General features: G+C 45.6%; 2 protein-coding genes across 2 annotated transcripts; both read left to right on the top strand.

Annotated features, from left to right (window-relative positions):
- Window positions 1–49,623: 49,623 nt before the first annotated feature.
- LOC311203314 (protein unc-13 homolog B-like) lies at window positions 49,624–272,816 on the top strand (the record flags this gene model as incomplete). The annotated part of the gene is made up of 40 exons (XM_084277973.1): window positions 49,624–49,645; window positions 79,676–79,705; window positions 81,643–81,742; window positions 86,973–87,090; window positions 88,038–88,161; window positions 96,980–97,047; window positions 100,628–100,685; window positions 118,193–118,415; window positions 120,804–120,929; window positions 132,980–133,306; window positions 135,163–135,253; window positions 179,007–179,053; window positions 186,235–186,313; window positions 188,036–188,110; window positions 188,618–188,837; window positions 198,806–199,033; window positions 199,318–199,459; window positions 208,835–209,004; window positions 209,833–209,948; window positions 211,671–211,834; window positions 214,050–214,200; window positions 215,212–215,280; window positions 218,041–218,130; window positions 221,022–221,156; window positions 221,982–222,115; window positions 223,092–223,177; window positions 230,871–230,997; window positions 236,278–236,374; window positions 237,176–237,319; window positions 237,458–237,535; window positions 238,515–238,592; window positions 245,085–245,173; window positions 249,583–249,735; window positions 251,624–251,747; window positions 259,310–259,366; window positions 264,077–264,157; window positions 264,546–264,693; window positions 269,953–270,045; window positions 271,185–271,344; window positions 272,464–272,816. 40 exons carry the CDS (start codon window positions 49,624–49,626, stop codon window positions 272,747–272,749), a joined length of 4,908 nt encoding a protein of 1,635 aa, XP_084134099.1. The 3' UTR covers window positions 272,750–272,816.
- LOC311203257 (uncharacterized protein) lies at window positions 165,446–167,800 on the top strand (the record flags this gene model as incomplete). The annotated part of the gene is made up of 1 exon (XM_084277911.1): window positions 165,446–167,800. One exon carries the CDS (start codon window positions 165,446–165,448, stop codon window positions 167,798–167,800), a length of 2,355 nt encoding a protein of 784 aa, XP_084134037.1.
- Window positions 272,817–282,354: the final 9,538 nt, after the last annotated feature.

Raw genomic sequence — 282,354 nt, 5'->3', positions numbered from 1 at the left:
CAGGACAATCGGGCAGCTCTCCAAAACCGGCAGCACCCCCTGCCCACCCAGCACCAGCAGGTTCAAACCTCAGCGATACAGCCCACGGCCGCCCAGCTCCAGCGTTCGACCGGGAGCCCAGGAAACCTGCAGCAGGCAGGGCAGGGAAATCCCATGCAGCAGCCGCTCACGGGGAGGACAGCCCAGGTTGAGGACAGACCTTTGTCTCTGCCTGCCTGTCTCGCTCGCTGCCGGAGGAAGAAGAGGGGGGCGGTGGGGGACAGCGAGCAAAGATAACACCCCTAGGAGGGATGTCACAGCCACGTTAATCACTTGGAATTCCAGCCAGCGCAGACCCGGGCACCGCAAATATGGGCAGCAAATGGAGATGCTCAAAGCTCTGAAATAATTGGATCCTTTCACAAGAGCCGAGCCCAGAATCCAGCACAGGAATTCAGTCCCCACTGGAAGTCGAGAGATCAAATAGGCGGAGAGGCAGGCGCAGCACAAGCAATCCTCAGCCACCGTCGTATCCGGCTCCGCAGCCCCTGGCGCTGCTCTAATCTCAGGTGCCTGCTCAGCGGGAGCAAGGGCGAGGGAGGACCGCAGCAGAGAGCCCGAGCCCCCGGCAGAGCCGAGCCGAGCCGAAGACCAGCCCCTTCCCATCCAACTTACTCCACTTGTGGCAAGGTGCAGAAACGCTGCCAATGGAAATGCGCGTTTCACAGAGGAAACCAGCGGCCTCGAAGCCCTGGTCGACCGGAGGAGCAGCCCATGGACAGGAGACCCCCGACGCTGCCGGCCAGCCTCCACAGCCCCGCGGGGGAGATGCCCGTCCCAGCAGGCTTGCCAGCCCGCATCACGTTCCCGGCGAGACGCACACACGGCACATGTAGACTCCTGCTCGGCGCCTCAACGGCAATGAAAAGGCACGGAGGCTTCTGCCAGAAAACAAAGAGGCAGCGGCAGAGCTGGGGGTGGGGAAAACTCTCCGCTGCCCAAGAGGATCCCTGCAGAGGCAGCAGGATGCTGCTGGGCTCCACCGCGGCTACTCACCCACACCAGCCCGAGGTGGCACCCCGCTTGCCCAGCACAGGGAGTCTGGAGGATGGGCCAGCCCCCCACCCCCCCCCGCCCCTGCTCCCCTCCCTGAGGCAGCGTTGGGTGGGAAGTGCTGGAGGATGCAAGCCAGGCCCAGGACAACAGCTGGCCACGAGGGGAAAATTCCTCAGGGCTGGCTCTGCTTGATAGAAAGCCGTGTCTTTTCACCTCGGGGTAGCCGCTGCGCACCACCGCTCCCGGGAGGAGGGCACAGCCGTCACCGAGCCTGTAAGCTTTGCCACCGGGACCATCTGTGGAGCCCAACAGCACTGACCTTGCGGCACTGCAGCGGCCTCCACAGTCACCCCGGGGCAACAAAGAAAGCACCTGCAGCAAAAGCCAGCCCCTGGCCACCCAGGCACAGGGATGTGTCAGCCAGCTCCCTCCCAGTCCTCCTGTCCCTCTTCACAGGTGGTGGCCTGAGGGACACGGACCTCAACCACAAACCAGCTGCTCTGCTCCAGACCTCGGTGCCAAGTGCAACCAATGGAAAGTTTCCCACTGTTGGTGATCACAAATTCACGTGCCGGTGCCACTGGTCACAGGGCGGCTGCAGGAAGGCAAATGGGTCCTGGCAGAGGGGCAGGAATCACTTCTGCTCTGCACTTGAGCAATGCCAGGGGTCTCCGGCTGTGACCAGGGCACCAGCATGCTGCCATGGCTCAAGCTGAATAAAGACCTTTGTCCATGGGAGGCTTGCACCAGGTCCAAGCAGGATTAGACCCTCACCATACTAAGCGATACACAAATATTAGCATTAACAGTCCTTTTAATCTGGTGTCCCAAGAGGAGGAATGATGCACTGGGGTTGGGTCTGCATCAGAAGCCCTGGGAATGCTATCCCAGCCTCTTCTACTCAACCCCAGTGGTAAGACAATTGCTTACTGGTAATTTCTGGCCCACCAGCTCCCTGTCCTGGACAATGCACCACAAGAAGCATGATCAAACAACACAGCACGAACCACCACAGCATTTCCACCACCTCAAGCAGGGTACAGAAACATGAGGCTCTAACAGGGAGTCTGAGGGCAGAGGCTGATGTTTTTCAAGCCAGGAGAAAACAGCACAGCAAACAGGGGGGTAATGGGACACCCTTTTCTCCCACATCTTCTTTTTCCTGTCTTCTGCCTCCACTGATCACCACACACAGCCACAGCCCTTCACAGTCCCATCTTCCCTCCATACTGGGCAAGCTCCTTGTGTACCCCAATGCTCTGAAGCCATCAACACTGCCCAATCCCAGATGTACAGTCTTTCACCTCCCCTAAATCCATCCCATGGCAGCTGAGCTCTGCAGCCCTACAAGTGTAATCATTGCTTCCACCCAACCCCTTCCCCTTCCACCATCAGACCCTGCCCTGATACATGCACCCCCACGCATACCCTCAGTGTCCCCAGCTCCTTGGCCATGCTGCTGCCCCCCAATTACCGCAGCTCTTCATAACTTATTCCAATGTCCCCTCATGGTTGCCTGCCACCCACCTACAGCCCCCGCCAGCCTCAGCCTCTTTGCACACACACCACTGATAAATCCCCAATGCCCACCCAGGAGACCCACAGCACTGTCACCTTTCCATACCTCCCCAAGTGGTCACCAGGGCACTGCAGGGCAGTGGACAAGGTCCCAAGGTCCCAGCTGCTGCATTACCCTGAGCAGCTCCCGACACAGGCTTCAAATCTAGGCGTGGGAAGAGGGAGCAGGCGAAGCGTCCGCAGTGGGGAGTGCAGCAAGGATTGTGCATGCAGCATTTACTCCATGGGAACTGCTTGTCCCCACCACAACCCCTCTTGCAATACACTTCCTTTTACTGTAAGAGCCGTCCAAGGGAGGTGCTTGGGCCTCTGGCTCATCATTACCAAGCTGCAGCCTGCAGATAAGGCTGCAGTAGCTGTGGAGACATTCAGCGTCTTTTCCACTCCCCATGCTACACATCTAAGTGACACGGCAGGGAGAAGATACCACACACATATGGCTGGGCACACCCTCCAGACTCGCCCTTTCCCAGCAGCGATTTAGAAAGTCTCAAGTCTAGCACAGGCCAGAGTGGTGACATGGGCTGGGCAGGGATTCGGGCCATAAGGATGAGACTTTGTCCATTTCTGATTGTGCAGACCTGGACACATCCAAGGCTAATGCAGAGGAGGAGGATTTCCACTGTAATTTCAATCTCCCTTACCTTATCAGGTAAAGAGGGAAGACTCATTCTTTTGTGGGACTGAAGGTAAGAGAGCAAAACACCCTGCTGACGTTAGGAAAAGGGTGCCACAGCTATCCCCTAAACACCCAACACTTGCTCCTAAACAAGGCAAAGACATGAGCATGCAAGACCCTTTGAAGGGAAACAAGGGGGTAGGAGAGGTTGGCATGTCTGCAGGCTCACCCATACACCGCAGAGCAGTGGGAGGCACAACCCAGCTATTTCATGCCATGAAACTGACAAACCTCCTGTTCCACACAAACTGAACCACCTGTGGGGTCTCAGAGCAGAGCCCTCTGTCCGGCCCATGGGCTGTCCTCCTGCACAGGGGCCAGGATCCTGCATGGCTGCTAGGCCTCCAAGCAATGCTTGTAGATGGGGATGCCCTCGGGATGGAAGTGGGGAATCCACCTGGCACCTGGATGCCAAGGCTCAACCGGTGCTTCCTGTCAGGAGTCAGCTGGAGAGGACGTGGCCTTGGGCCTATCTGTCAGGTGCAGCCTGCAGGGACTACACAGCATCAGGGCACCTGCATATCAGCATCCTCCGTCTTCACAGAAGCGATAGTGAACAGGGACTGGCTTGAGACACAGCTGCAGACCCAGACAACCCTCATATGCAGGACATGAGCCCCTGTGTCAGTCCCTACAAGACGTGAAGGCCCAAGCGCAAACTCCGCTTGCTGCCGCTGCTGCAACCCGTGTTTTGCTGTGCTGATTCTACAGGAACATGCAAAGCTCAAAGACCTCAGAAACCAGCTTAACTATGGCAACTATGCCCAAAACACCTTCAAACCTGGTGGCAGTCATGCCACTGGGAACACAGATGTCTCTTGAGACCTGACCCTCCTAATGAGACAGAGCATGCAAGAGACTCGAGACCTCTCCACAGAGTACCAGGAACCAGCTTGTCCCCAGGCACACAGTGCACAGATCACCAGTTCCTGCTGCTCTCAATAAGGAAGGATGTTGTAAATAGGATTGTTGTGGTTTTCCACAGCAAGGTTCTGGTGAAGGAAGGAGGCTGCAGGGGTGGCTTCTGCAAGTAGCTGCTGGAAGCTTCCCCAAGGCCCAACAGACCATCCAGGCTCCGTGATGGACCTGCTGCTGACCAAGGCCGAGCCCACTGACAATGGTTGCAGCACCTCTAGAAATCATATTTAGGAGAAAAAAAATCTCAAGCAGCCGCTTTTTGCCCCCAGAGAAGGGAGTGAGAAGAGGTAACAAACTGTGCAGGCACCAAGGTCAGGGAAGAAGTTGGGGAGGAGGCCCTGCAGCCCATGGAGAAGACCACGGTGGAGGGGGTGTCCCCCTGCAGCCCATGGAAGATGAGGAGGTGTAGAGATCCCACCTGCAGCCCATGGAGACACCCCATGCTGGAGCAGGTGTAGGCATATGGAAGATGCTGTGACCCACGTTGGAGTAAGCTCCTGGCAGAACCTGCAGCCCATGAGTAGAGACACCCACACCAGAGCAGGTTTTCTGGGGGGACTTGTGACCCCGTGGGGGACCAGGCTGGAGCAGTTTGGGCCTGAGAGAGTGAGAGACATTCTATGATTTATGGCTCCACCCCATAGCAGTGACCCACACTGAGGCAGCTGGGGAAGAGCTGAAGCCCTGTGGGAAAGGACACAACATGGAGAAGTTTGTGGAAGACTGTCTACCATGGGTGAGACCCCATGGTGCAGCAGGGGAAGGGGGTGAGGAATGTTCCCCACCCAGCTAAGAAGGAGAACATCTCGTGAGGAACTGACCAAACCCCCATTCCCCCAGTCCCTGCCCCTCCCCGTGCCACAATGGGGGGGGAGTGGGGGTGGGGAAGAAGGGTGACAAATCATTAATAAAGTTGAGCTTAGGAAGAAGGAAGGGGTGGGGGGAGGTGTTTTAAGGTCTGGTTTTACTTCTTATTTTCCTCCTGTGGCATGTAGTGTAATAAATTAGATGGGGTTTTTTAATACCGTGTTGAGTCTCTTTTGCCTATGATCTTGACTCCTGAGCCTCTCATTGTACATTTTCTCCCCTGTCCAGATGAAAAGAGGAGTGATAGAGCAACTTTGGTAGGCATCTGGCCTCCAACCAGGATGAAGGCAACCCAGGGATATCTAAGTAATGGAGTGCCCAGAGCAGCACAGAGTAACAAGCAGAGCTCTGAGGGAGAACGCACAGGACCCAGCAACAGTGAGCTCAAGGGAAAGGCTGAGAGAAGCAACTTGAGAAGGGATCTTGGGATCATGGGAATGGTAAACCTTGAAAACCCACATCAAAGTATTTGGGAGCCTGGACATCCTCCCAGCCTCTGCCAGACAGGGAGGAAGACGTAAGCTATTGCTGCAGGTCAGCTCTGCCCAGGCACCATAGCTACACACAGATTCCTTTACTCTGGTTTGCTACTTTTGCAGATGGGATGGGCAAACACCAAATACCCTTTTTGAGCACTCACATGCCAGACTCGGGCTTCCACAGTATCAGGCACCACAGTCCAAGCTCAGAGACACAATAAATTGCAGAGCAAAGATGTTTCTGAAGACAAGGCTAATAAAGCTACCAGAAGTCAGTCTTGCAGAAGGACAGGATCAGGAAAGGAGCAGCCATGAGAATAAGAGGCTGGCAAAGAAACAGAAAATGCTGGGAGCAAGTAATTCTTTCCAGACAGTCCTTTGGGTTTATCTCCATCTGCTCAGGATGGTCAGGCAGCTGGAGCCTTAAGAAAGGTTACTTACTGGTAACTTCTCCTGCAATCACCACTATCTCTGAGACAGGCACTATGGGGAAGATAAACCCGGAGCCTTTACATATGGAGGGCTGGGGGGCCAACATCCTCTCCAACCTCTCAACAACACAGCACCCCCCTACAGATTAGAGCTCTGCACTGGCAGCAGAGTGGGGTGGATGGTTTGTACCCTGTGCTTCACTGCTCATGGGCTTCTTGTGCTTGTGCAGGGAAGAAAGAATAATGTGGATCTCTAGTGAGATGGATGCTCCAGCTGAGACAGGTTGGGGCACAGTGATGAGGTGGGTAGTGCTGCTAAAGCAATGCCTCCATCTCCTGGTACTACTACCACCATATGGACATGATGAACCAAACCAGGAGAAGATGATGGATACAGCAAAGCCCCCAAGTCCTCCATTTGCCTCTGAGCTGGTCAGTCCTACATGAGATGCTGTATTGCCAAGCCCCTCAAGAACTACAGAACTGAGGAGCAACAGTGGGACGGGATTTCAGGGGTATTTTGGTCCAATCTTGCTGACAGAAGGGCTTCAAGCAGGTTGTTTAGGGTTTGCCCCTGTCAAGCACTGAAAGTCCAGAAGTGGAGGCTGCCTCCTTTCTCTGGGCTCTGCTCCAGAGCCTAACCACCCTTGTGGAGTAATATTTTTCCTTATATCTAATTGGAATTTCCCTTGTGTGCCATGGTCTCTCATCCTGTCCTGGGCAAGAGAGCCTGGCTACAACTTCGTTCCAAACCTACAGCTGCTGGCAGCAGTAAGAGCCCCCTTTCCCAGGGGGCCTTCCCTTTCCCAGGCCACACAAACCCACCATACTCAGCCTCTGCCCGCTGCTGCATACTGGAAGCCCCAAGGCAGGGCCAGGTCTTCAGCCCCTTTGGAGACTGATGGAGTCTATAGTCTCCTACCACCCAGCCAAGGGTGCCAGTATGGAGGACAAGAGGTACCTGCAGCCATCACTGAGTAGCAGACACTCACACGCCTTGGGGATGTTGAAAAAAAAGATACTCACCTCAACACTGAGGCCAGTGGTGGCTGGTTTTTGTTCAAGTATTGGATTCCTGCTCTGGTTGGTAGCAATACCAGTGCCTGCTGCAACAGAACTAGGTTATCCCAAGCCAGGAGCCCCAGGTAGCTGCTCCGAGGAGCGTGGCCCTAAATACAGAGAGCTTTGGCTTCACCACTGAGGCACAGACACACAGCCTACCTCCAACATGTCCCCAGGCAACCTGCTCTCAGGACTGATGAGCAGCACCATCAGGAGTCAAACTCAGCAGAGACAGCTGGGCTAGTCAGAAACTCCACAGCCCAGAGCAGGTCCTTGGATGAGGGAAGCAGCCATCCACAGCCCCTCCAACACGACCCCAGGGTGCAGCACAGCCCAGGTCACACAAGGGATTTTGGAGCCAAGGACCAACCATGCCCCCAAGCCTGCAGTTCATTGTCCCCTTCCCAGTTCTCACCCCCCACACCCCAGCATTCACTCAAACCAGAGCTATCCATTTATCCATCTCTGCTCCAGCAGGGTTCACTCATTTTTCCATCCACTCACTGTTCTCTCTGAGTGGGTGGGAAGATCCCTGGGCAGGATCTGACCAGGTCAGAGACCTGCTCAGCTTGCCCACTGCCTGCATGGGGACAAGGATCCGCCCCATGCACAGGAGGCTGGGATACCCAGTCCCCATGCTGCTCCCTTGCAGTGCTAGTCTTGGGAGCCTCCTGGGAAAGCCTCACATGGAGGATACCCCAGGCCCCTCTGGGACAGCAATATACCCATGGCTGGAGGAGAGGCAGGCAGAGCACAGGTTTGGCACATGGCCAAGCTGTATCCCAGCCTGTTCCCAAGCCACAGGCATTGCCTCCATCTGCTAAACCCTGTGGCTTTCCCAGCTCTCCTCCAGCACCCTCCCCCCATTGCCCCAAGGGGATGCGATGGATGCACCCCGAGCTGCCAGGCCCTCAGACAGGCTCCCTTAAAGCCCAGCCCTGGGACAGCACATGCCCTCTGCTTCCCGCTGACTCACTCCCCTGTGATTCACCCCCTCATCCTGCCTGACTCACCCTTTTCTGCCACAGCCCTGTGCATGCACACGCACATGTGCAAGCATGTGCACGCACGGGCAGCTTGGCCGGAGCTGTTGGGGCAATGCCACCACCTCTGCCAGGCAGCAAACCGGGCAGGGAGCCTGCACCAGAGCCCTGGCCACCCAGGGCACCCAGCAGCAGCGGGGTAGAAAGGCAGGATGGGAGCAGGATGGGAGCACTGCAGCGTGCCAGCACCACAGAGATAAGGAGCAATGCTGGGGAAGGGCTTCCTTCAGGCTCTGGGGCTGCCTTCCAGGCAAACCCATTGGCTTTATCAGCCCTCAGGCAGCCTGACCACCACTGCTGGCTGTGGAAGGGTGAGCCAGCGCTGCCACAGCTCAAAGCCACAGGTGAGCTGTCTGCCAACTAACCTGCCTAAGGGTAGAGGCAAACACGCTCCCCCAGGCTGCACCTCTTGCCAGTTTGACTCTCCAAGGCGGAGAGCCTCCTGGGAGCCAGAAAGGGATTTCTCCTAAGCATGGCTACAGTCAATCATTCAGTGTCAGGTAGTGAACCTGGACGGTACAGGCTATGCACGTGATGCTATGTACACATGTCCTCCGCAGGCTGCTTCTCCAACCAGCAACTCCCCTAATGCTAGGGGATGAAGCTCAAACAGGCTTTGCCCCTCATCTTTCCCTCGGCCATCACCCCTTCTGAGGGCCCTCCAGCTAACCTTCTCATCTTTCTTGGAGGGGACCAGGACAGAGGCAACAAGATGACAACACACTCACACTGCCTCTGTGCTGGAGCCCAGGGAGAGTTGCAGCACACACCTCCCAGCCAGCGAGCAGCTCTGTGTACCAGAGCACATCCATCTGCGTCAAGGGCAGCACCGCGGCGCCGGCGCGCGTGGAAGACGCCGGCCTGTGCCGCACACCCGACCGCCGACCTGCGTCTCTGCCTGTCATCGTTGGAAGATTAATTTCCCATTGACTACAGGAGAAAAATGCTGGGATCAGACACCAGCTCTTCTCTCACCCTTTCTGCTCCACTTCCCAAGGGTCAGAGTTGCACTGACGAGGAGCTCGGGTCCCTTGCACCCAGGAGCACAGCTACAAATAGGTTACTCAGGACAAGCCTTGTTGGTGCTGCAAGCAGACAAGTTGGTCAAGCATCATGTCTCTAGCACGGTCACACAGCTCCAGCTGGGTCAGGAGGCCCTGCCACCTGGGAAGAAGGCCAGGTTAAACATCCTTTGGTCAGGGAGTGAGCAGCAATGTTTTGGGCTGGGATATCATGTATTAACAGGGACAAAGAACAATCTTCTGTAAAAGCTCAGGACTGTATGTCAGAACTACAGGTTCCCCCTGGATTTTCACATTCCTGATCCTCACTGTGTACACAGAGAACCTATTGCCCATCCCGAGGCAAAGAAATTCAAGTTTTTGGTCATGCAGGGTCCTGTGGGTTCAGCAGCTTCCAATGCACACCACCCTTCCTCTCAAGGTGCTCCAGTCCACCCTCTTCAGGGGAGGGGAGGGGGAACATCACAGTGCTCACCATGTGTCATCAGCAAGGACAAAGGTAGGGCCAGCACCATGGTCACATTGTCACCAGGGTTCACGACACCTGAACAAAACATGGAAAGCACCAGCAGGATGGACCCAGCATTTTAAACGCACACGCTTGAACCAGCCTGTCACCACTGAAAAGATGGGCTCCCCTACCAGCCTTGGGAGCCCTTGAGAGACCAGCAATAACCCATGTGTGCTTGTAGAAAAGAACAGCTCCCTGATGGAGCCCCTGGGCAAAGGGAAAGACAAGGGGTGTGCCCTACACGCAGTTTGAGCAGCCAAGAACTGCTGTGATCTGAGCCAGGTTGTGACGATTTCTTGCCAGCCCCCGATTTGTGACCAACAGAGGTGTAAGACCCCATCTGCAACACCCACTCCCAGGCAGGCTGGGATGAAGAGCAGAGAGGAAACAGCCACGCTGCTCTTGCTTCTGATTTCTCTCCCACCAAAGGGATTCCTTGCAACCTGTGTTCTCCTGCTGCCCAGGTGGCTAAGAAAAGTGACACAACGTCCCTCCAAAGCATAGTGTCAAGACCTTACTGCCTTCTAATTGCACGGGAACTGTCAGCAGAGAGGAGCCAGTTGCTTCACCCACCTTTATGCTGGTGACATGATTGTGCAGCACAGGTGATGCCAGGGGGCAGGATGAGAAGATTCTGGGCAACAACTGATGGAGCAGTTGTCAATGCTGAGCATAAAGTAGTACAACAAAGTTGATCCTTCTGCTGAAACAGCTCCTGGTTACAAGGACAGGATGCACAGAGGATACTCTGGGAACAGACCACCTACCAATGTCAACCAAAGACTGTTTGCCAAGAGCCCAGACCCAAACATTCTGTTGCTGGGTTCTTCTCACAACAGAGTTCTGCTCCCTACAGAGTTCTCCACAGCGCCTGAGGAAGTGGAGCAGCCTCTGGGCTGCTAGCTCAGGCTGCAGTGACCCTCCCTGGGTATTCCCTTGGACCAGCTTTCTCTGAGGCAGAGCCCAGTGAAGCATCAGCCCTTTTGTTCCAAAAATCACATCCAAGGTCATCCGATCCAACGTAAAGACCAGATGTGGAATTCCTTTAAATGAAAGCTTAGATGGGGGGAGCAGGGCTCTGCCGGGATACGGAGCCGAATGGCCAAGTCCCCGCTAACCCCGCCTCAAAGTTTTAAGGACTAAAAACTGCCTTTTCTGGCTGGTAACACAAATCCAAGCTTTCTAAAATTGGAAAGCCCACCGTGTGGTTTGCAGCTGGCGCTCACCCTTCCTGCAAGCTGGAAACCCCTATTGTCTCGGCAGCACTGATCAGCCCCCCGCCCTCTGCAAGGGGATGCTCTTGTTGACTCAGCACTTCCTGCAGCCCTCTCTACACGTCCTGGGTGGGCTGGCTGGCTGATGCCAACTGAAGCTCGAGATGGAAAGGGGCTGTGTCCTCTTCCCACCTTGCTGTGGGAAGGGAAACAAGAAGTTTCTGCCACCCATCCTTTCCCTAGCTTCTTTTGCTGTACTCTCTGGTGCTCTGCCCCACAGGGCACCCTGAGCAGACAACATTAAGCAGAGGGGTTAGGAAAACAGCTAGAGTTGGGCTCTCTTGCTTAACTAAAAGCAGGAAACTGAAAAATCCAGTTTCAGCTTGGACAAGTACTGAAAGCCAACTTCCCTCTTCTGTCAAGGCAAAACGTGCTTGCAGTCACCCAGGACTGTCTCCTCTTCTGCATTTTGGGGAGACCCTCTCTTGGAAGCATTGCCTTTTATGCTCTGAAGCCTTCCACCTGCTTAGAGCAAGCTCAAGAAGCCCAAGTGCTGGCTACACCAGTGACACTGCAGATGTAGGTGCCATGTGTGGGGGCAGCTGCAAATGCAGTATAGGGAGGAAAAACAAAACCAAACCTCTGAAAAATCCCAGGGCAGAAGTCCTGCACAAAGCCTGCAGTCCTGGCCTCCTGGCTCCCAGCCTTGTGTTCAACACTCATTCATCTCGGGATACAGCTCCAGTTTTCACTCTGGTCTTAAAGCTCCCCATGAAGCTGCTCTCACTGACTTCCACAATTTCTTTTCTCTCTGCTCCACTTCCAGCAGGGACCTCAATCGCTGCTGCCTCCCAGCAAAAGGGTCTCCATGACCTTTGTAATTCAACACACTGGGAAAGGCTCAATCCATTCCCTCTGTTCCCAGCCCAACACAGACCTTAAAAGCCCTCTTTGTTCCTGCTACAAACCCTATCCCACAAGTGTGGCTTAACCCTTAGAGCACTGCCTCAAATAAAGAATGCTTCACAGAAGCAAGGCGGTTTGCAGCATCCGTGGGACTTACCCCCTACCTACAAAAGAGCTGTGCTGACAATCTGCTGGTGGCTTGTAGGACGCATCTGATACACAAACCAACATGGGACTGGGGTGGGGGGAGATGTCTCTGTCCACCCCCATCATCAGGACAACTACCAAGATGTGCATGTGAGGACCCTGTGCCCCACACTGCTACAGCGGAATGGGTTGGCCTCACAACTCTCTGTAGTCTCCTGCCCTCAGTTCAGCAGGTTTAATGCAAAACACACTCCATCCAGGCAGATTTGGGGCTGCCAGCAAAGAACAGGGGTGAGGAAGGAAGGAGGTGGTGGGACTGTGCATTCCCCCTTGTGATTTCTGCACGGACTCCTCTGCTCCTGCCCCCAGTTACAGCCATTGCTCTGTGCCCCGGTGCAAAGCAAAGACAGCAAGGGATGCCATGCACCCCTTCAGAGTTACCTCTGCACCCTTCCTGAGGGCGAGAGCTCAGTGACAGGGTTCCTGATTCTCACCTCATCTGACATAAGCTGAGGCCCACAATCTGAGAAGCAGCCCATAAATCACACGCTGGAGGAAGCAGTGCCATGGGACTGTCTGTAATCATATGCCCAGCTCATGGGAATGCAGAGGGGTACAGCCAGCCCTCCCTGCCCTGGCATGATCTCTGGCACAGGAAGAAGGTGTTACGGATCAAGAGCTGGTTTCTGGCACCCAAAAAAGCCAGCTCTGCAGCTGGGATGGGACAGAGCTGCCCTGCAGCACCTCAAAACACCAGCTCCGCAGTGGACAGAGCAGGCTTGCACCACTGAACCCCAAAACACCACCTCTGCAGACAGGATAGGGTAGGGTGACCTTGCAGCACCCCAAAATGCCATTTCCTATCAGCTGCTGTAACTTCCCCTCTGCCCCTTTCCGGTCCCACTCCACCCCTCCCCTCCCCTCCCTGCTCCTCAGGCCATGGGGAAACTGAGTCACAGCCTCAGCTGCTCCCGCCCCAGGGAAGTAGAGCAGGTGGGCAGTCCCTAGCACCAGACACAGTGCAGGGAGCATGTCCAGGGTGGTACACTGACACCTCTGAAAACCCCAGCGACAGGGAGAGATAAAGATGCCCACTTGTCCTGGACTAAGCAGCTCCTCCTGTGACAGGACTCAGCATGGCCCCTAGAAGCAAGGTAGTACCACACAGGAACAACAACAACAACACCAACAAAAGCAAAGACACAGATCGAGCATTACACACCAGAATAGTGCCCTGGGTCCCAAAAGGCTGGGAGAGTGTAGCAATGTATGAGGGGTGGGTTCTGTGGCCCACCCAGATTTACTGCCACACGGCTCAACTCCCATAGAGTCAGGCCTGGGGGTTGAGCGAAGATACGATACGGCACAACTGGAATGCAGTAGGAGAAGAGCAGAAGTCTGAGAACAAGGGAAGAGACTGCAGGAATGTTAACAACTGCCTTGAAAAGGAAAGACCTGACCATGTAGCCTTAACCAATTATTTGCAATAGTGAGAGGCATGTAAGGGGGGTGAATGAAGCATCTAACCAACAGCAGTGTAATGTAACTCGTGCACTGATACAGAAACCTAACTAAGCTCTGTGTGTGTTTCAATAAGGGAGCTCAGCACTTGATCACATTGGTCCCAGTTGAGCCCACAAAACCTCAGCTCCATGCAGGAGAGGACCAGATGCTTCCTGGAGAGCAGACTGCTGCATTCTTTAAAAGATTTCTGTGAGTGAAGAGTTGGATTTTCAGGTCCAGCTCTAGGTAGGAGGCGATAAGCTGCCAGGTACTGACCTCAACCCCTCTGTTTTCACCACATGCCTCCCAACAACCTCAGGAGGGTTGCTTACCAATTAGCTTTCCCAGGACCGAGTCCACAGACAGCACTCCTCACCCACACCAGCATCCTCTAAAATCCTTACATCTGGTGCAGTAGGAAATCACCACCCATCCACCTACCCCACAGGCAGAGAAGTTAAAGATCAGTTCACTCAGGCCCCGAGTCAGAGCTCTCACACTGAAGTTACAGTTCCTTTCCTGCATCTCTCAGGAGCTGGGTGAGGGTAAGAGCCAGGCCTTGTCCAGTTGTCCCACTGAATGGGGAAGCAGAGCCCAGGCTGCAGAAAAGGCACATCTATTATGCACTGCTCAACTGCAAATCTCCTCTTCCCCAGGGTCGTGCCTCCTGATTGCCTCGTTCCACCTTTCTGGGGACTCTGAAATCAGATCCTTTCACCCATCCCCGGGGAAGCGTGTTCAGGTGGTATTTGGTGGTGTTGTCATGCCAATACCCTTGCCCCAGCTCTGTCTCTCGGGACAACATAATAGTAGATTAAACTCATTATCCTCTATCACTTCATGACACAATCTTTTCATTTCTGTTAACATACATCTGAGATGTATCGAGTTTCAGGCAGGCTCACTCCAAAGGAAATTCCCTGCTCCTTTCTAACAGGGATTTGCACAAGCAATAGCTTTCCTTTTTGGTAGCAAAATAAAACAAGAAAAAAAAAATATCCAAGCCAAACCAACGCCACCAAATCCCCCCCACCAAAAAACCCACTCAAAAAACCCTACTTGAAGGTTGACTTAACAACAGAATTGGACTTTTCTTCCCAGACCACGACTTTGGCCAAACCTTTCCCAGGCTCTGGAGGGCAGCATTGTCACTACTGGTCACACTGGTGCAACTCCACCAGCCACACTGGGAGTTAGCTGTGTAGTAAGGAAGCTTTTGAGGGTGAGACACCTTTTCCTTCCCAAAAGTGACCAGAACATGAACGCAGGCATTTCCTGGTAAACTGTTCCTCCTTGCTTCCAACCTCTGCTGCAGGGGTGGCCTCTGATAGCAGCCTTCCTCCGGAAACACCGCTGGTTTTGCTCAGCTACTCATAACAGTATGATATTGTAGGAAAACATAATTAAACAGAGCTGTAATCTATAATAAATCATTCCTACTGAGCTGCCGGGGAGATAGCTGCACAGGAGAAAGAGGAGCTATAATTCTGTTTCCTCAACAAATCTGAGCCATGAAGCAACAACCCTCTGGTTACCAGGAACAGGCACAGCAGCAGGAGCAGTGCTTTCAGGGCGGTGAATTGATGCCACCGACTTTTGTGTTCTCTCCAGATCTATCACGTGGCCAGGACAGATCACTGTAAGTACCCTACAACCCCTGACTGCCAGCCCAGGGGAGAGGTGGGCAGACCAGACCCAGGCAAAAAGCCTGAGAATGTTCTAGTTCCTCCAAAGCTTCTCATATTTTTAGCTGTTGCTGCTCCTAGAAGATGAAATGAAAGCAAAGCAAAGCTCAGACCTGCTGCTGGATGCTGTGACCACTTTATTTTGCCGGTGGACACAGCAGAGAGGACCTGCTTTGTCCACCGCTGTCTCAGCTATGCTAATCTCATCAGTAATGCAAACACTGGTATAGAAAGGGCTCAAGTGACTGTGCCAACCTGTCTGCCCCACACTTTTGTCTGCACAGCTGCAGTGCTGCTGACCGGCAGTAAGAAAACCCCAGCGCACAGAGTCCAGGCGTTTTCCCCAGCTCCAAGTTGAAAGACCTGGCTGTAGTAATGCCATTCTTCCTTCCTCTCCCAGACAGGGCAGCCTACACAGCACTGCTAGGCCTGTCTCCCTTCGCACATTTTAGGGAACACAGGCAGAAACACCCACAGAGTCAAAGTTTCCTCTTAGTCCCAATGAGCCATTGCCTCTCTGCCAAAATCCCCGGTGCTCTTTCCACAGCAGCAGCATTAAGGCTGCTCCTGACTCCCAAAAAGGACACTGGTCCGTTTTCTCAGAGTGACACTCCCCAGGAGGGTGTCCCCATCTGACTGCTAGCAGGTGTACATGTCCCGGACCTGCCCAAGGTGATGGCAGCAGCACGTAACCCACACAGAACTTCCCAAACTTCAGCACTGCAGCTCAGCCAGGGGAAACCTCTCTTGGCTGCCTCTCCCTAGGAGCCTGTACCAGTGCTGCTTCCTTTATCTCCTCCCCAAATCAGGAGCAGAGTATGTGACCCCCACCGCCTTTGGGCTGATCCTTTGTGCTGGGCTTAAAAATGTGCAGTATGAACAGGGAAGGCAGAAGAAGAGGGAGCAGCACTTCAAAGATGACACGGTTATAACTCACTGGGTCACAGCGCCCAGGAGCCTCAATCTTGGGCAAGGATCTTGGCACGCAAAGTGCTGTACGAACGGCCAAAGAGAAAACACCCTCTGCCCTGGCAGAGAACAGCCCAGCAGAGAGGCATAACCCAGAGCCTCATCTCCTGGGCTCAGTGTGGGCACCGTGGCACTTCACAGCACACCCTGGGGCCTCTGTCCAGAGGGAAGATCAGAATCAGCCTGTGGAAGTGGGCTCAAGGGAGCTGCAGCTGGGCTCGATGCATTCTGACCATGCTGCACCATCACCCACAGCCCATATATACCCTTAAGGCCAATTCTCTCACCAAGTGCTGAAGGTCACATACACAAAGGGCAGTGCTTGAGCTGCTGATCCGAAATTGCCCTCAGTGTCACAGAACCACAAGGTTGGAAAAGACCTTTAAGATCATCAAGTCCAACCATTCCTGTCCTATGCTAAACCAGATACCTAAGTACCTGATCTACCCTTTTTAAAACACATCCAGGGGTGGTGACTCAGCCCCCTCCCTGGGCAGCCTGTTCCAGGCCCTGACAGCTCTTTCAGTGAAAAATTTTTCCCTGATATGTAATCTGACCCTGCCCTGGTGCAGCTTCATCCCATTTGTGCCAGGTACCAGTGTCCTGTCCCAGCTTCTTCCATGGGAAGGAACCTCCAGCTGCCAGCACAGAGCATGCTGCTCCCCTCTGAGGGGGGAACGGACCTGTCAGAAGCAGGAGAGAGGAAGTGCACTGCTCTCTGCAGCAAGTGGCTTTCCCAGAGGCTCAGTTTCCGCCTCTTTGTTTGCTCTCCCTGGGGAAAAAACATGGTCTAGAGTCCTGGGGACGTTTTACAAGCAAGGCTAGCCTGTCTGGGAGTTTTCAGGTGACTGGAACTGTGGCACTGGACAGCACTGGGCAGTCTGTACAGATCTTATAACCACCCTAAACTGAAGATGGACACTGGCAGATTGTAAATGGTGAAACAGTTTTCAGGGGAATTTCTGAAGCTCTGGTTCAGGCCTGGATGGAGGGGCCCAGCCTAGGCAAGGATCCTGACACATGTGAGCTGCCCAAATAGCCCTGGGCTCACAGACATGCACCATCTGCCCTCCAGTTTTGCCCAAACATCCTAATCCCAGTCAAACTCTGGCCATGGGCACTACAGCAGCACGTGCCACCCCATGGCAGCCCCACTCATCTGACCTCAGAGCATCCTCCAAAGGTGGGGCAGCGCCTTCTCCTCTTGCTCTGGGCTGGGCACAGAGCTGCGGGCAGGGCATTGTACCGCACTGCGACCTTTGACAGGTGTCATGAGGCAGGTTTACAGCTCACACAGCCATCCACGTTGAGACAGGCAAGCCGTGCTTGCTGCCAGCTGGTGCCTTCCCTCTGGCTCACATCGAGGACTTCAGGCACGTCATGGATGACAGGTCAGGCCTCAGTCACGCTCACATTATGGCCAGGCTGGAGCTGGCTTCCTGACCTCTCCTTTACCTGCCCCACAGGATGGTCTCAGACCATAACAGAGGGCTCCCCAGAGCATCTGCTCTCCATCAAGGCACAGACACCCTGCAGCAAGGCAAACTGGCTGTGCGAGGTGGTCGCACAGGGCGAGGCAGGCATAGCTGGAGCCACTTACACTGATTAACTGAGGATAAGCAAGGGCAGCAGAACAACTCCCTCTCTTCTGTGGTACAGTGAGAGGCCTCAGGAGACTGGTTTCTTTCTGGCTGGGCCTGCTCTGCAACTCAAGGCCTTACACAGAACAGGTCTGCACAGAGGGGCTGCCTGCTGGCTCCCCAGCAAGGGGTTAAAGAGAGGGGGAAATGGACAAAACAGCCCCCTCCAGCCACCCAGAGGCTGATACCCAAGGAGAATGGCTCTGGACACCAGACTGTCACACAGGAGCCTAGCCCATGGCACAGCTGGGACAGGGCTGCATCGGGGGCTGCAGTGGGTTGTGCGGCTGCCCTGGCTGCTGCTCCGCTGTGCGCTGCAGAAAGCGTGGTGCAGCGATGCTGCCAGCAGCGAGTTGCCATAGCAACCCCCCCAAGCATGCCCCCCGCCTCCCTCCTTTGTTTCTGCTCCCCTAAGCCTTGCTGTCCCCTCCCCGCTGCCCCACACATTAAACCTGCTCCACAACCTCCAAAAGCCTGAGCGCATTCCTAAAGGGCTGCTGCTCACCCCAAGGAAGGAAAAGGGGCAGAGGTGGGAGCCCACCCCCTCCACGAGCTGCTCTCCCCACCTGCTTTGCAGGGAAAACGCCTACTCCAGACCCAGGAGCATCACACACCCCCCACTATGCCTGGTCCCAAGGCACAACACAGGGCAGCCAGGCAGCCAGACCTCGGGCGCAGAGGCCCCTCTGGCTGCACCCCTGCTGTGCTGTGGCAGCCAGGGATGCTTCAGCATCATCGCCCGTCCCACACTGCCTGCTTCACGGTGGGGACACGCGTCCCCTGCCCAGCCAGCCAGAAAGCCCCATGAGCTCTCTCTACCTTGTGGCAGCACCTCTGTGGCAAGGTGACAGACTCCTCTTGCTGCAGCCTGGCAGGCATCTCCAAAGTCTCAGCGCTCTAGTCCCAGCCCATTGCCACTTCAGGCAGTCCTGTTCTGCTGCACTGAACCTCACTGTGGCTTCAACCAGAGACAGGATCCTGCTACACTTCCTGTCCTAAAAGCTGTTGTCTACTGTTGCTATGTGCTGCTAAACAGTTACCCAACCCAGCATGCAAGGAGACCTCCTCTCCCTTTCACCTTTCTTCCCACAGGGGCACAAGATTCAAGGGGAAGACAAAGGACCCTGTCGAACCGCGCTCAGGTGTGATGCCTCCTAGTGTCTTACAACGAATGAACCGAACAGCTCAAAAGAATGGGTAAAAAGAACTTACAAAAGCTCTGCTTCCCTCCCCACTCTGCCCTTCCCCACATCTAGCAGGACACACCACAACCGGTTACATTACTGAAGGGTTATAGTAGAAGCTAGCAGAGCCTGGGTCCAGATCCAGGATGAGTCACGGAGCTCAGGAGACCATGCAACTTCCTTCTGATACCATCAACCATGTCTTACAGGGGCTAAAAATAAAGATGGGTCAAAACTGCAGAGCTGCATCTTGCCTCAACACGAAGCTTAGCAAAGCTCAGCAATAAGTTCAGCAGTGCTGGAAAAAAAAAATAAAGTAAATCAATCACCTGAGCAGGTGGAAATCAAGAAGTTCAGAGAGGCCAAAAGTCTCTGGTGTGCAAACAAGGGAGAGGCCGGGAGGCCTCACCCTGTGCAGCGCTGGGCTGGAGGATGGTGGTGGCAGATGCCAAGCAGCCATCCAGCCGTACAGAGAGGACAAGAGCTGAGCTCTCATCTCACTTGACTGTGGGTTTTGCAGGACTTCCACACCCAGAGGCTCTGTGAAGGCTGTTTTTGGCACTGCACGTGCCCACCTGAGACAACAGGAACCAACTGCTGCCCACAGGAGGGATGTTGTGGTGTTAGCAGGGAAAGGCTGGAAAGCTGCAGCCCCACTTCCCAATGCCTGGGCACCCACAGAGCAAGGTCCAAAGAGTGCTTGGTGCTAGGGCTAAAAAAAGGGGTCACACATACATCTGATATGGTTTAGACACTTTAGGCAAGTGAGCAACTCAAAGTTCTCCCTAATCCCTGGGACGCTATGCCCCAGCAAAACCTTCACACATGAGGATACAGGACTCTCACATAGCTCTTAGCAGGGAGCCACAGGATCACACACAGACAGGGGCTCAGAGGGACACCGGCAATGTCCAGAGAACTAAAATTAGCCTCAGCAGATGATCATCTGCTCCATTCTTGGGAGCAGCGAGAACCAAACAAGGATCCAGCTGTCCCAACACTCCCATGAACAGGATCTTTGAATGCCCAACCTACTTGGAGCAGAGATGGTAGGGCACAGGGGATTCCTCACATAACTCTAGTGTCAATACTGACAAGGAACCTAAGCCCCATCTCTGAAAGGGGGGTGAGGGTGCAGCAATTTCTTGGGATTTCCATTGGGAAGATCTACTCCTAGATCAGCTGGTCAGACCAAGGGGCAATGGCAGCCCACACCTGAGCTGGCTGAAGGACACTAGGCTGACCACTTTCTGAAGAAGATGTAACCCCCACTTTGCCAGCAAAGCACTCCATCCCATCCCCAACAGAGGCACTGTGAGTCTGTCCAAGGATCTGCAAGCTACACCAGCTCCCAGATCACTGCTGAACTAACGTGCTTAAATCAGCCCAAACATAAGTTCACTGATATCACCAGGGTTAAGTGATATCTAAACCAGAGAAGAGGTTCAACCTTTCACCAAGTAATGTGAGAAACTGCTGCATTACACATATACTGGAGATTTGCTGTCCTTGGAAGTATTATCTGGTTGGCAAGGCAGGTGCAGCGGGGAGATGCACGTGGGAAAAGTGGATCTGACATGGTGAGCCGGGTGTTCAAATGCCTCTTGCCAAAAGGGAGGGAAGCCCTAAGAGGATGCTGTGAGCTTGGTGGGCTGGGACCTGCGAACAGCTCCAGCAGAACTGAGGGAAAAACCTTTACTTGGGTCTTAGCCACCTAACATGTCCCTCTTCCACCACTATGAGGGACAGAAGTCCCCAGCACAGAGCATGTATTAGTGACTGCCACACCTCAGCTGGATAAAGGGGCTGCTTTGCTGCCACTGTGATGTGTGGTTGGGAGTCCGCAGCACAACCCTGACACAAGCAAAGGACCTCCTTTTAACTGCCCTGGTGAACCCACCCCTGCCTCACTCACTGTGGGTACCACTTCAGCACCAGGCTGATGGACAAGATGGCCAGAGGCCCAGTCCCCAACTGTCTCTGGACTGGCCCCAAATTTCCCTGGCAGACACTTCAGAGGAACAGCCACGCAGCCTGGGCAGCCAGGCATCCTAAACAGCAGCCTCCTCATGTACCCTCCCCTGCCCAAATTGTACCTGAGCTCTAGGGTGAGAGAAGGGCTCAGTTCACCCTCCTAGAGACACAGTGCTGATGAGGGATCCCTTCCCAGCAAGCGCACACTGCAGGCATGGCAGGCACTGCTGGATCCCAGGCAGGCACTGCTGGATCAGACAGCCACAGGGATGGCGTGGGAAGCCCACAGCCACCTCAGCCTTCCATCACCTCAGAGCAAGGGCCTGGCCTTCACAGTTCCTGATGAGGCAATAGCAAGGCTACCACATCCCCCTGAAACACTTCACTGTCACTCTAAGCCTCTATGCAGTGGCTGAGAGCCTCCTCAAGCTGCTTCTGTGAGAATGCTGGCAGAGCTCAACCTGTTCTGACAAAAAGGTGGAGCACATCTGCCACGAGCCCTGGGTGAAGTCTCAGCTCTGTTTGTTCAGCTGGAGGACAGCAGGCAGCAGCGACCAGCAGCTGGGAAACACTCCTCTCCAATACCACTGGTAGGCAACAGGATGAGTGCAGCAATCAGCACAAGACTGCAGGTTCCCAAGGGTTTCAAACACACTGCCTCTGAGATCCCAACAACTGTCTACAGGGTTCAATGGTCTTAAGTGCACTGGATGCAGGCATCCAGGCTCCCTTCATCACACTGCCAGCAAGGCAGGAGCACCCAGCAAGCCTGGGCTGTGGACACACTTCACCTGGGTGACACCTACTCTACAGAGGCCAGGGGGAGGACAGCACAGGGTTCCCCAGGTTCTTCACACAGCCCTGATGAAGGAAGAACAAGTGGTGATGACTGAATGGTTGCTAACCTTTGGTGTGGGGATGAAGCAGATGGGAAAGGCAGCTCTCAGCCGTTGGTGCCAGCAGCGTAGTCTTCAGGTTGTTGATCTGATTGTCTTGGGTCACCTGGAAGCACAGACACATATTCAGCTCAGCTAGGAAATATCCTGCCCATGCAAGAAGACCTTCTGAATGCTGGGAAGGCAGCAATTCCTTGTCCAAGGCAAGTGAGTTTGTGGCCTAGGCACAGAAGTAAGACACCTTGGGCACCCCAGCAGCTCCTGGCACATCTGTTTCCAGTGCTGAGGCCGCCCCTCCCAGCTACAGCCCCAACTCCCTCCCAGGGTTCCAGTTGTCACTCCAGTTCCCTGCATGACTCTGGGTGGGGGCACGGTTGGTTCCTCAGGGAGGAACCCTCCCCCCACCATTCCCCTTCCCCAAAATTCAGTGGGAGGTCAAGTCCTTTCTGTGCCTCCGTCTTTGTCCTTCCCCCCTGTGCAGCTGGGCATTGTTCCACCCAGGGGCTCTGCCAGGGCTCCAGTGGGTGTGCTGGCGTAGGGCTCGGCTGCAAGAACAGGCTCTGGTCTGTGGTCCCCACAGGCCACCCACTATACCACCCCACAGGGACACAGAGCCAGGGCAGGGAGAGCCAAACTCTGGTGTGGGGAGACACCGCTCCCAACACCCCAAACAGACCAAGCCAAACGTGACACCGCAGCGTTTCCCAGGCTACAGCGACGGGGGGAAACGACAACTGCTTAATAGAAATCTCCAAGAGGCCTGCCAACACTGTCACAGTGACGTTGTTTAAGACTCCTCCCTGGGCTCCTGGTGCTGTAATTACAGACTACTGGAGGTCACACTGCGTGGGGGCTAGGTCGCCATGCCCAGCAGGTCCTGAAAACTGGGACAATATCAGCCTCCCCAAAATCAGGTCTGGCATTCCTCTGGCTGCAGTCATGATGAGCGAAAGCTGTCTAGGGGGAAAGCTGTCTAGGGGCAGTCCCTGCTCCCAGGCCTGCCCTCCTGCAAGGGAGGTGGTACCGCTCTACGGTACCACCACCAACACAACCCAGCTCCAACCAGGGCCGCAGCAGCAGCAGCAAGCGCAGCCCTGCACCCGGCCACGCCACTCCAGCAGCTCAGCCTCTACATTACGATGAGGGGAGGCAACCCCAGGTTAGCTTCCTGGTGCACCAGTCCTTGGAACAGTCATAAAGGCACGCAGAAAGTCTGTGCTTAATGCCACCTACACAGCCAGCAGACCCGCCTGCACTGGCATCCCAGGAGAGGTCCCATCTGGAAGCTCTACCACTCAGTCACCAGAACTATGTTTCTGGAGAGCTCACAAGCAGAGCAGCTCCCAGTAAACACAGCATGAGTACACGTAAACACACATATATTAAAAACTCTCCACCAATTCCCTGCTCCGCCACACGGCCTTTCAGGGAAGGCTGGGAAGGCTCTAAGCCTGAGCAGTGACAAGAATTGCTTTGGACACGGCTGAAGTACTGCCACCCACAGTACAGGAAGCGATGGCAATGTATCCGACAGGGACGGGTTGAAAACACTCCCCGGGAAGAATGCAATTACCCCAAATGGACTGAGGCCAGGAGATCTGGATTATCACCCCAGCTCTTGCATAAAGGGCTTTGCATCTTTGTTCACTTCCAACAAGAAGAATCACAGGGTTGACATCAGCGCTGGCCCGGGACACGGATTCGTTACTGAAAAGCACTTGCAGCTGAATCACTAACTGCACTTTTTGCAGTCCACAGGACTCCTTTGAAGGTTTCCCATCCAAGCATTGTTCTGCCATCACACTGCTTAGCTGGGGGAGGGAGGGGGATGTCCAGGCCACAGCACAGGCGAGTGTGACTGCAAACCACCGTCCAGCCCTGAAAAAACTCTCTGAAAGGCAGAGCATGTGACCTCGGCTGCTCTTCATTCAGGGTTTACAAGCAGCTCAGGACACTGACAGAAAAGGGGGGGAAACATGTTAATTGGCAGCTGGGCACTGACCAGGCCGAGCAAACGAGACTGTGAAAGAGAGGGGGGAAAGGCTGAGGGAGGATTAAGACTTGCAAGCACACTTCCATCTCAGAGAAAAAAAAAATGTTTAAAAGGAAACATCAAACTTTGTGAAACCAAGTTCCCCAGGGGTTATATCCACCTGTCTCACTTGCTCATGAGCAAAAGGGTAAAACAAAGGAAGAGAGCTGGTCTGAAAACAGGGCCCAGGGAGCAGAGCTGCCAGGGGCTGCAGGCTCTGGGAAGGATGAGAAACAGACAATGGCATCACCAGGACACAGGGACCCGCTGGAGGAAAGGGGCTCCTGGTAGTGATGCGTGGTGGTGAGGCATCAGGCAAAACCCTCCCACAGAAGCCTCTCACTGCCAAGTAACCCGCAACGACACCCTCCTCGAGCCATCTGCTAACGCACAAATGGCTCCCGTTGGGATTTCTCCCACGTTGCCCCTTCACACCTGTCCTGCCTTAGACCTGACTCATTAATTCCTCCAGCCATGGAGGCCTCCAGTAATTTGATTACAGCTCCACTGACAGTGTGCTGAGGACACACCACTTTCCTGACCAACGCAGCCCCGCTCTGTCCTCTCTCCCCTATGGTCACCAACGACACGTTCTCTCACCCGGACCCCCAGGCACTGTGCATTTCACCACAGCACACGACGGTGCCTACCGAATCTAGAAGGGGACAAGCATGGGCAGGCCCAGAGCAGTAAGGGCAGGTAGAGGCCTCAGGAGGAGTCAAGAGTCACCGACTTTGAAGAGTCAGATCAGTAACTACCCCCTTGAACCACGCTCAGGCGCGGTGAGGAAGGTCCAGGGATCCCTGCCCTCTGCTGCTCAGCACAGCCACGCAGGAACACGCCAGGGCAGGCAGCTGGTAGCAGGCAGCAAGGAGAAAGGCCAGCAGTGCAGATGTGCTTCTCTGCCCTCAGAGATACCTCAAACCAAGGGAAGGAACTTCCTTTCCTCCTCCTGCTCTGCATGCTCAGAAGACCTGAAACTGCAAAGGGAACAGGGGCTGGGAAAGCTCAGCACCACAGCAGAGGGGGGGTGTATGGATCAGGGGCTTCATCTACCTAGGAGGGAGACACCAGGACTGAAACAGCCACCTTACCAGTAAAATTAAAATGTTGTGTTGTTCCCTAAAATCCATTTCTGCCGAGGGCAGATGTGAATAACAGGGAATTGAGAGATGCTCTGCCCAGCTTGCTGCAAAGGCATCAGAGTGAGGGGGTGCCCCAGCAAGCTGTGCTTTGAATAGCAGGGTTTCCAAAGTCAGGGCAGGGTGACTACCCCTCATAGCTTTCCTGGATGCGGTCCTGTGCAGCCTGTTCCAGGTGATCCCACTCTGGCAGGGGGGCTGGCCTAGATCACCTCCAGGCATCACCTGCAACCCCTGACATTCTGTGAATCTCTCACACAGGAAACAGAAGCAAGGCTAGTGGCCTAGCTGACCGAGCCCCAGCCCTGCCCTACTTGCAGGCCAGACCTCACTCCACAAGCCTAGCTCACCAAGGGCCACAGCTGGGAAAACAGGAGAGCTCTGCTGTCCTCATACACCCCGGCTACCCCAGGGTCCACGGGAAGGGACGTGTTCAGGCCCCACAAGAGTCAGCAGAACCCAGCAGACTGCTGCTGCAGATGAGGTGAATGCAGGTGCAGCGTTTCTCCCCTGCAAGAGACACTGTGGCAGCTGTGTCCCACTCTGTCCCAACCCTGCCAACCCAGCTCCCAGTGCTGCCTGTCCTCAGCGCAGGCAGAGCTGGCAGGAGGCTGCGGATCCCAGCCTGCTCGATGCCCAAGCAGGCGGCTGGGCTGCATGCTGGGACACGTAGTCCCTACACGAGCCCCACCATTCACTCACTCACGCAGGGACCCACACGATGTGAACTGCTGCTGTGAAATAAGGTGGTGATGAGGCTTTACAGGATGACTTAATTCCCCTGGTTCTCAACGCTTTCTAAAGCGGAGCCCAGCCGAAAGTAACTCCAGTACTGTCTCACTGGGAGTTTGCTCCCGTTCACCTGCCAGACCTTGTTCACCTTCCACACATATTGCCAAGCCCGCCAAGACTCCCCTTGGTGTCAGGGTTCAATCCTGCTGCCTTCTCCACAAGGTCCCAACTTCCCCTCTTTGCTAAGGCTGATGGAAACAACAGCAGAGGAGGACAGGGCCGTAACCAGATCTCTGCTTGTGCAATGCGTGTTGAAAAGGCAGTAAGTGGAAGTGACTTAAAATACCCCAAGACACAGCGTGGCATTCCTCAGCACCATGCGCTTCCCAAGGCAGCAACAAGCCCCACACTCACTCCTTCCCTAAAAACACCAGTAAGATAAAAGGAATCTGGAAACCCCGGAGACAAGTCTGCACCCCTCCTACGTGTCACCAGGGGGGTCACGTTCGCAGGTAGGTTATGGGAAAGCCTGCGACCCCTGTTCCCATCCCCTCTGTCTTCCCTTACGCACGACAGCTCTTTTTAAGCATCTCGCGTCTGGGGCCGCCAGGAGAGCACCGCCCCCGCCTCGGTACTTTCTGTAGAAATCAGGTGCCTCAGCCACAGCACAACGCTTGAAAACCCCACCGGGTCTCCAGCTGCCGGCTTTGGGTGGGTAAATGTCCCCCGCGGTGGGCCCTTCCGCCCGTGGTGGCTGTCACCAGAGGGCAGCAGGCCTCTCGCCGCGGATGCCGGGGTTCACATCCGCTCCAGCGCTGTTTTCGCAGCCCCACGCCGAAGGCTGTGATTTACCCAGGGGGGCAGGTGCCGGCCACGCAGGGCGCTGGATGAGCCGCGGCTCGGTGGGCTGCCCGGCCGGGACACGGGCGCGGCGGGTGAGGGCCTCGGGCATGGCTGTCCGGGGCGGGGGGGTGGGGGATGACACACGACACAAAACAGCCAGCCCGGGCCCGGCCGTGCCGGGTTTGAGCCGGTGCCTTGGAGGAGGAGGAGGAGGCCCCATCCCGTCGGCAGGGCCGTGGACGGGCTGTCCCTGCCCATCTCACGGCGGAAAGGACGTGGCCGCGGTGAGCGAGAGCGGGGTGGGGGATGGAGGGGGCACAGCCCCCCCCCGAGCTGCTGGGAGCCTGGCGGGGGGCACTGCCCGAGCACAGCCTGCACCGGCACGGCGCACCCCTCCTGGGCAGCCCCGCTGTGCTCCCCCTGCCCTCCGCCCCGTTCCTGTCAGAACTCCCCTGAGGCCACAGCCTGCTCCAGGCACCGACACCCCTCGGCGGCGGGGAGGGAGGGGGGGCTGTGTCCCACAGCGCCCTTGCCACAGCCCCCCGAAGCCGTTCTGCCGTCACGCCGCCGCGGCTGCAACCCCCCCGCCCCCGGCGGCTCCTGCCACAGCTTGCCCCGCCCCAGCCCCCCCCCCCCGCCGGTCCCAGAACACCCGGCTACAGCCCCTCTGATCACGGCCCCACCGACCCGAACTCCCCATCCAGCCGCAGCCCCCCGTCAGCTCTCGCTCGCCGCGCCGGTCAGGACCCCCCCAGCATCCCCGCACCCCCCGAACCTGCCTGAGGCGGGTGACCCCCCTCCCGATCCACAGAAGCGGCGCGTCCCCCGCGCCGCCCGACTATGCGCCTTGTCCCGTCCCTTCCCCCCCCTCCTCCCGGCCCTGCCCTGGCCGCCGCGGCCCCGCCGGACCCACCAGCGCCCCCTCCACCGTCGCCACCGCCGCCACCGCGGTCCCGACTGCTGCGCCGCTCCGGCCGCTCCTTCCGGGTACCGGCAGCGACACAGCCCCCGGCCCGCCCCGCCCGCGCTGATTGGTGCTTTGGGCGGGGCACGGCGCTCAGCGCGGTGAGCGGTTGGGCGGCGCGGCCAATGGGCGGGCCGAAAGGGGGTGACGCGCCGCACCCCAGCCCCGCCCCGTCCCCGCCTCCTCCACGTGCGGATGTGTGATGACAGCGGGGAAGGGGCGGCCCCGGGAAAAGCGGCTTCTCATTGGTCGCCGGCGGCAGGGGCGGGGCCCGACGCCGCTGCGGGGCGGGGGGCTGCAGCCGCCGTGACCCTTCCCCTCCGCCCCGCGCCCACGCTGACCTTTAGCCTCCGGCCCGACCCCGGCCCGCCGAGGGGGAGCCGGGCCCGGGCACGGCGCCGCGGGGGCAGCCCGCAGGCAGCGTGGCCGTGCCGTGCCCCGGCCCCCCGGGCGCGACCCCCCCGCCCCACGGACGCAGTCTGTCGCGGCCCCACGGACACGCACCCCGCGGCACCCGCCCGCTACGTCCCATCCCCACGGGACCCCCCAGCCCCTGGCACGCTGCACCTCCTGGCTCTCACCCAGCCCCGTGGCCGGGCCTCCCCGGGGTGCCCACCCCCCCCGCCCGGGTACCCCACGGGCCCGGCGCCCCGCCCGCCTCAGGCAGCGCCGGAGGCGGCCGTGGATGCCGGACCCGCGCGGGGGTGGGGGGGGGGGGCAGCTGCCCCCCGGGACATGGATGAGTTAAGCGCCGAGAGGCCGCGGGGCTCTGCCACCCACCGGTGGGGACCCACGCCGCACCCCGCGGGGGCGGCAGCTCCGGGCTCACCGGCCTGACCACAACCCATCCGGGTCCGGTAAGAGGCGCCTTGACTGCCGCCGTTTTGGGTGAAGGTCGGTAAAAGCGGCCCCCCCCGGGCCGACTCACCTCGCTCCTCAGCGAGCCGCAGCTGCAACGCCGCTCTAAAAATAGCAGGGACTGGTACCGTCAAACGATAAATATAACCGAGATCTCTCCTGACGGTGCTAGTCTGCGGAGAGCTGGATGCGAACCGGCAGCACGCCAGCTGCCGAGCCCCCCGCACCCCCCTTGCCATGCTGCCGGGCTGGGGGCATTATTTTTGGAGGTTCCATCACAGACAAAGCCACGCCAGGCACTCTGCAGGAGAAGCTGTGTGCGGAGAGGGAGCAGGATGGGTAGTCCCCTCGCACCCCGGGTCCTCCACCTGCTTTTCTGCTGGGAGAAGTGGCAGCCCCAATGCACGGAGAGGTGGACATGGAGCAGGGGACCTCATCTCCTCCTGGAGCCTCAGCCTGTTGTGGGAGATTTCTTGCTAAATATCCCTTGGTCAGTTCTGGAATCATGTTGTGGGCCATTAAAGTGTATTTAATACACAAAGCATGTTAATCTCTGAGTGAGATGACTGGGGCATGTGATGCTCCAGTGCTCATGGTGGTTTAGGAGCCGCTGCCTTAAACTACACACGTGCAGGTGCCAGTTTCAGGGAGGAAGAGTCCGGAAGCTCAGTTCCCCCACGCCCCTGCTCGTCCCTCACAACGTGGGTTTCCCACACGCTCCCAGGGCAATATTTAGCTTTTCTGACCTTTGGCCCTGCGTGTCAGCTCTGCTGAGCTGGCGAGAAGCTCTGGTGTCCAGCTGGGACAGGAGCAGAGGCTGTGGAGACCAGAGATGGAGTGAAAATGGCTCGGTCGCCACTGCACAGCCGCTTCCACAGGCTGTGTTTTCCAGCTTGAACTGGCTGAAACGAGCTCAGGGTTAACAAATGGTTAATGAACCATTGTTGGCCTGAACGGGAACTGAACTGGAACAACTTCAGTCACAGCTGAACCCGCCATGGAGCTGAATCCAAAAGATTTGCTGGTTCAGCTCCTCGTCTGCGGGGAAATATGGGTTCCTTTGTCCTTGACAAGAATAATACATTTCTGTTTATTGTGTGGGCAGTGAAGGATTAATAATATCCCAAGTTATTTACCTCCTGCTTTTGAGTGCTGAGGGTTTGCAAGAAATGTCCCTGCTGAGCACACTGTCCCTTAGCAACCTCCCCTGATTTTTAAAACATGTTCTCCTTCCAGAAACAGGACGTAAAAGCTCCTTTTAACAGCCTGGGTGGGGTGAGGGTGCTCCCGCTCCTCCCGGGCGCAGGGCAGGAGGACCTCAAGCTGTGGCCATTTGACAGGGAACAGTAACACAGGCAGAAGATGGTGGTGGTTCAGAGAGCGCCTGGAAAACCTCCAGAGGCTCGCAGGGAATGGGGGAAAGTTGCTGCACGAGCCATACCGCTGCCTGGCAGAGGGACAAGCCCACCCACGGCTTGCCAGGAGTGGGCTTCATCCCCTCCCTGCTGACACCGTGGACCCGCATGGGACTTCACAAGGGTCCGTGAAGGCAAGCAGGGAAGTTTAAACACATGAGGCACCATGGCTGGCGACCTTCCAGGGGCTCGCTGGCCGGGAGGAGGGTGTTTCCCCAGGAAGATGAGGTGTCCCGGACAGCTCGCAGTGGAACGATGTCCTTCTGTGATGAGCCTGCGGGGCTTCCCTTTGAAGGGTGTGCTGGCGAGGTGACTGGGTGCCAGAGAGTTCATTGCTGGGTTAGCTCCCTCACAGAGCTACCAGCGCGGCCCCAACCAGCCGGCTGCGGGCTGGGGCTGCTCATCCTGTTTGCCGGGGTGGCTGCTCCCTCCGGAGAGGCTGTTGGGTGCCAAGCTCTGACGGGTTGAGGCGCTGACACCAGCAAGGCTCCTGCTGCAGTTTTAATTTAATTTAATAGTTTTCACCACGGAAGGGTGACGTCCCCATGCACATGCTTGTTTAGTTGGCGTGGGCAGGGTTTCGCAATCGCAGAAGCGCCTTTGAAAAGTACACACATCATCTCCCAGAGCTGATGGGGCAAGATGAGCCTCCGTAGGGGTGATGACACGCCGGCATCGCCCGCATGCTGCCTGCGCAGGCAGGCTGGTCCACGGCTACACACGCCCGATCCAAGTCCATATAGGCAAAGCAATAAAGGACCCAAGTGCAGAAAGGAGCCCAGGAAAGTCCTGGAGCCCTGCCAAGGAGAGATTGCAGGGAGTTTTAAAAGGACCTTGTAGAAAGCTGGTGGAAATCAGCTGTCACGTTGCTCAGGGGCCTGTGGCGAGCTGGGCCATGCTGGTGGCGTGCGGAGCAGCAGCAGGGCTGGATTGGGCGCCCTGCGGTGACTCACGGTTTCATCCCAGCTGGCAGAGGAGATGGAGAAAGCCCAAGGGGCAGGTGTGCGAGAGGAGCAGCGTTGGGTGTCACTTCCCCTCTCAATGGCGTGCCACACAGGCACCTCTTTGCCAGGCTGCTGCAGAAGGGCTTTGGATTTTCTGTCTGTCACACAGCCTCAGCCTCTGCATGCCATGGACAGACCTCGGCTCCTGCAGTGCTGCCTCCTGGGATTTTCACCCGTGGTGAGGCCAGACACTGCCTCTCTTTCCCCACGGCTGTCTCAAGGAGGGGATGGACCCTGGTGGCCAACAGTGCCATGCTAGAGCTGGGGGATGTCCCAGGAGAAGATGGGCTAGTGCTGCAGGACCTTTAACTGCTGGAACCTGTTCCCAGCAACGTGCTCGGTTTACCTGTTTGACCGAAACGGCTGTAAAACTGGAGATATGAATCATGCTTGGAGAGTTTCCTGCTGGAGGAGCCCTCCGCCTCTCAGGGTAGGGGTGGCATTCCTTCCAGGCACTGCAGGAATCCTTCCCCTGATAGCTCAAGCAGGGCTCTCACTCACAACTCAGGTGAAGTCACTGCAGCATCTTGACTGATCCCCAGTGCCCACCGATACCTTGTCCTGAGCAAGGGGTGTCTACTGAAATTCAGCATCCTGCTGATAAAGATGGGGGGAATGATAGCACTACTGGGGAAAGCTGGATCTGACATCACCTAACGATGCAGCAGTGGCAAGGAAGGGCAGTGCTACTGTGTTCTTCCCAAAGCCCACCTGGCCCTCATAGCTCCTGTGTCTCTTCTATCCCACCAGCTGTTACCCAGAACCTTGCAGAGGAGGGCAGCACTGTCACACCCCCGGTGGGACCTTGATGGGACCTAGGCACAGAGAGTGAAGGGACCTGCCAGGCTATGCAGCTGGATTGGGGTCATTAATTCAGCGCCTTAGTCACCATGCTTCACTGATGCTTTGTGTCTGACATGCACAGGGCACTTCCCACAGCCAAACAGGGGTCTTGGCTCTGGACATCACTCAAGAGGTCCGTCTTGGAACTGTGGGCAGGCAGTATAATGAGGGGTGAGGAGTGCAGGTTACAGCTTGGCAGCTTGGGGAAGCTCAGTGGAAAGAATTTCTGCAGGGTAGAGGTCTAGCTCCAGACAGGTACCCAGAAGAGGGCTCTCCAGTTTTGGAGGTGTGCAGCACAAAGCCATGGAAGATCTGATGTCACACTGGTCATGTGCTGCTCTGAGCACAAGGTCAGGCTGGAGATGTCCCTGGCAGTGGTGCTCAGGGGATGCCCAGATGCATGGAACAACACCTAGAATGGTCTGTGCCAGCTCCATGCCAGGGAAATAATTCCTGCTCACCCCTCATTGTTGGGCACACAAACTTTCCCCTGCTGTCACTTCACACCTGGAGGTCCCTCATCACCCAGCCAGCTTGACTTCATTTAATGGCCCCCTGCCCCTAGGGAGCTAGGGGCAGGCTGTGGATTTAGGATGGCACCAGGGGCAGGCTCCAGAGAGGATGTTACTGGTCTGGGTTGGTGTTGGGGAAACGTGTGTCTTGCCCTGCCATTGGGTACAGGATCAGGTCCCTGAGCTTTTCCTGCAGCTTCCCTGCAGAAAAGTTTCCAATGCTTGGTGTCTGTCGGGGGGGGGGGGGGCAGGGGAGGGAGGGGTGTGTGGTGGTGGTGGTAAAAAGGGGGAAGAAAAAAAAAAGGAAAAAAAGAAAGGGAAAAAAAAAGGGAAAAAAAAAGAAAGAAAAGAAAGGGAGGAACTGATAAACTCCGTTTACCCACCCAGATAGTGCTGGGCCCGAGCAGCTGGCTGGTGTGGGCTGTGCCGGGGCTGGTGCGTGCCAGGGCTGCCTGGAGCCGTGCAGTGACGTCTCGGCCTTGCTGCTACCTCCCCAGTCATGCTGGAAGCGTTTGCCAGTGCCAAGTGTGCAAGCCAGGTCTGATAGCAGAAGGCAAAGGTCCACTTGGCGTCACCTTGGCAGGGTGGCAGAAACAGGGGCCACCCAGAAATGCTTCCCACTGCTGCGGGCCATCTGCTCGCTGCGGGTACCCACTTGCTCCGAGGTTTTGGCATTTCTCCCTGTCTGTGTATGGGGATGAGCCCTTCCCCTGAGCTCTGTGACTCGAAGCACTCGCAGGGATCCTGCACCTCACACAGTGCCAGCACCCAGGGTGCTGCACCCGGCTGCACACCCTCTTCCCAGGCCCAGACATTTCCCCAAGGACGTGGGTGCTGGACAGCTGGACCGAGCTTTGCACAGATACAGGGGTTTCTGAACCCTGGGTTGTGAGTAAGGCGGCTCCAGGGCAGTGCTGTGTGGAGGGACAGCAAAGCCCCTTCCCCACTGCCCACTGCTGGGGTGGTCCTAAGCTCTGTGGCGTTTGTCGGAACCCGAGGCCCAGGGTTATATCCCCATTTCTGTCACTGAAAATTTGGGGTGATGGAAAATCTCTCCCCATGCCTGGCTTGGTCAGTGGATGCTGCCTGTTGGCACAAGGTGGCAGCCCAGCCCAGCTTATTTTCGACAGGGCTGTGTCCTGTGCCTTTTGGGTGTCTGGGCCCTGCCGTGACCTGCCAGGGTGGCCCCTGCCCTCACAGACTTGGGGTGCGTGTCCTCCTCAGGGTGCTGCCCCTGCCCAGCCATGGGTCAGCGTTATGGGACAGGTGAGTCCTGCTTCAGGGGACAGCCCCTCTCGGCACAGCGAGGATGGGGATACCACCATGGGTCAGCTGGCCAGTGTCAGTGATGGCACACAGACCAGAGCCTGTCTCCTGCCAGCACTGGGAAGCCCTGCAGAGCGTGTCCCTGGCAGCACACACTCGGCAGGTTGGTGCAGACCCAGGCAAGCACCTGCCTCCTACCAGATCTGACACGTCCCAAAGCAGAGCTGCAAGGGCAGCAGGCAGTGCCCCCCAGGGCATGGGGCAGCCCTGCCCATCGACACCCATGGGCTGTGTCTGCTGTCCTGGCTCTGCTATACCTTCCCTTTGTGAGGGGATGTGGGGACAAGGGACATGCCATGCAGCTCCTGGACTAGAGAGGTCTCGGGGTGAGGCCACACCAGGTACATGGTTGCTACCAGGACCTTCTTTCAGGGCATTTCTAAGCAAGTAGGAACAATGCAAGAATGGGGGAAATGGCCCTGCACAGTGTCGGGGAATGGCAGGCCCTTCTCTGCCCTCGTGGGCAGCAGGGGTACCCTGGTCTCTGTGAAAACCAGCCCAGGGCAGGGGTGTTAGGATGCATTAAAAGTGTTCACAGGCTTCTCACCCTGATGTGACCATGTACTTCCAGCAAATGGATAGAGAGAGGCGTTTTTTACAAAGATGTGGTTGCTGTGGGGACTCCAGCCTGTTGGCATCAGGTCTCACTTCTTGGGGTTCACCACATTCCCATGTCCTCTTGTTTCCCTCTGCCTGTGGCAGGTTGGAGTCCATTTTGTGCCTGAGACTCCTTATGGATGCGTTCAGTGAGACAGCCATGAAGAGGCACAGCAGGGTCCCATTTTGTCCCCCCCTCTGCCCATCCATGCATGCTCTGCAGGTGCATTTTTGTGAAAACCAGAAGACCCGTGAAACTCATGCCATGGGTTAATTCAGTGGATCTTTCCCACGGTGCCTGGCTCAGGCTTGGGAGTTTACCTGTGTCCCCTAAGCAGCCAACGCTGCTGCGTGTGCCAGCATTGCTGGACCAACTCCATCTTTATGTGTACACTGTCCCATCTTCTGTTTGCTCATCTGTAATGGGGACACACGAGAATGCTGCTGATGTGATAGCCCTTGTTAGAGGTCTGCACGAGCTAGCACTTCCGTTAGCTTTGTAGCTGAATCTCGTGACAGATCTTGTTTTCTCCCTTGTTGTCACCACAACTTAGGCCTTAGCTACCTGAGGGTGGGGAGCTGGGCACCCCCAACTGTTCCCATCATTGCAGGACTCTGCTTTCCAGGCACTCCACTATTCTTTGCATTACACCATTTTTTTTTTTGAGCAGGGTCTGCTCCCAACTTCTGTAGGAAACTCTGGTGGAAAGATACCTCACTGAACAGTTGATCTTACCCTCCCTGTGTCTTAAGCATATCTGCATTGGTAGGGGAATCCAGGTCAGAAGGAGCCCGTGGAGCAGATCTGAAAGATAAATGCCAGCATTATCAGGCAGGGCTGGGCAGCACCAGCACAGCCTGTCAGCAGCCTCAAAAAAAGGTCTGAGCATCCACCTGCATAAAACAGTGGTCTTTGCTGGGATGTGCAGACATCCAGGACCACAGCACAGGCATCTCTGAGCTCGGGGGTAGCAGGTAACAGAGGGGACTAACCTTCCTTTCCCAAATCACAGCTGCCCATGGCCTGTCACATCGACTTGCACAGGAGCTTCGCTGAGGTTTCTGGCATGCTGCTTGCAGGCAGGATGAGTGCTGCCATGTCGGGTTTACCTGTGGAGAAATCCCCACTCTGGCCGTTATTTCTGCCACAGCTTCTCCTGCTCAAGCAACGTTTGGGAACAGACCACTCTTGCTGGGCTCCTTCAGCTCCCGACAGCAGCTCCGGTCCCTGTGCCTGCCCCTCATTTCAGTGAACACTCTCAATCCCTCACCAGGCTCTTGGGAGGATTGAGAATTAAATGATGCAAAAATCCCTGCCAGCTGCCCACACTGGGCTCCCTGGATGAGTCTTGCCGGCTCAGCACAGGCGGATGAGCTAGCAAACGAGGTCACAGCTGTGGGGGATGCAGGAGCCTTGGTGCCCGGCTATGAGCACCAATGCCACCCCTGCCCCAGGGAAGCATCTCCCAGGGTGCAGATCCCTGGTGCTGTGGGGGAGAGGTGTGAGGGGCTCAGCATACCCTCTTGCCTGTGGGCTCTGCTCTATGCTGGTACTGGGGGGATGCCGCAGCAACGTCAGCAGTGAAAGCAATGGATGAAAAGTGGGGTTTGGCTCCCTGAAGCAGGTTACAGACCAAAAAACCTGCCTCAGTGTCTTTCACACTTAGATCTAAAACCAAACAAACCAACCAACTGCAATAGCAAAGTTGATTTGATTTTACTTCAGAGAGGAAAAGAACACACCCCAAATGTGACCCACTGCTTGTAAATGCCACCTGCTGAGGCAGCTTATGCCATTAAGACCTTTGGTCACCATACTCATGCCATGGGGAAAAAAGGGCTTAAATGGGTCAGCTTTCATCAGCAAAGCTCTCCTATGAGAAAGGAAGAAGTCACAGCTATCTTGTTCTGGGTGCAGGCGGCTGTGCTGCAGTGGGAGGCACTTGGTGACTTTTGGGGTACCCATCCCCAGGTTGTGCTATCTGAGTATGTTTCACAGGGACGAGCTATTTCCAGAAGCTGGCTTCTCACCCAGCAGCCTTCTCACTGGCTCTGGAGTTTTATCTCCACCAGCTGCAGCTGGAACAAACAGACAGCGGAGCACAGGGTTGCGTGTGTCTCACAGAAGTGCTGCTCTGCAGCCGTGCATCCACTTTGCTGCCAAATGGGTGAGGGAAGGAAAGAGGATAATGTTGATGTATTAAAGTTGCGGCCCTTTCCTCCTCCATTACTAATCCCTATTCAGATTTAATCAGGCAAAGAATGTATTTCAGTCTTTGTGGTTTGAGTTATTGCAGCAACATCCCTGCTCCGGAGGGGCTGTGCCTCCGCGGCTGTTGTGCAAGCTCAGAGTGAAAAGACAAACCTGTCTCCGAGCGGTTGTGATCTGAGGCAGAGCAGCAGGTAGGAACAATGCCAAGGGGCACCGGCTGAAGGGAAAGAAAGTCTGCCAACGCGGATCTGAGCGCACCAGCTGAGCTCACCAGTTGGCTCACATATGGGAGCGTCGCAAGATGAGTGTGGAGGGACGCTGAAGACCTTAGAGATGAAGACAAGCACACAGTGGAGCACTGGGAGAGCTGGGTGACTAATACAGTGGGTTTGTGTGGTTTCTCTTCAGGACTGTGACAGCCAGCTGGGTCCAACGTTTGGCTGGGAAAGCTGCGCAGCCTTTGGTGCGTGGCTCAGAACAGCTCCGACGGGAGCTCTGATGGGACTGTGAGGGAAAGGGGAAAGATCAGAGGTGTTCTGCTCTGCAAGACCTTGGTGTGGAGAAGGACCTGGTCTGAGACCTGGTTATGGCCTGAAAAACTGGCAGGATAATGATTTTGTACCCCACGATAGAAGGACTTGATGAATCTGTCCTGTTGATTGGACTTGACACTGTTTTCAGAAACTCTGCTTCTTGATACACCCGGGACTCAAAGGGCCACGAAGATGATCAGGGGCTTGGAGCACCTCTCCTACGAAGGCAGGCTGGGAGAGTTTGGCTTCTTCAGCCTGGAGAAGAGAAGGCTCCAGGGTGACCTAATTACAGCCTACTAATACTTAAAGGGGTCCTACAGGGAAGTGTGAGAGGGACTGTACACCATGAGTGTAGTGACAGGACAAGGGGCAATGGCTTCAAGCTGAAAGAGGGCAGGTTTAGGTTAAACATTAGGAAAAAATTCTTTACTATGAGGGCGGTGAGGCCCTGGCACAGGCTGCCCAGAGAAGCTGTGGCTGCCCCCTCTCTGGCAGGGTTCAAGCCCAGGCTGGATGGGGCTTTGGGCAACCTGGTCTTTTGGACGGTTTTCCTGCCCATGACAGGGGTGTGGGACTAGCTGATCTTTGAGGTCCCTGCCAACTCAAAATGTTCTGTGTTTCTGTGACCCAGTGGTAACAAATCAGGGAGGACAAAGTGTCTGTTCACCCTCTTATGCTGCATCAAGTCAGCAGCAGGACCAAGAAAATGCTAGAAATTGTCCTCAGGAGCTTTGCAGGGGAGCAGAGCAGTTGTGGAGACTTGCACAAACTCAGTGTCAGGAGCAAGCAACTCTTTCTAATTTTGCTTCATGGTCAAGGCACGGGCACATCCCACCTCCATGGAAGAGCTAAAGCTCCCCATGTAGAAAATTAAACACTGAAAAATACAGAAGTCACAGAATCACAGAACTTTAGGGGCTGTGAGGGACCTCCAGAGACCATTGAGTCCAAACCCTCTGCCAAAGCAGGTTCCCCAGGACAGGTCGCACAGGGAGGCATCCAAATGGGTCTTGAATCTCTTCAGAGAAGGAGACTCCAAACCCCCCTGGGCAGCCTGTCCCAGGGCTCTGTCACCCTCACTGGGAAGAAGTTCTTCTGCATATTGGTGTGGAACTTCCTGTGCTCCAGCTTGAGGCCATTGTCCCTTGTCCTGTGCCCACAGACCACTGAGAAGAGACTGGCCATTTCCCTCTGTGCCCCACACTTCAGATAGTGATAAACATTGATCAGATTCCTTATCAGTCTTCTCTTCTCAAGACTGAACAGCCCCAGCTCATTCAGCCTTTCCTTGTAGGGGAGATGCTCCAGGCCCTTAATCATCTTTGTAGCCCTTCTCTGGACTGTCTCCAGGAGATCCCTGTCCTTTTTTTGTACCAGGGAGCCCAGAACTGGACACAATACTCCAGGTGGTGCCTGACCAGGGCAGAGTAGAAGGGGAGGATCACCTCCTTAGACCTGCTGGCCACATTCCTTTTAATGCACCCCAGGATCCCACTGGCCTTCTTGGCCCCTGGAGCACGCTGCTGGCCATGGCCAACCTGTCATGAGTGATGAGGCTGAAAGCATTTAGCACTGATGGTCCTCGAGGAAGGTACAAAGGTGAGTTTTGAAAAACTTCTGTGTGCAAAGGGATTGTTTCTTTGTCTTGGTTTGCTCCTGCAAGAGAGCTGCCAGCTCCCAGGTGTGCTGCCTGCTTTCATCTGGAGACTCTGGCATGCACCCTTCCTGTTGGGAAGGGCTCATGGTTTGTCTGATGGTCCAACACACTCTTAAAGCACTAGAAAATCTCTGTTCTTCCTTCCAGAAAGCTGTGACTGGGCACAGATGCCAGCACCTCCATCCCCACATATAGATGTAGAACTTTGTACCCAAGGGGCACTCATGTTGCCTGTGCAGCACCTTTCAGTGAGAGATCTTCATCTGTAGAAACTCACTTTGGCTAAATTGATGAGGCTGCAGGGAGAAGCTTTCCTTAAATAACACCTGAAAATTGAGCAGTTTTCTGGTACACCCTCAGGTTACAAGCAACCCTGAAGAAACACATTAGGTCTGATGCACAAGTCTCCTTGGTACTTCCAGCTGCTGCACTAAAACTCCAGATCCTGCCAGAAACACACAGTTTATTGCTGCTGGATGCAATACTTTGCACAGCAGCAGAACTTAGTGCACAGAGCTCTGCACACAAAAGCTGGGCTTGTGCTGCTTGGTAATTTCATGTGAGACCGCTGGAGAAGCTTGGCTGCATGATGGAAAGGTGAATTCAGATAGCAGTGCTTTTCTTCTACATCCCCGTTGTCTCTGTAGGGGGTCCTGTAGCCAGAATATCTGGCTTTTTGCAGCCAAGCTTGCCATGAGTTCTGCAGTCTGTAATCTGCCTGAGGAGCTGGGCTTTTCCCTGTGGATGTGTCAGCCAAGGCTCTGCTGTAAGAAACTTCTGGATGCAGAAGACAGCACTGGTCTCACCAGATGGGAACTAGAGGTGATAGCTGGCTGGATGAGAGCTGCTAGAGGGGAATTGCTGGCTAAGGGGATGAGGCAGGTCATGGATAAAAGGTCCTTTGAGAGAACCAAAATCTCTTTACCCACTATCTTTGCGAGCCATCAGCAGCTATGTATGCAAATATCCCACGGGAGACAAATGCCTATCAATTAAGGATCAACGACAGGGCAAAGTTATGGTGTCTGCCTAACATTTCCTGCATTTTGGATGCTGACTTCTTCCAGATGAGTGCTGTTGCCAGTACTCAGCATTTTTCCAGGCAGAGTTTTCTGTGTTAATGTATGTAGCTCTGAACATGAATGCAAACAACATCTGGAAGCAAACAACTTGTAACCGTTAAGAATTTCAGTCTGCAAACCACAGAATGATCTCTAGCACATGTAAATGACTCTGCCAATCTGTTCCTTTCCTACCCACTAAGCGTAACAATGACACTAGGTTCATTTTCCCAGTTGGGGGTCTTATTGTTAACACCTCAGCTCTTTGAGCAGGCTCACATCAGCATCTCCCCGAATGGCAGGAAGACCTCTGACAACCACAAGCAATATACAAGCCACCCAGGCAATACCCATGCTACAGGCAGGCCATTCCCCAAGGCCTGCCAGCATTTAGTCTCCCACTGGCAAGAGAAACAGCCTTGCTAATGACTAGAAGCCCTAAAAGCATCAAATAATTTACAACGAGGCTCCCTGGGGAAGAGGAATGGCATATGCAAGCAGTTACCTAATCATGGTCTAATTACCCAACTGGAATTTGGCCAGGATGCTGGGACTAAGAGCAGTACCCTAAGGAAAGGGTGGTAGGGTCTCTGATGAGCACGAGTACAAGTACTTGGGATTTTGGCTTTATGCACTTAGTGGAAGGTGCAAGGGCACAGAGAGCTTGCCTGGTACTGCTCCAAAATGCTCAGGTCTAAGAAAATGTCATTTCAGGTAGGTTGCTTCTTCATGCCTTCTTACTTCCAGAAATTAGACACCCACTTTATCTCCTGGCACGTCTTAGGCATCCCAGCTATTAATTGGCAGGGGCAGGTTTTGGTCCAGATGGGTGGACCCAAGTTTAACCTATTGCTGGGCATCCCTGTCAAGATCCTATCAGCTCATACTGATGGATGTCACTACAGGCTTTGTAGTTCCAGTGCTCAGGTGTGAGAAATTACTCAAATGGTGTCAGGGAATGGCATCTCAGCAGACAGGGAACGTTAACTTCCCACTGGTGATGGAAAGCTAGACCTGAGCTGCCATCGAGCCCTTTCTACACCAACCTGCTGTTCATTGCTGCATCTGGCCTGATCTCAGTGGTGTCACTCTGCCACTGCCTTTTTCTCCAGGACTGTTTTGCTTTTGTGTCCCTTTCCTCAGTGAGAAACACCAGTTACTTGCTTAAGACCTGGCAAACTTGTGCCAGCATCAGGCAGGAGGTAAAGGCATTGCCTGAGGCCATGCTCTGGTTGTCGGCTCTGAGAGATGCTTCAGCTAAACCCTTCTCGGACAGATGAGGAGAGGGGAAGAAGAGGAGAAGCAGGGAGGGAAATGACAGCTCAGGGAAATGCAGGCACTGTTCATGGTGGAGATGAAGCTGGAGTTGTTGGTGGTTCTGCTCCTTCCCTTTGGCTGGGTTTAGGCATCTCTCAGGCGAGGCAGGGGCTGTAGGTGCTGTATTACAAAGGGTACCAGGCATTACGGCAAGGCTCAGGGCCGCCTCCCCAGTGACCCCCAGAAGAAATCCCCACGGGGTGGGCAGTTATAATCTGGTAACTGGGGTCTTTTCCTTCCCCAGCTTTTGTAACTTGCTTCCAAGGCAAACCTCAACCATGCCAGGATCCCTGAAGACCCCTTATCACAACCTCAGTGTTTAAACAACCACATCTGAGCCACACTATGTCTCTCCAATCTTTGCTGATTTTCTTACAGCAGTTTTATATAACCAAGTTATAGAAACCCAACCAGCTGGCTTGGATTTCTGTTAGCATAGAGCAAAAGGCTTATTGCCCTTTTTTGTTGGTTTATGATAAAACAGAAAGGTGGATGACAAGTGTACATGTATATATATATGTATATATATTTTTGTCCTCAACTTTTGGGAGAGGCTCCAAGAATTCATGAAGTGTGCCTCTTCTGCTTGCAACATAAAATAATAATACCCAGCCTGAGGAATGAAGGTCGTCTGGGATTGTGAGCTACAGGCTTGATTTTTTTGCTTCAATACTTGCTTTTTATCTATTTATTTCATTCAAAGGTGCAGTGAACAGTGTAGCGAAACAGCCCCTAAATGATACTCTTCCTGTTCAAACATGTTCACTCGAGGCTTTTGTGGAGAAGATTTCCAGTGGATCCTCTGTCTTTGGTATTCTTTCAAAACCCACACTCTCAGACCTGCACCAGAGATGCAAGGGGGAAGGTCAGGAACACACTCATGTCAGTAATAAAGAGTTATTGTCCATAAAAATGACAGCTTTCAGGCTGCAATGCTACATCTTCTGCAACTTCACCTGCAGCTTGCTGCTATTAAAGAAACCATGCCCCACAGCTGTATTGCACACACAAGTAAGTAAAATCTGGACAGTCCTTAATTTTAATTTTTGTTCTTTAAAAAAATGAGGGTTTTTTTTGGGGGGGGGAATACAGTCTTGATTGTGAGATGCTTCCTAATTATTAGTTATGGCTTGTGTTTCAATGCAATGATTGTCAGCAGCAGGGTGCTAGACATTGCGTGGGCTTTTAATGAAGTGGATAATATCACACTTTTGAGGTTGAAATAATTGTGAAAAACTATTTTTCTATATCCCTTGGAAAAAGCGACAAAGAGGGGAGTCAAAGCGTGGACTAGAGAGACTCCTGGGTGATTCAGGGAGGGTAGGGTTGTGAACTGCTTTCTGCACAGCCCTCGGAGGAGGCCGGTGGCAGAAAAGTGTTCACAACAGGGCTTTTGTTCTGCTAACACAGCTCTGAAAGCTTGATGTGTGTGCCCGGGGGAGGGCCAGCTCGCCTGCCTCCTGCTTCCCCCTGTTCCCCACCGGGGAACACGGTACACACGGTGGGTACACACGCACGCTGCGTGGACTCTGGCGTCTGTAGAAGAGCTGAGCTGGGAGGTTCAGCAGCCTGTTCGCACGGGAAGTGTCAATCACTTGGCCCCTTCTAGAGGGCTGGTGGCTCTGCTCCACTGTAGGAGCTTTGCCTTTCCCTGCAGTGTACTTTATTCCTCTAGAAAGTAATTTTACAAGAGCAGCTCTGAGAAAACCGGTGCTGCTCACAAATACAGTTAAACACCCTTCTATAGCTTCATTGGTCTTACTGAGGCGTTCTCTGGTTTTGGGCAGGAGCCCCCTTTCTCCTCCTGCTTTTCTGAGGTAACAGGTACTCTCTGATATGAAATCACTCCAGGGAAGAAGCTCTGGCCAGTATCACCAAGGGTAACATGATTTCCCGTATGCCTGTGATGCTTTCTGCTGGCAGGTGACGTGACTTTGCAGGTTTTGAGCATGACCTTGGGATGGTGAAGCAGGCTGAAGAGTTCTTTGAGGTCTCCTAGTGCTTCTTTCTCAGGGCCCATCGCATCGCCCATATTCACCAACAAGTTTTCCTCTAACTTTGACGAACAGCTCCTCTTTTATCTCTGACAAATATTGCTCTTCAATGAATAAAAACTACAAAAGGAAGAGGAAAGCTATCCCCCCAGGCTTCTCTATTGAAGAATAACCTTCTGCACTCCTCAAATGTCTGTTAATGTGAACAGAACAAAAACTGAATTCACAGCTGTGAGGCAGGAAATATTCACCTGGCTGGGGTGAGGGGTTTTGTACCTTGCCAAGTTAAAAATTACTCCTCTTGGAAAGGCAAAATACATGATTTCTTTAAAATAAAATCATTATTCACTCCCTTCCTAATAGGGAAGCCATAGCTCAATTTAAATATGAATCCAACCAAAGTGGAGTGTGAAATAACAGAATGGGTGTCACCTGTTCCTATTGCATCAGAAGGTGGTCATCTCACAGGACTGCATAGGTCTGTGTAGCTAACCTGAGGCGTTGACCCCAGGAAATCCTGGGCTGATTCTGATGTGTTCTGCTGTGCACAACTTGTGCCATCCACACCTGAGAAGTGTTTAGCAGAAAGAGCTACAAAACAGAAATTGTACAGTCAGAGCTGGTGATCTCTGGATTTTCCAGGACTACCTGGAAAAAGATACCTTCCTTAATCCTGGGAAAGCAAAATTAGAGGGGGAATGGGGTTGCTGTTTATGGAGAAGTCTCATGGGTAAATATTAGGAAGACAAAAATGTTATTTAAACTGAAAAGATGAAGTTGGCAAGAGGATGAAAAACATGAATGTACTTGAAGTGGTGGCTGCTGAGTGTTCCTGTAAAGTACCACAGCAACCCCTCAACCTGTCTGTGAAAGGGACAAGGCTGAGGAAAGGGGGTGTCACAACTGTAGGGACTGGGACAGACCCAGAGGTCTCCTCAGTCCTGTGTCCCCACGTCCCTAGCTCCTCACTGCCGGGCAGCAGGTATGTGGTGAGGGGGAGATAGTTAAGGATGGAATGTAGCCAATAATAGATATTGCTTAACAGGCAGTGCTTCTGCTGATCAGAAAGATCACTTTGGTCTAAGGCAGAGGCTTTCAGGGCACATCAGCATCCTTCATTGCATGGATATGGTACTGCCTCTGCTTTCGTGGGAACACAAAGAGTGGCAGAGTGAGGGATCACTAACAGGGAGCACCAGTGCCAGTACTCAGCAAGACCCAAGATAATAATAAGACCCCAGGGAAATACACCCTGTGCAGGGTCTGTATTTTGTTTGACACGGGCACTGTGCTGCTGGCTGTGCTGCTTGCTGCTCAGATAGACACAGACCCCACGCTGCACGTGTGTGTAGGGCAGTGCAATCCCACTGCTGCTCAAGGACAAAGCGCCCCGGTACGAACAAGAAACGCTGTGCTTAGGGGGCTTGGGATAATTGCCTGGGAAATGGGTTCAGTTCTATCAACTCCGGCACGAGCGGTTGAAAGACTTTTCTGCAGAGCAGCTGTAATTGAAAGCTCAGTTCCCATGGAAGCTGCCCTCTTATGCAGAGGGTTTTTCTTTTTTTTTTTTTTTTTCCCTGAGATGAAAGGATGGTGCTCGCCTCTCCAGCCTTTTGAACACGGATTTGTAATCTAAAAGCTGGCAGATCTCTTTGTGCTACCTGTCTTAAATGGCTTTGTGGTGATAGTGTCCGAGCATCTCATCACTGCTAACGTATTTATAATCTGGACAACCCTTGCCTTTAATATCTCCTTCCTTAAAGAATTACCACAACCTCCATTTTGTGGATGGAGAGCTGACAAAGACTGAACCCCACCCAAGTGCCCGTGCTATGCAGAGGGAAAAGCTAAATGGCTGCATGGAGATCCTGAGCGTGGCAAAGGGAAAGACTCAGGAACAGGGACTTTGGTGTTAGAGTGCAGGTTGCACAGGACGGGTGGAGCATCTCTGGTTCAAGAGGGAATGAAAATGAAGCCACTACTTAATGCCTTAAATTTCCACCACCACCACTTCCAGATGTCAACAAGCTTTAGGAAAAAACAAGATGGAGACACGAGAAAGAAGATGCCACAAGTTGTAGCCCAAAGTTTAGCTGGTTGTTTGGGGGGGGGGGGGGGGGCTATCCTGTTCACCTTGCTGCCCTGTGAGAAGTGATATCCATTCAATGGATAGGACGCAGAAGTCCTATCCATTCCTTCAAAATTTCACAAGTACTGTCCTGTTTGAGCATTTTTGGGTGTTAAAGCTAACACCCTGGGTTACATATAACTGAGAGGGGTGCAGGCTATGTCTCTGCGAGTTTCAGTGCATGGATATGGTGTTCTTCCACTGCTGCAGTGATTCCTTCCTGTGACCTGCTCCAGAGAAAGCCACATTTCAAGATGCTGTTCAAATGGCTCCAGCACATGGGTAAGTCACTGGGCAGTGCTGTGAAAAAGACCCAGTGGTCCTCAAGCTGTTCCCCAGATGTTAGATTTTATTAGTAAGCAAACAGAGCAGGAGGGCCAGTGAAAGCCAGTTCAGTAGCCTGCTACCTTTGCAGTCGAATCTGAGGGCTGCTTCCCAGTACCAGAATATCCATCAAATGCCTGGTCTGTATTCAGCACACAATTCCTGCCAAATGTCATAGGGTAAATTAAAAGCTTTTTTTCCTTATCTTTAGAGCTTAGCCCCAAAAACCAGGTCTGAGATGATTTTTTTGTCAGTTGCATAACAGGAAAAAAAATAAGTGATTTAACAGATCTAAACCCTTTGATTTAAAATAAAGCCCATGTGAGTTTGCTACATGCCGAGTTTCAGCTTGAGCCATTCTCCAGTGGCAGAAACACTGAACTCAAAAAAAGGCAGAAGAGCAAGAGGAGAACGCACAGTTTGCTTGGACTGCCACTGTATCTACAGCATTGCTCTCTGAACAGGGAAACTATAGCAAATAGGCAGGTCTAAAGCAGCTGGCAGGCTGCAGTGAGCCGAGGTTCACCCGTTTATTGCTTTCCTACCCAACAGCAGGTGAACCGAGACCAATGGCTGGGGTCTGAGTAGCCAGAGGAAATTAACTCTTGCTCTGCAGGGAGTGAAAATTGGGTATTGCTTTAGAGTTGGCAGAAATGCCTCCTTCCTGAGCTTGGGCAGGACCTCAGTCTTTGCTCAGAAAGGTGTACAGTTTTATTGTGTGTGAGGGTTACTGTAGTGTCCTCAGTGCAGGGCATTTTCCCTCTTCAATTCAGTAAAATTCTCCATTAAAAAAAGAATGCTCTGCTGACAGAGTGTACTGCCTGTGCTACCAGAGAGTGCTGTCAGCTGCAGAATTTAGATCCAATCTGCTACAACAGGATTTGGGGCTTTGCTGCAGTTAAGTATTTGTGGACCTGGCATTCCCTTTTGTGGATTTATAGAAACAGACCTGGAAAAATCATTCATGTTTAAGAGGCTGAGGACAGCACAGAAGGTTCTTCCTGTTGCAGTGGTTTTATCATTAGACTTTCTTCTTGTTTTTTTTCCATTCATGATAACACCCAGGGGAAGAACTAGAAAAAATAACAGAGAAAGATGCATTTGGGGAGTGTCCCTTCAGCTGGGCAAACACAAGAGGCTGATTTGAAGGAGCTGGTGTAATTTAGAAGAGGGTAATTCTACCTTTCAGAAGTTTCACAGTAGTGGCACAGTCCTTATTCCAGCCTATTTGAAGTGGAAAGCAGAGAGGCGGTGGACAGATATACACAAGCAACCACTGTGTTTGAGAACTGGGAGTTATACATCTCTTTTGATTAGATAAAGACTGGTAAAAGACTTGCATATAATTAAACCTCAGAATTGCAGGGAGTTTGTAACATCTATGATAATCCCAGCCTTCACAGTTACATTCTAGCTACAAGATGCTTACTTGATTGCTGTGCTTGCTAATAACACGTTACTATGCTTTTAAAATGTGTATGACATCATCTGGCCCTGATGAGATAATTTCTGTATTATGGCAGCATTTACAAGCTGTGGGCAAGATAGGGACTTAGTGTAGCAGGTGCTGTGTGACAGGGTAGGTGACAATCACAGTATCAAAGGCTTTAATTTTTAAATTAGGACAGGCAGAGCAGTGGGGCCCAGCAAAGGGAGGAGAGTAGTGGTGATGGATGGGATTGTGTGGTGATGGCAGAGATCAGCTCATGAACAGTTCAAGAGTATTTGTTTGCAGCACGGCTAGAAAAGAAGACGGGAAAGGAAAGGCATTAGGACAGCTCAGGGCCCCTGTGGCAGGTCTTTTGCTGAAGAAAAGCTTCAAGGCCGATGGAGATCTGAAAAGGCTGGGGATGGGGTGTCCTATCCTAAAACACATGAGAGATAAATAGTAAAGGACACTTTAGAGCAAAGCACTAACGTTCCCTGGAGCTGGCTGAAAAGCCAGTGCTGTGCCCAGCTCAGGGGTGGTGCAGGCTTTGACCACGTACAGCCAGAATTCAGAGGCCGGTGTGCAGGAGCCCTTACAGCCTGACACTGCTGCATGTGAGTAACACATTAATAAGCAAAATGGACCTTTGAGTTTAGCAGCGTCTCAGCAGCACTGAAGCCACTTCAGGAGCAAGAAGAAAAGATTCCTTCCCCACTTGCTGCTCCCTGCCCCGACAGTCCGCATTCACACTGCTAAGCAGAAGTGTTGCCAGTCCCCTGAGACTGCCTCTGGTAACACCTTCAGCACAGTCTGCTGGTGTGTCTGCAGCAATCTCGTGGTTTGTCCTTTTGATGGTCGTCCCTCTTAGTATCTCAGAGAAGCTTTATGTATTTTTTCTGGACACGTTTCTTTGACTGGTACACTTGCAGCAAACACAAGGGCAGAAACACCCTGTGCTGGATGGAGCATGTGAAATATGTCCACCTGATTCGAGTTAATATGGAATAATGCTGGGGCCACAATGACGTACCCTTGTATGGCCATGGGCCTGGGAGGGGCAGTTTAAGATGTATATGGTTGTTGTGTCTTGCAGGATGGTCGCCTGTCGAAGATGTATATGGTTGTTATGTCTTGTGGGGGTTACTCGGCGGGCACTCCAGTGTGTATGTCTTGTGGGGGTCGCCTGGTGGGCACTCCAGCGTGCCAGTTTAAGCCGGCGGGCGATGGAGCTAGCCAAAACATCCACCAGATGGGGGAAGAGGGCATGTGTAGAAAGAAGATGTGCCTGTCCCTGGAAGACCTACAAGCCAGGGACTAGAACTGTAAAGCCTGTGTCTTGGTGGAGCGGAGACTTCCGGAGCACCCAGCGCTGTTTGCTTGCATTTATTCTTTTAATAAATTGTTAATTCTGATTATAATCCTGTTTGGGACCGAGTCATTTATCACAGAGCAGAAATCAAATGTCTCCTGAATTTTGGAAAGGTTGGTTGTTATCTTTGAAACATGCAGCTACAAGTCTTGCCCTCTACCCTCTGTGCAGACTTTTGAGTTATTCTAGACATTGATGTGGTAGCAATCACATTGCATGACACTTTGCTGTTGAGTTTCAAAACCAGAAATCATTTGTTCCTCCTTGGATCCTCTGTTTGGAACTGGAAGTACCTTCCACAGTGTTACGGTTATTTATAGGTTGGGATGAAGCAGCACTAAAAGCATTAGAGGCCATCAGAGGAAATTATTAGAACCAGACTCAAGGGAGACCGAGGAGCGGTTCTTCCTGCAACAGGCAGCAATACCTGTGAAACACTTTGTTGGGAGATGGGGATGCAAGGACTTTGCAGTGGCCTGAGAAAGCCTAGGCACACGGAAAGATGGGTTGGGGGTTACTAACCACACAGAGATGTCAGGCTCAGGAAACCCTCAGAGCTGGGTGTACCATGGAGCTGGAAGGGAACCGAGGGAGAACTTGAGGCTCCATCATCGCACCTGCTTGTCTTGCTCTTCCCAAAGCATTTGCTTACAGCTTGTGATACATGAGGGGATATGGATTGCTGTGCAACAGTGATAAACTGGAGGGTGATAATGGTGATAAACCGGAGCCCAGCACAGGGTGGGCGGAATGAAACAGTGGGAATGGCTCCCACAGGACACAGGCAGGCTGCTGCGTACCCAGGAAGTTATCTTGCCCTGCAGGACCAAAAGAGAGGAAAAAAGTGATGCACAGAAAAAACCCAGCTCAAACCCAAGAAGGAACTGCAGCCCTCTCTTTCCTCAGGCATGGCCACCTCCCACAGAGTCACAGAGCTGTAGGGGCTGGAAGGGACCTCCAGAGACCATTGAGTCCAACTCCCCTGCCAAAGCAGGTTCCCCAGGACAGGTCACACAGGGAGGTGTCCAGATGGGTCATGAATCTCTCCAGAGAAGGAGACTCCACATGCCCTGAGCAGCCTGTCCCAGGGCTCTGTCACCCTCACTGTGTAAAAGTTCTGCTGCATGTTGGTGTGGAACTCCCTGTGCTCCAACTTGAGGCCATTGCCCCGTGTCCTGTCCCCACAGAAGAGGCTGCCCATTTCCCCCTGTGTCCCAGCCTTCAGATATTGATAAACATTGATCAGATCCCCTCTCAGTCTTCTCGTCAGAAGGTTGAACGCTGCCCGTCTCGGGGGGACCTTCCCCAGGCCGGGCCGTTGCCGCGGCGACGGGGCGGGGGTGGGGGGGCTGCGGCAGCGGCGCCCCCTGTCGGCCGCCGCGGGGTGGCGATGGCGGCGCGGCAGGAGTGCCCCACCCTGCCCCGCCCCGCCCCGGCCGGTGGCGCCCCGCCCCCTCCCCTCCGCGGGGCGGCTCCGCCCCCGCTCACGGCGCCGCCGCCTCGCCCGCCCGCCCGGTGGCAGCGGGGCGGCATGAGGAGGGTCGGGGGCGGTTGGCGGGGTCGCAGCTGAGACAGGGCGGCTGTCGCCATGTCGCTGCTGTGCGTGCGAGGTGAGCGGGGCGGTGGCGGGGGGGGAAGGCTGCCGGCCGGGTTCCCGCGGGAGCGGCGGGGGGCGACGGCTCGGCTGGGCGGAGCCGCTGGTGGCCAGCGCCGGTGGCGGCCGGTGCCGGGAGCGCCTCGGGCCGGGCTGGGGCGGCCACGCCGTCCCGTCCCGTCCTGTCCCGTCCCGTCCCGCGGCTCTCCTGTTACACCCGCGGGGGGAAGCGCGGTGCGAAGCCGCCGGGCCCCAGGGGAAAGGCGGAGCCCGCCCGGAGCACCTGCCTCTAAAATGAGCTGTTATCCCGCCGCCCCGCTCCCGGCTGGGAGCGCGGCTGGCAGCGCTCAGGCGTGGGGGTGTGTGTGTGTGTGCGGGGTGTGTGTGTGGGGGGGGTGTGTGTGTGGGGGGTGTGTGTGTGTGGGGGGTGTGTGTGTGGGGGGGGTGTGTGTGTGTGGGGGGTGTGTGTGTGTGGGGGGTGTGTGTGTGTGCGGGGGGTGTGTGTGTGTGTGTGTGTGTGTGCGGGGGGTGTGTGTGTGCGGGGTGTGTGTGTGTGTGTGTGTGCGGGGGGGGTGTGTGTGCGGGGGGTGTCTTCTTTCCAACCGCTGACTTCTGCCTCAGGGCAGCGGGGCCGGCCGGCCCGGTGACCCCCCCGGCCGAGCCCGCGCCCCGCCGAGGGCGGGCGAGCCGCGCCACCGGCCCGGGAGGCACCGTCCGTGAGGCCTGGGGCGGGGGCGCGGGTGCGATGCCGAGAAGCCGCCGTCCCGCCCGGCGCAGCACAGAGCCCCCGCGGCCGGGAGGAGCCGTGCCTGACTTTGCAGTGGGCTTGAGCGCGAGTTCAGCCGCTGCCGCGGGGCGAGGCGCTGCCGGCGGGTCGCGGGTCGCCGTCCCTGGCTGCGGTTCTCGCTCCCCGTGTGCGTGCCCAGACCGCGCGCTGTTATTTCGGATGCGCCGCTAATTATCTTCCCCTCCTCCTGCAATCAGGTCTCACTCATTCCCTTTGCCGAACACCGTAAGGGGAGAGGCGGCACTCTCTGGGATGTAGCGCCAGCAGCTTGCTCCCTGTCCCTAGTTGTCAATTCCTTGATGTCTTCTGCCAACTCCCCCCTCCATTCCCCCCCCCATCCCCCTCCCAAATCCCCGGGGAAAACCATCTGCCAGGACTCGGGCTACTGCGACGTGTCTCCCGTCAGCGTCCTGCGCTGAGCGCTGCGGTCACAGGGTGTCCCCGGTACCGGCCGTGCCCGGGCTCACACGTGTAGTTTTAATGTTCTCAACTCCTTTGCCAGGTATGGTTTGAAAAGAAAACAACCGGAGTGGGGAACTGGTGTGCTGCTGCTAGTTTAGCCCTTCTTTGGCTCACACCAGTTGATTTGGTAACAGCTCTTCACCCAGCTGTTCATCCCCAAATCCTTTTTCTTTCTTTTTTCAATGATGGTGCTAATAAAAAGATGCCAGGGGACCCCCTTGGGCGTGGATTATTTTGGGGACAGCGCTGTCGTTGTAGAAAAGAGTTTTAAAATTAAGTTTCAGCCATTTTTTTAAAAGCCTATGTTGTGTTGAATGAGTTAGAGGTGTGATTTTTTTCTACCTTAATGTTATTGATGCAGTTCTGCATGAACTGTGAAGCACACGCAGCATCTCTGGTGGACTTGCCCATTTTGAAAGCTGTGCTGAAACGTCTTTATTGAAGCTGATTCTTAATAGCTCAGGGGTGATTACGTGCTATGGGTGTTTCTTCGTCCATTTTGGTGGTTCATCCTCAAAACTTTCTTGGGCTGTGCTTCAGAGAAATGTGTTTTTCGTGCCCCTTGGAGCTGACTGACTGTGCTAAATGTGTATTTATGCCCTGTCTGCTAAGAGTGGTGAAAGAATGTGAACTGAATGATTGAGCTACTGAAACTGTCTTGCTTTTTTTAGGGTGTTAATTCTTGGTCTGTAGAGTCTTTGGGGCAAAAGCATTTCAGTAGCCTGGAATGATGCGCTCTTGTGCTTGGCTCATCCTTTGGTTACGTGTGAAGAGCTAAAGAAGAAACTTGGGGTGGCTGGTTGACTCTGTCTGATGGAGGTGCTGAGGTAGAGCAGTCTCAAAACCCAGATACTGGGAGCTGAGAGAAAATACAAACTCTTGGGACAAGGCGCAGAAAACTTTGTCTCTTGCATTTGTTTCTTGCATTTTCCCTTTTCACTGAAGTGATAGAGTCTTGCTGAGAAAGCAGTGCAGCTGTTAGTAAGAAAGTTGGGGAAAACTGCTTTTGTTTCCTTTTTCCATTAAAAACGGTGCAGATGTAAGACCGCCTAGTAATGTGGGGCTGGATCACGTAGACCTGAGATTAAATAAGACAGACAATGAACCTCCCCCACCACGAAATAAATGTAGGCAATTTGGACACTGTTAATAGCCTCTGAATTGCAGTTTAACGGGTAAAGGGAAAGGTGGAAAGACCCCTAAGTGGCAGTGTAACAAGAAGCCTGGCAGCCAGAAATAGAGTGTTGTAATTCATTGATTTATTCCCCCCCCCTCCTTGAATTGCGCACATTAATAGTATTTTAATGAATGGTTAATCTAAAACAGCACACACCAAACACGTCTGAGCGGCCTTTGTTCCTGGAAGAACAGCCAGCATACGTGGTTTCTTGATCTCATGTTAGTGGTACCTTTCTTTTACATTCTGTTCTTAGAGAACAAACGGGGCTGGGTGTGTTTTTTCCCTGTGGTGGATTTTTGGGGTTTGGTGGGATTTTTTTCCCTAGAATGATTGAGCTGTATCAGCCACTGAAGTACCTGACAGAATATCTGAGCTCACCTCTGAGTGCTCAGAGGATGTGTGAAGTGAGCCAGTAGTAACAGGCTGGTTTAGGAGCAAATTAAGAGAGTTTTCTGGAGGAGTAAAATATGCAGAGGGTGTAAATGAAGTGAAGGAGAAAAGTCTTGAATATTACATGACTGAGGCTTTTAGAGGAAACTTCTTTGTATTTTGATTCTACTGCCTAAGTGCAAAAGAGATTGCATACACTCCTGTTTGGAGCAGCTGTGTCTGGATTATGTCTGATAATCTTCTCTTGGCATAGTTTGCTTTATTAGTTTGCATTTAGTGTTGTATTTGTGAAAATAGCACATATTAAATAAAACTAATCCCAGAGAAGCAGTCCAGTTTTTCACATTGGTTTTGCATTGTTAAACTTCCTTGTCGTTCTCTTGGAAGTCTTGATTTTACCTCAGACCTCAACTAATTTTCTTCTTCTAATCTTTCCTGTCTTCTGATTTACAGATAGAAGGAAGTGCTATCTCAGCACAGCTTGCAGGGGTCACAGCAAAGGGAGACCCTGCTGAGGTTGGATCACCCGCTCACAGAGGCTCTGTCACCAGTTCCTCTGCTCTGGTTTGCACCATCGTCCTGAGCCAGATTCTTTCACTTGCCTGCTTTTACTGCCTCTTACTTTGTCCCCAGCTTTTGCTGTCTCAACACAGTGATGGTTCTCTTCTAGTTTTTCTCCTCTCTGCTTTATCACAGCTTATGCTGTGTCTCCAGTGCTGTTGTATTCCTCACTTACTGACCTACCTGAGCCGTCTGGTAAACGCAGTGAAATCTGTGTCTGTCTGATACCCTGCCTGCCCAGTTCACTGTACCAATGTCTGAAATGCTTTGGTGTTGCGTGGATATTGGCAACAGGGATCTTCCACCATCCCTGTGCGTGGTACCTGCCTTAGTCCCGCAGTGCTTTTGTCTAACATGCTTTTGTCTTGGGGCCTGATTAACAGTATCTGTGTGAGATGTGGCTGCCTGAGGTATGTAGGAGATTGAGTAGAATGATGGCTTCTGGCCTTGCACTCTGAAATTTTAAAGTCGAATACTGTGTGGAGATTAGGAATGCTATTTCTTTCCCTATCTGGTTTAACCCCAGCCAGCAGCTAAGCCCCACGCAGCTGCTTGCTCCCTTCCCCCCTGGTGGGACGGGGGAGAGAATCGGAATTGGAAGAGTGAAAGCAAGAAAGCTTGTGGGTTGGGATACAGGCAGTTCAACAGATGAAGCAAAAGCCACACACAAGCAAAGAGAAACAATGGATTCATTCCCCAAGCATGGGCAGGCAGGTGTTCAGCCATCTCCAGGAAAGCAGGGCTGTGTCACACCTAACAGTGACTTGGGAAGACAAACGCCATCACTCTGGACAGCACCCTCCTCTTCCTCCTTCCCCAAGCACTTGATAAGCTAAGCATGATGCCATGTGATGTGGAATACCCCTTGGGTCAGCTGTCCCAGCTCTGTCCCCTCCCAACTCCTTGTGTCCCCCAGCCCACTCACTGGTGGGGTGGTGTGAGGAGCAGAAAAGGCCTTGGCTCTGCCTGAGCCCTGCTCAGCAGGAACGAAAACATCCCTGTGTTAGCGACACTGTTTTCAGCACAAGTGCAGAACAGCCACATACTGTGAAGAAAAACTCAATCCTGTGGGAAACCAGGACTACTAACACTTACCTTGCTGCTTGTCTGAGGAGTTAGAAGAGCTTGCTTACCTGGTGACATTTTTGGTTTGTCAGAATGTCTGGAATGTTGGGGTACTGCTCAGTAAACTTGGCATTCCTGTATCACCAGCACAATTTGGGTTCTAGCGCTTGTCCACCAAATTACAGTCTGTTTACAGCCACATGAAAGAAACAAACAGGGCAAATGGAAATGGATCGTAATGATAACAGAAAGGAAAGCCTTTTTTGTCTTTAGCAATACTTAGAAATGTCCCTAAACAAGAAGCCAGTAGTCAAATGTCAGGGCTTTTCCTTTGTGTTGAAAGGACGTTCTTCTCCTGGTGCAATAGCTTCAGCTTAACCTCGGTGTGCTCGGTAGGGCTGAATGCAGTCCCTCCAGCTCGCTCTGTCTGGAGGGTGGAGGTCTCTGGATGGAGCTCTATACATTGTGCACTTATAAGTAGTGCTCTTAGCAGTAGGGTAATGGTATTGTTGTGTCAAGCAGTGTTCTGAAATGGTTGCAGGGTTGAAAAAAACCCTTCCTGTCTCTGCACATCAGAACGGAAAGAACAGTATTGGTTTGCCATTAGGAGTGGGAGCTTATTTATAACCAGGTTGTAAAGGTAGGTGATTAATAAAAGCATAATGCTTCATGAAGGGTTTGCTATGTAAGTGTTATAAACTCCTTTTCTTTATCTGCAGTTAGCCAGGAAGCTACCGGTGTATGTAGTGTAAAAACAAAATAAAATGCATTAGACATTTGAGTAATAACACTGAGGTAAAAAAGGCTTTGCTGCTAAAGGAGACTTTTTGCATTGAGACCCAAGTTTGGGGTTTGTAAAGCTGTAATTGGTAGCTTAGCTGCAGAGAAAACTTTTGGGCTGCTTCTGTTAAATAATAGGAGTATTTAAAACCTATAAACCACATTTGGCTGGTGATGCACATGGGTCATTCTTTCAAACTCTCCTTTGGCTTTGGGCACCAGTACTTCAAAAGTTTCAACAAACACTGCGGAGTCTTTAAGTATGCAGGGACTAGGAGCTACTTGAAACCCCGCTGTAATTTTCAGTAGGATGAAGGAATTATACAGAGATTTCTTATCGAATTTTAATTTCTTCTTGCTTGCTTGCTTGGTGTCCTCTCAGCTGACTCCTTCAATTTGGGATCTGCCTGGTTGAATTTCTTAAAATCAATATTAACATACTGTTTTAATATGCAACCAAGTGCTGGATTTAATCCAGACATTGAGAGATCCTAATTTGGAACTGTAACAGTCTTAAGTACCAGTTGTAACTTACACAGTGGCACGTAAAGCCCAAGCAAATGAAACTGTTTTGTTTTGGGGTTGTTTTTTGTTTTTTTTTTTTAACCCAGGACCTTATTTCAAATATTTGACTTGGAGGCATATGAAATGTATAGTGTCTAACAGCAAATGATGCTCTTGAAAATTTCCTTTGAATTCTCCTCCTGTGTGTGAGGGGTTTTTTATGCCTTGTGATCAAATTTTGCTTGGCATTTTGAAAAATACTCACTCAGTGAAAGCTGTTTTCAGTTCTCTTCTAATAGGGCTTAAACCAGAGCAATGTGCCTAGTAACTCCTGGTCTCTGACTTTTTAATTCAGATAATTCACTGTGTGGTCTTGCAAACAGATTGGGAGCTGCTGTGAGGGGGTGTAGGCTCTTCCCTTGCTCTGCCTCTTCAGTAGGTTGAAGTTTACTAGTACCTGGCATTTTCTTGGTGTGGAAGTAACGTTCTGTTCTTGCCTCCTTTGGATAGAAACACTTCTGGAGCCTGAGAGGTTTCCCTTCAGCATTTGAATCTGCTCCTCTCTGCAGTCCTTATTTTCTGACCATACTTCTGAAGTTTGTATGGAAATGAAAATTGGATTTAATATTCTTGTGTTGATCTCATCATCATTAAATGGAGAACTAAAATCTGCTTTATTCCTGTTGCCAGCTTGTGCTCATCTGTTCATGCATTAGCTGTCTTTGCCAAGGACTTTGCTGAAATAAGGTTTTGCTTGTCTATCATGACCTATAATATTTGTTAGATGTTTCTGTGATACGGATACCCACTCTATAGGTATGCCCTGGCTGTGTGGATCAGATCTCCCTGAGTCTGGCAGGATTTCAGGTTGATTTTCTTCTCTCTTAGGCCCTCCTTATACCCAACTCTGCTGCTGTGCATAATGCTTCTTTTATTATCTGCCTTGTGACTGGCTTCTGTGTCCTGCTTGGTTTTGTATGAATGGCAAATGCCAGATCCAGCAGTGAAAATGTGGTAGCATGGCAGCACAAACACTGGTGTTTAGGAAACCCCACTAGTGACTGGTCTTTCGAGTGGCCAGTCATGACTCTGTTCTGCTGGCTTTCCTTCACAGTCTCTCACTTTACAGTTCTTCTGGTGTGGGATATTCTCATTAGTCACACATCTTGATCCTGTGTGTAGTGCCTGGGTAGTTCAGATCAGTCTTTCCAAAACACTGTTGGTGGCATAATTTTTTTCCCATAACTTCCACAATCAATGTGTCAGGAGTGACATTATTTTTTCAGACATTCTTCTAATGTGTCAGTGATCTGTAGGTACCTGTCCTCCTACAAGCATGCCCTGAGTGTCCCATCAAGTGTCATGCTCTGGTCTCCGTGGAGCCTGTTTTATAATCCCTCAGGATGTATTTAAAGCACATGCCACTGGGCTACAGACTTCTTCACTGACACCTCAGTGCCAGTTATCTCAACCTCACTTTTATTATTTGTATCTTCGATGTTTAATGTGATCCTCAGTCACTGATGGGCTGGAAACCTGGTCACACAAGTAGTTGCCTCTACCTGAGCACGGGGCAAACGTTTATTGGTTGCCTTTTGCTTCTTCACCATGAGCAGTTAAGTCAGTTAATGGGATGGGAGGACAATATCCTTCTTGGTGGGGTTTTTTCCTCTAATATAATTAAGATTTTTCTCTCATTTTCCCCTGCATCTAACTTCTTACACCTACCTGTGCTTATACTGTTTGTTTCTTGTACATTTTACCGTGGCTTATAACTCTTAGGGGTGGACTAGACTTCAGCAGCCCTTCCTTGAGTAGTGGCTATTTGACCCCTCAGAAAAATCCTAATAAATGATTCCCACATCTGATATCATAGCTTCATTTAAAATTTATTCTTCTCAATCGATCTTCTAATAACTACCCTCAGCTTTATGAAATTATCTGCCTCTGAATCAATCATCCCTTGTGTTGGAAAGGCTTGGCTTTGGACAATCCATGTTGTATGTGATTAGATTGAAACTACTGCAGGAAATTGATCAATTATTGTTTTGTAGAAGTAAATCATAGTGGGATTTCTCCTGTTTAAAACTCGTTGAGTTGGAATGCTATTTATAATTTTTTAAAAGAACTGACAAAGTGCTGGTAGGCATATGAACTCTCCAGCATTTTTCTGTTTAACTGTTTTTATATGACTAATACTGTCTTCTGTGATGAGTTCGTGTATTTCATAATGTATTATGAATGTAATACATAGTGTATTTGAGTTAAATACATTATGAAATACACTACAAGCATCCATATTTCTAGTTTTGCCAGGAAGAAAGCTTCAAGTTTAATACAGATTTAAAAAAAAAGTTAAAATTTAGAAACCTCTGCTTGATATGCTAATGAAAAGATGTAAATGACATTTACTTGGTGTATTGCAAAAAGCCACCTCATTCAGGAGGCTTTTAAAGTAGATTCCTTGATAATGAGGAATATGACTTAAAAGGACACTAACTTTAATCGAAGATTTGCACTTCTAACTAACAAAAAACATACTGAGCATCTACAGGTATTGGTGACCATTTATTTCCTTGTGCAGTGTGGACTGCAAGATTTGTGAAGGTCTCAACACTGCTGGGCAGTGTGCAGGGGTTAGAGACTGTTAAAGGAGTTAAAAACACGAGTTTGTTCCCTTTTTGCTTGCCTGCATTTGGGGAGTTGGGTCATCTAGAAGGATAAAGAAGGTATGATCTTTCAACAGCTTTGTGCTGACCTCAGGCTATAGATGCTGTTCTTTGTGGTGGAACATCCCATGTGAATGGGAAGTGAACTGGAATGGAATGGGATGTCTGGTGAGGGATAAGTGGAGGTGTCTGGTGTCAGATAATCTCCAGCCTAGAACTGTCGGTGAGTTTTACAAGAAGTTTGGCTTTCAGCCTTGACCGTGTCCCTTTAAGGAATACTGGTTTTAACCTTATTACTTAAAGCTCCTGTGACTTAACTCTCTTAATTCTTCACAGCTAAATGCTCTGCTAAACAGGCTTCAGTGTTTCCACCACAGAGACTTAATTACTAGGTATAGAATAACTCTCCAGAGTTGCGCTTCTGAATATTGGCACGCTTGATGCTTATTTTCTCAGCTCAGGCCAATGTAGTAATACTCAGTTTAAAATACATAATTAAAACAAAAATTAAATAATTACATGTTAAAGAACTTTGGTCACCACCCACCCCTCTGTTCCAGATGAAGTCTGCAACATAAATCCGACCTGCTATTGTTTTTGTCAGTCTCTCCTTAGGGAAGGAGTTTGGGTCTGTTGCTCAGGAGGATGGTGGCCCATTAAAGGTTTTGTCCTTACAGGGTTGGATGGCAGCAAAGTGGTGCAGGCCCCATGGCAGGGATGCCAGCATGCTTGACAAAGGCAGGGTGGACTGATGGAAGGACTGCCTCACCTGAAACCTCTTCTGGAGGAGGGTCCAGGGCTGTTGTCCAAGGCCTGGGCTGGTACAGACGAGGATTGCTGCTTGAACTTTTTATATGATGTAGCAAATCTGGCCTGCTGCGTGGGGTTATTGTGAGTTTTTGTGACTGGATACACCCTCTGCTCAGCTGTGCCAGGGCAGCCCTTGAGCTGGGGAGCAGAGTGTACTGGTGCCATGCACGAAGAACAGGCTCCCAGAGTAAGGCGCTGATTTGGAGCCTTGTGTGCTGAGGAGGGTACACTGTGCTTCTGAACCTTCACAGGACACTTCCCTGGCCACCTCTCCTGCCTTACCCTAAGTTCTGGAGTTCCCATAGTGTTATTTATATTTATGCCACTGGATACCTGATAGAGGCCAGACAGCTTTATAAACTTCAAGCATGGGGAGCTGTGTGCTTTATTCTGCTCTGTACTGGTTATTGGCATCCTGAGTATCACAAGAGGGCTACTTATTTGTAGGGCCTCCCTGCCCCCAGCAAATCCTTGACCAGGTTGCTCAAAGACTGCTGTACAAACTGAGTTCTTTCAGATTTTTGTGGGGTTTTTTTACATTTTTCTAAAACACGTTTTAAGGATATTTCAAAACAGTTCCATGTAGTTGGGTAGTGATGGAATGTCTAGTCATGAAGAAACTCTGTTAAATATCACTTCAGCTCGCAAGTCCAGTGGTATCCTGGGCACCATCAGAAGAGGGGTGGCCAGCAGGGACAGGGAGGGGATTGTCCCTCTCTGCTCTGCCCTCATGAGGACCCATCTGGAGTCCTGTGTCCAGAGCTGGGGCCCCCAATACAAGAAAGATGTTGGAGATGGTTCAAAGGAGGCCACAAAGATGATCAGAGGTCTGGAGCAGCTCCCCTATGAAGACAGGCTGAGGGAGCTGGGCCTGTTCAGCCTGGAGAAGAGAAGGCTGCGGGGGGACCTCACTGCAGCCTTCCAGTCCCTGAAGGGAACATACAAACAGGAGAGGAATCAGCTTTTTAAAAGGGCAGACAATGACAGGACAAGGGGGAATGGGTTGAAAACTAAAGGAAGGAAGGTTTAGATTAGATATTAGGGGGAAGTTTTTTGCAGAGAAGGATGGTGGAAGGGGCTGCCCAGAGAGGTGGTGGATGTCCCATCCCTGGAGGTGTTCAAGGCCAGGTTGGATGGGGCCTTGTGTAGATCCAGGCCTGGAGGTTGGTGGCCCTGCCTGTGGCAGGGGGTGTTGGAGCTCTATGATCCTTGGGGTCCCTTCCAACCCAGACCATTCTATGATTCTATGAATGTTCTAAACTAAAAACTTCTGCTTAGCAAACAGCAGTTTCCAAGGAAGAAAAAAAAAATTATATATGAATATGTATATATTTAAATTTTCTAGAGGGAAGCTCTTTAGAGACGCTTTCCTTTCCTGAGGGCTTGTATAAACCTCAGAATGTGTTTTCAGGAAACGTCTGAGGACTTCAGACTTTCACTACCTGGGAAGATGCACATGAAGTCGTCACAGAGTCTTCTGTTGCAGCAGCCACAGTCCTTTGCAAATGAAGTCCCCTGGAGTGTTAGGGCTGCAATCACACACTGGAGATCTACGAACTGTTATTCTGGAAATCTTTAATAACTCTTTTTTCCTATAGGACCAGGGGTACCAGATACTAGTTGAGATGATGCCAAGGTAGCTTAGCAGCTTTGGGTGAGGAAAGAATTTGACTGCTGAGTGAACTACTACACACATTTCAGAGAATTTTGTGTCATTCCAACTTTCACAATTCACAATTTCATGGATTATTTTTCATCAAGAGATGACTTCAAAGGCAAGCAGGTGGTGGTGTTCAAGATCGTTCTGCCTCAGTGAAAGGCAATGCTTCATTTTCTCCTCTCTGAGAGACTAAGGGGCCATAAATTACTAGAAAGTTGAGATTGCCTTTGGTTTTGGATTTAAGAGTTCTAATGCTACCAAAATCGTAATGCCATTTCATGGATTAATAAAGTCTTGGTTTTTAATGAAATAATTTATTGTAATTTTCTGGTTCAGACATCCCTCAACCTGGAATTCCCAGTTTGAATTTAAACTTCTAGTCTGTGACTTGAATTTGGTAGGCAATATGGATTTGGTGTGGGAAGAAAAAAGGATGTGAAACAGTAATTTTATTTAATCCTTTCATACCTGATATAACTTGCTGCATGTGCAAAATTTTATTAGATTTTGATATATCAAATTAAGTAAGTGGAGTCTGTGTATGCTCCATTTTAGAAGGAGATTTTTGAGGAGATTAACTGCTTAGAAACTCTATAGTTATAGGACTGGAATGGATTGTTGTAATCATCTAATACAACCCCTTTGTAGGACGTAGTGTTTTTTAGCACAACAGCTTAGAGTCTTCTAGAAAAAGATCAGATTCTGAATGATGAAGATTTTTTTCAGTTCTTGGCAGCTTTATGTTGATTATCATCATATGTGACAAATTTGTGCTTTTTAGACTGAACTGGTTTCCTAGCTTCAGCTTCACAGCAGCAGACGTTGTTGTGCCTTTCCTTAGGCTGGAGAAGCTATTATGAAAGTTGTACTCCTTGCCCTTCTAGTACTTAAGGATCAGAAAAAGTGGAGTTTACTTCATTACTTGAGTAGAGGTATGTAGCTGTTGTGTTATGACTAATCTCAATGAGATGTGCTTACATATTTTTCATTGCTGAGATCCAGGCACACCGTGACCTATCGGATCGCTGTGTTAAATCAGTATTGTTCTACTTGGGCTGAGTGGGTGGAGTGTGAAGTACCAGAGTTCTACTTCTACTGTAAACTTGAGCTTGAAGTTTACCATTCTGTGTGTATCTGAGACACAAAGATTGAGAAATGTGTACAGGCTTCGTTGGAGCTGAGCAGCATGTGAGTGCAGCCTGAATATGCATGAGTGAGCTCTGTGCATGCTTACTGGGGGGCTGCATTGTAATTTTATTTCTTTTTCCTCCTAGAGCATCAAGAAAGAGCTGGTGTTAGGGATGAAATAGAGATTTCATGATCCTGACGTAACAAGTGGTACAGTGATATAAAATAAACAGCGAAAATATTTTTAATTAACAACTCTGTGTTTGTTTCCAAGAGGGTGCAAACATACCTTAGTGTTACAGAGCAAAGTGGGGAGCTTGTGACTAAAGTGGTGGGAAGGGGGCTCTTGGCATAGGACTCAGAACTAGTACTCATACAGTTAGCAGGAATCATAAGGAGTGAGGGTTATGAGGGGTGCTGGAGAGGATGCCTTGCTCTGGAAAGAGAGGAATAAAGGTGACTGGGAAAATTCCACTGTGTGTTACTGATGCAAAATTGTAAAGCAGCATTAGTGTGGATAAAAGAGAACCAGCTGGGCTGAAATTGCTTTGGGAAGAGCTGATAAGAGATTTTGCTGTGATAGCACAAGAGATCTACCGCACGTAGCCCAGGATTTAAATGTGGGCAGAAATCTCATAATATGGTTAGAGGGAAGTACTTCTGGGTATTGTCACTGTGAGCGACTGACTCCCCACACCAGAGAATGAATGCTGTTGGTAATGTCTGGGTACAGAGAGCTGTGTTAAATTGGCGGTTTCATCATCAGATAGTGACTGAAGCCATAAAATCGTTGGAGTTATCTGTAGATATGGCCTTAAGAAGCACGGAAGATGCCCCAGGGAAGCTGGATGTAGAACTGAACTTGGTTTGAGTTAAACAGATAAGCATGTAGACCAGCAACCATTGAGCCTCTGCAGAAACTGAAGAAGCTTTTTTTTTGTGAAGCAAGGAGCTTGGATACGGAGGAGGGCACGATATTCAGTGAAGCTACAGGGGTAAATATTAGCATCTCAAATAACAGAAAAGGCTCCACCTAGGAAATGACCCCAGAGCTGATGATTCACCTGATCGTTGCGTCAGGATATGGTGAGCAAACACAGAACCTCTGAGAGGTGTGGGCAAAAAATCAGCTTGTAAAGGAAGGTGTATTTTGAGGATCAGAAAGTCCAGTGTTGAGGCAGGGGCTTCTACTTGTAGCAGACAAAGTGCCTTGCAAAGGGTGTTAAAACACACGACAGAAGGTGCTTTGGTCACATGAAAGGGAGAAGCAGCCAGTCTCACAAAGGAAGGAATTGGACAGCTGTGCATAGGGGGTTGAGTAATGACAATCTGGGTTAGCAGAATTTTTAACTCTTGCTGTAAGCAAGCAGGGGGCTGACCTAACCTGGAGAACATGACAGGTGGTTTCTGTGGGTTGGCAGGATGGTAAGGAGATGGATGATAAATGTGGGTAAGTATGGGTCTTGACTTCAAAATCAGATAAAACTGATTATATGCAAGGTTTAAAATAAACTTTAAAGAGTGAATAATAAAAACTTTATAGACGGGTGGAAGTAGTGTGGAAAGTCATCAGGTATAAAATGAGGTGTAGGTTTGCAAGAGGAAGACTGTGCTGGGCTAATCTCTTGTATCTAGATGAAAGCATGCATCTATTTAGACTTCTGTAATATCTCACAAATCACTATAGCAGTCAGTTCTTGAAGATGATTGGATTGGCAAAAGGCATACCAAGTGTATGACTGCAGCAGACGCAGTTGCAGAGACTGGTGGGAGAAGCAAATAGACATCATGTCCTTGTGGTGTGGCAAGCAAAGCAGGAATGTGTTATGTCAAGGTTGTCTTTAAGACAAGTCATAGAATCACAGAATGGTTTGAGTTGGAAGGGACCTCAAAGATCATCCTGACTGGATGATCCACTGGACCAGGGTGCCCAAAGCCCCATCCAACCTGGCCTTGAGCACTGCCAGGGAGGGGGCAGCCACAGCTTCTCTGGGCAGCCTGTGCCAGGGCCTCACCACCCTCACAGGGAAGAGTTTCCTCCTAATATCTAATCTAAATCTAGTGTCTCTTAGTTTAAACCCACTACCCCATGTCCTATCACTACACTCCCTGATAAGGAGTCCATTTCCTTTCTTGTAGGTCCTTTCAGATGCTGGAAGACTGCAGTAAGATTTCCCTGGAGCCTTCTCTTCTCCAGGCTGAACAAGCCCAACTCTCTCACCCTGTCTTCATAGCAGAAGGTCCTTCAGCCCACTGAGCATTTTCATGACCCTAATGGAATAATCAATTTGGAAGTAGATAAATATAATGCATGAAGGATTCAGTGGCCCTGAGGATAACGAAAATTAGTTGATATTATGTAGAAGAGCTATGCCCTTAAAGGCAAATTACAAGAATTTCTGAAAAATGCTAAGCTTGTTGAAAGGAGAGGTTTTGGGGAGTTCTTGTGACTCAGCAGCATGCACCCTCGGCAAGTTGGCAGATGATGCTAAGTTAGGAGGGAGTCTTGATCTGCTTGAGGGTAGGAAGCCCCTCAACAGAGGGATGTGGGCAGGCTGGATTGATGTGCTGAGGCCAATGGCATGAGGTTCAACAAAGCCAAGTGCCGGCTCTTGCATTTTGGTCATAACAACCCCCTGCAGCGCTGCAGGCTTGGGGGAGACTGGCTGCAGACCTGTCAGGCAGAGAAGGACCTGGGTGGTTCACAGCCGGCTGAATATGAGCCAGCAGTGTGCCCAGGGGGCCAAGGCAGCCAGTGGCATCAACCTTGACTGTATTAAGAATAGAGTGGTGAGTAGGACTAGGGAAGTAATTGTTCCCCTGCACTCAGTGCTGGTGAGGCCCCACCTGGAGTACTGCGTTCAGCTTTGGGCCCCTCACTGCAGAAGAGACACTGAGGTGCTGGAGTGTGTCCAGAGAAAGGAGACAAGGCTGGTGAGGGAACTGGAGAATAAATGTTACGAGGAGCAGCTGAGGGAACTGGGGTTGTTCAGCCTGGAGAAGAGGAGGTTGAGGGGATATCAAATTGCTCTCTACAGGTACCTGGAAGGAGGTTGTGGAGAGGTGGGGGCTGACCTTTTCTCCCTAGTGACAAGTGATAGGACAAGAGGAAAGGGCATTAAGTTATGACAGAGGAGGTTTAGATCCAATATTAGGAAAAAAACTCTTCATGGAGAGGTTTGCTAGGCGTTGGAATGGGCTTCTCAGGGACGTGGTGGAGTCTTCATTCCTGGAGGTATTTAAAAGACAGATGTGGTGCTGAGGGACATAGTTTAGTAATGGTTGGCAGGCTGGGGTGATGGTTGGATTTGACGATCTAAAGGGTTCCTTCCAACCATAGAAAAGTCTATGATTCTGTTAACCGCTACAGAATAATTATGGGGACATGAGAAGGTGATACCAGTATATGCTGGGGAAAGAATTCCTGGCAGAGAGGGAAGGACAAAGGCATGGGTAATTTGTTCCTTGCATACTGTGGCCTGGGCTGGCAAACCTTGTTCAGGAAGGATGAATTTGGGATTAGATCGACTGGGTGAAAGAAAACTTTGTCTGTCTGTTCCTCTCAGTCCTCCTGGTGAGAATTCTAGGAGGCTATGACTTCTACCTGATAAACAAACTGATCACATCTATAACTTCTGTCCGTTAAAAACATCAGGAAATTAAACACGGGGTGAGGAAAAACATTAAGGTGGAGGAGAGTGTTGACATAAGATATGGAAGGTATAAGTGTGCTAATAATTAAAGTGTAGGCTGGGAGTCAGGAATGGTTTTGAGTGGCTTAAGTGGTACAGGTGATGGGAGAACCAGTGTTAGAGTTGGTGACCCCAAAGGACCCTTCCAGTCTTATGATCCTCACGGCACTAACATAAATGTGATGTGAATTGTTGCTCTGACAACTACTTGATAAAGACAAATTGGGTTTCAAGGTGAAATTGTTATGTAGCATCTTGCTTAGTTACAAATTTTAATAAGTAAAAAACTTGCCTTACATATGAGGGAACTTTCTTATACTCAACTGTTACCTCAGGCTGTTTATTTTAGTTAATGATTTTGATTCTAATGATGATGATTAGCCTGCTGGAATTTCACTTTAATTTTATGGAGGCCCAAATGGAAGCAAACAGCACGGGTTTCAGGAGAACAGTCTTGGGTTTACTAATGACCAGGATTAAGACCTGGTTGTAGTTCAGCTCTTTATGCACTTGCTGAGTCAAAGCAGAAGTATTGGCAGGTGGATGCTGACATGTGTGGGAGATGCTGGTCCTTCAGGTAGCCTGAAGCTCCTGTGGGGAGAAGTCATTCATGTGCTTGCTGGGGTGTCAGTCTCGAGGCTGAAATTTATAAAGGACGTTGTGTCTTTACAAGCTTAATAAACACACCCCCAACTATCCCTTTCAGTGTTCTGTGGGGGAATATTGGAAGGGACCAATGTCTGAAGACCTAAAGCAGAAAAAAAAACCCAAAACAAACAAAAGGGGCAGAAAAAGTTGTTTCTGAGCTAGCTGTCCTGTTTCTGCCGGGGTGGGGAGTGTGTGTGTGTGTGACTTCCAGGGACCAGTGATGTCTGTGCAGCTTGTGAATGCTCAGGGTGTAGTCAGGCTGCCTCAGAACTCCTCTGCAAGCAGTGTTCTGTTAGATCTCCCTGTCCTTCCTGGGACTCTCCTTCACACCTTAACTTGTATCCTAAACTGTTCTTCTAACACAGTCAGCTTGTTTTGGTCTCCTAGATACTGGAAGCTTTTCTCTGGTTCATGAACCCCAGCAAATAAATATTTAAGTAACACCATATGAATATTTTCATTAAAACTGTTTTTCAAGCTAGACTAATCCTGCTTTGTTATTTGGTGCAGGAAAACACAGGTGCTGTTTTTCCTGGGAGCTTATAATTTGCTGTATCCTGGTGGGCTGGCTTTGCTTTCTAAAAAAGGAGGCTACAGAATCCACTACGAATGTGCTGTTGCTTTTATTTTTGAGTTTCTCCTTTGGTTGAATGTGTTAGACTTCTGAAGTTGAACAATGGTATTTGTTAGCATCTGTTTTTAGCTGAAGAGCCTTTTAAGGGCGAGCTTGTGCTCAGTCCTGCTCGGCAAGTCGGCGTGTTCCAGTTGGTTGGTTGCTTGCAATGCTGGGACTTAAATCGAAACTACCAGAAAACACACCGGGGCTGTGATTAGGTGGTGATTTGCTCCTGGTGTGGTTAGTCAGCCTTTCTTGTTGCAGGGTGCATCTCTTAAAGCCTGAACAGGCAGTGCAGAAACCCAAGTCACTGGGGGGATTATGGAGATGACTTCAGTGCTGTTGTTGACTGAGGAGAGAAGCACTCGCCAGCCAAAGGGGAAGCAAACAAGTTTTTTTACTCTGTGATTCTTGCTTTCTCCTCTTTGTTTGCTACCGGGAGTACTTGTGTCTTCAAGCAGCTGTTACCAAACTGTGACTAGGCTGTGTGATTTGACCCTAATAACTTAGTCAAGTTTCTAATCGTTTAAGTGACCTTTACCTGTATGTACAGTGCCTAAGCAGCAGCTGCATGTCCTTTGTATTGTGGAAGAAATACTCTGTCCAGAGGTGTGTCTTATTTTCAAAACAGAAAGACCCAAACAAACAAACCAATTTGTCCACTCACCTGGTTTCTGAATTAGTTCCAAGTTTGGTGGTGTGTTTTTTTTTTTATGTGGGTGGATTTTTGTGTGCATGTGTGTGTGTTTTGGGTTTATTTTTTTTAATGTTTTGCTCTCTGGCTTGACTTCTTGCACTGAAGCTTTTCTTATGAACTAGTTGAGCTATTGGTTTGTCAGCAAAGACAGTCTACCAACTCAGACTGTCTCCTAGCAGACCTTAATACATTATCAGTCTGTCTCTTTTCCTGCCTTCTGGTGCAAGGTTATGGCTTTCATTATGCATGTTTCCTTAGTCTTTGACAGCTGGGAGCATATATGAGTTGAAGTCTGTTTTGTGTAAAATTAAGTGGTGTGGGTTTTGTTCCCTTATTCAATTAAGGCATTTCCACTAATTTAAAATAACATATTTCAGAACCTTACAGAACTTGAAAGAAGGATAATTTATGCCACTGAAAATTGAAAGCCTCCTTTATTCTCTGCCCAGAAGTATTTATCTTCTATATTTAAAAATACTGAAAGTTTTGATGGATTTGTTTTGTTTTGTTGTTGCTATTGAGGCACAGGTTCAGGAGTAGGGATGCTGTTAGTGACAAGTTCAGGAGAAATCTGTAACCTGCAGGAAACTCCTTAAAGTGACCAGGGCACAGTCTGACATAATACATCTGGCAGTGAGCCTGGTACGTTACATCCAAGCTGCTTTTTTAACCAATAAAATGAAGTAAAGACTGAAACAGAGTATTGGAGAGAGGAGGCATCTTGGGAGATTACTGTTTAGTTCACCTCTTGGTTGGGGAACCAGGTCGCCTGACAGAGTTGTCTGTGTTGCCAGCGTCAGGAGGATTAACCTCTCATAATCTCTGTGATTTGAATAAGAGATTTTGTTCCTGTCCTCACTGCTCAGTTCAAAGCAGTTGCTGAGCAGAAACTCCAGTGAATCTTCAGCAACGTGTCTGTGTTGATCAGCCAAGAAAGGAAGAACTAAATGTTAGAGGAATTCTAGTTGTGCTGGTTTTAGTGTTTGGTTGTTAAGTGTGTACAGGTGGAGATGTTCAGGGAAGTGGACTACATCTTCGGTTTCCTTTTTGTTTGAAAAATGTTCTATTACACAAATGGTATCAAATCAATTCCTCCATCACCACAGTCTGCTTCCCCACCTTCCCTGGGAAAGCAAACTTTGGACAAACCTCTTGGTTTGAAAGCACAGCATAAAGAAACTTCAGTGTGTGTTTGTTTTCTCACTTCTCAAAAATTAACTGATCCAGACCAAAGATTTGGAGGTGATGGTTGTCTGCCTGTGCCAGCTCAGGCCAAAGCTAGGAGAGGTTACCCAGTCAGGTAACATATGTGTATCTACTCTTGAGGAGCAGTGGTGATAAATAAAAGACTTAACTCTGCTTATAGCCCCACAAAATTTGAAGAAGGCTTTCATTTTGTGTATTGTGGTTGTGGGGAGGCTATTTATTTTCTTTTTTAAAAGCCAAACCAAACAAACCCAGAAGATTCTATTTGTGTGTGTTAAACAGGTAACAAAGCATTTTGCCTCTCTTCTCAATGGGGAGTGATTTGGGTTTGCCTGTGTGGTCTGCCTACTGTAAAATATCTGATTCTGCTGTCAAATGACAGCAGAGATACATAGCAAAGAGGCTAAATGCTGAAGGGAGGTCTCTGAAATGTGTCTTCCCCTTGCTGTTGAGGGTATACCAAAGTGGAATTCAGCTGAGATTTCTTTACCAAGAAGGTGGTCACACACTGGAACAGGCTTCCCAGAGAGGTGGTCAATGCCCCCAGCCTGTCAGTGTTGAGGCATTTGGGCAATACCCTTAACAACATGCTTTAACTTTTGGTTGACCCCGCAGTCATCAGGCAGTTGGACTAGATGATCACTGTAGGTCCCTTCCAGCTGAAACCGTGCTGTTCTAGTCTTGGTTATACTGAGAATGGAGGAGGTTTGGTGGTAGAACAGACTGTATGAAGCTAATTTCCAAAATGTCACCTCTGGTTTCTAAGCCTAGAGTCCAGGAGTGTATTAATATGTAGAGTAGGTGCTGCTCTTATCTTGTCATGCTCTTTCTTAGGAATCTCCTCGGTGTTTATATGGACAAGATACCAGGCTAAAGGGGCTTGTTCTGCAGCCCTTTCTATCATGGAACGACTTCTCCTTCTGCAAACTCCTGAGGTTGTGCAAAGAGCTCCTTGGTCTGCAGGGCAGGAGACAACTGGTCTGAGGCCCAAGTGTGAGATGACACTGATACCAAAGTGGGACTGTCAGAGTCATTCACACAGCTGACATTTTAGGAACAGTAAATTACAAATCTGGCTGGGTTCATCATGATGCTGGTGGGGCAGAGGCAGTAATGACAAGGCAAATGTCTGTGAGATGGCAAAAAGGTCTGAATATCATTTATGAATAGTCTTGGGTGTCTTGGTTGCAATTCTCAGTGGAGAAATAGGGCAGCAGAACTGATGCCTCGGGGTCTTTCTTTGATGAACAGAACCATCTCGAGACAGCCGGGGTGCTCTGCTAACTCTGGAGGCTCAGGCCTTCAGGTTTGAATAGCAAATGGATGCTGAGGTAGCAGCTAGGAGTAAAGTTAAATTTTAGGTGTATGTTAACGTGTCTTTGGGAAGGTTATGAAGACACAAAGCATCTGAGTATGCTGGCTCTTGCCTTGCTAAAATTAAGTTGTTGGTTTATGTTGAGATGTGGTTACTGTCAGGTAAGTCGAGGAGGTGAGTAACGTGGTAAAGGGCTCTCTGGAGAGTGGCACGCAGGCTTTGCCTGTCTTTGAGACACCCTGTATTCCAGCTGAAGCTGTAAGACTCTTGAAAGTTAAGCTAATACTTTCTGCATAGCCTTTAAGGATGGTAACTATATCCATTGCTAGGGGGATGCTTTTTTGTCTGGTCACCAGGAAGCTGTCATTCCAGCAGGTCCCAAAGCGGGCAGAAGATGGCTTATGATTCTCTTACCTGCAAGGTCACTTGAGCTCGGTGGGTTGTTAAGCTTTGTGTGGGCTGGGGATGTCTCCTGGGACTGCCTGCCTGCTAGCTGAACTGTGGGACCACACAGGCAGGAGAAAGGGGGATAGATAGCCCCATAGCCTGGAAGAGTGACCTGGTGTTGGGAATTTCAACGTGACATGTTCTGCTCCTCAAACTCCCATTCCCTCTTCTCTCCTGTGCAGTGTTTCGCCAAACAAGCTGCCTGGAAGCTTCTGCACTCTTCCCAAGTGTATTTCATGGTAAAACTGGAAAATATTTTATGAGCTGTTGGCATTCTGGATTCACTGGAAGTGCTCATCTGTTTCTGGAGGTTGTGAAGTTCAAGGCTTGCATGTTCCTACTACATTCTTTACTGCTTCCCAGTATGTTCCCATCTTTTTTAGCTGTATGGTTTATGAGTTATTTTTTATTTTTTCTCAGATCAAAGAAACAATATTGTCCAACTTATTTCAGCTGCTGCTTACCAGAAACCAATTGAATGCTTCCTACTGCCTTTCAGGAAGCTTTTTCTGGGATCAGCTGTAAGTAAACTTGCAGCTTCCTTACTGCAAAGCAGAAGTTTCACTAAGTGCTAATGCTCTAATGTAACAATGATTTGAACTGTGGTTTACTGAATCAACTTGCCAATGTTTTAATCATTTTATTGGTAAGATCTCCTGAGGCTATTTGGATAAAACAATCTCTGTATTTTAAAATGCTGGAATCCTTTTGCAGTACCTACTGGTCATGGATATTGATTGTATTTTGCCAGTGTGGATCCTGTTCAGTGCTAGCTTTTTAGTAAAATCACCAATCCCTTCGTAAGCTCAGAGATGAGGGGAGTTCCAGGTGTTGGGACCTGCTGGTTTGTGAGTCCTTTTCCCCTCTTTTTTTCTTGTGAACCTATTCTGTCCTAGTTAACTCTACTTCAGATTTTGTTTTCAGACCAACATAACAGCATGACCTTGCTGCTTGATAGTAGTGTGTGCTGGTGTAAGCAACCTGGAAGAACCATGTAATGTCTCCCCTAACTGCAGGGAAGACAGCCAATTGCAGATCTCTTTAGTTTTCCTCTTGTATCTTTGTCTCTCTCACGGTTGCTTTCCACAGGTTACATGCTTTCAGTTCTATTTTCCCCATCCTGTATTTTCCTAGTAAGATACTTTGGTTTTGGCTTGTCTTTCTATGAGATACACATTTGGTTTTTCTTTCCAAAACGCTGCTCACAACTGCAGTCCCCATGGCTATCCTCTGCAGCACTATATATATATATATATATTTTAAATTGCTGTAGCTTTCTCTTCACCTGTAAACTTCTGCTGTTGAAATAGTTCAAGGACCTACTTCAGGTTGGTGAGTTCTTGAGCTAAGCAACAAAGAAGAAAAAGGAAGCTGCTCAGTTCAGGAGGTCAGAAACCTGTGTGATGGTAAGTCAGTGTGTCAAATCAAATCTGGTAACAGATTAACCTGCAAACGAGACCCAGATGCCTCTCCAACTGTCCGAATCTATTTTGTCATTGAAAGTGTTTGGAAGCCTGCTTATATTAACTGCTCACTACATTACACCATTGTATAAAGTAAGTGGAATTGGCACTTCTGTCATGTGAAGGCAGCTTTTGCTGATCAGGACTTTTATTAAAAAAAAAACCCAAAACAAACACCCAAACAATAGAACAACGCTTGCCAAGGGTTCTGCAAAGCTGGCCCTCTGCTCCAGGTATGCTTTGAGAATGTGGTTTTGTTTGGAGTATTTGCAACTGCCATAAAGGGTTTCCTACCAAGTGTTTTGGGTTTTTTTAAAATTTCTTCTGTTTAAGTTAATTAGTAAATTTGTTAAGGATGGAAGAAGTGGAGCACTATGAAGCTGTGGTGCAAGCTGAGCTGTGCTGGATGCACTTACAAGCTGAACCGCGGCAGTATCTGCAGGAGCTGTGAAAACACCTAGTTCATTACCCTGATCAGGCTGAGTGATGGAGCAAATAGATGTATCTGTGATTTGATAACTGGTTCAGCACGGTATTTGAACTGCAGACTTGCTCAGCTTTGTGTGGATTGGTCACTGCATTGTGCTGCGAGTTCTCACAAGTTTGTGTGAACGAAACAGTGATCCAGACAACCTGCCACTCTGCAGTGCCACTGTGATGCCCATGGGCTGTGGCAGAAGTACAGATTTAGACAAGGAGATACGTGGCTTTCGTATATAATACTAGACTTTTTCTGGGTAGATGTCAGTACTTTGCTCACCAAAGTTCAGCACGTACTGGTGGTGGGATGCTGAGCCTGGGGCTCTGAAAATTCTGACTAGAAACAAACGTGGTGGTGAAGCTTGGTAAGTAGAACCAAGCTTCAGCTGTAGTGTCCCATCAGGACTGGAAATGTCTGTCAGCCCCAAGGTATGTGATGTCTGGGATGTGGAGGCAAACAAAGGGATGCTCTCTGCTTCTGTGTTGTGACACTCGTGAGCGTGTCCGGGATCTTAACAGACCAAAGAATTTACTGACGGGAGCATCATGTGAGGCTTGGCAGTGTGGAGAGGGTTACTGGGAGGTGTTCTTTTTGTAATGCTTTCCTGGATTTGTTATATGGAATGGTTCTGAAGTTAAATGGGGTTAGTGCTAAGTGTGTCTCCTTTTAAAAGAGCACAGCCATCTGGAGAACCCTTCCAAGAAGTGACACATGTCCCAGCTGCTGTCGGTCACTGTCCAGTGAGCAGAAAGGCTAGAGTAACTGTTAGAAAGCTGTTTGTTGAAAATTATATTGTAAATCAAATAAACTTAGTGCCTTTGTGTGTCTCTGGACAGGGTAATGAATTTGCAGATCATCTGAACAGGAAGATGCTAATTCATGTGAATTAGGAGGGATTCTAATTCATTCTTAAGACATCTGGCAAAATCAAAATCTCTTGGGTAGATCAATTTGCTACCATAGGCAACAGAATATCTTTTAAAATTTTTTTTTTTCCATTCCTCCCTGAGAAAAACCCATGAGTGACAGTAGTTGCTTTTTGGATATGGTTTGTGGAAATGAGCACACCTTCCCTTTGACGTGGTTCCCAAGGCCTTAAGAGAGTAAAGTCCTGTGGGCATTTAGAGTGGTCAAACCGAAGAAAGGTCTTTGCTACATGAACAGGAACTGCAAAGTAAAAGTGGGTTTTGGTGTGGGCGTGTTTTTCTTTTTTCTTTTTATGCACTATTAAAAATGAATGAACTAATATTGTGTCTGTCCCGTTTATTCTGGACTATGTATTAAAGCAGATCAGTCTCTGCTCAGTTGAGGTAAATTTGGTGGTAGTGGTGACTGATTCCTCCACAGCTGTCTCAGTCAAACAGGTGATGGGTTTCTTTCTTGAAGGACTATTTTGGGTATTAAGGCAGAAAAGATCAGTCCCTAAACGCAAACTTAATTCTTTGGGTACTGATGGAAAGCCATGCTATGTTCCTGTGGTCTGCCACTTACCCAGGGAAGTGGCATTTTGCAGTGACTCCTCTTCCTTCTGGCAGCAGAGCAGTTCTCTGATCAGCCCAGCCCTCCATTCACATCAGGCAATAACAAAATGTTATCTTATCCTCTGTTTACTGTGAATGTGGTCTCAGCTTTTACGTCTGTTGGTACGTGAAGGTACCCACTGTGTTTCCATCACGTAATTCTCCAAGTGAGTATGCTGGGGCATGAAGTGCTCTCTTCCCCGCTTGAGTGGAACAGCATTTGTATGTAAAGCAGTGGTTTGTTTTCCCTGGCAGAAAAACAAAGTGCTACAAAAGTAATAGATGTGACTTAAGCCCTCTGTCTCTCCGTGGAATCTCTCTGCTGCGATAACCACACCGACTCAGGGGGCTGCTGTGGGGAAATGCAGCCCAAGCAGACCCTGCTCTTGGCTCTCTGCAATTATAGCAGAGGCTGTCGAGGTGCTGCTGAGTGTCAGTGGGTCCCCAGGGCCTCCTGTGCAATTATCTTTCCTCTGAGCTAGTCCAGGGAAACCCATCCTTTCTGAACATAATTTACCTCTCAGTGTGTGAGAATGCAGTGGAGCTGCATTCTTAAACCCGACTCAGGCTGGGAATATCAAGGTGGCTGTTGACACCTCAAATCCCTGTAACAGGCTTGGAAAACTCTTAAACTGGCATTTTTTTTCTCCCAGCTCTCTCTTTCTGAGAATTATGAAGGGATGAGAAGAATTTCATGTCGCAGACTGTGCTGCTGTTCTGCGATGGCATGTGCAGTTGCATTCAGTAGCACACCTGTGATCCTGCTGGGCTTTTATAGGGATCATGTGAAACAAAACAGCGACTTACTTAGAATCGGAGGCAAGGTCATTGCATGGCCATATTCCAGGCTGAAGCACTTTTTGGGTTCAGGAAGTGGGAAAGACAAGGGTTCCTCTCCTTCAGGTAGGAAGTGAGGATGTGCAGGAGGTGCACGTAAAATGTTTTGATTTCCAGGGGAGGCAAAGGTACCTGTGTCAGGGTGGGATCCCCAAGGGCAGAACGGGCCTTGTTAGATGTGCCAGTCTTGTGCCACTTGCCAGCCTCGCACAGATCTTATGAATAGCTTTCAAGAAGTGAGTAGGAGGTGTTGAGTTTCTGGCTCTGCAATGAGTACGTGTGTTATAGCTGTTGATGCAGGATTCAGACAGTAAAATTATTACCAGTGGCTCAGTTAGAGAAGATGTAATAGACCTGAAGGGCTAAAGCACTGCCTGGCTGGGGTTCCCTCCCTTCTTCCTTCCTGTGTGCGTGCTTGCAGGGTGCACAGGCTGTGAGTTTGGAGTGTGGACCTAGTCTTGGGTAGTAGGAGTGTTTTCCTGTGGTCTCTGAGCATTTCTGTTGCTTAAGTAACCTTTGCACCTAGTGCTGTGTATCACGGTGCTCTGAAGTCTGAGCACCTGGAAGAGGTGAGAAAAGCTCAGTGTGAAATACATATTGATCTCCTGTTCAGCTGGGGAGTTACTGTACAAGTTAGAGTGCTCTCAAACGCATTAACATGGCATTCATGTCTCTCAGGGAAGAAGAGGAAGCTATCTGTCAAATTGCTGATTGTGAAAATGCATTCTGAATGCTCTGCTTTCGGCATTGCATTTCTTTTTAAGAGCGCTAATTAAACCACATCCTTTCACTCTTCTAATTTCTCCCACAGCCCCTGTGTGGCACTTTATTGGCCTCTGTGTAAGGATGTAGATTTTGTTGTAGTGTGGTGAGTGACCAGCTTGTAAGTCATGTGCTGGATTTAGTTAGTATGTAATCTTTTGGCCATCTGCTCCAGCACTCCCTGTGTCTGCAGCCCTGGGATCTGCAGGCGAGTGATAAAGGTGATCTCCAGTCTGTTCAGAACACCCGGGTTCCCTTTGAATGTGAGCGTGTTCCTGCTTAGGAGATTCGAGTGATGTGTTGTCCGAATCCTGCAGTGATTTGACATCTCCAGTTTAATTCTCTGGCTGGTGTATGGGGCACATAGGAAAAAAAATTAACCTTCATATTGGTTGAAAAACAAGTAGATAGCAAGAATTTCTTTGTAGAATTCGATTTACGAATACTCTGATACATGTTCCACTGTTGTTTTTCCACCCTCTCACAGTGGTTCTGGACTTTTTTGTGATCTCCAGCTTGTATTTTCCTTTCCTAGTTTTTAGGAGTGAGTTTGACTCCCCAACCTTGTCCTGGTTTTGGTCAGGATAGAGTTAAATTCATTTGTAGCAGCGTATGGAATGCTGTGTTTGAGAGTAAAATGGGAGTAGTTCTGGTAACACCCTGATGTTTCTAGTTGCTGTCAAGGACTTTCTCAGCTCTTCATGAGAAAGGAGGGGCGAAGCCAGGACAGGTGACCCAACTGACCAAAGAGAGTATTCCACGCCAGTTACGTCCTGCCCAGGATATCGGGGGGCTGATGGGAGGAAGGCTGAGGGCGGCTCCGGGACGCGCGGTTCTTGGGGGACGGTCGGGTTCTGGGACGGCTCTGGGTGGCACAGCCTGAGCTGTGAGTTTGGTGAGAAACTGCATTGGGTATCAACAGCTTCATAGATTTTTGCTTTGAAGTCCTGTTAGTATTGTTACATTGTATCTTTCTGTTATCTTAGTAAACTATCCTTATCCCAACCCACGGGCCTCTTAATTTCTTGATTTTGGGGTTATTTGCCCCTTCCTCTTCCTTTTTCCCTTCCCTTACTTCTCACCCCCCCTCCCCTTCCCTTTAACCTGCTCTTTTCCTTTAAGGAGCAGGCAGCTGCGTGGATTTCGGCTCTCAGCCGGGGTGAAACCACGACAAACCTTTTGTAACTGACAGATGTAAAGCACCTGTTGTGGTATTGTTTGTAAGTTACAGGCAAGACTTGGACTTAATGTTGTTCTTGTAACATCAAAATGGTGAAAGATTCCTAGAGGAGGAAAATTAAAATCTCTGCATGGGTTGAATGTTTACGTCAATTTTCATTGCTTTTGTGTGTGCCTGTCTAATTTGCATCTGGTTGCATCAGCACAGCCCATCTGCTTTCTCCTAGCTCCTTGAACTGAGGTGTGATAGCTGTGTCTCTGATAGGCACATCTTTTTTTAGTGACTAAATGAATCTCTGCTTGTGCAGCGAGAGGAGCTGCATCTCTTCCACCTGCCTCACACACTGCTCACGCCTGGCAGTGCAAAGCTCTTGGTCTTGCTTTCCTTTCTGATTTTCTATCATTTTTGTTCCCTCTCTCCTGCCCTTCCCATCCAGCGCTGCAATGGCTAGGGAAGGATTAAGGTTCAGCACAGCCCACTGTTTGCCTCTGTGGTGGCCAGCTTGCTGCAAGAAGCCATTTGAAATGGAATAGAATTTAGCATTTCCAGATAGTTTAACAAAGTGAGACCCAGAAGTGCCAGTGGGAGCAGTGGGAGTGAGTCAGGACGCCTCTGGGCCAGCTCTTCAGCTTCCTGTGTCTTCAGGTTTTTGCTTCGTGGCAATGCAGAAGTGGCTGTATCTGTAAAACCTGGTGTGGCTGAGTGTTAGGCAGAACCGTTTCCTTTTGTGATACAGATTTTCCTGTATAAAATACTGTCTCGCATGACTTGATTTACGCTGGCTGTCCTCTTGCCCCTGCCCCTGGAGTAGAGCTGAGTTTTCAGCCTTTGTTGCAACACTGAGTAATTAACTGTTAAATGCGTCAGGCTTTCTTCCTTACTCCTTTGTGTCTTTCCTTGAGCACATAGAGGAGCTCCAGTGAGACAAATGAGCAGGTGTGGGTTCAAAAGTCTCCCCCTGGGAAACTACCCTTATTGTGCCTTTCCAAAGCTGTGGTCCTTCTGCAGTGGCAGGGTGGATGCTGCTCTGTGCCCGACACCCGGCCCATGAATTCCCTAGGCCCAACAATGGTGGGACGGGGCAGTGTCCAGCAGATCTTCCCAGCTCTGCACTCTGGGACACTCACCCTGTGACCTCACGGCCAGTCCTGATCCTAAGATGTGGGAGCTGCACCTTTGCCATGATTTTTATCACGCCTTGGAAGTGCTTTCCAGTCAGCTAACAAAACAAATATGTGCAAGTCACTTCTCTGGAACTTCCTGGCTTCTGATGGTACAAGACCCCACTTGTGTGATGTGGATGTGTAGCAGGCTTGTGAACTTTGTTTGGGCTGGTTTCTGCCCCAGAGTATCCCTGTTGCTGTGAGTGCTGGGACAGCTCTTGAAGCCCCACAGACACTCTTTACTGCATGCTGAGGCAGTGCAGGGTTTGTTGTCTTTCATCAAACAACCTCGACATTCAGAGGTGAAAACCATGAGGTACAGACAGCATCTGTGTGTTTGCATCTTGTTGCAGAGCAGGTGTCTTGCCTACCAGTCTTTGTCCCACCCTGGCTGCTGTTTTGACAAATAATACCAAGTTTCCACCCCAGAGTTTCCTCTGCTTCCCTTCTAATACCAGTGGAGCTTGTTACTACCAGGGAGATCAGCTGAGGGTTCCTGTGTGTCCCCAGCACCCTCTCCCTTTTTCCTTTCCTCAAGCAGACACACTTGTTCCTTTGTCTCCAGCCCCTTGCAAAGGCAGGGGTGGGTGAGGGGAGGATCAGAGATGAGCTGGTGTCTACCCACTCCAGGGCAGTATTTCGGGAGGTGCCTGAGTTTGTGTGGTATCCAAAGGCACCTAGAAAGGGGGTAGATTGCCATGCCTGTTTGTCAGTAGTTTAATGGACTGATAGATTTGGAGATTAGAAAGGAATCTGCCTCTTCAGTCAGCAGGAAAAACCTCCCTCCCCCCCTTGTAAGCTTTACTTGCACTATTAGTTTTAGCATCAGGAATGCTTCAGGCCCTTAACCTGGGAGAAATTGGACCTGTTCGTTTTGGGCCTAAAGGCTCATGGGCCTGGGCAGCCTGGGTAAAAGATAACTTCTGCCTGAGACAGTTCTGCCACATACCCTGCCCATTACAGCATTTCTTCTCACAGACATGTGCCTGGGCTGTAAATGTCTGCAAAGGAGAATTTCTCAAATAGCAAGGGTGTTCTCCAGCACTACATTCTATCCCAACTCTGTGCATGAAGCTGTGTAAGGGTCGTTATGTTGTAATGTTTTAATGTTTCCTTCTAGAACATTTAGGCTGTCAGCCTTTAGTAAGTGTTGGGGACTCTGTTTTCTGGAGGAAACTTCAGTACATTGGTTTCTAATCTTTTTGCTCTCAGGTGTATCTTGCTTCCTAGCTTGTTTAATGTTTTTTTTTTTTTTCTTCTTAGTGTTAGTTTTCCACTGGGAAAACTAGCTGGGGCCTAGAGATGTCTTCTCTCAGTGCTTACATGTAGTGATACCAGTGAGGATATGAGCTTGCAAACGATAAATGTAAACAAGTCTCCTCTAGGTAGACAGGGACCTTCTCCATCCAGTGAGATAAGAGCCACTGCTGTTTAATGTTCTAGCCGTGGGTTTTGATAAATACTGTCCTGGAATTAAATTAACAGAGGAGGGCTTGGAAAAGTGACATGTGAGTTTAGACTGCTGCTTCTTTGGTGAAGTGTATTAATTTGATTTACAGATCTCATACTATAGAGCTACTGTTCAGGATTGATTATTTTCAAGTTGTGTTTGAGGGTCTGGTCTGCACTGTTGAGAAGATTGTTTTTAAAGAAATGTTTTTCTTCTAGAGCACCTGTAACATTGTAAGTGAGGAGGTCTGAAATGACACCTTGCTAAGCAACAGTAACTCCGGTTGCAAAGGATGAAGTTTCTTTGTGTTAGCTATATTACATTGCTTTCCAAATTGTAATCCTGTGATTATTCTAAGTGTATTGCTTTAGAGAGCTGAGATGGGGGTACAGAAGGTGTTTTGCCTGCAGATCTGTTAAACTGTTAAAACAAGCATGGATTTCCCTCCACCAGACCTCTACTGGGGTGTGTTGTCCATTAATGTAATGCTATGAATCAAATTAAACTGTAGCAGGACAGAATCACTAATGGCCTCTTCTCTCCCCCCCCCCCCCCCTTTTTTTTTCTTTACAGTAAAAAAAGCTAAACTCCAAGGACCACCAGGTAAGCTGTGCTCAACTAATTTGCAGCAATGATGGCACCTGCTCTCTCCGATTTGTGCTGCTGCCTCCACTTCTCATCTGCCTCCTAGAGTGTCACTCCTAGGAGTGACAGCAGTTACCATGAGAGATCAGGCAGCTTGAGTTAGTGTAAAGCTTGAGGATGTGACCTGGTGTCACAGTGTGGAGAAACCTCTACCTGCTCACCTTAGCTGAATAGGTGATGGGTGAGACAAGGTGTTCCATTGCTGTCACCCATTCCCACCTTGCCCTTTCCTCTCATGCTTCCTCTGTCCCTGTTAAAAACAGGTTCTGAAAACGTGCACCAAGCAGGTGGGTGTGTGTCTGGATTCAGTGCCTCTGCAATCCTGATGGGGACTGCTGAGTGGTATTGCAGAAGTGGTTAATTCTCTTATGTGGCAGTCCATAATAGCTGTGCTTGGGACTGAAATACCATCCACTGGGTTTTGTCTGCATAATAAACTAAAAACAAAGAGCTGGTGGCACCCAGAATTTACAGTCTAGACAACTGTTTCATTGTGGTTCAGTAGCTAGCAAGGAGTCCCTTAGCAGATAAATAGGTTTATAGAATGAAATTTGATGTGTTGTTTGCTTCTGGAATAACAGCTATTCAGGTCTTCAGACCCAAAGTAATTGCACAGCTGTATTTATGACTGACTTGTTCAGCTTTATTCTTTTGATATAGATATCCTCAGGTTATAGCTGAAAGCTTCCAAATCTCTTTGTCCATGTCAGATCAAGATCTGTGTGTGCACCAGCCTTGAATTTCTGGGGAAGGAAAGCTGAGTCCCCCAACTGGAAGGGACACAATGTGTATTTTATCATTTCTCTAATCAAGAAGCCTGATCACAGTCGCAAGATACTTGTCTTGTGGTCTAGATTTAACTTCACTGCATCCTGTGACTTCATGGACAGGCTGTGTCCCAAGAGGATGTGAGTGGTATATCTAGATATGAGAGAATCTGACTTTCAGTGACTCCCACTTTTTCCTGAGCTTTTGGATCATGTAGTTTCCCTTTTCTTCCTTTCTGTTATCATAGTTGAAGCTAGATGCTGGGAGATGCTGTAGTAGCCCCTAGCAATGATGCATGCAAATTTTGGCAGTATTAAAATTGACTGGATTCTAACTAACTCTGGGAAAAGATGCAGCAGAACATTTTGAAGTATTAAAATATGTACAGTGCTTTCTAGATGCTTAACATAGCAAAGATAGCAGCAACTAGGAAAAAAGTTGTTCCAGCTTTTTCTTCATATTTAAAATAAAAAGCAAATGATCTAAACAAAGTCTTATCTGTCAAAATACAAGTGTAATGTGATTCTTCTATGCTACATAGCAGTACAGATCAACTCTAGCACACTGAACATGAATCACTGTATTCTTCTCCTCTCCCTGGCTGATCAGTAAAGTTCTTTGTGGACCTGTGAGTGGATAACCAGGTTGCAACTAGGAGAGCAGTTGGGTCAGAAGGGGAGAGATAATATGATCAGCCCAACTGCTTCTTACTTGTACATTTTGCAAGCTTGTATTTCACTCTACTTGGTCTGCATGATGGACCATCTTCCTTTGGACTGTCTCTGCCTCTTCTTCTTTGGACTGTCTGCATTTCAGTGAGCAGCACTTTACAACAAACTCTGTTCTTCAGGATTTTACACTCTGACCCCGACTGACTGTGTTTAGTTGCCTTGTTTTGTTTGTGCATGAATTTGTTAAAAAAAAAAAAAAAAAGTGATTGAAAATTTGATGGTGGGTGATAAATGTCTTGAGTGTTTGACTCCTTAACCCAGTGGTGTCTTCCCTTATGGCCTTTGTGTTTTGGGTCCCCCTGGGATGCAGCATATGGACTGAAAACCTTGAAATGTTGTGCTTATGCTATAAAAGGGTACACTGAAGGAGATAACCTTTTGCCTCTCCTTTCCTAGATAAATTCAATACATATGTCACACTGAAGGTGCAAAATGTGAAGAGCACGACGGTGGCCGTGCGAGGTGACCAGCCCTGCTGGGAACAGGACTTCATGTTGTGAGTATGACGTTGCACAGCGATGAGGTCCTTGTGGTCAGGTCCTTCCATGGCTTTTGTGTGGAGCTGCTGTTGTGTTGCGTAAACTGGAGTACTTCAGTAGGTAAAATGCACAAGCCTGGTGACAACCTGAATAATTGCTTGTCTATTGTATATACTGACCCATGCTGAGGGTGATGTGTGCTGGGGAATTGTCTCTACCTGTGCCACAGGCTGGCTGGAGTAGCCTGTCACCTTTAATAGTTATCAGGTTGCCTGAATTCCTGTTCTTAGACCTGTGTGTCAAGGTGCAGTGAAGGTCAGCTGCTCCCACAGGGACAGGGAGCCAGAAGCAGAATGTGGTAGGATGGCTGGTAGGGCAGGGTCCTCACCAGCCATGATCCAGGCCCATAGGCCCATAGCCCCTGGGCAGCAGCAGCGAGGCAGGCCTAAGGATCAGGGCCGTGCCCGCTGAGCACTCACATCACCATGCAAGTTGGTAGTAATGAGGCAGGTCTGAGATGAAGCTGGGAGTGCAAATTTGGCTCAGTGTTGTGTTTGTTAATAATAATCATGGTCAGACGTAGTCCAGGAATTGCCAGTCAGGCCTATAGTGATGAGGCAAGTCTGAGTGAGTTTGAGCTTGGAAGTCAGCGGGTTGTGCCCATAACCAGGCATGGGTACAGCTAAGCTGGAGATGAGGGCACCAACAATGTAGTTTAGGCAAGGGCTGAAGGCCTGAGGCTGAGCTTAAAGGGAGCTCCTGGGGCATAGGAAGAGGTGTGGCTGGAGGCCATGGGTGAGGTTGGTCAGGGCAATTAAGCGCTGTTATTAGTGCACTCAGGACCTTCACATAATGATCTGGGATACCACTCTTGTGTGTTGATGCTTTCTGCCATTGGCTCAGTGCCTGTTTCCAGCTGAGGGGCTGCCAGTCCCTGCCATGAGCAGCAGAACCAGTTCCAGCTCTCCTAGGGTTTCTGGTGGAATTGACTCTTCTGATTTGCTCTGGTCCTCATACTCCTGACACATAGCCAGGGATTTCCCAGTATCTTTTAGAGTGGTAGGCTTGTGGGATGGCTTTTTTGTTTGTTTGGGGTTTTTTTGCCAGTGGATGAATGACTCTGATTTATTGCATCTGCTTCTGTTTCTATTAGTTTGTAAGACAAAGTAAACTACACTGACTAAACCTTGGACTCCGAGTGCTCTTCTGTGAATTTAACATGGATGCTGTTGTTGCAGGGCAGATGGTGTTGTGTGCATCTTGTGGAGTCAAAGCTAGCAATGCTTCTTTTGAGTAGTTCTGAGGTGTTTGCATAGCACCTGGAGCAGGACACCCACATGTGATTTTGTGCATGTGTTTCCCAAGCCAGCAGCGGTTTGTTCTTTTCTGCTGAAAGTGGAAAGCTTTTTTACCTCTGGTTGAGCTAAAGACTGGGTCAGTACAGTCTTGCCATCATAACTGTGCTTCCATCTCCCTTGTTTGGTGGCACTCTGCTTTTGGAGCAGTACATGAAGTGTGTGCTTCTGCATGGGAAGTCTGGAGCCTGTCCTTTGGCATCTGGCAAAACACCTGTGCTCCTGAACACCACCACCTCAGCTCTGCAGTTCCTGGTCAGACAGGGGCTGTGGCTATCACAGATTTATTAAACCATGCAGGACTGAGGTGAGGTTAGGCATTGTACTTGCCAGATCACGTACCCAAATGACAAACTCATTCTTCTTATGACTTGTTCTCATCCTGTGGACAGAAACTGGCTTTAAACGTGGCCAGCTTACAGAGGAGGCTGCTCACCAATGGTTTAAGAATGGCGTGTGATGACGCCTCTCACAGTTGCTCCTCCTCCTCCTTCCCCTCCTGGAACTGCTTTCCCATATCAGCTGGGAGCTTAGCTAGCATGCTGTAAGGTCACTATGCAGCTCCATAATTAGTTGCTAGGGGATATGAAAGCAGAATATTAGCTGAACTACCTTGCTATTATCATACCTGCTTTAGCCAGGCAACAGTAAAGTTGTTCTGATGTTTCTTTATAACAGAAATATTACACGTGGCAGGGAACGTGTTTTGCTTGATCCCGTGTACATTAAGTTGTCCCAGGAGAAATAATACTGATATTCCAGTATTACTATTCACTACTTTGCTCTTTTTCTTTCTTGAGTTGGAGAAGGCTTTTGAGCACAGTAGTTTATCCCTGAGGGAAGGATGCTTTTACTGTCTGTGTTTGTGTTTATCTTTTTTTATGAGACATAGTAGAAGAATAGGCTACAACCAAGGAAATGCTTTCTATCAGTCTTTGTTGTTTCTGCTTCCAAACTCCTCGAGAGACATAACACTTCAGAATTTGGGGCTTTGGTGTTGTTTGATATTTGTTTATTTATCAGACCAGTAAGAGTTTTAATGTATTGTTTGGGGGGGATCTTCTAATTTTTGAAGCAGCTTTAGAAGGACTGCATGTTTGCAGCAAGCACCTCTTCAATCAAAGTGCAAACTGGTGTTCGGAGCATGATGATTAAATCGGTACTAGAATTGTCTTTCCTTTAAATTCTGTGTGTGTGTGAAAGGGGAGGGACGTGGGATTCTTGTCTCGGCTCTTTTGTTCTTTGAAGCTATTCTGCATCCAACCAGAAGGTGGAGAAAAGGACACACAAAGGCGATCAAACCACTGTACTGAAAAGCTCTTTATTTTTTATTCTTATCTGGTGACCTGTCCTGTGGAATTCTCTATGGAAGCCTGTTGGGTGTCATATGATCTGTTGATGTGATCAATGCCTTGCTCTGTCAGTGTATGTTAAAGTGTCAGTGTATGTGGTTTTACAGTATGCCTGAAAATTTCTGAGTGTTTCTTCCTTCACTTCCCTTTCTGGCCTCACACTAGTCCAGCCAACAGAAAATGAGTCATTTCTGTTGTTTCTGCAAGTTTCTGTGCTCAGATAAATACCATCTTCCACAGGGGAAGCAGTGGGAAGGCAGAGAAGTGATGATGCAGGTGTCTAGTTGTTAGTTTAGCCATATTGAACAGCAATAAGCAGAGGGAACTGGAGACTCAGTTTCAAGATGCTAGCAGCAAACTCAGAACAGGCTTGTCAAACAGCTTGATTTTGAACTATGTAGACTGTCACCTGAGTCCTGGACATTCCTGACCTCAATTCCTGTGTCTTGAACAGAAGCACTTGGGTTTAAAACAGATAATAATGTGCTTTCCTCTAGCTTTAGGGTTTGTCTTCAACATTTTAGAGACAACATTCTCCCTTAAGGTAGTAAGAAGTCTCTGTGGCAAAGCTCAAATAGGTACTGGGATTTGCAGAAATCTTCTTTTGGCCATGATGGCAGTCTGTAGAAATTAGTGACTAATGTCCTTTTAATTTCCATTGATAGTGTGGATACATTTGGACAGAAGGATAACAGGCAGCAGAACTGTGTGTCCAATATACCCACTTTTCATAGAATCATAGAATCATAGAATTGTAGGGGTTGGAAGGGACCTCAAGAGATCATTGGGTCCAACCTCCCTGCCAAAGCAGCTCCCTAGGACATATCACTCAGATAGGGGTCCAGGCGGGTCTTGAATCTCTCCAGAGAAGGAGACTCCACACCCCCCTGGGCAGCCTGTCCCAGGGCTCTGTCACCCTCACTGTGTAAAAGTTCTTCCGCATGTTGGTGTGGAACTTCCTGTGCTCCAACTTGCAGCCATTGCCCCTTGTCCTATCCCCACAGAGCACTGAAAAGGGGCTGGCTGATTCCCCCTGCATCCCCTGCTTCAGATAATTATAAACTTTAATTAGGTCCCCCCTTAGTCTTCTCTTCTCCAGGCTGAACAGCCCCAGCTCACTCAGCCTTTCCTTGTAGGGGAGATGCTCCAGGCCCTTAATCATCTTCGTAGCCCTTCTCTGGACTCTCTCCAGGAGATCCCTGTCCTTTTTAAACCAAGGAGCCCAGAACTGGACACAATACTCCAGGTGGGGCCTGACCAGGGCAGAGTAGAAGGGGAGGATCACCTCCTTCGACCTGCTGGCCACACTCCTCCTGATGCACCCCAGGATCCCATTGGCTCTCTTAGCCACCAGCCACTGCTGGCTCATGGCCAACCTGTCATCCACCAGGACCCCCAGGTCCTTCTCCACTGAGCTCTTCTCCAGCAGGTCATCCCCCAGCCTGTACTGATACAAATGGTTGTTCCTTCCCAGGTGCCAGACTCTACACTTGCTTTTGTTGAACCTCATCTGGTTTCTCCCTGCCCAGCTCTCCAGCCTGTCCAGGTCTCTCTGGATGGCAGCGCAGTGTTCCTGCCTGTCAGCCACCCCTCCCAGCTTTGTATCATCAGCGATTAGCAGTTACACTAAAGGGAAGGGGGAAGCTCAGGGGAGTAGGAACAATAGCCTTTGTTAGAGCTAAGTGTAGTACAATTGCATATCAACTGCCAAATCAAGATTCTTCTCTATCTCAGTGTTTTTACCAGCATTCAGGCTGTCCATGTGTTAGGCTGTTCCTAAGTAGGCATGTTATGAGGCAGCATGGAAGAGGGTGGCATAAATTGTATGAAGTATTGGGAAGAAGCTAATTTGAAGTGCATCGTTTCCTTAATGACAGCAGAAATGTTCATGAGAACCTTCAGATAGGTGTTTCCAAGGACTTGGCACTCGGTGGTCCTGTGACTGTGTGGCTGCCAGAGGGTCCTGTGGCTCAAAGCCCTGCAGTGTCACTCAGAGGAAGGAGCAAGTGCTGGAGCAGAAGCTGTGCAATGCAGCCCTGAGCAATAGGTAGTGCTGCTCATGCAGCTGTCTGGGGTTTGGGACTGTTACTTTTGGTGTGTGACTGCTCCACTCACAGATTGGTGTTGGCATGTTTGGACCTGCTGTGGTATGCTTGTGTTGCTGTGCTGCCGAGGGAAGGGGTGCACCTGCTTTGTTAGAAATGGGGTTCCTGATGACAAAGAACAGCACACCTCTAGGTTTTAGCCCTCCCAGGTACATAGCTGCCAAGATGAGTTCCCAGTTGTTAGTCCATGCATGACACATTTCAGGGTTTCAGTTTGCCATCTTTGTGCAGTTAGTGTTTATCTGTGAGAAGTCAGTCATTAGAAACTAGTGTTCCCTGTCAGTATGAGCTGCCTCAACCACATGCTTCCAGAAGCTCTCTTGTAGCTGTGTGGAAAGAGTTTATTGGTAATCCAATCATGTTAGTAATGCAGAACCTAAAGCAGAATTAGATTGTCTCCTTTTTTTTCCTCACCTGTGCTGCCTTTTCTTGCAGTGAGATCAGTCGGCTGGACCTGGGCCTAATTGTTGAAGTATGGAACAAAGGACTGATCTGGGACACCCTGGTTGGGACCGTGTGGATTGCTCTGAAGGCCATTCACCAGTCTGATGAGGTTAAGCTGACACAAAAGCTTTGTTTTGACAGCCCCAGTGTTGACAGTTAATGTGTTACAAATCTAGTGTGCTGCAGCTCAGGGCTGTGCTCCTCAGCAAAATTTCCACTTTCAAAGCCAGGAAGGCTGGGTGTGGGGAGAGGGCTATACTGGGTTTGGTGTGTGTGTGTTGTTTTTTGGTTTTAAGCATGCTCCCAACAGTGAGACCAAAACTGAGCTTTACTGGGGGTCTTTGGTCTCATTTCACTCACATGGACTCAGAGAATGGGACCAACTCCTTAGTCTAATCCTCAAATTTCTGTAACTTCCTGCTAAAGACAGAGGGTGCCCTGATTACAGACAAGCTGACCTTTAAGGTAGGCCAAGAGCATATGTACATCATCTTGTGAAGTTTCTGGTTGCAGTGTTAGAGAGTGTCTCACTAGACACTGGACTAATATGAACTACAGGAAATGGGATGTGCCAATGTCTGTTAACTGTCCTAACTACTGAATTTGCCAGTTCTTGCAGCTAGAGAGGATGTTTGTTTCTTTACATCAAATTTCAGGGCAATTACGTAGAAGTTTGTTGACTTTGAGCAAGGGGAGAGAGCTTATGTTTTCCATAAGAGGAAAAGAGTGGGGATGCCCAGCAGTGTGGCTGTAAGGTCTGTGTGGTGCTCAGTTCCACCTCAGTGCCTGCCTTTGAGGACCTACTTTGCAGTTCCACTGACAAGGTAGTAGTTTTGCTAGGAGGTGTTCGTTGCCTGCCTTGTTAAAGGCCTCTGAGAGTTGGAAGGCAAGCTGCCAGCATGTGCTGAATGGAGATCATTTGATGTTAAAATCAAGTGCTAGGTCTTGATAATACTGTAAGGCTCTTCCTGGAGTCTTTTATCTTAGCAAATATGTGACAGTCACTGCAAAAAGACCTGCCAGACTTGAAACTCACCTGTGGCTTGTGATTTACAGGAAGGCCCTGGGGAATGGTCCACGCTGGAGGCAGAAGTTGTAATGAAACATGATGAAATCTGTGGAACGAAGAACCCAACTCCTCACAAGATTTTGCTGGACACAAGATTTGAGCTACCTTTTGGTGAGTGCATTTAAACAACGTACTGAGGGCACTGACAGTGGAGGGAAAGGGTTTGGGAACAGCTTGAATTTTACAACCAAGTTATGCTCGTTCACAGTTCTGCCAAAATAGTTCAGTGCAAATTAGGTCCCTGGTGTTCACTTCTTGTTTGGCTTCTTTCTAACAAGACTGGAATACATAAAGAAGACTTGATGGTGTCAGAGAGCTGGAACATTTAAACTAGCAGTAGTTTAAGAAACTATTAATACAGTTTCACTATTGTGCAGTCAGACATTTTGTTCCTCAGCAGGGAACATTCACTTCTTTGTATCTAGACAAATTTGGCTCTAGGAGAGGTCAAGTGCATTGTTAGAACTGTTCTGTGTAGGTGCACTTAAACCTTGTGAGAAGTGTGCAGTTCTGTTGGTGAAGCAGCAGTGCTCAGTGCTCCTGAGCATCATTGTTAGCAGAGTATGTAAGTAACTTGGTGTTACCAGAACTTTCCCACAGTTACTTGTGGTTGAGTGTGGAGAAGTACCTAACTGAAGTGAACCCATCTCAAGTAAAGTTGTTTTAAAATTTTATTTTACCTAAATCCAAACAAAAATACCCAAACCAACCCCCCAAAGGAAGGGTTTAACCAGAATGCATCTTCTCTTTCCAGCTCTTAGCTGACTCTTCAGACTAAGAATAAAGGTGATGTTTTGGGGACCTGTGGGTGGTTTTTTTTTCTTCCCCTGGGCATTGAAGTGTTTCAGAGCTGTCTGTCATTGCACAGTCCTCTCTACCCCTCTGCCTGTTGCTTGCTTATTGCTGCCAGGCTCCTGGTGGGGTGAGCAATTTGTATCATTCTCTAAGTGCTGGTGGAGCATTTGTGCACCCACTGGCATTTGGCCAGCAACTGTCAGGGTTGGCCATCTGTTGTGGGAAAAAGTTAGGTCATCTATTAGTCTGGTACCCCCTTCCTGGTGCAAAGGAGGATACAGGCGTCGGCCCTGCATCACTAAAATCAATATAAATTGTATCTTGTGCCCTGGGAGCTAAGCTGACGTGCTGTTTTGAGTGCTCAGTCGGCTGGGTGGTGCAATTCAGGGTGAGCACAGTGTTTTATAGATGTCACAGGCACTGCTCTTTAACTGCAGTCCAGTATGTAAAGGGGAAAAGGTATCTGACATCTTAGTCTTGGCAACTAAGCTGCCCAACATTGGTCTGGAGCCATCCTTCTTCCTCATGGAAATGTCCTGGTGATTCACTGCTGTCAGTGGGAAGTTTGTTACTGAAATTGCTTGTTATGTAAGAAGAGGAACAACTCACTTGATTTCCTTGTGAAGTGAGATGTTGGTTCTTTGGGTTAAGTCTTCAGGCTTCTAGGAGCGAGAGAGCATAGCTGAAGGCAAGGTTTGTGGCTGCTACCTTCTCATTGAAGTTAATTCTCACATAGTTGCTTGTAAACTGTCTCTGCTTTTTAAAAAAATATTAAAGCTCAGATCTCTTCCTGAAAGAGAATTCGGTTGCTTTCTTCTGGAATTTGTGGTTTGGATGGCATTGTGTTGTCCATTTCCCCTCCCCTCCTAAGCCCAGGAAAACAGACTCCTTGTACACCATTATGTGTTAGGGCATCTGAATTTAAAAAATAAAAATATTTCAGGTAATAGTGTGTTCTCCCTAGTACTATATTCAAAGTATGGGAATATTTGTTTGGTTTTGTGGGGTTTTTCCTGTTTTAAAATGTATTATGTTCTATGGAACATGGAATTCTGAGTAGGATTTCGTACTGAAAATACTCTTTGTGACTCTTCTGTTCTTAACACGATCATTTAAAGCACATCTCTTATTTACCCCTTCACATACTGTGCCAAATACACAATAACAGGAACTCCACACTGCTGTATCAAAGGAGATTTTATGTTAGAGTGTGAGAAGGTGTCTGCCTGGCCAGTTTCATCATGTCCAGGAAGACCATGTGCATTCACTGGTTAGCTCTCGTGAAGACTCCGCTGCTCTTAAGTGAAGAGTGCTTGTTTTTCCCTTGGATCTCCTCTGTTTTCAGGCTGTGCTGCCATGGCAAGGTCAGAAGCAGATTTAAAAATGGTGAGCACCAAGAATGGGGGATACTCCCTCAGAAGGTATCATCTCCAGCAGTGCACCCCTTCACACCGTGACTGTTTCCTGCTATTGCCTTTAGGATAGAGAAGGACCCTGTGGGGTGGATTAGGCTCTGTCCCCCAGCCCTTGCAGGACTGTGAGACCTGGGGGCATGCATGGAGGCAGCTCAGCTCACAGCACTGCCTCTGCCTCTCTCCCCATGGATTTGCAGGTCAGTTTCCCTTTAAGTGGAGGTAGCAGTGTGGACTTTTCAGTGCCCCACTTGTCCTGTGAGCTGGGAACTGCTGCTTTAAACCTACACAGAGAACTAAATGCACAGCTGATCTGCTGTGGAAGTTCTTAGCTCACCAGCTCTGTTGCTGTAGGGTAACATTCTAATAAAGTATTGTTTGGAGTGACACTTAGGAACATTGTGTATCATGTTTTGTTTCCCAGGTGAAGATCTTCTGGCTATTGTAGATACATGAGAACCGGAGCAGTGTGTGTGCATATGTACAGCTTGTGCTGCTTTCCAGTCTGGTAAAATACAGCTGTGTGGGATAGAGACTGAAAAAAAAGAAGTGTGGTGTTCTGTTTGGCTGTCCTTTTGTACTTTTCCTATCACTTCTGGCTGCTCTGTCTCATTTAGGTTAGGTGCTGTGCATGGATGCAGCACTCCAGGCTATTCAGTCGATTTAAAATGCTTCATTTTATTTAGGTGGAACTTGAAGTTTTTAAGGGATTGTAAAAGACTAAATTGAAAACCAGAAAAGCTGAAGTCCTTGGTGTAAAACATGTTTGTATATGCAAAGAGGTTTAGAAACTGGTTTGTTTGCACTATATTTATCCTGGATTAGTTTGCTGCTTCTGCCTCCACCTGATATGTTCAGGATTATTGCTCCCTGGTAGGTCTTCTCTTGGTACTCTGGAGACTCACAACAGCTAAAGCTGAAGTAAATGTAGAAACAGCTGATGCTGCCAGTGGTAGTGCATGATGAAGGCAACTTAGATTTTTCTTTTATTTTTTAAGAAATTGTTTTTAAATGCTTACCAGGCTTGGAGTTGGGAAGCAATTGTTTCATAACAGAGGCCGTTAAGAGTTGTAGTCTGTAAAATAACCTTTCCTGATGTTATTCAGGAGTGAAACTTTGTTAATGGCCAGATTTCTAATGGGACAAAGAACATGTTCCAGGTGCAGCTCTTGCGTTATGCTCAGTAGGATTGTCAGTGTGTGTGGGGCACAGGAGAGAGAAAGCAAATCTGTGGGCCCTTCTGCAGCGAGTATCTGTGTGGGATGGACTGCAGTGCTGGGGACCAGACTGTCATCTAGTGTTCTCAGACTGTCTAATGTTCTCTGCCAGCCCTATGTTCTTAAATGTGCAGTCTAACAGAAACACAATGGCTGAAAATCCTCCTCTATGTGAGTGCAGCAAAGCATGATCATTTGAAACATAAAGTGTTAGTAAGAGTTGATATTAACCCCTAGGGTGCAAAGCATTTTTATGCTTGGTAGTCTTTTAAGAATGGCAATAAGCTGCCTTGTTGGTGGGAGGAGGTGCTGTTAGTAAAGACAGGTTGGAGCAGCTTTCTCCATTGATCCTCTCTGTTTCTTCCAAGGAATAAGATAGACATATCAAGAAGGTGAGACAGCTTTTCTTCTTGGTTGGTTCAGAAAATTTACTGGTAGAGAGAAGACAGCCTGGTGTTAATTTTCTTGGTTTAGGGAATATGTGCTGGCACAGACCTTCCAAAAATGTTTTTCAAGTGTAAAATTGTGCTGTTTAAAAGCACCCCCTTTTTCAGAAGTGCAGTGGCTGTGTGCAAGTCCCTCACAGGATGGAGTACTCGAAAGTGCTTTTGGCTCCCAAACTAGAGCACTTTGGGTCTGTGCCAGTCTGTTTCTAGTAGATAATTGGAGTGAAAATGCTTTTAGTGTTCTCAACACTCCCAGGCTGGGAGTGTGCTGATTTGAATCCAACCATCAGGTGGAGGAAATGTGCCTTGTTTTATTGTCTTGGGAACTGTTCAGCAGGACAGACAGCCAGATCTGCAAAGTTATTTCAGTGAGAATTTGTGAAGATTCCCATAGCACTGGAAAGGGAAGAAATTAGGGCTGAGAAGAGAGAAAGCCAGGTGAATGAAAGGGGAGAGAGAGGGAGCATCATCCTTACCTCCAGCACTTGTTCTCACTCATGCCCACCTGGGGTATGTCCCAGCTGAGGACTTGCCACCAGGCAAAACTCAGGTGGCACATGGTGCTGTGTAAGGAGTATAGAATAGAATCACAGAATCTCCTGAGCTAGAAAGGACCCATAAGGATCCCCAAGCCCAACTCCTGTCTCCACACAGGACCACCCAGGTCAGAGTGTGGGACTGAGCATTGTCCAGATGCTTCTTGAACTCAGCCAGGCTGCGTGCTCTGACCCCTTCCCTGGGGAGCCTGTTCCAGTGCCTGAGCACCCTCTCAGTACAGAACCTCTTCCTAACATCCAACCTAAACCTCCACTGTCACAGCTTCATCCTGTTCCCTCAGGTTCTATCCATGGTCACCAAAGAAAGGAGATCAGCACCTGCCCCTTCACTCCCCCTCGTCAAGAAGCCACAGACCATGATGAGGTCTCCCCTCAGCCTCCTCTTCTTCAGGCTGAACAAACCAAGGCACTTCAGCCTCTCCTCCAAGACATCCCCTCCAGACCCTTCCCCATCCTCATTACCCTCCTCTGGGCACTCCCCAGCAGTTCCATGTCCCTCTTGTGCAGTTCTGGGTGCCACGGTACACACAGCACTTGAGGTGAGGCTGCACCAGCACAGTGTAAAGTGGGATCATGAAGCCCAAGGTGAAGAAAAACTTCAGGGATGAAACACCTGGTTATTGCCAAGCTAGAGATGTCTTAAGTAGGAATACTGTCATGTTTAGGTACCTGAGGGAGGGGCCTAACTATGAGTGGTCTGTATAGATGCAGTAAATTCTTCTCTACTTCATTCCTCAGTCTCTGTACTGCAGAGTGGTCATGCAGTACACTCAGGTGTCAAGGCACTGGGTTTGCTGATAAGTCTGATTTGCTCTGATCAGCCTCATGTGGGGCTTCCACCCACAACTTGCTCACAGGCCCAGGGTCCCTCTTCATCTCAGCTCTGAGCCTTCACTTCTGGGTGACACTGTGGGAATTACTGATCCCCAGCCACAGCCGTGTCTGTGCCTGCTTATGGAACACACAGGTCCAGCCACAGATACAGACTGACTTCCTGGCCTGACCTCACACCTGCCTTGTCACTATGGGGCCTGTGTTGCTCTGGGCTCCTGGTGGAACCTGGCTATGATCTCTGGGTCTGCCCTGATCACTTTGCTCAGGTGCTGCAGGATGGGACTCTGACAGGTTCTCTGCCCTGCTGGCCATGGGATCTCCCTTGCCTTCCCATTACCTTTAGGAGCAACCAGACTCCAGTGCACTCTGGTGCCAGGATCCCAGAAAAGACAAGGGAGTTCGGCTTTCACATGCCAGTAGGAGCAGTGGCAGTAAAGCTTGCTACATTTCTGTGTTGGTAACAAATTAAGAAACCCCAAAAGCTAGTGAACATATCTGCTCATCTCTTCTCTGTTCTTGTTCAGCAGTTTTGTTTCACTGACATATGGCCTTGCTCCTCTTATTTACCAAGCATGATGTCAGAGGAATCCTAAGCTGGCTTCTGTTTAGTGTAGTTCAACTTTTTATCTTGCAAGCAGAAGTTAATGTAGTGGAGTAACTTGCATTTGTAATCAAAGCTGAGCAGTGATGTAGGAGCTGGCCATTGCACGTGACCTTGCAAGCAGCCTGTGATCTCCATACAAGGAACTTTGATTCTTTGTATTCCAAAAAACCCTGACTTCAACAAAAGAGCTGACTGAGGTGAGCCACAAATAGGTGATGAAACTAAAAAATAGTTACAAACTCCTACTTAAAAAAAAAAATAGAGAATTTTGTCTCCAGGGCACTTCTGAGCAGGCAGCTGGACTCAAGCCAGTTGCTTCATGTTTAAGATTTGCTCTGCAGGAACTGTACTGCAGTTAGTACTGATGACAAGAGTTTCTCTAAGATCAAGAAGATGTTCTTAAAGCAGCCAGACAGTATCTAGACAGTAGCAGATTTTTATCTCTGACTTGCATAAGAATCTGTTTTCAGTACAATAGCAGCAATCCTGCACTAAAAATCTGATAGCTCCATTTATGAAATGGGCACCTTGGATGCAAGGTAAGAACAATGAATCCAAGATGAAACATGGTGCTCCTTGGTGCCTGGGCATGGCACTAAACCATGGTGCATGGGAAGGGTCAGAAGCCTACCTTGACAGATACCCACAGTTTCTCAGGTCTTGATTACAGAGTTGAGTTGTTTTGACTCTGACCTTCAGTCCTCAGTTCACGAATTTTTCCACATCTTTCAGAGAAGTGATGGCTTTCAGAGGCAAAATTCCGTAGGCTTTGCTTTGGTGTTTGGATTTCTTCAGGTTTTGTTGGAGTTTGTCCTCCTAAGCCTGGTCAGGTTGTATGCTGATAGCCCTTCAGTTAACTGATGTCATCTCTCCATATCAGTTCTGTTCAGGTTTCCTTTGAATGCTATCCCCAATTTGTGTGGAGCTTGCCTAATGAATCTGTGCAGCTGCAATCCACAGCCCTGATTGTGTATGTTTTCATACAACTCCTGTAACTGTGGAAGACTCTGATGTTTCTTTTACCTTGTTTTCTAATAGCATGTTAACAGTAAAGCAACATACTGTACCTCAGAGAGAGCGACTTGCTCTGTGTACTATTGTTAAAATGAATTAATTTGGTCTCTCTTCAGGCAAGGAGAAATTGGTTGTCTTTTTTTTTTATTTTTCTAGTTAGTGCAGGTTTCCTAAAGTCAGATACCAAGGTTTATTAATTCCTTAAAACTCCCTCAAGTGAGGCCTGTTTTATCCCCCTTGTCTGTGTGAGTCTAGTTGCATAAAAATACAGGGGTGTTTTTGTTACAAAGGTGTAGATGTTATTTCGTGGTCCAAGGAAATGCCCACTTCTGAAGCCTCAGATTTCACCAAATCTGGCATGTTCCTTGTTGTTCTTGAAAGCAGTTTGTATTCTGGGATACTGTTTGCTATTATTTTTGGTGTTTTGAGGTCACTGGCTTCATAAGATGATGGTTTGTGTGGCTGAGAGGGGGCATGTGTAGGACTGATATCCCCTTGAAGTAAGAGGAGAAAGCAATACTTTCTGAAAGCATTGTAGGTCCCAATGGAATGCTCACCTGCCAGTAAATCTTGTTTCTCTCAGGAGTGAGACTGGATGCAACTTTTACAACCACTTTTTCATCAGGAGACCATCCCAGCCTCCTTTTCCCACTCTTGCCAAGGCCTGGCTTAGCATATCAGCGTGTCTGTGTCTGTGGGGTACAGTTTATTGCAGGGAAACTTAACTTGTTAGGTGTAGACTTCTTGGCTCCTAATGAAGTACCTGAGAATGTGAAAGTGACAAGAGATGGGAAAACTAGCTGAACTGGTATTGCATTCATCCTCAGCTTGCAGGATTGGTGGTGTCCAACTGGAGCAGTCCCTCCACTTCCTTCCTGTGTGAGTTCTCAAGTTTCTGCATCAGTGCATTTTTGGGCTGTGAGTAGACAGATTTTGTAAGTCATTACAGTCAGGGTGATGTGGAGTAGCTAAAAAAATGATGCCAACAAAAATACCCCCACCCAAACAAACAAGAAAAACCCCCACAGCATCAAAAGCCACCAAAAACCCCCCAAACAAACCCCCCTAAGCCCTTTTTTCCCCTCATTCCAATGATTTTAAGCCACAACATACCCAAATAATTGACCTAATCTTCCTGGATCAAGAGCCTCATTGATGCTTTTACTTTCAGCATTTCCCTTGTTGCTGTGCACTCGTGCTCTGTTGCTTAAGCAGAGCTTGTACCGAGCTTGCCTTGCGTTGAACTTTCCACAGCAGTTCATCTGCACCTCCAAAGGTGTACTTTGAGACATGGAATTCAGAGGGGCAGAAGTCTGTATTCCTCTCAAACCATTAGGACACTGTATTACTCTGAAGTGTGGAATAGAGAACAGTTACTGAAATAAAGGTGATAATACTTGCTCCTTGCTGTCAGTCATTAGCTTGGTAAATCTTCCAGAAGGGAAAAGGGTTGCTGTAAGTCACATCACAGTGAAGGTTGCGGTGTGGTGTAAAAACAGGAGTGTGCTTTCCTGTGAATACAACTGCCTCTAACACTACTCACTACCTCAAAGGATTTGGCTCATTGCCTGTGAAGGAAAACAAGAGACTGTTTCTTTTTTGGTACTTGTATTACATGAGGTACGGTAGTAAGATACGCTATTCAAAAGGAGCCCTTGTTCTACTGAGGTTATAAAAGCCTCCAGAAGAGGCTCTTGACCTTGCTATGTGTTATCAAGCACATAGCAAGTGTATTAATATCGTTGTGAGATGGCTCTTCATAAAACTAATACCTGAATTAAATCCAAACCAATCTGCCTTACTGCTTCTTACCTTTGTGGTGTGTGTTTCGTTAATCAGCTTTCAAGAAGAAAGCAATGTAACTCCTTGAACTCTATTTACAGTGTTTAATTTCCATCTGAGGGCTGATGTAACACAGTTTATGACTTCAGAATTACCTGTGTGCTTTTTGTGGTGTGATCTTGGAATGCCCGCCCTGTTTTAATGCTAATGGTAATAAATGGAAATTTGCCTGGTTAATAAGATGCTGTGACTTATTTTTTTGGTACAGATATCCCTGAAGAAGAGGCCAGATACTGGACCAGAAAATTAGAACAAATAAATTCACTGGGAGATGAGGTAAATATCTAAATTAAAAGGTTAATGTATCCCCGAATGCCTTATACCTTGCTTGTATTCTTCGTATTGGGTCCCTGTGATTAAGGTAACTACTGAATGTTCATCACTTGCAAGCCTTCCATGAGTTGTTTACAGAACTCTTTTCTCAAGTGTACAGTTAGTGCAAAGGAGACAAACACTTTCCACATGCTGGAAGCGCTTGAATTGTGAGAACCATTTTGCTTATGTCATACGCTCAGAGGAAAGGTGATACTGTGCTTTACCTCAGAGGAGAGTGAAACTGCCTTTGGCAACCTGTGGTAGGTTCTCTTCATTCATGAAACAAGTCAAAAAGAGCGTTTTTGCAGTTGGCAGTTTCTGGGGAGAAGGCAAAGCAAGATGCTGAATGTTTTTGGGGACTGTTGAAGCTGTTAGCTTTTGTCCTAATCCAGCTGTTAATGGCTCAGTTTATGTGAATCTTGTGTTTTAACACTTGCTAGCTATGGCTTTGCTTTCCCTTTTTTTTTTTTCTAGCTATAAACTAGAAGGTTTGTTTTTTTTTTAAGAGACTGTTACATGATTAAAACTATTCTTTACAGTTTGTATGTTTGCAAAATGAGATTAATGCCTGTACCCAAAGTTCAACACTTAAAAATAAAATGACCACCACAAAGCTACTCATGTGTTGGTGCCAACATAATCGAGCAGGGACATGGTGCTGCTTCAACTCCTGCTGTCTCTTTCTGCAGCAAGATAATTTGCAAAATGTTCTGCCAGTGCCCTTAGGAGGTTTTTGTTCTGGGATCCTTCACTTTTATTGTGCTCCTTATGGTGTAAAGCATTTGGTTTACTGTGAAGGTGAGCAAAACTAAGGCTGCTTTTCTTTTTGACTGAGGGTGGACCAATGTTTAAGGGTAGGCAAAAACATAACGCCTGGAGGGTAATCCCTTCTGCCTTCCTAGAAGCTTGAGAACCTCTTGGGGCTGAGGGAAAGCTCAACCTGTGATTTAGCTTGTCAGTGATACTTGCTGTGATGCCTCCCTGCTCCTGTGCGGTCTGTGCCAGGTACTTCAGTGAAGCTTAGGTGCCCTCTAGTGCTTCCCTGAGCTGGTACGTGCTGCAGGGTATCCTGAGGTACCTTTGTGAGACTCCCCTTTCCCGGGAGTGCCCTCGGTCTGCAGGCCAAGGGCATGCTTTTATTAAATACTAGTAACAAAACCCTGCCTCTCTATTTGTCACCTGACAGGCTCAAATTTATTATGGGTGTGCTCAGTTACCAGTGAGAAAATGAAATAAATGTGACAACACCTGTGCAAGGCCTGACCTAAGGTTCAACTCATCTGACAGTGACCAGAGTGTTGGGATGTGTGGTGGTTTAACCCAGAGGGCAGCTAAAACAACCACACAGCTGTTCTCTCACTCCCCCACCCTTCAGTGGGAGGGGCAGAGAACCTAAAAGGAAAAAGGTAAAACTCAGGGGATTGATAAGGACAGTTTAATAGGACAGAAAAGTAAGGCAACAATAATGATGAAAGAACATCTAAAACAAGCGATGCACAACATGATTGTTCACCAACTGCAGCTGATGCTCGTCTAGTTCTCAAGTCAAACTGCTTCCCAGCCCTCTTCCCCAGTTGTATATGGATCATGATGTCATATAGTCTGGAATATCCCTTTGGCAGTCTGGGTCAGTGTCCTGGCTGTGTCCCCTTCCTGTTTTTCCGGGTACTCCCCTCCTCCTTGTTGATGGGGCAGTATGAGAAGCCGAGAAGTCTGTGACTGCTTGGCATCAACTAAAATATCAGTGTGTTATAAACATTGTTCTCATCTTAAATTTAAAGCACAGCTCCATACCTGCTTCTAGGAAGAAAATGATCTCAATCAAAGCCAGGACAGGATGATACCTTCCTTGCATGTTCCCCTAATTTGCAGAAACTTGTAGCTCAGGAACTTCCAGAGCCAGAGGCAGTGTCCTTGTGTTTAACAGCACTTGATGGATTTTTTTGGTCTGTGGATGTCAGTTTCCTTTTGAATGCAGCCAGGTCAGTTATGTCGTAGCAAGGGTATTCAGCACCTTCACTGTGCACTACCTGAAGAAATACCTTATTTGCTGTGAGCCAACAAACCCTGTGTTGTGCAACCAACTGGAGGCAAACTGAATGACCGATCCTCATTCCACCACTCTGCCACTCAGCTTTGCAGACCTTGTCTTCTTGCATGGCTTTTGGGCTGCAGAGCCCTAGTCTGCATAGTGGTGTTTAGCACAGGATGACTTTTGTGCCTTTATCTTCCTTTCTGTGCCTTAAGTTCTGCTATCTGCTTTTGAAACAATGGATGAACCGACTAAAGCTGCACAGCAGCATTCCAGAAGCAGGTTCCTTTGGAGTGTATGTAGTGGGTTAAAAATGCATTCCTGTCTGTACTACAAATGCTTAATATTCAAGTTTATTTTTGGGACTGCTCATAGCTTTTGGGCTGGTACATAAAGAAGAATGAGCTACTGCCATTTTTGGATCTCTGAGTAGTTCAGAACCCACTGCTGTGCTGCTGAAGTTGCTCATCAACAGACTTTTCTACTGCTTTGTCGACAAGAAGTTTTGTTTTCATGATCCTGATGAACTCACTGAGTTGTCAGTTCTCTGATGATAAGACTAACCACCTTTCGGAATCACTCCTGCATTTCAAGTAGCAGGGATTGGAAGGCAGCCACAGAGGAAATCTGGAGGTTTTCACCTTCTAAGTACCAAGCTGGTCATTAGCCCTTACCAAAACCAAATAGAGGCCTTGTTTTGCACAGTCAGCAGCACCAGGCTGTTAAGGTTGCAGCTTCCTTTGTCATCAGACCTTTTTCTCCTGACAAGGACTGTTCTCATTATTTAGCTCAATTGTCCTGATTTTCTCATATCTCTGTGTAATACGAGACAGAGGAGAGTAACAAAATAAAACCACTGGTGTTCCCCTAGGGAATGCTTTGATGCTGTAACAAACAGCTTTGTAAAAAGTCAAAGCTGGCTAATTGAAATATCTCTGTGTTCTCTAATTTCCTATCAAATGAGAGATGAGAAATTCTTCAGTCTGGATGTACAGCAGATCCCAGGACAGTTTATAAATGTTGGCTGGACAAACACTGAGTTACTACCCAGCCAGGCACACTAACTAACTAATGACTTCAGTCTCCTATGGCAGTGTTGCTGTGAGCCCACATGAGTTTTGAAACGTTGAAGCTGTGCTTGAGTGTCTGAACAAAAATGGGTTTATAGTCAGGTCTGAGCTCCCCATCCCAGCAACGCTGGATCAGATCTTTTAGATGTCTAGTTTGAGGTCTGACAGCTGAGAGCAGGGCCTGTGCTTGCAGTAGAGCAGAGTTCGCCTTAACCAGATGTCCACTTCTCAGCACCTGGTTTGGGTATGAAAAACAGAGACTACTGGGAGTGTCTAAACATATATATTAAGAATAATATATAATGCTTAGGTACCACCAGAGATATTTTCTCTTATAGGTGGCATGCTATACTCTGAAAGCTGATTCATGAAGCTACCATTTGATTTCTAATCGGTCTGTGGTTTGTTTTTTGTGTTGTTTTTTTTTTTTCTCCTTTAGTATTCCTTTCAGGAAGAAGTCCAGAAGAAACCATTGCCCAGTGCTGCCTCCCAGTGTTGTAAGTTAGAATTTACTTGTTTTCAATATTTTTTCTTCCAGTATACTCTGGTTAACTATCAAACGATGGTACCTTTGAATAATTTCTTGTTAGAAGTTCTTACGACTCTGTGAAGCCAATAACTTTTGTCAGTTATGAAAAACGTTTCCCCTCAAAACGTTGGTGTAAAGCTTCTGATGCTGGAAAGGGAAATCAGGCATTGAGCCTTTGTGAAAGGAACACAAAATGTATTAGTCATCTGGACTGTCAGACACTTGTAATATCCATGCAAGCTAGAAAATGCCAAGGTTTTTCTCATATAACTAAGTCAGGTTATATTCTCTTCAAACATCATGTGTTGAATGTTATTTTTAGAACTTTTTAATGAAACTTTAGGAGGAGAATAGATGGAGACAAGTACTGCTGGTAGCCTTCAGAAATGCACTGAAGATTTGTGTACTTGATGCCTAATTTCTTTGATATTATTTTGCAGTGTTGATGGCTGGAAAATGCTTTTACTAATTTTTGCTTACCTTATCTTGCATTTTTTTAATGCTTCTGAAAACATGGGTGGAAAAATAACCCAGGACGTGCTGTCTCTGATGGCCTGCAAAATTAGATTTCTGAAATACTGCTTTTAACGTGCAATAGATGAAAGCTCAGTGGTGCCTCTTATGAATGCCTTTTGGCAGCAATATTAATAAAATTCAAGTCTCAGAATTTAAACACATTTTTTATCCTCTATCTCAAATCCTGTAAGATGTGCACACTGCAATTTGCAGGCTGTTTATCCATTAGGCTGATTATAGGGTCTCTACAAAACTGTTAACATTAAGAAATATTAATTACTGTTTACCTTTGAGTAGAATTAATTTATACTGCTATTATGTTATCTTAAAACTCTCCAGCTAAGCATGGACATTAACTAATTGCCTAGGAAATGTGAATGTGCTGCGTAGCTGGAACACGTACAAAGCTGCATGAGAAGTATTCTGCCAGAGGTACCCTGTGTAACACCAATCTGTCTCCCTTTTTTGTTTTATGAAGTGTATGTAAAGAATAAAGCTCTCTGTTGTTCTAGAATAGTTGGAAGTGTACAACTGATTTTTAAGGCATACAGGTAAGAAATGTCATTGGAGAAATGAAGGTGGTGTTTGCTGAAATTACTTTCCTGGTTATGTGAGCTGGAGTTGGCTTTTGTTCCAGACAGCCTGGTTTGATTGGCTCTTCTGTGTACTGGGATATGTGGGTGAACTAGGAGCAATGCTTCAGTGTAGGGAGAGTATCCACACCTGTTCCCACAGCACGGTGCCTTTACATCCTCAGGTTCCTGTACCTGGATTCTTCCCTAGAGGAACAACAGTCTTGCAGATAGACGTAGTCAAGAGCAGAACTGCAGCTGCCCTTCTTGTGTTGCTTGTTAACAGCCTGCACCTTACTAGAAAGTGACCTTTTGCAAAAGCTAATGGAAGGCCTCTGGTTTGAACAATTAATATTGCATAAGATTTAATCATTCATGGGATTAAAACATTCATTAGAATTGATGTTAAATATTTCATAGAGGTATGTTGTTAATGAATTTAAGAATTTTCTAGTAATTCAGTAAAGCTTGTGGGCACTGCATGTATTTTTGCTTCTCAACTGCTTGCAAGTATCCAACATCTATGAATATCTAATTACTTACATGGACAAATATAAAATAAGACATTTAATGTTGGAGCACTTTCGAACTCTGCCTGCATCAATCTGTGCGTAAGAACTGTAAGTTGCCTGAATATAGCATAGACTTTTGGAACCCAAGATTTAAACCCAAAAGATGCAGTGATTGTGTCTCTGTTGAAAGCTGACCTAACCTCTGCGTATGACACACAAGCTCAACCCCCTTTTACATAGGAGCAGGGTGGGTGTCTTTCTCTAACCTAAAACATATTGAGTACTGAGTGTTCTTACTTACCATGTGGGTAAATAATTGATAGATATATTTTTAGATATAATAAAAATATCCTCAAGAACATTTGTAACAGTCATCCAATTTTCCATCATGATGTGCTAGATGAGATGTGGTCGATGCTGGGAGCAGGACACAATCAGCTGCACAACAGACTAAGTATCTAGAAGGAGAAAACACTCCTTTTAAGCGTGAGTAGTTTTTGCCACATAAGAATATATTCCCAAATCCTAACAAATACGAAGTTACCTTAAAACCTGATGTAGTATAGAGCAAGAGTGCAGCAAAGCACTTCATATAGCTTCTGTTTCAAGAAGTAACAGTATGACTGTGCTTACTATTGGTGTCCTGCTTAGTCCTCTTGCAGCTCTCAGGAGATTCTCACGGCTGCTTTGTTTTAGCTAGAGAACATCCTACTCCAGCTGGCAGGGCCAGGTTCATTAAATAGTTAAATACGTGTCCTTACATGTTAAAATTACACTACACTTCTGCCCTGTTCTGCTTCTGTATTTTCTACATGTGTCTGTTCCCTTTCCCAAACCACCTTTTCTCATGGTTATTTCCCTGTCTGCCCTATGGATGCAACTTGCTCTGTTATCTCCCCTGAGTAGAGATGGGGATAAGGGTGGAGCACGCACGATGCAAGAGAAGAGAGCTGGGCTGTGTCTGAAAGCCTACACTGGATATGTGAGGGTGGGTTTTGTCTCTGTTCACATGTGGTTTGCTGCCTGGGCATGGTGACGTGGCAAATATCTGCCCAGACTACGTGCTCTGTTTTTTCCAGAGATTAGGGGCCTTTCAGACCCCACTTTCTCAGTCTCAAATGCTCCTTTTAGAAGGGTCTGAGCCATGATTTCTGAGGTAATATGGAATTCAAACTTCCTACCTATTCCATAACGAAGCAAGTGGGTCTGTTCTTGTACCTTGCAGTCTCTCCTCAGCCTCACTGATTTTTGGCACTTCCCTCATCATACTTAATTACTTTTTTTACCTCTCAACTTCTGTGCTTCCCTGTGTATTTCTTGTGCCCCAGAAAGATCACATGCTTCCAACTGTTTCAGTGATCCCAAGCAATAAGCAAATCACTATAGTGCCTGTGGCTCCAGTTGTGTTTGTGTTTCTATTAAATGTAGTCATAATTCTTAATTTCCTGAAAACTCATTGTTCAATAACTGCAGCATCCTCATAGTGGTTTTTACCTGCAACCTGAAATTGAACACAGATTAAAAAGAAAGCAAGCTCTTATCATCTGGAAATTCACTTTAAATCAAGCAGATTGGAAAAAATGTTATTTGATTACTTCAGCATTCATTGAGTCAATAAACTCTAAGTTATTTATTATGGTAGGTATAGGTTTATTTTCCTTGTATGTTCAAGATCATTTCTGGCAACGTGAAAGTCCATTATAATCTGTGAGTCACTCTGTCGGTATTTCAAACGCAGCTCTGAGCTGGAGCAGACACCATACGAACTGGGATGAGAAAGGTATTTTGTCTCTTTTGTGGAAAAAATTTGGCAGTCTCAGTTAATACCAGCTACTGTAAATACTGCCCTATTTCTTTAGTCAGGGAGTTTACAAATCTGAAAGAGAGCAGGTTTGTTCGGTGTGATTCCCAGAAAAGATAAGCAAAGTGTCACTGAATCAACCAGTTACGTCTGTGCTCTTTATCTTCGACTGATAATCTTTCTGAGAATGCTTTATTCCCCCTTCTCTGTGTATATTTTTTTTCTTCCACTTCCTTGAGTCTGCAGCGTTGCTCTTTTCATGGTAAGACCCTGATAGGTCACAGCACAACATAGTTCTGTCTGGCATGCCTTTGCTTTGTAAAATCCCTGTCTAGCAGGGCTGTGGCTTATTTTTTAAAAATTGTGGGTTTTGTTTGGTTTCTTTTTTTTTTAATAAGAAAGTAAATTTGTTGCTTGGCTTTGGATTTTAAGTTGGTACAACAAGGAAAGGAATTTTCTGGTACACTATTATACCAGCCAAAAGGACCAAAGCTACCCTGTACTTGGTCTGCCAGCAGATAAGAGAGAAAGGAGCAAGGCAGCATCTCTTCCAGGAGAATAAGAAGGAACCCTAATTGCCATCTGCAGTGTGTGTTTGACCACACATCACGCTCGAAAAAATATGCTGCAGCTTTGTTGTAGATACATAAAGAGCCTTTTAACAACCTAAAAGCTGGAAAAATGTTTTATAAACACTATAGGAATGGATGTCATTCGATGCCCGATCAACTTGTTGTGTTGACCCTTCTTTCCCACTAATATTTGAAGAAACCTATTTCTGCAAAATGTCTAAGGCAAAATTCTGTTAACTTCTACACATTCACTTTGGGCATCAGGAATGAAACCTCTCATTAGTTCTCTTTTTTAGGAGCTCAGATTCTACTGCTGCCTCAGAAAGGCTTGTATGTTCCTCTGCAAAGACTGACTCCAATGCTGAGATGAGAGTGCTCTCCATGGCACTGATGAGCTGTGTCTGCTAAAAAGCCAAAGGGCTGCCTTCCTTGCCCCTGACTCACCAGCAAACCCCATAACATCCTCACCCAATTGATTTTGTTGGTACTTTTTTGGTTTTAAAGTGCTGTACTGTGGAAACCAGCACCTTTGTGCTGCCACTGCTGTGCCGTTGGGTTGGGGCTATTCAAAGCCCAGTGCTGGGATTTCCACCACACAGGTGGTGTGGATCTAGCAGAAGCTGTGGCAGTGAGGGCACAGATCTGGGCAGGTTGTGGGTTCAAAGCAGCTGGGTAAAGCTCTTTTGTAAAGACAAGGGTTGGCAGGCTATGTGTTGCAGCCTGTTTCCATGGAGTGAAGTCGTGGCTGTCCAAGGCTACACGTGCACTCACTGGAGTGCACCATCTTATGCTGTTGTTGAATACTGTGGTTTATTCTAGTCACAGATAATGCTGACTGCCATCTGTCAGTGTTCAGCTCAGTGAACTGATGCTGTGGCAGCAAATGTGCTGAAAGACATCCTATCAGATTTCACCACCCCCCCTTTTTGGTAATATATATAACACCATATAAAATATATATTATTTATAAATAAAAAAATATAATATTATATATTTTATATATATAAAAAAATGAAATCTGCTATACCAGTCTTTAAGTCTAGGCACATCAAAATGCTTTTAAGCAGGCCCAAGCCTGACCTTTTTAACTGTTCATAGAACCATGTGATCTGTAGCACAGCAGTGGCAGGACGCACGGTCGTCTGCAATTGCTGGGAGGTGAAACTGCCCTTCTTGTAGAGATGTATGATGTATGTCTAAGTTCTTACTGGGATTTTTTTCTAGTTGCCAGCCTGCTTCTGCACTTACTAACAACAGAGGTCAGCAGCTACCTACCTACAGCATCTCTAGGCCAGGCCAGTTTGGGAAGAGTGAGGAAGGGGTGAATGATTATTTGAGTTATTATTTGAGGGTGGGTGACACTAATGATCCTGCTGCAGTTATTTAAGAGCAGTGTTCCTGTAAGAGTGAAACTACTAGTGACAGTGCAAACAGAAAGCCTTACAATAGTCCCCCAAAAAACATTCAGTGTAATTCAAAATGGGACATACGACTGGGTTTTTCTTTTTTTCAAAGAAAATTAAACTAGGCAGGGAAAAACCAACTCTTGTCTGCACAAGTAGAACCATTGTACAAGCTGCTCTGTGGAAGTTTGCTAGTGGGCTGGGAAAGTGATTTCTGTGACCTCTCTGCTTCTGGGTGACTGGCAGCTCCTGCTCCTCTCTGTTCAGGATAATTCTCATCTGGAGACTTATTTCCTTTTGCCTTTGCAGTACTCGCTGCCGGGACTAGCTGAAGGCATGATAGGTTTGCTTGAAGGAAAGGACATTCAAGGACTTGCTCTAAAATGTCTGCCTACATTTTTAGGATAAAGTGGCTATTTCAGGACTGGATATGTCTAAGGAAAAGTACTCAGCAAATGGAAGTTAAAAATAAAAAGACTGGCTATATCGGGACGTTACACAGTAACGAGTTTGACTTTCTGCTGAACTCTACCTAGAGGAATGCAGATCTGTGGCTTTGCTGCTGATCCTCTAAATGTTCTTATTCCTAGAGTACACGCTGTGTTCTGTTGGGTGTTGACCAAGAAATAGAGCTTTGACTATTAAATAAGCCCCAAAGCTACAGCTCTTCCAGACGTGCTGCAGACATGCTGAACATTGCTAATACTGACATGTTTCTCTGTAAGTGGTGATCAAAAAAAGTAAATGCTTGGTTAATCACTCAAGGTTTTATAATTTGTTTATTGCTCTTCATGAATTCAGGGGTTTTTTTTTTTCCTTTTTTATTTTCCCCTTGGGGCTTTTATTTAAGGCCTCTTAATCTTTCTTAATCATCCTTTAATGTCAAAGCAATAATAGAAAATTAATTTGAATTTTGTTGCCACAGTGGTATATAACCTTTTTAGAAATGAGATTAAAGATTTTCAACACACAGAAAAACTACCGCTCAATTTCATACACAAGCCATAAATACATGTCACTGAGCAGTGAGGCTTGTACTGAAAGTCAAAGGTTGAAAATCAGAAGGAAAAAAAAGAGAGGCAACAAATCTTTTATCTCAGCTGCTGTACAACGTTGTATTCCTCTTTGCTATTGCATGTGTTGGTAATGTTAGGTGCTTCGCTATATTCCAAATTAGAATTTCATGAGGAGCGTGTAAAATGTTTGTAAGTTCTTGTGTTTACATCTCTTAGCCAGTCTGTGTGACTTGGTAGCCCAGAAATTTAAGGCAAGACAGCTGTGTTAGGTATGAGTGCAGTGACAGAAATGCTAGTTTTTCCCTTGAAGATAAAATCAAGTGGCATTCTGCCTGATTCTTTTTACTGTAGTTATTAATGAGTCACACAAGCTTTTAATAACTTTGTGGATACTCCATGATTTGATGGTGATCCAAGCCCTGCTTAAATTCTCAGCTCTCCATCTGAATTTGTTTAGCCCCAGTAAAGGTGACCGAAAGGGCTGTTTCATTTAGTGAATAGAAATACCTCAGAATTTCAGCACAAGCTGTTTACCAGACTAGAGTAAATGTCACGAAAAGAGGGAGTAGTGAGCAAGGAGGATATGCTGGTGTTGTACTTGAGTGCCTTGAGAACCCTCCTCTCTGTCAGCTCCTTCCAGTTCAATTCCCTCCTCTGCTTTCTCACCTCAGAGGTCTCAGCCTGTGCCCAAAACTGAGCTGGAAATGGTGGTACTTGATAGGAAAACCTCTTGGTCATCCTGCTTGCTGAGAACTTGACTTAGTTCTAGAAGGCTATTAAATGCTTGCTTTGTATTTCAGAAGCTTATTCCCCTAAAATGCCACATTTATTTTTGGGAATTGAGTTGAATACTAGAGTAATGTATGTTTTCAGGAATCTGAGATGCATGCACTGTGGTGAGGATCTTAGCCAAGAGGAAAAAGGGGTTTTATTAAACCTGGAAAGACAGAACTGACCCGGACCTTCCCAGCTCTGTTTGTAGTTTATAAACAGTACTTTATCAGCACCAGATAAAGTGTAATTTCCTGAGCTCAGTTTACTTGTATAAACTTGTTTAGATCCTCTGTCTTTGCTCAACATGGGATGTAACAAGAGGATTAAATAATTTATCAGCAGGACAGTAAGCAGTGGGCAGTAGTAAAAGACAGTGTTCTGGTGGGAATAGTATGTCCCAGATGCTCTCAGAGACTTGTAAACAGACATGAAACAAAATGGCATGCTGGCAATCAAATTAGACTGCATTATAAACTTGGAATATTCTGCTTTTCTACAGTGTCCCTGCTGATCCAGGCTTGACAGTGTGAGGTGGGAAGGAGGAGTTCCTCCTCAAATAGTTGCATAATTGAGACACAGAACGAGCATATGTTATGTTCAGCTAACTGTGGGAACTTAGATGTGCTTTATAAAATGTGTTAACGACAAGAATGTTGTAGCTTCCAAGGCACCAGGCTGCTGGCATCGCTTAGTCCTTAATTGGAGGTTTATATGAAACCTCGTTTTTTGAGTACTGAAACTTAGGAATACAAAATAATGTGATAACCAAGACACACTGTTGGTATTTAAGAGCGCAGAGAGTAACTAGTCTGACTTGTCTGAATCATCCCTTCCAGTGTTAATATATGTTGTTGTTGTATGTTTTTGGAATTACAACTTTCTGTTTCCTTGTGGACTTCTTGGAGTCTTCAGTTCAATTTTCTATAGGCTTAAATTTCTTCCCAAAGGTGATCCAGAAAGGGTTTTTTTATCTTTAACAAATCGGGGTTATGCATATTATTTTTATGAAGCAGAAAAACAACTTGAAAAGGCTAAAAAGAAATTCTGTTTTCATTAACCTTCAAAATATCAAGACTGTCAGCCCAGGTCTTCTGTGATTGTGCTGAAGGACCGAGATATATACTGTTAGCTCCTGAATCTTAAATGAAGCAGCATATGTGTTGAATCTTTAATAAATTCATCTTTTATCCAAAATGTTAGACGCTGAAGTGGGTGTTAGTAAAAACAAACAAAAGCGGAGTTTTGAGATTCTGGCTGAAAATCCCTTACTCTCTGTTCCTGCCTCTCTTTCTGTTTGCTCCTGCAGTGTGGAGCCTTCCCAGTCAGTCTCTAGTGGTAGCATGCCCTGGTTAGCCATGACCCAGACTGTGAGAGGACTGGGAGGGTCAGGAGCTGGTGTCTAATGGGAGCTGTTCGTGTCTCCACCATGCCCTGCTTGGCATCAGCTGCTATTTGTCTCAGGCGTGGAAATGATTGTTTCTAATCTGCTTTTTAAAGTTTGTGGGGTTTTAAAGCTGTTCATAAGGAGTTTAGTAGCAGAAAGATAGCAACACAATAATATTGTGCCACTGCAGAGTTTTTATGGACCATTAATAGTAATCTAGGCTGCAATGTTGCCTTCCTTTGCCTCTTGCTGTTGACCTATGATAGAAACCTTTTAATGGAAAGAGGCGCTGACGCTGCTGTCCCAGGTCTTGGTGGCTTGAGATTTTCAGGAATGAGATTCACATAAACTATTGACTTGTATATCAATAGGAAATTGGTTCGTCTTTAGCATGTGCTGTTTGTTATGACAAATAAAAGCTCAGTGCAAGGGTCTGTCAACTTCTTGCTCTCTGTCCTCAGTCCTCTCCCCATGTCCCCTCTCAAATGCTCCTGCTCTCCTTGGCTCTTGTTTCTTCATCCTTCCTTCTGGTTGTCTCCCCTTCCCATCTCTCATTGCTGCATGTGCTTTACTTCTCTTTTCTTTGCCAGCCTTTTCCCCTGAAAAAGACTGAGGCCTCTGGTAAAGCTGATCAATAGATGGATTTTTGTAGTCATGAAAAAACAAGCCTGAATTGGTAGGTCTGTGGTCAGCCAGAGCAGTCAAACACTGGCTGGTGGGTCCTGGCAGGCTTCTGATGCATCTGGGTACATCTTTGCCTTGCCAGCGTGGCTGGCTCAGATGCACAGTCCAAGCAGTGGCTTGTCACACTTCCTGCTGTGGACCAGAGAAGCCGCATTTGTGATGTCTCAGACTCTAGTGTGCTGGTGCTTGACATGATGGACTTCAGCTTTTCCTCTCCTGTAGACATGAGAGGAACAACCAACCACCCTTTGGTACTCCATAGGAGCTGCCTGCATTCAGCATTACACCAGTTTCACCTTTGATTTGTTCTAAATCGGCCTGGTAAAAATATAATTGAATTTGTTGCATGCAGATATTTGATCAGAGCTGCTTTGCTTAATGACCAAAGCTAATATACATGTATTAGTCTCTTTTTCTTTTCCTTTTAACTACTTCTGTAGGAGCTGGAAGGGAATAACCTACCTCTGGAGTTCTACTAGGAAATGGAAGTGCTCTTAAACCTGAGCTATGTCTGTGCCTGTGCAAAGCACCGTGTGTGTGAGAGCCTAGAGTCCAGAAACCCTGCAAGTACTGTAATGTACCTGAGGAACCACACTGCTGCATAAACCTCATGTCTGGGAAGGGAGGAACCACCTTTGATGCACCACTAGTTCCCAGATAAAGGAGAGAGAGGAATAATCTCTGGCTTTCATTTTTAATAATTTTCCCTCTCTCCTTTTCTTGGGATAGTAAAAATCTGTGCTTTTTTTTTTTTTTTCTCCTGCTCAGTTTATTTTTATTCCCCCAAAGAATTGAAATGGCACCAGATCCCCTCTGTAGTACATGTCCATAGGGACTAAAGCCTTGGCTTCCCTTGTTAACTCACCAGAACTAGTTATTGCTTTGCTAGTCTTGTGGTAACCTTTTAGGACAAAGATTGTTGGGTTTTTTTTCAGAGCTATTTTTGACAGTTTTAGCTAAGAGCAGGATCGAGCCCATTTCAACTTTATAAGACAGGGCAGGAGAAGGGATTTGTACCATCCTTTGAGCTATCCCCTTCTTGTAAATGTGAGCCTGGCTGGTAGCTAGAGATGAGGTTGGTGCCAGGACAGAAAACTCCTGCTTGTTCTCTTCCTTTGTGGGAGGGATTTCTTTATTGCCTGCTGCACTTGCACATCAGTGCTCCTGTGAACTTCACTTTTTACTGTGTTTTTACACACCATCTTCTAATAATGCTGGTTCTGAAGTTTTTCTGGGAGCTCCAGGTGTGTATGTGCTTCCGAGGTGCTTTGAGGGCTGCAGGTAGTGTTTGGTTGCTTCCATCATATTGAGTCTGACTTTGGGGTGGTAACATGGGTGCTAATTAGTCTTGGCTGTCTTACCAACGTGCAGCGTAGCTTTAGTGTGAATTGGTTGTCACCTCTAATTTAACATGGAGAGATTTGCTTGCACTTACAGAATCAACTTGTGATTAATTGTGTTCCTTGGGTACCATGAGAGCTCTTAAGCTTCATGCTGGTGTTTGTGTGGCGAAGAAAGCACTCTTATCTTCAAACAGTGTTAGTTTTTCATGCTATTGTTGCTGGTTTAGTGCTTGCATAGATCTTCCAGTGTTCTGGAAAGAGGCAGAAGTGGGGGCATGAAGCAACTTTTGCCACTCAACTTGCATAGTTTAGGCAAGAATCAGGTGCTGCTCTTAACTGGACTCTGGTTTCTGGGATATTCTGTCTGATAACATTCCTTCTAGGAAATACAGACTGCTGTATTTGCTTTTGCTAAGTAGTGATAAATATTTTGTCTACTTGTGTTCAGAAGTACACAATTGTCTAATTATTCCTAGAATTTACAGTGATCTTGATCTTCAGAATGTCTTGCAAAAAACCTGGACAGCGAAAAGTAAACCCCAAAATAAGTTTAATGTTGTATTTATAATGAAAAAGTCTCTTACATTTTCAAGCTCACAATCTAGAAGGCATTTAAAATACATTAAAATTATGCTTGTGGTTTGTTTTTTCTAAGCTTTCTTTTTCCATTCCTATTCTTTGCTGCCATTTGTGTTACATGCAGGCAACTGGAGTTATTTCGGATGGGGAGAGCAGCTGAGTACGTAACAGTTTGATTTCTTGCAAGTTTCCTGCTCCTGTAGCCATGCAGCATGCTTCAGTACAAGGAAAGTGGAAATATTCATGCATATAGAAAATCTATTCCGTTGTATTTTCTTTCACTTTCACTGAATCTTTGCATTTGCACGGATGGCTGTCTATTCATCTTTTCCACTGTTTTGTTTTGGCCATGTTTTAAATGAGTTGCTTGTGCCTTTTACTGGCATTAGAGGATAAGAAGGCAAAGTTGGACTGTCTGTCTTTTCCTGTAGAGATCATTCTGTTTTTCTGCTTGTACCCTGCTTTTATGTTGGTCTTTGGGCCCGCGTCAAGTCAATCTTTGGAGTAACTGAAAAACACAAAGGAATCTGTTAATCTTAATCTTACTAACATGCAAAGATATGCTGGGAGTGATCACAGAAATTCCAAATAGGAGCAAATCTGAAAGCAGAAATGGCTGGGGGACACCAGTGTGACAGGAGGGTTGTAGGTGGTGTTGCATATTCAAGCTTAGTGAGGTGGTATCACAGCAGAGGTGGTAGAGCTTTGCTTTAACCAGTGCTTACCAGCCTTGAAAGGTAACACTGCAGCTGTCTGGGATATGTAGAGCTGCTGCCCACACCTGAAGAGTGATCACACAGCTCAATGGTTTTGTTAGTTTTTCCAGAAAATGTGAATGAAGCATCAGCACTTTCTGGAAGTCCCAGAAGTTCCAGCAGGCAAGGCTTTTGCTTAAGCTGCAGTGCATGGCTTCTGCTGCCTGTAGGACCTGCAGAGACGGTTTCTGTTTTATATATATATATTTATTTATATATATAAAGCGCCTATCACCGTATTGATAAACATTCTTTGGAACCGCTCTGAGCAGATTTGCAGATCTGCAGAGACTGATCCATCGGCCTTAAAACGAGTGTATTTGTTTCCTATAACTCAAGCCTGATGTCCAGGTAATGTTGTGATGCATTTCACAGATGGACCTGTTCTGCATTTTGGAAACATTCCGCTAGTGACTTCCCAGTTTTTCCTTCCATAACATGTTTTGTCCTCCTTGTTCTCCTGTCGTTGATCAGACTGTAAGTTCTTTGGACATCAGCTGTATTGTCCGTCTTTCTCAGGCTGTCACTGTTGGATGTCTCAGTTGTTCGGGGTTATTCTCAGAAGTGTGATAGGATAACTGAGAATTAACTGTATTTTTGTACACTACTAAAAGATTAGCATCCTAAAAAGCTTTCTTTTTTTCCCCAGTTTTGTGTATTTGGGAGGGAAATGGGGTGCTTAGGCATCGGTCAGTCAGACATCTAGGAGGGTTGTGCCATGGGTGTTTCTCCTGTTTATCTGGAGTGTTGGTGTGTGGTGGTTTTGTTTTAAAAGGTGCTTATATTCATGGTGCTTCCTCCCCCAACTTCATCCTACTTCATCCTTCCTGTGCTGTCCTCTTTGAAATCGTGTTACATTCCTTCTCAGCAGTCTGGGCCAGTGTTGATGATGTTTCCAAGTGAACCCCATTGCCATGATGATGCAGTGAAAACATCTATTGTAAACTTAAAACGGCAACTGAGAAAGTAGCAGCAGAAACAGCATGTTGGTAGCTGGAAGACTTTCTCCTGGTGAGAGCTTCTTGGGAGAAGAGTGACAGGGCACAGAGCCTGGCTAGCAGAGCAGAGGGTGCTTTAGGAAGAGACATCTTGTGCTGCTGACCTGCTTTCATCTTAGGAAAGGGTAAAACTTAAAGAACTAGGGCAGATGTTCAAGGCAGTCTTTGCACTTCAGACTGTCAGTCCAGTTCTTGACTGATGAGTATTCTAGTAGCAGAAAGGTTTTTTAGGTGGAGAGAAGAAAGGTTATGAAAGCTCTCAAACTGGTCTGCTTGCTGACTTAAAAATGTGTTAGAAATTTACATAATTTTAAGTGGAAAGGGCAATAAGATAAAATAATGACCTGCAAAGTTGCACTTAAATGATTTCTCAGAAGCTTTTGAGTTTTTAGCATGGAGGGCTACAGAGGAGCCTCAAAAAAATGCTCGTGTCCCTTTGAGATTCCCCTCCCCTCCACCCCCTGTTACTTCAATAGTCCTCTTCTATGCATTTTAATTGTAAGATTTCACAAAGTGTGCATGACTGTCAGAAGTGACTGTGGTTGGTAGACAGTACTGGGGTCTGAGCAACTTAAATGGATGAAGGGTGGGAAAGGTGAGATGCAAAGGGCCTGGTGTGGAGCTGTCAGAGATCTCCTCTAGATGTGGACCGAAAGTCATTCCTCCAGTTAGTACACTTACACCGTTCTAAAAACAGTCAAAAGCTGTGAGAAGTTTGGTGGCTTATTTTTGAGAAATACTGGGGGATTTAGAACACAAAACTTTACATGAACCTCCTTCTTCCCAAGTGCCGCTGCTTTTGTCCACGTTTATGCTCAAGTTTCTGTAGGATAACTAAGCTTAGGGACTGGACCTCAGCTCCCAGTAGCTGATGACATGTCCCTGCCAGGAGAGCATGCGGCAGTTTCAACTGAATGCAGCCTTTTGAGAGGAGCTGCTGCTGTGCATTGGGAACTTGCAACAACAAAACCACTTCTGAAAGTGTGTTCATCCAGCCACTGTAATAGTTTTGCTGTTAGCTTGCTTTCCTCTCCTGAAGCTTGATGCAAAGAAAGTTGCCAGATGTTAATGTGACTAGTAGAGCTGGTGTGGCAGGACAGTGCAAAAGTGGTTTTGAGGTCAGTATATTAAAATCTGTACGTGTTCTGCCCTGCAATAGTGGTGTAGTAACTCCTGGATGCAGGAGTGGGGAGGACTAACAGGGTTTCCAGGAGGCAGTAAGCTGTCTTCTTTCTTGATTTTCCCCACTCTTTGTAAAATCCTGCTGTGTGATGTGACTGTCCAATAGGTTTTCTTCTTATGCTGGCTATATGCATGAATATTCATTTATTAAACACAGAGGAGCATGCTTCTGCCTTTCCCCCCACTCTGCACAGTGGGCCGAGTGATGAAGAAGCAGTTTTCATCCCTTGAGAGCTCTTGTGAAAAGAGAATGTGAAATTTCTCAAACTGGGGTAAACCAATTACTGTATTTTTATGTTTATTGCTATGTATCTTGTTATTAATTAACTGATCTTCAGAGACTGAGGCTAAGCTATAACTTTCCTTATGGACTACTTGGTGTATCATCTGGTTGAAGAAGATGGTGCTTGAATTTATCACACCACGTGTGTGTTGAGGGGTAATTTGCTGAAACTTGGGCTGTAATGCTTGATCCTTCCTTTTGGAGGGATGTTGCATCCCCAAAGCTGCTGCTGGAAGTTCTTGTCAGTGTCTTGTATACATAAAATTTGAGTGCCAAGTGTGTAAATGAAAAGGTATCATCACCACGTGCAGGCATTTCACAAAGGTCACTTGTGCTGTAAGCCACATACAGGCCAGTTTTTGGTGCTTTTAATCAGGCTGAGTGATGTCATCATTTGTGAACACTTGTGTTAAAGTGAGATTGCTTGTAGGGTAGGTGCAATTTGATATGAATAAGAGTTTCTGGAATTGGCCTTTATCAGTCAGTTAAGGATTTCTGCCTGGTATTAACATCTATGGATGCTGTAGATGTATGGCACGTACGTCAGAGAAACAGGGTGTTCCTGCCCCATGGACATTTGTGGTACCTGGAGCCTTGCATCCTTTAAACATGTAATTGGGGAGGCATTTTACGTCATGACCTCTTAAGAGACTTGCTCATGTTAATCACCAGTTAGAACTGGGAGAAGTGCTGGTGCCGGCTTTTATAAATATAAAAGCTGAAAACGGTTGGTTAACATTTAAGGTAATCAGCTATTTTTAGATTTTGCTTAACAATACCATGGTTCACGTAGGAAATCTTTGTTTGATAGTGCAGAGGTGAGATGTGATTGCTGGTTAACAAATCCAGGTAGTGCTTCTGCAACCATCCGGTCAGGAATTCAGAAATCTCTGAGCTCATGAGCTGTGCAGAGTCACTTGACCCAGGGAAGCTGTGTCCTGCTGGCTGATAACCATAATTGTGTAAGTCTCTGCATGCCCTGATATTAAGTTCAGGTCTGTATTAGTGAGTTACTGGATATATTATTGTTTTGACCCAGTTAATTGTACTAATGATTTGTATTTGTTGTTACCCTGTTGTGGTGAGATCAATTGTTTATCCCTGAAGCTGTCTTCTGGTGGCTTTTACCACATCCCAAGCCAGTAATTCAGCTGGGCTGCCTTAAGCCCTTATGGGTGCTTATAATGATTATAAAACTGGAAGAACTTTACATCATACCAGTGTTACTTTGGCCTTACCTTAAATGAAAGGTACACCGGATAGGAAGAAGAAAGAGTCTAGCAGCAAAGTGAGACATTAGAAAGCTCTTTGAAACAGTGTTTCTGTCCCAAAAACTGGCCCAAGTGTTCAACAGTGACATTGCTCAGCTGAGTAAATATTTTTTTGTGCTTCTGAGGATGGTGTGTGCCTTGTGATTTACAAATAGATCAGCCCTGGCCACACAGACGGGAGGCTTGGTGCTTCTCAGAGAGGTTTGGCAATTGGGCATACAGAGTAATTTTTGTCTATCATAGCTTGAGTGTTTCTCCCAAGCACTGAAATGTAATAAAATTTTGATTGACATTGTGCTTTTAATAAAGCTGAATAAAGCAGCATGTGATTCTATTCATTTCTATTCAATTGACTAGAGACTGACAAGAACTATGCAGCATTTAATCTAAGAAGCAGGAGACAACTCCATTTTCGGTGTGGACAATCAAATTGAATTGATTGTGCTTAAGAGAGTAGAGACAGGCTTTTTCAAGTGGTTTGCATTTTGCAGACATATTTTCTGCTGTGGTTGTTTTCTACTTTTCCATTCACTTCAGGGAACTGATATTATCTTACTCAGTTGGGAAGGGACTGAAAAGATCACTAAGAAAATACTTCACCTTGGATTAAAAAACATGGAAATTGAATTGGAGGTGTGGGAAGTACTAGCGGAAGAAAAAAGTGTTCCCTGATGCTGCATTCCAACTCCTTGAGATTTCTTTTTGTTGTTTGGTGGTTTTTTAAAGGATCTGGCATGAAAACAGCACTTCCACTTTATTGTTCAGCCTCAGAGATGGTGGCTGTGTAGGGCACGTGCCACTGAAAAACTTACCAGAGGGGGCTTTGATTTGATTGTCCTTTTTAAACAGGCTTTGGGTGGCAGGGAGAATGAATAACAGCTGATCCTTATTTTCCTTTGTTTCAAGCATGTTACTGGTGCACTCCACTGCCATACGCTGTGTGCGTTTCACTTCAAGCTTGCAAAGATAACCTTGCATCCTGCACAGCCAAACGCAGCCGTGCACCAATACTGTGTTTTTTGATACCTTCCCTAACTGTAACTCTGTGTTCTCTCTTCCTGAATGGCTCCTGTGTAGAAGTGTTTCAGGAGGGAGAGGGGCTCGTCAGAAAGGAGCTTCTTCCTTTGTGAAGACTATCATTACTGTTCCCTACTAAACTTAAGCTAATATACCTGTGTGTTAAATGTACCAATTTTCCCCCTATAAGAAGTAGTATAATTGTTCATGAGTGGAGCTGCTCTCCCAGTTCTTCTGATTCTCCTGCTGAGTGCTTTTCATTAACTTCTCTTAACTTAAACCAATACTTTCACCAAAATAAAAAAGGCACTATAAAAAAATTCAAATCCCTAAAGTAATAGTTAAGGATGTTGAAAAGAGGAGATGGTAATACAGCTTAAAGGTTGAAGTTTCCAGGAAAGAGCTCCTTTCCATAATGGAATATTTATGGTTGGTTTTATTCCCCTCCCCTCAACACCTAAATGTTCATGTGGCAGCATCAAAGAACCTGGAGTTTTAGGTGTTGGGTCTTTTTGTTTGGTTGGTTGTTTTTGGTTTTGTTTCTTTTATGAAAATGTCTTAATCTGTTTATTAGGGGTGACTAAAGAAACATAAATTCCTATAATAGGAAGTGGGAAAGGAGGGTATGGAGGTGACCACAGGGATACCTTGGTACACGCTTGTGAGAACTGGAGGTTGCAACCAGCTGCCAGAGAGATCCCTCCATAGCAGAAAGAGCCTTTTTTTGCCATTCTTTAAAAAAAATAAACAGGCTTCACTGTCCCAGCAAGGCAACTTGAGAGAGCTGTGCCTTTAACTGCTTTTGTTTCTTAGCCTTTGAAGATGCTGACAGCGCTGTGGATGATCGAGACAGTGACTATCGCAGCGAGACAAGCAACAGCATTCCTCCTCCATACCACACAACCGTGCAGCCCAATGCCTCTGTGCACCAGTTCACTGTGCCATCGCGCCTGCAGCAGCAAGGGGTCTTGAGGGAACCCTGCACTGACTCCCTACATAACTATGATCTGGATAATCAGGAGCATGTGGCCATCAGGTGGGTGCTGCGTAGCTCTTCTTTTCCCATTGTTTTTCCATTGCGGACCCTGGAGGTGCCCTGCTAGCCGAGCAGGGTGGCTTGAGGGCTCTGAAATGCTTCTGATAGGAAGGTGTTACATGTTTTGTTAACACTAGGACTCAGCTGTGACCCTGGAAGAACCCATATGGCTATGTGTTAGACCAAATCTGGCAGTTCATTGAATTACCTTTTAAAGACAGACTCAACTATGAGTTCATTTATTCTTTGTTCTACTTTGACCTTACCTTCTGAAGGCCAGAGCACTGGGTCATTGGTTGTTCTGGTACCATTTCATGGGTGTGCCTCCCAAGCCAGCTAAACATGGTCTCGCAGAGTTATCCTTTTAGGAGTCTGTTCCTTGGGGCAGATTTATTTTCTGTTTCAGATTAGCTCATCATCTTCTGTTACTTCTGCCAAGACAGCATAATCAAGAAGAAAGTTGTGTTTTCTCTTTTGCTTTCCTTTGAGCAGTATGACAGTTTACTTGCATTTAGTTTATTTTTAACCATAAATTTGTAGTTTCACTTCTACCTTTTTTTTTTTAACATTAAGCACCACAGCATGAATTTACTGGGATTGGTAGCTGTGAACTAGAGCTGGTTGTACTGGGAACTGCAGAAACTTTACGAAACTGCTGTTACAAATGAAGGATGTTACATGTAAGGGGAAAAAAGAGGAACTTGTACAGTGCTTATTAAGGAGGAGTGTGTAGAGCAGGCCATGCTGCTGCTTCTGACCTTGCTATGGAAGGAAGAAGCAGTTGCTTGGACTCTGTCACAGTTCAAGGTGCTGAGTTTTATATGTGTTATAACTGATTTTTTGTACCTCAGCCCCCTTGTTAAGAATGTCCTTGTTTCCTGATGCCTGAACCTGAATTCAGTTGCCCTCACAGGTGTATGGCTGAGGCTAAATTTTACTCTCTTCACCTTATGGTCTTTAATGGTACAAGCAAAAGTTTAATGACAACATTTGCTGTTGTTACTATTACTGAGAAGTCAAGCATCAGAGACAAATGTCCCAACAAAATGCATTTACTGCAGTATGACATGTCATTCTTGGTGCTCTTTTGACAGTCCATTAACTGTCTCATATGAGGAGGTTATTCCCTCTCCTGTGGTATTCTGTACTGCTGGTTTGAAGTGGTAAAATTACTGAGAGCTTGGGAAGATGAACTGCAGCTTGTTCGTCACCTAAGAGCCAAGCTGAGCAGTGGCACTGGGTCCCCAGGCTGCAGAAGCCAGTGGTGGCTGGATGTTTTTGCAGTTACGTGACTTTTCGGGGTAGTGAAGACAATAGAAGGATGCACAACTCACCTTGCTTGGAGGCAGGGGGTGGGTGAAATTTTAACTGTGTGTAATAGATAAATGTGTTTATAAGACCTTCCAAAGAAGCGCTTCTGGTTTGAATTGTTAAAGAATACCAGATTGGAATATATGTGGGTGTTTTTCTGGTTTACTGAAGGTATCAGTATGAAAGGATCTGGACTGATAAAGCTTACTTTAAAAACCAAGAGCTTTATAGCCTGCTCTGGTTTGAAATTACTTTCACTTCAGGAAGCAAGTCCTAGATGGTGATCAACTCTGAGCATTCCTGTCCCCCTGTTTGTTTTCCACATACCTAGAAAGATTTTTTTTTTGCTATGTATTCAATCTTAAAGCTTAGAAAATGCAAATAAACTTTCCAGAGAATCTACATGGGATTCTTTTTCTTACTGGAAAGGTATTTCCAATGAGAGCTAATTGAAAAGAAGCATGTAGGTAAATATTAAATATTTTCAAAACATAGTTGTAGCTGGGTGTTGCAAAACCAAATTGTGTTTGACTTTTGCTTCTAGTAGTTCAAAGTGTCATGGACCAGGCAGCCACCTGATGAAATCAGTGTTCCTGGCATGCTGCAGTTGGTGATTACTGAGGAAACAACAGCTTGTAGGTGCCTGTCCTGGACAGACCCAGAACAACCAGGCAGGGTTCTCCTAGAACCTGTCTCAGAGTGGGCAAAAAGTTGTCTATGCCAAAATGTTCTGATTGAAAGTGGCTGTACTAACACCTAGGTTTTTCTCTAACAACATTTAGATTTAATTGGAAAAGTTCTGACCCTCTCAGCCGTTGTGTGTGGCTGTGTACCTTTGATAGAAGAGTGTGCATTTTGTTCCCCCTCTCTCCTCAGGATAACAAGTAATACCATTTGTCCTTGGAATGTGTTTTGCCGCAAACAGCCAGCAAATGCTGCACACATCTTCCCCTCAATGTTTGTGTGTTTTGGGTTTTTTTTTTTCCTTTTTAAAGCACTAAGTTTTCTTTGCAGTGTTTATTTTGTGTAACCATATGTCCTCCATGTCTCCCTGCTCTTGCTCTATTCACTTCCAAGGCGATTTGATAGCATAGATTCCACTGTGGGTGGCCGAACTGACCTAGAGTCCACATCTGAGTCTAGTCAAATGACAAGCCGCCAGTGCTCGATAGAGAGCAGGCGCTCTCTAGATCTGTCTGATAGGTGGGTTAACCTCTCTGCAGCCCGTGTGCCTGTCTCCTTGCTGCTGCTGCTGCTGTGAAGTGGTCTTGTGATACGTTTCAGCTGATACTCGCTGTTCACCTTGGCTCTGTTTCAGAACTGTGGCAGTTTAATGCTGGGCTGATGTCGTTGGCTTGTTTTTCCTTCTTGGGTGTTGGACTTTTTGTCATTGCTTTATTTCTAGTAAAAGGAATGCTTTGTAGAATAGCAGGGGAAACACTTATGGTGGGTGGAGCTCAATTAGAAAGAAAAGTAAGTTCCTCTATGCCTAAATTAGCCAATCGTTGGTTCAGCATTTACAGCTAATGGCTCTTCAGGCATTTGTGTAGCTCCCATTGCTTTCAACTGAGATTTGGAAGAGCTTGATGTAGTAACTATGGTGGCCTTGGGAGTCTTTTAAATTTCATTAGCTCTATAAAGAAAATTAGTTCAATTACCAGCTTAAAATTGAGAGCAAGAAGTGTAGGAAGCGTTCTAAACTGTGTACAACAGGGATCATTTGGAGTAATGACTACCTTTCCAGTTGGTTTAAGTTAGCTAATACTGGTGGAAATGGAGCTCTAAACCAGCAGTAGTGAAAATGCAATGACCTATTTGTTTTCCAGGGCTCTCCCAACAGTATCCTATACCGGGGTGCCCCAGGCAACGCTCGAGTGAAGACTCTTGTATTAGCAGTATTCATATGACTCTCCTGTACTCTTTGTCCTTTCCTGTCTCTTGTCTTGCTCTTACAGGGTCAGGTCATATGTGCCCTTAAGAGGTCAGGGCATGTGTGCCTTCATGCTCCTCAGTTCTCAGCAGTGAGTGATGTGAGACAAAGCTGCTATGCATCTTTCAGTTGAGCATTTTTCATTTTTTACATCCATTTTCTACCTGTTTATTTTTATGTAGGCTATCAAGGGCTTAGTGAGATTTGGATAAAGAGGAAGCTTTCTTGCTACTAGCCTTGGGGTTGCTGAACAGTTGAGATAATTCTTTTGATCAAGGGCTAGGAATTAATTGCAAAATCCCAAGGGTCGTTTACTTGGGTTTCTAGGAAGCTTCAAGTTGGGAGCAAAACACTAGCTGCTTTAATCCATTCTCCCACAATCAACAAGTGTGGATTGCTGGACCTGTTCAGTTACATTATAAATGGGAAATACAGATCCTGAAAAGGGTCTGAGGCTTGTTATGGGCTGATATCCATTGCCCATGTTTTGTTTTGCCTTCTGATCCAGTAACAGCTCTGAAGATCTGTGTTTTGTGAGGGTAGAAGCCCACTGAGGGCACTCCCAGGAAAGAGGAGTGGTGGAGGAGCCGGAGGTCCTCATGTTACTGATGGGCACAGTTTGCATTTTGTCCTTTCTCCTCACTTCCTTGGAGTCCAGTGACTTCTGAGTCTTGCTTTGCAGTCTCTGCTCAGCAGCCACCCTTGGGATAAACAAAGTGCCTGTGTGCTTTATGAGTACTGCTAAAACAAAGTCTGTAGCCTAGAGTGACCGAAACACACGCATAGCATGTATAGCATAGTGGAATGGTGTGCGTGGGCTCTGTGTCTCAAAGTAGTCTTGTTACTGTAATAAATGACTTTTTTCAGCACGCCTTAAAAAAGTAACAGCAGAGTACTGGTACAGCCTAGGCTGTGTGCCCTCACTTGATCACAAAAAGCTGTTCTCCTTCAAACAGGCATTTCTAAATTTTGTGCAACTGTAACCGGTGGAGTATCATAACCCATGCTGCTTTTTTTGACTACTTGATTGACATGTAGTGGTGATAGATTGGCAGGTTTTCGGTTTTGTTATCTCTGGATGTGTCTGTTTTTAATTTTCCTGTATCTAATGCATGTTTTTTCATTACTATTTTTTCTGTCCTTTCTAGAGCTTCTAAAAAATCTGTTATTTTCCCCTTCCTATTTTTTTTTCTGCCTCTCTTCCTTTCCCTCCCACCCCCTTTATTTCTCATCTTAGACAAGGATCACTAGCTAGAAATGAAAGAGTCAGGATCATTCCATTTAACTCTGAAGATGGAGAAGAAGAGCAGGAGAATAACTATGAAGAGCTAGGAAAATTGCTAATAGAGGAATTCTTAGAAAAGAGTCATAAAAATAGAAGTTGGCAGGAAACAAAAATAAAAAAGATGCAAAGTCTCTCAAAAAGAGAAAATTTCAATCACTGTGAGAGATCAAGGTGCTGCCAAAGTGTGTGTTTGGAATCAGGGTCTGTAGATGTCCCCAGGTATCCTCAGGAATATGACACGATAGATAGGAGAAGAAAAAAGAAGCTGCGGTACAACTTTGAAGAGAGTGGACAAATAAACCGGCCAAGTAATGAAGGTCTGCAGTTCCCTGGGGAGAAAACAGTTTACTTCAATGGTTTGGCAACTAGTTCTGAACCTAATGATGATTTCCCAGTATATGACAGAGCTGCAAAGTATGCCAGTAGCTCTGAAAGTAAGGAAGGGTTGGCTGCTTATCCCATCCTGCGTCCGTACAAAAATGGCTTAATGGTTAAAAGTGGCAAGTTTCCCAACAAGCAGGGAATGAAGTATGAGGGCCCACTTCACCTTGACAACAGTGAAGATATGAAACTCATAGGGATGCCACAGAACACTTTTGTGCCTGTGAATGTCCTTGAGGAATTTGACAGCAGTGCTTCTGATGAGTTCCAGTACTCACCTGGTTCAGACGATGAAATGGAGGAGCTGGGCACGCTGTCACAAACATGGTGTGATTCTGAGATCAGCCATTTGAGAAACTTCACTGTTAGTTACCCTGCAAATCTGGGCTCCCAGTTAAAGGCTAGTTGTGATAAAACCCACAAGACTAAAGGGACCAAGCATAGTCATCCTATGCAAGACTTAACACTGTCTCCTGTTGAAGAACCCAATGAAGAGTACATAGACACGATGGATGAACTTCAGTGTCTGGTAGAATCAGTTTCAGAGTACTTAGCTGAAAAGGAGGAAGAAATCAGCAAATTTGGTACGTTGCCAGAGACCAGAAAAAATGTTGAGAGTGTATCACTGAAGCAGGATAATGCTGATCATTCAGTAGAAAGCAAAAAGACTGAACAGACCAAACATCCTGTGGCAGAGGAGAGCACCAAGGGCAGATCTGAATCTCTCCCAGACTTGTCAGGTGTAAAGAATACAGTGAATTCCTTGTTCAGCTCTTTTACTGAAAAGGTGGGGTCAAGCACAAAGCAGCTCACAGCCTCTGTTGAAAAGCTTGTTTCTTCTACTCCAGAGAAGACAGATACCAGAAATTCATCAGAAAGTGGAATCTTGAATGTGTTTTCTAGCAAGTCCAAAAGTGAGAGTTCATCTTCTGCAGTGATGGCAGATAATAAAGCTGACACAAAGTTCTCCATTCACTCTTTGCTACCATCCCAAGTAAGTGGTGATAAAAGAGCCCAGAACATAAACTCTGACAATCCAGAAACCACTGAGGTTGACAGAAAGGCTTCTGCACCACATAATCTCCAGCAATCACAAGAAACTACTGCTGGCAGCCAGCAGAACCAAAATTCGGTCGTGAATGCTGTTCTAGGCATGTTTAATCCTTTAAAGATCTTCTCTGAGAAGGAAGTGCCAAAACAAGAAGTCATAAAAGAGGAGCACACCAAGGAGGACAACCATGTGGTGAAGGTTGATGAGGCCAACAAAAGTGAGAGACCATCTGGACAGACAGCAGCCAGGACCAGCAGCTACATTCCAGAGATGAGGACGAGTGGGACTAGAAGCGAGGCAGAGGTAAACGCAAATAGCACTTCCATGTCTTCACTCTTTGGCAGGCTCACCAACTCAGTTAGTTCTTTCAGCCTGAAAGCCAATTTTGATGGTCTCTTGGCTCCCAAGCAGCAGGATGTGCCGCAGAAGCAGTCAGATTTGCATCATGTTACAAATGAGCCAGATGCCACTGTGAAAGAAAGTGCTCCCGCTGCCAGAGAGCAGCCTCCTGCAACTCGCTTAGGGGATCAGCACGCTGCAGGTCATGGACTGGGAAACAAGCAAAGCGTTGGCCATGTGGGAAGTAATTCACAGCCTCAAGATCAAGGTACAGCATCTGAAGGCTTTTTCAGTCCGCTCAAAAAGTCTTTTAGTCAATTTTTGCTTCCTTCTACTGAGGAAGGGCAGAAAGAAAGAACCTCCGGGCATTTTAAAGGCCACAAGTCCGAGGAGGATATAAGACAAAACAGTTCGGCAAGAGAAGAGCGCTCATTTCCTTTCACTGGGAAACTGCCTTTTTTCAGTGGGTTGGGTTCTTCAGAAAAGCAGGAGCATACGAATGAGAAAGGAGGCTTTATTCCTTCGTTATTTAAATTTTCTTCTGCAGAAAATCTGTCACCTTCACAGGACCAACGAAGTCGCCAGAGTTCTAAGCTGTTCCATTGCCAGGAATCAGAAAATGCCATTTCATTAAAATCTAGCTCCGTTCCAAATTTGTCAGACCATAAGGAGGAGCCTGTACAGACAAAAAACCCAAGTAAAGAAAAACTACCTAGTGCCCAAGTAAATAGAAAAAAACACCAGGAGGGTGCCTCTGCTACCTTTAAGGCTGCAGGAGAGCAGCAGAGAACTAAGAGTACTCAGAAAGAACCTAGAAGTGCAAAAGCAGGATTGACAAGAGAAGGATTAAATGCAGCAGACTTAAATGACAGCTTGGTTGAATCCACTTCTTCAGCCAGAGGGCCAGAAGCTGCAGATGATGAGGAGAAGAAGCACACAACGGGTTTTCTTTCTGGATTTCTTCACATTTCTTCCAATGAAAACACAGCCAATAATCAAGACTTGGCTGCTAAAAGCGAGGGTGATGGCCAGAAAAGCACGTCTGGATTATTTTCTGGCTTATTTAAATTTGCTTCAAGTGAAAACTTGTCTGAATGTAAGCAAGAGAAAGTAAAAACAAACCCTCTGGGCTTCATGAAGCTTTTTGATAGAGGTGAGGATTCTAGCTTGGAGGCAAAACCCAGCAACTCGGGAATGGCTTCTGATGCCCAAAGCAGCACTGGAGAAAAGCAGGAAGCTTCCAGCTTCTTAAAAAATCTCCTGCCCAAACCAAAGGAGAAATTGGATAATGTGAAAACTATGGGATCATCTGAAACCACTGACCACCTGTCCAGTGCAGGAGTAAATAAAAAAGCTGAACACCATGTTCCCCACAGTGGGCATCCTGTGTTCCCTGATGCTCTGAATCTTCAAGACAAGGTACAGGACTTATCTGGAAAGCCTGTAAATAGTAGGCATATCCCTTCTCAGGATGCAGATTCTAGAGCTTTTCCTACTCTTTTAAACAAAGGATCAAATGAATTTCTCAATTTGACTAATAAAAGCTATAACTTTATGGAAAAGTGCTCAGCGTATCAGGAAACAAGAAGCCATTCCAGCTTTGAATGGGAATATGAAGTGGGTGAACTGGCTGATGCTCACGAAATAGCAGTACCAGTTTACTATGTGTTAAACCAGAACGCGGTTCTGCCCCCTCAGTTTTTGGACTGGCCTGAAAATGACATGGTAGTGAATCTCTGTAAAAAGGATGGAAATGCAAATGTGATGGATTGGCAGACTAATGCCAATATTGATGGGCAGAGTTTAGATTTAAGTGTGATGTCATATGAGTCATTTGACCAGTTAATGTTTCAAGATGTTTGTTCAGAAGAAAATGACACATGGGCTGCTAATTCTCTCAATGAAAGCTATAGTAACTTTCCACCATTTGAAAGAGATGGCAGTTACTCATTAGAAGAGTTGCCCATGGATTTAAGCTACTCCTCTGGCTGTGATGGAACTATGTGGACTCTAATTGATCAAGAGACTTTAAGTATGGATGAGACCTTCATGTACTCATCCTATAGCCAGGAGTATCAGGAGTGGCTAATGATGCTTGAGCAGGGTATATGGTGGCCATCAGAAGATGGTGATTGTGGATACTACATGTACAGTGACAGCCAGTATGTGTATTCGCTGCTCACTGATCCCACTGGACAGTATGTCTACGTGTGTGCTCCTGAAACGTATTCCTACCCAGACTACTGGAATTACAATTTTCAGATGGATTCCATTCCAAGAGCTGCACTAGAAGACAACACAATTGCTGTTTGCGGTTTTAAAGTCCCTCTTGGTAGTGAAGATGAGCTGTTTTGGTTTGCTGAAGAAGAGCCTTTAGATGATTATACAACAAATAAACCCTTGGATTTGTCAGTAGCTTTGCAGAGGAGTGATCAGCTGATGAACATGAATTTGGAGACTTTTTCACAAATGTTTGAGGAGTCTATTTATTATCAGAGAGAGCAGCCTTTAGACTTCTCAGGCTATAAACTTCAAAAGCTCAAAGTAGATTTTAGACCTGAGAAAGAAACACTGAATTATTCAGAGGAGTCTTCCCTAACCCTTGATCTCAGAACACATTCCAGAGCGCCGTTCAGTAAATCCCTGAGTAAGGAAGTCCACACCAAAGAAGTGGATAAGAGTGTCCCTGTGACAACTGTTGGGAGTGGGTCATCAGGATTCTTTAGTTTCCACCTGTTTCAGTCTGCTCCTAAAGCTGAAGAAACTGTGGCATCTACTGAAAGAGTTCCAGAAGCAAAGAAGTCCGAGGAAGATAAGAAAACACCAATGAACAAAGTTAGCTCTCTGTTCTCTGCTTTGGGTGGACTGATTGGAAAGCCATCAGGTCCTGACCCTGAGACATCAGAAGATGCTGCCTTGAAGAGAACAGATGCACAATCAAAATCATCTGAGAATAAAACTGATGCTTTATCACTTGCACCAAATAGAAAAGTAGATGAGACACGAGCAGGGCAAAAGTTTCCTGTTACATCAGAACTGAGAAGAGATACTGCATCAGAACTTAATTTGGAAGCTGCTAGAAATGAAAAGCCAGAATTAAACCAGAATGAAAACATTCGTGTTAAAAAACCAGGATTAACGAAATCTCCTTCTCAACTGAGCCAAGCTGCTCCAGATGGCAAGCCCCTACGAGAAGAGAAACCCATTAAAGCAACAGCAGCTTCCAGGCGTCTTGAAGGGCAAGCAAGTATTAATGAACCTAGTCAGCCGCAGCCAAATCAGAGCCATCCAGCCACTGAGCCTGAGGACACGCTGTTTAAAAGTGCCCTGAAATTGTTCAGTCTTGGAGAAGATTCTCCTGCGAGCGCAACTGCCAACAAAACCCAAGGTTCTGGGTTTTTTGACTTCTTTAAAACGCAAGTGAGCAAAGCAACACAGCCATCACCAGATTTGGAGAAAAGTCAAAGGGATAAACCAGAAAAGGTGATACAGCCAGAACAGAAGGAAACCTCCGGCATCTCATCATTGTTTGGATCCCTTGGAGATCTTTTCAAAGTGGAAGCTGCGTCTTCTCCAACAACCTCAACTACTGTGACTCTGCCAAAAACCAATAGCAAAACTGTGGCCGAGTCAAGACAACAAGCTGAAAAGTCTGGAGGTCTTCAGAGGGCCAGTATGCCATGCCTGTCCTCCACCCCTAAGGAAGGGCTGGGAACAGGGCGTGTGGACAGGCAGGTTTCTCCTAGCCCTGGGGTGCAAATGGAACAACAGACCAGAAAAGCTGAGGAGGAGCCTCATGGGAGCAAAAAAGTGCCTCCTGGAAATGCTTCACAGAAGCCAATGGGTGTAGGTCCCAAAATAAGCCAACCAAGTCAGTCAGCTGTGCAGCAAAGCCGTGTACCCTCAGTAGCACCAAAGCAACAAGGAGGAAGTCTTCTAGGAGGCACAATTAATCCAGCAAAACCAAAGCCAGATCAGACACCTAAAGAGTCAGGTTTCAGTTTGCCGTTCAGCTTCTCTGATGTCACCGCTCCGAAGTCGCAGCCAGCGCAGCCAGCCAGTAGGAGCATATTCTCCTTCTTCTCTGGATCAGACGAGCCAAAGCCTTCAGCACCTGTTAGTGCTTCTGCTAGTGGGAAGCAGCAAGAAGCAGAGGGGCTGTTTCATCTGCCCTCCTTCTTCTCCAGCGGTCCAACTGCCGAGAAGATCACACCTCAAAGAAGTACTAGCTTTAGCTTTTTCAATTTGACATCCTTCTTGGATGAAAAGCCACAAACTGCTCCAGGACAGGAGAATAATGCAAAAACAGCTAAACCAGTGAACTCTAAGCCATACGTGAAGCAAAATACCTCCACTGACTCCGTTGTGAAAATTAGCAGTTCTGCCAGGCAGCAAGGTGCAGACGGTACAAAAGAAGTGGATGATATTATTGCAGCAGTGACTGGCAAACAAATGTCTAATAACCTCTCGATCCCAGAAAATAAATCAGAAAAGCTGGCAGTGGAAAATGTAGCAAGTGTTGCTGAGGTAGCTGAGGAGACTGACTTAAAGAAGCTTCCGCAGACCAACGGTGCTGTAGTAACCGATGCAGAGGCTCCTGGTCCTTGCCTTCAGACTCCCAGTGTGCCGGAGGGTTCTCAGGGCCTACAGGCTATTTCCTTAGGGGGAGAGAAAGAAGATGCCCTGGGTAGCACAGAGAAAATGGACAGTGTTGCATTTCCTATTGATAAAGAGGAGCCCTGCTCTTCAAAAGAACAAGCTTCTGAACAGCAAGGTTATAGCACAGCCTTAGGTGATAAAATGGATTCCCAGAGTCTACGTTACGTAAATAATATGAGTGACACAAAAAATGAAATGGTCTCTGAAGAAGTGTGTGTACAACATGAGTTGCCAGAACATAAATTACCTGAACAAACTCTTGGCGACAGGTTACAACAGGCACAAGAGCTACACTCTTCTAAAATGCCTGGGGCACCTAGTTTGCAAAACAAACCTAAGGAATCTGAAAGTGATAAATCGGTACTGGATTCTTCAGTTGAAATGTTTTCAAGTTTCATGACAAAAATGAAACCACCTAAAACATTATCTGGTTTCTTTTCCCAACCTCAAGCTACTGCTCCTCCTCCTGCACAGAAGAAAAGCTCCTCTTTCTTTGGTTTCTCATCCCTTCCGAGTGGCCCAGCACCAGCTTTTACAAATGATCTCTTTGGCATCTTCAAAGGGCCAAAAGAATCTCCAAAAGAGATGCCTCCAAAGCCCACACCTAAACCTCAAAGCAGTATCGTGAAAGATGCCACTGGGCCTGTTCCAGCAAAAGACTCTAGGAAGGCAGCAAATACAGCTGCAGACAGGGAATCTAAAAAGGACGTAATGAGCTCTCTGAAGGAGGATGTTTTACCTGTTTCAGCAGAAGACAGCTCTACAAAAGAGTCTCCTATGAAAACAGGAACTGAGGAAAGCAGGAGCTTGGAAACCTGTGAAGAGGAACCTGTGAAGTTCACTCCAGAAACAGTAGTCTCTAGTGAAAATCAAGCCCTTGAGGCTCAGCAGTTTCATAATGACACACAACTCTCTGAAGCGGTAGATGCTAAACCATGCCAGTCTGATTTCAGTAGTACAGTTGATACAGTGCAGGATGAGGTGTCTAACCAAACTGATCTAAATACATTCCAACTAGATGTGGGATCTTCATGTGTAACAGAGGAACAGTCTGCCTCTACCAACAAGGCAGCCATTGACATCCTTCACACTGGCTCTTCTGATGGGCTTGAAATGGAAATGGAAGCCCCAGCTAACAGGGCAGACACAAACCTTTCCCAGTTGGATGAAAGTGCTGCGCTTGAATCAGAGAATGCTGTTAGAGGGGATGAGGCCAATGATGGTGTTGATCAGCAGGATGTGATCAGTGGTAAGGGTAGAGAGCCCACAGCTCCAGCTGATAAGCCCAGTGATCATGTGCTCCAGATGAGTGAAGAGAAGAAGAGTGAGGTAGAACAGCAAACTGCTGAGCAGGAGAAACATTTAGCAATTGATGAGGTGCCTACAGAAGGGATTGCTTCCAAATGTGACTTGAAGAAGCAGGGTAAACCAAGTAATGTTCCTCCAGATGCAAACAGTAGTAAACCAGTCTTTGAAATACCGAGCATGCCCAGTTTGCCAAAATTCAGCTTCATGTCATCTGCTGATAGTGGAAAGCCATTTGGGTCATTCTTTTCTCAGCAGCCACCTCCTGTTAATAAAGCAGGGGCAGATCAGGGCCTCATGTCCAGCTTTAAGAAACTTTCTTCAACTCTGTTTGAAGGAGGTGGTGAAGAAAAGGTGAGTAAGCCAGAGAGTGCCCAAGGAGCGGTATTTGGGAAAAAGCTTGATTTCTCTTTTCCCTGGCAAAAAGACAACAAGGAGACCTCTGCCAAAAGCGAACCACATGTACCACCACAGGCTTTGTCAAAACCAGATGACAAGGTGTTAGGAACAGTCAGTTCAGAGGAAAACTCAAAATCTGCAGTCTCAGATCAACTGACTGATGCAAATATAGAAGTAAACTTGTCTTCAAAGCAGCCTAACACCGCAGACAATGAACTTTCTGAAGAGCCATCTGGTGCAGGCGCTGTTGATGATACATCCAACAAAGAGTTGGGGGAGAAGTTTGATAAAGAGTCAGAAGATCCGCAGAACGTGATCTCAGGTGAACGGCAGAAGGAAGATCAAGCAGAAGAGCATGCACCAGATGAGCCTGAAATGAAAGAAACTGAGCTCAGTTCTGTTCCTAATGGAGCAGTGCCTCATCCTAGCATGCAGGCTGCAGATCTGAGTAGCGTGGAACAACTGAATGAGAAAAGGCTAGTTGCAAATGAGGCATAATAAATGGTTTAAAGTTTCTGACCATTTATAATGCAATACAGCAGCAGTAGATCTAGGCCTTGGTGTCTGATGTTTATAGCTCAGTCCCACCCCCTATTTGTTGTCAAGTGTTTGTAGTATTACTAATGGCTGTTGTAGAGGTTGTGGCAAACTGCAGTCACTAGTTATGTACAAGTCCTTAAACTGTTTTCTCACTTTTTCCGCTCTTTTTCTGTAAGTGTAATTGGATTTCCCATGTTCTTGTACTGTGTCCCACCGAATGAGCTGCTTTTAGTGCTAATTCCGTTAGCTTTTCAGAAGTTACATTCTTTGTGTGCTAATTCTGCTGCATACAATTCACTTTGCTTACTCGTTTAGTGATAATTATGTTGTACTTGCTAAGAAAACCGTAACAGGTAGAATGTATTGGAAGGAATGAGCGTTTTTCAAGGTAAAAGCTTTTACTTTAAAGAGAAGTTTAACTTACTGTTGATGTATTCACATGAACTATTCACACTATTGAAGATTTAAAAACATCTACAGAGGTATCAGTGAAGGTATTCTAATGCTTGCTTTTCCTAAAATCTGTGCAAAGGTTATTTCATGCAGTTTGGAAAGCAACTAAAGGAAGGTATCAGTATTTTGTGAGTCTGTATTCGGTCCTGTGCATGTGTTAAGTTACAATTGTCCTCACAAGTGAAAACTGAGACTTGCTAAACTTACATCTGTGTGTGATGTATGTGAAACTTGTGCCTCTTGTCATACAGCTTCAGTGCTGTGCACCCTGAATTTCCTATCTGGCTTCAAATTCTCCTAGTGAGAGAAACATTGGTGCTGCTTAATTCTTGCCAGTAGTTTTCCTGACTACATGAAAAATTTCCAGCCACTATATTTTGTGTGAGGATTCTAGGAATTCAGTCCTGGAAGTGGTGTCTGGAATCACAGAGATCATGCCCCTGTGGCATTGGTCTTTTAATCTAATTTAAATTCTTGAAAAAGCTCTATTGGAGTGAGACATGTGCCTTTCCTTTGAACAATTGCTCTACCCGTGTAAAAGACTTCCAGGTTGGTAGTCTGGACAACCTTAACATTGACTGCAGTGCATTTTACCATAAACATGTGCAGTGAAACACTTCCACTCTGAATTGCTATGTTTCCATTCTTATTCCTGTCTGGTTGTTAGAATATCTTCACTGACAGTTTCTAGCTGATGTAAGGTGAAGCAGTAGCCAGTTGGTGTAAGAGAGGCCATTAGCATTGATGGTCTATATACTGGTAGGCTGTGTGTGAAGTATTTCTACTGCCTACAAAAGTTTTGAGGTTCAGAAGTCTAGTTCTAGTTCAGAGACTGGAATAGTTAAATATGATTCAGGTTGCTCAAAGTCATTGTTTTTTTTTTTCTGATGGACTTTCTTGTTCTCTCATAGTCCTGCTGGCAGTAGTAGATATGGCTCCTCTTGTAATGTCAGCCAGGGAAGCTCTCACCTCAGTGAGCTGGAACATTCCCATGAAAGTGCCCATGCCTCTGAGCAAGAAGACGATCACCAGGAAAGAGAGTCAAATCACTCCTACCACAGTTTGGGCAGCCACCAGAAGGATGGTCAGGCATGGCTCAGGGAGCAAGAGGAGCCTCACAACAAAAGAGAGGAGGAGAAGGTCTGTGAGACAGAGGAGAAACGGGCAGAACATTCTGTGACTAAGTTACTTCTGGAACCTGAGAAGCCCAAGGATGTTGATGGAGGAGCCCAAGCGAGGTAGGTGAAACTATTAATGAGTTATTTTCAATTAATTTAAAAAGGATTCCTCCCTTTGCTGTTTCCTGGGGCAAGTTCTGTAGGTTGTTCTTACAGCCTTCTCTAACAGCTAACTTGATGCTGCTGATCTGTGGTACATCCTCGTGTGCAAAACCTATTGCATTGGCCAAGCTTAAATTACGTTCGCTGTGTGTGTAACGAGGAACGCCTGCTAGTGCCTTGAAGCTCGTTTGTGGTACTGTTTCTGGGTTGGTGAATGTGGTCTGGCCCAAAGATAGCTGCTTCCCTTGCTCCTCTGTGATCAAGCTTAAGTGTGAGCAACCAAGAACCACATGTAGTCATGGCTAGAGCCGTACTAGTTCCTTTCCTGTGTAGTAGGCTACCGCAATTAGAATTAGTGTTTATGTAGTTGTAGGTTGTGGAGTTACAGTATGAATAGGCATGTTGCTCTGACTCACTGTGGCAGCTTTTCTTGTCCTTGCGCCTGGGCTTTCCAAGCTGTCAGCATTATTGAAAACAGTCTTCAAAAGTTATTTCAGCTAAGTTTGGGGGAGTAGCTCACTGGGTTTTGTACAGGTTTTACAGGAAATTCAAATCTCACTACCTACCTTTGGGGGGTGACTTGTTCTTTTTTTGTGGTAATCAAGTCCTTGCAGGCCCCAGTGTGGATACAGTTATACTTTCCTAAGGATGAGGGATTGTTTCCACCTGCTTCAATTAGTTCTGTGGAAAGATGTCTGTGTGTCTGTACTCTTTGGAGGGTATAACTGCTGTCACTGTGCTTTTGTATGAGATCTAACCACAGCAGTTCATGTGTAGGCAACCCTTACACTAAAGATGTAGAAAAAGGAAAACAAGACTAGAAAAAGTGTTAAAACTGTTAAACTCTGACTCACTTTCCTCTTCTCCTTACAGAGCAGCAGGAGTCTTGTCCCAGAATGGCTGGCCTATATTTGTTCTCGGGGAAGGTTATTCACATAGTCTATTTCAGGCTAATTTAGGCATCTAACTTGGATACTTCTGCATCACTGGTTCACTTTCTCTCCACTCTCTGACAGTGGTTTCCTGTCTCCATGGAGTATGCATGGGACTGAGCTCTAAACGTTGATCTTTAGAGTTACACCTGAGCTAGATGTGTAGCATGATGCATGTTGCTCTCAGCTATGTTTTCATACCGTCAGCAGTGTGGGGTGCTTTGCAGGCAGGGAAGGATGTTTGTCACTTACACGTCAGTAACTTATAAAAAGAAGGAATGCAATCAAAATGCCAAATGCATTCTGAGGTTAGGGAGTGTGAAATGTGCTGTGGGGCACTGAGATGGAGCATTGCTGCGTTGTTTAAAAAAGCTGTAGGGAAGGCTGGAGTGAGAAATGTGTGATGAATGTGGGGGGGGAAATACAGCTGATCCCTGTTGCCATTGTTTCCATTGAAGAAGAGCTGTACATTTACAGCAGTAGGAGTGAGCAGGAAGAGGCAGTGGTTAGAAGGGACCTGCAACAGGTCTGGGGATGGAAAACTTTCCATCTGCCTCTTTTTGAATGCAGTTACAATACCAGCGTGTTGAACTGGCTTGGTTGGGTATCTTGTGTGGCTTTCCTGATGTTCTTGCCAACATCACCTGACTCCTGGGTACAGATTGTATCCTAGCTTCTATTTTTCATCTCATCAGTTTCCCAGATGGAATCTCTGCTTTAGCCCCTCGCTTCCCCAAGCCTGCGCAGGGCTGTGTTGACTGGAGCCTGTTGGTTAGTTACTTCAGCTTCCAGAGCTCAAGCTGTGATTGCACCGTGTAACACTGAGTCTTTAATGCAATGATGTGTTTTTCATGTGGTGATTTTCTGTTTCTTGCCTTCAAGCTACCATGGTGACAACGAGCCACCACCATTTCCTCCAGCAAGAGCCCACTGGATTAGAGCCATTAGCAAAGTTCGACTGCAGCTTCAAGAGGTAGGATGGAGTATCGCTTCACTCCTTCTCACTGCTACCTGGGTTTTAGATCCATGGATGGAAGTTTCATTTCTTCTTCCTTGTAAGACACCCCATAGTGTTGAAGTTTTGCAAACAAAGATTTAGGCAAATGTAGGACCGCAGTATGTTCTGACTGCCTTACAGCTGTTTACCCAACATTTTGAACATCATTGTGTGGAACCAGAGATGGAAGCCAGGAAAGATGCAGAGCAGATAAATCAGCTCCGAATTTGTAAATAGTAATAATAATGTCTGTGACTAAATGGTTTGATTAATCTCTATGAAGTGAAGACCTTTTATCAAGTTAACTTCAGGATAGCTTGTTAGCTTAGTAGGAGTTATCTGTATTATTTGTCGTGTTAAAATGTTGCTTGGGAATCTTTACATCAAATATTTTTATATGTACTAATTGAAAGTGGGTGTATAATAAGTCTTGGTATTTCCATCCCATGAAAGTAAGATTTTAAAAATAAATAATCTTGATTTGGGAAGTCAAAAGGAAAAGGTTGTGACATTTTCTTCACCAGTATAAACACTCTTGTTTTAGAAAACAGTGATTAAGACCCAAAAAGTTGTGGTTTGTTTTTTTTTTTTTAAAGTCTTATGCTTTCATCTGTCTGTATGCCCACAGAAAGATAACATATGGTGTTCATATTTTATAGATAATAAAATATTGCCTAGTACCCAAAGTGCATTTAGAAATACTACTTTCTTCTGTAGCTTTCTTGTTGTGTTTTTGTAAGAAATTATTTTACATTATCTATCAGTATCAGGACATTAATTTCCCTTCTGGATATGTAGAAAATTTTTAGGAGAACAATTATTTTTATTCCCCCTGCCCCCCGCATCTGGAGACACATCTGAAATGTCACAGCACAAATAGTTTCTCCCTTGGCTTCTCTGGATTGTAAATTCTTTTCCATCTAACAGCTACTGTGTTGCCTCACTTCTGAGCAGAAGGGATTTGGGTCAAAACTGTCACTGTGACACAGAAATTTAAGAGCACCATTAGTATCTAAGAGGAAAAGGAACTTCTGTTGTGTCTTTTGTCAAGCTTGCAAGCAAAAAAAAAAAGTATCTTGTGCCTTATGGAAGAAGAAGTGCACAAACATACCAGAAAGGACAAGGGATGCAGTGCCTCTCCCTGCATTCCCTTTTTTTCTGAGAGAGTATAAGGCCCATGAGGTGGTTCAGCATCAATCTTTGTGTGTTTCTGCTGAATTGGAAAGCAGACATGCCTGGGGACAGTTCTAACACTGGTTTAGTTGTAATAGCAACGTGTCATGATTTGCCTTGACCGCTCCTAACGTCTATTGATCCAAAATTCCCTTAAACAACTTAAGAGATGGAGCTGTCCAGCAGTCTGCTCCAGGGCTTAGCTGTCTTCTCTGTCTAAAGGCTTTTCCTAACATCTGCTCCAGATATCTCTTGTGCCATATAAATCTGTTTCTCATGATTAGGATGGAGAGTAAAGGAACGGAACTGATTCCCTTCCTCTCTGGAACACTGAAGGGTGTTGCAAAGAGCGGATGATGCCTGATTTACTCATGTTCACTAAATAACCCTTTTTTCTTTTGATGTTTTGTTTTAGAAACTCTTAAATCAGCCTGGGTTTGTGCAGGTTTTTTTGAGGGTTTTTTTTGCTTGTTTGGGTTGGGTTTTAGTTGAAGGTTTTTGTTTTGTTTTCTGGTAGTGTTAGCTGTTTTTTTTCTTCTTTGCTTTTCCTGAAGTACAGTGTCCAAAGCCGAATGTAGAAACCCAGCTGAGAGCTTGCTCATCTGCACTACAGAGCAACGGAGACTTTGTTCTCCGAGCTGTGATCCTGATATCCCAGGATATCAGGTATCCTGCTGTGATCGTGCCTTTTCATCGCAGCCTAACGCTGATGCATAGTTAGCCTCTTATCCTTTCCAGAGCTGAGGTTCCTTCTGAAGTCCTTTGTCAGTTTTTCCCTAGCCTAATTTGTGTTGGATTACAGCTGAGTATGGCTTTGCACTTGTTCTTACAGAATTGTGGGGGTTTTCTTCACTCCTTAAGCACATTGCTGGCTGTCTCTTCCTAATCTGCTGTGCCTACAAATCCTTCAAGTGCTGTGTGAAAGGGTTGTGTGGAACACAGGCTGCGGGGCCACGTGCTACCAGAGCTGCCTGCGGGACCCTGCTCGATGGTTTCTTGAGTTTGGCTACCCTGAGTATAATTTTTTTTCCGCTGTGTTTGCATTCATTTTAGCTGTTTCATCCAGACTTTGGGATAGGAAACTTCTACTGTTTTTGTCTTGCCCCTAAGACTAGTTTGCCTTGTCACAGGAAGAAGTTAAATTCATTTGATACGGTTCTACTCTTGATGAAACCACATTCACTGTTGTTTTTCTCCATTTTGTGTTAGAACATTTGCAAATAATTTTATTATTTGTTCCAGTTTTCAGTTCCCAGGAGTGGGGGGAAGCCAAGTTAGTGCTTTCATTATTATCCATGTCCTCTTCTGCCTATTTTTTAAGCATAAATGCTTGCTTTGCCCTTTTCAAATCTTCAAGTGTGTTGCCTGTTTTTCAGGTTCTTACTGCTTTGTGAATGTCAGTGTTGCAACCTAATACCAGAGGATCAAGATTTATCAGGGATAGCTGACTTAGAAAAAACTACCTTAGCTGTTTGCTTTCAAATTTGTTTTCTGTTTTACTGCAGCCTGGGTTTTGGTTTGGGGTTTTTTTTAGAACTTGGTAAACTTTTTCCCTTTTAAAAAAAACACCATATTGATTCTGTCAGCTTGCCTGACTGCAGTTGTCCCTGTCAGTGAAGACCTGAAGCAATTAAGGCATCAAATGTTCCAGCAGCCTTAATGCCACCTGATGATAGCTTTGTCTCCCTCCAAATAGCAGCCAAGGGGGGTTTTTTTTGTCATATTGTATGTTCACTGCTAGGTATTTAATTTTGTGCTTTGTTTTTTATATTTCTTTCCTGTGAAATCATTCTTGCCTTTAAAAACTTCCCGAAGAATAGGGTTCAAGCCCTCTGATGAGGGGACCTGTCTCTCATTGTATTTCCTTCCTCTTCTACTGGGAAAGCTTGTGATTGTTGTCTCTTAATGAAGTTTAACTGTTAATTTTATTAATCTTATTTTATTAACTTTTAACAGCTTCCTGAACTCCATGGTCTTTTAAGCCTGTCTCTCATGAACTCTAGCTCCTGATTTGCTGAGTTTCTATTAGTTTCTGTTCTGGAATTTCATAGATTTTTCCTAGCTTGTCTAGGAAATCCTCCCCCTCTGCTCTGCTCTGCTCAGGCCCCACCAGGAGTATTGTGTCCAGTTCTGGGCTCCCTGGTATAAAAAGGACAGGGATCTCCTGGAGACAGTCCAGAGGAGGGGTACGAAGATGATTAAGGGCCTGGAGCATCTCCCCTATGAGGAAAGGCTGAATAAGCTGGGGCTGTTCAGTCTTCAGAAGAGAAGACTAAGGGGGGATCTAATTAATGTCTATAAGTATCTTAAGCATGTAATGGAGGGGGAATTAGCCAGCCCCTTTTCAGTGGTCTGTGGGGACAGGACAAGGGGCAACAGTTGCAAGTGGGAGCACAGAAGTTCTGCACCAACATGTGGAAGAACTTTTACACAATGAGGGTGACAGAGCCCTGGGACAGGCTGCCCAGGGGTGTGTGGAGTCTCCTTCTCTGGAGAGATTCAAGACCCGTCTGGATGCCTATCTGTGTAATATGAGCTGGGGAGCTGCTTTGGCAGGGGGGGTGGACCCAATGATCTCTCAAGGTCTCTTCCAACCCCTGTGATTCTGTGATTCTGTGAATTCTTTTCCTTCTAAGGCATCAGGAAAAGACTGTCAGAGTTTTCTCTGATGCATTTGCATTCTCATTTCTGTCACTAGTTTTGCTAGAAGAGCATCTATGCTAGTTGTTTTCTGCACCTTGTGCGTCATCAGCTTGTTCCTAGATCCTGTTTGAAAGTCAGTGAATAGAGACTATCCAGACAAGTACTAGGATTTTAAAGGTCCCTGTGATGAAAGGACCAGGTGATTCTGTGGGTAGAGAGAGAAGATGATGTCTCATTTCTCTGATCACCCTAGGTGATGTCTCATTTCTCTGATCACCTTATTAATATCTTCCCATCTTCTGTCAATACATAGAAGTTTTCCAGAGGTCTACCCCTCTCTTTTTGTTACAGTGCTTAGAGCAACTGCTTATGTCCTTAATGTTCAAAGTGATGCCTCCAGCTCTTTTCCCTGTTCTCCTTCCTTGGTGTGCAGTATCATTTCATTAATACCCATGGAGCTCCAGCTCATGGATACGAACAGCTGGATTCTTCTCTCATAGTCTACTGAAATGGTTATGACTCTTAATTGTTAATGATCTGGCTGAAATTTGAGGGAAAGAAATTTTCTGTTAAAAAAAAAAAAGGACACACAATAAGTTTCCATATGTGATGTGATTATAAACCCCCTGAGCAATTCAGCCTCCTACCTGGGAAGAGATTAATATTCATGTGAATAATGTACATGCATCCTACAGCACCATGAGTCAGAGAAATGTAGTATTTTAATTAAGGCTTGACAGTTATAAAATGGCACAAGAATTTGTAACTGTGCATGTTAAAAAAGCTTTGTGGTAACATGCACAGTTTTTTCTTCACTTCTGCTGTTTTCCTTGTTCTCTTTCTGTAATTGTGAAGAGGAAACTTAATTATGCCAAAATCAAACTAGGGTTTTCATCCCTAAGAGGAATGACTCAATAATTCTCACCTTCACACTTGGAACTTTGTCTACAAAGAGGGATTAATTGATATCTTGTCTGCTGCAGTCCTTCTGTGGGAGCTGCTTCTCCAGAAGAAGAACAAACACATAGCTATTGCATTTTCAACTCATGTCCTTACTTAACTGAAAGAGCCTTTAGCTAGGGACAAGGCTGTGTGACTTTTAAAGTTACACAAATTTGAATCTGAGGTCTGTATAGCACAAAAGAATTAACAGGCTGGAGAAGACCAAAAAGGCAGTCAGATCATCAAATTGAGTCTCTTAACAATTCTTTCAAGTATATTCAAGTATTACAAGAGGATATGGGGTCTGGTATTTTATCTGCTTATATTGAATTTTCTGGAGGCTGGAAGGGGAGAGGTCTTTCTTCTTTTGTCAGCAGATAAAATAGATCAATTTACTTGTTTTCATTTCATAACCAAACTGACTGGAGCAGAGTTTCCTCTTTGGTTTTTCTTCTTCTAGATGCCGTTTTATACCAATTATATTGATTTTAATCTTTGTCTTTCCCTGTTAAATGTCAATCGTCTGTTCTTTTTGACTGCTGTGTAACTAGATCACATACTGAGATGGCAGATGTAGTTAATGACATTGTTTTTCTGGAAAATGATAAGCACCCAGAGCAAGGGACTAAATTACTGTTCTCTGCTCGTCTTACAGGTACCCAATCAAATCCTCAGTCTCTTCTTTTGCCATTGTCTCTCAGTTTCACAGTCAGGATTTCTGATCAAGCACCCACAAATATTTAATAACCATCAGGGTCTCACTTTTGAAAGCCCTGGTCCAGGGAGGGTGTTGGACTGGTGATTTTGGAGCTTTTGTTTTGAGAGACAAAACTGTTGGTGCCCTGAAGAATAAGTGGACTTCTGCTATGAGGAGACCAGCAAGCTGCTAACTGGTGCCACTTCTGGTGGCTGGTTTGGTTGCAGGGTGCTACGAGGAGACCAGCAAGCTGCTAACTGGTGCCAGTTCTGGTTGCTGGTTTGGTTGCAGGGTATCTGTGTGCCCACAGTCCCCAGCTGTGAATGTAGGCCCTCTGATCAGTAAAACCACATACTGTACGCCAGCCCAGATGGTTAGTGGAGGACATGCCTGCTTTGAGCCAGTCACCAGAAGATTAGAAACTGTCCCTTTCCACCTCTGATGAACTGTGCAGTCCACGCAGTAGTTTACTTTTGGTGTTTTATTTCCCTTAAGCTTTGTTGCCTAGGTGTCTTTTCATCAGTCCCGTGAAGATGAGTAAGCTCTGCATTTTCAAAGCCTCCCACACAGTGGCAAAGAAGCAAATTGAAGCACTGTGACTCTAACAGAGTTACTAGAAACTTCTCATCATACAGAAACACTTCATCCCCAGTTAAATGCCTTCTTTCCTACCTACTGTATTTATGAAGGTTATCTCTAACCTCCACCAATATGCCAACGCTGCTGATCAGGTGTCCCAGTCCTAAGGGTTGGTGGGGATCTGTAGAACACCCTTGTGCACATGAAATTGCTGTTCCTACCCAAGATTGTGTAGGCAAGGTGTAATCTGAGGGTCACTGCCAGCTGTAGCCCAGGCTGGCTGTTGTCAGGCAGCAGTACTCGCAATGGCAGCCTTCCTGTATACTGATCAATAAAATGCATGTGCAGCTTTCAGCTCCCTTAGGGGCTGCACAACAGCAATTATTTAGAAAGCATTGAAAGTGGAGATCATCTACTATCTCCCCATGCGACAATCTTATTTCTCTGTGTTGCATCTGAGTTTGCAGACTGGGGCTGCCGAAATCCCTTCACAGCTTTCCCAAGACAGCTTTTAGTGTGGGGTGACTCCCTGGAGCTTGAACAACCTGGGTCTGTTGTCTCTTCTGGTTGCCTTTCAGTGAGGGGAGGTTCAGCAGACACGCTCTACCTGGAAGAAAAGCTTCTTTCATCTCCAAGTGTCTCATAAAGATATCTGTGTATTCACATCTGTCTGGAGCAAAACACATGTTTGTTTATCCTTACTGAGCTTCTCTGTGACCTACAACCATTTTTAACCCACTCTGCAGTAAAGTAACAGTTACGTTACAGCAAAGTGGTTATTATTTGTCTGTACACACCAGAACATGGTGTTGTGCCTTCATTGGCTGCTGTTGTGATTTTTTTGAGTAGCTTTTTGATAAACTTACCTCCAGTGGGAAAAGCCAACAGGCTTCCCCTTTTCAGAGTAGTTTTGCTAAAATGAAGTGAAATGCTCTCCTGTGGAGCAGCGTGCTGGTCAGCGGTGCTTTCCATAGTACTTCAGGAACCTGTTCAGTATCTAACAGGAGTTTCTACAAGCTTCTCTGAACATACCTGTGTACTCAAACTTCTATTCACCTCTGCTAAAAACCAGTTTCGGTGTTGATGGCCTGATTACCCTGGCACACAGGATGTTTGTCCCCTTCAGTGACATCAGAGTTCCTCCACACCTTCTCATTGCTGGTTAGAAAAAACTCAGAGTAAGTCTGGAAGCTGTCTTAGTTGTAACAGGAATTGGGGGAGTTGCTTATTTTACTTGTTCACTGCAAGCCTCCTGTGGGCTTGCAAGGCCAGGGATAGATTCCACAAGAAGGCAAATAATCCTGACATTTTATTTCTTTTCCTGACCTATGGTAGTATTCAGGACTACAGCTTTGCTTTTCTAGTTTTATACTGTAAACCCTACGCATCTTTAAGTCAAAATAGATAACTTCCATTGGGAATCTGAGTGTAATTTACTTTTCTTCCAAGGGTTATTCCACTGATTTCCTTAAAAAGGAAGGGAAGGTGTTTGTGTAACATCTGGGATATAGTGTACAAACATGGGATATTCCACAGTCAGGTGCATCTTTTACTGGCACTGTACCTTAAGTTCAAGTAATCCAGTTTGGCTGAGCTCCATACTGCTCTGACTTGTAAGGTTGTAATGCCAGTGCTGGGGCTCATATGAATACTCTGTCATTATATGTCTTATTTTCCTCTTTCTTTTTTTTTTTTAATTACTTGAAATACTAAATATGTGAGTGTTTGAATTCTGGAGTAAGGCTGGATAGAAAGTGGGTACTGGTTTTGCAAAGCTTTGGGGTTATTTTGGGAGCGTAGGGGTTAGACTTTCTGGTTTTGATATTTTGACTTTGACTTAAGATATGAAAAGATGGGAAACCTCTCTGCAGAAGTACCAGCACTTGAAGCTAGAATGTGTCTATAAAAATGGGGTAACAGGACTGCAGGTCCTTATCTAAACTGGGAAACACTGAGAATTTAACCTAGATTTCCCACATTTTAGAAAAGAGCATTGACTGCTAAACTGTAAAGCTCTTCTAGGGAATGGTGCTTCCTTGTGCAGACATCTTAGACCAGAGAAATATTCCTGTTCAAATTCGTAATGGTCCTGCAAAACAGATTTCTGACTCCAAGTTGGTGTTTTCTGAAGAAAAAGTTGTCTCACCTTCCTTCTTTTCCACGGGAATTGTACCTGTGCCCCTCAGAGAGCAAGACGTGGGTGGCAGCAGTGGGCTGGCAATGTGGATAGGTGACCTGATGTCTTGTACATCTCCTAGGTTCTCAATTAAACTACATACGCAGAATTGATGCCTTTTTTGTTTGTCTCTGGCATCGTTTCTCCTCAGCAATCTGGTCACGGCGATTTCTGTGTTTGTTATCTCCAGAAGTGACTTGCATGTTGTGGGCTGAAGGAACTATCCATGTGCACAGAGCACCTGAACTGAGGTGAACTACAGTCAGCTCTTTTCCCTTGCCTGGTGCTGCCCAGCTTGCATTTGTACCCAGACTTCAAACATTTTGTCAAGCAAGCGTGGATTTTTTTCACCCCAGCGAGTTCCATCTAGCACTGGTGCAAGTCAGTTCATCCTGCTCAGAATAGGGGTGCAGTGGGAAAGGTGGGTGTGGGGACTCCTACCTGCCACATACGCAGGCCTTAAAAATAGCATTGGCTGTTGGGAGAGCCAGACTTCACACTCTTATTTTTAAGGCTCTGTGTGGGAGGAGGGGATATTTCCCAGTGTTGTGTATTACTGAAGCAATCTGTACAAGAAATGCTGCACCAGAGAGATAGCAGTGGGCTTTGGCTTACAAAGCACAAGACTTGGAGAAAAGATGAACTAACCAGCACTGTTTGAGAGCATGAAGCATTAACTATTTGTGCAGTGTTAGCAAGCACATTGACTAATATCATAGCTTCATGGGTAAAAGTGCTAGGTCAGAAAAAGAGGTTTGTTACATGATAATTTTGTCTTTCAGCGTCGTTGTTCTTTCATTTGTTTCTTGTTTTCCAAGCTGCATGGTTACACAACTTGTTTAGATTTAGGGCAGTGTTGCCTTGCACACTGCTGTGCTAATTTTTGAAGTTGTGTAAGTGTTGTTGTAATTGGAATCTTCTAGCACTGGGCATCTGGATTTAAGTAAGATGATTGCTTTTGCTTTTTTTTTCCCCCCTCCCATTGTAAAAGTGCCATTTGGAAATGCAGTTAATAATGCTTAAGGTAATGCCTGGAGACATCAGGACTGCAGTTCTAGCTGGTAGTATGTAAAATAAGGGTAAAATTTTTATCTTCTGCACATTTTAATGTCAATGATTTGTTGAACTCAGGCCACATGAATGTTTTTGGTGTACAGCAAATGAATGCTGCCCGTTAAAACTTAGATCTTGCCAGGTGATAAAAGAAGTTTCTTTGCATCAGGAATTGTTCCAGGGTATCTAAAGAGGGCTTTAAAGCCATATAAAAGCCACCAACAAGTTTTCTGCTGTGTCCTTGTATTTAGAGCCTGACCAGTTTCGTGGCATTATGGGGGACTGGTCAGATAGCACTGATTTGGCTCAAGCTGTGCGTTCATTGCCACTGCCTGGCACTTCCAGAAGTGCTTTTGGTGGTTCCCCCGTGGTTTCATTTGAAACCTACACGTGTTAAAGGTGGGAACAGTTCTTCTCCTTGGCTTGTGAGTCTTTAAGGAAATGCCTGCAGCCTTTCCTGGCGGTCAGTGAGCTGGGCATGTAACATGCGTTCTCTGCTGAAAGGTGCTTCGGCACATCAAGGTATCGGATATCTGTTCCGCAGGTAGAATTTCCTGAGCACACCGATGCTTCAGGCTGTGTGTGCTGTAAAACTAAAGATAATTGAGGCATAAAGCCAGGGTGAAGTCCCAAATGCAGCTTGTGGTGTTCATCTGTTGCTCAAGCGTGCAGGTGGCGGATGCTGGAAGCGCTGTGGTAAGTCCTAGTGCTGATGTACCGGGGTGCTGTAGGCAGCAAGTCTCTTCTTGTACAGGGTGGCCTGTGCCTTCAGGTATGCAGGATGCTCTGGTACCACCTGAGCAGCCATGCTACCTGCTGCATCCTGCTAAAAACAGGAGGATCCTCTTTTAAGCCAACCTATGAGTTGGATCAGAAAGAGGGAAGACATCTATTCTGGGTAACTATGGGCTGGTTTAGTCTGCCCTCGCTGGCGGGAGAGGCTAGAAAGCATTACTACCTGGCAGGTGGGAAATTAGTGAGAATGCTAACTAAATGCTGCCTTACACTCTGTGCTACACTGTGACAGACCAGGTGGGGTCTAGGGCTTGTCTGCCTGCATGTCCAAAATATTTCTAACATGACTTGTAGGAAACCATCGAATGGTTTGGAGAAGATGGGGAGCTATTGCAAAAGTCAGAGAACAGGTTATGGAAGTGGGAGAGGTGACACTGGGGCAGTCCCTGGAAGAGAGGTGCTAAGGATGTGAGAGATGAGACCAAACAAGTATGGCTCAGCTTAGCAGACTGGAAGCTGAGAGCGGATGTTGCTGCCATGTACTAATAGAGCAGGGGAGTAAATATTGGCAAGTTTACAGCTATTTAAGCTAAAGGTTAATGTTAGCACAGGAACAGAAGGGTCTAAGCTGGTTATGAACAAACCCAGGCTAGAAACCCGAAAGTGATTTCTTCTAATTGTTAGTGAACAGCTTCCAAATGGGTTTCTTTGCCCTTTCTGTTTCTAATTAATCTAAAAATGGGTCTGTTTATGAAAGCTATTACATGACAGTCGTCTGTGGGAGCAAAGAATGGGACTTCATCATCCAGGAAGCCTCTAAGTAGGCTGTGAGAAACGTCCATGGAACCTCAGCCTCCGTAGCTATTCTCTGTAGCGTGGCCTCCCCGTGCTCACGCTGCCCACCTGCCTGCCTTTGCTGCCAAGCTGTGCTGCTTTGCAGAACCCTGCAGGTTTCAGACCACAACCAGAGGTGCGTGGGATGGGTATTTGCTACTTGGATGCTGTCACTGAAGTAATATTGTGAAAATCATATTTCAAGCCCCTCTCGGATGGTGGCTTTTCCATGTAGCTGCACAGTAGATGTTAAGGATGCTAGACTGTGTGAGGGGTTTCTTGAAGAGCAGTAGTTATTAGTGACTCATACCTGGTAATGAACCCGTCAGAGATACAATTTTATTTTCTGACAAATGTTCAAGTGGTAACAGTTAGGGAAAATATGCTATAGTTTGTAAACAGGTTTGTTCTTAAATGAGATTTTTTTTTTTTAAATTCCCCATGGGATTTGAGTTGCTTATTTAGACAGTGAATTGCAATTGAACCTATACTCATTAGAAGTTTTTAAAAGCTAACACTGGAGAATTATTTTCTAAGAGAGCTTGAAAAAGCAATAGAGAATATCCAGACATAATTAGTGATACCTACTCAAAAAGAGATAATATAAAGCCATCCAGCTAGAGCGGAATTTAAATTTAACCTTAAACTGGTTTACTTATTTACTACCCCCCTTTGGCCAATACTTTTAAGTTGTTACTTACAAGAATAATTGTATTTGTTCAAAATACAAATAAAGAATCCTTTTTGTGAAAGATCAGCTTATTTTAACCATATTTCCACGTTTTGTTAATGAGACACTATTCACCTTGTATTTGAAGATCACACACATCATTGAGAAACTTACTGAGAAGTCAAGAGTGCTGAATTTTATTGCAATTTATTTAAACTTTTAAATTTTTATTCAGTGCATGATGGTGCAGCACATTGAAATGCATGAAAGTGTTTTTGTGATACCTCATATAACGGGTACTTGAAGGATCCAGTTTTGTCTACACAAATATCTATAGATTGGCTGGTATATTCACTCTGAATTTTGTTATGTCTAATTTAAGGAACTTAATTTTAAGGCAAGTACAACTCTCCATATTTGTGTGACATAGATAGATGTTACTCATCCTAATTAAGTCGCTCTATTTTTAGCTCTCAGTAGTAATAGCTAGTTAGTATACAACTGTGTACCGCTGCTAGAATCATCCTTGTCATCCTGACTTTACATCCACTTCTCTCTGGTTTTGGTGAAGCTGGAGTGGCTTCTGTGTCCTGAGAGTGCAGAGCAGAGACAGCAACTACCAGAATGACCCATCCCCCTGCCATCCCTGATCAGCATTTGGGTGTGTTTTCGTCAAACCATTCTTGTGTCTCCAGTCACAGGCTTGCCAGAGGGGCTAATTGGTCTCTCAATCACTTCGCTTAGGTCAGCTATGAAATCAAAGGCTGGTTTGTAATGCAGTTTTCAACTCCTTGCAGAGGCTTTCTAAATCCAGTATTTTTTATTTTTTCATTAAACTTCCTCCCTATCCCTCCCAGTCAGGGGAGCAGAATGACTGGGTTTCTAGACGCAGTTCATTCAGGCATTCTCGAGCTTGTCAAGTGCCTTTACTGGAGGCATGAAAGCTGTGCCTGGGCTCATTAATATGGGTGTGATTGCTGGAGTTGGCTTTATCAGAGCTACAGTGTGCCAGTGCCCCTTTTTTCTTGTTCAGTGCCTGCAGTGACAGTGTCCTCAGAGACTGACAGAGGCACGTATGGCGTTCATAACAAGTATTTATGGGGTGTTTTAGTTCATTAATCAGCTGCTGCCTTCTGCGGGGTATATAAATACAGGAAATTATTCCTACCTACAGAGAGAAGCATATTATTTAAGCCAGAAGTCATAAAGACAAAGGTAGGGTAGTAAAAAAGATTTATTTCTCTGCCTTTTGAAGGTTGGTCTGTCTGTGGTAAATGGTGAAGGAAGTGCTGGTAGAGGATGTGATCTGTCAGTGGAGATAACTGGGCATTGTTCTGTAAGGTTATTAACTGTTACCTCTCTGCCACTTTGTTATGTGATGTTAGACAAGCCATACTGGCCTTTGGAAAGGGTTTTTCAAATGCTTCATCCTCTGACCTGTTAATTGATTTCTGGTTACTCTGGACTTGAGTAAAGCATTTGACAGTGTCTTGCGTGACAGCCCTGTCTCTAAATTGGAGAAACATGGATTTGGTGGAAGGAACCATTCAGTGATTAAGGAGTTGGCTGGATGAGCACACTCAAAGAGTTGTGGTCAATGGCTCAATGTCCAAATTGAGACCAGTGATGAGTGGCGTGCCTCAAGGGTTGCTGTTGGGACCAGCACTTTGTTTAACAGCTTTGTCAGTGACACAGACAGTGGGATTGTTTTCACCTTCAGCATGTGTGCTGATGACACCAAGCTGTGTGGTGCAGTTCACATGCTGGAGGGAAGTGATGCCATCCAGAGGGATTTTGACAGGCTGGAGAAGTGCGCCTGTAAGAACCACATGGAGTTCAGAAAGGCTAAATACAAGGTCCTGCACATGGGTTGGAGCAATTCCAAGCACAGCTACAGGCTGGGAAGAGAATGGATTAAGAGCAGCCTTGAGGAGAGGGACTTGGGGGTGTTGGTACATGAGAAGCACAACATAAGCTGGCAATGCGTGCTTGCAGCCCAGAAAGCCAACCATATCCTGGGCTGCATCAAAAGCAGCATGATCAGCAGGTTGAATGAGGTGATTTTCCCCTCTACTCTGCTCTTGTGAGACCTCAGTTACTGGTGGAGCACTGCATCCAGCTTTAGGATCCCTTCTCCAAGAAGCACATGGAACTGTTGGGCAAGCCTTGAGGAGGGCCACAAAAATGAATTGGAGGATGTCTGCTATGAAGACAGGCAGAGAGAATTGGGCTTATTCAGCCTGGAGAAGAGAAGGCTCTGGGGAGAACTTATTGCAGCCTTCCAGTACCTAAAGGGACTACAGGAAAGCTGGAGGGGTAGTGATCACAAAGGCATGGAGTGACAGGACAAGGGGTAATGGCTTTAAACTAAGCCAGGTGTCCTGGTTTTGGTCAGGATGGAGTTTACTTCTTTTGTAGCAGCGGATGGAATGCTGTGTTTGAGAGTTAAAATGAAAGCCGTGCTGATAACACCCTGATGGGTTTAGTTGCTGTCAGACAGTCAAGGACTTTCTTGGCTCTTCATACTTCTCTGTTCATGAGAAAGGAGGGGGGAAGCCAGGACAGGTGACCCAAACTGGCCAAAGAGAGCATTCCATGCCAATTACATCATGCTCAGTATCAAGGGGGGCTGATGGGAGGAGGAGGGGGCGGCTCCAAGACACGTGGTTTTTGGGGGACAGTGGGGTTCTGGGATGGCTCTGGGTGGCATGGCCTGAGTTGTGGGTTTGGTGAGAAACTGCATTGTGTATCAACAGCTTCGTAGATTTTTTTGCTCTAAAGTCCTGTTAACATTGTTATATTTTATCTTTCTGCTATTCTAGTAAACTATCCTTATCCCAACCCACGGGCCTTTTGGTTTCTTGGTTTTGGGGTTGTTATTTGCCCCTTTCTTTTCCCTTCCCTTGCCTCACCCCCCTGCCCCCCATCCCTCCTCTTCTTCCCCTCCTCTTTTCCTTTAAAGAGCAGGCAGCTGCGTGGATCTTGGCTCTCAGCCGGGGTAAAACCACGACACCAGGGTAGATTTAGATTAGATAAAAGGAAGAAATTTGTTCCTCTGATGGTGCTGAGATACTGGAGCAGGTTGCCCAGAGAAGCTGTGGCTGCCCCCTCCCTGGCAGTGATCAAGGCCAGGTTGGATGGGGCTTTGGGCAACCCAGTCTCATGGAGGGTGTGCCTGTCCGTGGCAGGGGGTTGGGTCTAGATGGCTGCCATGCAAAAAATACTGTGTGTGGTCATGCTTTGAATAACATAAAGGAAACAATTTGAAACAGTTTTGTGTTCAATGAGTAGTAGGACACCCTCTCTTCTTGCTGAGAAGAGGGCTTACCTCCAACTGGAGAAGGAATCCTCTTTAAGTTCACACTGGCTGCTACTCTGTAGGATCAAGATGCTGAATTCCTGTAGCCAAACCCTTACTTGTTGGACCTGCCTTCTGCAGAATGCCCAAAACGCTTTGTCAGAGACCATCTCCCTGTCCTCACTATCAAGCTCAGGTAGGAAAACACACTCTACAGTGTTTGAATGAAGCCCTTGAGTTGTCTTGCGGACCACCCATGAGGACTAATGCACCTTCGTGCCTGTTAGCAGGTCTGTGTGTTATCAAGTACTTTCTTAATGAGATCAGTTCTGTAATGATACTTGTAAGGAGCAATAAACCAAGGCCTGGGAAGTGTGTGAAGAGAATAACTAGAACATCTGTCTTTCTCAAAAACATCCCAGAAAAAATGCATGGATGTCCTTTGCTTAAACATTCTGAGGTAGAGATTTTATAGCATCCCTAGACAATCCATGCTCACTTGTGACTAAAAGCTTTTCCAGATGCCTAACCTAGGTTTCCACTGCTGTGAGTTAAGCCTGTTATTTCTCAATCTGCATTTAGACAGGTTGAATAGTTTGCTTCCTTTGTGCTTGCTAGTTCATGTTTGAAGGCTGTTATGTCTATCTGAGGTTTTCAAATCACAGCATCTGCAACTTTTCCTTCCCAGGTTTCTTGATCAAAAAAGCAATTACAGGTCTGAGAGTGTAATTTCAGGTTTTTCCACCCACAGCATCTATCCCTGCTCAGACGCCTTTGCATTTCAGTGATGCTGATTATTTAATTAGATGTGCAATTAAGACATTGATTGTAATTTTCCAATTTCATGAAATACTAAGTCCTTATGTTTTGGATGCCATTAGTAGGGAGACAGATGTAATTTGAAGGAGGAAGCAGCAGAGGGAGAGTTTTCTCTGCTGTAAATGCTTCCTCACTGCCTGTTGACCTGAGGTATTCAAGCTGCCTTTATCTGAAAGCTCAGTATAGCAGTTGCTTCTGGAATGCAGGCACTCAGATGGTAAAATTTTTGAGTTAGATGAGTTACAGAGGGCAGCATAGATTTGCTAAAAGTCTATCTTCTACTTTTTGATTAAAATAGAGAATGACATTGCAGCTAGAGAAAGGCTTCCACATTTTTGGATGGCTGGCCAAAACTCAGGACATGAGTTTATTGGGGACATTTACTTTTTTCAGGAGCAAGGAAGGTTTTCTGTGTGCAATTGCTGGGGCAGAAGGAGACAACGTGCTACCCTAGAGCTTGTGACCTGAAACAGCTTTGCTTTTAAAATCTGATCTTGAAGGCAGGTGCAGGCTGTGACAAGTGATGCTGGAGGGGAAGTCTTACAAGGAGAGGCTGAACTCAGGTTTGTTCAGCCTGGAGAAGAGGAGGCTGAGGGGTTTGTGGCTTCCTGGCGAGAGGAGTGAAGGGACAGGTGCTCATCTCCTCTCTTTGGTGACCAGGGATAGAGCCTGGGGGAATGGCAGGAAGCTGAGACAGGGGAGGTTTAGGCTGGATATTAGGAAGAGGTTCTGTACTGAGTGTGGTTGGGCACTGGAACAGGTTCCCCAGGGAAGGGGTCACAGCACCAAGCTTGGCTGAGTTCAAGAGGTCTTTGGACCATGTGCTCAGTCCCACACTCTGACCTGGCTGGTTCTGTGTGGAGCCAGGAGTTGGGCTTGGGGATCCTTATGGGTCCCTTCCAGCTCAGGATACTCTATGATACTATGTTGGCACTGCCTCAGCTGCGGCGTCTGAAAGGGGTGTGTTGTCTGGGAGGGAAAGCATCTTTGTGCCCCAGAGTGTCTGGAAGTTACTGGATGAGGAATAAAATAGCCTTTTCTGTGACACACTGGGTTGCTGAGCTGATAGCATTTGGTTTTATCTTGCAAAAGTCAGGAGTGCAAACATGCACTGGGGCAAGCAGGTTTAGCCTGTGCACTTCAAGGGCTGCCTCACATCTCCTAGGAAAGGCTTTGTCACAGTGACACGGATGGCTGTAAACAAATCAAATGGAGGATGATTTTAATCTGAGCTTTTCCAACTTTATGACCAATACTCCCTTAAGGATTTTGTACCTTAAAAAATACCAGGTCAGACTAGATCTATTCAAGCCCCAGGAGGAGTTTTTGACTGTTGTGGCAGCAGCAGCCTCAGAGGGAAGGAGATGGGAGGACTCACTGCAGGCAATTCTAAGGTCTCCAGTCAGTCCATGCCTGATAAGGATTGGACTAAACACTGATCTGTAAAGATTCATGGCTCTACAAGAACATTAATACTACCATAACTCCTTTTTTCATTAACTTTATTAAAAAAAATAATTCCTTGAGTCTTATTATATTCTTGGCCTTGGAAATATCATTTATCCCCAGGCTATTTGAAAATCTTTCCTTCTGTTAGTTTAGAAATGTTCATGTCTTGGGGTTCAGCAGACAATCTTACAGTCAAATATTGTTAACACATGGAGTGAAAGGATCAGCCAGTGGTTTGGTCTCACCTATTCACAACAAATGGATTTATGTTGCCTGAGGTTGGAAAGGAAACAATCCCCATACCTCCAGTCTTTAGCAGGTTTTTAACATGCCAGTGCTATTCTTGCTGTCTTTCTATAAATCAAATAATTTAGCTTTTATGGGAGGAAAACGCCTGTTTTTCAGGAAGGAGAACTTTTGGGAAAGATTGTTTCCTTCCTTTTCTTCAACTGCTTCAAGGCCAATGTCTGGCCATTACCGGTTTCCAAGGTTCTTGGGGTGCTGTAGGAAGCACATGCTCCTTTGTTGCCTTCTGAGCTTGCAGGTTGCTCTTACACCTTGCCTTATCCTTTCCTGAGGGGAGAAGAAAGAATCGGTGCTTTGAGTGACACCTTGTTTAAAGAAACTTGTTCTTTCATCTGAAGGCAACATCTTAAGTATATGTTTCATAAGTGTGTTCTGGAGCTATTGTAACGACAGAAATGGCATTGACAGGGTGGTTTTAAATGCCTCAGAATATACAGTCTCCTCTCTTCCAGGCTTCTGTCTCAGCAGTGCTGCTTAGGTTGTGGTGATGCACTGCTCCTCAAAGCGTGGTATTCATTGAGGACAGCTGTAAAACAGCAAGAGGTCACTGCTTTTTCATTAACACTTCGTCTTTAGACTGCTGATTGATTTGATCTTCTTGTGGCTTTGAAGAAGATAATGCATAGCATGTTTTTGCTGCTGAATCAATTGATAAACTTTACACTGTGTATTTGAACTTCTAAGGTCTCTTGCTGCACTGAACTCTGTCTTACTGAGAGCTCTATCTCTAGGGAGATGGAGCCGGCAGTTTCATTTGGGACAGATGGCTCTTATTTTTCTTCCAGTGAAACAAGTAACAGAAAAAGAAATCTGGTTTAGAGAGCTCCTGGGCTGGAGACATCTGAGGCCATTTGAGAAATGAATTAAACCCGAGTGTGTGTTGGACAGAATTTATCCCTGCTGTTCCAGAAAAACTTTCTCCACTGACTTTTCCCTCTTACCTCTTGACTTTTTTCCCCCTCTCATCCCTTTGTTTCATCTGTCTGTGTAACGTGCTTATCCTCTAATTTACTTAGCCACCCAATTTTGTACTTCCCCAAGAGCCAGGACACTGGAAGTGTTCTTGCTTGTCTTCCTGCAGGGAGAAGGGGTGGGCGAGGGAGGAGCAGAACCTGTGCTCCAAGCGTGCTCGTTTTCCTTTGGTTAATCCACTCATGCTCATGAAGGAATTGCTTGCTTCTACAATTTTATCAGTAACTCAGTACTTTACAGGAAGTTGGAATGAAACAGATAATGAGGATTAAAAAAGAAGAAAGGGTAACGTACACCTCGCAGACATCAAAGCATTTGGCCTATATAGCTGAGCTAGGCTTTATCAGTTTTAATAATTCCCTGCTGGCTCAACCTAAAATTAAAATCTGTTGGTGAATTAAAAAATCACAGTAAGAAGTATTTAAATTTTTAAGTGGAAGTTTATTTCTCTAGTAGAAGGCAAATAACTTAGTGCTGTAAGCCTTGAGGTGAAGCACACTCTTCCTCACAGGCTTTTTCTAAATGCAAGTCATGCCTGTTTTTCCCAATTCTGAGTTATCTCCATTATTTCAGTAAACAAAACATCCCTGAAAAACAGAGCCTGTCTCAATCTCCCCTGCCTTGGGTAAAGGCTTTACGTGTTGGAAAGGTGCAGTCTTTCCGGCTTTTGAGGGCACTTGTGTTTTTGTCTTTTTAAAGCCACATTTTCCTCTCCAGCTCCTCGTGAGCTGAGGTGAGAGCTGTGACATTTTCCAGCACACCACTGCTCATGACCTCCATTAGCGACGTCTCCTCTTTCTTTGTCTAATGAGACTTGCTTCCTTTTCCCTTGTTTTTTTCTGCTCCTGTTCTTACAAGGCAACCATTTGGATTTCTTTTTGGCAGTCCTTAGAAATCTGCACAGGCTTTTTGGGTCTCAAGACCTGTGGCTGGAGGATTGTGTTTGGCCCCACTGCTTTTTTGACTTGGATCTGGTAAATGTCTGGTGGTGATGGCTGCGGGGATGGGCAAAGACAATAGAAGGAAGAGATGAGGACAAGAGGCAGCCACGGCAAGATGACTGGCTCCACTTGTAGCAGGATCTGTGGAAAAAAGTAGGGCAGCCTGGGAGGCTCTCTGACAGATGCTTCAGGTGCTCTAGAGAGTTCATGCAAATAAGAGATATCTGATGGATGTTTAGGTTTTATTTTTAAAACTATAGTTGTGAAAGAGACCCCTGGCAAGGTCTTTTTTGTCTTACTCATATGCAGAGCTTTGAAGATACAAGCGTGGTGCAAATCCTAGATTGCTTCCTCCACTGCCCCTCAGTTGGGCAGTCTTCACCCTAGGTGGATGAATTTGATACAGAGCTTTGGCTCTGACCTCCAGTGCTGTTGTGAATCTACTGCAGTGGAACTCAGTGCCCTCAGTTGGGTAGGAGCACTGTTCCCTGGTGGGGTGCAAATATATAATGAGAAACTCAGGGTCAGACTCTTTAAATGACTTAAAGCTAAAGCACTTCTGAAAATCTGACCTATAGTCCCTGCCCCTGCAGCAAGGGGAAGAGGGAGGGTTTTCTGGAGGATATGAGTGAGCACAGAGGGACACCAGCCATACAGGGGGTCTGGAAGAAGGTTGATGGCCTGATCTCTGTCCTGTGGCTGCACATGGAAAGGGGCGGGTGGGGGGACTGTTTAGCAGTTGTGTTGCTGACAAAAGGTGTCGTGAACCATGACATTAGTCTACCTGTATGCAAAACTTGTGCTTAAGTCCATCAAACAAATGAGCTGATGGGGACACCAGCCTGGCTGCTGCCAGCTGATGCTTCCTTCAGCAAGGCACTGGGATGGAGCTGTGGGATCAGAGGGTAGAAGGTGTCAGGAGAATATGCCGAGCTGCGAGGGCAGGGCTGGGAGCACAGCGATGCTTGTGGAGGAAGTAGTGAATAAAAGTTGATACTGGTGTAGGTAAGAGATTTGGGGGGGGGAGTATCATTCACAGCAAGGCTGGCTCACAAGGAAGTAGGAGTTATTTGAGCAGATGGGAGGATAGTGGCATTTCCACAGCGAAGTCATATAGGCCTTTCTAAAATCCCACTCCACATGTGAAAAGACTTTGTTTTGAAAGATGTAGTGAGCTGTCCCTGAGCAAACCCAGCAAATGTGCACAGCTCCTATACGGTGCCTTTGGTGCTAAAGGCAGCGAAACAGCATTTGGGAAGGAGGTGGGTGCTTGTGTTGGGTCCATGAAGAAGGGAGGCAGGATGAAGGCAGCGTTTGTGAAGAGGAGGATGAGAACATGGACCCACTGGCCAGGAAGATTTTCTTAGCAGCAGTGTGTTGGATGCCCCTGGGGCAGCTTGTGGGGCAGATAAGCGGGGCCGTTAATTCGGGCGCTGCTTGCAGGATGAGCGCCGGCTGCTGCTCCCTCCCAGGGAAGAAGTGTCAGTACAACGTGAGTGGATCTGATTCTGTGCACAGCACTTCTGCAGTCATTCTTTTATGTAACAATGTGACTTTTATTTTTGGGAAAAGCGAGATCAACGGGTGTTCAATCCCCCACACTCAAAGCAGAACTGGCAATAGTCTTCCTTGGAAACTGGATACGATTCGTTTCAGCAAGGGCACCGCTGAATCTTGCGGGTTAGTCTGGGGGTGAACAGGAGGTACAAAAATAAACCTCTGCATCCGAGTTGGATGAAGAATCTTCTTGGAGCTGGTTAATTATGTCGAGTCCCAGGCTTTCCTCCCCAGCTCCCCTGCTCCGCAGTCCTGCAGGATGCCATGAATCAGGCAGAGCGCCTTTCCAGCACGGATCGGCTCGCTGCGCTGCACTGCCTGCTCTCGTAATGCCAAAGGAGTGCGTTTTGTCTTTAGTCAGATTGGCTCCATCAGTTCGTATTTCCTTCTGAATGGATAATAAAGTGGAGGATCATTTCGAGGCGAGGAGTGTTGGTGCGCGAGCGGAGAGGGGAGGCTGCGTGTGTGAGGAGCTAGGCAGTAAGCAGCTGACGAGGAGGAGTAAAGTAGCAATAGCTGCACAGCTTTCTCTCTGCCTCTGAAGTACAATATTTTCTGTTGAGTCACAACTGAAGAGAAGGATGAAGTTTTAACTGTACTTGGTACTGCCTGAGAAAGGGAAAAGATGCACTGTGGCAGTGAACTAAAGAATTTCTGTTGAGGGATGCTCCTGGAAGCTGACAGGATTTCTGCATTTTTGGCTTTTACTTTCATTGGCTTCTGCTGTTTTCTTTGCTTTTTGGATTTTTTAGTAGCTGTTTGCAGGTTGTTTTTTTTTTCCCTTCAAAACATGCCTTCAACTTTATGTGATTTCTCATCCTAGTGCTGCCGTGGAATGGGATACTCTCGGTGCCTTTAACATTGCTTTTCCTAATACCTGAGATGGGACACCAACAATATCTTGATAATCTCCGTAGTGAAAGTTCATTATCCGGTGAACCTTTAACAGGATTAGGAATCCTCCAGGACTTGTCTTTTCTATGAGAACAAGCTATTGTATTCTGTAGTTTTCTATTAATTCTATACCTTTCCTTTACATTTTAACCTTTTATTTTCTTTTGAAGCAGCAAGGTAAGTGAATGATTAAAACAAATTAAGTGGCTGGGTATAAACTGCAAGTAGGCAGCACTCAACAAGAAATGCTCTTAATTTTTAGTCAGCTCTGTGTGTGTGTGTGTGTGTGTGTGTTTACTTTAACAATACAATAGCTCCATTGGAAGCTGTCTGGATTTAAACACGTGCTTTGTAAAAAACAATTTACTCTTAGTGTGTTCATTTGTATTCTCTTGTTTCTTAGTTTTTGTGTTCACCCATTAGACACTAATTGTAGATGTCTTATTGCTGGTATAATTGAGGTTTTATCTGTTTACTTCTCATAGTTTTCTGTTAGAAGGGTTTGTGTCTCAGTTGGAATTTGACATCAAAATCACTATGTGAAGAAGAGTTAAAGAGCAAAGGATTTGGGGATAATTTAAATTTGATCACTTGAAAAGCAAATAGCGTGAGAGTAATTAAGTAACTGGTTTGATTCTTCCTTAAATGTCACTTAAAACAGGCATGCTTTTAACCCAGAGTATTTGCCATTGGCCTGATTTTCTGTGCTGAGAAAAGCTTGCAGGCTGATGAGATGAAATGACTGGCATGCAGGAACGATGAGGATGCTGTACAAGCTCGTGAATCAGAGCAGATGGTGTGACTGTTTCAGATATCTTTTCGGTTTCCATTCGTTTTATACGGGCAGCTTTCTTTTGCTAATGGGGTGAACCTTTGGGGGATAAACATCAAGACCTAATGCAGAGTGCTAGGGTCTCCTGTCCTCAAAGATGAAAAGGAGAAAGCTTATAGAAGTCAAGCTGCAGTTTTATAGCCCAGGAGGATTTCAGTTGCTGAGTGCTGCAGTTTAGCAACATGAGCTGGAAAACCCTAATTATTCCATCTGCTGCCTACATTACCTTCACCCACCCTGGCTGAATGCTGACAAGAGTGTGCTCTAAGGAGCGTGGGACAGGTCAGAAACAGTGAGATCGTGTAGCACCAGCCCTGCTAGCACTGCCCGGACAGCAGAAGTTGGATCTCACAATTCGTCACCTTGGGTTGGTGAGTGCTGCCTGTCCCTCCCCTACCTGAGCGTCCTTGTGAGTTCAGGCACTGTTAGCTGGAAAACCAGCTCCCAACCTACTCAGTGAGTATCCAGAGTTTTGAAAAAATCCTTAGAGATGAGGGTTTCCTGGCGGTTCTGCTCAGAAATGCCGCGCTTGGAGAGTTCACACTATTGCTTCAGCACTGGGCTGTGAATTGGATTACAGGTGGAGGAGAGGTACAACCCGTTCTGGTTCTGTTAATCAAGGCAGAGCTCTTGGCATCCTGCAGCACTTCCATAGCAGTGCACCAAACAGAAGTGCTGGGTTTCTACTGGCAGCACTGTCAGTCACTCTCGGTTAGAGGTAGGGGAATAGTTAGAAACCTTCCCCCAGAGCCTAGCTGACAATTCTACAGCCCTGATCCCAAGGCCCTTTCACTTGTCAGCTGGCTCCAGTGCTTGTGCTTCAGTTCATGCAGTTTTCTTTAAAAACACAAAGTTGGATCTTGCTCTTGGCTCATCTGTTCAAGACGATACTTGGACCTTAGAATGCTGATTTGGGAAAAATGTGTTTTAAGGAACAGGTAGTGCTCTAGATTGTCATGGATAAACCACTTTCTGCTTGATTCAGCTGCATACAAAACCCCCATGCTCTGGAAATAAGGGGGCTGCTGAAATTCATTGCTCTTCAGTTGGCTCTTAAATTGCTGATAGCTGCTCCTCAGGTTTTGTATTTGTTGCCGAGGAGTGAAATAACTTTACATAAGAACGACAGGAGCTGCTGAGAGTTTTCTTTTTTTAGCAGTCAATTATCTTTTTTGCCTTTTCTTCAGCACAGGCTGGTCTCAAAACTAGGTAGGTGCCTCAGACTTAGCTTGCTGCCGGTTAGGCATGAGCCTCACGCTTCCAGCGCCAGCAGCTTCCAGCCTGCACTTCTCCCTGCACAGAACCCCCTGTTTCTGTCTCTGGATGTTGCCATTTTTTGGCCACCTTGTAATGACAGACCTCATTTGTTCCTGCAGCCCGTGCATTGCTGTGCCAGCCACTGCTGCTTTTAGCTTACAGAAGAAGCTGTGATAAAAAAAAATGTGGCTGCAGAGGGAATAAGCATGTCTTGGAAGAATGGCAGGGCTGCCTGCTGCCGAGGTGCTCTCTGGGGGCTCCCAAGACAGCTGGGCTGAAAGGCCTGAACATCTCAATCCGTCTCCATCTGTGCTCACAGAACTGATGCTGGGTGGATGACCGATACCAGTCCCATATTACTGAAAGCTGAGAGGCGCTAAGCACTCTTTGTCGTGGCCCCTATGTTTGCATGGGTTATTAAGGAGTTAAGGAGGGGTGTGCTATCTGCTTGCTGTATTACATAGTGACACTCTTTAATTACATTAATTTCATTTCATGCTGTTTCACTACATAATTTTTCACATTGGTGAATCCACTTGGAACCCTTTAGTGGGTGTTTTATCCTCATTCTTAGTGTTTTTTACTGTTATTTCACTTCGTAGCAGCACTGATAATTTGCTGGTACAGCAAAGTGTTATTCAGAACCAGTTGGTTTTGTCCCATTTCAATGTCCTTGTCTAAAAGGTAAGAAATAACTGTGATACATGAAGTAATTAATTCAGACAACATGGAGTATTCCCTGGACAGGTTTTCCACTGTGAGGGTGACTGACTGGTCAAACCTGACCCTCTGTCCCATCTTACCAGACTGCTTTGGGAAGGTTTTAAGTGTGTATTTTCTAAAATGTGGTGGGCAGGATTGCTGACTTTCGTTGATGTCAGCATTGAAGTGTTCTGGCACCAATTTTTGCTCAGCTTCATTGAAACAAATCTGTAGGTATGGATGAAAACTGGAAAATGTCATTGGAAGTGCTTAGAAATTTCTGAAAGTTCTACAGCCCGGGCTGAGAGGCAGTTTTGCAGTGTTTCCTGAACAAGAACCTAGGCTGAGGCTTGGCTGCGAAGGGACTGTGAAAGGGTTATCAAGGGACTGTACAGTAGTTTCTTTGCTCATGTTGTTGGTTTTTTTAAAGTAATTTTCATCCCTTTGTAACTACCATCTTTTCAATAGCAGGGATGTGCTTCCTCTTTAAGCCACTGTGAACTGCCATTTGTCTCTCCTGCACCGTACTTTTTTAGCGGAAATGTCCTGGGGTGAACGAGATTTTTCAAGAGAACATCCAGGATTGCTCAGCACAGCCCCTTGCTGCTCCAGTAATGCATGGCAGGACTCAGAGTTTTTTGTTAATTATCAGGAGAAGGTTTGTAAAGAGACACGTTCTCAGGAGCAAGCAATAATGCCATGTTTAGGTATGATCCAACCCAAAATTAAACCTAATCATGTTAATTTGAAAATTGCATGTTCACCTCCAGAAGTCATACAGCAGCAAAGCTGGCAGTAACCCCTTGTATCTCTGTCAAGCCTTGTTGTTAGGATTCTTTCAGCAATTAATGTGCTTAAAAATGCTATAATATTCCCAGGAAGAGTTGATGTTTCAGCGTGCAGAGTGCTGGGGCGATGTTGCTATGGCAGCCTTAGCCACGATTTCTTTCTCCTGCTAATGCCAAAACCTTCCCCCCCACACTCCCCCCCCTCCCCAGAATGTCCTGTGTTTCAGTTACTGATATTCTTCATGTTTAAATGGTTCTTCATAAAGTAGCAAGACATTTTGTCAGTTATTCTATTGCTTTTCCTAATATAACTGCTAGTACAGGTAATGCAATACCACTTTGTGTGGAAGATACTGTAAATATAATCTAAAAGTCTTCAGTCAGTGGCATGACTCGATAGCTAAGAGAGGCTGCTGTGAAATGTTTTCTGGTCATAGTAAATTAGTTTTTTATAACTCTTTGCTGGTGGCTCTGAACATCATGTCTACCTTGAGGTACCAGCACCACCTACAATGATGGTGCAGGGTGAAAGTGTCATCAGTGATATGAAAACCAGACAGCTGGTAAAAAGATCAACCCAGCCTCATTTTAGCAGAGGCTTAAAGGACACAGGGGTTGGGTTCTCACCCCCTGTTCTTCCAGTCAGCTGCAGCCAGCTCACTGCTGCATGGGGCAGGGCTGGAGGCACCACAAAGCTGCCTTTGTTTCCAACCACCTTTGTCCAGTGCCTCACAGAAGTGACAATGCTGTACCGAGGGGGTTGCAGCCGGCTCACCTCAGTCTGGTGGGAGCCTGATCACCTCCAGAGTGCTGTAAGTGTCAAGTACAGCTGATCCCCAGCTGATGAGCAGAGATCTTGTAACCGAAGTTTGTCCCTTCGTGGTATTTCTCACATTCTTGTCTCTCACACATGGATGCTGGCATGCCACATTGGTGCTTCTGCTGTCTTTGCAAATTAACATGCCAGGACCAAATGTAACTGCAGTTCATCAGGATATGTCAGAAATGTGGATGGTGACAAGTTAATAAACTGTGCTGTATTTCTGGTAGTTCACTGTTTTCCCCCATTTAAAACCTTAATATGTCAGTCATGCCCACAAGGGAATTGAAAAACAACCCGACATTCACAGGTAAAGCCAGAAATGCCTTTCTCCTGCTCAGCTTGAGCCTGGCTTCCTTTTGGGAAGTTGGGGAACATGGAAATGCCTGGTACCTGTGCACGCTGCTCTTCAGTTTGTACACCCAGAGACAGCTGTGCTGAACTGAGCAGGAGTTTTCCTGGAGAGACATACGCATTAAAAAGGCAGTCAGGACAAAGCCTGTGTAGTCAGTGAGGGATGGTAGGATACCAGGAGGCAAATACTCTTTTTTTTTAAAGACCTGATTTCTTGTTAATATGTAACTGTGACTCCTGGAGTGATTCTAGAGGAGAAAAAGACTTAAGCAAGGATTTGCATCCGGATTAGATGTGGTGTTCTTTTTGCTGCCTGGACTTGTGCTAACTTTCATTGTCTCTGCCCATCTGTACTGCAAAGCAGCATGAGTCCAGCACAGGCAACATTAGAGTAATAAGAGGTCTTTACAGGGGACAAGTGACTGCAGAGCACCTAATCTGGAGCAGTGGATGGGAACAGGAGCACAGACACAGCTCGGAGCAGGGAGGAAAGACTGGCAGGAGGTGCAGAGGCACTGTGGGGCCAGACAGACTGAGGTTTTTGTGGAAATGAAGATCTTCATTCGCTTCCACACACTGTAGGCAGAGGGGCTTCCCTCTGGGCTAGAGCTGCCGGTCCTCCTGTTCGGCAGGAGGAGGCAGTTTCTTGTTCCTCTTGGGGCAAGCTCAAAGGGAATTTCTGGTATGTACAATCAAGCCTGTCTTTTGGAAAATCTCTACCAAAAATAAGTATTTCTGTATATCTGCGTATACAAGTGCATACATATATACATACACACACACCCCACAGGCACTGTATATAGAAATAAAAATGACAGCGTTGTAGTGTTTGCACGTAATGCCTGCTTTGGAACCGCTGCAGTCCTGCAAGTAAGTGTTCAGCAGGACAAAGCATTCTGTGCAACCAACTGCTGCTGCTGCAGCAGGCAAAGGAAATGAGAGCAAGCTCTGTCTTGAATTGATCTCTTTTTTTAAACTAAAATGATCATTAAGCCCCTCCGGTGCCTTGAAAGCTGCGTGCGGAAGGAAGCGTGACGAACACCCAGCTTTCTGGGGGAATCCTTGCACAAGCATGTGTAGGCTTTCCTCCTAGCACTAGGGGTTCGATCTGCTGGAAGATATTTGAAATTAACATCTCTGTGTGCTATTACCCTCAAGCAACATGTGTAGTGAGCCACAAGTGTAGAGCTTTTCTTTTTGGCTGCCATTGAATTCAAGTGCTTGCTCTCTGAGTGTTCACTGCTTAATATTGATAAAAAAGTGTTTTGCTGGTGCTAAACACCAGTTACCCACTCAAGGGAAAGGTAAACTGTGTAAGTGGTGGAAGAAAAGAGCCTGAGCAAATATTTTGTAGGCCAGCCCTGTTCCCTGAGGGATTAGCTAGATAAGAAAGACATTAAAAAGAAAACCTGATCTTTATGGACCAATGGTCTGAAAATTCTGTGAAATGTTTTCTTTAAGAAGCTGACAGCCAGTCTAAAAGGGAGTTTGTTCAGCCTACGCAAAGGCAGGTATTACCTTTGCTATGGAAGTTCAGCTGAGATGCAGGATGATGGGTCTTAAACCTGAAGCTCAAGTGCAGCCTGTGTTACAGAATATTAATTAGCTCTGATTATAGAGATTGGCATTTGTAAATGCTGCTTTCTCTAGATCAAAAACCACTCTCTCCTCCCCTGCCCCTGATGTGAAACAACAAAAGTGAAAATAAAATATTCACCAGGATGAAAAGGCTCACGAAGAGATACTGGCAGTGGTGTAAAGGCCTGTCAGGGGGAGCCGGAGGATGTATTGGGGAGGGCTTCTGCACCACAGCAGCTTGGCTTCAGTGCAGGCTAGAAACATTGGGTTAGTGCTTTGAAAATGGGAATCATTTGGCTTCCAAAAGAGGTGCCAAGTGGAAGCTTCTGTGAGCTCTGGAGCTGGCCCTTGGGCAGTTAAAATGCTCCAAATGAGTTTGTTGGGCCTTTGCTCCAGGCCTCAATCTGGTGCTAACAGACCTACTGCAGTGTTAAGTCCTCTGCTTGGGGTGAGAGCATGAACTACTTGGGCTCAGCACTTGGTCCAGTGTTCTCCAGTGGGTGCTGCTGGGGCAACATTTGACCCTCCCTGAAGAAGACTTAAGTGTTGCAAAGACTGTGTTAGGAGAGCAGAGGATATCAAACCTCAGAGAAGGTGGCATGGAACAGCAAAATCATCTTGGTACACCCTGTAACAAACTAGCCTTAAAACAGCTAAACCAAGCCCAAGGTTAGAAACCCAGTTCCTGTTGCTTTCAACATGAACCTTCCTGTGGAAAGCTGGATGCACTTGGCAAAACTTAAATTAGGCTGAAAGTTGTGTGTGGTGATTGTGTTTGTGCTTTGTGGAGCTTAATTTTTATTTTTTTTAGAACTAGGTAATCGTAAATTTGAAAGGCAGTTACTATTGATCTTAAATCAAACAAGAATGTGAGAATATGTGGAATATTGGAACAGTCCAAATTGAGTTGCTAAAGACACTGGCACCACCTTGGCTCCAGGAGAACCTCTAATGGTCTCTGCCTTACTCTCTGGAGGAGAAAGCTCACTGTATGTTGCTTAGTAGGAACAGCAGTGAAGACACATGAAAGTTTTAAGTGGTTGACATAGTTTTATTATTTTCATTTTGCTCTTCACAGAGAGGATTTAAATCAGGAAAGTGATCCACTGCAAAATCTTGAGGGTTGGAGTAGAAGTGACATGCAGAATCTTCCTGCTGTCAGCTCAGCCTGTTTGTACATATGCTGAGTGTGGCATATTTAACTGCAGGTTAACTGGGGAGCCTGTAAGCTTTGAGATTTTGGGCTTTTTTTTTTAGTGTTTGATAGCAAAATATTAAGATAAAAGTATTAAAATAGCAAAAAGGTTTTACACTTAAAATCTGTCACTCAGTCTTCCTGCCGCTTTACATCAATTTGTGTAATTCTTCTGGGATAGCTGGCACTGTGCCAGGTTAAACTTGATTTCTGCTTTGGTTTCAAGCAAGGGAGGATGAAGATTTTGGACTTGAAAGGAAATGTGTGCGGAAGCAGAATCCCTAATATTTGTCAGAATTCTTTATTCAGAGGGGTAATTAAATCTCACAGCACACCATTGCCAGGAGCTAGCTCGGCTTAGAGCAGTGTGCAAACCTGGTAGAAAAAGGGAATTGTCACACAATTGCTCTTCTCCCCCCCTTTTTTTTTTTTGTGGTTTTTTTTTTTTTTTAAATGTTTTTTTATTGGGTAGAAGAGGGAGCAAGGAACACTGGTTTTGATAAAGAAGGACCTGACCTGGGGTGGTGGCCGATACACTTCAAATAGCACATCCTCTTTCTGCCTGCTTTTATGTGGATACTGGGCCTTTTTTATTCTGCTGCTTAAGTTACTTTGGCTATTTCTATCTGAACCAAACTGTAATGTTTTTTCCCCCTCTTTTGGTAGCTGCTTCATGACAGAATAAAAACTGGATGTGAGTTGTGCGTTGGGAAGTGATTGATGTGTGCTTGTGCAGCTTGTAGCACTATGAGAAACGCAGGTGCCGCTGCTGATGATGTTTGCTAGAAGTAGATTGAAAAAGCAAGAAAATGAAATTGGGCTTCTGCACAGACAACCTGTTGTAAAGCTGTGGGGCAGGAAGCAATTCCGGAAGCAAAAATTCCATTTGTTTCTGCGGGACAAAATGAAGAGGCTTCTTCAAGGCCAGGTAGATGAGACTCCAAACCATGCTCATCACTGCCAGCTCTCCCCAGTGGAGATTGAAACGGACATGTTCGTTTGTGGAATAAAGAGGAGCTCTGCGAGCACTGAATTTTCCACTGCTGGAGGGGACTTCCATCAGGACAACGGACGTGACTCCAAGGGAGTGAGTGAAGTGTGTGTTGGTGAGGTGGAGCTGAACTGGGATGGTTACGTAAAAATACCATGCTCAGTTCAACAGAATAAGAAGGATTTGCAAGGAAAATCTTCTGATGGTACAACGCAGACCTCTTCTGAAAGAAAGGGCAGAGTGTCAGAGGGGCAGGACCTTTCTTCCCTGAGCATTACCATGAGCTGGAGGGAGGTAGCTGAAAGGCAAGGGTGCTTTCCACAGGAAAAGCCCACTGCATACAAGAGTCATAGACGGCAGTCAAGAGATCGTTCAGCCGATGTGGTTGATTACATTGTTAAAGAGCTCCAGGGAATAAGTCGCATCCAGACAGAGATTGCGGAGCTCCGTCAGCACCTTACCTTGATAAAAGGCTCTGTGGATGAAGTCTCTAGCTGTGTGGATACGGTCTTGAGTGAGATAGAAGGCCTGCAAGGTGGTTCCACTGGTAAAACCCAGGGTACACATGCTCGAGAGCCAAGTCGAGAGGTACAGAAAGAAGAACCAGTGTTGTATTTCTATGGCATCCCAGAAAAAGATGGTGAAAACACAGTAGAGCTTATCTGCAGCTTCTTGTCTGAATATCACTGTTTCAATGGTATCCAGTGCAGTAAGTATATAAAAGATGCTTATAGGTCAGATATCGGTACAGGCAAGCCGCTGACGCCAAGACCAGCAGTTGTGAAGCTTGTCAGTTGTGAACAGAGAGACTTTATTTTACAGAAGTCTGTCCTTCTGCAAAGCTCAGGGGTCCGGGTTGCTACCAGCGAAGAGCAAAAGGGGCAGAATGGCCAGCGGGGCCGCAAAGCAGATTCAGCCTCTTCGCAGCCTGGCTTCAAGAAGAATCATCGCAGCTCGGTGAATCCTCCTGAAGCAGCTCAGAGAGCTGATGCCCTTGGGCCCCTTCGAGCGGACTCCTGCCAGGTTAAGTGTAAAAGCACGAGTAGGAAAACACAGTGCGTAGGAGAGAAACTTGATTCTGTGCAGAAGTCAACCTTGACCAAGAAAAGCAACCTGACACCTGAAACTGGGAAGGAAGCACAAACAATAAGCTGCAGTGAGCAGCCTTCAGATAACAGTGATGTTCACCAGGCCCTTCATGAACCTCTACAAAATCCACAGCTGACCAATTTGGCCAAAACAAGTGATGGAAATTACTGCTGCTCCTCTGACTCTGTGGGCCATGAAAGCCAGATGTGTGCATCAAGCAATAGTAGTGAGCATAGGCTCGACACGGAAAACACCACCGAGAATTGTTCTGCCCTTCTAGATAAAGATGAGGGGATAACTGCAGAAGAAACTGAAACAGACTGTGATACCCCATGCAAATTTAACAGTGTGGAGAAAGTTGATGTTCAAAGAGAAGATGTTTCTAGTGGGGTGACAACTGTTAGCTATGATCATACAACGGATGAAATGGCTGATAGTAGTGACAGCTTAAAAGATATGATCCAAATGGACCTGAACGATCAAGATCCAACTGATCAGGTCTTTAGGGATGTTCTGGAAAATTCCCAGTATTTCCTTGACCATTCCCGGGATAACATTGATCTTGTAGACATGAAGTTCTACACTAATAAGCTTGGCAAAGCTATTCATCACTTCAGGTCTGCTCTGCAGGTGGTTTTTCACAAGCTGGATACAAGTGATTCTGAAATGATGTTGGAAAATGATAGTGGCTTACAGATGGATGATGACAACACACTGATGCTGACCAGCTCAGGTATGTGTGGCAGCTCTGACAACTTTGCAGAAACCCCTCCTAGTCAGTCCTCAGAGAGCCAGGCAAATACAACAGTCACCAGCGAAGCGTCTGCTCAGGTGCAATTTGTTCCTTCCAGTCTTTCCTCTGTTCCACATGAGCCTCCTGTTTCCAGTTTGATGCCATCATCTGACTGTGAAATCCCCCCTGGCCAGCGCTCGCCTCCTGAGGAGCCTGGAGGAGGTGTGAACTCTCTACCTGAGCAAGCAAAGGAGTGCAGACCCATGAGCCTTGACAAGGTGTGCGCAGAGACAATCTACCTGAACAAATGCATCAACAACTTCAAAAACGTGCTACGGGAAAAGAGGCAAATGCGTAGGAGACTCTTAAAAGAATTAGCACAGGAAGGAAACTGGATTTCTGCTGAGGAGACAAATTCAGGTAAACAAAAACCCCTCAACTTTTAAAGGAGTTGTCAAAATCTGGTATTTGTGCAGCCAGTAGACAACACCTCACTCTGTAGGTGAACAGTTTTTTAGAAATTGTGAGAATAGTTACAAGTGCAAGTGCAAATGCTGTACAACAGTGCTGAACCAAAGATCCCTAAAAATTATTGTGTAACACACTGAAATGTAAGTTAGCAAGCTTTACCTTTTTTCTTTTTTTTCTTTCTTTTTTGAGAGGGAGATTTGCAGTGCATCTTCAAAATAGCAGGTGTTAAGGTTTTTCATCATAATTCGTGACTTGGTTTCTTGTTAAATATAATAGTTAAGACATGTGATAACAAAGTGTGCATTTGAGCTATAAGTAGCCAGATTTTCAGTTTTGGGAGTTGAGTGGATCCAGACTTCAAGTGGCTGCATCACAAAGTGGGAGTTCTCAGTGTTTAATCACTGCTAGATGTTATCCTAGTAGAGACCTTTCAAAATAAAAATAAGGTGAGACCTGTATTCTGGTATTGCTTCCATAACTTGTCCACCAGATGAGAAATTTTCAGATAATTGTTTGACCTCAGTAGCTGGGAGCTGATACAGCAGCAGAGCAGTGCTGGGTAACTTATTTCTAAAACGTGGGAGATGGCAGTGCCCACCATGTTTTGATGGGCCATGTTTTGATTTGGTCAAACCAAGCCTATGTTGGTACCTCTACCCCTTCTTTCTCCAGGCAGAGGGAGAACTTACTCAGTGCTGTCTCTGTCTAAAGCACTGTGCTGTTAGGGGAAGAGATTTGACTCTTGTGGGAGTGACAGATAGTGGAACTACACCTTGGAATTACTGCATCCATTTTGGAATCCTCTCTGTATCAAATCTCTCATTCATTTTTCTCCTTGCAATCAGGAAAGGTAGCCAGAATAATCAGAGTGCTCTTTTTCCCATCTAAAGAGTTGTCGTGCTCCAGGTGTCTTCTCCAGTGACAGTGCTTTTCCTGTGAAGACACAAGCTGTCAATCTGTATCTGACTCCTGTACCAATGGCCTTCCCAATTATGGAAATCATAAAGCTTGTGTTCTGCTCTTCACTTTCTTTTGTCTGAGGCCCTTAGCGTAGGGTTGACCGAAACAGTAGGTTTCGGTGAGTGAAACACTAGGATTTGTTAGCAGGCTTGGCACAGATATGCTTGGCTTTTTGTTTCAAGGGAGTGTTTAGATTACCAGTATATAGATAGTATAGATGAAATGGATTTTACTTTTGTAATTCAGAAGTCTATGGGCAGGAAGGAAGGTTGTTGGCTTCTTTTTTGGGGGGAGGAGCAGGTAGTTATTGAATAGGGTTCAAGCCCTGGATGTATGTCTTAATGTTAGGACCCAAGGTTATTGTTTGCCACAGTTCAATAAAAGCATTGAAATAACCTATTTCTGAACATGAGCACAGGCTGCTCATCTCAGCAGAGTTCGAGCAGTACAGGTGTGTTCACAAGGCAAGAAGTAGCCAAAACAGTAAGGAGGAGGAGGATGGCAGTGGGACTGCAGTGCCTGAGGTCCGGCTCTGGTTTGGACTGGCATTCCTGAGCTTCCCTGGTTCAGTTCCGCTGAACATCATTGAGCCATGTGACAGAGTTGATGCTTGGCATCACTCTTGTGTAAAGTTGTATCTGCTGGGTGCAAGTTACAACAGTAAGTGTGTGGTGAAGTCACAGTGTAGGAAATGCAGGAACGGAGACAGGAGGAGTCTGAAGGAGTCAAGGGACGTGGAAAACATGGTATAAGGGATGAGGAATGGGAGAGAACTTGGAAGATGCCCTGAAAGAGATGTCAGGAATCAAAGCGGGTGAGGTAGGGAAGCTGGGAAGGGAAGAGCAGGTCTGTCTGGAGTGGAGATAGAGAGACATAATCGAAGCAGCAACGCTTGCCAAGGAAGCAGCAGGTGAATAACCACTTGGCAGTAGTCAGAGTGAGAGAAGGGGATGACAGAATTGCCAAAGGCTGCAGGGCAGGGCCAAATTAATCATATACCCATTCCGTTTGAAACAGGGTTGTTTTGGCACGCATTTTCTGAGAAAGTGAAGCAACAGTTTTATGTGCTCCTTCACTTGAGCCAAGCTCCTTTGGAAAAAGCATCACGTTCGGAATCCAAGGAAAGATTGTTGGAGTGCTTTCTTTTTTTTTTTTTTCTTTTCCCAGCTGCAGATGAGTGTTTATGTCTTACTTCAAAAATACAATTTCTTCTTATTAGGCTTTTAAGTCAGGTCCATTGAAAACCAGTTCTGCCTGCTGGCTTTCTGGTTCTGAGCCTGGACCACCATGTTAACGCCAGCTACAGAGTTCAGTCCAAGGTACTTTATTAAACGTGTTTGGCAGTGGTTTGCAGCAAAGGAATGGATGATGACTTTGAAAGTGTTGGTAAATCTGTGTGTTTTGGTGAATCAGAGATAGCTCACTGGCATAAAGGTCTAAATTATTTATAGTTGTGTGCAGATGTAAATTACTGGAACAATTTGGAACTTGGTAGGTGCATGCAATTAATTGTTGTGTTTAATTTGAAGCTAAAAGATAAAAAATAAAACATCCTCTGCAAATCTGAGCAGGCTTTTAAAGTTTTATTTTGAGAGAGGAAAAAAAAAAGTGTAAGTGAAGATGAAGATAGTTTGACACTGTCTGTGTTTAAAAAAAGCCCTGAAATGGTTGAGATTTTTGTAGATTCAAACCAACTGCTCAAAAGTGGAATGGGGAAATAGTTCTGTGATTGGGGTTTAACCAAGTTAGTCACCATTGATGATGCCGTGAGCACACCTGCTGTAATGACCAGGAAATTTTCAGCCTTTGTCTGCAGTTGGTCAGAGATGTGCCAGCCTTTTTATTTGAGCTACTACTGTCCCCAACAGCTATAAACCAAGAAATCAAGGATATGCAAAATAATCCTTCCTCCCCCACACCCTGCCCCATTCAATAAGATTAATACAAGACTCATTACTCTCTGTTTTTATAAAAATCAGTTTGACCTATATTTGAGAAGCTCTAGTGCCCTCAGGACTTAGAATTTGGCACTGCTAGTCTGTGTCAAGGATTTATCTGTGGAAAATCAACCCGAAATGAGCGAAGAGAATAAGCCTTTGAAAAAAACGTGTACTTTGCATATGCTTGCTGGTAGCTTGCTACAGTAGAGCTGTTGTGCTGCCAGAGACTCCATCTGTCCTCAAGTGTTTTCCAGCCGGGGGCTAGAGCAGGGCTTTCCCTGCTCAGCATGACTGGGAGCCACGGCAGACTGGAGAGGGGACATAAGTCCAGGTCGTCCGCATCTTCTGCACTCAGAGAGCTCACGGGACATGTCGGGAAGGCATCTGGTTCAAATACAATAAAACCCCAAGAGTAAAGGAGGCCTGGATCTGCCTGGGACACACTGAAATGTCACCAGAGCCCAAGTCTGGAGAGATGGGGCTTGGCCTTGAAGGGTCTGGGGTGACTGCAAAAAGGATAGAACCAGGGGACCTGAAATGGGATCAGGGCTGCCTGGGTGAGGTTTTTTGTAATAGAAAGGGAACAGGCAGGTGGATTATATAAAAAAACACTTCAGATGGGTTTCTGACCACAGTCAGAAACGGTTGTGCCCAAGAAAGCATATTCTCATCTGAGTTGGGGATGGACCTAGAGTGTCCTCAGCTTCTCCAGGTTGGCAGGTCTGTGGAGAGCACGGCTGTTAGGCAGAAGGCAGCAGCACACAGCCACTTGCCTGTTCTCCTCCATTAGCTCACCCAGGAGAGGTCAGCAGGGCAGTCTGGAGACTTTCCTCCCTGCTCAGGATCCATGTGGGCATCTCTTAAGATGGAAAGTAAGGTTTTTATTTTAGCTACAACTCGGCAATTAATTTGCTAAAGTAATTCAGCTTCTCCTTGGTGATTGAGTTAAAATAGCTTCTTTATTTCCCTGTCAGTGATTGCATGTGTGTAATTACACCCGTATAGACAGTAACTTTGAAAACTATTTTAGCTTTTAAACCAATTTAAGTGGCCCTTGTTGCCATGAAGATATTCCTTCCCCTCCATCTTTCATACGCAAATGAGTAAAATGATTTTTCAGTGCAGATACAGAATTATCTGATTGGAAGGCTTTAAAAATGTCATGTCTGCACCGGAAGTTTTGAGTATGACTCTCATAGAACTTTACTAGCCTTGAAATTGCCTATCCATAAACATGAGATTTAGTGTAGGAGGCACCAGGATTTTTTTTATTTTTTTCTTTTTCCTCGAATTGCCTAGATTTATAAAACCAGAAAATATCTCTCTGCATTATGGTATTTGCAAAAGCAAAATGTGTTCCGTGGGAGCTACCAGTTTCCTCGTAACGGGCAAAATGTACAGGGGGCGAGGAGGGAAGGAGGGGGAATGCTTCAGATGCAGGCAGTGGATGCAGTCTGGGGGAAACGGAGAACAAATCTGTTCCTCCCTGTAATACATGCAGGTTCTCTTTCCAGCGTGGTAAATAGCAGCTCCAGTTCTGCATTAAGATTACTTGAAACTCTTGAGTTAGTAAAACAGGAACTATAGCTCTCAAAATCATCTCTCAAAAGTTGCATGTTCTAATGCATGTGCAGTTATGGATGAAATTTGATTACTTTAATTTGAGATTAATTGGTAGAGATTGATTAACGGGTATATGTACCAGGAAGCATGTGGGAAAACTTTCCACTGCACGTTTTATCAACTGATGGCAAATGTTTACTCCTCTCTCTGAAATCATTTTACAGACCCACATGGCGGAAATCTGGTCTATTAACTTTTCTCCCTCTCCTTCTTCTCTTTTTGTTTGTTTTTTTTCTTCACAGAAGGAGGTAGAGGAGAGCTCCAGGTTGTACGTGCTGTCCCTTGTAACCAGCACCTCTTTCTGAAACATCTCTCTCTGTGTGTGCATGCCTTGTCTTCATGTAGCCTGTTGCTCCCACTGAGGCGCTGAGATTCGGTTTAGCGTGCTGTGGTTGTCAGAGGAATTGCTAACACTGCCTATGAGTTAAGAGTCTGTTCAGTGCCTACTACCTTGTACAAAGAGGAGGACATGAATGCATGGAGTGATCTCTTCCCTTTGGTGCTCTGTGGAGTGTGTGTGACATGCACAGGCACCATGTTAGCAGAGGATGCATTGTTTATCTTGTCTTTTCCAGTCCTCCTCATTATAAATCTTGTTTAAACCAAGTATTTCCACGTTTTTCCACAGTTGTATTATTTCATTCCATCTCTGTCTGGTCGGTACACTTACAGCAATTGAAGCCAGAGGTACCACTGTGGGCCATAATACTGAGCTCAAGCAAGGCTGTAGCTAAGCTACAGGCTGCACTTGGTCGTGTGCCCCATGGGGAGGACAGGACTTTTCCCTTAATACCTACAGCAGTTGCCTCCCCACCTGTGGACTGGTTGCCACTCTGCTTGTCGCCCTGTGGGCAGCAGGTAACCTGTTCCTACTGAGAGCATCCATAGATATTTTTTTGACTGCTCCACATCATTTCTGTTTGCAACTGCACCTCATATAGGGAAATTTCAGGCTGTTGGATTCTCAACGATTTTGTTCTCTGGAATATTTGCTGTATGGACTGGGTGCCTGTTGTGCTTCTGGCTCTCCCTAAGTTGTAAACCAGCCTCCTGGAGCAGGTGGAATGTTACGTGGTTTTTGGGCTTCCATACAGATTTTACCTTTAGGAGTTTTATAAAGTTGTATTTCTAACCTTTACTGGTCTGTGTATCAACAAATTTGTTTCATTCTTACTGACATTTGTCTGTCCATTAATGCTTCTTTTGGGAATGAAGGTATCCAGCATCAAATACTGGGGTCAAATTCTGCCCTCTTCTGGCTTTGGTGGAAAAAAAACCCTGCAGCCTTCTTTAATCTGGCAGCGGGAGAGCTGGTGCTGGAAGATACATAAGGTGGAAGGAGCTTCTTCTGGGGCTCTGCAGTCATTATTTAAATTGATGTTGTTGGCAGAATACAGTGAATTTAAAATAATCCCTTGGCTTGTTGCAGCTTTGGGTTCCATATAAAATGTAGTCAGTGAAGACATTGAACCACAAAGTTTAATTGGGATGATTTAGTTCAGTCTGATTCTGCAAATACCCCCAAAGAAATGGTCTAATTAGGCATGACCAGAAGTTTAATTTAGACAGTGAAACAGTTGCTCCTTGTTTTAGCCTGATTCAGATTAATCTATAGTTAAATTGAAGTCTTTGAGGTTTAATAACAAAGCGTGGTATTTGAAAACAAGTTAGGATGATTTTCAAAACAAATAAAAAGTTGTTATTGATTTCTGTTCTGATCTGTTTAAGTAAAGCAGCTTTCCATGTTTTACATCTGTTTTTATCTAATAGGATAATGGGCTAGACACAGTACTTAAATGTGATGGAAAGTTACATTGTTAGAAAGCCTTTTATGTGGAGAGGTGGCTTTATATGGAGAGGGCTAACAGATGCAGGGATGTTATTCCTTTTCCTTGTGCTGCTCCAGATTTTGTGATTTTTTTTTCTTAATGCTTCTCTGTCCATTTAATGGACTTTTTCATCTACAGAAGTATGTAATTGTTTGCTGTGTCCATTGAAACATCTTCTTGTGTATGAGATAAACTGCAAAATCTAGAAATTACAGCTTGGCTGAATAACTTCTCAAATTACTTGCAAGCCTAGCTGCTGCTTGTCCTGAATAAGCAAAACTCCTATTAGTTTCCTTCTAAGGCTTCACTAAATACTGCTGTACCTATGACTAAATACTGTGCCTTGAATGATCTTGTCTTTTGACTTGTTTAATGCAGGGTATTAAATTTATGTACTCCTTCACTGGCATTATTTTGCTAACTGGTTCTTGGTTGATAAGAAACTTCAATTACCTTTCAGCAACTGACTAAAGCATGTGACACTTTGAGTGGATATACTGCATTGGTAGGGGTGACAGGCACTTCCCTGGCCAAAGATGCTTGTTGGACAGTGGGTGCAAAGCTGTCATCCATCAGCATCAGAAAATAAGAAATAAATAATTTGTTAGAGGTGTGGGCTGTTCTGTTTGCATGTTTGCTTCTCCATCTTTCATGTACTGCTTTATGTGCTTACAGTAGACTTTAAAAAAAATAATGCAGAATTCAGATTCAGCCTGGTCTGGCTGCTTTCAAGCAGAGCTCCAGTGACAGAGCTGTGCAGAGAAGTGAAGCATAAGCCAGGAGAAGACTGTGACGTGCAGTGTGGGTGCATGACTAGGAGTTAAATGTGCCTTCTTTCCCTTTACCCTCTTGTTTGTTTCAGGAAGGACGGTGCTAAAAACTCTCCCACTTGCTCCAATGTTCTCATCTGCCCATCATTTCTTCTGCTTGCCTGGGCTCCAAGCGAGCCAGGCTGCTGTCATGGGCTGAGCACCAGCTGGTCTGTGGCTGGTGATGAGACCCAGAGCAGCTACTGGTGCCCTGGTGCCTGTGATGCCTTCAGAGGGTGGGACACTCCCCTGCTTCATCAAATTCACCTAAAGAGCACTGCATTTGCCTTCATTAAATGGAGAGGAATGTGTGAAGTGCTCCACAATAGTGGTGTGAACTGTGGATTACTTTGTTTAACCTGCACTCCTGGAGGTGTCCAGACCCTGTTAACCCTCACACCAGCACTTTTAAGTAGTGCAGCCTCTGGTTCTTTGTCTACATGTGTCAGTGATATAGGGGACTGCAGAGGATTTCTTGGTGGCTGCCTGGCCTCTGACACCATGGTATTATGCCATTACTTCATATATAAACCTCATATATTACTTCATATATAAACTGCACGATTTTGTTCTTGAGAACTGTCTGGGTTTGGTGTCTGCTGCTCCCTTTGAAAGGCTGCTACAGAACTGTCATGTCTAAGACACCTAATTTTCACCCTCCATTTATATTTAGCTGAAGTTCTTCCATGCAGTATGCTCTCCTGTCTATTGAATAAGCACAGCAAAAAGTTCTTTTCAATAGACTAAGCAAGCTGTCCTGTTCTTTTCCTATAGGATTGTGCCTACATCCTCGTGCCGCTTTTGCCATTTTCCTGTGTGAATCCTCTTTACTTTGATACAGAACAAAAAAGATTGTATATGCCTTTCTGAAGGAGTCTTGCCAGGACAGTCCAGCAGTGTTCATGCTTTTATTTACACGGACACATTTCACTGGACAAACTCAATGGATGGTGCTGTATCTTAGTGGCTCATGGCCAGTGTGATGACTGGAAATCAAGTCACATGCTGTCCCTCCACCAAGGATCACTTTGTAGGCCATCAAATCCGCAGCAGGCTTTGGGGCTGTATGTACCACCTTTGACCCCCCGCATTGTTGCAGTCTTCCCTGCTATCAGCTCTTTCCATTGGACATCTGAGCTCTGTATCAATAACTCCCCGGTGTTTGTCACCGGCAGATTTTATCAGCAGATCCTACTTACTCCCACCAGCTTCCTTATTGCGTTGCCCGTGGCTGGCTCAGCGACAGTTACTTGTTTACCCACCTTAAAGCTCCCTACTCCTCAGCTTATCTGGCCTTACTAACGTCACATGGCATTGCATCAGAAGTGTTTTTTTGAAATGAAAATTCAGTTGATAACTCATTTTACAGTCTAAAGAAAAGTGCTTGCTTTGTCAAACAAAAAACGCTTTAAAAAACTGGTGTACCCTATATTGTATATTTCCTGTTTTCTGATTGCCTCCATGTTAACTCTTCCCTTCATGTTTACTCTGAAGGCTTGCAAGCTGTTGAAGCCAATAGTAAGCCTATGCTAGTGTAGATCACATTTTTCTCCTTCCCCCACATGCCTTGACTGTGGGTATTGCACTGACTCTTCAGTTCTAAGGCATCAGCCCTCCTTTGATGGATGTCAGGTGCTGGTTCTTTCAGCATTTTCTCAGAGAGAATGCTGCCTGGAGCAAAATACCTCTTTACTTTGCTTTCAGCAGGTGATGACTCCTCTTTCCACACAACCATCACCTGCCTTGCCCCTGCATCAATATTGTCACTTACTGAAAGCTCTTTCTTTTGTTTTCTGCCGTTGTTCCCAGGTGATTTTTTAATCTCGACCCTAGAGAAGCTCTTCCTCTTCTTGTTTTCTTTTCATGTGCATGTCTAAAAGGCTTGGCAAAAGTAATTAAAATTAATGAACAGAAGTACAGTTTATCTGGACTCTTGGCAATTTTTACTTGGCATGTCTCAAAATCTGGGAGGTGATGGAGGTTTGTTTCCTCATCAAGCTTTCTGCCTTTCCCTTCATCCACTCGCCTGGGCAGGTTTTTTTGTTGACTTATGGCTGGCTGTAGGAAATGGGTATTGCTCAGTTAGGTAACAGCTTTCCCTGGGTCATCTTCCCCTGAAAAGAGTTCCTGATACTCTTCAGGCTGTGGTATTGCCCCTGCTATTTGTGAGCTGTTTATGTCTCAAATACTGGCTGCTTGTTTTTAAAGATTTTTAGATAAACTGGTACAAAAACCTGTTGCACTGATTGCCTTTGCAGTAAATGTCATTACATGAGGGTTTGTCCGTTTCTGTGACTCAGTACAGCTGAACCAACCTGTGTCATACTCATCTCTGTATAAAATGTCATTGCATTTTAAGACTGCTTTCTGCCCACAGCTCTTCCAGGCATTAAAAGGCAAAGGTGGAGATGTCCTCCTTGAATGCTCTGGAGCATCTGTCTGCCTTTGCCTAATGAAGTCGTCTCTCTTGATCAGCACTTGATTCAGATCCCTCCAGAGGAAGTGCAGGTTTCAGGGTGAGGGGTTACGGAAGCGTAGCTCAGAGAGCATGAACCTTCCTGCAGAAGCCTGGATCCTGGCATGCTGCTCCAGCTGGACTGTGGGTCTGAGCTCCTGCCTGTTCTGCAGGCCTGTTTGACTATGTAGAAAAGCTGGAGTGTCCATTCAGTTATGGATAATGTCACATTCATCATCCCAGTTTTAAAAACAAAATGATAAAAATTATGTACTCTTCAGGTCTGCCTAGCCCTGGAGTTGTAGGAATAACAAAATAAAAAGTTTGGACTTTTGCTGCTCTACGAGATGAGACCTCAAATAGAAACCTTTTTTCCTTGGTTATTTCTGATCTTCTTGGGAGACCTTGTCTGTCACCTGTGAACAACCCGAGGTTGCACAGCTCATCCAAAATACAGGAAAAAAAGTAAATTCTTTTGGGGCTGTGTTCTTTTATCTTGCATAAAACTGGAGCTTATTTCCTTCACGTAGTCCTTTACTTTGTGATGATGCTCAGGTCACAAGTCCCGTGGCTGGAAATACTTTTGTTTTCCACTGTGTTACATTACAGCCTCTTTATACTCTTGCCAGGCATGATTACCTGAGGTTGGAATGTCAGCTATTAGCAGTGTGTCTTGCTTACTCCTGTTTGAAACCGGCTTTTCTTTCAAGGCGTGTAGGAGAATGTTTGAACTGTAAGCTGGAACAAAGAGGTTGCCAGTTATAGGTAAACCATTTCCCCCTTATCTAAAAAGTTTTCTGTTTCCCCAGGCGTATTGCAAGTGTTAAAACACTTCTCAGCTCTAATCAGTCTTCTGAAGATTTTCAAAGAAACAAAACATCTCTCTATAAATACACTCCTAATATGAATGTGAAAACCTGGTTTTAATTCATATGAATCCTTCTATCACAGTCTGTGGTATTTCCTATCGTGTGTGAGATCCCAGCTCACCTGCAGCCCTCTTGCAGGTGATGGCCCCTGTTTGAGTCCTGCTGGAAATTAAATACTTGCATATGAATGGGTGGAGCTGCAATGGGATGTCCCTGCTAGGGGGCTAAAGAGTCTGCAGTTGAGCACGAACAAAGCTCACAAGTGTCTGTACAGAGCTTCATGTTGATCACTCATTTGTGCATTTCATACAGGTGCTTTTAAGTTTTAGTATCCCCGTCAGGACCATGTTCATGTACATGGTGACCTGTAGTAACAGGAGCTCTCTGGTAACTTGTGCTTTTGTTGGGTTGGAAAAATAAAATGGAGTTGATTTTCAAGGATGCCTTTTGAAAGGGGAGGTGCACTGAACAGGCTCTTCTGGTCCTGGCTGTAGGTGTTCAATGAAACTGCCTGTCTGTGTCCATATGACCTGTCCTGACATGTTGGTCATCGGAGGTGCTTGATTAAGTTTCTGTATGCATTTTCCTGCATGCAGTGTGGTCTGTTATCCTTCCCTCAGAATATAATCTAAATACTTTTTCTGACTTTTTTTTGAAAATAATTTTATACTGTTTTTTTCCCTTCCCCCATTTAAGGGTCAAGATGAGGCGGATCCATCGAAACCACCCTGGCTCAAAGGAGGGTAAGTGGTGTTTTGAGACCTTGTTTCCCAGTGTTTATAATTACAGAGCACTTTCGTGTCTGCAGTTCACCCTAAGTAGAAGCAGCACTTCTGATGGTTTTAATGGCTGTTTTCAGGAATAATCAAGCGACCATGCCTCACTCTGGCCCCAGTTGCTGCTGTAGTCCAGAGTCTCCTCTTAAACAGCTGGAAGTGGCCTGTGCAGCTCTTCAAGACATCTGTGGTTAAGAGCAAGGTCATAGTTGCACTGTATAACCTGTAACGTGATGGTGGCAAGTACTTGTTGGAAGAAGTATTACATAGTCCTTGCTGAGCACCACAGAGTGGTCTGGATGAGATCCTTTTTTCTGAACCAGTCTCTAATGGCACTGGTGAAGGAAAAGAGTAGCTCTGAAAGATTGCTGTGGCTTTTTTCTCTTTGAAGGAAAAAAAGAAGCTTTGGGGAGGTCTTCTGTCTTTGCAGTGATTTCTGTGGTCATTGTAGTAGTCAGAACTGCAGTAACTCTGGAAATCATTACATTTTGTCAGTTTTAAAGCAGTGACCATTATGCACAGGTAAGTGTGAGAGGCCACAGGTTCTCTCTGCAACACGCTTCTCGCCACAAACAAAGCAGACGAATTCTGATTGTGTGTAATTTCAGCATGATACTCTGCATAATAGGTGCCAGCATGGTAGCTTCCCTAGAATCCTCTCGGGGGGAGGAAGGGGGAAGACAGTGAGACATTTTACAAGCTGTTAGGTTATGTGCCTTATATGCAATTAGGGCAATACAGTTTGGTGGTGGTGCAGTCATTAGGAGCTGACGTAGCAGAGGATTTGCCCTGAAATCGCAGCAAGAGTCAGCGTGCTACACACAGAAGTTGTTAATTCTCATACCTCTAAAGGATGCTTCTGTAACAAAACACAAAGTGAAATTGGAGGCTTTGTTACATGGCGTTCTGCTCTTGCAGGCATTGTTCAGCAGTGTTGGTATTCCCACAAAGCATCCTCCACACCTGCGGATGCCTGGAGCTGCCTAGCAACCCTGTGCTTTCCTAAGAAGCCCGGGATTTTGCTGAGCAGGCTGCTGGAGAACTGGCAATTAGCAAGAGCAGAAGACAGTGATTTATTCTAACTATAAACAGCGCCTTCTTCTGCTTTAACAAGGAGACAATGTACAGAGTTTATTGGTTCATGCACACAAAATGATTTCCTAGCCTGAAAGATGAATACACCTACAGTCCTGAAATACTTAAAAAAACATGTTTTGTCAATTCAAGGCAATGTTTGCTCTAGTCTGTAATTTTTTTTTCCCTTTTTGTGTGAGCTATAGCAAAACACACTGGCTAATGTAGTTTTGAAAGAAGTTTGGCTTGTTCACTGTATCTCCACATGCAAGAAATTCCTGGAAAAAGTTGGTAGTGGATGATGAACCTTTAATTTCACTGTTAACCATGCTGTGGCTTGTTAGCCACAAAGTATATTAAAGTACATAGTTTTGGAGTTCTTATTTCATGTGAAGATTAGAAAAGTCATGCCCCATGAAGGAAAAATCATCCTTTGTCGCATCTGCATGAAAAAAACTTTTATTAAAAGGTGAATACTTGCTTCAAGCTACTTAGACTTCTAGCATAATGCTAAAAGTAGCTCTGTGTAGTCACTGGCTTTGGAGAGAGAGCTTTAAAAAAAGATACAATTGGTATGGATCAGTGTCTCACTGTAATATCTCTACGTATTTTATTTATTGGTGCAAATCATCTTCTCACACAGAAATGCTACTCACTCCTCAGTACAGCACTCTGTAATAATGTTATAAATATTACATGCATTGCAGAGGAGAGTTACCCCGTTACGTACAAAGCTATAGTGTGCGTATTTTCGGCACCCTCAGTGCTTCTGTGTCTGCAAACACTGATTTATTTTAAGCAAAGGAGAGATTTTGTTTGAACAAAGAGGCAGAGGTGGCTGAAAGCACAACAAGCTGGTTAATTTGGAAAATGAAGAATTGTTGCTGATTTTAAAAGAAATAAGTATTAACAAGCTAAAAGCAGGTCACAGAATCTCAGAGCTGTAGGGGTTGGAAGGGGTGTCCAAAGACCATTGAGTCCAACCCCCCCTGCCAAAGCAGGTTCCCTAGAACAGGTCATCTGAGTGTGTAACTATCTGGGTACTAGGATACCTCTCAGTGGAGAAAACAAGCCCCTTTCAAATAGCCTTGTCAGTCTGGCTCAGAACTGGTTCTATCTTACCCTCATCCAATCACAAATATGTTACAAAACACCAGGTTGCAACTAGACATGTTTCTCAAGCCAACAACTTGTTATTTAGGCTCATCTTGAATTTACAAAACACGCAATTTTAATGTTTTTCTTTCCTGGCAAATGTCAGACTACTACAGTTCCGTTTCAATTGAATTAGAAAAAAAAAAATCATTGGAAATACCATAGAAAAGAAGTGTAAATTCCCAGCTGCACCATTCACTTTTTTCAGGAGCACTGACTCTGGGTTTTTACTTGTGACCATTTTGTTGCATCTTTTCGGCTTACAGACTCTCTCTTTCTGTTTTGTATATGCTTTCAAATGATTTGACACAAATCTTTGTCCCAAAACATACCAAGAAGCTGTATTGTAATTTAGGTAATGCTGGAATTATTGGCATAGAATCACAGAATGTGTAAATTTGGGAGGGACCTTTGGAGGTCTTCTAGTCCAAACCCCCTGCAGTGAGCAGGGACATCTTCACTAATCAGGTTGCTCAGAGCCCCATCAAGCCTGAGCTTGAATATCACCAGGGATGGGGCCTCCACTACCTCTCTGGACAACCTGTTCCAATGATCTACCACCCTCATACTGAAGATTTTTTTTCCTAATATCTGACCTAAATCTCCCCTTTTCTAGTTTAAAACCATTACCCCTTGACCTGCTGCTACATGCCCTCATGAAAAGTTCTTCCCCAGCTTTTTTTTGGGCACCTTTCTGGTACTGCAAGGCTGCTGTAGGTCACAGAATCACAGAACTGTGATTCTGATTGGGTTGGAAGGGACCTCCGGAGACCATCAGGTCCAACCCCCCTGCCAGAGCAGGTTCCCCAGGACAGGTCACACAGGGAGGTGTCCAGATGGGTCTTAAATCTCTCCAGAGAAGGAGACTCCACACCCCCCTGGGCAGCCTGTCCCAGGGCTCTGTCACCCTCACCATGAAGAAGTTCTTCTGCATATTGGTGTGGAACTTCCTGTGCTCCAACTTGAGGCCATTGCCCCTTGTCCTGTCCCCACACACCACTGAGAAGAGGCTGCCCATTTCTCCCTGTGTCCCACACTTCAGATATTGATAAACATTGATCATATCACCTCTCAGTCTTCTTGTCTCAAGCCTGAACAGCCCCAGGTCACTCAGCCTTTCCTCATAGGGCAGATGCTCCAGGCCTTTAATCATCTTCATAGCCCTCCTCTGGACTCTCTCCAGGAGATCCCTGTCTTTTTTGTACTGAGGAGCTCAGACTGGATACAGGTTCTCCCTGAGCCTTCTCTTCTCCAAGCTGAACAAGCCCAACTCTCAACTCAGCCTGTCTTCACAGGAGAGGTGCTCCAGCCCGTTGAGCATTTTTTGTGGCCCTCCTCTGGATGTGTTCCAACAGGTCCATTTTCTTGTTCTGAGGGCTCCAAAGCTGGACATAGTATTCCAGGTGAGGGCTCACCAGAGCAGAGCAGAAGGGGAGAATCACCTCTCACTCTAAATCTGCTGGCCACACTTTTGTGGATGCAGCCCAAGATGCGGTTGGCCTTCTGGGCTGCAGATGCATGGTGGTGGCTCATGTCAAGCTTCTACTCCACCAGTACCCCTAAGTCCTTTTCTTGAGGGCTGCTTTCAAGCACATCATCTCCTAATCTGTATGGACAATGGGGATTGTCCCAACCCAGGTGCAGGACCCTGCACTTGGCTCTGTTGTACTTCTTGAGGTTCACCTGGGCTCACTTCTCCAGCCTCTCCAGGTCCCTCTGGATGGATTCCCATCCCTCTGGCACATTAACCTCACCACTTAGCTTGGTGTCATCAGCAAATCTCCTGAGGGTGCACTCAATCCCACTGTCAGTATCACTAATAAAGATAATAAACAGCACCAGTCTCAGCACAGACCCTGGAGGAACTCCACTTGTCACCATCTTCCATCTGCACTTGGACCCATTGACCACCACCGTCTGCATGCAACCATCCAGCCAATTTCTTTTCCACTGAACATTTCTCCCATCAAATCCATATCTTTCCAATTTAGAGAGAGATGTTGCGGGGGACCATGTCAAAGCCCTTGCAGAAATCCGGATAGGTGACATCCGTAGCGCTTCCCTTGTCCACTGATGCAGGCACTCCATTGTAGAAAGTCACTGGTGAGGCAGAACTTGCTCCTAGTAAAGCCATGCTGGGTGTCATGAATCACCTCCATGTCCTCCATGTGCCTCAGCATAACTTCCAGAAGGGTCTGTTCTATGATCTTCCCAGTCACAGAGATGAGGCTGACAGGTTGGTAGTTCTCAGGGTCCTCCTTCCTACCCTTGTTAAAAATGGCTGTGATGGTTCCTCTCTTCCAGTCACCAGGGACTACACGTGACCACCATGACTTTTCAAATATCAAGGAGAGTGGCTTGGCAAAAATACATCAGCCAATTCCTTCAGGATTCTGGGATGCATCTCATCAGGTCCCATGGACTTGTGCATCATCTAGGTCGTCTTCAATGACACCTATTTTACCACCAAATAGAATCACTGAATGATTTGGGTTGGAAGGGATACCCTCCGCCAGGCCAGGTTGCCCAAAACCCCATCCAGCCTGGCCTCGAACACTGCCAGGGAGGGAACAGCCACAGCTTCTCTGAGAGCCTGTGCCAGGGACTCGCCACCCTCACAGGGAAGAATTTCTTCCTCATATGTAATCTAAATCTACTCTCTTCTAGTTTATAGCCATTACCTCTTGTATTAGGGATTTATAATAGAAGGGATCTATAATATTAGGGCAGCAGATTAAAGTCCATGTTTGATCCCAGCAAGACTGTTCTGACAATATGCACACTTCATGGAGATATTTCTTGATGCAGGCCAGAATTTTCTATATGCCAGAAAGTAATATTGCAATGTAATTTGGGCAAAATGTTTTTCTGGAATTCTCCATTGGAAATCAGGGTAGCCTCCAGTAAAAGCACCGTGTAGCCTCGGTGTGAGGATTTCCAGTGTTGGAAAGCTGTTCACATTGGCCAAAGATTCTGATAGTTTTAATTGACAGCCATAAATCTTCACCCTTCTCATGTCTGGGTTTGTCTTCCTCTCCCAGCTGTGAGGTCTGCCTGTTGCAGCTGACTGCAGGAGGTCTGTGCTCCTCAGGCAGGAGTGCAGGGAGCCCTGCGCGGTGCTGCCACGCCGATGTGACTCACGCTGTAGCAGAGCCGGTGTGGTTCCCCGTGGATGCTCACCTTCCCACCAGGGTTGTTCAGCCCGCAGCAGCTGTCAGCTCAGCCCTGGCTCCGACCTGCCGTGCTCCTACGCCCTGTCAAAAAAGTCAATGTTACTGTTGCATCGCTATGTTTCTGTATCTAAGAGGCTGTTTCCCTCTTTGCCACAGACTTGTGCAAGGCTGTGGCGTGACATCCTTGTCTGTCCTAGAGCATGGGCTGCTGTAACTTAGGTTTGGTCATTGTTTTCTGGATGTTGGTTGGATTTTTTTGGACTTCTGGCTGAATTGAAAGGAAATTCGAGTAGGTCCTGCTTACTGAGAAGGGCAGGTTACCTCTTGTCACTTAACCAGTCTCCAAATTTTCACGACACGTATAAATTTGTGGTGCCAATTTGGTTTCCAAGGTGCATGTCTTTTGCTGCAGTAAGAACAACTGATTCAAACTCCTCTTTCCTGTAGCTGTGGTGCCTTAAAGGATTTCAACTGGGTGTGTTGTACCAAGTCAGCAAAAAGCGCAAATTAAACATAGCAGACAGGTTATCATGCAACTGCCAGCGTGGTATGGGGTGAAAACAGGTGATCAGGGATAGAGAGGCAGAAGTTTCCTGTGTAGTCTCTGTAGACCGGAAAACAATCTTGGGTCCTTTAAGACGAATTCACAGACTTTTCAAGCGCAGAAATGTACCCATGCAGCATTACGAGTGCATGACAGGATCCAGGTACAAATTGTTCATCCTGGACTCATCAGAAAGGAGAAGGCTGTCACGTTTTATTTCTGTAGACTCCAGGTGTTGCTGGGGTGATGTCCCGTTTGCTCCATCGCCACCTCCCCTGGTGAATGGCAGCTCTTTTGTGTAGAGGTCTGTCTGGCTTGGGAACTGAGCACCAAGTAAAAATCATCTCCTTTCTCTCCAGATACAAGGTTTTTTCTCTAATAATTGCATGGACCTTGAGGGCCAGGATTAAGTATGTTCTAGCCTAGAATAGGATGATGAGTAGTAGCATCCTGCCCCTGGGCTGATCCACTTTGACATACTCCCTCCCAAACACCGATGCAGGGCAGTAACATCTGTGTTGTTGTTAAGAAGATAAACACTTAATCATTTTTAGCATTAACTTCACACTTTCTTAAGTATAATCTCCTGACTGATTTTGCTCCCATCAGTAAAGCATCCCCCCCCCAACCACTAAATTAATTAAATAAGAAGAAAAGGGATGGAGAAAGACTGGGGATGGAATGCTTTCAAGTTTTCATTCTTTCCTGCCATGACACTCAATGCCACCAGTTAACTATAAACAGGGTTCTCCCTAAGGAAGAAGTGGTACTTCTGAAAAGCAGGATGCGTGGCTCAGTTACCACAGACTAAGCTGCATGTGAATTACTGCCACAGTGTTCTAGTTATGCCCTTAGGTCAGTATTTTTGCCAAAAAGATGCCCCATGGAAGGGTTGCCTTCACCCACTGTGCCGACAGCAATGACTGAAGCACTGGGTGCTCTACAAACACATGCCATCCTACACTGAGCTAGCTCAGACCCTTCCTCTGGGATTGGGAAAATGACCTGGTTCTGGTGTGTTAACAGCTTTGGTTTATTATTAAGTTGCATTTGCCACGAACTGATTCTTCCTTTTCTTGTTGCCTGTGATGATATTAACAGGGACACCGATGTTTTAAGGAAAGTTTTGCTCATCTGTTTATTGTCTATCACTGCTGATGAGATTTTTAATACTTTTCTTTTTTCTCCTCCTGAATTTCCAGGCCTGCAGGTGGTCTCTATGGCATTGATAGCATGCCTGATTTACGCAAAAAAAAGCCTATTCCACTTGTCAGTGATCTGGTAAGAGATTTTTCTTCAGCCACACAGTTACTGGTACAAGTGGCTTTACTTTCAGACATGCATTAACATTCATTGTTGCTCCCACAAGTTGATGGTTTCCTGTTTATTTAAATTAATTCTTACAGTAAGGGGTTAGGAGTTGTACTTGGAAAAAAAAATCTCAGCAAGAAAGAGCTATGGTTTCATAGACAGTTTTATTTGGCAGAATTAAGATATTTTTCATCTTTTTTTTTCCCCTAGACAGAATATTTAGTTAATTTTAGGCCTGCATTATTTTTAAATGTTTTCCTAAAAACCACATACTTTGGGGAAAGTTACAATGTCCATGTGAGATTTGGCAACTAACCAGGAGGTTGGAATTTCAAAGGATAAATAAACGAGCATATGTGCTTGGATTTTTAAAGTAATTTGCAATATTGCCAGTAGGCTTCTGCACTGAGGAAGCACAAGAACGAAGCGACTAATGAGGACAAGTTTCATATGCTCGTGTGATACGGTGAAATCAGGCTTCTGCGGGACAAATGGTTTTCTCTTGGCTGTGCTCAGCACACGTAGTGGTTGCATACTTGGGAGAAGTGCTGTAGCCACTGAAAGACCAAAGTTTCCATATCCTGAGATTCCTGTGAGGAGATGCATGCAATTCTCTCTGCCAGCTTATGCATGGGAAGCTTAGTAGGTGTCTTGCTAGCGGCTGGTATCCTACGTCCTTGCAATGATGGCATTAACTTGTGTTACTTCCTTTGTACGCTTTCAATCTCTCTCTCTCTCTGCAGGCCATGGTAAGTGGAGCTAAAGACTACCCATCAAGTCTTCTCCAAAAATTAGTTTACCTTACTTTCCCCTTTGCTTTTCTGCTTTTTGTTTTGAACCTGCAGTGTTGCTGTGTGTGTGTATCCAGCATTCTGTCCTGCTCCATCACTGATGGAATGAACCTTTTCAGTCTTCAAACAGCATAAAGCAGAGCACAAATCGAGGTTTCTGATAGTTTGATGATTACAAAGCACATGTTCTTAGCTTTAATTTTCTTCTCTGCCTTCACCTAACTGCAGCAGCTTGCTGAAGGAATCCTTTGTATGCCAGTGTGAGGTGCTGCAAAGGCCCTGCCCTGTGCTGCCCGCAGCTGTTGAACTTAGTTGGTGTGATGAAAAAGAGGCAGTTTTGAGGGGAAAATGCTGTTCATTGTGTTCAGTGATGGCCTGTGAATGTGATACACTAGCACATTCAAAGCTGTGCTCCTGACCCACTCTTATTTTTGTATGGTTTTTTTTGTTTTGTCTGGGTTTTGGTTTTTTGGTGGGTGGGGAGGTGGGGTTAATCCTATTTGTTTGCAATCCTTTCATTGTCACATGTGTATCTAAAACTGATGAAACAGTGTCCTTTTGGATATGAATGAAGTTAGTAGTGACCTTAGCCAATAGCAGGGTTACCATTGCTACCAGACTGTGGAAGTAGAGATATGATTCCAGGTTTCATTGACACATCTTACCAGAAAAATAGTAAAATTTACCAAAGGGAGGCTAGTTGTGGACAGATGGAAACAAGTTGTAAACCTTTGGGAGTATGGATTTGACACTTCTGAGATCTGAGCTATCATTTAAGCAACCAACTGGAATGTAGTAGTCTGCTGGTTTGGGGTCTGGGATGGCAGAGAACCCCCTTGGTCACTTCTCTGGGTGTTGTAGTGCCAGTGCTTTCTGAATAACAAACTTTATTCCTTCTTAGTCACTGGTTCAGTCCCGGAAAGCCGGAATTACCTCAGCAATGGCCACCAGAACATCTCTCAAAGATGAAGAGCTGGTAAGTGGGAGGGTTGCTTGGCTCCTATTAACTTTTAGTAAGCAAATCAAGGGAATTCGGCTCTCTGGGATGCAGAGCCAGCTTCACAGATGTCTAAAAATATAGATGCAAATCTTCTTGTATCATTTGTTTAAAGAAACCAAATATGTAAAAAAATAACATTTAATGTGTCAATATGATCCTGAAAAATGTAATCTTACCATTTCCTTCTGTGCTATCTACCGTGGGGGATAGTGTGTGAAACTTGCTTTATGCAAGATATCCCTCATCTACAAACCTTAATTCTTTCCTTCCATCTCCTCCACTTTTTTAAATGCTTGGAGAAATGTTTTTGGAAGGGTGTCCTCTGCTGCTGCTGCTTCTAGAAGTTTGATAAATTAGGCTACCTCGAATGTGTAGATTTACTGCACTGCTCATGCCTTTTCTTTTAAAATTTGTGTGCTGACCAGCAAAAATAGGTTCAGTCACCTTCCTGGATGTTGGTTTATGTGTGCTCTCGCCTTTCAGAAAGCTCATGTCTACAAGAAGACCTTGCAAGCCTTAATCTACCCCATCTCTTGTACAACCCCGCACAACTTTGAAGTGTGGACAGCCACAACTCCTACCTACTGCTACGAGTGCGAGGGGCTGCTGTGGGGTATCGCACGGCAGGGAATGCGCTGCGGTGAGTGTGGAGTCAAGTGCCACGAGAAGTGCCAAGACTTGCTCAACGCCGACTGCTTACAGAGTGAGTAGTGGCCAGTGGAGCGGCTGTTCAAAAAGTGTTACCAGAGTGTCGTGGTTTTACCCTGGCTGAGAGCCGAGAGCCACGCAGCTGCCTGCTCTTTAAAGGAAAAGAGCAGGGGAAGTTGGGAGGGGGAGAGGGGTAGGGGGGTGAGGCAAGGGAAGGGAAAAGGAAGGGGCAAATAACAACCCCAAAACCAAGAAACTAAAAGGCCCGTGGGTTGGGATAAGGATAGTTTACTAGAATAGCAGAAAGATATAATATAACAATGCTGACAGGACTTTAGAGCAAAAAAATCTACGAAGCTGTTGATACCCAATGCAGTTTCTCACCGAACCCACAGCTCAGGCTGTGCCACCCAGAGCCGTCCCAGAACCCGACAGCTCCCCAAAAGCCGCACGTCCCAGAGCCGCCCCTGCTCTTCCTCACATCAGCCCCCCCCCCGTTGTACTGGACAGGACGTAATTGGCATGGAATACTCTCTTTGGCCAGTTTGGTTCACCTGTCCTGGCTTCGCCCCTCCTTTCTCATGAATAGAGAAATACGAAGAGCTGAGAAAGTCCTTGACTGCTTGACCACAGCTAAAAACATCAGGGTGTTATCAGCACTGCTTTCATTTTAACACCCAAACACAGCATTCCATCCACTGCTACAAAAGAAGTTAACTCCATCCTGACCAAAACTGGGACACAGAGCTTTCCTACAGCTATAGGTGACATCTCAGTGATCAGTGAAACTGCCTTTATGTGGACGAGTTTGTGTTTTCTGAAAAGGTGCAGTTGGGCTAAACCTACCCCCATGGACACAGACAGCTCCACTGACTCAGAAGAACTTCTTTGTGGCATTGTGCTTGACGTGGTTTAAAAGAAGGTTTAATTATTTTCACATCTGTTTGGTTTTAAGCCACGTGATGTTTAAGTGTTGGCTCAGGTGGTGTATTTGCTAAGTTATTCTGCGTGGAAGAGAGGCAGTGGGCTTGGTGAATAGGGTACTTGGCTGGATACTCTGACTTCTGTCCCTCCTTCCCCGGTATCACAGTCAGGTTGCTTCTTTTAACCATCAGCTTGTTTTGCTGTTTTAAGCTCTTCAGAGCAGCAATGGGTTCCTGCTCAAAAGGCAGAGTCCGTGGACTTAGATTGTGTCCCCTGCACCAACTACAGCCTGGCAAGGCATTTTTTTTCAACAGTAGGGTCTCATGGCTGAATCACTTAAAAGCCCGAGCCAGCACAGATGATGGGTCAGATAGGAGGGTGTTGTTTGAGTGTACGGGCAGTATTTCATCTTCCTAGCATTCCTGTTTATTTTGTTGGTTTTTTCTTCAGTGTTCAAAAACTAAGCCCTCTCTTCAAAGAAGAGCGCTTCAAAGAGCTGTGACTTTGCAGATAAATGAGAAGTTACGCAAACAATGGAGAAGTTTAAAAGGAATTTGATTAAAGGGGTGGAGGGGGAAAGAAACAGAGGAAAAAGTATTAATTTGGGCATCTAGCTTGGTCAGGTTATTTTTATTTGCTTGTAAAACAGTTTTCTTGATTTGATCTGAAATTTATGTTCCTGCTTGAGAGCAAAATATCTTAGTCTAAATGGAACATAAATTTCTGCCATATGTGTTAAATCTTGAGTAGGAAGGTGGGGCTGTTTCTGTTCACTCTTGATTTTCTTGGCGCTCCAGCATGATGGACTAAGTCAAAGGAATCAGAAAAGTTTGTGAAGTATAAACAGACTTCTTGCAAATCCATGTCAGCAATTCTAGGAGTATAGAGTCAAATCTTGTGTCCGCCTCAGGCTCTATTTGTTTGGGAAAGCCAGACTGATAATCCTGCAAGGGATACCAGTGAATCATAGGTAACTTGTTTTTCTTATGGCTTATCTTGAGACCTCAAATGGACATAGTTTTTGCTTGTATTTTTGATGTATGTGGAGTTTTAAATAATCCACAGTTAGGATTGGGGCTATTTGCAGCAGCTTGTTTATCAGACACAGGTGATGCTGATGAAACATCTCTGTTCCTCCTCAGTTGCTGGGCTCTTCTGGATTTGTCTTTGAGTACTGCAAGGTGATGGTTAAAGTTCATAGCACTTGAGCAGTTGCATCATTGACACCTTGGCTTTGTTGCATCCGTGTTGTGGCTGAGAAGAAGAACTGCTGATATGCATGGCCATCATGGACAGGCATCACAATCAAGCCTGGGAAAATGCTTTGAGGGCAAAGGAAAATTAGGTTCTCACCAGCATCAGGAAGGAAGCAGGCACAAAGCTGTTGTACAGAACAGAGGTCATGAAGTTGAAAACAATAGAAATAAAACTACATTTAAGAAATAGCTAATGACTAAGAGGAAATATATTTCTGCAGAGGACAGCTCTGGCTATCCATGTTTGCTAAAGGAGACTTCAGACTGGGGTTGGTACTGGAGAGAGCTCAGTGGTAAAGGGCAAAATACAAGAATGTCTCCAGAGAGGGTGGTATAAGGCTGTTGTTTCAGAAAAGGTAAAAATAGCCATAGTAAGTCTGTCCTAGTAGACTGTTTCTGAAGGGATATTGTGGAGCCCAAGGCAGAGGTGTGATAGTTACACATGCCTGGTTTACTCTTGCAGCTATCCATAGCTTAAGACCTTTCTGAACAGTAGGTGCTATGTTTAATAGCTGGCAGTGATGCCTCTGTGAATTGGTTTCATCCTTGTTTGAACCTGTTTGTGCCTGAGCTATGTTCAGGAAGAGGGAGATAAGCAGCAGGGAGGAAGATGGGCTGGTTAAGCTTGCTGTTTACCAAAAAAAAAAAAAAAGGAATAAATTTGCTCTAAGAAAATTAAAGGTGGAAGTAGAAGACAACATCAATGATAAGAATAGGGAGGGAGGCAGGTTTGCTAATCTCTGGTTGGAATTAAATAAGCTTATGCAACAGGCTGTGGGATGTGTTGATGGCAATAGTCTGAATTTTTCTGTGGAATAGAAGCAACAACTGGAAACAGCTCTACATTTCATATATGGCAAAGCATTAAATAAGAACTTGTTATTTTATCCATGGGATTGCAGATGTTTGCTTTGCACATTTCCTTTCAAAATGTAAACACAAGATACTTCAGCATGCAGAGTTAAAGAAACAGAGAGGAAACAGCTGAGAGTACACTGAGCTCAAAACTTGTGAAGTCTGTAGAGAGGTAAAACCCCAACAAAACAAAAACTTTATTTACTGAGTTATTTGAAAGCATCAAAACAGGGAATATACAGAAACTGTGGGCTGGGGGTTTGCTAGGGTAACTGGTGTGAGTGTCATTGTCTGGGGTAGAGATGTGAAGGAAACTAAAGATGGCAGTTGTGTAAATAAAACACAGAGGAGTCAGAGAAAAGGCAATTCTGGATGATTAAGAAGACGGTGAGGCCAATATGTGGATGTGCTGCTGGGTTAGGAAAACAAATGTTATTAATGCTAGAAATCTATTAAAAAGCTTTTTCATGCAACTTTATTCTTTGCTTTGGCATGTCCATACTAAAATCCTTTTAACTGGAACCCACCAGGGCAGAAGAAAATGGAAAAATTCAATTAATTTTTATATTAGCTTGAAGAATATAGGCTGTGCTTGCAGAATGAGAAATGGGGTTTCTGGGGGACAAGCCACAGTTTAGAAGTCCAGTAAATTCAAGACTGAACTTTCTTGTGTGGTGAACTTGGAAGGAGTTTCTTCTTTACAGAAGCTTTATTGCTGCTGTTGGTAAAAAAAAAAAAAAAAGTTAAAGAATTCTCAGGACATATCTCCACTTAGTCCTGTTTAAGGCTTCCAGTAAATGTTACATTGGAGTAAAATGAATTCTCAGGCTGGTAACAAATACAATTCTATTGATTATACCTTGATGCCTCAGGATGTTATCTTCACATCAGTCTGTGTAAGGCTTCCAGAAAATGCTGCACTGGAGTAAAATGAATTTTCAGCTGGTTACAAACACAGTTCCATTACCTGTGTCTTGAAACTTTGCGTAGACACCTGGGGTTTTATTCCTTAGAATCGGAATGTGCTGTTTATCCATCTTCTGTCTTTCAGTGCCTTTCTGCAGTAAATAAAAAGGATCTCTTTCACCAAGCCTGGAAGAATTAAGTTTGGTTGTTTCTGCTGAGGGTGTTTTCTTATCCTCTATGTTTTTACAAAACCGAGTATCTGATGCAGTCAGCAAATGTGTGGGACCACAGTGATGAAATACTCAGATTCAGCAACATTTTGTTGCAATTTGAAGCAAAATCCCTTTGCAGACTGGTCCAGCAGAGCTGTGCCATGAATTGGCAAGGCCTGAAGTGCAGTGAAGTGCAATCCGTTGTGGCATGTGTATTGCAGCCATCTGGTTTATGGCTGTGTTGGCACAGGTTGTTTCTTCGAGAGAGGGTGTTTCTCTGTTGTATAGAATCATAGAATCTTTAAGGTTGGAAAAGACCTCGAAGATCAAGTCCCAACAGTCAACCCAACACTACTGTGTCAACTAAACTGTGTCCCGTAGTGGCACATCTACATGTTTTTGAACACCTCCAGAAAAGGTGACTCACCACCTCTCTGGGCAGCCTGTTCCAGTGCCTGACCACTCTACTAGTGAAGAAATGTTTCCTACTATCCAATCTCAACCTAGCTTGAGGCCATTTCCTCTTGTCCTATCCCTTGTTAATTGGAGAAGAGGCCAACTCCCACCTGGCTACACCCTCCTTTCAGGGAGTTGCAGAGAGTGATCAAGTCCCTTCTCAGCCTTCTCTTCTCCAGGCTAAACAACCCCAGGTTCCTCAGCTGCTCCTCATCAAATCTGTGCTCCAGACCCTTCACCACTTCACTGCCTGTCTTTAAACATGCCTCCACCAGCTCAGTGCCATTCTTGAGCTGTAGGTACTTGGAAGATACTATTCTGATGATGGGACACTTATCTTTTTATCATAATCTCATAAATACTTGCTTAAGGGAAGGTGATCTCTTTCTGGCCTTCTGATATTCTTGGAAGTACTTGAAATCTCTGATGCAGTGGGTGCACTTCCTTTCTTGGCTGAAAAGGGATGGAGGGTTGTTCCTTAAAATCCCTGTAGCAAGCAAAGCTTTTTCCCCAAAGAGAACTTTAATCTCTTGACCTGTACACAGGTCTAGAATCAACTGAAATGCAATGTGTTGGGCAGTGTTGGTATCAAAGAAAGAGTAAATCTGAGGAGCAGTGTGGGCGATACCAAGAAACAGATGCAGAGAACTAGGCAGAATTAAGAAGAGAGTGTAAAGGAAGGATGTTATGCTGGCAAGATCTTAGTAAAAGGGGTCTGTACAGTTCTGGGCTAGCATTTGAAAAGCCGTGGTAATCCAGTTCTGCAGGTGTGTCCTGGTTGGGTTTTGTGTGGTGTGGTTTTGGTGGGGTTTTTTTTTTGGGGGGGGGGATTGTTTGTGGCTTGATGTTTTGGTTTGTGTTTTGTTGTTGTTGTTGTAATTATGCTAATCTAGTCCTCAGTAGATTATAGTTAAACCTGATAAAATAAGTGCCCCTGGGATATCAGAATCTAAACAATGAGGAAATGAGATCTCAAGCTTCCAGCTGCTGCTGGACATGAAGTCTGTGTTAGTCATATGTCTTTATTAGTGCTTCTTTGTGGTGTGCCAGAGCAACAAACCTTGGAGAACCACATGAGCTGTCAGGGCTGCGTTACTGACTGCCCTGCTTTTAGTACTGATTTGGCTCCTGGGGTCGTGGTTTGCCTCTGGAGTTGTTCAGTGGTTTTTGACTCAGGACTTGAAGTCAGGTATGTTTGCAGCTTTCTGGGTGAGACAACTGTGTGTGTTGCATTCTGAATGCAGAGGCTGCAGTCCACAGACCGGCTCAGCGAGTGGACTGTCAGTGAGACGGATTAAGTCGCTTTTGTGATAATCATCTTGGCTTCTGGGTTGAATGATGGTTAGACTACACCATGGTGATGAACATTTGTTTGCTCCCAGAGTCCTATGTAGGAAAATATTTGCACAGAAGGAGGAAGGATACCTTTATTTGAAACTTGAATATCTATTTTAAGTTTCGGGAATACATAATTTCTAAGCATTATCCGCCTACTGAACAGCTGTCTTCTATCCTGCTAGTGTTGCTTTCTTGACTTTTTCCTGTTAAAGCACAGGGTATTGGGACTGCTGGTTTACTAATGGCTGTATCAATACAATCCCCAATATAGACATATTTGCTTTCTGTTTCCAGTCATAAATTGAATCAGAATTCAGTTAAGGAGAGGAAGAGAGAAGGAGAGCCCAGTGCCACTTGTGTGGTACTCTGCAGAGTACCTATATAGTTTCATGGCTTCTATTGCCATTTACAGGACCGATTGAAAAGCTGATCCACTGATCTTTGTGCAGCTGAATAAATAAAATCCAAGTCCAACAGCAGGAAAGGAACCTTCTGCCATCCAGTATAGTGAAATGCTTTGAGTTTATATCACATATATTTAAGGTAACTAGTCCCCCAATAGTTGTTTTGAATAACTCTGGTGGTTTTATACCAGCAAGCAGGTACTAGAGAAAGAGTGTGTTGTTGAGACATGGGATTTGTCTGTTCTTCTTTAGTCCATATTGTTAAATGAGGTGTTTGATTCTGGCTTTTGCACCGCAGTTCAGCTGCAGCCTCTGCAAGGAGAGGTACCTTTCCCAAAGGAATAATGGCAGAATGGGGGGAGCAGCATGGATGGAAGATTTCCTCTGAAAGTCAGGAGGCAGAGCCAAGCCATCGAGGTGATGAAATGGAGTGCTGTCTGGGGGTCTGTGTGATTTGGCTTGCACGTCCAGGATACCCCAGATGGCTGGTAGTATGGAGAGGGGGTAGATGCACTATGCAAGGTCTCTGGAGGTGGTGGGGATGTTAAATACGTTTTTAACTAGAATTCCATCATTGGTCCACATTTGCATTCTAAAACATCATTTGATGCTTCTGGGGTGGGAAAGGCCACCTAGAACTGTGATAACTCTTGTCCCATCTCAGTGCTGAACAGAGAAACATTTATACTTGCAAGCTGCCTGGTTGGTAATTTATTTTGAAAATGGCTCTGAAATAGAGCACTCTGCTCATATACAATATAAACTCTTAGTTTATGAATTGGGTTCTTAATCTCCTTGAAGTCAGAAGAGGCAGTGCAGGGTTGGTTTCTTTGACTCACTACAGATTTTGGAATTCCAGCTAGGAAAGGCAAATTGTTTGGTTTGGCCTTTCCCAATTTCCCAGTAATTTTCTGTAGTTCTGCATATACTGCAGAGAGTCCACCTTCATTCCCAGAAGACCTAGTTCTGTTACAACTGAATAGCACTTATCTGAAGTTCAAAGTATAGCCCCTGGTATCATTTTGGTTTCGTATTCCTTTAATAAATGTCAGCTCTACAGCTGGCTGATTGCCTGATACAAGACATCACTTTGGGTGGTGCTACTTCTTCATCACCAATGAGTAGAGACAGCACAGACCGCATAATTAATTCCAGTATTTTGATTTCATTTCATCTTAAGCCAACAATAGAGAACTCTGGGGCAGATACATTTCATTGTATTACACGAAATACTGAACATCAAGCCTCTAGCAAGTATATGAAAAAATAATTGTCAAGTAATCTGAAGTTATGGTTTGTTTTATACCCAGGTCTTTAATAGCACGCCTTGGAATGCAGTGTCCTTAATGAACTCTGAAACTTCAGTGGTCACAGTCTGTTCCAAGCTGTTTTTATTCTTTCTGGTTTGGATGGTGGAAGTTATAATTGAGTTTTGTTTCTTTATTGAAGTGAATTTAGTAACGGTGAAAGGTGTTAGATTGAAGGCCCTAGAAATGGATGTCTTCAGGCAGTGTTAGTCACTGGGCACCCTGTCGAGTCTGCTAACAAGTTTGCCTGTTATGTTGTACTGCTAGGGGTCCTTTGTGTGTGTGTTCATAGAACCTCATTCAGATTTGGTCACTACCTGCAGAAACTGTTTCATATGCAAAGCTGTAATGCCCTATATTAAAGGTACTCCAGATATCACATTTGCCCACTTCTTCCAGAAGAAAGCAGTTTTATGTATCTTTGTGACTGATGGCTCCCTTTGTGCACACTTGCACCTGCTTTAATACGTGTTTTAAAGAAATTTAATCTTTGCTGAACACCTGGATGAGAGAATTTTTTCCTAGGGCACAGTGTACTTTAAATCCAAGGGAAGCAAAACAAGCAAAAGCATATTAAACTAAACAGAAATACTACTACTGAATGTGTTTGCAGGACTTTTGTACAGATTTAACTTAATCTGATCATAACTTGAAATTGCTGCAGGCTGCACGTAGAGAGACTGTGCAATCTTGGGTTCCTGCTTCTCGTTTCACACCCTGCTTTGCCCTGTTAGCTCATGTCAGTGTTTTCATTAACACATGCCTCACATCTGGCACCACAGTCAGTGGCTGAATTTTGACAGCAAACATGGCTGTCACAATTTTGTGGGAGCATTCTTATATCATAATTATATAAAATCTTATATTTTTAAAGAGGTATGCATATGACTAGGGTCCTCCTGTTTTTCCAGATACAGTTAAAAAGTTATATAGTACAGACCTAATGCCTGTAGGATGTGTCAGTGGCTACATACTGTACTAGTGCCCCATACTTAGGATGGCCAAAGTTTTTAACTGTTTAATTTGCTGCCTTATAGGTGTTTGTTATAGTCACTATGCCTATGTGATTCTAAGAATGGATTATTTGTCTCCCCACAAACTGATCAAATGAAGTGGGATGCAGAGAGATACTTTGGATGCCTCCAGCTTGATGCCTGACCCAAACAGGGTGGTTCCAAGCAGAAGAACAGAACATAGATTGTACAGTGTCTTTGTGCTGAACGGGGAGTTGTGTGGCATACATCAAGAGGAAATGCTGACTGTGTCATCCTGTCTGAAGTTCTGTTCTTCCATGGCACAGAAGTGCAGCATTGAAAAAAAGTTAATAGATAATATTTGTAATGGAGATCCTACATCCTCTTCTTAGCACTTAGCCAAGCAAGGATTTATTTATTCAAAGCAAGATGGAAGAGGTATGCTGATAATGAATGTCATTTCTGGGTCTTCCTCAGCTGCAAGGGTATTAAAATCAAGCCTGTTGTCAGGAGAGCAGTGTGGTTCCCAGTTCACTGGGGAACCTGGGCACCCCATTCCATTATCCCATCCCAGCTCTAGATGATCCAGATTCCCTTGTGTGTATGTTGAAAGGGGGTGTCGTGGTTTTACCCCGGCTGAGAGCCGAGATCCATGCAGCTGCCTGCTCTTTAAAGGAAAAGAGGAGGGGGAGAAGAGGAGGGAGGGCAGGTGAGGCAAGGGAAGGGAAAAGGAAGGGGCAAATAACCCCAGAACCAAGAAACCAAAAGCCCATGGGTTGGGATAAGGATAGTTTACTAAGACAGCAGAAAGATACAATATAACAATGCTAACAGGACTTTAGAGCAAAAAATCTATGAAAGTATTGATACACAATGCAGTTTCTCACCAAACCACACAACTCAGGCTGTGCCACCCAGAGCCATCCCAGAACCCAACCGTCCCCCAAAAACCGTGCGCCCTGGAGCTGCCCCTGCTCTTCCTCCCATCAGCCCCTCTGTTGTACTGGACAGGATGTAATTGGCATGGAATACTCTCTTTGGCCAGACTGGGTCACCTGTCCTGGCTTCGCCCCTCCTTTCTCATGAACAGAGAAGTATGAAGAGCTGAGAAAGTCCTTGACTGTCTGACAGCAACTAAACCCATCAGGGTGTTATCAGCACGGCTTTCATTTTAACTCCCAAACAGCATTCCATCCGCTGCTACAAAAGAAGTTAACTCCATCCTGACCAAAACCAGGACGGGGCAGGGAGGGGTCTGACTGTAAAAGTCAATAGTAAAAGCTGTGGTGTGGAGGGGAACTTGTGGCTTTGATGCTGCTGTCCAGATCCAGTGAAACATGGCTTTGTACTTGTCTGTTTCTGATGTGCACTGTGTACTTTCTGGTGCACAGGAGCAGCAGAAAAGAGCTCGAAGCATGGAGCTGAAGATCGAACCCAGAATTTCATCATGGCCATGAAGGATCGCATGAAAATCCGAGAGCGGAACAAGCCAGAGATCTTTGACTTGATCAGAGATGTGTTCTCTGAGAGCAAACTGACACATGCTCAGCAGATGAAGACAGTGAAGCAGAGTGTGCTGGATGGCACCTCAAAATGGTCAGCAAAGATCACAATCACAGGTGAGTGAGGGAGCCATGGGTTCTCTTGGCCTCGCTTGGGAGCCTAATCTGAGAGAATCGGTGTGAGGCTAGAGGGAACAGATAGGAAGGGCTCCTCTGATCCATGTCTCTTTTTGCTCAGTGTACAAGTAGAAATACTCCTACCCCAGGCACTGTAGTGCACCATGAGTGCTCTCATGAGTGATATTCCTGTTTCTCTGGCTGTTCTGAGCTGCTGCTTCTTGTGATGTGTGGTCACGCTGTCTTACTGCATTGTGGTGGTAACCCTTCTCTTTTCCTTCCAGTGGTGTGTGCTCAGGGTCTGCAGGCCAAAGACAAGACTGGGTCCAGTGACCCGTACGTAACCGTTCAAGTGGGTAAAACAAAGAAGAGGACAAAAACGATTTTTGGGAATCTGAACCCCGTTTGGGAAGAGAAGTTTTACTTGTAAGTGTACTTAGAAGACCTCTCAGCCCCATTTTGCCTGTTGGTGCAATCTGTGCTTCGACAGCTGTGTTCTCCCTGCCAGTATGCATTCCCACACCTCCTGTAACGTACGATGGTTTCATTTCTGCTCAGCCTTGTGTGTGTGTGCATCTGGAGGATTGATGTCTTTAAAGGAGTATGTAGTGCACACTGGTCCATTTCATCTGTCTTACTGTGTATGTATAAGTTGTCTGCTCTGTGAACACTTACATTGATGCTTCTAGAGAAAACTAGAGAGAAAAGAAAATCTTTAACTCGGCAGATTTTCTTCCTGGTTACTAGAAATACTTTCAAAATTCTTTCTAATACAAAAGAGTAAAGCTTGTATAAAAGACTAAGCAAACTTCCTGTGATGTATTTCTGTGACCTGCTGCTAGTGTTTGACCAACAAAGGTTAAAGGTAGATGGTTGCCTGTCACTTGTCTGTGACACTACCAGTCTCTCAGTTCTGAAAAATCAATGTAACAATAACTTGCGGGATTATCTGCTTTCCAGGTGAGCAATGCATCCATGTTTGACTGGAAAGCAAAAGGCTGGAGGCACAGTATTTTAGATATTAACTACTCTCAGAAGGCTGAAAAATGTATTATTTCATTCTGCTTTTATTGAATAAGTAAATAGTACCCTCAGTTTATCATTGAGCATGCTATAAAACTAAACGGAGACATAAAGCAAGCATTTTCTGGATCATAGTTTCTAGATGATCTTACTCAACCCCAAACTTCTTTATTTTCTTTAATGTGTAAGCTCTTCCATTGTCCCTGTCTTTCCTATTTTTTTTCCTTCCCTGTTTTTTCCTAAACTGCTTGAGGGGACTGCTCCCTGCAAACTGAAATTTGTTTGTCTTTCAAAATCAGGCTTACACCAGCTCAGCTTTGTCTTTACAATGCACAGTACAAACAAAATTATTTTTAAAGTAGTTTGGAGCTACTCATTAACGTCAGAAAAACCCTGGTGCTATTTTGAGCAAGTAAGCCCTTGGCTTTATTCTTAGTTTAATCCAAGGTAACATTACTGCTTGGTAAGTAGTAAGTATGCTTAGGTGCCATTTGGATAACTGTAGTCACAATAGCAGTAAGTCTGTGTTGGGAGCCTTAAGGACCTTGATTTACCATGCCAAGCAGTTACCATGGTATTTGCAGTGTGTTCCCTTCTAATTTTAGGAGCTCCAACAAATACTGTGTTTAAAGATAGTGCAACGTGATAAATGTCACAGTTTTAACAGTGCCACTGTTTAAATTTTATTGCCATGTCTGTGATTCAGCAGATAATATGCTGTTGGGCATTAGAGTTGGTGCTACTTTCTGTCTTGCCTGTTGTTTTAATTGCCTTGGAATAGCAAGAGGAGGTGGAAGAAATAAGCAGAGTGTCCAGATTGGTGGCAGGAGAGCATTCAGTACTGGAATCAGTGTGTTGTTTCGTCAGTAGACGTCACAGCTCACCTTATGCTGGATGAGGAGACAGTCACTTAGAAGTGTATGCAGCACTAGTCTTTTACAAGCCTATCTTCTTTTTTAATTTTTTATTTTGTAAATTTATGATCTTTTTTCATCTTACAACTCTAAAAATTTATGACATTTTCTACCACATAATCAAATGGAAATTTAAATCAACTTATGCAGGCCAAAAATACCCATCACATACTGAGCTTTTTTAGAGGAGATTGCTAGGACAGTCAGGAGATTGACAAATTTCAAGGGTTAGGGGTGTTTGTTTTTAGAATGAAGTTAATTTGTTACAGTGGTAGAAGGGTGTGCTGGTAATTATTGAAAGCCTGACTCACAGTAGACATATGAAAAGTCCAGTGTTCAAAATGCTTAAACATTTCAGTAGGTGTCAGATATGTGAGAAGAGAGGTGTCAAGGTCAGTAACCTATGTGTATTAGCAATTGCTGTTCCTTTTCTCTTTGTTTGAGCAGACTTGTTTGTAGCTGGTGTTCGTTAGGTGCCCAGTGTCTTTTATACAACCACAATTCCAGTGTGTTTTCAAAGGTTGGGTGAAGAACTGGAAGTCTGTATGCATCAGTCATTATAATTACAGCACTGTTATAGTAATCCATGGCATGAATTGAGATGGACTAGGTGCAGCTGAGGGATGTGGTGCTTTCCACAGGCTCAGTAAAGTTTATTAAAAGCAGCTTAAACAAGTTTAAAAATGTTTAAGGCTGCAGTAACCCGTTTCAAGCAGTTTTCCTGTGCCTGTTTACAGTGATGGATGGAATAGTATATTAACTTAAATAACACTCCTTAAATATGACTTTGTTCCTTTTCTATATATTTTCAGAAAAAACCTGTTGTGGCAGACTTGACCCATTTTGGAAGTCCAGTTTTGGAACTGTGTTTTAGAAAAGACAGTGTTGAAAACACTTCAGGTTTCCATTATAGGGGCTATTTAGGTCACTAGTAGCCTGTGACAGTGTAGGCATCTCCTTAGATTAATGACCAGTTCTTGGAGCATATTCATGTTGTCTAAGCAAATGATTGCAAGTCATGTTTCTTTCTGAATATTATCTCTTTTTATATTTACATCCTCAGCTTTAGAAGATTTATTGCTACAGAGATATTTTTTATCTTTCTCTGAAGTCTGAAGACTTATGAAAATATAAGGGGTTGATCTTCCTGCTCAGTTCAGTTTTGCAGGCTTGATGCAAAGACTCTGCATGTCGCCCTTGACTTTATGGGGGACACCAGTCATTGCTGCATCACAGAAAAGTTGTTCTGTGAGCAAGGAAGCATGCTTCCCTTGCTTTTCATCCTATTGCCCTTCTGCAATCATCCCAGCTCCCTTTCCTATAGCTGTGATGAACGGACTTACAGGTAGCCTCCTTGCTTTGCCCTGCAGATTTCTCCTCTGCCCTCAAGCTCTCTTCCTTTCATGGAAGGCAGCACGTGTCCTATCTGTTCTGAGTTGTCTGGATTGGTTGGTACATGAGATCTGGGTGGCTGCAGACTTTCCATGGATGGCAGCTGGTTTAGGTTTCTCTTCTCCATCTAGCTGTAATTTTTTCACAAAATTTGTTGGAACATAGATGGTTCAACAAGTCTGAGTAACTCTTATTTTCTTAGGAAACAGTCCAGTAATATTAGAGGGAAGATATTTTTGCACTATACAGTACAATTATGGACATGAATTCTCCATTTAGACACATTTCATCTATCAGTAGAAAATGCAGATAGTTTAGAATATTTTTTGTGAAGGCTGAAGCTTCCATTTTAACACGTTACAAAGGCAGACAGCTTTCAGGAGAATAAAATTTTAACCACAGGACAGAATTTCCTTTTAAACCATAGAATCACAGACTGGTTTGGGTTGGAAGGGACCTTAAAGACTGTCTAGCCCCACTCCCCTGTCATGAGCAGGGGCACCCTCCACTAGACCAGGTTGCCCAAAGCCCCATCCAGCCTGGCCTTGAACCCTGCCAGGGAGGGGGCAGCCACAGCTTCTCTGGGCAGCTTGTGCCAGGGCTGCACACCCTTCACAGGGAAGAATTTATTCCTACTGTCTAATCTAAATCCACCCTGGTTTAGTTTAAACCCATTCGCCATTGTCTTATCACTACACTCACTGACACTGTACCTCTCCAGCTTTCCTGTACCCCCTTTAGGTATTAGAAGTCTGCTAACAGGTCTACCCAGAGCCTTCTCCAGGCTGAACAAGCCCAACTCTCTTAGCCTGTCTTCATAGCAGAGGCGCTCCAGCCCTCTGATTGTCTTCGTGGCCCTCCTCTGGACTCATTCCAACAGGTCCATGTCCTCTTTATGTTGGGGGCCCAGATCTAAACAAATTACTCCAGGTGGGGTCTCACCAGAGTTGGGAGTCAGAGTCACCTCCCTTGACCTGCTGCTGGTCACACTGCTTTTGATGCAGCCCAGGATATGGTTGGCTTTCTGGGCTGCAAGCACAAATTTCCATCTCACATTGAGCTTCTTATCCACCAACACCCCCAAGTCCCTCTCCTCAGGGCTGCTCTCAATCCATTCTCTTCCCAGCCTGTAGCTGTGCTTGGAATTTCTCCAACCCATGTGCAGGACCTTGTATTTGGCCTTGCTGAACTCCATGTGTTTCTCACAGGCCCACTTCTCCAGCCTGTCAAGGTCCCTCTGGATGGCATCACTTCCCTCCAGTGTGTTGACCACACCACGCAGCTCGGTGTTTCTGACAGACTTGCAGAGGGTGCACTCAATCCCCTGTCCATGTTGCCAACAAACGTGTCAAACAGTGCTGGTCCCAATACTGACCCTGAGGAATGCCACTCACCACTGTGAAGCCATGTTGGCTGTCGTCAGTCACCTCCTTATTCTCCATGTGCACAGAGGTGACACTGTAGTTCCCCAGGTCTTCCTTTTTTCTTTATAAAAAAAGAGAGTAATGTTTTTAAAAAAGAGAGTAAAGCGGGAACTTCACTAGATTGCCAGAACTTCTCAGACATGATGGAGGGTGGCTGAGCCTCTTCATCTGCCATTGTCCTTGAAGTGGGAGCTCTGAGCTTGTTTGGAGGCTGCTAGTCCTAGTCATTACCTTTTTTTTCAGGAAGTGCCTGAAGACCGTGAGCACTCAAATTAACTGGATTCAAACGGGACTTTGCTGTTTTTCTTGGCCTAGGCACAAAATGACTTGTTAGTTTTACAGTAATATCCTCTTAAAGTTGTATTGTTTGAGTGCAGCTGTGTCTGAAGCTTTGAATGGTGGGTGTGAAATCATTGCCTGGAACAGATTACATTGTCACAGAACAGTTTGCAAGAGGCATGTTTATTCTCTCTCACTGCAAAAGAATAACTGAGTTAAAATAAATGCAATGCCTCCTGCTAGGAGATAGTCAATATTTTACTAGGGCGAGCAGAGCCCCCCATGGTACACATTCCTGTTAATCCTTTGGGAATGGTGCTGTTGCATAGCTAACCACTGGGTTGTCACCAAAAAGCTTCTGTTTAGTTCCTCAATTTTCCCTTGAACTGCTGAGCCTGTTGTCAAACTCAGCATCTTTCACTTATCTCTGTGGTTATATGTGACTGTTTCAGAGCTGTTTTTAAGACTTCCCCTTCTGAGACCACTGTGCTTATAAGCGCTACGGTAACTGTGCCTCCTCAGCCTCCCTTCAATGTGTGGCAGGGGCCATTCAGTTTGTCTCTCTTGCTTTATTCTGCAGGTACTGCAGACACTGAAACTGGCACTCTGGTAAAAATCCCCCTTGTTTCCCTGCTCAGTTACTGATGTGCAACTGAAATCTGAGCATGGAGCTGATGCCTTGTGGCAAGCGCCTGTTGGGAAGGCTGAGTTAACGTAGCTGAGGATGTAACGCTGAGAATCACTTTATCTGCTCTTTGTAGTTAGGAGAGCCGCACCATTAATTTGTCAGTTGGTATTGTAGCACTGGGTAACAGCAAAATGATTGTACTTGTTCCCCTAAGAAAAGAGCTTCATGCTAGTAAGAACAGAAAACTCATTTCTTTGTTCTTAGACAGCAACAGCTGGATCTCAGGGCATATTATTGTGCTGTCGTGCTTAACTTCTAAGCTGCTAAAGACTTTAGCTTTGTTCTCTTGCCACTCTGAGTTTGCCTCCAGTGTTTTCTCCACTGTCCTTTTTTCTCCTAACAGAGGAGACCTGGCATGTTTAAAAATTAACCTGTCCTGAAAATTGTATTCCCGTTGAGGCTGGCCACAACAGAGCTGCCAGTTGAACTCTGCCATGTCAAGACACTTCATCTGAACTACATCCAATTCTTCCTGCTTTTTCAGCCAGACCATTTCCCATAGGCATTTCCCATTTCCCAAAAGACAGCTTTCTTTCCTGCATTCCTGTGGAGGTTAAGTTACAGTCTCGCTGATGTTGTTAGCACAAACAGCAAGTGATTAGCACAAATTCAGCACAAATGTCACTGGGTTCAAAAGTGGTGTGTGGCCATTTTTAGACACTTCTTTTTTCTTTCTTTCCTTGTTTTTTTTTGGAAGAGATGAGGTACCTGCAGTACTCCATCCCAGACCCCTGACATCCTCTGAGCCAATTTGGACCAACCTTTACAACTGAGCAGACGTCTTGGAACTGAGAATCACTTTCTACAATTTTTTGTGGAAGTTGGAGCTGCATTAGAAGGATGCAGATTACTGACTTCATTGTGGGAGGCAGTATAGTGTAAACTCAGCAGCTGCCTCCTCTGTTTAGCCACCGATACACCAGTTACTCTGTGTGTGGGCATGTCACTGTGTGTGCGGATCAGAACTAATTACAGCTTCACGTGCTCATGTGCTTCCCCTCAGCTTGTTTGCTAGCTGGGCATGGGAAGAGGATGGAGTATTTGACAGCACAGGGGACGTGTGTGTGGAGGTGGTGGTTTGGGGTTGGGTAAGGCCCAAGGGGAACGTTGCAGAAGAGGTGGCAGTAGAGAGTGGGAGACAGAACAAGTCAGCAGAAACAGGCTCAACTGTTTCTACTCCTTCAACCACTGACTTCAGGCAGAAAAACATCATGGAAAAAATTAACAATTTATTTGATTTTTCTTAAAGATCTGGTATGATATTTCCTGAAAATGTTACTTTTTTGGTAGCTTTAAGTGTAAAATTAAGTTCTTTATAAAGAACTTAAATGGCACCACCACAAGGTCAGGACAATATGGATATAAAAGAAAGAGGTCATTTCTGACCTATGTACAATGGGAACCTGGTTCCCAGTCCCTTGCACTCTGAAATGGAAAACATTTGGTAGTTTCTTCCATGCAATGGGGACACAGAGTGTTTTCTCATCCTCTTGGGAAAGCTGTGGGAGCTCAGCTGTGAGGGACTGGATGGAAGGATGTGTGCACACAGGGAAATCAAGCTTCACAAAACTGCAGCAAGAAGCAGGGCAGGCATCTTTAGAAACGTACCAGCTCCTGCATTAATGAAGGGAAAAGTTTCTAGCAGCAGAGCTTGTTAGCCACAGTTTTACAGAGTCGTGATGCTGTCACAGATTGGAAGCTATTTCTCATTAGTTAGGAAGCCTGTTATCAGTTGACAAACCCAAGTCCCTCAGTCTCATGTGTCTGTGTCAGGATGTTTGCTGGAAGGTGAATGGGTGTTGCCACAGCTGCCTTGCTTCACCAAACACAAGGGCTGTGTTTCCTATGGAGTTAGATGGTGATGTTTTACCTGTGAGCTACCAAGGCTTTCAGCTGCTGTGAGTGACAAGGCTCACTTTCTTGCATGGGAGCAGCATAAGGAATATGAATTGAGCAGTCTCTTAAAACCCACAGAGAAAGGTGTGGTAAAACAGAAGCTTCAGTAGCTCAGTAAATGCTGCTGGAAAGTTTCCTGTAGCACTTAGCAGTGAGTTCTGCTGCTGTAGCCAAGTGAAGAATGATAGCCAGCCACTCCAGGAGCGTGGGATGCATGCATGTGGTGCTGCTGAAGGTAGAGTTAGGTCTAAACAGCAAATGTTTTCCTAAAGGAAAGAACAGTTTCTGACCATTGGTAGCAAAGAAATAAGATCAAAGTGTCCTAACACAGAACTGTTGTGCCAACTTATAGAAGTTGAGGTGTGGGGAAGTTGGGAGCCAAGTCGCTGATGCTTGGTAAGGGGGCACTGTGTGCCAACCATGCACATCTGAACACTGAGCCTCTTTGGTACTGCCAGGATACACAGTAGTGCACTGTCTTGGGAACAGAGGATTTCTTTTACATGCTTATGCTGTGTTGCTGGTAGATATGGCAATGCACTCAGATAAATTTGAGAGCTACAAAGAGCAGCAGCCCAAGCGTGACTGCTCAGTGACAGTTCCCTGCTTTTGAACACTTGCTGCATGCCTTTGTTAAAGGAAGACATCCTTGAAGTAGTGGAGGAGGGAGGGGAGAATAAAAGCAGGAGTGAAACATTGAACCTTCTTTTTTTCAGAACTCTAAATAACAGCTTTTGATTGCACAATAAAGGCAGGGAGCAATGATGCTCTCTGCCCGTGATCAGAACTGCCTGCAATTGCCTCCTAACTTTCTAATTTCCCAGCTATTCCTTTGTATTGGAAAAGTTGGTAGATGCTCCGTGGACATCTGCTAAGCAGTCCTGAGTCACAATAGTGGCAAGAGAAGCCCAGATGATTTGTTGGTAGGGAGAATGCAAATACCAGTCACTGCCACATCTTATTGACCAGGCTTAGCAGATCTCTTCTGACCCATTTCTTCCCTCTCCCTGTTGCTTAGCAACAGATGCAGCATGTTAAAGTTAAAAAGGCTGGAAAACAGGCCTTCAGCAGAAGTTGCCTATTTTCATAGGTTTTATTTCCTTGAGGGCAGACATTTGTAGTGGTTATGGTGAGTAATCACCCTTGTCGTGGTCTCATATGAGCATTCAAATTGTTTTATGGTATTGCATGCCCTGTAAATGAGCAGGGCTGTTATAATAAGGTTCTTCTACCCACTTATGACATCCAGGAGCCTGTTTGTAGTTACAAAAGGTATCCAAACACCTAAAAAGAGGGGGAGGCTGCAAATTCTGCCTGTGCATTAAGCTTGGAGGGTGCCAATTTAGCAAACACTAAACTGTTTTTTTTAATGGAAACATCTTTATTGATCTGCCCAGAGCACAAATTATCAGTCTGAGCTGTGAATAACAGGCAGAATCAATTCTAGGTAATCAAATACCAACTTTGTACCGGCTGTATCCCACCCTTTCCTCCCACACTCAGGCATCTGTATCATCCGATCGTAATGTATTTTGCATTAATACGCTACTGCTTTGTGACTCTCCTCAAGTAGGAGCAGTACCTCCACCTGAGCTATGTGTCTGTTATAAAAAATCAGCGTGCAGGGTGTTTGTCACGGGCTTTGACCATGCTGTCCCAGATCCTGCACATACACAAGCACAAGTAGCCTTTAACACCTACAGCTGAACCAAAGATACGTTGACAGGGAAAGCAATCAGAAACCAGTGAGATGCTCATCGGCATTTTTGGGGTCTGTAGGCTGAGTTTACTATCCTAGCTATCACCAGGCTTTTGTGACCTTCACACCTAAAGTATAGACAGGGAAGAGAATTCTTGCAATTAGGGAGCTGCTGCTGAGAGTCGGGATGAGCAGGAGAGTCTCAGCCACTTCCAAGTCTGAAGCTGGTGGTTGTAGTCAGGGCAAGGCAGTCCTTCAACATGCATCTGAAGTGCAGTGCCTAACATGTCACAGGAGTGTTTAGAGTGCACCAAAATGATGTTGTGTAGCATCCTATCAGCTGCTCCACTCTTAAATCAATAGGCATTTGTGTTGCTTATGCACCCCTCTACTGGTGGACAAGCGGGTCAAGAGGAACATGAAGCACGTAGCATATAAATGTTGGCTGCATTATGTGCTCTTCAACATTGTTTGTCGTGTTTCCAGTGAGTGCCATAATTCTTTTGACCGGATCAAGGTCCGAGTGTGGGATGAAGATGATGACATCAAGTCTCGCGTCAAGCAGAGGCTGAAACGCGAGTCAGATGATTTCCTGGGGCAGACAATCATCGAAGTCCGTACTCTGAGCGGAGAAATGGATGTCTGGTACAATCTTGGTGAGCAGGGCTTTGGGATTGGAAACATATCATGTGTTAGTTTGGGAACATTCAGGAATATTTGGGTGCATCTTGACAGTTTTCAAGAACACACCCCCTCCTCCCCCCCGAAAGCCCATGAGATTTCAGGGGCCACGTGATGGTACTGTGGGGCAGCCACAAGGCTTTGATCCCACTTAAAATGAAGAGTATGTCAGAAGGTGATGGATTTTCCCTGCCAGGCATTGGAAAGCACAACAGGTAAATGCCTGGAGCAGGGTTTGATCCCACCTGTGCTGAAAATGTGTTTCCTGCCCCTTGACATTGTTTGTGCAGTCACTAGCATTTTAACTGTCTCCAAGACCTGCAAGTGTTCAGCACTGGGCTGGGAAGTTGTTGGGACCTTTCCAAGCGGCCAGAATAGTAAGTTGCAGAAAGTACAGATACGTAACCAGATTGTGCTGAGTTGAGTGGCATAGTAAGAACCCTGTAAGGTCCAGAGTCTCCTTGATAGGGACAACCAGCAGTTCCCAGGAGCTCAGGACCATGTTGAAGACAGGAACAAAGTTCAGCCGTGCTCTCAGAAAAGGAATCTGTCCTTGGTGGTTCTCGTTCAGCTGACTGAATCCAAGACCAGGGACCCAGCAGCATGAGTGCTGTCAGAAGGACTGGCTTACAGTCAGTCTTGAAAAGTTTTTAAGGAAAAAAGTCAGAAGTTTTCTCCATGGTGACTCTGGTCACAAGCTCAGCCTGAGCTTCCAGCAGTTGCTTTTCCAGTGTGTTTACCTCAAGGTGGCTGTGCTCTGAACATCACAGGTGCATGTAATTGCTGATGATCTTTCCTTTCAGAGAAGCGAACAGATAAGTCTGCGGTGTCTGGGGCAATTCGCCTGCAAATCAGCGTGGAGATCAAAGGCGAGGAGAAGGTGGCTCCATATCACATTCAGTACACTTGCCTTCATGAGGTAAGGAGCGGGCTCAGCTCAAGCATCACCATGTCCCTTCAGTCATTGGAGAAGCAATTTTCTGACCTATATTTGCTTGAGGTGTTCCTCATTGCCCTAGATGAGCTTTTTCTGTGGTCTGCAGGCCTGGACACTCACTAAATCATCAGACCAACATTTGTCAGTAAGGCAAAGAAGGCTTTAGGCTTCACAGTTTGGCTCATGCATTGGTCCAACTCAGAGCCCAGCACAGGTTTAACGTGGAGAAACCTATGAATTTCCTTGAGTGATGATTTCAGCATGTACTGTGCCTGGCTTTCTTACAAAGGGAATGCTGAAGTAATCTATGAGTAAATTCTGGCCTGGGCTTTGGTTCTGGCTGTTGAGTGATACAGATATTAGTGTTAAATTCTTCTGTGCTGCTGCATGGGTGTATAGCTGTGAGCAGCTACTGTGGGACTGAAGATAAACTGCAGTTACTGGGTATGGACCTGTCTCAGGTGGACTAAGCTGGGCAGGTGGTGCTGCAGAAGTTGGGAGAAATCCAAAGATGACTTGTGAGAATGACTGAAGGGAAAACCCTGTCTCAGGGTTTGTAGACTGACTGTTTCCAGTCTGTCTATCAGAGAGAAGGCAGGTGATGGTCAGTCTCTGAAGCACCTGAATAAGAAAGAGTAGTCAGGGCTCCTTTCACCCAACATACAAGAATACCATGAGGTCCAGGGAGGTTTAAGCAAATTCAGACAGGCAGATGTACCACAGAGAGGAACTTTCAGCTACAGGAACAATGTATTTATCCAGATGCTGGGCAGCAGATACAAACATCAGTAGGCTTCTTTTAGTGGTAGGCTATGTTGTATCCTTCAATACATTTTTATTAGGTTTTTAAGTCTGTGATGGCTTCTGCTTGCTAAGCTGTTTTGTTTTTTCCTTTTGGACATGCATAATGACTTCCTGCCCTTATTTTTTGCAGATACATCTCTTATTAAGTATCACTTTCTTTCATTTGTACATTATAAAATGAAGATGATTTACAGCTAGAATAATTTAATCAGGAAAAATAGTAAAGCAGAGTCCTCTTGCTGCTAATGAGATCATTAGACTCTTGCATCCCTTACTACAGGGAGTCAGTTGTCTGTGAAAGGTTGATGAATCTGTAAGTGATGTGAATTTGAGGATTACTGGGAAAACTACCAAAGTGAATGTGCAATTTCTGCATGGCCATGATAGCTGAAAGCCTTTGCAGTGTTAGATTAAGTGAAAGGTTATGTTGAATAGTAATGTGAATGTCTAGTTCTTATGGGCCATCTTAAGGATGTCCTTTTCAGAAAAAAAAATTAAAAAAATCTGTTTGCACTGTTATGCTCTGTAAAAATAATTACAAAGTTAACAATTACAAAGTTTAAATAGCTTGTCCACGATAAGGCATTTCATTCTGAGGATGGAAACATGTAGGTTTTGGGAAACTAATTAGCCTGTGGTTTCACTGCATTAAAGCATTCCTCTGCATCATTCACAGTGTCCGATGGGTAGAGATGCAGGTATGCATGTGAAAAATGCAGCTAGCAGCACTCAAGAAGGCAAAAGCAGACACATTCTTAGTGGGCAAGGGGAAAGAAAGAGGGAGAGAGCAAAGAAACCTGTGTCAGTACCTGCTTCTCAGCAGTTCCAGGCTCTTGATAAAACTTTACTTGGAGGCTTGAGCAGCCTCACAAATAATGTCATTCCTGTTTTGTATTTCAGAACCTCTTTCACCATCTCACAGATGTGCAAGGAAATGGGGTGGTGAAGATCCCTGATGCCAAAGGAGATGATGCCTGGAAGGTGTATTTTGATGAGACAGCTCAAGAGATCGTGGATGAATTTGCAATGCGTTACGGCATCGAATCAATATACCAGGCCATGACGTAAGATGCCTTTTGTGTCATCTTTTATACAGATAATTAGTGTAACCAACAGATGTGACCATTAATGTGAATTACTGATGAAATGCAGTGGTAGTGGAAGGCTTGACGGAGACAGCTGCTCCTTAGGAGGCTTAACTGTGAACAGGAAGAGACTGCCTGTGTCTGAATCATTGGTTTCCTCAAAGTCATGAAGTCAATGCCTGGCAGAGTGCTGGAATTAAGCACCTACCTGAACAGTTCGAGCATTTTAAAAACTAGTTCTGAGGAACTGCACCAATTTAGGCAAATGACCATATTTTATTATTGATAGTTGTGCCATTCCTGTTTTAGGAAACTAAAAATCTCTATGTGAACATTCTTCTGTTAGAAAGATAATGCACAAGGAACCCACTGAAGATTTTTGATGTGAGGAGAGATCAGGTTTTCTGAAAGTGGTTGTCCTACCTGTCAGTTGTCGCAATTGATACAGTCCTTTGAAGTCACTAATTTCCCAGGTTCTGCTGAAGGTTATTTATAGGAAGTTTGAGTAGTGGGGCCACTGATTTGTCCCCTTTGGAGCTAGGCTAATGCAGTTCTTGATCTTCAAAGAGCGTTTTCCTTGTCACTCTACGTTTACTTGGATTTGCGATTAGCTATTCTTCCTCTTAAAGACTAGTAGTGCTATGCTTAGCTGGTTTCTATTTCAAATGCAGTATTAAATATAGCAAACAAAACCAAACTTTCTCATGTTAGAAGCTGAAAGTTTTGGGGTGTGGGTGTTTGAATGAGTTATGAGCTGTACTTATGTCACCTTGAAAGCATCTTTTCTGCCTGTTGGGTTAAACCAAAGTGGAAGAGAATTGGAAAGCACCTCCAGAGTTCTAGTCCCTGCTTATAGGTGGGCTCTCTTGGAAGTTGGACTAGACTGTTGAGGGCTTCTTTTCAGTTGGTTGAAAATTTCCAAGAGTGGAGATCCACAACTTCTCTGGACTCCTGGCCTCAGGCTGTATTACTCTGGGGAAAAAAATTCTTGGTTGAAATCCCAATTTGAAAATCCTACTTTGAATTTTCTGTGCTGTAACTACTGCATATTGCTGCTTATCTTTTAGTTTTCCTTCTGAAAGGATTTTGGCCTGGCTCAATTTCTCACTAAGCCCTCCCCTCTCTTCTAAGTAGTCAAGACATTGATTAGACCTCACTTCTCATGCCTTCTCCTCAAGCTAAACAAAGCCATTTTGTGTGCCTGTCTTTATTTACCAAGTGCCTAAAAGACCAATTGGTACATAGGTATCAAGAGTTAACATTCAGGCATCAGCATCGTGTTTGTCTGAAGCACTGACTGTTGAATTCCTGTGAAAATCTCTTGCTGGAATTGGTTTTTTGGGTTGGATTTTCGTTGTAATCATTAGTAGGTTAACTAGCACAGAAGCTAATGTCTGTGATGAGTTCCCTTAGGGGCATTTCCTAAATTTAGCTTGGGAGCTCAGTGAATCTTCCCTCGTGAAGGAAAAATGACCCAACTGTCCTGTCCATTGGAATGAACTTTACTTGCCATGTGCCATAATATCAGACCTCTTAAGCTTGTTGGGGTTTTTTTCCCTTTATGTCTAATAGATTTTCTTTGATTATTTAATAATTTCATAAGCCTGGACACTTCTGGCATAATTTTGAGATATCCTGGAGGAGGGTTCCTTGCACTTGTAATGAGAGCAGTTAAATAGGAGAATGGAAATGAGAGTGCATGCTTCCTGCAGCCTGGAAGGGTTACTCCTGAGGAATCACATATCAGAGCAGCACAGAAATACTGGTGTATGATCTCGCTGTGCTTGAAAGCTTTCCAGTTGATGCTGCCTCATGTCACCTTGGAACCTGTGGCTGCCCCAAATGGCAGCAAATTATATAGATTTCCTTGTGTCAGACTTGGTTCTAGGAATTGGCACCAGGACCCAGGGTATCAAGTAAGTCACAAGCTGTTGGCAGCAAATAGTTCAGAAGCTATTTTATGATCTGGAAAAAGCTGTAGTGAAGGGATTTCTCTTGTTTTGAGCTTATCTGTTGTCTAGATGGCATCTTTCTGGAAAAAACCTCCCAAGATGCTGGAGATTTACAGAAAGGGAGAAAAAATAATTTCCATCTGTTCACGGTGACAGCTGAGTAAGGGGACTATTAAAGGGATAGAGTCAAGTTGTGCTACACAAAAGAGACCAGAATGACTTTCAGAACTGTCCTTTTGCAGGCATTTTGCATGTCTTTCCTCTAAATACATGTGCCCAGGCGTGCCAGCTGTGATGAGCACCTTACTTGCCAATATCAATGCTTATTATGCACACACAACTGCCTCCACAAATGTGTCTGCTTCGGACCGCTTTGCAGCCTCCAATTTTGGGGTATGTTTGCATGTTTGGTGATGTTAACAACTGGACTTCTGTAGTTTGCCTACAGTGCTTCTGCCTTTCAATAAATAACTTGTTCTGTTTAAGGAACATTGAGTCCATAAGGAGCTGGAAGCTGTAGAGCTCTTCTAGACTAGACAAAGAGCTTGGTTTTATTGTTGTCATCATCACGCATTTTAGATTTTAATCAGTGTAATGCATTGTGATGTTTATTCTTCGTGTTCAAATTACACTGGAGCACAGATGGTATGGAAATGAGCAAATAATATTAAACTCTGCGTGGTGATGCTGTTGATAAAATACACCGTGCAATCTGAATGTTTCAGAACTTTGTTCTTAAAAAACAGGAACTGCTCTAAGAAAAGAAAAGAAAAAAACCCACCAAAACAACAACAAAGTCTATCCCACTAATGGTTAAAATGTGTTTTATATAACATGTGGTGGACTTGAGCGTGCTGGAAAGGTATTTGGAAAAGCTCACGCTTCCCATCAGGCTGAGAATTTATAGATTGAATGAGGAGGTGTTCACAATGCCAAGTCAGGATCCAGTGGAGAGACCTGACTGGGAGATGATAGTCACGAGAAGCCTGTAATACTTGTCACTGAACAAACAGATAAGATCTTGGAGCTGTGTCACTGCACTGAATTAGACCCTTTTCTGCCTGTTCCTTAGTCATCTCTGAATAAGTATTTTCTCTTAAATATAAGTTTGGTGCAAATTGCAGGCTAGAAATCAGAGGGGGTTTTGTTCTGCCTCTACTTCAGACTGATAACAGAGTATTTTTCTGACAATTCTAATGTTACACAGACTTCAGAAATAATTACAGTATAAAAGTAAACCCAAGAATTGAAAGTAAATATTTGTTGCACAATACCACGGATCCATATTGCTTCCTCCTGCTCTGCTGAGGTCTGTTGCTGATTCCCTGACATCCTGCTGCTTCCTCTGTACGTCAGTTGGGCAGTGGTCATATGTGATGCTTATGGGTGTTTTCTGCTCCACAGAAAGAGCGATTTGTGAAGCTTCTGGACCAGCTTCATAATTCACTCCGGATTGATCTCTCAATGTACAGGGTGAGTGGGAATAAACAGAATCCTTCCAGGTGTTCTTGTGGGCCAAGGGGAAACTCACCCTTTGGATTTGTCTCACATTTCTAACCATTTGAATAGTTTGTCTTACAGAATTGTTGTGACACGTTTGTTGCTCAAATACACTGTTTTGTTTTCCTTTCAGATAGAACTTAAACCATGGGGGGTTTTATCTTCTATTATAATTTCCTCAACACTTCTGAAATAATTTAAGAATCGTGAACTCTGCTCATCTCTGTTCGTCTCCCAAAAATGCAAGATGGATTGGATTAATGAATTTGAATTATTTTTATCAGCTTCATCATGAATCATCTACAAAGAGAAAGCAGAGTTGTTCTCCCCTAGTAAAACAGAAGTCTTTTAGATGTTGTCACTTAATTTAGCAAACTTGAATCCCTGTTGCTGACTCTGGATCTACAAGACATGTCTCAGACTGAGATTCCCCGCCCTGCATGTTGAGAAGAGATGGGTTTCAAATGTTGGCATCAGTCCACCAGGCTCCTTAAACCCTCCAGCTTCCTTCTTTGCTACTCCAGAGTCAGTGTTGTCTTACCAAGTGTCTTGGCTCTGTTTTTTATTTCCTTGCTATATTATTTTGATTAGCAACTAATTCACTGAAAAAATTTTAAAATGATAGCAAAACGTGAGCTCTGATATTAATTTATTTATTTAAAAGGAGATCCTCTTCTGGTTAGCACATTTATCTGAAACACAGTAAAACACACAGAGGAGGGACTCCACACAAGCAGAAGGAAAGTGCATTAGGAAGAGGAACAGAAAACACAAGGGGCAAGGTGGAAAAAGAAGATAAAAGGAAATGTTGTGTAAAGAGCTATTCTAAAACTACATTACTAGAGGAGAAGGTCTAAAGAGAGCACTGATCCACTGAGTAGCAGAGGGAAAATTATCAACACATGGCAATAGCAGCTGTGCTGGTGATGCCTTTTTTGTTTGCTTGGTCTTCAATAAAAGCTGCTTTCCAGTGGCTTATGCAACTAAATCTTGGGCAAATGAGTAAGATCTTATGTAAAGGATCAGGAAAGATTTGTGTGATTTAAATAATTTAGATGTTATCTATTGGGCAGTACATTTAGAGGAATGGGTGCTCTTAATAATTACTTTGACCCCAGAAGGACAGGTTAAGTCCAGAAGAAAAAGGTGTCAGTTTCCAGGTTTCAAGACAGGAAATGGCAATTTACAACTTCAACATCCCAGATTAAGCCTCCTCCTTCCTCTAATGTAATCAAGCTATTTGTAAGCACTTAAAACAATGACGAACCAACAGTGTGGATATGGGAAAAAGAAAAATGTCAAATCAATGTGTGTACCTTACAGGGCAGGGTGGCAGATGAGGAGAGAGGTGGAACCATCTCTAGAGTGGCTCCAAGTCACCATCCGAATATTATTTTGAGAAGTGTTTTGTGAGCAAATGCAGTTATTCTGTATACATGCTGCTTTTCTTTTTGTTGGCTGGTGCTAACGGACATAAGCACAGAAGAGGTTGAATTTCAATATAGATAATAACTTGTCCTGCTTGGTATTCCTAATCAAGAACATGCATTCTGTCCCCACCATTCACCCAATGGTTTGTGTTTAAATCTTGACCCATCAAAGCCTTTGATTCTGGCCCTGAGGGTCAGAGAAGTCCACCTGTGGATGATTTAACTTTAAAAGGAGAGATGTCTAGGAATGAGCATCTACAAGTGACTGTAAAGAGCAGAAATTGCTTGCAGTGGTTAGCTGAACTACAGGGATACTTGGTTGCTGTCAAGAGACAGTATATTTTTCTGCAAGTGTAAACTTGTTCCCCTCTGCCCTTTTGACTTCGTCCCTAATAATTCTGTATTGCACAAATATAAGAGATGATCCTAGTGGAAGCTGCCTTTGCTCTTTTACTTCCAGCAAAACCAGTTGCATCAGCTTGAGAATAAGAACATGCTGAGAAACATGAATGCTGTTAAATGACACAGGAAAGAGTGGGAATGTAGGAAAGGGCACAGTGCCCAGACTCAGAAAGGGTCTCTTGCAGGAAGCACAGCTTGCTGCCTTCCCCATACGCGTCTGCGTGTGTGTACATACAGACATGTGCACTGAGGTGTCATATCTGGAAGGGACAAAGGGACTTGCAATTTGAGTGGAACCCAGAGGTGGAAGAGGTGCCTATGGCTACGGACACCAGGGTGGTGGGCAGGGTATGTAAACTAAATGCAAAGGAGGCCCTGAAGGATACATACTCGTCTTGACAGATGGGATCTTACGGAGACTGAGTGCTTACAGTGACTTCCTACAGAGAACAGTGCTCATTTTCCCTTCTCAGTCCTGTTTACTTCTCTGGAGAGGTTGCTTATATACCACACCTCTCGGTGTCTCACAAGAGAAGCCAAACACAGAGCAGTGAGTGCAGGAAGGGCCTGCAGAAGCAACGTGAAACAAGAGGCCAGGGCTGCTGGTGACGAGGCAGTTGCTCCATGCCTGCTTCTTCCACAGCCAAAGAGAGATCTGCCACCAAGGGTTGTCAGTCTTCTGGCATCCACAAACCTTACATTCATACGAGGAGCTATTTAATTAAGCAAATGGATGAGCTCCTGCAGCAAAAAGGCCTCATTTGTTGAGCATTGTTTTGACTGGTACAAGCTTCTTGAGCAGGAAATGTTTCCAAGACACATTCCTTATTTAGCACATGCTTGAAGCCTTGCATGGATCTGACTGTGCTTTCCAACAGGATTTCCCTTTCTGTGTTGACAGAATAACTTCCCAGCCAGCAGCCGTGAACGGCTGCAGGACCTGAAGTCTACAGTGGATTTGCTGACCAGCATCACTTTTTTCAGGATGAAGGTAGTGTTATGGGTGGGGATGGGCAGTTTTTGCCTCTGGAGGTGTTGCTGCAGGAGTTGGTTTCCCATTTTCAAACCATTTTTTCATGTTGTGCTTTAGACACTTAAGAAAAGTGGACATGTAATAAATACACATATTTTATCTCCGTTGTATTTTGCACCACGAAGATGAAATCTGTCTTTTCCATGGTGTTCTTAGTCATAAACATGGCACAAAGTGATCAAAGAAAAAGAAAAGAGAGGAAAAACCAAAAATGGTCTGCTTTTAGGAAGATTAATTTACTTTTCTTAATAACGTTAAGAAGCTCTTCCTGTAAAACTGTCAACATTTGTTAGTCACTAATATCCCTTCACCAGTTTTTGTCTAGGAAGTATTTTAAAGTCTATTTCTTGGAGGGTGAGATACTGAAATGGTATGGTATCTCTCAGAAGAGCTCCAAGAGAGTTGTTATGAATGCTAATATGCTGGTTCTCTAGTTAAGTTTATTGGTCTAGCAATGTGTAATGAGATGACTTTTAGTTCCTAATTTTTGGTCATAAACTTTTCTAAAAATTCTTGTTGACTGCACATGTGACTTAGTAAATCTTATCAAAACCAAATCAAGTCTTTTAATTTAAGCTATTTCAGGAAGTGCTTAAAATTTTACTCTTAAGCCCTAGGGTAAATGATATTTTAGAACTTTATTTTGAAAGCATTCACTCAGACAATAAGTCTGTATTTGCAATTTGCTTTATAGAAATACTCCAAAAAGTTTAGATGTGCTGACAATATCAGAATTGTCTCAGGTTATAGCTTAAGTCACAGGGTGCTGCCTGCCTGTATGTTCAGTTTAAAGTAACCCTGCAGTGTTTTTCTAAAGCAATTTAACAATCATAGAATGGCAGAATCTCCTGAGTTGGAAGGAACCCATAGGGATCCCCAAGCCCAGCTCCTGGCTCCTCACAGGAACAGCCAGGTCAGAGCATGGGACTGAGCATTGTCCAGACGCTTCTTGAACTCAGCCAAGCTCGGTGCTGTGACCCCTTCCCTGGGGAGCCTGTTCCAGTGCCTGACCACCCTCTCAGTAAAGAACCTCTTCCTAATATCCAACCTAAACCTCCTCTGTCTCAGAACCCAAGGGAACAGCATGAAGCTATTGCTGGTCACCAAGTAGAGGAGATCGGTGCCTGCCCTTTCGCTCCCCCTTGTCAGGAAGCCACAGACCATGATGAGGTCTCCCCTCAGCCTGACACAGAATCACAAGGTTGGAAAAGACCTTTAAGATCATCAAGTCAAACTGTTCCTGTCCTATGCTAAACCATGTCCCTAAGTACCTCATCTACCGTTTTTTTAAACACATCCAGGGGTGGTGACTTAACTACATCCCTGGGCAGCCTGTTCCAGGCCCTCACAACTCTTTCAGTGAAAATTTTTTCCTAACATCTAATCTGATCTGGGGCAGTTTTGTGCCATTTCTCCTTGTCCCATCTCCTGTCCCCTGGTTGAAGAGACCAACACCCTCTACACCCTCCTGTCAGGTAGTTGTAGGCAATGATAAGGTTTCCCCTCAGTCTCCTCTTCTCTAGACTAAAAATCCCCAGCTCCCTCAGCTGCTCCTCATAGGATTTGCCCTCCAGCCCTTCACCAGCCTGGTTGCCCTTCTCTGGACTCGCTTCAGGACCTCAATGTCATTCTTATGGTGAGGACCCAGAACTGGACACAGTACTTGAGGTGCAGCATCACCAATGCTGAGTAGAGGGGCACAATTACATCCCTAGATCTACTGGTCACACTATTTTTGATACTAGTCAGGATGCCTTTGGCTTTTCTGGCCACCTGGGCACACTGCTGGCTCATGTTCAGCTGGCAGTCAACCAACCAACCAGGTCCTTCTCTACCTGACAGCTCTCCAGCCAGTCTCCCCCAAGCCTGTAGCGCTGCAGGGGGTTGTTATGTCCCATGTGCAGCACTCTACACTTGCCCTTGTTAAACTTCATCCCATTGGTCTCAGCTCATCTGCCCAGCCTGTTCAGGTCTCTTTGAAGAGCCTCCCTACCCTCAAGCAGATCAACACTTCCTCACAGTTTAGTGTCATCTGCAAGATGACACTCCCCTTCTCTAGGCAGAACAAACCAAGGCACTTCAGCCTCTCCTCTAAGACTTCCCCTCCAGACCCTTCCCCATCCTCATTACCGTCCTCTGGACACTCCCCAGCAGTTCCATGTCCCTCTTGTACCGTGGCACCCAGAACTGCACACACAGCACTTGAGGTGAGGCCGCCCCAGCGCAGTGCAGAGCAGGACAGGACCCTCCCTGGCCTGGCTGGCCTTGCCCTGCTTGATGCACCCCAGGATAGGGTTGGCACTATAATTTTTTTTAATGTACAATGAAATAATGAAAAGAGCTGTTGTGCAAGGGGAAGACATATCAGTTGGTATGACCCCAAGGATTCTGGTGTGCTTTAAAATTCAGTGAAGCTTGTGAAGAACGATGCCCTTAAAGGAAGTTATTGTATGTAAGGGGGTGTGAGTGTTTGGTCTCCAGCAATACTCTCCAGATCAGCTGTGATGTACTCCAATAGTCTGTTGCACATTCTTCTGGTGATTGAAAAGATTGGCTCTGTCCTCGTAGTAAAATCCTATAAATTTAGCAGAAATCTTGTAGCTTGGCTCAGTTTATACACATCTCAAGCTGCATGATTTACTTCAGAGTCTTTTTTATGCTCCGAATGATCCTGTGGGGACGTGTGGTTTTATGCCATGGGCAGGTGATCTGTTCGTTGTTTCAGTTCACTGATAGCACAAGTTGCTGAAAGCAAGTCCACCAAGTTCCTGAATCCCAGTGACTTGTTCTTTCACTGTTTGATTTAGAAGCAGTGTTTTGTTTGACTCTCTTTGTTGTCACCTTGCCAGGTTCAAGAGCTTCAGAGTCCACCCCGAGCCAGCCAGGTGGTGAAGGACTGTGTAAAAGCTTGCCTCAATTCCACCTATGAGTACATTTTCAACAACTGCCATGAGCTGTACAGTCGTGAATACCAGACAGACCCTGTGAGTAGCTGGGAAGTGGGCAGAAATCCAAGTTTCAGATTTTTCTTAAGATAATAACAAGAGTACTAATTGATATAAAAAGCCAGCACGGCAAAAAAAAATGTAACTTGTTATCTTCTGAATGCACAAAAATTGTAATCAATTAATGAGCACTAATTAGTAAGTGGAGGATGATAATTTTTTTACACTAACTCATTACGGTTTGTTTTGCCAGTCTCAGCTATTTTATTTCATGAGCAGTTATTTGTGAAAGGAAGATTTGATGCAGCTTTGACTGAGCAAAAGCCAGTTAGAGCAGATGTAGACTGATCAAGAAAACTGTTTTTAGCACAGATAAACCTCAAGCAGTGAGGTTTTAGCTTGTTTGCTGACACCTGATGTCCTGCAGTGGGCTTAGGAGGCACCTCTAGAGACAGACTCTCCAAATCCATGGGAGCTGTACTGAGCACCTCGCAGTAACGCACACACAATGTGTCAACATTGACATGGTCATAAACCCAGGTACCCTAAATGCTGGTATTTGTAACCAGCTTAGAGCAAACGATGTCTCAGCAGGTCTCCTGGAGCCTGACCTGCTCTTGGCACAGTAAATGACAAACAGGAATCACTTGGGTTTGGGGACACCAGTAAGCAACATGGTTTGGCATTTCACTGTGTTTTGCATTAGATCACATAATTTGTCAGCAGATAGCAATAATTTTAATCTCTTTGGAAGAAAAGGTCCACAGGTAAATTAGTGTTTGGAGTTTGTATGGTGATCTACATTTGTCAGATTTTTCTTTTTCCTTTAAATTGACATTGGTTTTCCAATGGCTTATTTCCCAGAACAAAAATCAGGACCTTCCTCCTGAAGAACAGGGCCCCAGTATCAGGAATCTGGATTTCTGGCCTAAGCTCATTACTTTGATAGTTTCCATCATTGAAGAGGACAAGAATTCCTACACCCCAGTCCTGAATCAGTAAGTATCTTCCATGTCCTGTATGGCTAATGCTGTGTGCTCTGTGTGCTCCACATTTGTTAAACTGCTTTCTATCTCTTCTGTCACTTGTGTATTTATAGCTGTACTTATCTTGTCTGTCTGTCTTTCTGTCTTATCTGTCTCTGTCTATATAAATAACTCTTTTTGATTGGGATGGAGGAGTTTCAAAAGGTTCAGTTACGATGGCGTTCGAGCACAAACACCCTGATTATTACAATCCTGATCTCAGGGAGGCACCTGAAAATGGGGTGAGAGTTCTTTTGGTTTTTTCTGATGTTGAGCAGTTCTGCCATGCACTTTAACGCACACAGTGGTGCCATGGTGACACTTTATGCTGTGATGTAGGAAGGTGGTGGTCGTTGCAGCACTGGGAGATTGCATTTGGTGGGGCTGGCACAGTATTGGGAAGCATCCTGAAGCTGGTCTGTGTAACTGGTGGGTACTCCTCCAACAGACTTATGGGATAGGAGAGAGGGACATATTTGACAAGGTCTGATACACCAAGGGCTGGCTTATGTCCTAGTGATCCAGGATTTAACATGGCAGGGATACCTGATTAGTGCTCACCTGACAGCCTAGTAACCCTGGAAAAAAATAGGGCGAACCCCTCCCAACATGAACGAGAAAGGGAAGAAGGGTGAAAAGGGTGTAAGAGTGTTCAGATCAGACTCCCAGAACCTTCACTTTGAATGAACTTGTGCATCTTTTCTAAGAGGGACATCCAGGGCCTGTCTTTTTGAGATAAAACCAGTCTCAACAGCAGTGTTGTTTTCATGGTATTCAATCTATGCCATAGAATCCAGACCACAATCTCCAATTACACCCAGTCATTTATCTAGTGTGAAAGAAATGTCTGCAATATTGAGCTTTTCAGCTTGTAGTTTAGCTCAGAGCGGATCAAAGGAGAGCCCTTCAGTCTGATACATGCCAAAGACTTTCCCAAATCTCCCCTCAGATTCCCCCAAGAGCTGGCTGTCGGGAAGATCAGCGCGGAGGTCATGTGGAGTCTTTTTGCCCAGGATATGAAATACGCCATGGAAGGTAAGAGAATTCCTGACTGCTGCCTGCTGACTCTTGTGAGTGGCTTTGTGATCTCTTGTTCTCCATCCTTTTGGTGTAAATGAGGCTTAAGCACATTAAATAGCACCAGTGTCGGGAGCAGGGATTTCTCATGGTTTGTGGATAGCTGCTTTATGGGTGAGAGTTGAGGCTGAGATCTGCATGAGCTCTAGGCCAGCATGTCAGGCTGTGTTGCAACCTGTTCATTGTTACCCCAGCTGGTTTGAAATCAGAAGTTGACTGTGACTTGTGGATATGATGGCTTAGATCAGCAGCAGCTTCTTTCTGCAAGGTACAGTTATAGAAAGGGCTATGGTAGTTACGTGGACTCTTGGGTTGTGCCATGGCTGTAGTCCCCTGGATGATACAGTGGACATGGTCTAAGCCATTGGCAGAAAAGTGCTATTGGAATGAATCCTGCTGCAGACATCTTCATTTTGAATGAACCTTTGCAAAATTATACTGGAATGCTAGTACTCCTACCATTTCTAAAAATATTAGCCATGTGGAGACTGACAAACCCCTGCAATGGAATTCTGCTACTTGCACTACTCTTCAGATGGCCAATTACAGTTTCTGAACTTGGTTTTTATTCTGTAAATTCTTGAGTTTTGTTCTATAAATTCTTGGGCTTTGTTCTATTAATTATTGGGTTTTGTTCTGTAAATTCTTGGGTTTAGTTCTGTAAGTTAATTTGCAGAGCGTAATCAGCTTCTTAGAAGGTTCAGAGACCCTCCAGCTCCCACTGGCTCTGCAGCTGTGGTAGCAGTTGTTTTCTTAGTACTTTGCAGGGTCAGGATTTATGATCATCCATAAGGTGATAGAACAGAAGTGCCAATGCTTACCTGTATTACTAAAAAAAATTACCTGCAGTATTACAAAAGTACTTCAAGTTACTGCATTGGGTCAGTCACAAAATTATGCTCAATCCATTTCTCCCCAGTTTGATGTAGCTCACTTACAGGAGTGACAGTCTGCTTGAGTCTGTCTTCAGGCTGTTAGAAAAACACCCAACTGACAGCACAGAGCTTCCTGCATTCAGCTCTGTGGGAGCAGCCTGCAGGATTGCCCTCTGTTGAAGAAGATTGACTCCATTTCCTGGTCTCTGTCAGTGCAACAGGGGCACAGACAGGGCAGCAGGGACACCCTTGGCCAACTCCAGGCTTGAATTCAGCAGGCTGCATGTCTGGATGAATTGCTCTTACTTCTGCATTGGGAACTTTCTGTATATGCTTGTACCCCACTGTGCCTTTGTCTTGTGAGGTTGTGATGATATAAGAACAGACACTGGGAAGAAGGACTAAGACCTACTATGTTGAAGAGGCTTTTTCATAGTCACTGTCGCTACTTGCTCATGTGGTAGAGATAAAGCAACTGTGACAACACCATGTTCAGTTTTCCTAGAAACTGTTTGCTCCTGCGAGCTGTTTTGGCTTCCCTCTTCATTTTGTCTTTATTTACCCCTCCATGCTCACCCTCAGGAATTAGAACACAGTCTGCTCTTCTGTGCATTGAAAGTGCTGTGTCTTATCAGCAGCCATGAGAATCTGATCTCTCCAGATCTAGTTGCTGGCTTCCCTAAGATTTCCTTTCCCTGCTGCATCCAAAATGCAGCTGCAAAAAGGTTAGCCTGTGTGTGTGTGTGTGTGTGTGTGTGAATTTGACTGTCAAAGGGGACATGACTTTGACTTGATTCTTTTCCTCTTTTAAAGGGCTCTGCTCGCTGGTGCCCATGTTAACTCAGTCTTCCAGGTTTTCTCTGTGCACATCTCAAACCATGTCCCCTTTGACTCTGTCCCCTGGTGATTCTGAGCTTATGTTAGCTTTTCCTGACATCCTTCTCAAGGCAAGGATTGGCATGATGTTTTCCCCTTGAGTTCATCAGTCCATAGGAAATTCTTGCTGAAGGAGCACCCCTCTGAAGAGTATTTCTTGGTGAGAAAAATTGAAACAAAGGCAGCTGACAGACAGGGAAGGGTTTTCATTTTGAATGAAAGCTGAAAAGCTGCACGATACATTTATTTGTGTCCTGGCTGTGCAAGTCCTGAAGGAGGACTGAGCAATGAGAGTGTGTGTTGGTGTGTGTCTCTTCCAAATATATATTCAAGAAATCCTCAGGGTGCAGAATTCTATTTGAGGCAAGCGTGATTCCTCACTGCTTTGCTCTCCAGAAACTTATGAAGATAACCTTTATAACAAGCTCTACAACAATTCAATTACAGACCTTACTACATGTACTTTAAATACAGATGATTGGATTAGTGCACTGTATTTTTTTTTAAATGAAGGGAAAAAAGGATTAAAGGAAACAGATTAAGGGATGTGAAGGATGATGATTAGATTTGCTGTCCTCAGCTCTTGACTCTGTCATTTCTCAGTCTGAGTTGCTCATTTCTCTACCAGTTTAACTACACCAAGAGTTTCATATCCCTGTCTTTACCAGTTAGTGCAGTAATCCCTGAGCACATTTCTGGTGTGCTCCAAGATCTGTATGCATCAGGACATCTCTGCAACAAAAGCTAATCTAGTTTGTGGAGGTATGTGCACACTTGCTTCTAACTTTCTTCATGGTGTTTTCCCTTATGTTCTGTTCCTAAGTTCTGGATAGCATGAGCTCATTTACCTCACCAAGTGGTAAGTTCATGGTCCTTGGTAGAGTTTATAGTTGTGAGTAGGCAAAGACTTTCATCTGTTACCCGTAGTTTTAGCACTTTGGATGTAGTTGCTAATAATAGCTTTAGTGTATAATAGCTTTAGTGTCCTGTAGTTTTATGCCAGTGATGAGCAGATCTGCAAAGAAGACTTGAAAGCCCAAACTGCTGCTGCAGTAATGAGGGTATGTGCTGTATGGCGACTCCTGACTAATCACTCCAGTAGCTCTTTGACAGTGTGCTCATCAGTTCTGTGTTCTGTGCTGGGTCCTGGGCAGTAAGATGCAGAAAATGTCTGATGAAGAACAGCTGTTGAGGTCAGAGCTCCAGGTCATGTGTGGCACTTTTCCTACCCTCCTGATGGGTTGAGGCTTGAGGATCTCTGGCCCTTTCTATCTGCACTGGCAGAGAATTTTCTTCTAGCTCAAAGGCCATGCAATGGCCAGGCTGCATGAAACCACCCTCTCCCTCATTCCAGCCTGATGTTTCCACACTGCTGTCCAACATGCAGGGTGGAAAAGCCTTGAGAGGCTCAGGTGCTGGATGGCTTCTCCGAGCTGCAGAGCAGTGCCTGCCTGCATGAGTTGTTTTCCATTTTCCTCAGGGGTGGCAGCTAACCATGCCTCTGTCTGCTGGAGCTCACCCCCATGTGCACTGTGTAGTCTGTGCAGGGCAACGTGTAAATCCTAATTTATACCTAGAATACAGTGCTTAGGGGCTTCAGAATGAGAAGTCTTGCTAGACTGTGGATGCTGAGTCCTTTGGGTGCCTTCTGAAGCATTCTGTTGCTCATGTGTACAGTGTGTAAGTCATAAAACCAAAATGAAACACATGTTTTCTGTTTAAAGTATGTTCAGCAACAGGTAGTAATGTTCATGGCAGCAGTTTGTTTGACTGCCAGAAGTCAAGTGCACTGCAGACCTGCCTTTTATGCCTTCATTGCCCTAAGGAGACTCAGCTTCTGAGACACAGCAGAAACTACAGCATCTGCCCTGCTTGTTTTGCTTTCTCTCTTCTCCAGAGCAGACAGCTCAGTGTGAAGAGCAGACCTGGCCCTTCCCTCCTTGCTGGCAAAGGCAGCACAGGATGAAGCATTGAGAAATAGCCCAGGTTTCCCATCAGCCCAAACCAGATTGGGTAGACATGTCATGTGGCCAAGACTTGGCTGGCAAGATTATGCTACCCTGGAGTCACTGTAGTGCAGAGGATGTTTTTTCCAAGACACACAGTTAGCTCCACCTCTAGGATGCTGGCTAGTGCTCTGCAGCTGGATAACCTCCTTGTGAGCCCAGTGGTAACTGGAGTTACTAGTTTTCTTGCTATCCTCTGTGAAAGCTCTGTGACCCAGAAAGCACAACCTGTCCAAGCAAGGAGATCTTCTGTTCTTCCTTTGCTAGGGAGATGCTGAAAACCAGTAACAGAAAATCACTGTCATCCTTGGTAACAATGGTCCCGCTTATTTTGGATACATCAGCATGAGGAGAGCTGTAAATTAGAAGCATCTCTAATAAGAGAGACTGAGTAGCCTTGGCGGGCACGACTGAAATAAATAATTTTGCCACATTCTCACTTCTGGCAAGGGGAGGGGAATCAGATGCACACACAGATGACAGCTGTCTAAAGTGTTAACACTTCAGCAGCCTCAGTACCTACAAGAGCTTCTCTGCAGAAATTCATCATTATCTGCTAGAAATTAACCATCAGAAGTAGGCTGGTGATCAAGAAGAAAAATATCCGCAGGTTAAGGATGTGGTGGAAGTCCTGTTCTCTGCCTGAAAAATAGAACTGGGCATGACACTAGCAAGTGTGCTGCTAGGAAGCAGTTCCCTATTAATGCCTTGGTAATATGGCCTCGGTGACCCTAAAAACTCTTCTCCAGTGGAGATTGTTTGCAGATGAAATCTGCTGAGGAAATGTGAGAGACTTACAGAACTCTGAGGTCTTTTCAGGATAAAAAACAGCAGCTGCTGCAAAATATCTGTGCACTCTTCCACTGTTTCTGCCACTAAAATGTTTAAAATCCAGCACGTTATAAAGCAGAGCAGGAATGTGTGAAGTCTGATGGCTCCCCTGCCCTTCACTTTACTGTTTCTAAAACAGGTGTTCAGGGTGTGCTTCTGGCCAAGGTGTTTCCATGTCACCTTCAAGCACCTTAAATGTTTCCCTTTGCAGAGAAAACAGCTGATCAAAACTTCTGTCTCCATTGAAGGGGAGAAAGCAGAGGGGTCTGAGCTGTTTGGCATGAGGGGGTTTGGGGGCTGTGTTGCCTTTCTTTGTCCTCCAGCATGTCTGAGCTGTTAGAGTTCACTTTTGTCTTTCTTCTGTCACAAGCCCCACCTTTCTTTCGCATTCGAAAAGTTCTCTTTTATGGCGGTAAGATCTCTCCTTTTTTCTTTTACTCTCCTGTAGTTTTGCCCCCTTGGTGCCCAGCCCCTCTGTCACTGCTTAGATGGCTGAGGTAGCCCTAGTAGCAGTCCTTGAGCTTAGGCTTCTGTGTCTGCTTTGCATCTTCCTCTTCTGCAACTCGGCGGTGTTTTAAATGTCCTGAGAAACAGGAAAGCTGTTAAATTACTCGCTTTTAGTGCACTGCTTAAGTTTTAGGAAGTAAATCTGGTCTGAGTCCCTTTTTAGCTCCAAGTTGGACCCGGTTCCCTCTGCAGGAACAGTGCTTTCCCCCATGCAGGAAGAGCACCTGGGTGGCAGCCTGTATGGAAGTTAATGAAGTTTTAATTGTCCATTGATTTCTCACTCTGGCAGGGAGCTGAGCAGGCAGCGTTACTGCTGCATTTGCATCCGGTTTCGGATCTGCAGAGAGAGCTTCGCGTTTTCTTCTGCAGTGGTTCTTGAGGGAAGTCAGCAGTTCAGACACTGAGTGTACTCACACTTCCTTAGGGTTCAAGAAAGATATTAGGCTTATTAATATAAAGCAAGAATGGATGTTCCTGCCCTCCAATACAAGAAAATTCACTGTGGAGAGTAAAGGATCACAGTACATGTGAAGCAATAGCACGTGTAGTTTGTCCATCAAACCATCACCCCTGGGGCCTACATCTCTCAGATATTGGACATTTAAATTTCATTAACATGAAAGTTGAGTTTCTTTTTATTTATTTATTTATTTGAGTTGTATCTGTGTGGATCTATAACACATGAATTAGAAGGAAATCTGGACTGCATATTTACAGGGTTTTGCAAACAACTTGCTGGCATGTTTCACTGCTTGGGAGGCTTATTGACAAGGCTTATGAATAATTATGTATTTAAAGTTCTCAGGCTTTTGTGTTTTCAGTTGGATAATTCATAATTTATTTTGTCTTTATTGTGTGTGTTGCTGAAGCTTCAAGAGAGATGTGGAAATATCTTAATGTTTTGAGGTAGTTGCAAGAATTCACATTTCAATTAAGATAGATGATACTGTATGATAAGCTCATCAGGTAACTGATTAGAAAGCTGGAGCTATTTTATGTCATTAAGATGTATCTTCTGCTGATGAATATCTGTAGTATATGTGTTCATGTGTGCATATATCTTACCCAGTTATTTTGGATACTTGGAACAAAGTACTAAATTACAGCCATCCAAATTTAAAAGACAGACTTCCCCCTTTTAACATAGTTGGATCCTGTCTACACATCAGCTGTGGTGCCCTTAGAGAGTTATATCAATAATGATGTGACCACATAAAAGGTAGGAAGACAAGCCTAAAGTCAATTTTTTTGAAAAAAGCCCTGAGCCCATAATCACATATGTTTTAGTCTCATATCTCACATTGTAGTCATGCACCAGCAGCTTGCTGTGGTGCTAGAGGGAACAAAGAAGCCTGACAGAAAGTGTATTCATGCTGTTGAAGCTTGGCAGAAGGAAGGGATGGATAGGGACAGGCAGCACTAGGGAGCAACGGTGAGAATTGGTCAGCTGAAAATTCAGGATCTCAGTGCAGGCAAAAGCCAGCTGCTGAGTCCTCTTAGCAACATGGAAAAGGAATCAGTTTTATTATTTTCAGGGAGGATTTTGAAGAAAAGCAGCGCAGTAGAAGGAGCTGTCTGTGTAAGCCCTTGAGGGGTTGCTTGGGAGAAAGCGTTGAGATGCTTTTGGGAGAACTTCACGAGTAGTTTAAAAGCAGGGATTGTGGGCTGATCAGAGGTGGGAGTTGACTGCTGAAAGATGGTAGTGTGAACGTAGGCTGTGAAAGGCCCTGAGAGCAAAGACATGGAGCATAACACTTCTTGTGAGAGAAGAAGGGGAGCGGTGGTCTGGGCAGCTGAGTATTACAAGTGCTTTAGCAACAGGTGTAGGGGAAGGATCGTGTTTTGGAGGTATGTGTGCTCTACAGGGAGGAACTTCCTTGTCCCAGCACAGCCTGGGTACAAAAGCATAACGTATCCTGGCAGGAGGAGGAGGCTGCTCAGCAGCAGTGAGACAATCATGGCTCACTTCAGTGATCTGTGCTCAGGCAGGCAATACAAATGAGAAAACCTTCTGGAAAAGCCTTCCAGAAAAGAAGTGTCATTAATTTCTCCAAACTGAGGATTGGGGAAGACTCCAGCTCCTGTGTAGCTCGTTTGAATCTGCCTGTGACTCACACTGTCAACTCTAGAGAGCTTGATTGTTTCTGCTCTTGCCTCTTAGGGGATGTAGTGTAACATGTTGGTATTGTTTATATTCAAGAATGAACAGATTTGCTCTCCTTGATTTGTTTCCTGCGAAGATGAAATCTGGACTGTCATATGTTAAATGAAGAGGCCGTAAGAGATTGCTCTATTTTTATTGCTTTGACAATCAGAAAGTCTTTAACAAATAGGAGTGTTAATTGGAGCTACGGAAATAAACTCCTGAGCCCCAACAGTCAACCACCAAGAACTCCTACATGCTGCTAAAATCCCGTGTCACAAAGATTTTGTGGCTCCATAGATGCTTCATCCTCAAAACCATTCCATACTGCAGACGTGCTTTGTAAGACCCTCCTGGGTCCGACGCAGTGATAGTGGTAAATTCAGACCTAACGACTTTTTATTTCCTTGCAGAGCATGAGAAACACAGGCTGTGTAAAAGTGCAGACTATATGAACCTACACTTCAAAGTGAAGTGGCTGTACAATGAATACGTCCGTGATCTGCCTGCCTTCAAGGGAAAAGTGCCTGAATATCCAGCGTGAGTGTGTTTGTCTCCTGTAGGAAATCCCCACGATGCATCTCCTTGTGTCACCTTGAGGGTAGTCATTTGGTTCTCCTGTGGCTGCCTTCATGATACACCATTTCTTCACTTATAATTGTCTGTTTATGTGTATCTTTTTCCCCTCTGGTGTCCTGCCTCCCTGTCCCTGACACAATTCAATCCTTCATGGTACAGTATCTCCCAGCATCACAAAAGCTTTAGCAATGGCATGACCAGCCTTTAAGCCACTTGGTGCCTGCGCTGTCAGCTTTGGTCAGTTATGAAATGCAGACTTCTGGATCTATGTACATGCTTGTGTTAACAAATACAGCTTTATCTGTATGTACTGTATGTATGTATGTATCTATACAGAAACAACATGATTTGTAAGTAAAGGTTTTCTTTTATTTGGTAGGACCAGGTGGTTTAGTTGGAAACATCAGATAAGCAGTTGCTGTTAAGGTCTGAGCAATTGTTTGCAACTTTTGTTCAACTTTAAAAGAACAGATGTCAGACCTGAAGAAGGTTTAGGAGCCCAAAAGGTTGTCTGAATAACTTGGAGAGAATAACATCTAGAGTTCCACACTTGGCCTAAGACAAGACCACGTGTGTTGTTTCTGACCAGTGTTCAACTGGTTTTCAGGGGTTTTCAGTGTGATGGATGCTCCACATCTCCTAAGCAGCATTTCTTTTCCCTGTGCTTCACTGTACCCCTCCACTGGGTTTTGGTGATTTAACACACTCCTCTTCCCCCCCCACCCCCCCCCCCCCCCCCCCTAAATCTTGTTGGCTTCAGTTTGAGCTTGTTATATCCTGCCCTACCAGCCTGGGCATGGAGAACAAACTGTTCCTGTTTTACAAGAGTAAAAGGCTTTCCTCCTGTCCCTTCCCAATCTTCTGCTCATTCCTGTTTGTTTCCAGCTCTCCTTGTAAGTGAGGTTTATTGGCTTCCCTCCTGCTGGGCTGTAGCACCCAGACTTAAATACTGATGTTTCTTCAAGACTTTGCTTTGTATTGCCTCACAGTGCTGCTGTTCTTGTATGCTGGGATGACAGCAGCCTGTTTTTTTTCCTTCCCATGATATTGTCAACTAGTGGTGCTTCCAGTGTGCCACAGGCCAGTCCCCAGGCACGCTTAGCAGGCTGTCCTACCTAGCTGTTCTTCCCATCCTGTATATGACTGTTAACAACTGCCTAAATGTAGCACTTCCCACTTGCCCCTCTTGAAAAAACAATCATCTCACTTGAACTGTGTTTCCAGTTTGGCATTTTGAATTCTCTTCCCATCCTGCAGTGCACACAGTCCCTCCAGGCTGGTGCTAGCTGCATACCAATAGGACTTGAGGCAGTTGGCATAATTGCTTGGCTTGGGCTATGGGCCTGGCTTAACAAATCAGGTCAGCAAGAGGCTTTAGCTCAGTGAATAGGGTGCTGCAGTGACAGTCTCAGAAGCCTCCTTCTCTTTGCTGTGCCTCTGAGTCGGTGCGGTCTCAGGAAAGCCATCAGATATTCTTAATCTCTCTTTTTCTCCCGTGTAATCAGGATAATGATGCTCAGTTTCATTCTGCAGCTTTTTGGAGACTCCTCTGCTCTGCCAGCCTTTGTGGGCAGAGCTTCAGTGCTCGTGTATGTCTGCAGCCACTGGCTCTGTTACTCCACTCTTGTATTTTAGTACAATAGCCACATTGTCAGACACAGGTGATGTTTGTTTCAAACCATAACCCTCACCTGTCACGAAACATCCCCTTGGAGTCAATTACAGCAATGTGCTCTTGTCCTTTGATTTGCTTCATCACAGGTATTTTTAGTCCTGAAGCTTCCTTAAACAAAGGAGTCCATGCATTGAGTTTGCACATCAGTAAACTCTTTATAGGAAACTAAATTACTGCTGTCTGGAGAACAGCCCAGTTGTCTGTCTGCTCAACAGACAAGGCTATCTACAAACTTGCTTTTTGTCTTGAAACTATGAGAAACCATGTTTCTGACAGCCTTGAGACATGATTGAATAAAGCAAAGGCTTCCAAGTATTAAAGCTGAAGTTTTTAGGCTCCCTTTATTTTCTGAAATTCAGTAGCAGTTTCTGAAACTGAAGTAGCAGTGTAGCTGGGAGTGGATCTTCCAAACTTCCCTTCTTCACTTTTTAGCTGCCAGCTAAAATACGTGGAGTGAAATTTAAAAAAAAAACACTGGATTTTTAGATGTGTGAAGAAATGTTTTGTTTTAATGTTGATGTTATTATGTCTGAAATCCTGCCTTATTCTTCTGACACACATCATCAAACACAATATTTACTTCTTTTGGAAACCCTTGCCTCTGCACTCAACAAGGACCTCTGGATGTTCATTGTGTACCCACATGCATCAACACAGCATTCATTTGAACAAGATTAATTCACCTGTAAAGCCTGAGACCACCGGAGCCAGGTTCATGGCCAAGATGAAATTGCTGCCTTTTGTGTTAACATTACTCTTGTGCAACTTGCATTTAGTCACAAGGCAACGCTCCCTTCCCCAGCAGGCAGGACTGAGGCATGTTCTGTGTAAACCTCATCTGCAGAGGTTGGCTGTGCCGTCTTGAGTCAGGCTGTGCTGACCCCTGCAAGCACAGAACATCTCTGAAGCAGCACCATGAGTCGCTGCCTTGTGTGCTGGTGCGTGAGTCATCATGGCGTTTGCTTCTAGATCAATGGTTGAAGCAGATAAGGAAGAAGAGATTTGATATGTAACAACGTTTTGAAGTTATTCCTGCATGAAATCACATTATTTTTGTTAGTTTCACTGCTGGAGAATTCTGAATGTAATTTTTGGATATGTTGCCTTCATAGTGCCCAGAGCCCCTCTCACTTGCTCATCAGCCCCAGAAGTGATAGTAAAACACTGTGAGGGGTATTTGGCCTAAGACAGTTCTAGGTTTGTGCTACATCTCAAAGCACATTTTGGTCCTGAATGTGCCCAGGGACTTGGAAGTATTTATAGATGAACCACATCTCTTGTGTTTTCCTGCCAGCTGATGAAGGACAAAGTTGAGGCTGGCTTAGCAAATTAGCTACAGAATTACCTGACCAAAGTGATTCACTTTGCACTTGGATATTCATCTTTAACCTTTTTCTAGAGATAATGCTTTTTCTAGTGGGAGGGGAAACAAACACTCCACCACCCACTCAGCAGTACCTTTTTTCTTGCTACCTTTATTTAGAGAATTTGGTAAGACAGTAAAATACCCGTGGGTTTGATTTTGTGTGTCAGTACATGGTAGCTGTAAAAATGGGCAATGACTGCTCTTAACAGTGAAGGGCTCTTTTTTACAGATATGGGGCAATAAGTAAGGATGAATGATAATCAGGAAGTGGTTCTACTTCTCAGAGTGAAAACGCTTCTGGCACAAACAAGTAATCCTCACTGTTGTGAGGACATGTGTGAAGTAGTCGGGAACTTGTGGCCTGGGAACTCTGAAAGAGCTGGAAATGTGTAGTTCCTTCCTCATAAACTGCCTGGGTTATCGTCTAAGGATAGAGCTGTAACTTGAAAATGTGCTACTGTGATTTAAAACAAATGCTGAAAGTTCAAGAAACTCCCAGATAGGCTTTAAGGAGCCTGAAGTACCACTGAAAAGGAATTTTTTCGGAACACAGGAGGTCCGTTTGCCTGTGTCAATGTTCCACTGCCTCTGTCTGTATTAAATAGGGCTGCGTAGACAGGTTGCTGTTGGCATTTAACACTGTGTCAGTTACAATTTCCAATATTAGCATTGATGTGCTTTATATTTCAAAGTGTACAGAGTATTTAAGGCTATCTAGTGTGCTCTGTCTGTGAATTTGCTCTTGATCTCCCTGTCATGTCTGGCACACGCTTTCATGTTCTTTGCAAACTCAGCCCATAATTAGCACAATCTCTATGAACACAGCTGCCTGTTCAGAGGAGGCTGTACTCTGTGAAGTTCATATAATAATCTTTTGTGTGGACTGAAATTGCACATGGGCACTTCTTTCCCTTATTTGTGAATGCTGTTTAGTAATATTTGAAATTAAGATTTGCCTCAGCTGCAGTATGCTGGCACTTGCACACAACAAATCCTAGACATACATTTAAATAAAGCTTTGAGTGCTGTGTTGTTGCTTAAACACAGACACACATACCCGCCCCGCTCTCGTACTGTGTGGATGTATCCTGCAGAACAGAGAGTAGAGGGATGACCCGTTCTAAGATCCCATCACTGAGGCTGCTTCTCACTCTGCCTGTTTGGCCAGAGTGGGGTTGTGTAGGCTGTGAAGTTCAGCACAGAAGATGTCTCCAGACACTACCTCATGTAATGCACTGCCCTTAGAAACATCAGTGGCTGTTTCACCAGCCTCTTGGATTCTTCTCTACTGTTTAGCTCATCCTCCTAAGTGAGGAGGAACAGAGACAAACTTTGCTGTCCTGCTTCGAGGACCTGCCTCTCTTAGTGCAAGTCCGTGGCAGACCATGCTCCAAGGCTGTTGGTCCAGCACTTAGCATGACCTAAGTCTGTGCTTCTTTAAAAGAAAATAATGAAAAGCTGCTTACAGGGCTGGCCAGCTTCCTGCAAGCTCTCGCAGATGAGCCATGCTATCACCAGAAGTTAATCTTATTCAGGCACCCTCACAGTGAGATCAGCAGCCTAAAGAAATGGGTGAGTGTTCTAGAGAAGGACTGGGGGAGAACAGGACTAAAGTGGAGGAAACTTCTTACCTTGATTCTCCCTCCCGGCGCTCCAGAAGCGTGTCTGTGTCTGCAGATAAAGTGGCTGAAAGGCCCTGGAAAGCAGAAGCTTCTTTTCCTCCTTTTGTACTCATTTGCAGCTCTCATGTGAAAGATGGTAGATCCAAATGAGCAGCAGGACAGTGTGCCATCTCTCTTAGCATGCAGGGATAGCAGTATTGGAGGTCTCCTTTGACCTTTGCCTGGCACATCGATGAAAGGAGACAGGACAAAGTGTGCTGAGAAGATGCAAAGTTAAAGGCAGTGCTCAAAGGGGAAAAAGAGGAGGGTGCAAAGAAAGAGGAAAGAAAGGGGAGAAGGATAAAACCAGTACAGGACCAGCAATCTGTAGAGGCTGGGCTGGACTGTGTCCTACTTGTCCAGTTCAAGGAATGGTACAGTCCCTGCTCACTGGTACCTTGTGTTCAGGTAGGAGGTGTTTTGGAAACTGTGGCTGCATACACAGGTAACAGCATTCAGAAACGTAATGGTGGCAAGCTTTCACAAGGGTGCTGTCTTTCTTGCTGTAACTTACTGTCTTTCCTTGTCCCTTTTTGCAGGTGGTTTGAGCAGTTTGTGATGCAGTGGCTGGATGAAAATGAAGATGTTTCCTTAGAATTCCTGCATGGTGCTCTGGAGAGAGATAAAAAAGATGGGGTATGTAGGTCACTCTGAGTGGAGGACTTCTCACTGCATTTCTTCAGTGCCCAGAACCAAACAACACTGTAAATTCAGCTGTCATACAAATGGAGGGTGCAGCCCTTTTCATTTGCTAGGCAACCAGGAAAACTTGTTTATTTTAGGACTTTTCTCTACAGGTCACAGAGAGTTGCTCAATAGCAAGGTGCATGTCATTCATGCCTGTCTGTTCTGTTCTGCTGCTGTCAGCCACATGGCGTGGTGCTCCGTCATCTCTCTGTGTTTGTGAGGTGGAACTGAAATGTAAGGCATTTTGAATGTACTTAGTCATGCAGTGAGAATGTGACCTTAATCCATTGACGGAGTATTCTTATTCTTAATGTGGGGAGTGTTCCAGATGGAGAGCAAAAGCCTTCCCATTTGTTCAGTGACTGTTGGCACTGTAGTCTGTGATGCTAATATAAGCATTCTCTGTAATATCTAAATTTTAAGAAAAATAAAAAGTCCCTCTTCACTCTCCTTAACCCTTCTCACATTGACAGGCAAGCTGTGCATTTCATTAAGGGTCTTAACATTATGTGGCATTTCCTTGGTGCTTGTCATGTCGCAGTTGGTGAGGGACAGTAAACCTGTAACCCAGCAGAACTGGCTGTTTAGCTCCTCTGTGACTTTTGGAGAGCTTTGTGACTAACTCTGAGGAAGACTCAGGTTCTGACAAAGCAGTCCTGCCTGCAACACAGCAGATGATGGAGACACCCATCAAATGAGTGTACTTCAGATGTTTCCATTTGAGAGTGACTCTTTGTACTTCTGTTTTAGTTCCAGCAAACATCCGAGCATGCTCTGTTCTCTTGCTCAGTGGTGGATGTCTTCACCCAGCTCAATCAGAGCTTTGAGATCATTAAGAAGCTCGAGTGCCCAGATCCTGTCATTGTTGCTCATTATAACAGGAGGTTTGCTAAGGTAATACCCTCAACATCCAACTGTTTATCTTCCCTCAGTGGGATGCAAAACTGTATGGTTTTTTTTTTCTTTTACTGCATGGAGTTCTCCTGGAATAATAGAAGACAATTAAACAGTGCTCACACCTTGTCTTTGCAGACTATTGGGAAAGTGCTGATGCAGTATGCTGACATCCTCTCCAAGAGCTTCCAGTCCTACTGTTCCAAGGAGAAACTGGTGAGTTGCACTGAGTTTCTCTTCTCCCCTGAGGAATCACGTAGTTGTCCTCATAGAAACAGGTTTCTTGCTTTGCACCTGACTGTGCTGATGGTGCGAATATTTTTCATTGTTGGTTTTGTGTCATCATTCTTATGCTTTTGTAGACTGAGTTCTGTCGTGGCCATAAAATAGCACTGGGTCCTGAGGGTGCTCTGCAGGGCTTGGAGACTCTTGAAATTAACTTCCACTCTGCCTGTCTGGTCAGAGTGTCACAGAGGTGATTAAAAAACACCCACAACCTAACACATGGGTACATGTTGCTCTGTAGATCTTTTACTCAGCAGCACTTAGGCTTTACTGCTGTCTCCATCTAATTATCTTGCTGTTTAATCCTGAATTAAAGAAGATTCTATGGATTAAATTAAAAAGTTCTTATATTTTTGAAATCTCCTTTTTCCCATGCCAGTTTTTCTATCTCCCCCACCTGTATTGTCGATATAACCCCAGAGGGAAGGGTTTGTTGCTCAGATTGCTTGACCAAGCTTGACCTGTCAGGACCCAGATGTATATCTGTATGCAGCTTTGTCTGGCAGTTCCCCTTCTCATCTGGGGTATACACAATTCACTACAGTACGTTGCAGCGTTTGGACACTTGCAGAGCTTGGCAGGAGCTACAGAGAGTTGGGCCTTGTCCTGACACTAGTTTCTTGTCAGCTGGTTCTCTGTGATAATGCTGAGGCAGAAAATACGTTATCAGAGATCTCCCTGTCTCCCCAGTGTGGGGGTTCTGGAACTGTCCATCCCGTTTATTTCAAGCTGGAGATAAAATGACTCGTCTTTTTTAGGTGTGAGTGCTGAAATCTGTGCATAGCCTACCTCCTTTTGGACTCTCAGATGTGGCGGTACTTGGGGAAGGGTGTTGAGGCACAGACTGTACCATTGGTGAAACTGTCTTGGCATCCTGAGCAGTAACAGGCACCCACTTTTGTCCCTCCAGCCCTGCATCCTGATGAATAACATCCAACAGCTGAGGGTGCAGCTAGAGAAGATGTTTGAAGCCATGGGTGGTAAAGAGGTAAGAGCACTGAGAGACTGAATATTAATCATTCCAACTGCACTGTTACTATGTTATTTGCATCATATTAGTTCTTGAAGACTGCAGTCATAAGGGGAGCACCGAGACACCTGGCACTATAGTAAGTACCAGGCACAGCCATGCCTGAAGACTTTTCAACTCAATATGTGTAGAGATATAGGAGAGAATGTTTTGAAGCACAAAATAGCGTGGAGAAGGAAAGAGAAGGCTACGTCCTGTGCTCACATGTGGGCATGGCTGGTGGCTTAGCAACTTTGAAGACAGACAGACAGGTCTGAGAAGATCTAACATCGAATCATTTTATGTGGCATATAAATGTGATGTGATATAAATCCTCTCCCAGAGCACTGTTTCTGTTCCAATATAATCTGTGTGTCTTTTTTTTTTTTTCTCCCTCTTCTTTTTTTGTTGCCTTTCAAGATAAGGGAAGATGAAGAAAAGGCTGCTGATTCTGATGTTAGGAAAATTTTATTTTCAAATCCTAAGTGCATTCGGGTTGGTTGTGTTGTGGTAGAACCTGTGCTATGACCTATATGCCAAGAGAAAAGTCAACTTTGCTGCTGGGCAGCTCAGTTTTTGCCTGTATTGCTTTTCAGATCTTTCTTGTGCTCAGTGGCAGAATTCTATGAAGTGGCAAAAATCTTAACAAATAGAATTAATCCATGAGGCAAGGAAAATTGCTGTCAGTCTTTTGTGTGTGGCGTCAACAACTGTAATTTCTGAGCCCTGCACCAAGAGCTAGAATTATGTGCTCCCAGCTGTAATACCAGCTAAACACTGCTTTTTTAAGGAAGAAATAAAGTTGTGATGAAGTATTTCTGAAGTGGTTTGTAAAGTTTTAATCCATGTTCACTTCATTTTCCTAAAGGGATTTTATTTATTATTTTTTTGTCAATAGTGGAAGCCATGAAGTTGGGTTACCTTGTATTTCAAATTGAAAATACCTTCTACATCTTGAAAATGTCACCGGATAGAGTGTTAAATAAAAGGAGAAAAGAACTATTTATTAAGACTGCCAGCTGCTTTTCCTAGTCTAGAACTCTTCTCTGCATTCTGCCCTTAAAAACCTTCCTCAGGAGGTATAGGTAAGGTAAAGCAGAGGCGATCACACCACTTTTCCCCTGCACAGTGGAATCAAAAGGAAAAAAAAAAAACAGGAGAGGAACCCAAAGCAACCCTGTGAACATTAAAAACACACAGGAAGAAGCCAGGCAAACATTCTAGAAGCTGTTTTGTGGAAGTGATTTTATTTTTTTTCTTTCAGATGCTGCTTGTCCACTTCAATAGGCTGCTGCTGATCACCAGAAATAAATTGTGTTGTGTTAGGTGCCTGCATTATTTGCTGTCCCCAGGGGTTTCCCTCTTGGTGACTATGCTGTACTGTGCTTCTTCACTTGAAACCTGCCAGGTCGTCTGTTTTGCTAGAGTAAACAAGGTCTTGTGCTAGTTTGAGTAGTCCTTTCTCTGATGTAGATTGAACCTGGCTAGTGAGTAGCAATTGGTGAGGCAACAGCTTGGAAAATAGAACATATAGACAAACGTGCTGCTGGAAATGCATGTATGGGTTTTATCCTCTCCTTTAGGAAGGGCAGTTCTCACTTTCTGTGACAGATTTGATTTATATTTATTTATGCATCACACAGTAGCTTGTAGAAATGTAAGCATTGTCCCAACTTCTTTACCCAAAGAGGAGCTGCTTTCTTGGAGGAATCAGAAAGTAACAAGAGTGGTATGCCACAGTTATCTTGTTCACCTTTTTCTGTACTCAGAGATGTTTCTGAGAACTCGGTACCAAACACTCTGTTGTTCGTGTGGCAGGTATGTTTGATGCTCTGTGTGTGAAGCCAGAACTTGGGGACTGATTTCAGTTACTGTGTTCTTGTGGCTTCATCTGATTCATAGATCTATCTCCACCTGCAGCTGTAACACTGCACAACCCTGGAAAGCTCTGAGATACTGCTGCTACCTAGTGCTCTTCACCAGTGGGTCTGAGACATGGTCCTTTGGAAATCTGTGTCCTTTCTCTTGTGCAGCAAGAGAAACAAAAGGACTCACTCTCAGTCACCCTGAAGTGTAGTGCTGTAACATGGAACACGAGTGCTTGCCCAGTATTATTTCTTGAGATTGGGCTCCTCAATGTAGTGCCTTCCTTTTTGGTTGTTGTTCTCATTGGTTGTGGGGTTTTTGGTTTGTGGGGCTGTTTTTATTTTTACCAAGTGAGGAACTTTGCTCCCAGCTCTCTTATTCTTTTTTCCAACTGTAGTACTGAGAAGGCACAAAATAGGGCAAAAATTGCCCAGCATCTCTGGGTTTAATGTGTTGACATCATCATAAGAACAGCAGGAGAGCTTTAGAGGGCTCTGAATGGAGGGATTCTCTTGAGTCCATGCTTGAGATCCAAGGCATATTTATATATATATATACACACAGACACACATAAGTATCTTAAATGATTTTTAGGATTTATAATTAATGCTTTTATTTCCCTCCTGAGCTGCATTGATCTCATGGGATCAGAAAAGCTTCACTGTGGCTCAGTAGTATTCTCACACATTCATTTCCAAAGCCTGTTTTGGAAAGGCAGTGTTTACAGTCCAGCATGTAACATTAAAGGCATAATGGACAGTGGAATCAGGGTGAGTCCAGGACAGAAATTGGGTGCTTGAATCCTTTGAAACCTTTGATTCCTCTGAATCATCTCCAATACACCCACAAAATGGAAATTGTAATTTAGCTCTGTGCTGTAGTGGGCTGTATAGATTTATTGCTGGCGTTTGCCTGAACTTGGTCCTGTTTTGTTTAATTATTCATACAATCTTTAGTAAAACCTAATGTGACATGCATTTTCTACCCACCTCTGCAGTTTTCTTGCAGACTACAGCCTGCTTTGTGCGCTGTCCCTGACACCAGAATAAGACTTTCTCATTTTACTTGGGAGAAATGGCTTTCTGCAGGCCATTATTTCGCTTAGCTTTTCATGAGTTATGAACTCATGGCCCTGAAATTAAAAGGTAATCTAACGCATTGCCCACTGCTGCAGTCTAGGTGTGCTGTGGAAGCTTAGTTGAAAGCATTTCTACACTTTTTTTCTTCTTTTCCAAAGCCAGGCATGTGGGGTAAGTATCAGAGACAAGCACTGCCTAGGGAGCCCAAAGGATTAGCAGCAGATTGTCATTGTACAATGCTCATGCCTTTGGTTTCAAGCTAAACTGTACAATTAACGCTTCAGGAAACTCTGCTCTTAATGCTCAGCCAAGGTCAGCCCACATTTTAAACCCTGAGTTAGCCACCTGGATAACAAATTGCAGGACAGCTTAGAACCAGCCAAGACTCAACAGGAATGTTTTCAAAGGATTCTCAGTGTCTACTGATTGCTACTCCTTAGCATCCCACATGCCACAGCTAAGGCTACCCTCATATTTGAAAAGCTGGCAGCTGTTTGGATTCAGTGCTCCACATTCCTTTAGTCTTGAGTCCTATAGGAAAGTGGGAAAATGCACAAAAATTCAGTGCATCTCCCTAAAGGGAGATTGGATCTGTGGAGCTCCCTTCCTCACCATCACCTCTGTGGAGGAGAGCTCCCAGGATCTAGTGGAGGGAGGCCAGACAGAAATCAGTAACTTCAAGCTAGAGCCAGATGAAGTCTGTGATTTACATAAAGCTAAAATAGGATCGCAGGGCAAAGTTTTCTAGCTATCAGCTGCACATTTAGTCTAAATGCAGCCAATTCCCACTAGGATTGGAGCACTTGCTCAGAGATGGAAGCCACCTTGCTGTAGGTACTGTCCCATCTTTTGCACAGAGAACTTTTCACTAGCTTTCTTCCTCTCAGTTCTCTTTGAAATACGACAGTGACCCAGCTGCCCAACAGCTTCTGCTTCACCAGCCAGATGTATCATGCAGTCCAAGCAGCATTTCCTACTATCAGTGATAGCTGATGTGCTTAGAATTCATTCGCTGGGCAGCAACAGCAAAACACAGGCTGCTTCTCTTGAGCGCTGTTATCAGTGCTTCACCATATTGGCAGAGGAGGGTTTGCAGTTACACAGCATGCTGCAGGGACTCTGATACCTAATTTATATATGTGAAGCAGTGGCACATTTAATGGAACTAAATCACAGTCAGGTAATTCCCTGAAATCTGCTTTCAAGCCAAAGCATGCCAACACCTTAGCGCTAACGATCAGTAATGTATTATGTGGACAGCTCCTTCCATAATAGGAGCTGTTCAGAAGAAACAGCCTTTCTACGGTGACAGAGGTGGATAATGAACCAGAACGCTTGGCTTTGGCTTCCTGAGTGTGAGAGAGGGCACCTCAATGTTAAATCTGTCTTGCCAGTTGCACCCAGAGAGCTGTGAGCTCGTGTTCTGTAGGAGAGAAGGTTCCTTGCCACAGATAATGGAGCTCATCTTGGCAAAGCAGTTCTCCAGCTGTCCCTCTTGTAGTACAAGGCTGGCAATTGGCCTTTCCTCTGTTTCTAAGAAAATCGGTTTGCAGTCAGCAAGTACAATAGCAGGGAGAGGCTTAGAGGTAGTTGGCCAGCTCTCCATGTCACCTCACAGTAAAATAAGGTATTAATTGTGTGACTCATGAACCAGGGCAATAGGTTCTTGATCTTGACCTCAGACATCCTCTTGACCTGTAACACATGCATCTGAAAGCTTATAAAGCAGAAGTCAGTAGTGAGGAATAGATGTCTTGTGCCAAAATTCTTCTGGCTTTTTTTTTTTTTTCCTGGCTGGTAAAGCAGTTACTTGAAATGATTTGATGAATCATGAACTGGTCCTGCCTCAAACCTACCAGAAATGGCCAAAATCTGAGGAGTGTTCGTTGCCATTAATTGTAGGTAGCAAACCAGTCAGTGTGTGACTCATTGCCCCTTTACACAGTAGGAGAAGGGAAGGATAAATGTAGGGGCAAGACAAAGCAACAACAACAGATGCTGGGGTGGGTTTTTTTGTTACCTACAAGTCTGGCTAGAATGACTGCTGACTAGCACGACATTAGGTTCCTTCTGCCGTCATAGAATGAGGGAGTTACAAAGGTAATAGGAATATAAATTCACTTTAATAAAGGAAAAATAATCACAGCTAGCAATGTCTGTAGTTATATGGATTAAGTCATCATAATTTGCTTCATCTTTTTTTTTTTAATATTTAAAACATTCTGATCCAGGAGTTTTATTAGCAGCATTTCAAATGCCTAATAGAGTCCGTTTTCCATGCCAGCTTACAACAGGAAAATGAACGGATCTGATTCCAAATCCCCTAAGGCCTGGCTTTCTCTGACAGATGCTGAGGAATATGAAGAGGACTTCAGCACTGTATATAGAAGTGGGAACTCCTGTCATGTTCAAATCCAGTATAGCTGCATGTGTGGATATTCTGTAAAAATCTGACCTGATTTTTAACCACTCACTGTACTGGCATCTGGCTCATTAGGTTTGTAAATATCTATTCTGCCTTAGAGGCAGGGCTGAAGCTCTGAATGCCAAATGCAAGCATTTCTGGGAGGTTTTTGTTTCACAAGCAGCTTGCCTGCCTGCAGACAAAGGCAAATCTGTTTTACAAGTTACTTTTTGAGAGCAAGTGGTCCCAAAGCATTCAATAGGTGTCGCTCAGTATAGACACAGGTAGGTTGCTCAGAAGTGACTCTTGAAGGCTGGAGGGATGACTACAGCTGGAATGCAGGGCACTGTTGCATGTAAAAGCAGGTGGCTTTGGGCTGTTAGTAATGGAGTAACCACTTTCTTACAGCATGTGCCAAGGTGTCAGCGGCATCCATGCAGCGCTTGGGGCGCTTGTTTGTTCTGTGACATCTCCTCTGAACAGTTCCATACAAAACGCTATCTAGCCCCGTGTGACAGTGGAGCTACTTGTGCTCAGTACCTGAGTCTGAGATTATGCTTCCCAAAAGTGACCAGTGCACAGCAGTTCCTGCCTTGGGTTTTCAAAGTAGCTGGGGTCCAGTCTCCTGAGAGCCATGGCTGGGTCAGTCTTCACTTTGAATACTGACAGCAGCGCGAAAGGTGAAATAACATCTTTCAAGACCATACATGGAGAAATGCACAAAAAAGGAACATCCAGTTTGAAACCCCTATCTCCTCCTAGGCTTAGAGTGGTGAAATGACCCGTGAGTCTGAGGAAATGCATAGTGCTTGATTATTGCTCAGCCTGCTTACTCTGTTGGCCACGGGGAATTCACATTCACTTTCCTTCTCAACTCTACAAATATCAGAAGGGTATTGCAGCCTGGGGAAACCACTGGCTGCTGTTTGGGGAAGTGTCTGTTGATGAATTCCCAGCTTCTTTAACAGCAGCAGACAGTGGAGGAGAGCATCCTAGCTGGCAGAGTCCAGTGGCAATAGTTCACCTGCTTATTAAGAGTGGCTTCAACAGTAAGTTAGAGCGTGGTGAAGAGCAGCAGACTGCCCTCTGGGTTCAAGCTAAGTGCTCTTCTTTCATCCACAGTTGGATGCAGAAGCAAGTGACCATCTCAAAGAGCTCCAGGTGAAGCTGAACAATGTTTTGGATGAGCTGAGTGCTGTGTTTGGTAACAGGTGAGTGCAATGAGTTCCCTGCTTTTCAAGGACTCCTTTATTTTGTCTAATCTCATTCAGTCAGGTGAAAAAGAAAAAAAGAAACTTGTGTAAACTGCATTATAGTTTTCTTCTTGTTGTAAATTCATGGTCTTCCAAATACTGAGACCTTCTAGAGAAGTGAGAAATGGTGTTAAAGTCTCTCTTTGCTATATTGCTCTGCCTAGAAATGGTAACATGGAGATCTCTCAACTGTGAAATGTGTTTGAATTACATAGAGCGATTTTTTCTCTGTAAGTACTGCTTGTCAGTAACAGAATTGCCTGGTCCTTTATTGCTCAGAAGGCATTTTCAGCTTAGCGTTTGTGAAGCAACATTCTTGTTTAAACGTTCTGCTCTAAATGTATGAAACAGCTGACTGATTTCTGATTGTTAAATGAGTATTGGAATAAGAAGGAAACAGGGGCAGAATTGGAGATTGACTTGTTCTGATGCTGCAGTAAATGGTATTTTCTGATGTTTCAAGGGGAGGAGCTCTTTAAAGTATTGCCAGAGTAATTGGTGGCAATTAAGTTTTATTGCAAATCATGTTACCATTTACCTGAGGATAAAAATGTGCTTGACTTCATAATAATTTTGTAGTGAACCATAAAAGGTGTCAATTAAGCAAAATCTAGAAATACAGGGTTCCCAACTGATGTGCAAAACCAGCCGCGCCTCGTCATAAGCCCCATTCATTTCATGTTGTGCTTTATAACAAGATTAATGCAGGCATGAACTGTACTATAGCTGAAACGTAGGCAAGGGGAATAAAGCAAATTGTACCAACTTGGCCTCCTACAGTCTGCAGATTTGCAGTACTTATGACCAAAAAATCACGGTGGGATTTGTTAGGGACTATTTGGACTTCAGCACACAGAGATAAGTGAGGAAGGAATTGCCACTGCTGGTAATGAATGCTATACCAAGAAATGGAGATATTGAAACTGCAACTGATTTGCATTGATAAGGTTCATCATTGGATTGAGGATAAGTGACAAATCATAATTAAGGGGTGAATTTTATCACCTGAAACCTGTCTCCATGGTGTCACTGTTAGAAGACAATGTGGGTACAATCTTGACATTTGCAAATATGATTTAAAGAGATTATTTAGTATCAGCATACATACCAGGGAGTGTTTTAGAGAGATGTGCCAGCAAGAGATTTAGCCAGTCAGGTGGTTCAAATCCTTTGCTCATTCCTTACCAGTAATAGGGAATGAAAAGCTGCAATTTACAGTGTAAGTGGGATCTTCTAAGGGATGTAAATGTGGGAGTTAAGATAGATACCCACTATATTCTGTGCAGAGCCTGTAAACAGTTGGTCCTACAACACTGTGCATAATTGGTGCCGCAATCTTAACTTTTCTTCATCTATATGGTATCGTTGTGCCTGCTGGGAAAGAGGCACACGTTGGGAGAGCCTCACCGTCTCTTTGCTGAGAGAAGATTATGTCTGAACAGAGAAGGATTTTCTGCTTTCATAGAATCACAGACTGGTTTGGGTTGGAAGAGACCTCAAAGTCCCACACTCCCCTCTACCAGACCAGGTTGCCCAAAGCCCCATCCAACCTGGCCTTGAACACTGCCAGGGAGGGGCTAGTCACAGCTTCTCTGGGCAGCCTGTGCCAGGGCCTCACCACCCTCACAGGGAAGAATTTCTTCCTAATATTTAACCTAAATCCACCCTGGTTTAGTTTAAACCCATTCCCCCTTGTCCTATCACTCCATGCCCTTTTAACCAGTCCCTCTCCAGCTTTCCTGTGGCCCCTTCAGGTACTGGAAGGCTGCTGTATAGTGTCCCCAGAGCCTTCTCTTCTCCAGGCTGAACAAACCCAACCAACTCTCTCAGCCTGTCTTCATCGCGGAAGTGCTCCAGCCCACTGATCATCTTCATGGCCCTCATTTCAAGAGCTCCATGTCTGTCTTGTACTAGGGGCCCCAGAGCTGGTTGCAGATGGGGTCTCATGAGAGTGGAGTAGAAGGCCAGAGTCACCACCTCATCTGCCAGTTCCCTCAGGACTTATGGATGCCTCTCATCAGGTCCCATGGACTTGTGGCTTCAGGGTCCTTAGATGTTCTCAAACCTAATCTCCTACAGTGGGTGGATCTTCGTTCTCCACTCCTTGACTTTGCCTTCTGTGACTTGTAAGGTGTGGCTAGAGCCCTTGCTGGTGAAGACTGAGGCAATTAGGTCATTCAGTGCCTCATTCTGTAGAAACTTTTCTTCTTGCCCTCCACATCTCTGGCCAGATTTAATTCTGTCAGGGCTTTAGCATCCTTTTTTTTTTATAACCTGTACATTTTCTCTTGTCTTCCTCTTGGCACCTATAGAAGCTTTCTGTTTTGTCCTGGACACCCCTGGCCACATAAAATTCAGGACTTTTGCCTTCCTAATCTGATCCCTGGCTGCTCAGACAGTTTCTCTGTATTCCTTCCAAGATCCCTGTCCTTACTTCTACCCTCTCTAGGCTTCCTTTTTCTGTCCGAGTTTGCCCAGGACCAATTTGTTTGTCCATGCAGGCCTCTAGGCTTTTTTGCCTGCCTACTTTTTTGTTGGGATGCATTGCTCCTGGGCTTGCAGGAGGTGCTCCCTGAATGCTAGCCAGCTTTCTTGAGCCTCTCCCCTCCAGGGCTTTGTCCCATGGGACTCCACCAAGCAGGTCCCTGAAAAGGCCAAAGTCTGCTCTCCTGAAGTGCAGGGCAGCGAGTTTGCTATGTGCCCTCCTGGCTGCCCTGAGGTTCTTAAACTCCACCGTTTAAGGCTTTTAAAGGGTATTATAGAGAAAAACAGTCTTGAAAGGATTTGTATTTCATGCCGGGCTAGCTGCTGTTTTCTTCTCCGAGGCTGTAGGAGTGATGGAGGGCACTCCTGTGGGAATTAGGGAGCAGAAGGCCTTGTCTGACAGGTGAGGTTGTCGTTTAACTTGCTGCTGCCAAGGTCTCCTGTTGTACAAGCTTCACTTTCAGGTGAGCCTGTTGTTGCATTAACTGATTTATCACTTTTTATAATTGCTGACAATTCCACCTCATTAATTTTTCACTTTTAAGGGATTCTGTTATTTTTCATCCCCTGGCTGTGGCCGTACAACATCTTGAAGCAGGGTCCTGCAATTGATGCAGTATTTGGGAGAACTGTGGGTAAGATTAGCCTGTAAGAGCGTAGGGACTGTCAGCAGTACAGGAAGTTATTGGTACTACTTTATTTAATGTGAATTATGTCTGTAGTTAAGAATTTGTTGTAGGCAAAACTGCTGCATGCCACTCTGCTAGAAACGGGGAAGGTGGAAGCAGAGGTTGCACAGTGAAAGAGCTTTGTGCTTGCTCTCTATAATTGAGAGGCAGGTTCGAAGTGACAGGAGGGACAGTGAGGCTGGGGGTGGCAGTGCAGTAGCGGAAGAAGGTAACAGTGTCAAGCAGGAAGGTACTAGCCAGGGTTTGCATGCTAGCACCCACCCCACAGATGTCCTAGGTGACTCATGCAGCAGAAGTTCAGGCCATTTTTGTGGGCATAAAGCTGAATTCCAAGCCTGTGTTCCTGCTTTTAAATATTTTCCCTAGCTCCTAGCACTGACTTCTCTTCTGGTCTCAAACCTTTGTGCCATTAGTAGATAGCTAAATGTCACTTGTTATGCCTGTTGTTAGTAACTGTTCTTTTAAATGTCAAAGCATTTTCCCTTATTCACTGAATTGAAATGTTGACAGCTCTGCTGATCTATTCATCATTTTCAACCATTGTATTATTTCATTTTGAACCTTCTTTTAGCAGTAAGAGATGGAACAGTTACTGTGATTTAATGGCTTGCATGTCACATCATTACGGTGGCACTGCTGGTTTCACAGCTGAGCCCCACATCCCATTTTGACATTTTGATGTAGCATGGACTCTATGGCAGTGGACGAGTTTCAGCCTGCATTCAGGCTGTCCCCCTTATTTTAAAGACTTAGCCTAAGGTGGGCCTTAACCCTGTTACTACCGATGGACTCCTGGGTGCTTGGAGTTGTGCATGCACTGTGTCGATGCTCCGTGCTATATCCCAGTCTCTGTGGTATAACAGCCTATGTAGAAAGCAGAGATCCTGCAGGGTGGTATGAACTAAGAATAATGGTGTTTCTTGAAACCAGGAAAGGATCATAATTTTTTTTTTGCAAGCTGAATGAACAAACCCCTCTTGAATGTGACTGTGTCTTGTGTGCAGAGGTGGCAGGTCTGTTGTTGATGGGCATAAAGAGCTGGATAGCATGCCCCTTGGTAACAAATACAGTAACAAAATGAGCAGCAAATCTCGAGGAGGAAGAGTGTATAATGGTTTATGGACTTACTGCATTTTGCCTTGTGTACTAGAGCTGAGATATCTGCCACTGATAGTCTTGGTTTTGCCTCTTCAGCTTTCAGACTCGTATTGATGAGTGTGTCAAGCAAATGTCTGATATCCTCTGCCAAGTGAAGGGGACGGGAAATGTTGCTGCTAATGCCAGAAACACAGTTGCACAAGATGCAGATAATGTCCTGAGGCCACTGATGGATTTCCTGGATGGAAAGTAAGCAAGTGTTCAAGTATATGTTACACATACAGTGCATCGGTTTGGGAACAGGATGGGGGAAGGAAAAATAGATCCATGTTCGTGGATTGTTCTTGAGATGTCCAGCCTCTGAACTGTCAGGAAGAATTAATGGCTTTCCTTCCTGTATCTACCTGTCTCTGGAGACATGGATCACCTCTTCAGCCTTCATTTAGTGCCAGAGCACCTCTCAATTCTCTTTTCTCCCTCTGGCAATTACAGCAATCAGCAAAACACCCTGCTGATCAGGTAGTGGGAAAGACTGAAATTCTAAATTCACTAGCTGCGGTTTTTTCCTATACAAACTGTACTGTAGCCAATTAGCAAATGTATACTATACCAAACAGCAACTGCAAACCATACTTACATACTTGAATACTTACATACTTTAATACATATACTACTTAGTATCCTAGACATATTGTGTTCCAGTCATACCTGGTGCTGTTCTGACTAGAAAATAAGCTTCTGAACTACGTGATGTATGTAAGCTTGATCCATTGCTTTAATTAACTGTTGCCATTAACACCATGCACTGTGATTCACTTATATAGGGACTTTTTGTGACTAACTGCACATAATTCTTGATCTACAAAGAATAGGTTTTAATCATTGTAGAAGTTAAACTTCTTGATGACACATAGCCGCTTTTTATTTTGGAAGGGGTGTCCAGCAGTTGTCATAATAAATACTGCTAGAGATTGAAGCTTTAAAGGTTAAAAATACAGTTTATTTTGTTGCTCTTTGTATTGATTGTCCGACCATGTGGTAAGTGACTCTCCAAAACAATCATTACATTTAGGAGCCCTCTCATTTGAGCATTTTACCTGCATGCCTTCATGAATTTTGAGAAGCCACCTTTCTTTGTATCACTGGGAACTTGGTATGCTGCAGGCTTTTTGTCCAGCTGTGGAGCAAGTGAATTTAATCATGCCTGGATTATTTTGTTTACTCCTTTACAGAGGGAGAGCCTTCCTCAATACTTCCCTCACCCTACCATCAGTCTTCTCCCTGTTTCAGTTGCATTTGCTGTCTAACCAGCTATGGGAAGAAAGGAGATTTGGGAAAAGATGTTACACAATGTAGAAGAGTCATCCATCACATGCGCCCTGCTGCTGGCTGCAGAGTTCCTGCTTTGTAGCTCTCCCAGTGTGATCAGTAAATGCCAAAGTCCAACAACCATTTTGAAGAAGAATGTAAAATTTCTCAGCCTTTTTGGTAGCCTGTAAGATAATAAAGGAGGAATAAATAGGGAGATAAAGCAGAACTTCTTTATATGTAAAGGGTAATAAACATAAGGCATGTGATTGGTGGTGAATGCAATTGCAACAAAATATGGAAAATTTCCAAGAAATGCTTTGAGGTGGTTATAAAGATGGAAGATTTAGAGACTTCAGTAACTGTCAGAAGTGGTACAAGAACTTCTGCATAACAGTCTGGGAAGTATTCATTTAGGTATTTAACAAAAATAATTATTGAAATTTAAAACCTATTGCTCTATATTTGCAATGTTTCCCTTTATACTCTCTAAACCTGATACCTCAGGAAGTGTCTTTGTAAAGGGAACCAGTTCAATGGTACCTGCTCTTATTTGGACAATTCTCAACTACCATAATGTCGTGATGACCTTCTGTAATACCCAGGTCAGTAAATAGAAATTACTGAGATTGGAAATGTCAACAATTCATTTTGGCCAAATGTCCTTAGTGCTAGAACTCTGAGGGTGAAGACAGGCTATGCTTTATGAAAAGGGAAGATGTTTGGTATGACAGGCTGCTTTGGATGGGGCACTGATTCTCCCATACACATCGTTTTCCTTGCAAATTGCATTCTTTGAACATAATTGGTTCCTGCTCTCTCCCTGCAGCCTGACACTGTTTGCGACTGTGTGTGAGAAGACAGTGTTGAAACGGGTGCTGAAGGAGCTCTGGAGGGTGGTAATGAATACCATGGAGAAGCTGATTGTGCTGCCTCCTCTTACAGACCATACGGTAAAGCATTTTCTCTTTCCTGACTCATAGCAGAAAGTGTTGCCTTTGCCTGTGTAACTCTTCTCCTTGACCTGATGAGTCATCTGTCCAGGTAAATTTGCATGTAGCTTGCTCAAGAATGGAAAAAATCTGTCTGCAACCTCGTAAAGTAAAAGAGCAGCTCTATTTATAGTAGGGTTGCGAGATACAGAGCACGCTCTGGAAAAGAAAAACAATTCAAAGTCCACATTCCAAAAGGAGATGTCGTCAAGTGTATTAAATCTCATCAATTAGGGATTTGCATCCTTTAGAGAGCTGTGTGTGTGGGATTGTCACGCAGTTAGTGCTGTCTTCCTGGCATTGGATCAACACCTGTACCACTTTTGCCTGACTGTTGTCATCTGTTAGCCAGGTGTCTCTCTGTATAGATGTGTTTAATTTGGGCTTGCTTTTTAATGGCACCACCCCATTTTATCTCCTAGAACCCTTAACATCAGTATGGGCTGGCATGATTTCTGTGTCTCTGTGGAGTTGGAAGCATGTCCAGATAGTTTGCCTTCAAAGGCAGTATTTTATATAATTGTTCAGCTGTGTGGACCTGCTGGATAAATGTGTGTCATGAATGTAGTGATGGTCTTAACAATGGGAGATTAACTTCTTCCTGAGTTTTGAGAAACCATGGAAACGGATTGAGTGCCAGTCATGCATGCCCAGCTGCTCTGGGGGGGTGACACTCAGTTGGAAGCAGTGTGAAGTTTGGGCTATAACATCCTTGTTTGGAGACAATCCAGAACTTCTTTTCATCTCTGTGTCGGGGTAAAATTGTGGCCTCTGGCTAATTTATTTTTTTCCTGATAGTGGGTAGAACAATAACAGTTTTCACTATTCAGTTGTCAACGTATTTTGAGTAGACTTTGTGGGTTGCAGTGTCTAGAGAAGTGATACAAACCTGCATCTTGCACTGGGTGTTTCTTTCTCTGAGAGGGAGGGCATTTGCCTCTACGCTTCTTGGTTACAACTTTAAACAAAACTGCTCAGATGCAGTGTGCTGTCATACCTACCAAGCATAAAATTAGCTTGAGGTGTAAATTTGGTAGAGACTGCTTGCTCTGAGTCGGATTTGGAGTAATCTTTTCTGCTTGCCTTTTTAATTTATAAAGGAGAAAAAAAAATCTGTGTTTAAGAGGATGAAATTTCTTTCTCTCGGTTGAATTGCTTTAAAAAGGAGTCTTTGGAGACAGGTGCTAATATCATCATGTAAGAGCAGTGTTAGCATGACCCCTTCAGAATGGAAGCAGTGAGATCAAGGGCCTCGGAGAGAGCCAGGGAGGAGGTACTTGAGCTTTTATACTTCCTAGTTTTGAATTTTAAAGGTGGAGTAGGAGAGTGACTCAGTACTTGTATCATGAGGAAGGCAGTAGATGTAATCAGCTGATTCTTTCGACCTGCAAGGTGTTCCTCTAAGCCACTTGGAGGTTTGTTGTTCCTTTTTTTTTTCTTTACAAAGAGTTTTCTTGTTGCCATCACTTCAGTTTCAAATTGAGAAGCTCTTTCTGCATAATGAAGAACATCTTCAGCCTTCTGAGATAACGCAGAATGTTCATAGCTGGATTTTTAGCTGTGTGATCAATTGTATCATAGCAAGGAGGCTGAACTAGTCCAAACTGGAAAAGAGTTGCTGTTTCAGAAAGTTGGCTGTGAACAATGCCTTGTCTGCTGTCCTTGAGCTGGGAACCTGTGGCCAGGCTAGATGGGCTACAGGACCATCCTTCCACTATCCCCTGGGACATAGTGATTTATTCTGTCACCACCAGATTTTCATTGCCCCAGTAGTAAAGGGTGTCAGGGAAAGGCAAGGCAAAACTCAGGGTTGGTGGCATGGGCAGAAGCAGTACTTTCTCTTTGCTGTTCTGCTTTTCTGCCAGGCACCTCTTATCTCATTTTGCTTTCTCTTAAAAGAAAGCACATCAGACTCAGAAATAGCCCCAGGTGCTGGAACTCACTGTCCTCCCTGCCATCAGCAGTAGAAAGCCCAAGTGCTACCTCTGCACATTTGAGTGACTGCAGAAGGAGGGTTTCCCTCTTAAAGCTCCCTGCAGCCCTTCAGAAGTAGCTGTTATGCATGTCCCTTTTATGCCATATTTTCTCTCTTGTCAACTTGCTAGAGGTGCAGAAGTGGTTTTGATGGTGGTCATGGAAAATATACTCAGGTAGAAGGTTCTCAGCATGCTGCAGGATGTCTCACTTGTTGCTTTCCACAACCCCGTTGTTCTTCAGACCCATATATTCCACTTAAATTAGCTCATGCTGTATTATACAGAAAAGAAAATCTGAGCTCTGCTTTTCAATTCTGTGCTGCTCTTGGAAGACTTTTTGTAGGGTGGGGCTCAGGTGAGAAATCAGTCAGCTCCTGCCCCTGAATGATGTGATGCACACAGAGGAGTTTCCCCCCCTCCGACCACCCAAGCTGCCAGTACCCAAGTGCCTTTTGAGATGACTGGTTTCTGTTTCTCTGAGCGCTGACTGCCCATGGGTGGTGAAATCAGTAGGGACTTGATCTCCAGTAACTCACTGAGTGGTTCACACATCGCTTGTTTTAAGTAAAGACCAACATTTAATGAAACAACCTCTGTCTTGGATGGGTGGATGTGCAAACACAGCTCTCTAGGAATCCTTATTTCGGGGTTCAGCACACAGCTCTTGGGCATATTAATGGATCAGTCATGCATTTCTTTCTTCCTCACTGCTTAGGACAAAACTATAGCGTGCCATCACTGACTAGTCAGGTAAGTGAAGAGTTGCTTAATTTACAGGCAGATGATTCCTCTGAAGCCTCTCCTTTTATTTACTTCACATGCTGCACTGCAGCCATTCACGCGAGGCTCCGCTTCTGCCTGCTCCTGCTGTGCTTTTTTCCTACTCCTCAGACTTCACTAAATGAGAACAGGGTCCAGGATAGGAACAAAAATGTCTTTAAGCTGCAGGCAGGTTTTACACGTAACCTCCAGACTGGCTGTTCTCTAGGCTCGTCCTCAAGCAGCGCCACGCCAGAGCTATTTCCTGGTGGAGAAGCAAGTGGTTTTAAGAGGTTTTCTGAAGCACTTTTAGACTTGTGTTAGTTTAATTGAATCCTCTCCCTCGTGCTAGCTGGGAGCAAAAAAGTCCAAGGCTGCCTCTGTGTTGAGGAGGAAAACCTTTCTTAGCCTCAAATGAAACATGTGCCCAGATCTCTGTACTGACGCATAATTATTTTCCCTTTTTTATCAAAATTTTCCAGCCTATTTTCTCTGTGTTTAATAATACACTGGAACAACTGAAAAATAGGCTTGTTTTCAATGGGCAGTACGAAATGTGATGATAAAGGTTTTAAAATTAACTTAAATGATCAGATCTCATTGTTATTGAATGTAAAATCTGGTAAAGGAATGTACAATGCCAGATAAAACTTCCTTGCACTGGTATGTCTCAGAAAAATAAGCATGAGCAATAACACATTTTCCAAAAAAAGGACTGGAATTCAAAAACTTGTGGCAGGGTTTTGTTTCCTAACTTTGTTAATTGAGCAATAGGTCAGCAAAGCTGTGAGAGCCTGAGCCTCTTGGGATATAAATCAGTGCAGTTCTGTTGGCTTCTAGCAATTAGGCTTTGGTCAGCTGATGATCCTTCTCTGAAGGTTTTCATTGGGGGGATGGAACCCCAAAGAGTAAGACTATTAATAAGGAATATAAAGTCATTGTGTTGTGGATTATAGATGTATTTCATGTTTCCAAAAAGGGTAGGAAGGTAAAACTAATTTCATGAGAAGAACCAGGAAAATCAGCACTAAGGTCTGTCCCCTCTCCAGCTAAGTTTCCCCCAGCGCTGGGCAGAAACGATTCATAATAAGGACTTAATGTCTCCCAATTGAAAATGTCCATTCCTGCTGTTTTAATAGATTCTGTCATGGGCAGCTTTTCTCAAAATTACCTTGCATTTAAGTTTAGTTGTTTTCATTCCATAGAGGTGCATCTGGAATGAGTGCTGTCTGTAGAGCTTTGTGATATATTTTCCATGAATAAATAACTTTTTTGAGGAGGTGTAGCATCTTGTTTACAAGATGCCATTTGGTGGAGGAAGGAGCTGTCCAGATTTTCGTTAGATGTTACCAGCATTGATGACAAACTCAATGCAACAGTAAAATAACTTCTCCTTGCAGACACATTGACAGAGATTGGCACTGATTGATGAGGATTTTCTTAGTGGGCACGGACCGAGGAGTAATCTGAGCAGCTTTGTTCCTCGAAGCGTATTAAGTCGCTGTGTATTGCTCAGTGTTAATGACCTGCCCTCCCTAGAAGCCTGCAGCAGGGAGACTACGTGTCCAGGCTCATTAATGTTGTTCAAATATATTTGTGTGTGTATATATATATTAAAAAAAAAAAAAAAAGTGTCCTATAAGGGTTGAAAATACAGAATAAAGAAATCATAGAATCCTGGAGTGGTTTTGGTTGGAAGAGACATTAAAGATCATTTAGTTCCACACACACCCTCCCTGCCATGGGCAGGGACACCCTCTACCAGACCAGGTTGCCTAAACCCCCATCCAGCCTGGCCTTGAACCCTGCCAGGGAGGGGGCAGCCACAGGTTCTCTGGGCAGCCTGTGCCAGGGCCTCACCACCCTCACAGGGAAGAATGTTATGCCTAGTATCTAATCTTCTTCAACTTAAAGCCATTACCCATTATCCTGCCACTAAATCACAGAGCCACAGAACTGTAGGTGCTGGAAGGGATGTTCAGAGACCATTGAGTCCAAATCCCCTGCCAAAGCAGGTTCCCCAGGACAAGTCGCACAGGGAGGTGTCCAGACAGGTCTTGAATCTCTCCAGAGAAGGAGACTCCACACCCCCCTGGGCAGCCTGTCCCAGGGCTCTGTCACCCTCACTGGGAAGAAGTCCTTCTGCATATTGGTGTGGAACTTCCTGTGCTCCAACTTGAGGCCATTGCCCCTTGTCCTGTCCCCACACACCACTGAGAAGAGGCTGCCCATTTCCCTCTGTCCCACACTTCAGATATTGATAAACATTGATCAGATCCCCTCTCAGTCTCTTGTCTCAAAGCTGAACAGCCCCAGCACACTCAGCCTTTCCTCATAGGGGAGATGGCCCAGTCCTTTAATCATCTCTGTAGCCCTCCACTGGACTCTTTCCAGGAGATCCCCATTCCTGCTAGTGTGCTTTGAGACTGCTCACTTAACTGTTTCAAACTTCAGGTTATAAAAATCTTCTGGGTTTATTTCTGCTTGATCGACAGGCATATTTATAACCAATCATACAGAACAGCAGGCGCATCTGTTGGGTACCAGATCTCTCGCTGAAGCTGTGTCCTTTGGTGGATTATTTGGTGTGCCCCACAGAGAAATCTCTGTGTTGCTGCTGGTGTGCAGTCATGCTCAACTTCACTCACTGGAAATGCTGCAGATTTTGTACTCTGATACCAGTTTAGAGACTTGTACTCTAATGCTCCCCATTAGATACTGCACCAAGTGAAGCTCCTAATCTCATTTCAGAACTTTTTTTCATGGTGCATTGTCCTTGCCTGCACTTCTCCCATCCCACCTTTCAGTTGTGAATTTAATCATTTATAAAGAGCTTCTGTTTAGCTACAAAGTCAATAATGTTCATTGGGTATTGATTTGTATTCAACAAACATAAAAGGCTGAGGAACAGTGAGGGTTAGGTGATGGGTACAGATGGAGCAAATCAAGAGGTTGTCTGTGATTTCAGGTCACAAAGTCTTTCAGCTTGAAAAAATTTCTGAAGCTGGCAAAACTAAAGAAGTGTCTCATCTAGAAATTCCCTTCTGGACCATTGTTGTAATGGGCAGAGTGGCCAGTGTCCCTAGAGCATGTCTCAGTCTTTCTGGTGTTAAGGCTGTAGTTGGGTTTGCCTGTAACTTCTGTAAAAGGGTCCCTGCCACCTCTAGCAGCTGGTATAAAGACACTGCTTGCTTTTTATTTCCTGAGAGGAACCTGTGATGAGGTCTGATGTTAACTTTAACCCAAGAAAAAAAAGCATGATTTATGCAATGGTCTTTGCAGTAGAGCCCAGTTCCAAGTCTCCTCTGCAAAAGCATGTGTGAAATGGCTCCTGCTCACACAGTACTGACTTAAAAGGCACCAAACAAATACTTAAGATGACATTAAAGAAAACAGAGTGGAAAAGGCAGGGGCAAAGTGTGCTATAACCATTTTGGGTTTACTTCTTGCTTTGTTACAGTTTGAGAGATTTTGGGGTGGGAAGTGGTCAGGGCCGTTGTGCTTCATTAAGTATGAGGGTGAAAGACTGTTGAGAAGGGGTAGTAAAGGAGAAGGAAGGAGACCTGTGGAAAGGATGATAGGAGACTACTGGGGAAATGTGGTCCTCATGGAGCCAGCAGTCTCCAAGTAAGATGATCTTCATCTTCTCCCAAGTGCTTTCCTGAGCAAAAAGACCTTACTGGAAATAGTCACCCAACAGTGTCAGTCCCTGGAAACTGATTTCAGACATTCAGTGGGGACATCCCGCAGGCATCCTCTTAACACCAGCCCCTCCTGACCAGTTACACTGAGGATGGCCAAAGGTCTTCTTGGAGATGAACTCCTGACATATCTAAGGCATTTCTTAGGGTGGAGGTTTAATTAAGGAAGAGGGGTCACCCATAGTATTGTCATGGTCCTAAAGCCCGACTCTGACTAGCCTAAGAGGGTTGAAGTGGAGGGCAAAGATTTATAATGTGACGGATGCACAATTCACAGCCAGGATTACAGAAGGCTGAGGTTTTATTTCAAGCAGAGTAATAGGCTGTTGTGACTTTCTTATGGAAAAAAAAGGAAGATTAGATGAACGAAAAGGAGCAAAGTGGAAGAAAATAAATTCCAGCACACCTCATAAAGCATCTCTGGGAGAAGAGGCTGGAGAATTGGTAGCATTTGGCTTTCTTATGAAATTCCGGGCTTAGCTCCACAGGCAAAAGGAATATTACACAATAGAAATGCTGTGTTGGGGCAAATAATAATGCCTTGGTTGTAACTATTACAGAGATAATAGTCACTGGACATCATTTGCTGATCTCACACCTGAAAACTGCTCAGATCCAGTTTTGTGTCTGACCTGACGTATGCTTATCCCCACCATGCTGACTGGGCTTATTTCTACAGAGAGATTGTCTTCGGTTGTGTGATGTCTGCTTTGGCCAGTCTGATGTGTATTTAGACTTGAAATCAGGAGACATTTGAGATGAAGCCAGTGCACTGCCTTCACCCCCAGCCTGTGCAATCAATCTGAAAGCAAATCCTGTTTGAATGGGTGTCTGCTGTAAGCAGGAGTGAACTAGTTAGCAGATTATTATTGTCTAAAATAGCTCTTCATAGGGTATCTACGGAAATGCCAGGTTTTGCACTAGGTAATAAACTGGCACCGAGTCAAGGTGTTGTGACTGGCCTTGGGGTGGTTATATAAAGTTCTAGCTGTGAACTGACTTGACTTGCTCAAAGGAGACACATGCAGGTTTTTTTTGTAATCCCTTTCCCCCCCTCCTTTCTTCTCTTAACTTCTTGCAATCGTAGGGCACACAGCTGATTTTCAGTGCTGCTAAGGAACTTGGACACTTGTCAAAGTTGAAGGTATTGTTTTGCATGGCTTGTGTTAATGTCTAGTGTGTCTGTAAGCATGGTAGTAGCATGTAGCATGTCTTGTGCTTCCAGTGGTTTTTTGATGGATGCAATTGTAGATACATGCTTCTAAATGCGTTAAATGTGCTTTTAAGTGCATTCTGCTAACATTAGTATTGTGTTTAAATTAGCTGTTGAATGTTATAATGGGTTTGATCATCAAACTAGCTACTTCTGTTGATAGAGTGATCAGTTTGGTATATCAATTTAAAAATAACAAAGCAGAGATCTCAATATCTGGCCAGTTCTTCTGTATCCCCCTGCATAAAAAGGAGTCCCTTATGTGATCCTGATAATGAGATATCAGTTGGAAAGATAAACTGAGCTAGTTATTGATGAATTATATGAACTGTTACAAAAATAACTGTTGCTTATGGAAGAGAGCCTGTGTCTGTAAATTCCTTCTGCGTGGGCTCTCTTTACAGGCAAGCTGGCATTTAGCATGAAGGCTATGTTGACGTGTTTTGACAGTGCATGACGTGACAGTGCATGACATGAGCATTACTAAGTGCACGCCACCTCAGCATAAGCCAATCAGGTGTTAATTCACGGGTCATGATGAGAATGGTATGAAAATAGTGATGCCTCACAGCGTTCAGAGTGCCCTGTGCTGTGCTCTGACTTGTGCTGCAAAGCAGGTAGTGTGCAAGAGGGGGTCTAAACCTGAAGCGTCATGGTGCACATGTTGTGCTGCAAGGAAGATGGAGCAGAATGTGAACTCAGTCTTGGAGCATCATCAGGGAAATTAGGGCATTCATCTAAGTGATTCGCATTCGTGCCATCCCTCCTTCCCTTTTTTCTTCTTTTTTTTGCCTTGCACACTTATTACAGCTGTCTTCAATATTTCCCTCACCCAGCAGCCACGTTTTACATATACATGTTTATGCCCCCTAAGGGCAGCACACAATCCATTTAAAGTAATGCTGATTGGCAATCCCAGTAAGTGATCTGGTCGTCCAGGTGTGTCATGAGATGTACAGGCTTCTCTCCAGCTGCATTTTGAGGATGTTACCCAGCAGTTAACAGTGAGGTAACGTATACCTTTGAGTGTTGTTCCCCAGAAGAATAGCTGTCACTTGTGCTGGGGGGACGGCCCTGTGGCCTCCCACAGCCGTGCTGTCCTGCAGTGATGTGGTGGCTGCTGAGGGTTGTGCTACCTCCACTGTCTCCTGTGCTTACAATGAAAAGGGAGAGAGGAGCTGTGGACCCACTGTGGGAGAGCGGGCTCTGGGCTGCAGCCTCCGAATGTGACTCCCTTTTCCTGTGACTATCTCCTTCCCCTTTCAAAAACAGCTGCAAGAACCCAGGGTTTGGAGGGAGAGAAGGCATCCCTGCCCTCTACCTGCCCTCCCAGTGTCACATGGGAAGAGCTCTGAATCTGCTCTGTTTCTCCCCCCAGACCACAAGGACAAATTGGTGCAGAGACAGTGGCTCACCCACCTTCTGGGGCACAGCCAGTGACGTCCACTGTTACCTTCTGCTTCTTCCTTACTTTCTCATTAGTGGAATTTCTTAAATACCTGCAAGGTGCCTTTTGCCAGGAGCGAGTTGGAAGCTTTGCCTGTTCCAATTCACGCTGGCCAGATGAAGTCTGTCCCTCAGCAGAAGCCTGTCTTCATTTCAGTCACTGTAAAGCTTAACTTTGGTAACTCTGGACTGCATTTTTAGAAATGCATGCAGTCATGTAAAAATCAAGCGAGCCTGGGTGCGTGTTCAAGCCTTTATTTGCATATCCACATATAGTACTGCAGCAGCACAGGTACAAGGGATTTTATACGTGGCAAGGGAGCGGTATGCAAGTGTGAAAGCACTCTGCCACCTGAATTCTGGAGACCTTTTGTTCAGCCAGATGGTGTGAACACTGTGGCCAAAACTTTCCAGAAAAGTATAGGTGTTACAAGAGTGTAAATTGTTTGGGTCTCTCTAAGCATCATGGATTTTTTTATTTTATTTTTGTCCTTTTTGTTTTTACAGGCACATGTAAGCTAGCAGGGAAGGCATGAGTAAATGGCTCTTCAGAGCCCCTCTCCTGTGCATTTTGCAGTTTCACTAAAAGCCTGGGAAAATTATGAGGTGGATTTAAAGCTTTATTTGTCTTAAATAGAACAGGGGGAGCAGGGCCCCAGTGAATCAGATAACTCAGCTGAAAACAGAGACTGACAGACCTGACAAGCACAGGCTCTCCTCCTGGTGACAAATCAATTTCACAGTGTATTTTAAAATGCTCAGAAAACCAACCATAAAACTGGCACCTTGGTGCCACATATCTACCTCCCATATATTATCAAACTCTTTCCACTCAGTTTGCCCAGTAGCCAGCAGCTGGAGCAGGGAGCAGCAGCCTCCTCTCCCTCACACTGCCCTTGGGGTAGGCAGCTGAGCTCTGATCACGGAGATGCTTCTGAGAGTACCTGTGGGGAATACAAGGATGAGTACAAGAGAGCAGGAAAATGATAATGATAATAATAATAGCTACTTCTGCCTGAAGTTGCATAATTATTTGACATTATTTGTGGTTTGCTGCTCACTGGCAATCTAGGAGATGCAGGGGAACACCCTGTGCTGTCCTTTACAGGAACAGTGTGGGATTTGCAGAGGGCAGATCTGCAGGGGAATGACAGTGGTGGGCTCCTCTGCGCGTAGGTGCAAGCATTACCAGTTACTGGTGTTACTGGGTTATTTTTACATCATGTCTTGTAGTAAGCAGTACTGGGAAACTCTTAGAAAGCAGTGACATGTTGCTGTGCAATGACACCATGGGCAGTGGCAGGGTGACCAGCTGGGACAGGGTAAACAAGCTTTTTAGGTGTTTAAGAGAAAAGTGGTTACTGCCTGATTTCTGCCGCGGTAGGAGGAATCTGGCAGGCACACCTAGAAAGTCATTTGAGCAGATGAGAAAGTCGCTCTGCCTCAGGGACACAGCTACCCTGACTAAATTGGCCGCTCTCCTGAACGTGTCCTTGGGCTCTGGCTGATTGTGCACTTAATCTGACTGTCAGAGAAAGAATGTTTTACCCTCTGTGTACTGAAGTGTGAAGCCGCATCATCTTCAATTGAATTACTCCTGAAGAAGAGGGAGGAGAGCTATTGCTGCCCTAAGGACAGCTTGTCCAACAGAAGGTGCTTTGCAGCCGATGGAGCACATAGCTTTGCAGACCAGGAGCAGCCTGCATGAGGGGAAGAGACAAGTTAACTCTAGTACTCACAAAAGCATGGTGGAAACTTATCTGAGCTCTTGCTGACTTGAGAGGCATCTTCTGTACAGTTTAATGCAGCACTACACAAAGCTGATAGGTGGACCATAGAATCATAGAACATCCTGAGCTGGAAGGGGACCCATAAGGATCCCCAAGCCCAACTCCTGGCTCCACACAGGACCAGCCAGGTCAGAGTGTGGGACTGAGCATTGTCCAGATGCTTCTTGAACTCAGCCAAGCTGGGTGCTCTGACCCCTTCCCTGGGGAGCCTGTTCCAGTGCCTGACCCCCTCTCAGTACAGAACCTCTTCCTAACATCCAACCTAAACCTCCCCTGTCACAGCTTCCTGCCGTTCCCTTGGGTTATGTCCCTGGTCACCAGTGATAGATGTCTGAAAGAAGCATGGCAAATGCTTGGTGCCTCAGCTGCAGTGAACCTTGTCTCCATCAGGCAGGAGATGGATCGTGGTGGATAACAAATGGGAACAGCACCGAGCAATGTGAATAATCACCAGGCTGTGAGATAGCCAGCAGGCTTATCAGTGTGAAATGTGCACATGATGCCACACACTAGGCATGCTTTACTCAAAGGCAATTCAGTGGACATGTCCACAGAGTAAAGTCTCTGTTATCAGAGGCTGTGCTGTGTTTAAAGTAGAAATAAGTAGCCTCTGCCTGATTTGCCTCCATCTTTTTCATGAATGCTCCAGCACCCAGGCTGCAGCCAGCTGGCCTGACCCTCCAGCAGCTCCAACAGTTACAGTGTGGGGCTTGTTTTCCCTGAGACCTTAACTAAGCATCAGGGAGAAAGACCTTAGCGAAATACCAAAGGATGACACGTCCTTGTAGTCAGGTAGGAGTCTAACAGGGATGCACTCCCAATGCAGGAAAGGGAATCCCTTCCCAGGGTAGTCGTGGTTCTTTGCTATGGTGGGTCTCAATGAGAACAACTTTTTCTCTTACCAAAGGAACGTGTTGCTTTTTTGTTTTTCTTCCTCTGCATCAATGTTGTGATGAATTAGTGACCTTTATAGATGGAAGAATTAAAAGACTATACAGACAATATTGAACAATGTTGCTCAATATGTAGTTCTCAGAATTCCTTGATTTAGGTCATGTTTTGAGAGATTTGCTGTGGTTGCCCTAGAATGACAGGGGTAGTAGCAGAGTCCTGTTTGGGCTTTCTAAGAGGCAAACTGTGATTTTTAAATTGTCACTTATCTCTGTCCAGTTCCTTTCCTTCTGTCTTCTCTGCCTGCAAGAAATGGAGAAAGTAGGTTTATTTTTCAAGTTAAGCTGTAATAAATGTCTATGAGAGACTCCATTAAACATTCTTTAAACAGCTGAACTAATGCTGTGGCCATGCAGCCACAACATGAATCCAGAGAAAGAGGGGTGATACTGGTGACTCCTCGTCCTTTAGCCACTGACAGCATGCTCATGTCAAGTATAATGGTTGTTTGCAGGATCACATGGTGAGAGAAGAAACTAGAAGTCTGACTCCAAAGCAGTGTGCTGTTTTGGATCTGGCACTGGATACAATCAAAGTAAGTGATTCCATAAGTGTCTCTGTCGTTCCCCTGCTCCATCCCCAAATAGCATTTGGGAGGATAGTGCCTGTCCCAATTCAGGACATGGAAGGAGTCAGCCACTGCTGTAGTGGTAAAGGCACGAAATGAGTGATACTGCCAAGGTTGTGGGATCAGGTGACTGGGACACACTGGGAGCCAGCATATTTATATTTAAGTGCTTTGGAAGAGGAAAGCCATGAGCAGTTCGTATCCATTTATCTAAGAGCTGAATTTCCAATACAGAAGCTGTTTTGTGAACTTTTCCCAGCTCTTATCCATCTGCACACCTTATAGCACAGAAATGTGGGTTGCTGGTTGCAATTCTTCCTTCCTCAGTAATTTTCCTGTTTCTTTTTGCTCTTAGCAATATTTCCATGCTGGTGGGAACGGTCTGAAGAAAACCTTCTTGGAGAAGAGTCCAGACCTGCAGTCGCTTCGATATGCTCTCTCTCTCTACACTCAGACCACAGACACTCTCATCAAAACCTTTGTCCAGACTCAGACAGCTCAGGGTAAGACTCTTTTGTGTTGCTGGCAAAGTTGAATGGAGCTATCTGCTCTGTTCGTAATTGCTCTGCCTTGTACTGCCAATTTGTAGAGTGCTTTTGGCAGCAGTATTTCTGGAAACGTGACAGTTCAGAGCTTTTGAAACTGGGAAGGAGGGAAAGGGGGCTATTTCCCACTCAACAACTACATTTTGAGAGAGCAGAAATATGTGAAACATAAGTTCTGGGGGGGTTGTGGTCTTGGGTGGGTTTTTTTTTTCTGCAATCCTCGTTTAACAGTCACGTTTCATGAATTAACGTGGGTAGGTGACTTAAAAGAAGTGAAACTCAAAGCTATTGTGCTGATACTGACGTGGTGGTGTGAGGGACCATTTCAGCAAGACACCACGTGTCACCTGTGTCACAGGCCAGCTGCCAGCAGCCCCGTGTAGGTCTGACCAGGACTGACTGACAGCAGTGTGGTGAGTCACGGAGCTACATGCTGCTGGTGAGGGGAAGAGGCTCTTAGGAGAGCAGTGACAGCGCTGTTTTGTCTGCAGCCAGCACAGGGTGTGTGTGAGATGGATGATTACAGATCACCACCACCTATTAGTAAGCTGCTGGGATGCGTCACTGGAGTTATTTGATAGCTCTCTGGGAAGGCACGATAGTGGTGCTTGTTCCATTGATTTGGAAGGGGTAGACAGTTAATTGTCTCTGTCTTTCATTGCTTTCCCCTACACATTTCCTGACTTCTGTACAGAATAATTTGGTCTAATTGCTGAAGTCCAATCCATGAATCTTACCAATCTCAGGAAGAAGGGATAGGTGCCATTAGAGGTTAGGTCCAAAGTGAAGCTGATGTTGGAAGTTTTCAGCCTGTTCTAACACAAGCCAAGGCATTGGGCTGCTACATCTCAGCAGCAAAAGTTGTACAACTCCATGGGGGTGTTTTTCTGCCACGTTTTGGTGTGGGGTCCTTTTTCCTTTAATCCTTCCAAGCCTGTGAGAGGTGGCGACTCCTCAGACTGTGCTAACTCTGTCAGCATACTGTCACACCTCGCTCTGAAATCAAGGGGAAAGCACTCTCCAGCTAACACACTTCTCCCTTGTGTGCAAACAAGACTGCTTGATAATGGCATTCCTCAGCCAGTGGAGAAAGTACTGAGAATTCTTGAGCAGAATGAGGTTTGTTTTCAAAGTTTTAAAGTAAAAGCTGAGTGTAGTTTTCAGGGACTGAATCACCCCTGCTTTTAGCAGCACGGTGTGTTCTTGCTTAAGGTGAAATATACTGCATTAAAACAGTGAAGTTAACAGAAGTGTCAGGATGTGCATTTGCTGGAATGGTCTGATAGCCATGTCCCAGCAGAGCAACGATGACATCCAGTGGCCAGACAGGTCAAAGACTGCTACATCCCCAAGGGAGCACAGGAATTGGCTGTTGCTATTAAGAGTTGTGCAAACATTTTATAGCTGGGAACTTGTGGGCACAGTGTTTTTTCAATCTTTACTGTTCTATGGCAGATGTTTCCCATTATATGTCCAGACCATGAATGGAAGCTAGTTTCTTATGTGGGTCCTATTATATTGTCATGATGAGCCAGGATTTATGGGTGTCTGCAACAGTGCTGTTCTATGCTCCATGCTAGTCAGGGGTGTTTAAATTTAGAGGAAGAAGATGCTCACTTGAAGTTGCAAAGTGGCAAATTCAAAGCTGATATGAGGAAGCAGCTTCAGGCAATTCATGATTTGACTACAAAACTCCGCTGAGGGTGCGTGTTTAGCAGATACACAAAGAGAACTGAGCATAATCTGAGAGCAGTGGGAATATACAGAGTTCCCAAAAAAGTATGTGTGTGTTGAGTGTTCTATTTTAGAAGCTGATGAAGAATTAAGTTCTAGTTTTAGGACACAAGATGCACTTATTACAAGGTCACTGATTATATATTAAAGCTGACTGATGACATTTCTTTTTGGCTCATTTGAGCCACTTTGAGACAGGTACTGGGCATGGTTGGGCCATTGAGCTGGTCCAAATCAGCATCTTTTATGCTAGGAGGCTTGAGACTCTTGGACCCTATTTAGGAAGCAAAAGGCTGTAGCTACATCACCTATATCTGTAGGAGGGAATATCTCTGAGGAAGGCATGATGTGCTCCTGGGATCGGGGCTAGACAAGGATGTTGCTTGCAGGCCCTTCTCAGTAGCCCCCGTTGGTAGATTGGTCTGGACACCTGCATATGTGCTGGTGGGACAGAAGTGGCAGCACCAGGGTTGGCAGCTGTCTTCTGCTCACCAGAGCTCTCTGACTGATGTTTGTATAAATCAGGCTCCCCGAAAGCCTCTGGGAGAAAACGGCTGCATGCAGAGCTCTTTAAATGCTTTAAATGTTTGGCTTGCTTCCTTCACTGCTCAACAGTTGCATCTTCCAGTGAGGTATCTATTGCACTTATTTTCCTACTGAGCAGGCTTCTGTGGCACTATGCTATTCAATGTTTGCCCTCCAAAACTGGCTCAGGACTTGCAGTTTAGTTAAGCCAGCACAAATTCTCATCCCACTTAAACCCAGGCAATCCCTTCCTTGCAGACAACCTTGCTCTCCAAAGCTTGTGATGGTGCAGAAGATCGAAGAGGATATTTTGTCTGATAAGAGCTAGAATATTTGTCCTGTATTTGTTTAAGTGACACTGCTAATTGGATTGTAATTCACACTCTTCTCTCTTTATCCTGCTTGCTTCTTGCCTTTTGAATTCATGTCGCAGTGCATGATGGGAAAGGTATTAGGTTTACGGCTAATGAGGACGTTCTTCCTGATAAGGGTATGTTCAAGACTAATGTTGTTACCATAACAACATTAGCCAGCTGCCTTGCTTTTGAAGTCATCTTGCCCATGCTCAGAAACCTTCTCCAGAGACCTGTTCCCTTTAGCTCCCTGTAGAAGTGAACTTTCACCGAATGCTTGCATCCCACGGATGGAGTCATGGGTTGTGTGGTGTAGAAGCCTGTACCTTGCCTGAGAGCCTGTCCCCCAGCTTGAGATTTACTCATGGGATATGAAAACTGTCTCAGAAGTGGCCTGTCTTTACCATGGGCTGTGTATTGCTGTTTCAAGTCTTGGACTTGCATGTGTATGGTCTACAATACATGGTAATGTCTGGTACGCACTCAAGGTTATGGCTGAGCTTGAAACATCTGGCTTGAAAGGGGGGGGGTTGCTAAAAGTCTGAGTGCTCAGGAGAGCTCCCAAAAATGAAGTCTTGTTGTGTTTCATCTCTTGGTTTATTTTCTGCTGTCCAAAGTTGTTTTGTTATCTTAGGTGAAGTACACTGTAACACGGTGCATGAGCTCAGTTCTGCAGTTTCACCTTCCACCACTGCAACGCCAGTGAGACTTTCATGTCAGAATTTAAATCTGCTCATTGGTAAATGTGCAGGCATGTGTATGCTGGATGGGATCAGAATAGTTTTCATTGGCCACCTACAGCGTATTTTTGTGTCTCAACATTTTTTCCAGTTAATGGAACAAGACTTTTGTATGAAGAGAGCGAAGGTAGAATAAAAAATTAAATCTAACTTTTGTCTCCCCCAAAGGTAATGGGAGATTCTGTGTGAAACATCAGTATCTCCTATACAGCCTACTAATTACACTGAAGATTAGTGAAACGGAAGGCCTGAGGGTTTGGAAGCTGATGCTTATGCAGATGTGGCCTGATAAAGTCATTACATACTGCTGGTAATCTTGTCTGTTCCCATAGAACAGTCCAATGGTACAAGTGACAGACCCGCAGTACCAGATGGGTCAGGTCAGTACCGAAGCTACCAGTGTTAAAGCTCCCTGTTGATACCCAGGGAAGGAGGAGCACTGCCCTTCTGAGCCAGGGGAAATCGGTGCATTCAAGATGATGTAAAATCTTACAGCAGAGAGGCTGTTTATTGTACTCAGGCCAGGACTGATAATCCACCCAAAGATAATGATTTGAGATTCTGTTTGCTCAGAAACTTCTGCTCACGCATTAACGTGGCTTTCTACTGCCTCCAGTTCTGCTGTGCCGTGTAATCCTCTTCAGAGGGTTGCACAGAGATGAGCTCCCAACCCATTGGTTTTTTAAACCTGTGTTTTTGCTGCCTGTGGACTGTTCTCCTGGAAGCTGACATGTTAGATCTCTGTCATCAAAATGTTTGTTTAATGAGATCCTCCAAGCTCCTTATCTCGAGTTTCAAACGCACCAATTCTCTCGCTTAGTAGTGTGTCTTAGCATCAAAATTGACAAAATAACCCTGCTGTTGGTAGGTACTTAATTACCCCGTAGGTGTCCCATTTACAACAGCATTGCTAATTGTCAACCTGAGATCAGACAGTTATCAAAGAGAAAGCAAAAAAATCAATCTCACTATCTCATAAAAGACTTAATTTTCATTTTGCAAAGCAGTCTTTTTCTGTAATTTACATGACATCTTGACTTTCCTCCCCAGAAAAATGTAATTTCCATATATTGCCTGATAATTATGATTAAAAGTTAGGAAGTTGAAAGCACCTTAATACAGGAATTGTAAGGTTCATGAGATCTTCTCCCTCTGTTACAACATGTTGCTTTTCCCTCTGTGAAGGTACATTTTGTTTTCTCGCTGACTAATTGATGAAGGGAAATAAGTTGCAAGTGCTTCTTCCTCATCATTTTTGGTGCACAGCAGTGAAGGGTTTCTTATTATCCTCCAAAGGGAAGCAGAAAGGCAGTCATGATGACCACCTGTATCTGATGTATAACTTGGAAAAAACTTCTTGGAGGGTGAGACTGCACTATGGCTTAGTGCAAATCACTAACATTTTGCCATTTTTCCCCTAAACTTCCTCTCTGGTGTGTTTTGTTGACTTTATTTTTGTCCTCCCTTCTTCCCTGAGCAGACAGGAATGCCGATGCCCACCACTGGAATGCCTGCATGTGCACACACCAGCTTGACAGGGATGTCTGAAAAATCCTTGCTCTCTGTGAGGGTCCACTGTTGAGCTTTAGGTCTATTAAGTTCCTTTAAAATTCTCACTAGTGTTCTCAACAGGATGCGATCTTGATGGTGCAGCACAAAGCCTGTTAGTGTTTATGCGTGTGGGGCATGCAAGCCTGATGTTGTTCTGCATTAACATTATTGGTGCTTACTGAGGAGCCAGCCATGGAAAGTGTACTGTGACAACACTGTATTGTCTTGCTGAGACCATGAACCACAGTTGGGTGCCAATAAACAGTAATCCATGTGTGCATGGGGGTGTGTGTGTTTCAATTTTCTTCCCACAGGCTCTGGTGTGGATGACCCCGTGGGTGAAGTGTCCATACAGATTGACTTGTATACCCACCCAGGGACCGGTGAACACAAGGTCACGGTGAAAGGTATGGCAGAGTTTGTGCTGCTGGCTCTGTAACGGCGTCGCGGCGTATTTCCAGCTGGCAGCCATTATATCTATCTGTCGGGTGGTGGGATGTGAATCCAGACTTGTTCTCTCTGCTTCGCATCAGGAACAGGCAGAGGCACAGCACAGGAGCCTGTCCCGACAGCGACATGGCAGAGTGTGCAGCCCGGTTGTTTGCTGGCAGTGACACACAAAGCAAACAAAAGTCAGATGATGGCTCTCACCAGGCGCCAGGGCTCAGCCCCTGCTGCAGAGAGCAGAGCAGCGTGACAGGCCGCTGTTGCGAAACGGCTCTGTGTACACCCAGAGCCAGGAAGGGTCCAGAAGTTCCTCTCCCCTGTCCTGATGGCCACGCTGGTCCCTGAAGGCAGCTCTGAAAATAACTGTAGCAGTGATTCATCCCAGGCTTCCTCTTCCTCCTTCGCCTCCTTTGCTCGAATACAGCATATTTAACTACTTTAATTTCCTCTGAAGATTTATACAAATGGCTGTTCAGGCCTCTCTTCTCTTGGCTAAATCTACACTGCAGTGCAAAACCCCGATTTCCAGTGCTTCAGTCTGTTCCCTGCAGTGACCTGAGAGAGAATGAGAGTTAAAGAGCTAATAATTCTGGGCTATGGAACCACCCACAGCTCTCAGGCTTTGTTTGTCTTATCTGCAGTCTCATTTTACTTTCCTGTAAGAGACCTTCATGTTGGCCCCCCAAATGCCTCTTCTTTTTCCTTTTTTTTTTTTAAATAACATTTTTCTTTCTCTCCCCTGTCACCCCACATGTACCGTAGAGGTGAGCACTGAACTGTCAGGGCAGCCTGCCCAGAGCTGCAGGAACACCTGGGTTTTTGAACTAAGTTTTGACTGTGTGCATAGGAAAAGCAAAGTGCTGTCCCAAGCATAAAATTCCCTTTACAGAACTGAAGCTACACAAAAAAAAACCCCAACAACCCATACCTTATCATTGCAAAAAGGTCATGTCTGTGTGTGTTGGGACACTGACAAGTTTTGGGTTGGATTTTGTCCCCTGAAAGAAGAAATTGAAAGCAGAGCAGAGTGGAAAGGTTCCCAGAGCAATGGGGGCAAGCGAGTTGTTACTGTAAAAGAGGTTGTGACTCTCTTTTCCAGTTGTGGCCGCCAACGACCTGAAGTGGCAAACGTCCAGCATGTTCCGCCCCTTCGTTGAAATCACCATGATTGGGCCCCATCAGAGCGACAAGAAGAGGAAGTTCACAACCAAGTCAAAGAGCAACAACTGGGCTCCAAAGTACAACGAAACCTTTCACTTGTAAGTGTGGAAATTAGCCCAGGGAGCTGATGGGGCACATGCAGAGTTACAGGCAGGGTTTTCTGGTGCCCAAAAGGGTATGTGAACCAGTAGGTTGGTGCCTTGGCAGGAAAAGCTGGGTTATGGGAGTCTTTGCTGTGGGTGGGATGTTGATGTCCTTTCCCTGAAACACAGTGTGTGTCCTGTCAGTACATTTTACTCTGCTCCATCATTTCAGTGAACTTTAGTTGAGCCTAAAAGTTTATCATGTGTTTGTAGTTCTTTTAATATGTGGGTTTTATCTGAACTTGACCTGTGGGACATGCTTCCAGAACTTGTTTCCAAGGCTACTGCCCTCAGAATTGGTAGTAAGCTGCACTGCTAAAATTGCAGTCCTCCTCAGCACCGAGTATTGATCTCTTCTTATTTGGCTTTTGTTATTACAAAGGCACCTTCCTTCTTGGAAGGCTCAACAAAGGGAGCTACAGACTAGGGCTCACCCAGCTGTAGGCTGAGAATAAAAGGAGGAGAAAAGAGATGACCAGTAAAAGACTGTAAACATATCAAGGGAGGGGGGCTATCCATATAATTTTTCTTTGATGTGAGGAAAGGCAAGATTCCTCTAAGTAAAGGGATTTTTGTCCCTTTTTTAAAAATTCTTTTAGTTTTAGAAGCATCAGAAAGGCTGGGGATGTACTTTTATTAGCTTTTGCTTTAATAGAAGGTTCTGAATCTGTAACAAAGACTTCATCTAATTATAATATTAATTACTGAAATGAAGCAACTCTGGAGAGAAGCAGAAATCTTTAATGCCATGTGAGCTGAAAATCTATTAGCATGGCTTTAATGTTCTCTGCTCCTCTCATTTCATATTTTCACACATACACACGTGCAAAGGCAACTTGGTAAGTGTTGTTTGGGGTTTTTTTTTAAGTAGCCAGGTTGTCCTTATATTAGCTGTACATCAAGCAAAGAAGCCTGTATTTTTACTTCTCCCTCTCTGACCAGGGTTTTCTGTAGAAAGGAGTTCTCTGTGTTTCATTTAAGCACTCAAGTCAGCTTCTGAGTCCTTCTATTTCTCAGAGGAATTCGATCTATAGACTCTGACAAACTGTGAGCAAACCTCTGTGTGTTTTTCAGCATCCTGGGGAACGAAGACGGGCCCGACGCCTACGAGCTGCAGGTCTGCGTGAAGGACTACTGCTTTGCTCGGGAGGACCGGGTGCTGGGGATAGCAGTGATGCAGCTCAGAGACATAGCAGACAAAGGCAGCTGTGCCTGCTGGTGCCCCCTGGGGCGCAAGATCCACATGGATGAGACTGGACTTACAGTCCTAAGGATTCTCTCTCAAAGAACCAATGACGAAGTTGCCAGGGAGTTTGTGAAGTTGAAATCTGAGTCCCGCTCCACGGAGGAGGGCACCTGAGCTGAGCTGTGTGATGTTCCCCTTTCTCTTCTGCCTTGTGCCAATATGTGCAAGTGTTCAACAATACTCTCTCATTAATTACAGAAAGTTTTTTTTCATGTTGTCTTTGTCAGCTCCGATAGCGCACGTGTGCTGTAGAGGAAACAAATCCATCAATCTGATGTGAGTTTTATTTATTTTTTAGTAGCTGGGTAAGACACCATAGAGAATGAGACAATCTCTTATTTAAGATGCAAATTCTGCTTTGTGTACATAAATTATTTTATATTGGAGGCTGGGTACGCTGGGTTTTGTTGATATGCAGCACTGTGATTTTACCCTCCGAAGTTGGCAGATGTTAAAAAGGTTCTACACAATCACACTATGATGCAGACACACAACTGTGTGGAGGTTGGGAGAAGGGTGATGATTGGGGGGCCTTGGCAAAGAGCAGTTCTCTCTTGTTGAATTGGTGTACTGTGGAGCTGCCAGGGGACCTTCTGGCACAGATTATACCAGTGCCCCAATGCTGCATAGACACCTCAGCATCTGCTTCAAAGAGAAGCTGCAGATTGCCCTGAAGATGCACACTGGATGAACGTGTGGCCATGGATGTGCTGCCGTGAGCATGGGGGAGACCAGCGGGACGCGTGCAGCGCGGTCTAAGATCTCGTAGCCAAAAGCTGCAAGCGAGCGCCCCAGGAGCAGGCTGCAGCTGCCCTGCCCTTGTAATGAGAACACAGATCCCCACGTGCTGCTGGGAGTCCTGCATCACCACGGGGGTCCTGTAAGCTGCTCAACTCTGCAAGTCACACTTGGCTACTGTGACAGACACGGCCAGGAAGGGAACCGCATCAGAGCCATGGCAAATGACGTGGCTGCTATGTACTTGTTCCACTTCAATATTCTCCTGTTAGGTTTTTTTTTTGACATAGGGTTAGATAATTTAATACTTGCAGGCTTTCTGTAGCATTTTGTTACCCTGGAGTAGCTGAGACCATTCCTCACTATGAACCCAGAAATGGTGACTCTCTTGGGAGAGAGAGAGACACATCTCCCCTCTGCAGGCACTCGCTCCGGAGTGCTGGTCAGGAGGGCAGCAGGTCCATTTGGTTCTCATCTTGAAGTCTCTGTTGGCTGTGCTGCAGTTGATCTCTGCTGATTTGTCATTAGTCTGTGATTTAACGATACCATTGAAAATACTTTTGCACTGTCTTAAAAGACGCGTCTGGGTTTTGTTTTCTCGCGAAACAAAACGGTGTCCTAAGCAAAGCGACTGCAGGGAGGTCAGAACTTCTGACTGAAGATTCATAAGCAGGAAGGTCTTGAGTAGTGGTTGCACCTGAGGTATGTTTATTGGAGTTTGGGGATTTTTGCTTTGGGGATTTTTTTGCTATTTCCAGCTGCCCTTGTACTCTGGAAAGTGCAGCTGGAACAAGCCAGTCCTTGCCCATAAAGTACTGTAATACTGTCAATAAATTCAAGGACTGCATATTGAATGACTTTTTTTTCTATTTTCTCTGACATTTGTACAGCTGTATGATATGACTCCTCTATTTCATGGGCCTGCTCGTAGAGTTTTGAGACAGCACATCTGCTTTGTTCTTGTCCGTGGTGTACTACAATAATGCTCTTCAAAACTCCATGCTGTTTGTCATGATTTTGAATCATTGTACGTGCCATTGTTATGAGAACTGTTAGTATGGTCTTTAATAAACTCTTTTAGCAGCATTTGGCATCGTCTGTTGAAGTGCAAGTGTAATTGGATTTGCTAAATCACATAGGGCGGAATCGCTGCTGCATCTTTCTAAATTACTCTCATTTAGTATGTAGATATTTCTTTGGTGCTACAGATGCCCAGCAAGGGGTATGAGTCAGACCATAACCCCCTCTTCCACCGTGCCTCTGTCTTTGACATCTTTCCCTGACTTCTTGTAACAAACTGAGACATCACAAAGAAGCATAGAGCATAACTTCTTTTTCTTCTCCTTTCTGACCTCTAAGTCAAGTTTCCTTTGTATTCTGGTAGCCTCCTGAAGGTGCTGAATGGAAAGACTTGGGCAAGGCAACAGGATACTTTACAGATAAAGCAGGATGAAAAATAATTACATACCAAACTTGATAGCTTTCAGTCTGATACGAGCGTTAATGCTCTGTAGATGGTATTGACAAGAGACAACTGGAGAAACCTTGGTGTCAAGTAAATTACTCCTCATTTTTTGGAGATGCTGCCAATTTATTGCAGACAAGGTCAAGTAGCTCAGACTTGTATTTCATGATAACACAGGTCTCTGAATTTTTGTGACCTGAGATGACATTTTTTTCCCTGGGTAACAGACGCTCAGCAATCCCAGTAGCTGCCAGCCCACCGTCCAGCCTGTAGCCGTGTTGCTCTTTCTGGCTTCATCAAGGAGAAGTTGCTGAGTTTGATGGTGCACCCCGTGTGCTGTGTGGCGTAAAGCATGACTTTAAAGCCCCACTCCAGCACCAAATCAGATGGTACACGGGTTTCTAAGTCATCATGCTTGCTTGTCATCACTTCAGTGGAGAGAAACCAGTAAAGAGTTACTCAAAGGAAAAGCACTGTCTGTAACCGTGGGTCAGAGGCCTGGGCAGGGTTTGGCTGTTACTAACACAGCCAGGAACCTGAGGTTCCCAAACAAATCGCTTATCCACTAGTGCTCCTCCTGCAAACCAAGTCTGTGAACTTTTTAATCACAGAATCAATTTCCATTTGGCTTTGTGACATGTTTGTCTAAACACATCTGGCCGTCTTGCCTTGTTTCTTGGCTCTACGCTCACTGTGAGGCTCTCGAATTTTCTGTCCTGCCTGAAAAACGTTGCAGATCCAAGCTACCAGTGCTCAGGCATTTTCTTGTGCCTGTGGCAACAATACAGTGTTGTGCACATGGCTCTCTCCACTCCTGCCTGAGCCCTGCCCTGAGCCACAGCTTGATAAAGGACATTGACTCTGTGTATCAAGTATGTATACGTAACAATAAATATATAAAATAATAAATAGAATAAATATTTTATTAAAAATACATATATCCTGGTGTACCTGGGGTGGAAGCAGCTATCCTGAGTTGGAAAACACCTCAAGAGCATCGTGGCAAAGAGGACAAGCAACAGGAGAGGTAAGTTGCCCACTGTCCTGTGCAGGAGTGGAGTGACACTAACTGCAGGTGGGGCAGGAGAGGGGCGTGCGATGAGCTGGGTGTTGGTGGCAGGGGTGTGATCTCAGCCTGTAGTCCCACTCCTCTAGCCCAGGGACTCTGCTGGGTCTGCAGGAGCAGCGGAGTGGTTTCAGGCCAAGTGTCCATCTGTGTCAAGAGTGGCTACAGGCAGCTGTCCAGAGAAGAGTTAAAGCAAGGGAAACTAATGCCAGCAATTTTTAGCTCTGGGGATGTTGACTCCATGGTATCTCTTTAGTAAGTCCTAAACTATCTTCCAACCGTGTCATTGAGCCCCTGAACAGGAGTTTTGTAATCTTCAGGTCATTGGCATGACAACCTTGGAATCGCTTGTTTTGTTTTCGACCTGGTTCCAACTAATTTAATTTGATGCCCACCATTCTTTTGTTCAGAAACATGCTAAAACACTGCTCCTATCAGCCCTCTCCTGGGAAATGGAGATACTGTAGACCTCTGTCATATCCCATTTCTTTCTGAGGCTGCAGTGTCCCGTTTTATTCAGTTACCCCAAACCTTAGGTAATCTTTGCCCTCCTGTGAACAATTTCCATTTGTATGGGTCATCTCTGAGCTGTGAAGTCCAGGAACACTAGGATGAGAACAGTGTCTAGCAGTCTAAATATGGACCAGCTTCCCAAAGGAAGTCTGTTGAAGGTAGCAGTGTGCTCCTAATCTTAATAATGGTAGTTTTTTTTTAAAGAAAAGAAGCTCCCAGGCTGCCAGCAGAAGATGCTGGGAGTCTGCTGGGAGGAGCAGGGATCTAGACCTACAGCCTGATTCCCCCAGGTGGCAGGGAGACATTTTCTAGGAACTCTAAAGGGGAAGTTCAAGAGCTTGCTGCCACTTGGGAAGTCAAAGGTGCTCAGAGCAAACCTGTGAGAGAGAGAAGCCAGGCTGCTGAGATGTGGTGGATGGTAGAGAGCTGTTAATCCTTTCTAGCCATTATTTGAAAAGATGAGTCAATTTTTGAAGAACAGAAAGCAAGCAAGCCTGGCTTTCAGTCTTACAGACTTCTTGGTTTTGGTGAAATTCCTTTCTGAAGCTGTGGCTGATGCAGGGCTGGGACACTGCCAGAAAAATGAGTCAAGGGAGTGGGGTGGTGAGACTCAAAGGGGGGATGTGTACTTGGGAGGCATGGTGGAGATAAAAAGGCCTTATGGAAAAGGACATTGTGCTTCTGGGTGTGTGATGGGAGGGAGTAGACACAAGGGCAGAGGTGGGAAGGGTGGTTTATCAGTCTTCCTGGAAGAGATTAGCAAGCTTATGAGACACAAGGGCGAACAGGAGAATGGAAGTGTTTGGGGAGGGACTGGTACAGGCTGAGAAGGCAGCTGGATCTTCAGGCATGGGATTCAGTTCCAATGTTTCTGGGCAGTGGCAGGGAGGGAGGAGGCCATATAGTGGCAGAGGAGGACATCAGGCTCCTCATGGTATTTCCTTCAGACACATCATCTTCCTCCTTTTCTGCTCTTGCACTCTCATATCCTCCCTTCTAGGGAAAATTCTAGATGTAGGCCTGTGAATATGTGCGATTTGGCTAATGAGGCTGGTGATACCCCTATTGCTTAGTGGAACATACACAGTGGGACTGAGCCGGCCCTGGGGGTTGCAGGACAATCCCCCAAACTCCTCTTTTAAGGCAGGAGTGTGGACACCAGAGCCATTTTTTCAGGACCTAGGTTCTCTGATACTTAAAACTGTCCTTTCTGTGTCTGCCTGTGGTTTATAGCCAATCCAGCAGTCCTGGTTCTTGCACTGCAGTGTTGTTTATCATTATGGAGTTTCCTTAGTAGCTCTTGATGCTTTTGCATCTCCACTCAATGTTGTTCTGCTAGACTGGACACGAGCTATGCTTCTGCCCTGAGAAGTGCTCTGCACTTGCAGCCATCTGTGCAGAGTTTGTCTGCTCCAACATGTAGCCCTTCTTTCTAGCAACACTATTCCTTGCATTCATGGCCTTCTCATATTTCTCAACCCATTTCTGTTATGCCACTTCATAGTTGTGTCACTAATTCCAGTCTTGTCCAGCTTCACCAACAGCTCTCATCTGACATTGTATGCAAGGCCTTTTTTTGAGCCCACCTGGATCTGAGCAGCCAGATTTGTCCCTAAAAGTAGATTTTCCCAGTTCAAGCCTGTGGTGAGATTGATTTGGTTCCTGGACATCATTGAATGCCTCCTACAGGCATGCATTTAGGTCTGCAAGAGGCCAATGCTCCCCAGTCATCCCAGAAGCAATGGAGCCACCTTAAAGAAATGCACACCTTTGATGGGATAGAGCTGAGAAGTCATTAGAGCTGGATCAAGCTGGTCCTGCACATTCTAGCTTTACCAAAAACATGTTGCCTTTTTTCTATACTCTGTCCTTCCTTTTATTATTCTTTCATTCAAGACAACTTCTAAAACTTTGCATGCTGTCAGGTCAGCCTAACAGGTTGGAAGTCACTTGGGTCTGTGATGCACTTTGCACATTATTCTCCAGTCACATCCCCTCCACCTTCACGGATGAACATACCTTTGCTGCCAAACTTCTGTACTTCATTGTTATCAAAAATGTAGTGTCAAGTGAGCCTTCCCTAGGAATCAGAGAGCTTAGTGACCATACTGCAGTATTTTCTGTTTCCTTGTTTTCTGTTTCAGGACGTTTCTTTCTCTGAGAAGTTCATTTGAGGCCAAGTTCTTCTTTTGTGGAATTTTTTTAGTCTATCTGTCCTTGACCACCTTCCTTCTGAAAAAAAGCATATAGAATCATAGAGTATCCTGAGCTCTTCCTAACATCCAACCTAAACCTCCCCTGTCACAGCTTCATGCTGTTCCCTTGGGTTCCATCCCTGGTCACCAAAGAGAGGAGATCAGTGTCTGTCCTTTCACTCCCCCTTGTCAGGAAGCCACAGACCATGATGAGGTCTCCCCTCAGCCTCCTCTTCTCCAGGCTGAACAAACCAAGGCTCTTCAGCCTCTCCTTGTAAGACTTCCCCTCCAGACCCTTCCCCATCCTCATTACCCTCCTCTGGACACTCCCCAGCAGCTCCATGTCCCTCTTGTACCGTGTCACCCAGAACTGCACACACAGCACTCGAGGTGAGGCCGCCCCAGCGCAGTGCAGAGCAGGACAGGCCCCTGTCGGCCTTGCCGAGCTTGATGCACCCCAGGACAGGGCTGTCCCTCCTGGCTGCCTGGGCACACTGCTGGCTCATGGGGAACTTGCTGTCGACAGAGACCCCCAGTTCCCTCTCAGCATGGCTGGCCTCCAGCTTCTCATCCCCCAGGCTGGGTGTGCAGCCAGGGCTGCCCCTTCCCACATGCAGAATCCAGCACTTGCCCTTGTTAAACTTCATGGGGTTGGTGATTGCCCAGCTCTCTGACCTGTCCAGGTCTCTCTGCAAGGCTTCTCCACCTCAGTGGAGTCAACAACTCCTCCCAATTTGGTGTCATCTGCAAACTTACTTAAGACACCCTCTAGTCCTGTATCCAGGTTGTTTATGCAAAAGTAAAAAAGAAGAGAAGGTTCTCCAGGGTCCCTTTGAAATCTGTCCCTGTCGTAGTTTAACCCCAGCCAGTAGTTCAGCCCCACACAGACGCTTGCTCAGTCCCCCACAGTGGGGTGTGGGTGAGAATTGGGACAGTAAAAGTGAGAAAATTGGTGGGCTGAGTGAAATGCATTTCAACAGGTAAAGTAAAAGCCAGACACACAAGCCAAGGAAGGCAAGGGATTCATTCCCCACTTGCCACAGGCAGGCAGGTGTTCCGCCAGCTCCAGGAAAGCAGGGCTGTGTCACACCTAACAGTGACTTGGGAAGACAAACGGCATCAGTCTGAACATCCCCCTACCCCTTCCTCCTTCTCCCCCAGCTCTGCATGCTGACCGAGATGCCACATGGTATGGGATATCCCTTGGGTCAGTTGGGGTCAGCTGTCCTGGCCATGTCCCCTCCCAACTCCTTGTGCACCCCCATCCTACTCTCTGGTGGGGTGGTGTGAGGAGTGAAAAAGACTTAGCTCTGTGTGAGCCCTGCTCAGCAATAATGAACCCATCAACATTGTTTATCAACATTGTTTATCAACATTGTTATCAACATTGTTCCAGCACAAATCCAAAACACAGCCCCCTACTAGCTAAGATGAAGAAAATTAACTCTATCCCAGGCAAAACCAGCACAGTCCCTGAGCCACTCATAAAACAGGCTTTAGACTCAGAAGAGTCCCCAGGAACATCTGCTCTGCTCCCTCCAGACCAGAAATCCTCCAGCATCACACCAGCAACCTCAAAAATCCCAGGAAATCATGATGAGCCACGAGGAGAAAGCAAGAGAGAACCACAGCTCTGCAAACACCTTTGCACATTCCTCACTCCTAAAGGTGACCAAGTCAAGTACAGCTAGAAGAGCAGGCAGGTGAGCTGTGTCTCTCGAATCCCAGATCCCAGTGGCATCTGGCAGTCTGACCTGGGGACCTCCATACCCACAATGCTGAATAACACTGAGCAAAAGCAAGAGCCTGAGGTGCTCAAGCTATTTCTTAGCACCTTTCACGCACTGCAAAATACACTGAAAATCAGAGCAGTTCCGCATCAGGAAAGCAGAGCGATGGCTTCTGGCAGCCTACAGATGACAAACAGAAGCCTGGAAGCATAGCATTAGTTATTTCAGTACAGTGTAATACTGTATGATAAATAATGTAAGCATATTGGAAGTTCAGGGAATACCAGACAAGACTCAGAGTGCTTGAAGACTAAAGCTTCTATCAGAGTTACTGATCTCACCCTCCAGCACTGGGGATGATGGCAGGCCAGCTGTGCTCCTCATGAACTGTGTCCAAGATTTTCTCTCACTGCCTCTTTCACTTGGGGACCAAAGCACAAGTTCTGCCACGACAAAGTACAGAGCACTCTGTTCTCTCAGAGAACCTTTACATTTTCTCTGTTCCCTTGGTAAGAGTAATGCAGCTGAACTTTCACCAGTTCTCATTTGTCTTTGCTTGATTTTTCAATACATGTGGGGTTTCTTGTTGTTGATTCAGAAATTAAAAGACCCTTTACTTATCCTTGCATTTAAACCACAAATAGCTATTCGCTGGATAATAGTGCTTTTATGAGTTGCTCTTTTTAGTATTTTTCACTGCTTATTGGAACCAAACCCAGAATAACACCTCCTTTTATCATCTCTGTGACTATGTGGTGACAAAACCTGTCAGTTGTCACATCTGGTAGTGCCATTATTAATAGCAGCTATTCACCAATTGCTGAGATGCTAGTTTCCTGTAATGACAACTGTCAGCCAAGAGGATTTCCATTATTGGCTGTAATTGAGATAATTTGAGACTACCAACCCTGTGAACCAACCTTTGGGGAGAGACATTTGAGTTATATCAGTTTTGCAAACAAAAAAATACTCATGGTGCCTGCTGGGCATCCTTTGTCTTTTCTTCCAACACCTCACCACCCACCTACCCCAAAATGTTCCTTCCCAAGGAATATAAGACTGCTTCTTATGACCCACCGGTGTTTGGCAAACCAAGGAGCATAAACCTTGTCTGTCAGCATCTTCTAAAGCAGAGAATATAATCTACTTTGATTTACCTCCTTCCTAATCACAGCTAGAGGTGCAGAGAAGTGTATCACTTTGGCAGCTGCACGAGGTGATGAAGTCAAAAAGCCTCCTTTAATTAAAGTTCCTGCTAAACTTGGCCCGTTTATCCTTCTCTCTGGTGCAGCAGCTTGTCAGGCTGCAGAGCCTTATTTGGTATTATATTTGTGTGCCTGGAGTCAAGCTTAGGTCAGGTCATGTGCTTTATTGAAGGAGGAAGTCTCTGAGGATGACCATCACGGATGCAATAAGCCCACACAATAGTGACCACGCTCTTCTCTCAAAGCTTGGCAGCAGCAATAGCTTATTCGTGTGTGTGTGTGTGTGTGTGTGTGTGTGTGTGTGTACAAATACCCTTTGTGATCCAGGGAAGCTTCTTGATCAGTTTTCTCAACAAGACCACCCATCTCCTCACAGACACCCTCTACCCCACAGGCTGCCCATGCAAAGCCTTTGGGGCCTTTTCCTCCTTGCTGCTCTCCTCCCCGTTGGAGGTGGGGATGCAGGAGAACACGGCCGGTGCTGGATGCGAAGCTGCTGTATTACAGCGGATGTCTCCGAACCGCCCTCTAATCTGATCACCCTGCATGAGCAGTCCCTGCACATTTTTCTGCAGGGGGAGCTTGTAGTCCAGCCTAGAGACTGGAATTAGAAAAAAACAACTGGAGATCATCAGGCTTGTTCAGCTGGAGCCCAGGTTATCTAAACTCCTGACATTACCCCCTGAATGAAGGAGGTGTAGGGGCTTCAGTCACCTGGCCAGTGATCTGTGCTATCAAAACCATTCTCTACAAGTTATGGAAGAAACCAAAGCAAAAACCTCTGCCAGAGGAAGTTTTGCTTCACAG

The sequence above is a fragment of the Gallinula chloropus genome (genome assembly GCF_964237585.1).
Source record: "Gallinula chloropus genome assembly, chromosome: Z".
NCBI lineage: Eukaryota > Metazoa > Chordata > Aves > Gruiformes > Rallidae > Gallinula > Gallinula chloropus.
This window is presented reverse-complemented; position numbering and strand designations above follow the sequence as displayed.